The sequence below is a fragment of the Equus asinus genome, chromosome 5 (genome assembly GCF_041296235.1).
Source record: "Equus asinus isolate D_3611 breed Donkey chromosome 5, EquAss-T2T_v2, whole genome shotgun sequence".
NCBI classification, from domain to species: domain Eukaryota; kingdom Metazoa; phylum Chordata; class Mammalia; order Perissodactyla; family Equidae; genus Equus; species Equus asinus.
In genome coordinates, this window is record NC_091794.1 from 43,413,594 (window position 1) to 43,701,951 (window position 288,358).

General features: G+C 39.1%; 1 protein-coding gene across 11 annotated transcripts; it reads left to right on the forward strand.

Moving 5' to 3' along the window:
* Positions 1–8,441: 8,441 nt before the first annotated feature.
* TBL1XR1 (TBL1X/Y related 1) lies at positions 8,442–174,957 on the forward strand. Of its 11 annotated transcripts, none has more exons than XM_070509413.1 (16): positions 8,660–8,680; positions 89,267–89,335; positions 132,834–132,936; positions 143,273–143,418; positions 145,584–145,806; positions 146,524–146,656; positions 147,002–147,143; positions 149,744–149,807; positions 149,898–149,995; positions 151,230–151,290; positions 161,860–161,981; positions 162,125–162,199; positions 164,042–164,169; positions 164,746–164,911; positions 168,642–168,743; positions 170,158–174,957. In XM_070509413.1, exons 3-16 carry the CDS (start codon positions 132,879–132,881, stop codon positions 170,182–170,184), a joined length of 1,545 nt encoding a protein of 514 aa, XP_070365514.1. In that variant the 5' UTR covers positions 8,660–8,680; positions 89,267–89,335; positions 132,834–132,878; the 3' UTR covers positions 170,185–174,957. The 11 variants fall into 11 exon arrangements, with proteins under 11 accessions (XP_070365512.1, XP_070365514.1, XP_070365516.1 ...); XM_070509415.1 differs by lacking the exon at positions 8,660–8,680 and adding an exon at positions 9,910–9,989; XM_044771096.2 differs by lacking the exons at positions 8,660–8,680; positions 132,834–132,936 and adding exons at positions 11,866–12,306; positions 53,051–53,141.
* Positions 174,958–288,358: the final 113,401 nt, after the last annotated feature.

The following is a 288,358-nucleotide window of genomic DNA, read 5'->3' on the forward strand; positions in this document are numbered from 1 at the left end:
TGCTGGCAAAGTCATGCTGTGGTAGGCATCCCACATATAAAGTGGAGGAAGATGGGCACAGATTTTAGCTCAGGGCCAGTCTTCCTCAGCAAAAAGAGGAGGATTGGCAGCAGATGTTAGCTCAGGGCTAATCTTCCTCAAAAAAATAAATAAATAAATATTTTTTTAAAAAATGCACTTTCCAACGTTCCCTCTTTGCTACACTTCATGGTGGAACTTGTGGCCCTGTAAGCTGGCTAGGGTGAGGAATGAGGTGGTGGGGGCGGGGGGGGGGGGGTGCCTGAGGAGCGTGCCCTCAATGCTCTGCCAGCAGCTCAAAAGATCTTTAAAATTCCTTTTATCTTAAAACTCCATAATGTGTCTTTGTTGTGCTATAAATATACCCCCTCCCCCACACTACTCCATGAATAAATTGACCTTGACAACAATATACAATGTTTATCTAATACCTTTCTTTCTCATGTTTCTATTAAGTTATCACATTGAGTATTTTGACATCCTGCTTATGCATTCAGTTAAATTTCTTTTTGGTCAATTTTGTAAACTAGTAAACTTGTAGGTAGCATTCTAAAAGACTCCACATGAAAAGTTGATCTACTGTCCCAGAGTATATAATAATGATATCTCACCTTGAATGCTTACTCTGTGCCTTGTACATTAATAAATAAAACAAGCATAATCTTTGCCATCAAGAAACTCATGATCTAGTGGATGAGATAGATTTTAAATCAAATAATCGTACAAGCACATACAAAATGGCCACCCTGATAAGCACTGTGAAGGAGCAGCGTCCTGGTAGAAAGAGAACATATGAATCCTAAGGAGATTTGATCTTGTCCAGGGGTCAGAAAAGTCTTCCCGAGGGAGTGATGCTTGAACGGAGACCTGAAGGAAGAGTGAAAGTGTAGGATTAACTAGGGACGGGGAGGGTGTGGATGTTGGCATTGGGGGGAGGAGGGTGTCCAGAGAGCTGCTTCTCCAAAGGCTTTGTGGTGGGAGGGAGCATGGCGCATGTGATGAATTGGGAGAAGCTCAATGCGGCTGCAATGCGGAGCCCAGGGGCAGAGGGGCACACACATGTGTGGCTTCAGAGAAGTTTGGACATTAGAGGATTTTAAGCTGCTTTGTGTGAACATTTTGGAGAAAAGCCGGAGAGGAAGCAGGGAAAGCAGTTAGGAAGTTATTGCCGATGAGAGATACAGCTGCTTGGTCTAAGTTCCAAATACATACATAAACAATTTACAAGATTTAAAGAGATCTCTAAGATAAAATTTATTTCAAAGCTTCCAAGTATTAATTTACTTAGATTACTCCAAGTAGATAATTGTTCATAATTTTAAACTTCCATAGAACATGTTCCTAAAATTTATTGTGGGGCAATTCTCTTATTACTGTTTCTTGGTTAATATGTAGTCTAGCGGGTATGCCCTGGTCAACACAGGAACTCTAACCAAGGAGATCTCCACGGGCTGCCCAGACAAGGGAATGCACTGAGTTCAGCAGGTGCTTCCCAGAGTTGCCTCTAAGCAGGGCCTAAGCAGGGTTCGTGAAAGGGTGGAATTATTTCCGAGACTTTGCTGCCCCAGCCAGTGGCCCCTTTCAGCCCTCCAAGCCTTGGGGGACCACGGATTCCCAATTGGGCCTTTGTCTTGGCCCTTCTCCTGTCTTATTTTTTTCTTCCCAAACTTTCTGTTCCTATTGAAAACTCTTCTGTCCTTTGCCCCATACCAATAACCTTCCCCTGTATTCCATTATAAGTAGTCTCTCTGACACATTAATTCATGTTAAATGTATTGGAAAGTTCTAATAGTTATTTGGAAGCCATGGCTTCCTGTCAATTCTTAGGTTTAAAAATAAGTGTTTTGTAAGTCTCCCCTCTCCCCAGCTCTCTGACTTAAAATCATGCTTTTGTGTTATTTAAGAATAGCCTTAGAGATTAGCAGTACAGTTCAAGGTGGGAAGAAAAGACTGTTTTGTGTCTGGCTATGAGACAGCTTTGGGCAAATGGTAGACAATGAGCTGTCCCTCTAATAAAAAATATAAAGGTGCTTGTTTTTATGGCTAAGCTTCCTCACTGCCTAGCTGGGCTCTTTAAAGGCAATATTATAACTGAGAGTCAAGCTTACTAAAAGGTACAATTTCCTCCTGCTGTGGGCAGGCTCTTCCCAAAGACATTGAGACATTCCATTTTGGGGTACTGAGAGAGAAAGACTGCTACTCCATTTTCCCTGAAATACAGTAATACCAAGTTTCATTGCTCTGTAACACTGTCTTGGGCATCAGTTCCCAAATGGAATGTGGCAGGAAACATGAAACTCCGGTGGAGTTGCTCATGTGTGCAGCTGTGCATGGCATAAAAATCCCCAGGGTGAAACTTCGGGTTGCCAAACAGAGTTAGTCCTGAGGCACCTCAGTGGAACATACCTCAGATTTCACGAAGCATCACCAGGGTCAGAACCTTATGCCCTTTTCCTCATCATCGTGCCCTCCAACTCCTTGGGGGGCCCTGATTCAAATTAAATGGCTAAATAACTGGAGAGGAGGGCAGGGGCAGATTCAGGTAAAATAGTGAGGGTCACAGATGATTTTCTTAGAGGAGGAGTTGGAAAACCATAATCCACAGACCAAATCCAGCTGCAGCCTGGAGCTACGAATGGCTTATACATTTTTAAAGGGTTGGAGGAAAATACAAAGAATATGGCCTGCAAAGCCTAAAATAGTTACTATCAATCCCTTTACAATAAAAGTTGCCCACTCCAGCTTTGGAGCCCCACATCTCTCTTTCTCTGCCCTCACTCCTCTTTGACTCCTCTGCGGAAAGAAGTCCAGTGCAGCCCACCCCTCAGCTCCAGGTTTATTTGCTCAACAATTAGAGCTAATTCGTCTACCCAAAGGCCAGCCCATCCAACTGACCGCCTTTTCCCAGCTGAAGGGAGGGCTGCTGTTCCATTCTTTCTCTTCTTTCCTCCTACTCCCCTTCCCCTGGCTTCTGCTATGCCCTGTGGAATGGAGCTGCCCCTCCTCAGGCTGTGGGTACCTAGTTTTCAATGCCTGGGGTCCACGGTTCCCGCCAGCAAGGAAATTCTGGAGATCCAGGGTCTTGTGTCTCCTCTGTAAGAGCAGTGGGGAGGTCTGCTCCTTGGGACTTCCTTGGGTTACAACACCTGTGATCCTAAGAGAGACTTCCCAGGACCTCCAGGCTCAGCTTCTAACCCATAATGCTCTCTGGCTGCCAGGCCTTCAGCAGTTCTCAACCCCTCCCCCACCCCCTGCCAGGCTCATATCTGTTTGCTGTATGGCGTGGTGGTGAAGGGCATGAACCCCTCCACCTAGATGACAATCCAGCTCTGACATTTACTAGCTAGGAAACCTTGGCGAGTCACTTAATCAGCCTGTGATTCGGTTTCCTCGTGGACAGCGGATAATAATAGCTCCTCACTCATCTGGCTGTGGAGAGGATTAAATGAGTTAATCTGCATAAAAGTGTTTTGAACAAGGCCTAACACATGGTAAGTACTCAGGAAAGTGCTAGCTCTTACTCCTATTTGATGTTCTGAGGTTAAGTTGTGTCATGGGCTGGTCTTGGCCCTGGTCTCCACTTCCTCAGGCTATTTCTCAAAGTGACGTCTGGTTTCAAACTTAGTCAGGCCACCCCCAGAGGGAAGGCAAGACTGTGAAATGGGTGAAATGTGCTTCAGAGGCTTCCCATCTCCCTTACTCTTTATATCATTTTTTATACAGAATAATAATGACTAAAGATACCTTGCTTTTGTATGAGGGTTGTGATGTGTTTTCACAAATGTTATTTAATTACCTGCATACAACAGCCCTATGAAATAGCTGGCACATGGTAGGCCCCCGTAAGTGTTGACTGAGAGAGGCAGACGAGCTGCGAGGCTGCCAGCTAGCAGAGTGATCTGGCATGGCTGATGGGTCAGTGGCCATGCAGAACTGGTTGATAAATATTTTGGATATCCACTCTGGAGCTAAGCTGTTAATGTGGTCCCTAATTCATCGGAGAGGAAGCTGAGTTTCTGAGGCTTTGATGCCTTGTCTAAGATCACACAGCACCTAGAATCCAGTTCCTTTGGCCTCTGCACTAGCCCTGAGGCTGTTTACCTATCACTACAGATACATATATATAAAATCAAGTTTGTTTTATTTGATTCCAATAATAACCTGGGTACTGGCATGCACAGTCTTCCTGGTTTCTTGCTCAAGAAAGAGCACGACATGAGAAGGCTGTATAAGGGACTTCTTGCCCCAGGAGGAGTCCTCTACAGGGCTCTTTTTCCCCAAAGGACAAGTGACTTACAAGATTGTGGGAAGTAAGTGACTGAGCACAAGGTGCTGCGACTTTCCCTCTCTTTTTAGAGGGACTTGCCACAGGCCACACAGTTTCTCCCCTGTGGGGGAGGGGCTGCAGCTGTTCAGTTCTGTCTGTGGCTGGGCGGGATAAGTTCAAGGAAAGGGAAACATTAGAAAGCCCATTTGGTTGTATATCTAAGATTTGATCTCCAAAAAAGTAGAAAATAAAAGATCAAGAAAGAAAATTAAAACATTTTGTCACATACCAACACAATTTACCAAATGGTGTTCCAAAGAATGCTAGCTTTGCAAAACTTTGAAGGGTATGTCTTTAAAAAAGAGGTTGGTTGGGTTTATAAGATTTTCATACTGCACGGTTTCTCAGTCTTTAATATGCTAATGAACATTTCGAATCTCTAGAAGATGAATTTAACACGTGAGATTTCCCAAACTTCTTTAACCGCTGAAACCTTTTACTCCCCAAAGCACAGGCTATGTGCCCATCCATGATGAGTAGAACACAGTTTGAGAAATCTTGACATAAGGAAATGTGAGTAGTTAAAAAAAAAAAAAAAAGGCTATTCTCTACCAAAGGGCACTGGGGGCATTCTTCTCATAAAGTGAAGTGCACTCACTTTCCAGTGGCTGGCTACAATAAGGTGGTGTGAGTGTGTGTGTGCTTGTGTATGTGTGCATGGTCAGAACCACAGAGCCAGCCACAGACATGAGAGTGTACGCAATTAATTTCTGTAAGAATTTTAGCCCCATCAGAGAATAAAAACATGAAAACAATTTAGAATAAAATGAAGTAGTATGTAAACTGGTTGAGTCTAGCTCTGTGTGTCAGCCAGCTAGCAGTAAGGGTACAAACTGGAATCGTTTGGAAGAAAGTAGGTGCAGCCAGCATCTGTGAACATGAATTGTGGCAAGTCCTCCCATCTGAAGGCAAGAACTTGGGGTTCCCATTGGCTGGCACTGAGGAGGGGTCAGCAGGTATCATGAGCCGTGAGAAGTACTACTCTGCTGTCTGCCTCTCCAGCCACAGCCTCTCAGGACAATAGCCACTCAGCCCACTGGAAAGGCATTGCAATTCACCTGGGCCGCAGAATTGTTTATTTAAAGCATAAGTTTGTTTTAGCTTCAGGAAAGCATAAAGTTAAGTAAAGAGATAAAGTAAACTCATAATACTATTATTTTTATTTTATATTTAGAAATAGTTCATGCATATTTTGTATTTGGCACTTTAAATATTTGTAATGTTTAAGACAATTGACAATTTAGAACGCCAATTTAAAACATCTACGTGAGATCTGTAATTGATTTAGATTTGTGATTTCAAGTGAAAAGATATGAGAATTCTATTAAATCTGTAAATATTTTTGTAATACTCAAGAGAACTTAAGATTCATCATATTTTACAATTCGTTTATCATATTTATGAGCATTACTTTACTAACGATTCTTTTGTTTGTTGAGCAACTGAAGTATTTTAAAACGAAGATTGAATACATTAAATGTATAAATACAGTTTAATAATTCAAGGGAATTTAATTATCTAAATTGTAAACATTCCCTTAAAAGGAAGAGTTAGATATGGAACTTGAAATTCAAAGCTTAACGGAAAACTAGGTTTTCAGATTTGTAATAAACAAAATGGAATTATTGTATATTGTCTTCTTTGTCCACAGAACCTGTCTTCAAGAACACTCCATACCCAAATTGCCAGCTGGTGGCAGGGGAGGTGATGGTGCCAGGTAGGGAGTGAGTGGGACAAAGGTCTTTCTTGTGTAATCAGTAGATACACTGATAGTATCAACGAGTGCAGCAGAGGGAATCCAAGAAATTGGTTATAACCATGTCTGCATTCAAGAAACGTTTTGAGATTCTGATCTGGGAAACGTGGGTCATACAGACCTGATTAAGATGTGATTCCTTCCTTCCAGCAGCTTCTCCTTTTTTCCACTTTGCATTCTCTGCCCTCCTCATTCAGGGAAGGACTTTTCAGCAAATATTTGCTTTTTCTTGCCTTGACCTGCTTAGTTTCACCCAGTGGAAAAGCAGAAACTGCACTCAGACACTCTCACGTTCAACTCCTTGTTTTGCCATTTGCAGCTTGACCTTAGATGAGCTATGTGGACTCATTATTTTAGTTTCCTCATGTATCAAAGTGAAATAGCAAGATTATTTACCTCTTCAGGTTGTTGTGAAAATTAGAGACAAGAATAAAATACCTTGAAAAGTGCTTGGCAACATGCTTAATAAATGGTAGCAATTAATATTATGTGCGGTTTCCGTCAATGTCCTTGCTCAGTTAGAATGTCACCTTATGTTGACCTATGATGAAATACATTTAGGCTTCTGATCCTATCAAGAGCAGAGGAGCATTCGTAATAAAAGAAAACTTTTGGGGGCAGGAGACAATTGGAGGTAATAGAGAACTCTTCTTTTCTTTGCCTATACTCACTCTTCAGTCGACTGTATCTAGACCTATGATTTCAAATATCATTACTCATGAGCCCAAAAATTATATTTCCAACTCCAATACCTCCTCTGAACACCATATTTGTATATCTAGCTGCCTGTGCAACATCTTCAAAAGGATGTCTGATAGGTATATAAAACTCTAAAACAAAACTCTTGATTTTCCCCTCATAAATGTGCTCATCTTTCACTCTTTCCCATTGCAATAAATGGCAACTCCATTCTTCCACTTGTTTGGCCTAAAATCTTGGAATCATCTTGACTCTTCTATTTCTCTGACATGCCACAAAATATATTCTGACTCTGTTGTTTAAAATGTACACAGAGATTAGCTTCTTCTAGCCAGCTCCTGCCACCATCAGCCATGCCGCCATGCTCTCCTTGGGGTTTCTGCTCTAGCCCCATACCTCATCATCCCCCTTCCACTGCTGCACTATTGCAGTTGGTCTCTGCCCAGGAGAGCAGTCCTTTTAAAACAGAAGGTGGATCAAGTCACTTCTCTGCTCAAAACCTTCCACTGGCTTTCCACATCATGAGAAGAAAAAGGGCCCTTCACATCTGGCCCCTGGCTCCCTCTCCTGCCACTCTTTGGCTTATTTCATGCCAATCAACTGGCATCATTTTTATTCCTAGAATACGGCACACTAGCTTTTGCTCTGTTTCTTTGTTCTTGATATTCCGGCTGCCTGGAATGCTGCTGCTTCTGATATTTGCACACTCACCCCCTCACTTCACTTGGCTTTCTGGTCACCTTCACCCTAACTGAGAAACCTTCTATCTAAAATAACATACATTCTCAACCCCCTCCCCAACTTTGTTACTTAGGCTTGGCACCTGTCATTTACCTGACTTGCTGGCAGCCAGATATGGTCATGTACCCACATTCTGGCCAATGGAGAATGAGTGGAAGTGATAAGTTCAACTGCCAGGAGAAGTCCTGAAAGAGAAGGCACTCCATTTCTCCCTCTTTCTGGCCAATAGCTGGAATTTCTGTGTGATGGCAGGTGCTAGAAAAGCTGTCTTAGACCACCAGATGGAAGATGTATGTTGAGAACATCCTCGATAGGGTCCTTGATACCCTATCAGCTCTGGAATGCTTACATTTGAATGGCCACATAAGAGAATAAACTGTTACCTTGTTTAAGCCATTTCTATGTTGCCTTTGTAATAGAAATCAAACTACAGCCTAATACAGACATACATTTTTTGAAAGTCTGTCTGCTCTCCCAACCCCCACCTGACACAGGAGCGGAATGTAAATTCCAAGAGAGTAAGGGCTGTGTTTGGTTCATTGTAAACAGCTTTTTGAACAGTGCCTGGCATGCTAAGCATTCAATATGTTTGTTGAATGAACGAATAGCAAAACTATGACATCATGAGAGGCCTTGAGCGTGGCCCTGAGGAAGCACATGGCTGGTCAGTAAAAGTAAGTGATTGGGACAGCACTATGCTCTGTGTGTGGTTGGTTTTCTGTTCTGACTGAATCACAAAGGCAGGATCCAACCTGCTATTTCCATTATCTGAGAGGCATAAATACTTGTAAGATGGTTGTGTGTTGCTTTTGTAATTTAAATGAAGACTCCCAAGTAAAGTTCATTGTTGTAATGAAATCGGGTCACAGAGTGATGGAAAACTGTGACAAGGTTCACACTGATGGGGAAAGGTCACAGGTCGCATGCTAAGCACAGAGAGAGAAAAGGAGCTTGTGTGCTGAGATCTTGAGATGTGTGGCCGAGATGTGTATCAGTCTGGATGGCAAAAGCTGATAGCTGGAAGAACCACAGACAAAGAATTGCACAAGTGGAGTCAAAACGAAACAGAAACCTATCACATGGTATCAGCAAGACGCTTGGGGGTAATCGCTGCAGACATAAAGCCACTGAGTTCCTGGGTGAGTAAAGAATATACAAAGAGTCATAGCGCCAGGATAATATTTTTGGTATCAAATATCTTTTTCATGCTATTAAGTTTGTTTTGAACACTTTAATTACATAGATCAGCTAATGCAAACAACTTAAAACATCTCGGTGACTTTAGAGATATATATACAGTAATGAGATCCTATAACCTGGGATTAAGCCACCTTAACTTTAAAATGTTCTACTTCCTCAGTAATGAAAGTTGCAAAAGTGTAGGCTATCTTGCCATTCTACACCCCCCGGGTGTAACATTACTGAAATAAAACAAGTCAAGACTTGTGTAGTCATTTTATAATATATATACACGGATATATACCGTCTGGTAACAGTTACCGGTATGAGGTTTCTCTTTGTTGAGCAATTAGCTAGAAAGTTCAAGAGAACTTTCTTAATGTGCCTCTTTGCTTTAAAGTTTCTTAGTAACAGAGTAATTTCTCCTTTCTAGAAACATATTAACATTTATATTGAAAGCATAAAGACAGCTTTTAGATTAGGACACAGCACTGAAAACTAGTAACAATAACTTCTTTGTCCTTACATCACTCCTGTGCCTAATTATTGCATGAATTTTACTGAGGCCTCTGATCTTGTACACTAGATATGTCACACTGGCTAGAGGGTGGGGTAACAATACATGTGACCTTTGTGCAGTGGCTCATTTATCTGAGGATTTCATGTTGCAGCCATGCTGTCATTTCAGATAGTTTCCAGGGTACAGAAATCGAAGTGATCAAAATATGGCCTAATTTAACCCCCCTTGGTTGGGAGAATCAAGGCTTTTCCACATTTACTGCTTTTTTTTTAATCCAAAGTTACTTCAAGTCTGTCTTCAGTGAGTACGGCAGATGAGCTACATTTTACTGGAACTAGTTTATGGCAAAGGTCTCCATCTTTGGTGATTTTTATCATGATATGTAAATGAAGTAATTTATGCACAAGAACATCTTGTAACTACGAAGATGTAAACAAACACATGGGTTATTATTATCATTATGGTAATAACAGCTCCTGTTAGGAAAGGAGGCAGCTGGTGTAGGGTATGCGAACTTCAGCCTGGAAGCCCTGGATCCCGTGAACCTGAAGGAGGGGCGCTCTCCCTTGGAGAGGGAGGGATAGAGGCGTTTTGAGGGAGAATAAGTCAGGGGCCCTAGGTTTGGAGATGACCCTATCAAGAGTCAGTGTGGTTGGAAAAGCCTCATTCACTGGAAGAGTGGTTTGATGTTATAATTGCTGCTGAGAAGACCCATGCGTGGTGGCACAAGGTGAAACTTCAAAAACAAGGTAGGCCAATAGATGGGTCTCACCGGGTGGCTCAGATAACGAACCCTAATTTTACTGAGAGAGTTTGCTTATTGAAGAGAGGATTATGTTAGTGACATACGTATGCCATTAATCAATGCTTGAAAATATTGAAAGAAATAGGAAGATGCCAGGCCCCTCATCGCTTCTGAAAGAGAGGTTTGGCAAAGGTGCGAGTTCTGCAGTAAGTAAGCTCAGCTTTCGAACCTCACTGACGTGCAAAACTCGCTCTCTTTGTGCTGTTTCCCTGTACACTCAACACAGTGTTTTGGAAACCTGCAATGGGGTGACATTGTTTAATCTAACATTCCCTCTTTCATTTATTAAAATAGCTCTAAGGACACACTACTGAGATGCTTTGAACTCCCCTTCTGGTGGTTGGGAGGGAGTTTCCATCCCACTCCCTTTCCTCTGAGGGGCTTCCTGGCCCCCCTCCCTCTCCACCTTGGTCAGGAAAGACCTCTGGCTGCGCCCCCCCTTCCCAGGGGAAACAGCCTTTAACCTTGGCCAAAAATCACCTGTCTAATCACTGAGCTTATTAGGCCACCCGGAGTCCAGATGTGTAAAAGTTATTTCGAATGAACTTTTTTTTGGTGTGAAAATTCAGGTTTCTGATATGGAGAGGAAAAAGACTGTTGCTTTAAAATAATGGCTACACCTATTTCCAAATACTGTGATAAAAGCATGAAAACAGAACCTCTCATCTAAAAAGGCTGCAAAAAATCTTATTTTACTTTGAAGACAGCAATAAGTGAAAATAACAACACAAGGGTTGCTTTTCGGTCAAATCTTAAAACGAAAAGCGCAACTGCTTTTGACGTCCTAGGCTTATACAAAGATCTAGGAAGACCCCCGACCCCCGCTTTCTGAGGGCCTTAGAAAGATGAACGCATTTGTTTTAAGAGCTGTGAGGTGCCTTTTTAAGACAAGCGCTGCCCTCCCTTTCTCCATTATATTGACACATTATCACTCCTCTAAATACTTTATAAGCTGCCTTGATGCGCTACACACTTGCAAAAAGTACACAAAGTGGATAAACTTCTACTGTCGATGCTGCCGTAGAGGTATATATTTGGTAAACATTTAGTTACATTATTTTATTTTTGTGAAATGAGAACTGATCGACGAAACCTTTCAAACAGACCCACCAGACGAGAAATACCACCATATGCTTGATTCACAGTACATGTGGGCATAAACACTTCAATTACAGCTTTGTGTTTAGTATCCAAACCCTTTCCTCGCGCGCGTGTGTTTTCTCTCCCGATCCCGTGCTCTGGATTACATTTGGAAACTGGCTGCTTACAGAGAAAGCACCTCTCCAGGTACGCTTCCGAAAAGCAGATGGATTTATGCACACAAAGGTGTGTGCAGAGCGTGTTCCAAGCACAGGGCCATAGGATGCGGCGCCGCGCTCCCCGCACATGCTCACCGCGGGGGATGGGGGTGCCCGAGGGGACAGGCGGTCCCCGGCCCCACGGAAGCCCCCCGGCCTCCCCGGGACAGTGGAGCCGCGCGTCCGCCAGGGCTGCGGTGGGCCTCCCCGCCCCCCGCGGGCCGCGCGGCCACCACCCCAGCGCTCCGCACCCGGCGGGGGTGGGGCGGCCGGGCCCGGCGGCGCCGCGCAGCGCCTGCGGGGCTTGCTTTCTTTTTAAAGCCTGCACCGCGCCCGCCCAGCCCCCGCGCCGCCGCGCCGGGCGGAGGAGAGGAGCGGGGCCGGCGGAGCCCCCCCGCCGCGCCGCCGCCGCCGCCTCCCGCGGCCGCGCGCCCCTCCCCCGCCGGCCCCTCCCCCGCGCGCCCGCCCGCCCGCCCGGCGCAGGCCGCTCGGGTTTGTTTTGCTGCGCGGCCGTCGCAGCCGCGGGCCTCGCGAGCTCATTTGTGCCTGGCTGGTCCCCATTCCTCTCTCCCCAGTGTTGAGTGTCTGAGCCGTTGGCTGCTCCGAACCGTTTGGCTCTTTCCCTTAGTAACAGCTTTTACCTTCTGCCTCAATTCCTCTCCCCGCTCGCGCCCTTCCCCCGCGCGCGCCTCCCCCCGCCGCCGGCCGCGTGCGCCCCCGCCCCTCCCCCGCGGCGGGAGCACCTCCGCTCGCCACCTGGGGACCCGCGCCGCCCTCCCCGCCCCCGCCCGCCCGCGCCCATCCCCCGCGCCCTCCGCTCGCCGGGGTTATAATTGCCTCTCACCCCCCGGAGGGGTTATTTTGGGGGTGGTTGGAGGCGGCGGCGGCGGCGGCGAGGAGGGGAATTTCCTTGTGCCTCCATTCCCGGGAGGGGGGAGCGGCGTCGGAGGCCACCGTTTCCAGGTAAGCGCTGGGGGCCGGACCCCGGGGTGGGGGCGGCCGCGGGCCGGGCGGGGGGCGCGGGCGGCGGCAGCCGGGGGCGCCGGGCCGCGGGGGGATGGGCGCCGGTGGAACCTGCATTTTTCAACTTGGCCCTTTGGGGAGCTGGGGCTTGGGTGGGGGAGGGGAAGGCAGGGAAGGCATTCGGGGCGCCCCATCCCCCCTTTTTCCTCGCTCAGGCTTCTTTGAAATGCTCACGTGCCTGCCCACCCCCTACCCTCTCCTGGTCTCGGGGGATCCTCACCCTTAGGATGTGGTCCCCGAAAATGTGCACCTCGGCCTTCTCCCCCTCTTCCACCCTTCGTGCACTGACACCCCCTTTTGCTGTGTGTGTGGATGTGGGGGGAGGCTTTCAGGAAAGAATTTGCAGCAAATTGAATCAAGGAGCCATCATGAGGCCGACTCCTTTATAGCCTATTTTTAGCAGAACAGAGGGATCTGTTCGGTGCATGTTCTTCTGTGAAACCTCAGGCAGCGATGGACATCGGCTCCCCTCCCCGGGCGCGTCCCCGGCCCGGGCGCGGCGACCCCGGTCGGCGTGCAGGGGGCCGCGGGCGGCTGTTGGGGCCGCGCGGCCGGGCGGGGGCGCCGGCGGGGGAGGGGCGCGCGGCCGCGGGGCCGCACTCCCGGACGTGTTTATTTCCAACTTAGCGCTTTTTGCCGTCTTAAGGAGGTATCTGATAGAGCCTTTTTGAAGTTGGGTTCAGAAGTGTAGAATTGGCAAAGTTATTCCCAGCTTCCTGGTAAGTTTTGGGTGGCACAGAGTCACATTATTTTCTGACAGTGTAAAGGCCACGTTGTGAAGGGTGGCTTCTTCGTAACTTCCTCTTTGCAACCCATATCAGCTTTTGAACAGAAGCAGAGTTTTATTCCAGTGAAATTATTAATCTTAAATGGCAGCTCGAGGGAAGCCATGCGTGTGTTAACATGTTCAGTATTTTTGGAAGTTCCTAATTTGCTGAAACAGCCTTCACTTTGCAGTGGCAACCGAGATTAAATTTAGGTTGTGAAAATGGTGTGCTTCATGTAAAATTTGGGTTGTGATGGCTCTTAAAAAATGGTTCTGTTAGGTTATCTCAACATTCTCTAAAATAATTTGGTGATTATAAATGGCAAGCGTTGGAACCTAGTTATAACCCAGATTTTCTCAGTCTCTGGAGTTTACATAAAACCTTAGACTGTGCAGGCACCAAGGTGAAGAGTTTTAGTACCTATGTGATTTACAGTTGACTTGGGGGAAGTTTACTATTGGCTTTTTTGTTTTCCAAACAAGGACCTTATGCTAATATAAACAAGCTTGTTAATTAAATATGGTGGGTGAAATGATGGGTTATTTTTAGTCTAACTGGTTTATTTTCCCATCCCCCATCCCCCATATAAATAATCATCTTCCTCCCTCTTTTTTCCTAAAGACTCCTTTATCAGGTTGGGTAGTATAATGCCCTCGTGGTGTTTTCATCGACTTAACAAATTGTAATAAATATCCTGGTTACCCATTGAAGATACAGTGAGTGACTTTTTGGCTTTCCCAGTATGGCTCATTTTCATTTTTGTTAAATGAGATGTGTGCTACGTTGGTGTATTTTAGTAATTCTGGCTTCCTGGGACTGTATGTTCTCACCATTTTAATAAGTTTATAGTCTGGGGAAATAGGGCAGCTTTGTCTCCATGAAAACGGTGTGTATGTTGGGTTGTATCATGGGAGTTCATGGCAAGCAGCCTTCGGAAGTTATCATTGAGGGTTCTAGAAATAGTTAGCATTTACGTGTGGAGGAGGGGCAGCAGAAAGAAAATACGCCTCAGAGTGGTTAGGCATGTGATGCGTGGTTATACTTTTTGCCCTTAAATCGAGGTTTTCCTGCTTGTTTGGAATGTGATTTTTTTTTTTCCATTTCTGCCATCATGCTCTGTGTGATGTATGTAATCACACCCATTAAATCCATGAGTAACTACTATTTTTTTTTGTTACTTGAACTGTTAGACCTATAGGGTGGAACACTAAACTGTATGGGAGATGAAGACAGTACGTATGTGAGAAAAGTTTTTCTTACTGTTAAGGAACTTAGTTAAGGGACTCGTTAATGGCTTAAAAATTGCCAAGCTCACCATCAGTTCATAAGATGTTTTTCTTCCAAAATATACCAGTTTTGGTTATTAATAGGGGAGACACCGTGGTCAGGGAAGTGGCCTCTTGTGGAGGTTGTAATTTTTGCATTGGTTGCTTCAAGGAAGTGTTAAACATTGTGATAACTTTTTACATGTGTCCAGGAATCTTTTTGTTACTTGTGTTCTCAACATCTAATTAAGGTTTATCATGATACAAGAGAACAAAAAGTAACTGCTTCCTGTGTGCTGGGAGGCTTTGTAGCTAATACGCAGAAAGGGCAGAAGCTTAATATAAACATAGGGGTTACTGATCAAAAGAGATCTGACTAATGGACCTTTTGAATGACAACCTGTTGAATAAATGCATCTGTTCGTATGTAGCAATGAAGTATATCTACAACCTGGTCAAATGAGTAACTGACAAAGGAATCTTTCTGCAATTTACTACGGAGGTGTTACTACAAAGGATTTCTGACTTGACACATTTTAATGAAGTTAGTGGAAAGTTTTTGGGATTGTTCAATTTCTGTTTTATTTATATAAAAAGAATTGAGAGGAATGCGGATGGTAGTAAGTCAGTGGAGATGGCAGAAATATTGGCACGGTCTGGGATTTTGTATTTTTCTAGTACATGTGAATTTGACTCACTTCACTAATAACATTTACAGTATAAGTCACTGAAGTGCAAAAAAAGGAAATCAGCTAACATCAAGACATTTATACATCACCCAAGGACTAGGACTGCAGGTCTGTTTAGTAAAGAGTTGATAAGATTGTGGTCCGGTCTGGAGAGCACCATGGTGGTGTCTCCTGGTCTGTCAACAACAGAAACTTGAATTAAAAAAAAAAAGGTTGTGTGAGAGAACTGATGCTGGAGAAGTTTGCTGTCCACCGTGCCTGGGATTGGACTCTGGAAGAGTATATTTAATTGCTCTGTTACCAAGAGCCAGAGGCAAGGGGCTCTGCCTTCCCTGTGTTCTAGGAAAGGTATGAGGTGTTTCTACGTCATTTATTCTTCAGGCTGATCCTATAAGGTGTGGGTAGTGTTGAGCTCTTTTTGTGGATATGAAACAGAGAGGTGCAGAGAAGTTAATTCACTTGGCCAAAGCCACAAAATGATCAAATGATGCACTAGGATTCAAACCTAGGTGTGTCTGAGCCATAGTTCATGTTCTTTCTAGATGACTAGCCGTGCCAAATTTTTCCAGATGCTCTGTCAGTCTTGTCTGTAGATATCTTTGCAAAAACTAGTGTTTTTAATCAAGTTTGTAATTCCATCATTGGGCATCTCTACTAACTGGGTCAAGTGATTGCATGGATAAATGAAATTCATAGTACTCAAAACATCATTGTGCTGAACTCTCTAAAACTGTTTAATAAGATGCAATCTTCTTGTTAACTGCTGTTATTTCCTACCTTAAGATTGGCACTGGTGGAGCAGCGGCTCCACTGCTGCCAGCAGAAATAGAAAATGTGGTTCCATGCCTGCAATTAAGAAGGAAAAGCAAATAAGATTATGCCTACCTATCCTCAGAGTACATATTCTTGAAAACTTGTACAAGAAAAATCATCTAAGTCTTTTTGTGTAGCATAGTGATTCCATCAAGGGGTCCTTGAGATCAGCTGCCGGGGTTCACACTTGCTCCATCTCTTACTAGCTATGTAACCTTGGGGGAGTAACTCCGTGTGTGTCTCAGTTTCCTCTTCTGTGTACTGCGGATAGACAGCTTCGTAGAGTTGAGAAGACAGAGACAATTGTATGCATAAGGTGCTGAGAACTCTACTTGACATACAGCATCATGGAAATGTAAATGACGGGTTTGGATTGAAGTTTGCTTCTTTGTATTATGTTTTATTTGCTTGTTATTTATTTTAGTGGGGGCATAATGTTACAGAAAGCATTTGGCAGTTTTATTTCCTGAGTTTCTGGGCAAAATATTTGAAATAACTTAGCTGAATTTATGTACTCTTGAAGTTGTGCTTTGAGACTTATCTTGGAGAATTAGATTGGACTTTAACGCTAAGTAGGAACAATATCAAGTTACCTGGTTGGCATAGTACAGTGATGGGCCTTTTGCATGCCTTATTGCTGTTCTTCTGTCTCTTGAGTTTGGACTTTTAAAATCAACTTGCGCTATTTGGAACATTTTCCTACTCTTTTTAAATAAAAAGGAAATTTTGTTTTTTAAGGCTAGAGCTGGCACTACCTAGGTCTGCTTTTTAGATTGGAGTGATAACTTCAAGTGGGTTGTTGTTTTCTCCAGCCTTGACCTTTCATCTGTGTTCTTGTTCCATATTTTCAGCTGTCAAGACAGTTCTACTTGGAAGTTCTGTTCTTCTGAAATATCTGTGAGCCTTGTCTTATTTTCACTTCCCAGTTTTTTGCCATTCTTAATTCAGCAGTAATGTGAACTACTAATAGAATTCTGTGTGTCAGGGTGACACACAGGTGCTTTGACAGGTACTTGTGGCAGTATGAGCGGCTGATGTCCTGATTTCTACAATGAGGAAACCACCTACTTTACTCAGGTCATAAGTGGTGCACAGAAGGATTTAGGCCCAGGGTGTCTGTCTTCGAAGCCAGTGTTCTGAACTAGCAGTCTGATGTCTTCTTGGTGAATAAATGAAAGAATGAATGAATGGTTTTAGGTTTGGGGTATTGCATTAATTTTGTAGTGGGTTGCCCTGAGCAGCCTTTCTTCTCCATCCTGTCTTCTGTAACTACTGACAGTGTAATTTATTTAAAATGCTGGTTTCATCATGTCGGTTCCCCTGCTGGAGAACCCATAATGGCTTCCCTTTGCCAACTGGATCGAGTTCATGTGCTTCAGTCTGGCTTTTAAGGCCCCATTCTACCTCTTCAGCTTTATTTCCCGCTCTTCCCCAGCTGGGCTTCTTGCCTGCCTATTGCATACTGCAGTTTTGCCATACTCATTACTCCTCTGCGTTTGCGCATGCTGTTCCTTCCCTTTGTCCTTTTTATAGCCTCGTTTCAGTCCCACTTCTTCCATGAAGCATTTTCTGGCCATCCTGACTCAGGATATTGCTTCCCTGAGATTCCATTGTATTTAATGAGTACCACAAACTCCATAATTATTCATTGTTTTGTGGGTATGTGTCACATTGCCCCCAATACATGTTCCATTTCTTGCAGGAAAGGATCTTTTTCCTTAATAGTATTTAGCAGAATTCTTGATGTTTGTATCATACCATCTTCATGTTAAAATGGATTGTTTCTACAGGGGCCCACGTTAAAATAAGAGCAGTGTCAGTCCTGTTCCAGTGTTGTTGATGTAGCAGAAGCTTCTTTTGAATTAGGTCTTCAAGATTTAGGTGTACTATCGGAACAGTTAACTGTTAGTTGGAATTTTAATGCTGCCAGTGTTGACAAGGAAGAAAAAAAAAAACCTAGTCAAAACTTAGTGTGAAATGAAAATGGATGATACCTCTGTCCTCTTAATCCTGAACATAGTCCAATATTGGTGAGAAACCTAGTCGAGTTGGGAGTCATGTCACACTAAGTTGGCTTTGTTTGGTTACATTTGTGCCAGTTATAATGAAACTTAAGATTTTGGACTTTATCTTTTAAATTTCTTAGGCTTTTTTGCTCATTATTTCTCGCTGGTATGCCTAAATAAGGATTGTGTTTTGAGCGCTCAGGATGTGTGCGGGCATTCTGACCACTCTGGGGTCTCATTTGAGCCATTGCTGTGAACAGATCAGCATTCAGTGTAGGGTGTATCTGTTATCCGGGTAAGTGGGTTTAATCTGCCAGAGGAATGTCATCATAGCCATCTCCCTTCAGTACGTTTTTATGGTAAGGCTGCGATGTATTAGTTCTAAACAACCTGGTTAATTTATTCTAAAGGCAACTAATTTGGTATTATATTCTTTTGAAATTTTTAATACGTAGAATTTTAAAACATAACCTTTTCAGTATGATTTTATTCGCATCAAGCAAAATGATTTGATGTTACCCTGCTTTCTGAGAGCTTAGATTCTTAGCTCAGAATTAATACAGTCAAACTGTAGGGATCATGCTGAAAATGAACAATGAAATTTCAGTAAACATAAAAACAGCCTCCAGATTAAGGAAAAGATAGATGTGAGGTGAGTAGTTTGAGGAATGGATGAGGAAGAATAGGTATGGAGTGGTTAAACCAGGAAGTTTGCCACCTGTTTTCCTCTTTAGCTGTTCAAAGTTTCTTTCAGAAGGGGCTATGGGGAGCAAGGATCAGAGATAGTCCGGTATCTTAACAGAATAGTTCTTCTTTATATGAAGTTGTACTCTGGACTCTCAATCTTTTTTTTAAAAGAATCTTTAAATTTTTAATTACCTTAAAACAAAAACAGTGAAGAATTTTTACTTTTTAGGAACTAGATATCAGTCTCCTTCTTAATATTTTCTTCATTTTGTCCAAGATCAGAGGTGGTATCAGTGTTTTTCTTTCTTTCCTACCCTTTTCTTTTCTTTTTTTGTGCGTTGTGTCCTTTTCAGCATGCTCTGATAGGGCGGTGTAATGAGGCGGTCACTGACTCCGTTGTTAAGTGGATGTTTGTGTTTTTTTCCTCACTGCCTATCTTCTTGAATGGTGGGTGGCATTTGAACATGGATACAGTATTATGCAAATAAATTTCTATCAGTTTTTGCAAAGCCGTAGTTACGTGGGTAAATTAGTTTCTAGAAATATATATTAAGAGGATCAGATGAAATATTACCTAAAGTTTGCTCATTCATTCAACCAATACTTATAGTCAATTCCTGTGTTAAAATTCTGAGATTCTATCATTTAATTTTATGTGATTTTTTTTTTTTGAGGGAAATCTACGTGGAAAATTTGCTTAATTTAGAGTATTTAAATACTAAAAATCTACAGCCTTATAGGGAATAATAGAAAGTACTTGACATTAGCCTAAGCAAACACCTTGTCAGAGAAGTTACAGCCATAGCATATTTTTGGTGGTTGCCTTCAACTGCTAATAGAACACAGCTTATGGGTTAGGAAGAGGTGTTTTATACTTTCCCCTTAATTTGAACAAGCTAATCGGGTAGAGCGTATACTAATTTTGTTCCATTTCTCTTTTGCGGCTATCAGATGTCATTAACTCACGGTATAAGGCAATTGGGTCATCTACTTAGAGTTTCTGAAATAAGGTAATAGGAATAGATAATGAATGAATTTCCTTAATATCTTTTTTCTTTTTCTGCATAAATGTCATTTTATGGGATAGAATTTATCATACATGTGTGTGAATTTTTAGATGCTATTTATAGCTGTAACAGTGTTCTTTGTTTTTTTTTTTTAAATGTAATATGCTGTGTACTTAAAAATTTTCCCCTGCTAAAGTGATGGGTTTTCTCTAAATCACCTTTGTCTTCCTTGGTAAGTGGTGTACATTTGTGAGATCATAGACTGGGGTTAGGAATGCAGTCTCTTATAGTATCAGGAAATAGTTTCCTGTTCTTGTGCAAAAACTGACAGGTCCCCACAGGGATTACTTCTTTGACCTTGGACTTCCTTATGTCCTGCCAGTAGAGGTCACCAGTTTTAACACCTGGTGAGAGATGTTTTGTGTGAATTGTTCTTTTACAGATTTGTTTAGATTTGATGTTTATGACTTTTTTTGTTAGTATTTTTAGGATCTTCTCAAAGATGCATTTAAATGAAAAAACAAAGAATCAGAAGATCTTGTATAGTCTCCTTCTGTTTTAGCTTGAAAAGGGGGAGAGGAGTGGAAAGGAGGACACGCACACAGTGGAGTGTGTCTGAGTATGTGTGTGTATGTATGCTTGTTGTATATGCATAATGGGACTCCAGGAAGATGCGCAAGAGACTAGTAACAGTGGTGTTGGGGGTGGGGAGATCATGTGGTCAGACGTGGGAGAAACTTATTTTCATGCATAACCTTTTGAACTATTTGAATGTTAGTATACCATTTCCGAAAAAGTAATGATTGTGAAAAATCAAGGTGTCCAGTTAAGAATTCTTAATCTTCCATTTCTTTCAATTTGGACAGTGAAGAGAGAAAACTATGTTGATTTCACCCATGCTTTTCAGTCAGTTCTTAAAGAGCTGGAACTGGGTACGTTTCTGCAAACACTTTATTTCTCAGATGTTTTGGCAGAATTAGAGCCACTGAGTATGATTAGAAAGTGTTGGTTCTGTTTCACAATCGGGTCATCAAACCAGTGGAAGTGTTTAGTGAGAGTGAACTGGTGATTTTTGAGTCCTATACAATGTTGATAATTAGAAATTAATTCACTGCAACCTTTAAAAGGAGATTCTGGTTGTACAGAGAAGTATGTAGGCGTCATCTGATTTCAAAGGTGTTGTTTTGCCTAGGGTGTGGAAATCGGGTGGAAATTGGGGTTCTCATAGTTTTCTAGTTGATTTTAATAATTAGGATAGTCTTTGGTATAGTGGGATTTGTAGAACTACAGATTCTGATGTTGTACAAATCCTACTATGACTTGTGAATTTAAATGTATTGTATTATTGACTCCAAGGAGACAGATAAATTAGATTCTGATTCCGTTTTTGGTTGCAATTGGTGTCCCTTGTAATTGTGTCACTTGTAAATTGTTCATTGGCTGTTTAGTTTACCAGTAAAGGGTCTTGCCTTCTAGTTGTCCTCATTGTTTTCAACTTAAGCTGGAACAGCCTCAGAGAAAGGTATCCCCTCTTTCTGTGCATTTAATTCTGCCTCACTGTGACGTGACAGTGGTATCCCCTCTTTCTGTGCATTTAATTCTGCCTCACTGTGACGTGACAGTGGTATCCCCTCTTTCTGTGCATTTAATTCTGCTTCACTGTGACGTGACAGTGGCCTTGCCTGAGAACAGTGCCCCTCTCTGTAGCAATGAGAGGGCTGAGTGGGGTCTGTGTCTGCTCTTTGGCAGTAAACTGTTTCTGTAGGGTGTTAGTGTTGTGGAGCACTCAGCCTCTAGAGCCAGGCCTACCTGGTTTGAGTCCTGTCGCCCCTACTTATTATTTGTATGACTTTGGGAAATTATGTAGCCATTCTAGTTGGTTTCCACTCTGAAAAATGGGAATAAAGGATAATTAATACTTTCTTCCTGGAGCAGTCGTTGAAATGTGAACGCATATAAAGCATTCATTGTAGGGCCTGGCGCATAGGGAGTACTCCATAAATGCTGGCTCCTACTTGGTGTCTTTGTCAGCTACAGCAGCAGCAGCTGTAGAGAGAGGCAGAAAAGTGACACCCTCCTCTAAGCCTGTCATGGCGTCCTGTGGCAACTGCCGGGGATGGGATGGATAGAATTCCCAATTCTGTGGGCTACAGCTGCATTTGGGGACTGAGCTTTCGTTGCTCACTCTAAAATGAGAATGTGTGCTCTGGACCTTTGTTATGTCTCTGATACGTATGTTGTTTTACAGTAATATTTTTTATTGAATCTGGCCACATCTTGATGAGATGTTCCAAGGAAAAAATGTTACTATCTTTCTTAAAAATAAAGTTGTTTTGTTTTCTGGAATGGAATCTCTACTCCTTCTCTCCAGTCTCTGGGAGATCAAACACTGCTCTGGCTCTAGGTGGATACTGCTGGGATGGATCAGTCACTTCAATACACATTACATATTCTGCAGACTTTGACGTGGACTCTGAGAAATACATATGACATAACATAGGATATATATATGTGTGCAAAAATACAGAAGTAGGGGGACCGGCCCTGTGGCCGAGTGGCTAAGTCCCTGTGCTCTGCTCCAGCGGCCTGGGGTTTCGCTGGTTCGGATCCTGGGCGCGGACATAGCACCGCTTGTTGGGCCACGTTGAGGCTGCATCCCACATGCCACAACTAGAAGGGCGCACAACTAAAATGTACAACTATATACTGGGGGGATTTGGGGAGAAAAAGCGGAAAGAAAAAAAAATACAGTAGTAAGTTTTCAGGAAATGATAGTTTAATTCCTGGTATACTCTCATTTTCTATATTGTTTTCCATATAAAAACATACTTTTATAAATTTCTGAATGATCTTATTTATAAACAATGGTTTTATTATTTACTAGATTTAGAAAATACTGGTTCGGAGTAGTGTAGAATTATAATTCTCTAACCTTTATGCTTTTACAATGAGTACTCAAAATTAGAAAGAAATTGTCATTCTTAATGATCATTTATAAGTCATATTTATTGTTGCTAATGTCTTTATGTAGTATTCCGAGGCTCTATTAGGATTCTGAAGTTCCAGTGCCCCAGTTTTGTAAGGTGTGCATAAAAAGTAAGATACAAAGGATAAGGAATTTTGATTGCTAATAAATGTGAATATAAGACTTTTTTGGAGAGGTAATCTGCAAATAGCTCTGGATTAAGAACGCTGAATGCTTGTTGTAAAGAGCAGTAATTATAGTTGGTCCTCAGTACGTGTGGATGTGGAACCCAAGGATGCGGAGGGCCATCTAAGGGACTTGAGCATCTGAGGATGTGGGTGTCTGCAGGGCGTCCTGGAACCGGTCTCCTGTGGACACTGGGGTACAACTATATTAACAAAGGAATAACCATCATACTAAGTTTCTCATGTTCCATTAGAGAAGTAGTTTGTATAGATTGTTTTACACTGTTTAAAAACTAATACACTATATAACATGTTAGCTGCATGAAGTTAGGCTATCTGATTAAAGGTTAAGGTTCTTTCGATGACAGTCTTAAACTGACATCCTGGCCTATCACCACTAATCATCTGTTTCTAACACTGACCTCTCCTTGATTGAAAGTTATTTGTTGATGCCTGTCTCACTAGGCAGGGCCTTCCTTGGGGATGGCTGTATTTCACCAGGCTTTATCCCCAGCCTCTGGTACAATGTCTTGCATGCTGTAGACTTTCTACTCTTGAGATGAATCCGTGATGCTCTCTGACTGAGGTATAGGTTTCCTAGTACAATAGACCCTTGCCTCTTTGAGAGTGATTCATATAAACAAAACTAGAAAAGGGATTCATCCCTTTTCAGGAAATCATTGACCGCTGGCCTCATTGTGTTCATACTGTAAGAATTGTGAGGGTCTGCTCGATAACCTAGTGTCCTGCTCTGCAGTTTTTGTTGTCTGCAGAGATGATGAATATGCTCAAAACCTGGGTTAAGGGAAACAAAGACCTCGACCTGACATTAGCAATTTAACCTGAATTGGGCTGTGGTGTGGACTTGTCCGTGTGTTCCTGATAGTCTTGTACTCTTTCTAGTTTATTTCTCCTTGGTCTTTTCCCCCTAATTTACCTGATACTGACCTTTACCTGATACTGACATGCCATTCTTGCCTGGCTTTTACTCCCGATTCTTGATCTTAGCCTGTGTGTTAAGTCTGTTCACCTGCTGATGGCCTCCCCTTTGACCATAGTCTTCCCTCAGGGCTCCGACGATGTGCACACTCCATGCCCTTTGTCTCTTTAAACAAGCCCTTGCAGTACATGGGATTCTGTGGCCCACATTAGTTCTTAATTCTGATCTCCTCTTTTGACTGCTACTGCCCACTTTCTAGCCTGGGAACATCCTGTACTGTCTTCCTGTGTTTCTGCTGTTGCGTGTAGCCTGGCAGTGGCATGAGATTTTAGCCCTGAGCTAACGTCTGTGCCCATCTTCCTCTGCTTTATATGCGGGATGCCTGCCACAGCATGGCTTGCCAAGCGGTGCCGTATCCGCACCCAGGATCCAAACTGGCGAACCCTGGGCCACCAAAGCGGAACATGGGAACCCAACCGCTGTGCCACCAGGCCGCCCCTCAGTTTTAAAACTTTGAACTAGGGGCCGGCCCGGTGACCGAGTGGTTAAGTACGCGCACTCTGCTTCGACGGCCCAGGGTTTCACCACTTCGAATCCTGGGCGCGGACATGGCACCGCTCATTGAGCCATGCTGAGGTGGCATCCCACATGCCACAACTAGAAGGACCCACAACTAAAAATACACAACTAAGTACTGGGCAGCTTTGGGAGAAAAAGGAAAAATAAAATCTTTAAAACTTTGAACTAAAATCATTGCCACAATATTTCAGAAATATTTGTACTTGTAAGAAAAATTTTAAAATCCATCCAGCTGATTTTAAAAGTTACCAAGGAGAGTACATCTAAAAGATTAATATTTTCACTTTCCTCTGAGTGTTAAAACAGTCAAGGTACTATTAAATGGGGGAAGGAACAGAGAATTTATCTTAGAAGCTTTTGTGTTCTTTTTTTACCCTTTGTGTACTTGTCTGCATGAGAATACTTTTAAGTAGATAACTTAATCTTTTGTATCCCTGGATCTCTGCTTCTTGGATGTGGGTATTTTTCTAATTTGTTGCTTTTCTCCTTGGTTTGTTCCCTTTTTTGGGTCACATACTCTCAGGAGTAGCAGCCTGCCTTATTTCATCTAGTCTCATTTGCCTTTGTTGCATTTTCTTCCAGATGACTCATGGATGTTCTGCTAGTAGATAACACTGGTTGGTTGGTTCATTTGGTCTGACAAATCAAGCACAGGAGTGACTTCCTACAAGTGAGAACTGGTAGTAACAAGAGTGGCTTTTTTATTTTTTTGAGATTGTGGGTAAAACATACTAATGAACTTTGATAAATATTAGGATAAATGCATAGGGTATAATATACGTGAATGGATGTATTATTTTATAGAATGCACCTTAGAAACATTTATACATACTATTTTGTCTGGCACTGTAGAAGATGCTCAATAAATGTCAGTTTCCTTCGCTTTCCCCTGCCTCTGTGGGTTTTCCATTACACTCAGTATAAAATCCGAACATTCCCTCTCAGCCTGTGAGGGGTCCCCCCCCACCATGTGACCTGGCCCTTGGCCACCTCACAAAGCTTATCCTGTTTCACATCACCTTTCCCCTTGTTCACCGTGCCTAGCCATACTGGCCTCATGCCCACGGAACAAGCTTGTTCTTGCTTCAGAGTCCTAATTGCTTTGCTCTCTGCCTCAAGCTTTGCCCTGAAATTGTCATATCGCTAATTCTTTTGTGTCATTCAGATTTCAGTTCCAATACCACCACCTCAGAGAGGTCACTGCTCACACCCTAGCCATTTTCAGTTACAAGACTGTCTTATTTTCTTCATAGCACTTGCCTCTCTCTGAAATAGCCTTGATTGTTGACCTTTATTATTTATTTATTTTACTCCCCTCTAAAATTTAAACTCCATGAGGCTAGAAATGGGCTCTGTTTTGTCACTCCAGGACCTAAAACAGGACCTGGTAGGTGTTGAGTAAATATTTGGGTGAATTGTTCTCTCAGGAATGTTGTCGTGACCAGCTGAGAGCCTTAAACGGGTTCATCCTTACAGTAGACTACTGGAAGCGATTCCCTAAAGCTCAGCGTTAGGTGAGGGTCAGAAGTGGCTTTACCGCGCTGCTGTTCTCATTTGGCAGCCCAGGGACGTAGGTGAGTGCTGTGTGCTTTTCTTGGAGCAGCTACTTACAGATGGTATTTGAATCACTTTGAAAGAAACAAGTAAATGGATAGTTGATGAACCAATTTGGAAAGGTTCTTGTGCTAATCATAAATGTTAGATTTTTAAGAGGTTAATACTTCATTTTTCTTAAGTTAAAGATACATACACGTTTCATTCAAGTAATATGATGAGAGCTAGAAATCCCCATTTATGTTTTATACAGGTTCAGGAGATTTTGTAATTTGCCTTTAGTTACGTTTACTTGTGATATTCTGTCTTGATTAATCATGGTCATCTTTACAAAGTTGGTATATGAGTCAGAACTCTGTTAGTTGTGCAATAGAGACTTAATTCAAATTAACTGAAGCCGAAAAGGGAGATTCCTTGGCACATGGAATCCAAAAATAGATTGACTAACTCAACTATGGGAAGAGCATCGGGTCAGGTTTGAGTGCTACCAGAAATCTCAGTTAACAGCCCTGCTGTTTTTTTTCTTTTTGTAGGTTAGTTTTGTTCTGTCGTAGTAGATTGACTTTATTCACGTGGCGGAAAACATAGCTTGCCAGTGCCAGAGTATTTCTCTTTTGTTTTCCCCTGCTATAGAGTGGGGTCTACCTCTTGCTCTATATCCTTTGGAAAATTTGTGAAGAGCTGATCAATTTGGTTTGGGAAGGTGCCCACCGTGGCCAGAGGCCATATGAGAACTCTGGCGGCTCCCCCATGCCTGACCAGAGAGGAGGGAGAGCAGTGGGTGTGACAGTTGAGTAAACAAGGGAGCTGCTAGGCAGACAGCCTCTCTCCCATCCGTCCCCCAACCCTCAAATGTGTGTCCACTTATGGTTGGGAAGATTGTGCCCTTAATCTGTGTTCGACTGTCATTTAAAATTCTCTTTTAACCAGAAGTGGTACGTATTTTGTTCCATGGTTCCCAGCCTTTTCAAATACAGATCATTTTTAAAATGAAAAATTGAGTTCCCTCATGTGATAGTAATTGTAACTTTATGTACTCTGTTTGTAGCTATATGTGTATATGAATGAATGTGTCTTCTCAAAATGAATTACACTGTAAAAAAATGGATGCTGTTTATTTTGGTTTTGTTTTTAACATTAATTCTCATTTACAGCTAATGGAAGCTGTTATTTGAGGACAACTGTTAGAAAATTGTCAACAGGTTAATTATACATATTTAGGGGGTATTTTTATCTCTGAGGAAGATAACTACCTTCATCCTGAACAGGTATTTAAATAATTTTAGCATGTAACAATTAACAAGTTACATATTCTGAACAATTAGTGTTTTGAGTAATACTTTGTCAGTTCACTAAAATAAGAAAATAGCCATGTAGAGAAAGCCTTTTGTGACTCAAAAGATATTAATCTTTCTGGAGTTCAGTTGCTTCATCTGTAAAACATTGAACTGAACTGGTCTCTTCTGGACCTCGGTGCACTTTGACCCTATGATTGCACATAAGATTTAAAAATTAAGTCAGTGTTCAGCCAAATTAAATGGAAATTGTACAGTACCGATCTCTTCAGGTTAATCATTACCTGAACTGGTTTTTCCTAAAGAAAATATTTGCATTTCTCTGACACCTTCTCAATTTTGAACAGATTGGTAAAGAAAATATTTTTTAGATCTCTGAAGAAGAAACTTCTTTTGTTTTATCCATTAATCTCTGAGTTCAGGTGCATTTCTTACATCCCATTTCACTGTAGAGAAAATTAAATAGCACACATTTTTGAGAATGATTTTTTTCTTGAGTACTCTTGTTCTAATTGTATGATTGCTGAATGTCAAAGCCGATAATGTTTTAGCAGTTTAGATTTTGTCTTGCACCGTGTACTGCACATTTTAGAAATTGTACTAAAAGCCTATCCTAAGTACTACAAGAAAATTCTGTTACAGTCATAATTTTTTAAATACTAAAATAAATTTCAAGTGTTGCCCATATTAACTAATTGAGAATCTGTGTATATTAAAATAATTTACAATAAAAAATAGATATGTGAGTGGTATAACAGGGCAAGGAGAGGGTATATGTTAGGGCATAAAGATGCCAAATGGGTTGGTCCTTTCGCGCAGTTGGTCTCTGTAGTGTAGGGTTTGTAAGTTGGAGAGTGATGAGAGCAGACAGGAAAGGTACGCAGGGATCATATTGTGCAGTGACTTTTTTGCTGTGATGAGGAGTTTGGACGTTGTTCTGTGCTGGAGAACTAGTGAAGGACATTGAGCAGAACAGCAGGATGGTGTTTCAACCCTGGGTGTGGTACATGAAGGATGAGAGGATGGTTTGGGAGGGAAAGGGGCTTAGCTCTGGGAAGAAGGGAGAAAGTTGAGCTGGTTGTATGATAGGTGAGAAAGACGCCACATCATTCCGAGAAACTGGTCCCCATTTTTGAACTCTGAAAAAGAGCAATTGGAAATTTGGGAGAGAGTGGTGCTGAAAAGAGTTAAGCATGCAGGTTTTCTTTCTGGCTCTCTAACTACTACTCCTTTTGTGGGGAACAGCTGTATGAAGATTGGGGGTTTGGGGCATGGGGAATTAATTTGATATCCAAATAGTTAATGGACAAAAGCAGGAGGGCAACTCAAGGAGCGGGGAGTTGCTGCATGGGAGCGAGGAATCCCCTTGTCATCATGATACCTTAACCAAGGGATAGTTAAATTAGGTACTTAGTTGAGAATAGTACAAGAAAAATAGATTGGTATACTATAACTAGTATAATTTTTATGGAATTCTAATTAATCAGTTTTTCATATATTTTCAGAATTTTTCTAAAGACTCTATGTTAATATAAAAGTCAGCAGAATCTCAGTTTGATGACGTTAGAAAGTTAATCTGACTTAAGTACTGCTTAATTAATTAAAATCGCATAAATGCTACTTTTAAAAAAATTTGCTATTTTGAAATAATTTTAAACTTAAAGAAGAGTTGCAAAGATAGTACAAAATTCCTATGTACCCTCAGCCAGCTTCGCCAGTGTTAAAATCTTACATAATCATGGTGCATTTATCAAACCTAAGAAATTAACATTGATAATACTAAACTAGACACTCCGTATGGATATCACCAATTTTTCCTGTTAATGTCTTTTTTCTGTTCCAGGATCCCATGTTACATTTAGTTGCTTCCTTAGTCTCCACTGATCTGTGACAGACAGTTCCTCAGTCTTCTTGTTTTTCATGACCTTGAAGATTACTGGTTTATGTGAGATTTTTAATGATTGGACTGTGTGGATACTTTGGGGAAGAATGCCACAGAGGTGATGTGCCTGCCTGTCTCTTATCATATGAGGGGTGCATATCACTGTTTGCGTACACTTAGCACTCTCAGTTATTACTGGTGATGTTCACTTTGATCACTTGGTTGAGGTTATGTCTGGCGGGTTTCTTCACTGTGAAATTTCCTATTTTTCCACTTTCTATACTCTATTCATGAGGAGTGAGTCACTAAGTTCAGCTCTCATTCAAGGTGAGGGACATTAAGTTCCACCTCCAAGAGGGAACAATAGCAAAGAATTTGTGGACAGGACATATGTTAAAGTTACTACAGTAATCAAGAACTATTTTGGGGAGATACTCTGAGGCTGTGTAGATAGCCTTTTCTTCCTTTAAAGTGTTGCCCAGTAATTTTAGCGTTCGCCACTGGGATCTTGTCTGCAGCAGTGATTATTGTGGTGTTCCAGTGGTGGCTTGCCAAGTCCCTCATACCTTTTACATGTATTAATTGAATTTTTCCTACAGATTTGTTTCTTTTCCCTCATTTATTTTTTCAATCATTTATGCTAGTGTTGATCCATGGATTTTTATTTTGTTCTTTGGGTTATAATTTAATATTAGCACTGCGTATTTTGTTACTCACGTTGTTCCAGCTTTGACCCCTGGGAGCTCATTCAGGCTCGCTTCCATGCCCTTTCAACATGACCCATTTTTTTTTTAAATCACTTTCTTATTTTCTGACACACAAGTGCTCCAGGCTCATCTTGTATTTTCCCTTTCCTAGCCCTAGAATCATCCATGTCTCCAAGAAGCCCTGGTTTCCTTTTATTTGAATCACAACAGAATTTGATTCTAATTTGGGAAGTAATTTCTTTATATAAATTTTACAAAGTGTATGTATTGGCTTGTAAGTGATTCTACAACAGATTTTTCTTAAGGCTTCTGAACCACATTTATTCACTCAGCAAGCTTTTAAAAGGTGTTTGTCAGCATTCTTAGACACTGGGGATCCAGGGACAAATAAAATATGGCCATTGATCCCAAGGAGTCTAGATGGGAGAAAGACAGATCTTTTCTTTTCTTTCCCTCAACATATTTTATTGAGTGCCTATTAAGTGCCAGGTGCTGTGCTACAAATCAACAGGAAATAATAAGAACTTGGTAAGGATAGCACAGGTTGCTTTTAGGAGCACTTGGGAGGGGTACTTCACCCAGTGTTGGGCCAGGTGGAGTGTGGAGCAAGTCTTGAAAATGACTAGATCTGAGCTAGATGTGGGATTGAGTGGGGAGGTAGGGGAAGGGGACTGGGAGGAAAGCTACTTCAAGAAGAGGAATTTCAGTGCAAAGACTACTACGGATAATAATTTCTGAGTTAGATCTAGAGATAAGCATCCATGTGGAGGGATTGTGGGGGTGCGGTGAGAGGAGGAGGTAGCAGGATCCAGATCATGAAGGCCTTGTGGGTAAGCCAAGGCTTTGGAAAGTTGAGGGACCTTTTGAAGGAGCTTGAGTTGGAAGGTAATATAATCAGATCATCTTGACAGCACCTTAGAGGGTGCGTTGGCTTACAAGAGGCTATTGCCATGATGGAGGTGAGAAGTGAAAGTTGTAACTAAGAACTGTGACACTGGTTCTCAGACTTGAGTGTGGATCACCTGGAGAGCTGTTACAACATGCTTTAACATTGCTCAGCTCCACCCCAGAGTTTCTCATTCAGTACATCTGGCATGAGGCCTGAGAATTTGCATTTCTAGCAGGTTCTCGGGTGATGCTGATGCTGATATTGCTGGTTTGGGGACCATACTTTGATATCCACTGGGCTGTGATGAGGAGAACAAGAAGTGAGTAGGTGGAGGGATTTAAGGAGGTGGTCATTGTGGATCCCTACACGCCCTGATCTTTTTGTGCACTGCTCTTATGTGGTCTTGGTCTTGGTCTCGGTCTCTTTTATATCCTTTAGAGCTGCTGGCTTTTTTGACCAGCAAGAAAGAGTGGGCATTAGTTTTTGGAAACGTTTACATGGATATCTGTGCAATTTGTTCTGTGTATTACCAACTGAAAAATTGTACCATCTCTCATTGCTGGAGATCTGTCATTTCCCTGTTGAGCTCCGGTTCTAATGGTTGCTGGTTTTACGGTGGCACTGCCTAGCATACGTGTAGTGCGTAATTTCCAAAATGTTCTAATGTGGTAGAATTATTTTGGATGTTTTTTTATTCAGGGTACCTGCCACAACCATGCTTTTCTCAGCTTTGACTGTATAATGATGTCTCCTGGAGAAATGTGACTGATGTGAATTTAATTTTTTTGTAACTATTAATCTAAACATATCGAAATAGTATTTTTAAAAAGCATGAATAGTTGTAAAATTTGAGATTTAGCTCTGGTGTTTTTGTGGCTGCAAGATAGTTATAATTATTATTTATTTCCTTTAGGCTGATGATTGCACGAGGTATAACTCTAGATTTAAAGTCTTTAAAGAAATTAGTATCCATGAGATTCAGTCCTTACTGATACTTGAACCTATTGAAGTGATAAATCCCCACTTTTTCTTTATTGCTTAATGAACAGTATTATCCAAGAAAATAATAAAATGTAAACACCATCACTGTATCAACAACTGAAATAAAGTTTTCATTATGTTAAAAGGACATATATGTAATGTGTGTGTATGCAAACACGCCGTCAAGTTTTAGGGATTCAAGAATCCTGAAATAATAAGGGAAAGTACATTTTGTAGAATGTTAGAGGACACACTGATAAAAGCTAATTGCTGAGTTTGAGGTGGTTGCCTGGTTGTGGGGATAGTTGCTTTGGTAAGGCCGGAGGGCAGGCTAATCCTTTCCCCCCACCACCTTCATCTATAGTTTTCTACTAGAGAAAACAAAGTGGCAGAAGATCTCAATAAAGTGAACATTTTGTTTTATATTGTAAATAAAATAATGGAGTTTTTAGGTTTAATAGGTAAATATAATTGAGAAGTAATTTTTTTATTATGTATATCTAAATATTTTTATTGAATAAATTTGACATTTAACTTGTATAAGTTTAAGGTATACAGTGTGTTAGTTTGATACTATTTAAAAAATTATGTAAGTTTAAGGTATACAACATTATAATTCAACATCTGTATGCACTACAAAGTGATCACCCCAAAAGTCTAGTTACCATCCATCACCCCACAATTGATTAAATATTTTCAAAAGTATGTGTTGGTATTTTAGTATTAAATGTGCACAACTTTGTAGAAAGAGAAAACTTTGATATATCCATGCCTGTTCTTTCATGAATATTGAGTGAAGCAGTAACAATGGATTGTGAAATATGTTGTATTTGGAGCATTTAAAAACTGGTTTGTAATTATGTGGTTTCTTTCACACTGATTCTTTTTCATTTGGAGTAGTAATATATGTCTTAAAACTTTGTGCAGCCAGGTAAACACTTTTGAATACAATTAAAAGAAAAGAAATTCGTGAGTTAATTTACCTGTGACACAATTCTGGTTTCCATTATATAACATATCTAATGTCTGATGTGTTTATATATTTATGTCATCATATGTAAGAATTTAGCTTAACTGTAAAAATATTGAGAATTGTCAATTATTTCCCATTGTATGATATGAAAGTCCAAAGTAGTAATTATAAAAAGTGTAGTGGTGTTTTTGTCCCCTAACAAATTTTTAGGTACTAAGAGGAAGGAGGTGTTAAAGTAAGTAAAATTATAACAACATCATCATACATTTGTTTTACCGTTGTAAAAAAGTTAGAAAAGAAAATCTCCAACAAACTCTAAAATATATTTTAAACATATTTTTACTCTAAAAATATTTTAAATAGATTTTGGAGTAAAAATATGTTTTGTTCTGCAATGCTGTAAAGTATTTAGATTTTAGGGCCACCATAGTCTTGTAGTTCGTAATCTATGTGCAGCCCAACTCCAGAAGACGTCAACTCAGCTGAACTCAGTTGAAGGTAAAAACTAAGGTGACCTGAAAATAGGGAGTGACGTGTCAAAGGAACTATCCAGGTTTTAACAATTTGGGGGCTGTTTGGGAGTCCTTGCAAGAAGAAATGCTACAATAGGAAATGTCATAGTAGTTCTAAATGTGGACAATTTTTTTTTTCTTTTTGAGTAAGATTGGTCCTGAGCTAACATCTGTGCCAGTCTTCCTCCACCTTATGTGAGATGCTGCTGCAGCATGACTCATCAAGCAGTGCTAGGTCCCTGCCCAGGATCCGAACCCGCGAACTCCAGGCTCTTGAAGCAGAGCGCGCAACCTTAGCCACTACACCACTGGCCTGGCTCTAAATGTGGATGATTTTTATTGAGAAGTCAGAGAGCCATAATGAATGATGAATTTTACTCAGCTCTGAAACAAGGATTTTGGAAATGCTATTTTAGTTATTTTAAGATATGTTGCTGAGTGTACGCATGTCCAAGATTGGCTGGGATTGAGTATATAATTTATTTGCTTTTCTCGGTAGTCAGTTTGTTGCTAATAATTCTCTGGTTGAAGGAAAATGTTTCCTTTTCTGGAATATATTGGGAATATATTTGAGGTGAGGAAAGGTATATATCTTTTTAAGTCTTGGACGAAGTAGTGCTGAATATTTACTATTCAGTTGTAATAGCTTAAATTCAGACTATCAATACTTTTTAAGGATTAAAAATAAAACAACAAAACACCTTTAATCCAGGTTTAGGTACTTTTTGGGTGAATTTATGGTTATTATACATTATGCACATTTATACAAGTATATCTGTGTGTACAGCAAGTGATACATAGGAAGTGAAGCTGATTACCGCTTCAAAAATTGATAACAATGAGACTTTTCTTTTTTTTGAGGAAGATTAGCCCTGAGCTGACTGCTGCCAATCCTCCTCTTTTTGCTGAGGAAGGCTGGCCCTGAGTTAACATCTGTGCCCATCTTACTCTACTTTATACGTGGGATGCCTACCACAGCATGGCTTGTCAGCGATGCCATGTCCGCACCTGGGATCCGAACCGGCGAACCCTGGTCTGCCGAGAAGCGGAACGTGCGAACTTAACCGCTGCGCCACCAGGCCGGCCCCATAATAATCAGACTTTAAAGAAAAATTTTTGATCAAGATTTTCATGGTTTCCAAATTGCTTCTGAGTTTTGTGGTATACTTTGGAAAGGCCTTCATTCTGAGGTTACCATATTTTAATGAATCTAATGTGCTGTCAAATGTAAGATATCAAAATTTTGTGTAGTCCCGTAAAATAAGGAAAATGCAATTAAACTGACAGCATTTTTTTCTTTACCACTTAGAATCTTTATCTTTTTCTTCATTGTCTTCTGTGCCATGAAGAGTGTTGGTGGGGGACCATTTCTTAAAAGAATCCAGAAAAGAGCTAAAAGCCACTGGTGCTGTGTTCTTAAGCTGACTTTGCAATTAGGCAGACCTAGCCTATTCTTTTACTCCAGCTTTAGGAGTCTTAGTAAACGTGCCGATTCTCCAGCTCCTGCGCTCCTTCCCCTTAACTGTTTGATATGTAGGGTTTTAAGAGTGGCCAACTATTGCTTCGGGGTCTTTTTCCCAGGTTGCTGACTGCCATTCTGCAGAGGTTGCTGCTGGTTGCATACTGACAAGCGAGGAGAGACAGGACATGCTGCTAGCTGGCCAACACCAATTGCAAAACAAATCCTGATTTTAGACTGTGTATCTCACAGTTAATGAATACAATATGAAATCAAAGAAATGCATTTTTTTCTAGATTGATAGGTTTGAGTTATTATTTCCCTAAATTAGAGAAATCAGAATATTTGTCCTATTCAGTAACTATAGGTTTTTGTGTGTATACGTGTATATATAAAATTTAGTTCAGAGAAGGAAAAACACCCCTGCTATATATGCTGCTGAACCATTTCCTGCCTCCTGAATCTTCACAGCCTTGGCCATGCTGCTTGGGGGAATCATCTGGTGCTGATGGTCATTTTATAGTCATTATCTTTTATGTGGAGTTGTACATGCTTACTGCTGAGTTCAGAGTCTTTGACTTGCATTTTATTAATTGAAAATGGAATTAAGGTTCGTAAGGCGCATAGAAATGTGAGGTAGATGCAGGAAATAATCTGTTTGCCTATCTGCTTTCTTCAGTCAGGATTTTGGGTTAAAGAAAACATAAAGGGCACATGGACTAGCTAAAATAACCACATGAAATGTGAGAAAGGCAAGAATTGGCTCGGGTTATCTCAGATAGTAGATAGGCAAAACTGAAAAAACCAGCCAAGGGTAGCTTAGAATATAACAGAAATGGCAAATTATGGCGTTAAACATTTACCAAATTTTTAAAAAACCCAGAACCCTCTAGGTGTTTTTGTGTATATTTGTGTATATAAGATTGTTTTTAACGGGCTTGGATTGTTTAGTACTTAGTTATACATTTATAATTTGTTTTTTTCAAGCTTGTAGAATGTTGCAGATGTTAGACTTGTTTTATGATTTAGGACTCTTGAGTTTTAAATTAAACCCAATATTTGAGAGCTTGTTGAAGAAGGAGAATTTATTGGAAAGTCTCTTAGGACACTTGGTGCGGGGATATATCCTGGAACTGGGAACAGAGCGGGAACTGGGGGACTCAGTGGAGACTTTTCTGGACATTCTTTGCTTATTCTTTCTCTCTGCAAACCAGGTACTTCTGTTTATCTGATTTCCGCAAATCAGAAAGCGGCTTCCAGCAGCTGTTTAATTTATGTGTTATTTGTCTAAGCTCTTAGAAAAGAAATACTTTTACTTGTCTTCCGTTCCTCCCTCTTTGTTCCTTCTTTCTCAGATTAAGAATGTACTCAGGATTACATGCAAATCTGGCTCTCTACCCGTGCTCTTTTTCTTTTTTTTTTTTAAATATTGGCACCTGAGCTAACATCTGTTGCCAACCTTTTTGTTTTTCTTCTCCCCAAAGCCCCCCAGTACGTGGTTATATATTCTAGTTTCAGTCCTTCTGGTTGTGGTATGTGGGATGCCGCCTCAGCATGGCCTGATGAGCGGTGCCATGTCTGCGCTCAGGATGCGAACTGGCAAAACCCTGGGCCACCAAAGTGGAGGGCATGAACTTAACTACTCAACCACAGGGCCGGCCTCTCTAACCATGCTCTTAACCACCACTTAATATTATTACATTAAATTAGATCTGAACTTTGAGGTTAGATACATGAACCCATGTGGTGCTATCAATGACTTTGACCCATTGATAAAACTTTTTAAAATTTTAAACAGATAAATATGCTAATTTTTACTGAAACAAATAAAACTTTGAGTCCTTATGAAGATATGTAACTAGTGTTTTTGAAACTCAACAGCATAGCCAGCTGAGTTTGGGGCCAACATAGCTTGTCTTAAAAACATGGATGGGGGCTGGCCCGTTTGCATAGTGGTTAGATTTGTGCTGTGCTTCAGCAGCCTGGGGTTCATGGATTCACATCCTGGGCACGGACTCACACAGTGCTCATCAAGCCATGCTGTGGCAGCATCCCACAAACAAAAAGTAGAGGAAGATTGGCACAGATGTTAGCTCAGAGGCAGTCTTCCTCAAGCAAAAAGAGGAAGATTGGCAACAGACATTAGCTCAGGGCAAATCTTCCTCACCAAATAAAAGACAAAAACAAAAATGTGAATGGTCATCATCAGTCTATCCCCCAGGTGGCTGCAGTCATGGACTTTCTTGGAGTTATGGGAGCTGGTACTTTTCCTTAACATTTGTCACTGCTTATAATTGTACATTTACTTGGGTAACTTTTTTTTTTCTCCATTTCCCACTAAAATGCTAAGGACTGGTGTTCCTTTAGTGCTTGGAAGGGGTGTTCTAAATGCTTATTTTAAGAAAGAAGAGAGAATAGATATAAGAATTCATGCTGCTAAAAATGTGATGAGAATTTTATGTCTTCATGTTTTCAAGTAGTTATTTTGATCAGACTTGTCATTTATATGTGTATAAATTATATATATTGACTTTTATGTAGTTTTTCTTTTTAATAAATCATGCAGTCTTCATAACAGCATTGAATGTGTTCTATTTTAAAACAGAGGGTCCTTATTTTCATAAAGTGGTGCTCTAAATCGTGCTCTAAGTGGTAATTTACTTACCATTTCTGAGGGAATCTTTTTGGCATTAGAGAATTGATATAATTTCAAGAAGCTTGTTCATTCAGTTTTGGAAGTGAGCTATTTACTTTCCTCAGCAGCAGGAATCAGGCCCAGCATTTTAAACCCATGATGGAAACTGGTTTCCCCTATTTTCCCTTTGAGGAAATCCAACCAAGTGCCACGTAAGTAAAAAACATCCTTGTCACTAGGGGAATTAAAGAAGAATTCTTCCTGTTCTTTTGACATTTTAGAACAGGAGATCTAGAATTGTAACAGGATCTCTCTGCAGTGAGGCTTTTGGAATGCTGATCATTTTAGAGCCTGTTGTATTCTTACAGCTTTAGTTTTGGAGGTAGGGAGAGCCTCCTTTCAGTGGCCTCAGTAGTTTAAATGTGGCCGGTAGAATGGATGTTCCTCTTGTTGATGGTGGTGAGTTGTGTGTAGAAGAATGAAGTTTCCTTAGAATTACTGTAGGCAGGTTGGGCTAGTTTCCGGAGTTCCTGTGACCTTAAGCTTGTTCGTGGTTGTCCAGTGTTCTTTCAGCTGGTGGTGTGCGACCAGAGGCTTTAGAGCGCCTCAGGGGATCCTCAGGGCGGCAGTGCCCGGGGCACTCGGCCTCCTCGCCCCTCTCAGTTACTGCTTCTCGCTGTCTCCTGGAAGCAGCACCGTAGCGACAGGCAGGATTTCCAGTCTTGAGCACGTAGTATGGAATTTAGGAAGGCACCACTGCCGGAGTTGTGGCCTTCTTCTAAATTTCCGTATTTGAACTGGATTTTGCAGCAGGTTTTTCTTTAGAAATATGTAATGTTTAAAAGTGTTTAGTTCTGCAGTGGTAAATACTGTGTCCTCCCTAGTCACGTAGATTGTTTTGCTGCAAACTGCCTACGTGGGAACATAAGATATATGAGAAAGATAGGTTGCAGAATTGAGATGATGAGCCAACCTGTTAAAACCTTTGGGATGAAACTTAAATAAAATAAAGCAAAATGCCTACTAAAGATATCATTTTTAACTTTTAAAATGTTTTGAAGTTTACATGTAATGTACTCATTTGAAGTGTCTAATTCACTGAGTTTTGACAGATATATATACACTCCTGTATAACTCCCACGGTTCAAGCCAAGGCTCGTGCTCCTTACAGGAGAAGTTCCCTTTTTCCCAGCTGTAGTCAGTCCCACTTTTCACCCCGTCCTGGACCGCCACTGAGCTGCTTTCGAACACTACAGATTAGGTTTGCTGTTTTTTTTTTTTTAATAATTTAACAGATATTTTTGGTAAATTTTCAAATACGGAAAAATGTTGACAGTTGTTGGATTTAGGTGGTAGGCATATGGGTGTTCTTTTTATTTTGTTGAGGTCACAATAGTTTATAAAGTGAAATTTCAGTTGTACATTATTACTTCTCAGTCACCATACATATGTGCCCATTTTGCCCACCCCCAACCCCTTTCCCTTCTTGTAACCACTTAGATTAGTTTTGCTTTTTTAAAAATGTCATATAGGGGCTGGCCTGGTGGCACACCGGTTAAGTGCACACGTTCCACTTTGGTGGCCCAGGATTCGTCAGTTCGGATCCCGGGTGCGGACATGGCACCACTTGGCAAGCCATGCTGTGGCAGGCATCCCACATATAAAGTAGAGGAAGATGGGCATGGATGTTAGCTCAGGGTCAGGCTTCCTCAGCAACAAGAGGAGGACTGGCAGCAGATGTTAGCTCAGGGCTAATCTTCCTCAAAAAAAAAAAAAAAGTCATATAAATGGAATTCTATTCCATTTTATGGTAGGCAGAATAAAGGCCCCTCAAAGATGTCGGTACTCTAATCCTCAGAACCTGTGAATATTCTACTTTACACGGCACAGGAATTTTTCGAGTGTGGCTAAGTTAAGGGCCTTGACATGGGAGATTCTGAATTTTATGTAAGTGCATCTAATCTAATCACTTGAGTCCTTAAAAACTGTAGTCTGAGAGATGATCGCTGAAGAATGGTCCGAGAGAGACAGTTTAGCAAAGCAGGCTTTGAAGATGGGGGAAGGGGGCCATGAGCCAAGGAATGTGGCCGCCTCTCTAAGCTGGAAAGGTCGAAGAAATGGATGTCCCTTATAAGCCTCCAAGGAGGAATATGGCCCTGCTCTTACACCTTCGTTTTAGCCCAGTGAAAGCTGTGTCAGACTACTAACCTATAGAATTTGGGATAATAAATTTAGGTTATTTCAGGCTACTAAATTTGTAGAAATAGAACAATACATACACTTTTGTGTATGTGTGTCTGGCTTTTCTCTTTTTCTTTTTAAAGGTTTACCATGCTCTTGGCTGTATCAGTAATTCATTCCTTTTTATTAGGACTATCCCATTGTATAGATGTACTACAATTTTTTATCCATTCATCTATTGATGAACATTTGGATTGTTTCCAGTTTTCAGCTATTAGAAATAAAGCTACCGTGAATATGTATGTAAAGATCTTTGTATCATAATGTTTTCACTTCCTGTTTTTTTTTAAAACATTGGCATTTGAGCTAACATTTGTTGCCAATCTTTTATTTTTTATTTATTTTTCTTCTTCTTCTCCCCGAAGCCCCCCGGTACATAGTTGTATATTGTAGTTGTGGTCTTTCTGGTTGTGGCATGTGGGACGCCACCCCAGCATGACCTGATGAGCGGTGTCCAGGATCCACACCTGTGTAACCCTGGGCAGCGAAGTGGAGCGTGCGAACTTAACCAGTCGGCCACGGGGCCAGCCCCCTGTTTTTACTTCTTTTTACCTAGGAGTGGGGTTGCTAGGTCAAGTGGTAAGTGTATGTTTAATTCCGTAAGAACCTATCAAACTGTTTTCTGAAGTAGTCGTACTAGTTTGCATTCCCACCAACAGTTTCTCCACCTTGGAATTTTTAGATCCTAGCCATATAGTGGATGCGTAGTAGTATCTTCTTGTGCTTTAATTTGCTTTTCATTGATGACATTCATGTATCTTTTGTGAACTGTTTAAATATTTTGCTGATTATTTATTTGGATTGTATGTCTTCATATAATTGTTGTAGCTTTCCTTATCTATTCTGGATACAATTCTTTTGTCAGAATTATGTGAAATATTTTTTCTAGTACGTGGCTTGCTTTTTTATTCCTTTCATGCTCTTTTTTTTTTGTAGAGTACAAGTTTTAAAAATTTGATCAAGTGTGGATTATAAATTTTTTTCTTTTGTGATTTGTGCTTTTCGTGTCCTAAGAAAATTTATCCTATGACGTCTTTTAAAAGTTGTAGAGTTTTATCTTGTACATTTAGGTGTGTGATCAAATATGAAATCACTTTGATTTAATTTTTGTGTATGGTATGACTTGTTTGTTCTCTCCGTGTGAATAACCAGTTGTTTCAGTACCATTTTTTGAAAAGGGCTGTCCTTTCCTCATGAATGACCTTAGCACTTTTGTCGAAAATCAGGTTTTTTGGGGAGTAGATTTCTTATGATCATCTATGGATGTGATCTTGTCTGTGAATAAAGACGGTTTATTTTCCTTTCCAGTCTGTATATGGCTTTTGTTTCTCGCGGTGTTTCAGTTGGTTAGGGCTTCCAGTACCGTGTCGCCTAGGTGTTGGTGATACAGGACATTCTTGCTTTGTTCTCAATTTTAGTGGGCAAAGCATTCTGTGTTTCACCATCAAGTATAATATGAAAGATATGCTTTATTGGGTTGAAGATGTTTTCTTCTCTTCCTAGTTTGCTGAGAATTTTTATTGTGAATGATTGTTAAATTTTGTCAGAGGTTTTTGCTGCATCTACTGAGATGATCATATGTGTGTTTTCTACTTTATTTTGTTAATATGATGGATTATATTGACTCATTTAACATTTTCGAATGTTATGTTAAATCATGGTTACTTAGATTCCAGAGTCATGATATACTATCCTGTTTATGTATTGTTGATTTGATTTCCTTATATTTTATTCAGGATTTTTCTGTCTATGTTCATGAGGAACATTGATGTATAGTTTTTGTTTTTTTTACTTTGTCTAGTTTTGGTATAGGAGAGATGCTCATTTCAGAAAATGAGTTGGGAAATGATTTCCTTCTCTGTTTTTTCAAAGAGTTTGTATAGATTTGGTATTTTTTTGTTTAAATGTTTGATTCAGTTCACCAGAATAGTCGTCTGGGCCTGGAGTTTTCTTTGAGGGAAAGTTTTTAATAACATATCAAATTTCTTTTATAGATAGAGGTCAGTGTAGATTTTCTCTCTCTTCTTGAGTCATTTTGATAATTTATGTCCTTCAAAAAAATTTTCTTATAATTGCAGAATTTATTAGCTTAATATCCTTATTCTTTTAATGAGTGTGGAATCTGTGATTATATTACCTTTTTCATTCCTCATAAATAGCAATATGTGTCTTTTTCTTCGTCAATTTAGAGAGAAGTATATCAATTTCATTGATTTATTCAAAGCTGCAGACTTTGTTTTATTTCACTGCTTTTTCTCTGTTGTATGTCCGTGTTCCATGGCATTGACTTCCACTTTATTTTCTTCCATTTACTGAGTTTCATTTGCTCTTTTTTAACTTCTTAAGCTTAGATCTGTGGTATCAAACCTCAGCTCTTTTGTAATATAGAGTATTTAGTACTATAAGTTCCCCTTTAACTGCTCTTTTAGCTGCTTCTCACAATTTTTCATTAGCTCCTTTTATTTTCATTTAATTCAGAATGATTTGTAATTTTCCTTGTGATTTCTCTTTTGACCTGTTGGTTAAGAACTTCCTTCGTCTGATTTCCAAACTTTGTATGTGTCTTACCTTTGTGGTCAGAGAAAATACTCTGTGTGATTTAAATCTTTTAGATTTATATCTATTTTATAGCTCTGCATGTGGTCTGTTTTGGTGATGTTCTATTTGCACTTACTGTATTCTGTTTTGTTGGGTGCTGTTTCCTATAAATGTCAATTTGAGTCAAGTTGGTCAAGTGTTCAGATCTTCTGTATTCTTATGATTTTTCATCATTTACAGAGATAAGAGTGTTAGTTTCTAACTGATTTACCTGTTTCTCCTTTAAGTTGTGTCAGCTTTCACATCGTCTGTTTCCAAGTTATGTTGTTAGGTGCACACATTTAAGATTTTTGTCTTTTTGATGGGTTAATCATGTTATCATTATGAAATGTTCCTCTTAGTCTTTGTCATAAAAGTACCTTGTTTGCTATTCATGTAACTACTACAGCTTTCTTATGCCTAATTTTTGCATGGTGTATGTTTTCCATTTCTTTTACTTTTAAAGTGGGTTTCATTTAAACAGCATATGGTTGGGTCTGTGTTTTTAAATCTGGGCTGAGAGTTTCCCTTTGAATTGTATTTAGATCATTTGCGTTTATTGTAGTTTTTAATGTGGTTGAATTTAAGTACACTACCTTGCTGTTTGTTGTCTCATCTTTTTTTTTACTTGTTGATTTAGTAATTTTTAGTATTTTTTGTATACTTTTTTGTTGTTGAGTTGCAGAAGTTCTTTAGATATTATGGATATTAATCTCTTATGAGATAAATGATTTGCAGCTACTTTCTCCCTGTGTGTATATTCCCTCTGTTGCCTTTTCACTCTGTTGATTGTATAATTTGATGTACAGATTTATTTTGTTTATTTGATAGTAACCATCCTAACGAATGTGAGGTGGTACCTCACTGTGGCTTTGATTTGCAGTTCCCTAATGATGTTGTGCATCTCTTCACGTGCTTCTTGGCCATTTGTGTATCTTCTGTGGGAGAGATTTTAACAAGTGTTTCTGTGCACAAGCTTCATTCCTGCTTCCATGTACTTTTCTGTTCTTATTTGTATTATGCATTAGTTTTAAAATTTGATTTATTCAGTATTGTTCATTCTTTTATACTCCTCTAAATTATTTTTGAAACAATATTTGATATAATTCTAGGTCAGAGGAATTCTTGGTTGGTAAAGAATTGCTCCATATTGTATTAAGTCTTGACTTTGCCCTTAATCCAGAATGGGGACTGGGCAGGTCAATTTGTTTTTCTTTGGGTCCATGAAAGGTAATACTGATACGTGTCTTGGTTGCAACCCACTCTTCAAGCACTGTGATTCTGCAGGGTAGCACTAGCTGAATAGGAGCATGAGGGCAGGAACTGTGACGAGCAAGAGTTATACAGCCTTAGGAAAGCTGTGTGGAAACAGCACAAGAGCAGAGCGCGATGGAGCAATAATGGTTCAGTTAGGGCCAATCAAGACGAAGTCGGTGGGATCTCAAACTCTGAGGAGGCACTATGAATAATGGCTAGAGAAGTCTACGTAAAAAATAAAAATACTTAGAAACATGTGTAACCTGGGGCCAACATTGCCTGAGTAGGTGAGGGAAATAAACCTGGATACAGCAGGTTTCTGCAAAAGCTTAGAGTAGAGTGGGGCTCACATTAGTCAATCATTTGGCTTTGTAGAAACCAGAGATAGGAGGGATAGTGGTCTGGGAGTAAAAAGTGAGTTGCATAATCCAGAATGAACATAGCAACTTCACAGTTTTGTAGACTGAGAAAGAAGAGTGACAGCTGGGAGCGTCTTTGGAAGAAATTTTGCAACATAGCCAGGCCAGTGGAATTGAGTAATCTAAACTTTTAATTTGCTATAATTGTGTTTAACGTATTCCTGAAATTCCCTCACACTGTTATCCATTTGAATCAACTTGGAACAAATTTAGCAGTATTTAGGACGAGAGAATACTGTGTATCTAATGGGAAAACTCCTTTTACTCTTGGGTGGTGAAAAATTGTTCTGAGGTTTCACCATAGTTTAGGGAATATACTGCAGGTGTTGTGGAGTACAGCTGGTTGCACACTCACTTATTTACTACTTTAGTGTGTAAACCATCACCAACTAACAGAATATAATGCAACTGTTTGTTAATACTGCTTCTGATACACATGGATAAAGTTAAGCTATATTGGGACATACATACTTAAAAAATACTTCATAAATAGAGATGGTGTAATCTGAAAATATGTGGCTTTAAGAGTCATAGATCTGGCTTTCTTCCCAGCTTTGATTTTTAAATACCACGGTGACAGTGAGCAAGTGACCCAACTTTCCCTTCACTAGAGCTGTGTTGTCTGTAAAATAAGGGAGTTCAACACCATCTTTAATCTGCACCACATCTGAGTCTGTGATCCTATGTTTGTTTACTATTATTAGCACTTCTGAGCTACCTTCGAAACAAGTACACATGTAGACCCTTATTTTCAGGAGAGAATGAGTTTTAAGTTCTGAACAACCAACTCACCTTCCAACTCTTTCATCAGCGGTGGACTTGGATTATGTGGTGAAGTCAGAGCTCATAGAGTCTCACAAGTCGTTCTAATTTGCGTCCTAATTTTTAAATGAAGGTAAAATATAAAACTTTGTGACTTTTTCTCCTTGTTTATGAATAGCTTTCTTTACTCCATTTTTATGTCAAAGAATCCTTAGTTACTTTCTGCTAGTTGCCTTCTACATAGCACTTGAACAAAGGCTTATGTATGGCTTATATTTTTCCATCCAGGAAAGTCATTTTGGGGGTTGGAGATAGTCAGAGCTGGAAATATGACCAACAAATGGGAAAAAAATTTTCTAAAACATTAAAAGACATGACTGAGAAAAAGTGTCTGGGTCTGAGTACTTTAAAGTGACACGTGATGTTTTTGCTAGGTAACTCAGTTTGTAGTTGCTGAAAGAGGAAGAAGGAATCAGGGGCTGGTCAGTTTTCAGTTTTAGTGACCTAGTGACTTTGGGGCTCTGGATTTCCACATGCAGAGAAGGCACCCTGCTGTGAGAATTTCTTAGCAACTGCATGTTCCATTCCTTTACCTATGAGTTTACTGTTCTTTTGGCTCATTTTGCGTAGTTTTAAGGAATTGAGAACTCTTTATCCCCTGCTAAAACGTCAACCCCTTTGACATTACATTTATTTGCTTTTCTTCTGTATTCTTGAATCCTGTTCTCTAACTCCACCCTCCCCCGCTTAAAAATGCAGTGCTGGTTTGTTTTTTTAAGAAATCTCCCTTATACTGGCTTTTTTTTCAGTTCTAGAGAAGATAAATTGATGACTAGTTGGATACATTTGGCTCTTGGTTACCAGCATCCTGATTGTCCTGAAAGTAACTTTTTTGACACTTAACTTCTGGTTTTGTAAGTTTACCCTTTCAATGGAAGCAGGTAGCTGAGAGAAAGCAAAATGGGACTTTCTGGTTTAACTTTAATTATGGGGTGAGTTATCTGTGCTACGTGTCTCTTGATCTGAAAGTAGGTAATCAAAGATGATAGAAATATATATATACCTACTTAAGATTTGTTTACATTGGCGTTTCCTATTATTTTAGAGGAAGTTTAGAGCAGAGGTTGGCATACTGTTTCTGTAAAGGGTCAGATAAGTAAATATTTTAGGCAGCTACTCAAGTCTGCTTGTTGTAGTGGGAAAGCACTACATGTACTATATGTAAATGAATGGGCAATAAAATTTATTTGTGATAGATACTGAAATTTGAAGTTATGTAGATTGTACCCCCCCCACCATTTAAAAATGTATAAACTATTCTTAGCTTGTGGACTGTACAAAGCCACAATTTGAACCATGGGCTTTGGTTTGCCAACTCCTGTTTTGAAACAATGATGATAAATTTGTTTCAGTTGCTGTTTTGTACTATTTAAATGATTAATTGTAGAATTAGTATAATATAAAATTAGTGAAATAAACTTTCAACTCTATTATCAGCAGATTACCTAGCCATCTTAAACCTCAGTTTTCTTATATGTAAAATGGAATTAATACAAGTATTGCACATTACAGTTCTTTATTATAAACAACAACCCACCCTGGCTATTTATTGTAAGCAGAGTAGGGAATTACTAAAGAATATTAGATAGCTCCCTGAGTCATTGAGGAGTGCTAGAGATACAGACTTGAGTCCAAGCTTCTGGGAACATTTCCCAAAACCGTAAGTGCAGAACTAGGTTTGAGAAAACCACTGATGCTGAGCACTAAATGCTAGATACTCACCTTGATTATAGATGCTACTGCTGTTGGCTGTGGGACTTGTTCAGATAGGAACTCTATGTTGTAACCACTGGGAAATGGCTAATGTTACTGTTGCTGCCATCAAAAGCCAAATGAGAGCCAGCCTTGATGGCCTAGCGGTTAAAGTTTGGTGCACTCTGCTTCAGTGGCCCAAGCTTGATTCCCGGGTGTGGAACCACACCACTGTCTGTTAGTAGCCATGCTGTGGTGGTGGCTCACATAGAAGAACTAGAAGGACTTAGAACTAGAATATACAACTTTGTACTAGGGCGTGGGGAGGAAAAAAATAAAAAAAGAGGAAGATTGGCAACAGATGTTAGCTCAAGGTGAATCTTTCCCAGCAGAAAAAGAAAAAGAAAGTCAGATGTGTCGCTGCCTTGGGCATGAGCAAAAATGGAAGTTGTACTCATTGCTTGCTTACTTCCAAATCAAAGTCTTTTGGAGGTTTATATGTTAGAGATGGAATGATATGCGATGTCGCCAGCTATAAGGAAGCTGGGAACTTTTAAGTTCTAATTTCTACATTAGAAATGACAGTAGTAAATTAGAAATTACATTAATATATTAGGTGGTAGATTGTTAAATGTAGAAATATCCACAAATTGAAAAGTATGTTCAAACTTTTAGTAGTGGTAAATGTGTTGCATGTCCACAACAGTGGACACTTCAACTGTTCCCCATTAGCGTATAACCTCCTTCTGTACTTAAACTTCAAACAACTGTAACAAACTCTCACCTCAAAACTATAATTTATGAAAGGTTTGTGTTCTAAGTTGGTATGTGAGTTGGTTATTTAGAACCTAAAACTTATTCTCCCTTCAAAACAAGAAGGTTATAAATAATGGACTTGTTTCCGAGGTAGCCAGAATAAGGTTGCTGACAAAAACCAGTGTCTATTTCATGGAGATAAGTTCTTTCATGATGGAAAGATCCCTGAGTGTTATCAGCTTGCTACTAGGTGGCTGTTTGTTCACCATGAAATATAGTACTGTTTGGCGTGGAGCTGAGAGGGACTCAGAGTTGCTGCTTATGGTAGATTGTGTTATTCAACAGTATCTGCTTTTCCTTTCACTGGGCTCCTCTGCAGGGTCCCTACCTAGGGGAGGAGTGCTTCCTTCTTCCCACTGACATCAGGCTTGGCCATGGGACCTGCTTTGGTCAATGGGAGATGAGAAGTGATATACAGCATGTCTGTGCAGAAGCTTTAGGAGCTACTGCATGAATCGATTTTTGCTGATTTTCCTCTGCCACAAAAAAAACAGCTGCCAGATAAAGACTGTTTCTTTTGCCAGGATCCCAGAATGAAGAAGATACCTGTAGCCAAACCAAAGCCTACAACAAAAAAATGAGAAATACTTTTTGATTGTAGTAAAATAGTAATTCTCAAAGTGCTGTCTATTTGAAGCCAGACCTTTTCAGGGTGAAAACTATTTCAGTAGTACTAAGTGCCTTTTTCACTGTGCTGACGTTGTGCTATGGCTCAAAAGCGATGGTGGGGAGACTGCTGGCGCCCTAGGGAAAAACCGTGTCGCTGCTTCAGACCGTGCTCTTCATCTCCACACACTTATTGTAAACCGAAAATATTTTGCTTAAGAGTGTCCTTGATGAAGCAGTAAAAGTTTTAATTAAAAAAAATCTTAATCCCGAGTATGCCTATTTTTACAAGTCTTTCTGCTGAAGCAGGAAGTGTTGGTGAAGCACTTCTGCGTGCTGAAGTATGGTGGCTGTCACAGAGAGAAGCACTGTGTGGTTATTGGAGATACGAGCTGAACGTGCCTCCTCTTATGGAATACCGTTTTCACTGGAAGCTCTGATTCCCTAGGGTTATTCTGACGTGAGCATTTGACAAGCGTTTTCTGAAATGAGCGAAGTGAGCCTTTACTTCAAGGAAGAGAACTTGCAGTATTGTTGCCAGTGATAAAATTTGAGATTTCAGGTGAAAATTAGAATTTTGGAGAATTATCAGGCAATGTTAACTTGACAGCTTCCAGATGCTTAGGCTTTATCTGATGAACTTGGTAGGGATAGTAGTGAATGTAGTTTTTAAAAATGTTTGATGCTGTATAACGAAATGCCAACTTTTGGGAGATCTACCTAACTCGGTGGACCAGTATTTATGATTGCGCTTCTTTCTTTCTTGTAGGAGGAACAAGATGTAGGGACTTGGTTTTCATTATGGAGGGGATATCCTGACTTGCCACATTCTACTGGCTCCTAGAATTTTACAGTGGTGGCAGGACCCTGTATTTTCTTGGGACTTATTTTCAGTCTTTTGCCATATATGTCTTATTAAGGCATCTAGAGTACTGCTACTTCCTCCTCATGAGGTCCTCTTGGCTTGATTTTTATCAGTGTAGTGGACCAGTGTGATGACCAGTGGTGTGGTGAAATAATGAAGGTCATAGGAAAGCTAGAAACTGTTACCTAGCCTGAGGCAATATAGTCACTATGCCCTACTGTCCAAGCCAGATGAAAGCAAATTGCTTCTGGCCCTCTCTTTGTAGAGGTAGGGAAACCATTTGCCAGAACTATAGCTGCACACCATGTACTGCACTAAAAAGATCCAATTTGGGTTACCAGCTATGCTTATACTCATTAAGTTTAAAATTCTGTCATTCTCTAAGATCGTTTGTGTATTCTGCATTAGCCAAACAGTTCTATTAAGTGAATATCTGCTGGGGATTGCAACCCTTTCATCTTTCATTTCTTTGATAATTCCCCCAGAAATGCAATATTTTGTGTTGGGGGAGAACTCCAGGGATCTCTGTCTGACCATTCTTGATACAATACTACCCCACTACTCCACCTGTTGTGGCATCAGTGTGGGATTTGGTCAGTCGACCATCACCTGAGACTACCCTTTTCAGCTGTACATTCGACACCTGGGGAAATAACCACAAGATGAGAGGATGAGCCACTCTCTGAAAAATGGACTTGGGCCCAAACTTCATGTACTATTTGACTACTAGAATCCCTGATTCTGACACATAGATCCATACAGTAGTGCTATCTAGGTCCTCAGGGATTAGTTTGAGTTAAGATTTTATAGTCCCAAAAAGGTTGGGGTATTTCCTGTTCCCAGGTGCCTGGTTATCCTGGTAAGTGGCTGTTGATGTGTTCTGGAAAGCCAAGAGGAAAGTCACTGTATTTGTGCTGTGTCTTAGAGCCTGTTTGAAGGGTCCTTTACCCCACCTTCACTCTGGAGGCCCTGGGTCTGGGGACGTTGAGAGGCTGTGATTTTGTTTTGGTGGCTTATGTCCCCTCTGTCAGGCCTCTCTGTATGCCATACCTAGAGTTGTTTATTTGTGTAGATTAGGGATCAGCAAACTTTTTCTGTAGGAAACCACATATTAAATATTTTAGACTTTCTGTGCTATACAGTCTCTGAAAAAATTACCCAGCACAGCCTTTTTAGTGCTAAAGCAGCCATAGACAATACATCAATAAACATGCCTGTCGATGTTCCCGTGAAACTTTGTTTATGAAAACGGAGGGGATCAAATTTGGACCACAGGTTGTGTTTCTGCACCTCTGGTACAAATATATGATTGTGCTGGGATGTCCTAATATTATGATTTTAGAGTCTTTCCAAGATTCTTGCAGACAAACAGGTTTGATAACCCCCACTATATTCCTGTTTCTTTAGCCTTTCTTGGTACCACTTGATGTTAAAATTAAGCATCAACAAAATCAGACTGTGCGTTTTGGTCTTGACAGCTCTAGAGCAGGGACTGGCAGGCTGCACCCTCCAGGCTGAATGTGGCCTGCATTTGTTTTTGTATGATCTACAAACTAAAAATGTTTTTCACGTTTTTAAATAACTGAAAAAAAATCAAAAGAAGAATAATATGCCGTGATAAGTGAAAATTATATGATATTCAAATTTTCATATATAAGGATTTATTGGAGCACAGCTGCATTAATTTGTTTGCATGTAGTTAATGGCTGCTCTCACTTCACAGCAACAGTATTGGGTAGTTGTGACAGACACGTTATGGCCTTAAAAAACATTTACTGTTTGGCCCTTTATAGAAAAAAGTTTGCTGATGCCTACTGTAGGGATTGCAGAAAAATTCTTTTATGTCATACTTAGTAACTGCCTTGTTCTTTCTCAGTGCCTTGAGTCAAGAATTTAGACTATGAATATATCACTTTCTTTTTTGAACTCTCTGTCACTGTTAGAAGCACTAGTCCTACTTCACTGTCCTTTATAGCTACCTCATGCTCTTGTATTCATAGCTTTCATGCTCCCCAAAGCAGTGTTTTCAGTAGGTACTTCATTACAGATGACCACATTACAGATGAGCAATTTAATATTGTCACAGCCTGAGTGAACTATCAAAGGCCCATCTTACATAATTGTGTCTTTACTGCATTCAGACCCGACCATATTGAATAACATTCTCAGATCCCCGTTACTGGAAGGTTTACTCATCACCTCACAGATTGTAAGAATTTAATAATAGAAATAATATTACCCAGTAGTTTATTGAATTTTTGCTGTGTGCAGGCGCTAAGTGCTCTTCACATGTAAAAAGTACTTAGGATAGTGCCGGCCACATAAATATTCAAAAAAGTTTAGCTAGTGTTTATTTTTTCATTTAGAAGTAGACATCCCCCATACATTATGTACTGTGAAAAACTTCATTAGCTGTTAAAATTTTAAAAATCACATTAAGGTTAAATTGAAGTGATTGATGTAAATTAATACTTTTTGCTTATAATATTGGCCCTTTTTTTAACTTGTAAATGAATACAGTGGATTCTCATTATTTGCAGTAGTTATGTTTATAAAGTTGCTGGGAACGCTGAATTAGCAAATATTGAACCTGCTCCTAGGGGAAATACAGAGTTAGGTTCCTGTGAGCCTCTGGTCACAGCATTTTTGTCAGCTGATCAATAATAACCTTGTTTCGTGTGTTTCTGTTTTGAAGACACCTTATTTAATCTGTACTGTTGATTCATTAACATTGTGCTCGTGACCAGCAGCATTATAGCTCCTACATGAATGAAGCCCGTCTACCACACCTTTTCTCCATAAGATACACCGTGGCCTTCTTGTGCTTAGGAACACTAGACAGCCTTTCAGCACTATACATGGTGCTGTTTTCAATAGCAAAATCACCAAGAAAAAGCACAAAAATACAAAAATGTGGCACTAAGCGGACCACACAAAGGCCGTTTATTTATAGAACGGGAGCTGAAAGAAGGAGGCAGGGTGCTGCCCTATTCGCTGGGCTGTGTGCATAACAGGCAACTCACTTTTTGCTGTTGTGTATGCGTCTGAAGATCGTGAAAGTGCCACAAGTATTAATTTTGGGGTTACATAGAAATTTTAACAAGTAGGCAGATTTCACAAATATGAAATCTATGAATAATGAAGATTGACCCGTCTCTCTCCAGATGCCGCAGTTTATAATTTTTAATTTGTTTTATTTATATTTTAATTTTTATTTTTTTACTTTTTGAAATTGTTCTTAAATTGTGTTAAAATACACCTAATAGTTTGATTGTGTTAAGTACATTTGCATGGTCATGCAGCCGTCTCCGAACTCCTTCATCTTTGTAGCGTTTAAGCAAGTCCCTATTTCCTCCTCCCTCCAGTCCCCGGCAGCCACCCTTCTACGTTGTGTTTCTGTGAATTTGAGTACACTAGAATCCTCAGTTTGTAAGTGGCGCTATAGGATATTTGTCTTTTTGTGACTGACGTCTTTCACTTAGCATAGTGTCTGCAAGGTTCATCCATGTTGTAGCATGTGTCAGAATTTCCTTCTTTCTTAAGGCTGCATAATATTACATTGCACATATAGCCCACGTTTTGTTTATCCATTCATTGGTAGATACTTGGGTTGCTTCCATCTTTTGGCTATTGTGAATAATGCTGCTATGAACATGGGTGTGCAAGTATCTCTTTGAGACCCTATCTTTTTTCCCAACAACAGTTTATCTTTTACACATATTGTAAAAATGAGTGAACCGACTAAATAGGACAGATATATACTACAAAGTGACAGGTAGACGTTCTTGCTTGGCTTTATCCCATTCACCAGAGACAGCTGTTATTTAGAGTTTGTGTATCCTTTCAAGTGTGTTTTTGTGCACAATCCAGGCATATATATAAAATATGTGAAAAATATTTAATATGATTTATTTACATATAGTTTAGTAGCAATTGGGATCATATGCGTTCTGTTTATGGATATTATTTCATGTAAATACATATATATCTTATTTTTAACTGCTATTTTCTAATATACAGATATTGGAATATCTGTGATCTAATTTCTGTATGTACTATAACTTTTTAGAAATCAAAATCAGTTTTTAAATTTAAAAGTAATGCATGCATGTGGTAGAAAAAGCTCCGAACAGCACAGAATGGTGTGAAGAAAGCTGAGAGTATCTTTTCTCCCTTTATTTGCCCCACTGCCACTTCCAGAGGCAGGCCTTGTTTGCTTGCTGTAGTGGCTTTACATAATAAAGTCTACTGAAGGCTCTTACTTCTTCATATATTAACCATGAGGCACATCTCATATGAAAGTTTTAAGGAAATTAGTGCATTTACTCTTCCTTATACGTCCTCTTTCTAATTTTTGAAAATCTCTTATTTTTACAGAATAAAGTTTAGTGTTTACAACTGCTTAATTCTGTATCTTCTCTTTTTCAGTAGGATGATTTCAGAAATTAAAAAGAATTACTAATTGTTATAACTGTTGTTTACGATGTAATATTTATGAGGAAGAAATATAATACTGTGTCATTAAACTTATGCTATTAAAGGAGAATCTCCCGTCAGTGAGAAGTGTCTTCTCTTTTATTAATTATTTGTTATTCCTAGGTCATCCTCAGCGCTGCTGTTTCTGCTGTCTCGGTTGTGTTTTATTGGATTCCTTTTTTGTTTTGCTGCTGTACTTTTTCAGTTTTTTCATGTAAGTAAAATTTAAATTCTCAAACGTTTGAAAACCTGTTTATTTCGGCTCTCGATGGCGAATCTGACTTGTGAGAGTGGTGCTTTTCAGGCTTTTTCATGTTGTGATATGTATGTAGGAAACGATACTGTTTGTGTGGTGGGTGAAGCTGCTTGCAGCAGAGGCCCCTGGCTGTACACCTGGAATGCAATTATTTGTAGCACACGTGTTGGGGAAGCTTTGGGGTTTAGGAATCTAGTTTTTAAATGTTTTCCTCTTAAAACTTGGAGGACACTGCTCTGTTGTCTTCTAGCATCCAGTATTTCTGGTGAGAAGATGAATGTTGGAGTGATTCTCGTTTCTCTCTGGAAGCTTTCTTGGCATTCTGAAAATTTACTAGCATGAATCTGGTTATGGGTCTTTTTTCATTTATTTTTGTTCCATTGTGAGTCTTTTCAATTTGATGACTCAGTCTTTCTTCAGCTCTTGGAAAGTTTAGCATGTTCCTCTTTCTTTTTGTGTTATTAGTTTCCCTCCATCTCTATTCTCCACTTTTGGATGTTTTATGTAAGTGAATGTTGGACTGCTTAGATCTTTTTTTTTTTTTAAAGATTTTATTTTTTACTTTTTCTCCCCAAAGACCCCCAGTACATAGTTGTATATTCTTCGTTGTGGGTCCTTCTAGTTGTGGCATATGGGACGCTGCCTCAGTGTGGTTTGATGAGCAGTGCCACGTCTGCGCCCAGGATTCAAACCAACGAAACACTGGGCCGCTTGCAGCGGAGCGCGCGAACTTAACCACTCGGCCACAGGGCCAGCCCCATGGACCGCTTAGATCTTAGTTCACATTGTAATTTTTTCTCATAGGTTTTCATCTTTGTGTTTATGGGGGTTTTCTTTTTTTTTTTTTTGCTTTACCTTGAAGAGGAATCACTTCACCCTTATATTACAGATAAGTAATTTGGTGTTTAGTCCTGCCCATTTTCGTCCTGATCTCTGTTTTCTTTGTTGACAGTTTTGTCTGTTCATCTTACTCCTCTTCCTTGCTGTTGCTAGGTTTCCCCAGTGTTGCGTGGTTTTGGTTGGCATAGGCAGTTGAAGTCTGTCTGCTGCAGTGTGTAGTTCTTTCTCTGCTAGGGTACCACTCTGTCTTGAGTGGTAGTGTTGGTGTGAGGGGTTCTGGGAAGTGGGATTAGGGTGGACCAGCAGATCAGCCCTCCTTCTAGGGAGAGTGGAGGACGAGTGGGCCCAGTGGCGCCCTTCTCGCTTGGGTGCCTGCAGTGTCTTTAGGTTCCGGAGGGGAGCGTTGCTTTGGTAGGTTTCACGTGGGTGATACTGAGGCATTGCTCCCTTCCCACTGTTTTTTCTCCTTTTCTCCCCCCCCTTTTATTTCTCTCTCTGCATTAGAGGTCTGACTTACTGCTCTGGTTTTCTCTCCGCCCTGGCTACTCAGAGGAAGCCTAACCCGGGCAGAAAGGCCTGCTTTATAGAGATCAGCTCTCTGGCTTTATCCTAAAGGCAAAAGCTGCCACCACCGGCCACTCCGTTCACAGTCAGAGGAGAAGGGGCTCACTTGTCTAGAATCAGGTAATGGAGCCCCTTGATGAAGAAGCACCTTAGCTGTGGCCTCCTCCTTGTGCTGGTGATGGTTTGACTATAACTTGGAACTTCTTTAGCATGTCCTTGAAAAGACTTTGGTGTCTCATGTGGTTTCTTCTTTTTTCCTCTGTTAATCCAGTCTTTTCTACTTTATGTCTGCCCAGAATTCTTTAAAATTTATCGTCATCCAATGGCGTCTTTTCTTGTTTCGCAATCATTTCACCTTAATTTAAACCTTTCTCCTGCCGTTTCAGTGGGACCTTGGGAAGGAGGAGAGAGAGACGTTTGTTCAGTTTGCTGCCTTGAGCTGTAATTGACTAATTTGTGACTGATTTTAAAGGTAGATAAGTTCCCAAACACGTCTCTCTCTTAACGTGCATGACTTCTTTTGTGCCTTAGGAGAATTACTAAATCATTTTCCCCCAGTAATGAAGAACATTTTCCTTTTCAGTCTGTGCCATAATGCTCACCACTGTGCTTTGGGCAGATGGCCTTGTGTAGAAGAAAACATACGTAGCCATGGTGGTGTTGCTGGCTGTTAGCTTCTGAGTGCCTCTTTTTGTGTGTAAGGTTATACATGTGAGTGACGTCATCTTTTTTTAAGAGACAATATATATTGGAGAGTGTTTATTCACTCACTCATGAAAATGGTTAGAAAACTGATAAAATTGGGTTGTTACCTCTAGTGAAGCATAGCAAAGCAGGGAAACATTGTTGAAAACGATTTAGTGAAAGCCTGTGGGAAGAGAGTGAAAGAAGAGCTAGATCCTTTTTGTTCTTTGCCGTCTTATATGGATGTGCGGTGTAGTTTTAGCATACACTGTGCTGGAGGGGGAAATAGGGTACTTATGTCCCAAATACATTTTCACTTAGCACCTTGTATGCCTTGTTTTTTTGTGACGTCTTTAGGATATTACGTGAAGGATTTTACTGCCCAAATATTTTTAAACATCAGGCCTTTGATGAAAAATTGAGACGGTGTGTCAGTGCATACAACTGTAATAAAGACAAGGCGTACATCTGTGGGTTTCAGACTTTTTTGGTCTGTGGTCCACAGTGCAACATGCATTTACGTTGCTGCCTTGTGTGTGTGTGTGTGTATAACACTGAAATTAGAATTTCATGAAACAGTATTTGCCCTTCGTACTATTTCATTAGCAAAAGGGTATGACCCACTAACTTTGTTTCATAGTCTGCCAATTTGTTGTGACCTGCAGTTTGAAAACCCTTGCTTTAGGTCTTGATCTGTTGAACAGTGGGAAGGTAGAGGGTTTGGATTCAGGTAGACTGAGGTGGTTCTAGCTTAATAGTCTTGGGTAATTTCCCTCTTTGAGTCTGTTTTTGCAGCTGAAACTGGGAATATTATCTTGTTAGCTTGATTATGAGGATTAGAAATAAATGCAAAACGCCTAGCAGTGCTAGGAATGATGTAGATATTTAATAAATAATAATATCTTCATTATTTTTACTATATGACACCTCTCGTATTAAGTAGGCACTGAAATTCAAACATTCTTGCCTTTAGGGAAGTAGGTAACATTTCATTAATATAGAGACATATAGATATAACTACCCTGCAGAGTGAGAAGGATGTTAGTATATAAAAGCTATAGTAGCCTAAAGAAGGAAGCTAGAGTTGGGGAATTACGGGTGTGCCTTTTTTTTTTTTTTAAAGTCTCAAGGAACAGGGTCTCTCAAATTTCCTCCAGCTAAATGGGATTTTACTTTAAAGATACATAAGGGAGGTAAGAAAAACAGGAATCACTTTAGAGGTGCAGAGCCAGGCGCTTCAGAACTGCAGTGCTGTCTTGACCGTAACTGATGGTTTTCATTTTCTGACTTCATGAATACTTGGCACATCTCGTCGGGTGTAACGGTCCCTAAGGCCTGAGTTCTCATGGGTCTCCCTTCAGTAGCAGCAGTCCTAGGCCTCCAGCTCCAGTATTCTGCTGTCATAATCACTTCTGTCTTCCACTAGATTGGGTCTACTCTTCTTTGCTTTATGATTTCTTCTACAATGTGACTTCTGCTGACCTCTGTCACAATCTTGGTTTCTTGACTGCCAGTTTGGTTGTAAGGAACAGAAGAAGATTCTAGATAACTGAAGCTAAAAAGAGGAAAGGTATGTGGTAGTTCAATGGAGCAAAGAAAAAGTGAAGAACAAGAGAGCTAGGTCATAGGAATCAGTGAGCTGACTTGGGAGTGGTTAATAATCAGTCCAGTTATTTTCCTTTATAGTTTTCTCTCTGGGGATTCACATGTCTAGAAGAGAGTTTGATTTGCCTAGCTTGAGTTATGTTTCTACCCTTTGGCCAGAGGAGGAGAGGACGCTCTGAAAATCCAACCAAGACCCTGTGCAGTAGAAGTCATGTGGTTCTTCTAAACCACACTAAGGGTGCTGCTCCAGAAGGGGGACTGGATGCTGGCCACCAGACGCAGCAGATGTCAGATTCGGTGTTGCTGCACATGTGTGTTTGTGGAGGGGTGTATATATTTTATTCCAACTCCACAGAGAAGATATGTCTGGTTCTTAACCATTATCCTGTACAGAATATGTTTACTGGGCACAGATCTAGTTTAAAAAGTGAACAGAACTTTGGAGTGGTATGTGATTAGGGCTTAGGGCATGTGTCTTGAAACTATGTGATATGAGAGGAGAGAGATAATAAGCAAAGAAAATGCCATCCCAAGGATTTTGGATTCATTTATTTTAAGCTGTGAAATTATGTGGTCATATTTATCCTTTAGAAAGTTTACTCTGGAGGCATGATAAAGGTTGGAGTGAGGGCAAAGGGCTGTGTGAGCACATGGAGCAAGGCCAGTAAGAAAGCTGCTGGGTTAGTTGAAGTCCAGATTTCTAAGGCCCTTTGTGACCTGGCTCCACTCATCTCTGTGATTTAGTGTTCTACCATTTGTCCCTTGCTTACCACTCTCTGGCCGTACTTATCTTTGTTCCAGTTAAACGTTCTCGCCTCAGAGCCCCTGTACTTGGAATTCTCTTATCTCTAGTTGGCACTTCCTTGGATTCTTCTCATTTGTACCTCAGCTTGTCTGTCCCTTCCCTGGCTATATTCTCTAATGCTTTTGCCTCTCTGGCTTTTCACTATCAGATCATTCTGTCTTATTTTCTTCATAGCAGTTATTACACTCTGTTAGCTTTTTTTGTTTTTTTTTTGGAAGATTAGGCCTGAGCTAACATCTGTGACCAATCCTCCTCTTTTTGCTGAGGAAGATTGGCCCTCAGCTAACATCCGTGCCCATTTTCCTCTATTTTATATGTGGGATGCTACCACAGCATGGCTTGATAAGTGCTGTGTAGGTTTGCACCCAAGACCTGAACTGGTGAAACCTGGGTGGCTGAAGCTGAGTGCACGAACTTAACTGCTGCACCACCAGGCCAGGCCCTGTTAGTGGTTTTTGTTTTTGTTATTTTTACTTTTTCCAGTAATAGTGGCACTGAAGTAGGGTTTGATTACTAAAGAAGACTCCTAGCACCCCCACATGACAGTGCTGATCAGTCTGTGGTTTATTGCTGAAAAAGGACACAGTACAGAAGCTACATTGAAGTGGCATTAGCTGTATAACCAAAGGTTGCTTCACAGCAATGGACCTGAAGAGGATGAGTGTGAATTCCAGTATCCTCCCTCCGTAGAGTCATCCTGGGCATGCTTTCTCAGATCAGGATCACAGTGTATGCAAGAAACACCTTGAAACAAGGTAGCCCACAGGGGCGTCCCAGCTGGAACTTCTTGTATCCAGCTGGCCACATAGGTGTAGTTGTGCTCTGCAGCCAGCCCAAATGGTGGAGCCCTCTGGGATCTCATGAAAACCAAGTGCAAACCATCAATCTCACTGTTAACAATAAACAGTGCTGATCGGCTGGTACAAACAGCCCAGAGCTCATTGGATCCATGGATTCCAAGCATCATTATTAATCAAGTATGTTTTGTGCTTTCACCAGGCTTCAGTGCCATGCAGGTGCTTCTTTTATTTCAAGAGTGGACTCAGGACAGTTTGAGGCCTGCTGGAACTAACCCTCAGAGAGCTATTTGTTTACATTTTTGTTTATCTTTCTCTTCCACTAGAATGTAAACGCCAGTAGAGCAAGTATCTTGTCTATGTTTGAAGATATCAGTGATTTTGTTAATATGTTTAAGATTTAACAATGGGTATTCAGAATGTCCAAAAGTATCTTTTCCATTTAGATTTTTTTTCTTTCCAGCTTTTAGGTTGGAAGGACCAGCATTTTGTGCCTGTTGAGGCAGGAGGCAGTGAGCGATAAGAAAGAATGGGTATAAAAGTGAGCACAGTTCTGTTCTGCTTCTTGTTGTTCCTTCATCTTTCCTCGACTCTCCCTTGAGGGACTCTATGCTTAGGCAAATAAGGTAGTTTCCCTTTTTTGCATGTTTCCTTGTGTCTTTGAGAAAGAGACATACAAAAAATTCTCTCTGAACTGTTTCTTATAAAAGGAATTATAGTATTTTTACAGGCAGGTGAGTATATTTTGAAGGATAAATTCCCTACAGTGGAATTTTAGGGTCAAAAGACATATGCATTTTTAAATTTCACTACCAGATTGTCTCCATGGATGCTCCTACCGGCAGTGTTTGAGAATAATGCTACAAAGTCTTATAGCACTTTTTATCTTTACCAACCAGTAGATGAAAAATGCTATCTTATGTTTTTTAAAGATATACTTTTCGTTATAATATATAAAAATGTGGCTTGATTAATTTCACAAATTGAACACACCCGTGTAACCAATACCCCAGTCATTGCTCCATCTCTCGCCTCTGGAAAGATAACCGTTATCCTGACTTACATCGTCAGTTCATTGTTTTTTACTTCATATAAGTCATACAGTCTGTATGCTTGTTTATGGCTTCTTTTGCTCAGTATTATAGCTGAGATTCATCCAGATTGTATCAGAAGTTCTCAGTGAAATCTTAATTTGCATTTCTCTTAGGAGGAGAGAATCTTTTCATGTTTCAAGCTTTAAAATTTTTATCTTCTGTAAGCTGTTTATCTCCTGTGTCCGTGAATTGGAGGATCATTTTCTTGTTTTCTTATGGATCTCTTTATATATAAAAGAAGTTAATCTTTCATCTGGGAGACACGAGTTGTAACTATTTTCTAAATAGTCGTGCCTTTTGATTTTGCATGTGGTGGTTCCTGCATGAACATTTTTAAAAATTATATCATCTAATTAATTTTTATGGCCATTACAGTTTTTCTCCCATTATATTACTTGTTTCCCTCAATAGGCCTGCTGTCTTGTGAGCATCCCATAACTTGTTAAATCACACTTTAATGTCAGTGAACATGAAAGCACAATAAGGAAATGAAAAGTGATAATGCTGAAAGTGAAATTTGAATCAAAGGTAGATGGGGTTATAGCAGAACAGAACGTTGCCACTGTTCAAGAGACTCTAGATATGCAGTCAGAGGAACCTTGTGAGGGCACACTTCGGGACAAATGAGGAACGTGGTTGTGATGAAAAGGATGGTGCCCTGGAAGAAGTGACACTGGCAAGAAACTTCACACTAATGGAACTCTTTCAGAGATATTTCATGACGTCGAGAGTGCAAGAGATAAAATGTTAGAGGCTGGTTCCAATTTAGAAAGGAGTATGACAGTTACTCAAAATGTATAAAATATAAGAGATGCTCACTCTGTTGTAAGTTATTCCATGAAAGAAGACAAGTGCTGTTTAACCTACTTTATTTACAAAGAAAGAAAGCACTTTAGTTCATAGTGGTTCTCATTTCTTAAATTACAGTGTACTAAATGAATATTGGTTTTCCTATATTTTTATTTTCTCATCCATTTATAACTGACAGTTTTTAGTGTTTTGATAATTTTAAAGGTCACAGAACAATTCCCACTGATTAAGGTCACTTTGCTTGGTTTTATCTCATATGGTCATTTCTGTGGTCCTACACTACTGTGCAAAATGAGGACTTTCCGTATATGTTTAAACAAAAAAAACCCCTGAACTCCTTAAACTGACCTGGAATGTTTCAGAAAGTGATCTCTTTATTGTCTGTTCTGACCTTGGAGTCCATCATAGGTTAAATAGAACTGCAAATATGGTGTATTTTTCTTGTACTTAAGACTTGAGTTCCTGGAACTGCTCTGGGTCTCATTTCTTCCCTAAATTGCCAAATGAAGATACTCATAGTCTCATGAGCTATATGAAGAAGAGTATGCGAGATCATGAAAGACAACAGTGATTTTGTGTATTTCTTCATCACCTGCTGCATATTAGGCATTGTGTTAGGTATTGGGGTATAAATAACATTAGATCCTTTTTCTTCTTGAAGGAGCTTACAATCTACAAAGGGTGGTGAGACAGATGAAAGATAATATAAAGGAGTTATGTAGAAATATCATAGAATAATAGTTCATGATAATGAAAATTTCCGATAATTTAAAACATTTTACAGTGTTGCTGAATTCTTTGCTCTTCTGTGATGTTGGAGATACCACAAAAGAGTAATTCTTGTTTTCAAGGAAATTGGTGGGATTTATACAAGTTGAGCCTCTGTATAGGTCAGGTGGCAGCATGTCTAGTACATGCCATAAAACAGATATTTTTAATGTAAATACTACATCATGGAAATAATTATACTTGGGCAGCAGGTCTCATACTGATTGTAATCTGTCTCTGGAAGATTAGTCTTTAAAACAAATAGCCTAATTTTGGATTGTGAGTGCATTTTATGAGCACAGTGGGTTAATTGATCAACTTGAGGGTTATATTGTAAGTTACTGTTGAAGCTAGATTCTTTTTTTTTTTTTGGTGAGAAAGATTGGCCCTGAGCTAACATCTCTTGCCAGTCTTCCTCTATTTTGCATGTGGGACACTGCCACAGTGTGGCTTGATGCGTGGTGTGTAGGTCCGTGCTCGGGATGTGAGCCTGTGAACCCCAGGCTGTCGAAGTGGAGTGCACAAACTCAACCACTCCGCCACTGGGCTGGCCCCTGTAGAATCTAGGTTTTGAGCCTCCCAATCCAGTGTTCCTTTCCTAAACCTGAACCTGTGTTGTTAAATCTAATTTAGTGTTTCATATAGTCATTAAAAAGAATTTGATTTTGACTTCATTTCTCCGTAAGAACTTGACTGCTTGGCTTTCCTTTTTTCAGAGATGAAATCAAAGATATTGATTCTGGTTATTTACTGGACATATATTTATTCAATATTTTTGAGAGCCTGTGCTAAAAACTTTGAGGGATCTGAAAATGTTTGGCTGTTTGCTACCATAAAACTTTAATAGTTGAAATAAGTGTTGAACACAAATAGCTAAACAAGTAATAGAAGCTGGCAATCATTGTCTTACCGGTGATACAAATGAGGACTTATAGTCAAAGGAGTCACCAGTTATTTCCAGCTTGGGGAATCAGATAGGGCTTCATGGATGCGGAACTGTTGATCGAGGGCTTGAAAGATATCATGGGCGTGTTAACAGAAGCCAGTACTGATTGGAGCAAACAGCACTGGAAAGGTCCTGAAGATAAAAAGCTGCTCTGATGTGTCTTAATTTTATTACATAACCCATGTTTGGTAAGTCATGTTTGAAAAAAGGTCATCAGATCATTAATATTACCAGTTTTTGTTCTCAAAAGAATATTGTTATATGATTTGGGTTTGCACAGTGGGTCTTAAAGTGTGGTCTCTGTCGGCATCAACATCTGGTAACTTGTTAGAAATGCAAATCCTTGCTCCCACCCCAGACTGAGAAGTTGAATTAGAAAGTCTCGGGACTCCGCAGTCGGAGCTTTAGTAAGTCTTACCTTGTTTTGAGAGGATTAGGCATTTATAGTCCATTATTACCTTTTGGAACAATCTGTATCAGCTTTGTTTGATAGAGCTTACTTTTTTTGTACGTTATCTTTCTCTAGAAACTACTAATGATTAATCGCCCATTCCATAACTTTAATTAAAAGTCATTGCTCTCCAACTTACTATTTGATTATAAAATCTTTGTCAGTTTGAAGGGTAACTTTTTACTTGAAAATTTGGAAATCTAGAAATTGAAGAATTTAGTGAGCTATTATAATTGTCTGACAGTGGTAATTATAAAGAAAATTGCTGGTACATCTCTTGGCACATCAAGTATACTGGCTGTTTTATTGTCACCTGGAATTTAAAAATGGAGTATTACAGTCATTGGATATATAGAAAGGAAACGTGCTGATGTGGTTTTTCACTTTTAGGAAATCTTTTAATGACACCTGTCAGTTTTGCACTAAATTTTTTCAAAATTCTAATTCATTATTTCAAATGAAATTCTAATAATTGAAGGACTGCCAGACTTTTCCAGAGTAGCTGCATTTTACATTTCCACCAGCACTGTGGGAAGGTTCCATATCCTCAACAAGCATTATTATTGTCTTTCTGTTGTTAGCCATCCTAGTGGGTGTGAAGTGGTATCTCATTGAGATTTTGATTTGTATTTCCATGATGGCTAATGATATTAAAGGTATTTTCATGTGCTTGTAGGCCATTTGTATGTCTTCTTTGGTGGAATATCTATTCAGTTACTTTGCCCATTTTAAAATTGGGTTATTTGTCTTTTTATTATTGAGTTGCACTATTTCTTCATATATTCTAGACACAAGTCTCTTATGATATGTTTTACAAAAATTTTCTTCTGTGAGTTGCCTTTTTACTTTCTTGATGGTGTCCTTTGCAGCAAAAAAGTTTAAAATTTTGATGGAGTTTATTTTTTCTTTTGTTGCTTTTGCTTTAGGTATCATATCTAAGAAACCATTGCCTAAACTAAAGTCACTTAGGTCTTTGATCCATTTTGAGTTAATTTTTTTTTTTTTTTTGCTGGGAAAGGTTAGCCCTGAGCTAACATCTGTGCCAATCTTCCTCCACTTTATATGTGGGTTGCACCACAGCATGGCTGACAAGTGTCATAGGTCTGCACCTGGGATCCAAACCTGTGAACCTGGGCGCCACTGAAGTGGAGCACGCCTAACCCAACCACTACACACGGGGCCAGCCCCTTGAGTTAATTTTTTTATATGGTATGAAGTAGGGTTTCAACTTCATTTTTTGGATGTGGCTATTCAGTTGTCCCAGCACCCATTTGTTACAATGACAGATTTTGGTGAATTTTTATCTATACTTTCTAGATCTTAGTAGCAGTTGAAGAGATTTTGAGTTTTACTGACTAATCCCACCCCTTGTCTAAAATAAGAATAAATTTACTAAGTATTGAAGAAAAAGTTCTGTGAATAAAGAACTGTGTTCCATTTTAGGAGTCATATTTTTAGAAGGACACAAACAGGAGCAGAGTTTTGTAATTGTTATGTCACAAGTTTTTAAAATGGGGAATAAGAACACTTGAGGATGAGACTGGGAAAAAGTCCTTCGAGTAGCTAAAGATTTTTGTTTAGAGCAGTTAAGCTTGTTTTGTATAGCTTCCGAGGCCTTAAATAGAAATTATAGGTACATATATTTGAAACCTAGAGAAGAAAGAACTTTGAAACAATTAGAGCTGTCTAATAATTTAGTAAAATGGGCACCCTCACGTGGAGGCACTCCTCATTGGAGGAGCTCAAGCAGAGGCTGAATGATGGGTCATTTTGTCTTTAAAATTACACAGTGGATTTCTGCATGGAACAAAGGTTGTTGAAGGGTTTCCATTTTCCTATTCTAGTTTGCTTTCACATTTATGAAGGTTTTTTTCTTCAGTGTTCATCCTTTTCCAGACTTCTGTCAAGAAGCAGAATGTGAGTGAAAATAGGAGGTTATTGTCTTGAAGGAGTAAATGATAGAAGTACCCCAGTTTTTTTTTTTTTACTCTTTTTTTTTTATTGAGTTATTGATAGGTTACAATCTTGTGAAATTTCAGTTGTACAGTAATGTTTGTCAGTCATGTTGTAGGTGCACCACTTCACCCTTTGTGCCCACCCCCCACCCCACCTCTCCCCTGGCATCCACTAAACTGTTCTTAGTCCATAATTTTAAATTCCTCATATGAGTAGAAGTACTCCAGTTTTTGATTAGCTTACATTATTATGCGTTATCCTGAAAATTAGTCTGATTGCTTGAGCTAGTTCTTTTCTTTTTGGCTTCTCTAATCTTGTTGGAAAACACAACGAACAGTGGGGATGAGGCACTGTAGCAGGAGCGAAAGTTGAGATGAGAACTAAAGTTAAAGTGCTAGTCTAACATCAGATTTGTGCTTGGTTGTGATTTATAGATTGTGGATTGAAGAAAGCTTGCATAAAGTGCAGGGAAATGTAAATTGTGATATTGTAAATGGAATTTCATTGTTATCCTTCCAGGAAAATCTAAAACTTACCTTTTCTGATTCAGTGAATTATGCTCTTACTTTGTAAATGATCCATTACAAGAGTATATATTATTAAAAGGAGAAAATGTACTCATGAGTATTTATACATTTGTGATAGTTTATTTGAATCATATATTTTAAGGTGTTGGGGAGCAGAATTTGCTACCCCAAAATGTGTCTCTTTGGCTTACTTTTAAGAACAAAAGACTCAGGAAGAAACTTTGACGTTTCCTCTAGCTACCTAGAAGAATTTAAAATAGAAGGCCTGTTCCAGAAGGAGCTATCACCACAGATAACTATGGTATAATACAAACTAGGTGTGGTAGACAAGGAGGAACCTCGCAAGGCCCATTTGATCAAAGTTCTCTCCATGTCCCACTGTCTCTGCAAAGCATGGCAAGTGTTTGTTTCCCAAACATTTGCTTTTCCATCTCCATGTGAATTGCCTTCCTCTCCTTTGAAGTCCCAGACTACTACTCCCAATAGTCTCTTTTGTCTTTAGCTAAAGATGGTATTTAAGGTAGTGACTTCGGCCATTTTGGTGAGTTACTCTGTTTTCCTGGGTTTCTGCCATGTATACATGTTATTAAACTGGTTTGGTTTTTTCCTGTTATTCTGTCTCATGTCAATTTAATTCTTAGACCTCTCAGATGAACCTACAAGGGTAGAGGAAAATTTCTTCCTCCCCTACAAAGATTTGAAAGAAGTTTGATTGTTATATAAGCTGTTGAGGCAAATGAATTTAAATACCTGGCCTTTAGGCAGAGTAACTTAAGGACCTTTTAGTGATAAGACTCTCAAAATATTGCTCAAAATAGAATTGGGAACATGAAAAAATTAGTCTTTATTTCTTTGAAGTGAGATTTTGGAATGATCTTTAAAATAGGGAAAAACTTTTGAGCTTATCCTGTTTCATGTCTTAAACATTTATCTTGTTTGCTCAATTTTAGGGACTTTACCTTATTTTAAAGATTATTCCAGAATCTCCCTTTGAGCTCAGCCTGGATCTTGGTTGGGAACACTTGGCTTCGAACAAAAGCTTTCTTTCTGTGGTGTTGGTATAGGAATGCCTCAGTGAGCAATTGGTGCAAATCGATTAAAGTGAAGATGTCTTTATATACTTGTAACTTTTTAAGGCTTAAATTAAAATTTTTTGTTAAGGTGTATATTCTTTTATGCTTAAGTAGGTAAAAATATTGCTTTTAGTATGTTTTCCCCTGAAGTTACTATACATTTAAATAAAAAAAGTATTATACTATCAAGGTTTTCTTTTCCTTTGCTAGTTTTTGAATGGACCACCTAAAGATTGCCACTGTGCACAGCTCTCTCTCCATGACTTTCCCAGAAGTTAGACTTCACTTCCCTTCTCATTTAATAGGTATACGACATGTATCTGTGATATAGGATAGAATTTGGGGGAAATATTTCACAACATGATGTTTGCCTATGGATGACTTTTGCTTATAATCTTTAATAGCCTTATTACTTAAATTTAGAGAGAGATACATTGTATTATAGAATACCCCAAATTTAACTAGAATTGGCTATATTGTAATTTAAAAAATGTTATTGGAGTTGGAAGATGACATTGTTGCAACTTCTATGGATTTTACTTCTTTGGCTAAGAAAAATCTTGTAAAATCTAAAGGTGTGTCATATACTTTAGTCAGCTTTACCAAAAACAGGCTTGCCTTCCTAACACCTCACAACAAACAGGCTCAGTGGTGTTGTGAGAGGTTCATTTCTCATGTGCTCAAGAGAGACTTGAGTTGATGAGCACCAGTGATGAAAGGTGCTACATAATCCTGTTAGACCACCAAATGTATATTAATCACCAGATAGACCCTTTCCCTGAGGGAGTTTAGAATTTAAAGAGGAAGTTAATGCATGTAGCATGCAAGCTACATGAATTTAGTCTGCTTGAAAACATTGCACATTGTTTGCAAGGGAGGATAATCATTGAGAGAAAAAAGATGTGTCAAGTCAAATTGGGACTTTTTTCTGGAGGAGACAGGCTGTGGAAGGGAAGAAAGAGATTGACGTAGGAAGATTTCTCAGTGAAGTTTTTTTTTAAACCTTTATGAAAAATTTCAAAATACAAAGAAGTGAATAATACAGTGATTTTTTTTATATTCCCACTGCTTAGCTTTGAACAGTTATCAACACATGGCTAATCTTTTTCATCTGTATCAAGGGTTGCTAGGCTAAGGCTTACTTTTTTGTAAATAAAATTCATTGGAACATACCAACCCCATTGGTTTATGTTGTCTTACAGGCTGTCTTTGTTCTACAGTGACCACACTGAGTAATTATGACAGACTGTATGGCCCCCAAAGCCTAAAATATTTTCTGTTTGGCCCTTCACAGAAAATGTTTGCCCATCCTTGATTTACATGCCTACCCATTCCTCTCTCAACAATATATTTTTTCAACTTTTCTGTGAATTTGAACTCTTGCATACCTTTCATATAGATTTACCAGTTTTTGATGTTTTTGTACATTTGCTTTATATTATTAATCATCTCTTTTGTCATATTTATCTCATAATTATTTTAGCTGAGGCATTTGGGAAAAGTTGTACACATGATCCTTTACTTCTAAATACTTGTATGTATCTCTCAAGAACAAGGACAGTGTCTTACAGTACAGTGATAGAATTTAGGGGTCTTTAACATTGATACAATATTGATACAATACTGTTAGTTAATATATTCCATATTCAGATTTTGCCAGTTGTCCTAATGATCTTGCTGGCAGTTGGTTTGCCCTGATGAGGATCCAATTCAAAATCACACAATGAGTAATCTTTAATCTGGCATAGTTCCTCAGCCTTTCTTTGTGTTTTATTATACTGACATTGACAGTCTCAAAGAATGTTCCTTAGTTTGGGTTTGTTTCCTTAGGAATAGATTCAGGTTATGTTATTTGTGGTTTTAAAGGAATGAAAAGCATGGAATCCTATAACAAGAAAAAGCTATAGGTTCTAATTGAAAGAATTCTGGACCAAGAATCAACAGTGAGTCCTGAATTCTAGTTATAAGAAGTGCTTATCCTTTATATCTACGTAGTTTCCGCTGTGTATGAGGGGTGTGTGTATGTGTGTGTGTGTGTGTGTGTGTGTGTGTGGTGAGATGGAAAAAAATATTCAGTATGCTATATTTAAAGGGCATTGACTTTGGAGATGGTGACATGGTATTAAATCACAGCTCTTTGTGGAGTAATTATTGTAATTGTGTACATGTAAGCAAATTACTTAATATCTTCCAGGCCCATTTGTAAAATATGACTAATACATTCCTGCCTTTTCAAGTTGTTTTGGTGAGTAAATGAGATAAGACATTCAAAGTAAAAAACAAAAAACGAAAAACAACTACATTGTGTGATACTGATTAAAATATAGTGAATTTGGAAAAGAGGAAAGTCAGTATGAGTTAGAACTGTCAAAAATAAATTTGAGTGGAGAAGATTGCACTTGACCTGTGATTTGAAGGATGGATTGACGTTGGATAAAATATCTAGGTGGAGAATCCATTGGAAAGTTTTAAGTGTGAGGGGATATGGTCGGATTAATGTGGAAAATAATGTTAGAGTGAGGAAATAGGAAGAACACATAAACTTCGGAGTTTGAGTTTGAAGGTCTGGATTGTAGTCCAGCTTTACCATTGGCTAGTTGTATGATTTGGGGTAAGTTTTAGCCTTTCTGGACTGTATTTTCCAGCACTATGAAAAGACTGGTATGTTAACAGTGATCCTCAGAGAGGAGAAACATCACTGATAGGTTGGAATAGTAAGGGAAGGCTTTCAGCAGGAAGGAGTTGAGTTGGGTCTTGAAAAATGGGTAGGCTCTGGAGAGGAGGAGAAGGAAAGGGAAGGCCATTAAAACAAGCATACTAAATTAAAGAAGGCACCATTGGAAAGAAACCCATTGTATCACGGTTAAAGAAGGTTAAAGACGGATGCATGTTGGAAAGTATGAGAAATTAAGTTTATCAATTCTGAACTAAGTGGGGTCTTTATAATTAATGTATGGCATTTAGAATTGGTGGAGTAGGGGCCTTCATTTAAATAAAGGTTGATGAGACACTTACTGGAATATAACTAGATTCACTTTAGGCAACATTTTAGGGAGGTGATGGTTTGTACATAGTTTCTTTAGGGAGCCTTGGGCTTTCTGTTGGAAAGGAAGATACCTCAGCTCTTCCAGAAATTTGACGTAAGAAATACCAAGACTTAATGGAAGGAAAGGGCAGTGACACTACTACAATAGAATGACCTTAAAGAAAATGGGTGAGGTTGAAATATAGGCCAGAGATTCAGCATATAGGCCTAAGGACTCTTTGGAATGTTTGTGTATGTCCGTTGATTCTGGAGCTTCTGCACACCCAACCACCCAAATATGGCAGTTGATCTTGGAAGAACAATAAATGGTTGTGGAATATAAATAAAACAATCTGCAAAATAGGTAGCCAGTGCTGCTGCCTGGCCGGGATCTAGACCAGCAGCATATCACAGTGCTCTGAATGACCATTGTCTATTCATAACAAATTTCAACAATCCTGTCACGTGGCAGTAAAGAAAGAAAGACAGTGTACGAATAACTATTCTCAGTACAGCTCTCTGCCTCAGGATTGATAACCTTCCTTTCACCGGTCATTTACATCTACTTAGTTACCTATCTATAAATAACATCAATGGAGGTTCTGTTGTTATGAATCTCGCTATTCATTGGAGATAGACGAGAGATGGGACCATGTTTGACCATGAATTGTTGAAACAGGTTCCCGGCACTTAATTGGGTAGCGTGGGGATATTCTTGATCCCTAGAACTGCTGTGATTCTTTCATATCCAGTAGGTTTTTCTGAGCTCATGCTTTCAGTAAATTTCATTTTCTGGAGTTGTTTTCTGGTGTTTGCAGTCAGTGAAACTGAATGGTTAGAGTGCTAAAATATGTGTGTTCCTTGATTTGATAAAAGTTAGGTTGAGAAATGGAGACAAGACAGTCTCTATATATTATAATGTACTTGTTTTGTTTGTCCTCATATTAAACTTCAAGGAGCTGTCTTTACTGCTCTGTCCTTAGCATCTGAAACGATGCGTGGCATATAGTAGGTACTCAATAAATAGTAATCAAATGAGTGAAGAAATATGCTATTACACATCATAGCATGCAGTTATCCCTAATAAATAAGAATTCACAAATGGATTCTTTTGAAGTTTTCCTAAAGTCTTTCGCCTTACTCCCTGTTCTTATGGACTTTGCTTTGATCAGTGAAAGAGTGAATATGACAAGTCACATTTTAATTTTGTCTGGGAACCTTAATCATGTTTTTGGATAAAAATACCATGGCCATATTTTTAGCCTTAATTGGAAAGGAACTTAACATCCTCTAACAGATTAAAGCCAGCCATTTTAAAGTTTATTTTATGTCAGTGATTATCTAAAATTTAAATCTTATTTGTTATAATCTCATACTTAAAAATTTCTACTTAAAAGTTATATTAAATCTTGTTAAATTACCAAAGATACCCAGTGATGGGGGTATGCAAAAGTCATGTGTAGTTAATATTTGTAATCTGTGTAGAGAAAGTTTATGTCCTGGCCCTGGGGGACCTGGAAAATCAGAAATTTCAGTACTTTTTTTTTTTTAACCATGTAAGTAATGAATGCATATAATAAAATGAAAGAAGTGGGGCTTCTTTACTAGTCCTATCCTCAGGAGACAGCATTGTTAAGAACTTGTGTTTTGGTTCTTTTGGTGGTTACCATCATACATTAATGTCTTTCTTGAACTATTAGCTTTAGACACAATTAATGTCTTCCCTTTCAACTTTTGAATGAAATGTCCTTGATAATGTCTTGGTGAAATATGTGTTCTTTGAATAATGCCTGGGCAGAGAAAATGGTTGTAGATGAACATAAAGAAAACATGGGAATGCAATAAGAGGTTTGTTGGACAGAAGAAATATTGAGAACCGTCTAGGAAAAACATTCCTGTGTTTTCCCTTACTCACATGCACACAGTACTTCTGATCCCCGGATGTGTGGTAGTTTTTCCCACACCAAGTAATTCTCTGCAATACCAGTTGAGTGTCCTACAATTCAGTTCCCTTGTAACACTATCTAACTGGAGTTAGCATCAGATCCCACAAGTTAAGGGGTCAGTCCCACAAGACTGCCTCCACTTCAGATGCCAATTATAAGGCCCAGGTTGTCACTTCTGACTGACTGGCTATAAATTGGAATTCCCACAACCTCCTCCTTGAGTTCAGTAATTTGCTAGAATGGCTCACAGAACTTGGCATCCCACTTACTTAAATTTACCGGTCTATTATAAAAGGATATGACAGAGAATACAGATGAACATTCAGATAGAAGAGATGCATCTGGCAAGGTATGGGTGGGGAAGGGGTGAAGCACTTCCATGCCCTAGCCAGTACGCCACCCTCCCAGTACCTTCATGTGTTCAGCCGTCTGGAAGCTCTCTGAATCCTATAGTTTTGAGATTTTTATTGAGGCTTCATCATGTTAAGCTGATCAGTCATTAACTCAGTCACCAGCCCCTCTCCCCTTCTGGAAGGATGGAGTGGGGTGGAGTATAAAGTTTCCAGCTGCTGATCATGGCTTGGTCTTTTTAGTGACCAGTCGCCATCCTGAAGGTATCGAGGAGCGCTCACCAAGAGTCGCCTCAGAGCAAAAGACACTCCTATCACCCAGCAAATTCCAAGGAATTTAGGAACTCAGTGTCAAAAACTAGGGTCAAAGACCAAATATTAGAACAAAAGATGTCCCTAGTGCTCTTATCATTAGGAATCACAAGAGTTTTAGGAGCTCTTTGCTGGGAACTGGGGTCAGAGACAAATATGTATTTTTCCTGTTATTTCACAGCAACAAGTCATATTACCAGTAGTGTCATTCTAGTTGTACTTTGAACAAAAGTCTTCTATTTCCCTCTGTCCTCCTCGTAGACTTAACCTCAGTCTAGGAATACGTATCTGAGTAGAGTTGGACTTTAAGGAGATCCAGCCTTTGCCAAGTCATTCTCCATTTAGAGGATTCCTTGGGGACCTGGAGTTAGAAGCAATTCTAGAAGTTTATTTTTGCATGTGTATTATGGTTATAACTAGACTGTTCTTTCCCCCTTTACAATGTAAAGTCCATGGTCCTTATATAGTCTCTGAATGGATGAATGTTCAAGAACACTTGAGAGAGTTCGAAGAGGTCAAGTGATTTTGAAAGAACAGACCTTCTGTATTGGCCTGGAATGGAAGGAACCAGTTTCTTAGAATATGGTTTAATAGTAGTCATCACTTTAGCATTCTACAACTGTGCCCTGAATTTCTGGTAGAGAACAGTGAGGATAAGCAAGGAAAAGGGAAAAAAAAATGTCAAAATTTATATACCATTAAGAGCTGTATAAAAGGCCATTGGCCCCAGACTCATGGTTTTTAACCGCTTACTACCTTTCACAGTGTGAAAAATAGCAAATTGATGGGGTCAGAATGTTCAGTGGTTCTTGATTGACATTCACCTTATATTGAACTCATTCTGCTCTTCAACACTGCTTCTCTGCCCTTTGAATGAAATAGCCAATTTTACTTTATATTTCTCCCAATCAATGACATGGAAATAAAGTGGAATTTATTAAAATTCCAAGTGGGATTTGCCGACTTCTTTCAAATTAGAAAATTAGCCACTGTACTAGTGGAATTTGAAGTTAGTCTGAATCAAACTGTTAACATCTTTATTACTTCACTAGAGAGGATGCATATTACTAGAATTTATAGAGCACATTAAATTGTCCAGGGTAACAAACAGGGAGAACTGAGAGCCTACACCGCCTGTAAGGAACTTCCTGGAAGGGGAAACTGCAAGTTATTTCCTATTAACATTTTAAAATTATTTTGATGTTATATCTAGAAGGAAAATAATTTCAGACCACACAGATAGTAATCTACGTGACATTCAAAGCTAAAATTAATGTACTATTTTTAAATGCTTTATAATTATGGAGAATGCTTAATGGAAGCCTTATTAAATTTACTCATTATTTGCTATCACTGAAGTATCCTTCCCAGGAATTCAGTGTTGCTGTTTTAGGCAATAGTTTCCTTTCTTTGCTTCTTAGCTACTATTTGGAAGCCAGAGAACAGGAATAATACTAGACTGATGTTTCTTTAAAACATGGACTTCTGATTAATCCTGTACTCGTTATAGACGATTGGTTGTGATGTTAATTAAAAATAGGTATTATTTCTTAAAGGCCAAAATCATGACCCACTCCTGCTTCCTTGTCCAGTAATCCTCTTTTTTTCCTCTTATTTTATATCCAATATTTAATCCAGAAACGATACCCTACTTTTGGAATGCCAATAGCAGCAGTCTGTTTAAAACAAAGGTACATTTTTGGTTTTGTAATCTATGCCTCACATTCATGAAAACAAAAACTAAAGCATTCTAGACATTTAGACTGGGTGTACTGATTGACAGTTTCTTTCTTTAAATCTGTGGTTATATTAAAGAACAGCTCAGTGTGTTCCATCACACACAAATTCTAGTAAGACAACAATGGCTACCATGAATTAAGTGCTTTTTATGTCTCAGGTACTGCTTGGTATGCATCATCTTATTTAGTTCTCATAAGTCCCCTCTGTGGGTAGATGGTGTTAAAATCCTTATTTTACAGATGAGGAGACACAGGTTGAGAGAGGTTAAATAGCAAGCCTAAGGGCTCATGCTCAGTAAGTGGGAGAGTCACAGTATTCTTGCGGTTACTTCTGTTCTAGTTCTATGTATAGTTTCTTCTACCTTAATTCCTAGAATTCAGGAAAGAATAGATGAAGCTGTGGAATAGAAAGCATCATAAATATTTATTGTGCACCAATATAATGGAATAAGTATAAAGAACTAGACATTTGTTTTTGGCAGTTGTATTTTGTGAGGTTTACAAATGAAATGGCTTGGCATAGGATTGTTAGATGAATGTGGGAAGGAGTAGGGAATTTAGTGTGGTTAGAAGAGAACAGGACATAAAATATTCAGATTATTAGGAGAGGTGAAAGCAAGAAATAAAAGTGACAGGAGGTATGAGATAGGGATGTAATTTCACAGCAGCCCCAGTGAACGTGGGAGATTTGACAATGCATAGAGAGCTTCATTAGAGCAGATGTGCAAGGGTCGTCCATATTCTTTAGCTGTTATTTCCTCCAGTGTTAGAATGCCAACAGAGCACATTTTTCTTTCTTTTCTGTCTTTCTAGGACCTTGGGGTCAGAAACTGATGATGAAAGGAGTCCCTGCCTATTGTAAGCTAATTTCTTGCAGTAGTCTGTCCAGTTTTTGTCTGAAGAACGATTGGGAAAAATAGCAAACCTTAAACCTTTCTCAATGAACTAACTTCAGGCTCTTGGTACTTTCTCTTTATGCGGTTCTCTTTTGCCTTCCCAGTTCCTCTGCTCTGGCCTAATGTAATCAACGGGATCAAAGTCAAACAACATACCCCAAAGAGCAAAATTTAGGAAATGCTTTTTAAGAGCAACTTTTATGTTTTTAAATTTGCTTGTGCATTTTAAACAGTATCACTGCACTAAAATGCTTTTAAAATGTTTTCCCAAGATGTGATAGTGAGCTATGATAAGGTGTTTGGGTAGTGCAATATTTCAGAGCTGAATGTGATTGTTAAATGATTGTTCCTAGGTCTTATTCTGTACCTTTGGAACAAAAATTATACTTAGAGTATTCTGAATTTCAGATATGGCTTGCCTTAGATTAACACTTGTCTTCGTTCTTCCTGACATTGATTTTGTGAGGCAGTGAAAAATAACACAACAATTTTATTGTCATTGATTTTTATCCTGCCTGTGCAGATAAGGTCTTCATTTTACCAGTAGCCCTTTTGTGAGAGGGATGCATTTTTGCTGTGATTGCCTGCTTTGTTCTAGGCATCTAGAGTTATAAAGCTGAATGAGGCATACGTCAAGATACTCTAGTGAAGGGAGACAGGCATATACAATACCACAATGGCGGTAGAACATAGGTGGGATGTAGGTGATGTAAAATTTAGCCAGAGGACATAGTGTATCCAAGTCATGAAAATATGAGGGATTGGGGGAATTTAACACATACTTGTGAAGTAACACCCTAGAGATAGAGAGTAATGACGTTTGGCGATTGATTAGCTGTAGGAGATGTGGGAGGAGAAAGAGCCCTATTTCTAGCTTGGGTGACTGGGAGGATGGAGCCACACACAGAGGGAGAGAGTATAGGAGGAGGAACAAGTTTGGGATGGGAGATAAATTAAGTTTATATATAGTGAGTTTGAAATGCTTTGAGGACATCTACTGGGAGAACGATGTCCAGTTGGTTTCAAGTAACTGAAAACACTATTTGGAACAAATAAAACAAATTGAGAGGCAGAAAGTGGCTCTGTATTTTTTTTATTCTCTCGTCATTAGTGTGTGGAATTCCATCAGGCTCATTGCCTCAATTGAAAAATGGCTACTGCTGCTGGAGGCATCATGTTTAAGTAGGAGGAAGTCCTGCATCTCTTCTCTATTTTCAGGAAAGCAAAAGCTTCCCCAGTTTGCTCCCGTGCGGTGATGGCTGCCCCCTCCCCACTATTTCTGCTTATTAGCCAGATTGTTTCGCATGGCTACCTCTAGCTGCAGGACAGGCTGAGAAGGTGAGTATTAGTATTTATCTGGACCTGTTGCTGCTTTGAACAGAATTGGGATTATGTTAGTCTGGAAGCTGAAGACAACTAATAGTTGTTATGTAAATGAGCAGCTAATTAAGCAGTGACCCAACAAAGGAACCCACTATTGCGTCCCTCACTTGAAAATTAAAAGAAAAAAAAAAGCTGAATTTTTAGATAATCAAGTACCATGCAATTAGAAATTTTGGGATGCATGCCTATTAAAAATAATTTGGGCTTTAGACTCCATCAAAGTTACAAGGGGAGGAGATTGAGCAGTGTAGACATTAGGATTCAAAGCAGCCTAGAGATATTTAGGAGGAAGAGTCATCAAAACTTAGTGATTGGATAGGGCCAACAAAGGGGACGGGGAAGAGTCAGGTGACTTCAGGCTTCTGACTTGGGTAATGAATATTTAGCCATAAGCAACACAGTATTTGCTACAGAAATGGCTATAGGGCTTTTGTGCCTTCCAGGACTTTTTGGTAACTTTCAAAAGTAAAAGAATTTTAAAATTCTGTGCTCTCTTAAGAATACTTATTATGTAAATTAAATAAATTTAACCTAACTCTCCTCAAATGAAGTCCCTGATTTCTGTATGTATTGGTTTTTTAACAATTAAATCCACATAATATTTCAAGAACTAGTCAGTTGTATGAAATACCCTAGGTCAAAAGTATTTGGAAACTGGGTAGTGGTGGATGGCAGAAAAGTTGTCTTTATTGGTTGGTGGACTTACACTGTCCTCTGGTGGGTGCCCATGATCCTTATGGTACTGACTCCATCCTACTTGTGGCAATAAGAGAACGTGGATATAGATCTCTTTCTCCTAAATATGTGGTTCTTCATTAAAAATTCTTTGCCATGTTGGAATAAGAAAACTCTTTGGTTAAGTTCGGGTACACCACTTTGGCAGCCCAGGGTTTGCCCTGGATCTGGTATGTAGGTTTGGATCCTGGGCACTGACCTATGCACGGCTCATCAGCTGTGCTGTGGAGGCATCCCACATACAAATTAGAGGAAGATTGGCATGGATGTTAGCTCAGGGATAGTCTTTGTCAAGCAACAAGAGAAAGATCAGCAATGGAAGTTAGGGCCAATCTTCCTCACCAAAAAAAACAACAAAAAACAAAAACTCTTTGGAAACAAAGGCTTTGCGAAGATATTCAGTAGACCTGGAGGAGGAAAGTGGTTAAGAATTTCACCTGGCATCTGAAGAACAGTTACTCTGCCTCTTATCGTCTATAAATCTTGGTCTAGGAACTTCTTCGAGCCTCAGTTAACTTGTTTTTGAAACAGACAATAATACCTACTGTACAAGCTTGTTATGAGATTTAAATGATACTGAGTGTACAAGCAATACAGAGTTTAATGTTCGTTTGTTACTGTAGTAAGAATATTTAACCTCTGGGTCTCAATTTCTTTATGAACTACACTGCTTTTCTTTAACTATGTTTAACCTTCATATCATCAAAACAGGTTTTCTATGCTATTGGTAATATATCTTTTAGTTTGTTTGGTTTTATGTCTGTGCTGCCTTAATTCTCAGAAGTCAGGAGATATTTTCTTCTTTCCTTTGAGGGCCTGGTTTTCTGTGAGCCTAGTTCTTATTTTTTAAAAGACTTCAAAGGATTTCGGAGGTCAACCTAGTCAAACCCAGTTCTTGCTTATAGGAAGTGAATCAGTCCCACAGAGGCTTAAGTTCTAGGCCCAGGACCACTGACACCCTAGAGGCAGAGTAGAGATGAGGACGCAGGTGCCTTGTGAGGAAAGGGTTCACCAAACCTTTTCTCCTTCTACTGATAAATGACCTTGTTTAATTTGAAACGTAAAGGTGGAATGTCAGCAATATTACTGGTCAACATGGGGCATAGCAAAGTGGTCCCTGATTTGTGAACTGCGTCTGGAGTGGGAGTGAGTACCTGGTCGGAAGCTGTGGTGCATTCTTCTGACTGGGCATGTCCCTTGATGGATTGGGTCCCCTGGCAGCTATGCCTATGAGATTCTTATAAGATGGTATTGGTTCCTCTGTGGATCTTGGGGTTTCTAAGCCATCGTAGCTTCCATCCCGTCTGTGAATTCTTGCCCCCTTGTACTAGAGCAGTTACTTGGTGGTGGTAGGAGGGAGAGGTACAAAGATAGTAACTCCTGACTTGCATATTCTGCTGACATGTCTGGCTTGATAATCCCCTGATAGCCTTTCCTGTTCTAGATCCTTCTGAGTAAACAGGTTTCAGGTGTGGCCTACTTAGGTTTTGTGTCTGTCTAGTTGAGTCTGAGTCATCCGAGTTCTTTTCATCTGATTGATTAGCCCTGACTTGAGATCAAGAGGCCAGTGAACAACCACACATGACAGATTTTCATCCTCTTTGTGGGAAAGATGGTTACCTAGAAGTATTCTTTAAATAATTTCTGGCCTATTTCCCTTCTTATGAGGAAAAGGCAAGCTTTTGTTGCCGCTTCCCTATCTCCACAAATTCTTCCCCTCTTCCCTGCTCTCATTTAGTATTCACTGGAATCCAGATTCTGTTTTAGGTATGATAGTAGCCACAAGCTATAGAGACACTCTTATTTTTTTTTCCAGTTTACAGTTGAAGGTATTGAAAAAAGTTCAGCTAGTCTTTTATAGTTCTAGCTTTGTGCATTTTCACAAACTAGTCTTATTGTCTCCTCTTTATTTTTTCTCTCTTGAAGAATATTGAGCACAATGGGGGAAAATGAAGAAGTCTTCGTCTGTGTCCACATTTGTGTGTTGTTGTTGTCACCTAGTTAGGAATTTTAAGGTAGTGATGGTAGGGAAAAGTATGTAGTACTAGGTGCAATGTAAGCATTTGCTGGATATTTAAAAACTGAGTCTGCTGTCTAAACTGTAGTAGGACTTAAGTGACCAGACATTCCATTTCAGTGGCATTTTTCTATTTTCCAGTACTCAGTGTCTTGAAAAAGTTCAAAGCTCTTTGATGTTAACTTTGTAAGAATGCTTGTATGAAAATAATTTGAACAGCCTCTGGACAACAGTTATGAAAGTTTCTCTTATTTAAGATATTTTCTTTTACATTTATAACTTTTATGATGGCCTCCATAATATTATAATGCTAAGTATTTAAAGTAACCTGTCATTGATAATGCCTAGTATCTATCCTAGGAATTATGGCTTCATAATACACAGGAGATATTGGCAAGAAAAAATTAGAGTTTGTGAATATGGATGTTCTAGGTATGCTTCCAGTGCTGACAACACCAAGTTAAGGCACGTCTTCATACATGATTGCCTGCATACGGAACATAGAACATGCAATAGCTTCCTGAGTGTCTTGCCAACTCTTGTTGGAAATACAAACCAGTTCTGACCATCCTACTTACTACTGCAACCTGGGGGTACCACCTCCTCCCTTCCCCCAAAACTCCTGAGTCCCCTCACCCTAGGTGGACTTTTGTTTTCATGGCACTTATCACCTTCTACATAACACTTAATTCTAAATTCCACGGGAATTTAAACTGAGGGCAAGGATCTTTACTTACGGATGTATTTTAGTAAGTTTTGTTCCATTGTTGCTAAAGGGCTAACTTTTAGTATTAACAATGTCTGGTAGAGAGGTTAATAAATCTTTTCTTCCTCTTTTTCCCCTCTCCCTCTCTTTTTCCCTTTCCTTTCTCCCCACAGTTCTGTCGTCTATTGCAGGATAACTCTTACAGTCAGTAAGAAAAAATCCCCCAAAACAAACAACCCTACCATTTAACTTGGCTTAGAGATAAACAAAGGCTTTAAATTACATTTCTTCCTAGTCTCTTGAAGGAGAATCTGGCTTTCTTCATGGTTTGTATTTTCTTGAGTAACTGTTGCATCACTGGAGAGAGTTCAGTATGGCATCTAGGTCCTTTGTGGTTGATGGAATCTTTGGTTACTTTGATATTAGAGAACTGGGGAAAGATAAGAAAGTTGACCTTTTGTTTTAAATGTAATTCTGTGTATAGACAGTTTTATAAACTTGTTTTAGAAAATAATTACAAATACACAGTTTACTTTGTTTCTTTCCCAGATTTTTTTGTGGATTATGATTGTTAGAAAATGTGAAAACATGTTTTTCAGTAACATTTTAGTTCACATTATAGAAGTGATTTTTGGTGTCCAGTTGTCATTAACCATGTCAGAAAGCTGAAATACAAACTCATTTTCTCTCAAAGTATGCGTAATAACTCCCATTTCTTCTCACTCACTACTTGGTGAACATTAGCTAGTACTGACAAAACTTAAGGCCAACGTTTTTCTTGCTTCCATTTGCCCTGGCCAAGAGGGTTCATTTCCAGGACTGCTCTGCTATTTCTGTGCCTTCATCGTTCTCTTTCTTTGTTGTTTGTCTGTTTTGATTTTTTTAATAAGTCCCATTGCTGTTCTTATAATCTCATGGTAAGTCATAAACAGTTTTTTTGCTTAGAACCTGAATTTTTTATCTTTTACACTATACTATTCTTAACCCTTTTGTACCTTTTTAAGCTATATAAATATCAGTTATACTTAGCTGATATTTATTAGTATTAATTCTGTGCAAACCATCTTTAGAGATTTAATAGGATTGGTGCTCTCTTGTTTTTAAATCATAGTTGGTTTTTTTTCCCTTTTTTTTAGAATAAGCCAGACTGGGTTCATCCTTGTTGGCCAGCTGTCTAGCGCTGAGCCCTCTCTGCAGTGTGTAGTAGTAGCAGCTCGTAGCCTCATTTTACAGACGGGGATGTGCTCAGGGTTATGTGGGTATGATGAGACAGAGCTGAGTTTTTAAACAGAAAGAGTAGAAATCCTTTGTTGTTTGCATTCTGCCTCCACTGTCTTCTAAGTGTCTGAAGATGGCAGAGAAATACAGTTTAATACTCTCACTTTTCTGATCAAACTTCATTATTCTATATGGTGCCACATAAGATAATAGGTTTGAAGGACTTAGGAAGAAAATTTCCTTCTCATGGAGTGGTTATATTGTTTTAGTGGAGAATGCTTGAATAATGTTTTTCACTTGGTCTGTTACTTTGATTTTTTTTTTGGTATCTTTACCTTATTTAACTTAAAAGCTTTCCGTTCCATCCTGGATCAGTAGAATTTTGGGTGGTCTTGGGAATTACTTCATGGTCAACAAAGTATTGGCTGTTTCCCCCCTTTTTTGGTGTGTGTAATAAAGTTTTATTGGAAGCAGTAATACCATTCATTTATGTATTCTGTGTGGCTGCTTTGCACTGTAATAGCAGAGTTGATTAGTTGTGGCAGATCGTGTGCCCTGCAAAACCAAAAGTATTTACTTTCTGGCCATAGTTTGCCAGCTCATAGACCATTGCATAGCAGTAGCTGAAAAGTAAGATGAAGTAATTGTAGTGTTTGTATAGTCTCAGTCAGTGCTTTGTTATAATTTGGATGGTGAGCAGTGAGAGTAGTGTTTTGTACGGAAGTTAATAAATTGAATTACTTAAGAAAGGTGGTTGTCTTTCTTTTCATGACCCTGGAGAGAGTCTGTGCACACGTGTGCATGTGTCCCTATTCCTGTGTTTGTGTGTCCTGAGTGGATCAGACAGACAACATAGCTTGTATTTGGTGGTTTAAGTATTCCATTTTAAATTTGAGGGGCTGGCCTGGTGGCATAATGGTTGAGTTCACACACTCTGCTTCGGCCGCCCGGGGTTCATGGATTCAGATCTTGGGCGTGGACCTATGCACCACTCATCAAGCCATGCTGTGGCGGCATCCCACATACAAGAAATAGGGGAAGATTGGCACGAATGTTAGCTCAGGGACAATCTTCCTCGCATACGTACATACATACATACATACATACATACATACATCAAACATTAAAATAAAGTTAAATTGAAAACAGTTTGTCAAATCGGATGAGAATTTGGCCCTTTCTGGAATTATGAATATATCATTTATTTTATCATATACTTAGAATGAATTAGGTAAAAGACAGGATAGGCTTGATTTCTTAAAGGAGTGTATTTCTGACAGCCATCTTGATAGAAATATAGTAGTTAAATGAGAAATTTGTTTTAACTTACTGTGAAGGCAACGTATTTGTTATACGTTGGTTATACCAATTTTAAAAATATAGAGTCAAAGCAACCAGTTTTTAAGTTTTTTCCTGTGAATATCTGTAAGGAAATGCTATTAGTAAAGACACACACAAGTGCTTCTTTCGAAGACTTCAGTAGTAGATAGAAAGATAACATTTTAAAATTCTGAACCTAACCCACCTAATTTAATGTAAATATATTTTTTCTCTTTCTGTCTAAACTACTTCAGAATGACAATTTTCATTTTAGTAATTATCTGCTGGCATGTTCTTAATTAAAAAAAAACACATTAAGAAGCTTCTCCTTTTCCATTACAAAGTGAAAATTGAAGACAGTTTGGAAGTGTGATTGAGCCTTCCGCTTCAGTGAGTGTTGGGTGTGTCCATCGTCAGTCTTTGTCTTCACACTGGTCAGGTGTGTTCATCATCACTGTGCTCACACTGGTCAGATGTCAGATATGTTCATTATCACTCTGGTCACATTAATCAGGTGTGTTTACTGTCACTCTTTGTTGTCACACTGGTTAGGTGTGTTCATCATCACTGTGTTGTTGCACTGGTCAGGTGTGTTCATTGGCCCTCTGTCGGGTCCCACTAGTCAGGACAACTGCCATGTTCAAGCACACTCCAAATATGTTGTAATTTAAAAGTTTTATCAACGCTTAAATGTTTTTTTGAGTACTAGTGGTGTTATGTTACCTCACAAGAGACGTAGTATCACTGGGCTCCACAGCCATAGTCACAGCACAGCAGGGTGTGAGCAGGCAGTCTGTTCTGCACAGAAGTGCACAGCCATGGGGACCGGTGAGCACTGCCATCCACACTGCATTCTGTCAGCCAAGCCATTTCCCTGGTATGGGACTGTGTCTTCTCAGAGGAAAGGGCTCATTTTACTTACATCTGTTATTTAAAAATGACTGAATCCTATGCCAGGCACTGTTTAGCACTTTATCAATATTAAGTTATTCAACTCTCGTAACCATTTCTTTTACAGATGAGAAAACTAAGTCCCTGAGAAGTTAAGTAACTTGTCTTAGCTCGTCTGGCATACTCAGTTTCAGAGCCTGGGGGTCAAGTCTGAGCTGTGTGGCTCCACAGTTCAGGCTCTTAACCCTTGTGCTGTAATATGGCTTCTCTATTTTTCCAAGTTGTCCTGCTGGAGTCTAATTTGCATAAAGGTGCCACAGAGGCTGCTGGTGGCCCTGGCAGCACACTTGAATGCCGAGTTGGAAAAAATTGGACAGGGCGCACATACAACCCCATGTCATATCTCACTATAATCACTTCCTTGCTGAGTGATAGATCTAGGTTTTGTTTGAACATTTCCATTGATTTGTGTGACAATTTTCCACTATATTGAGCAGAAAAAGTACCTTTCTATAACTTCTACCTACTAATAATTTTGTCACACATAGCTGAGTCTCATTGGTCTTTATGTATCTCTTTATCTAGACGTAGGTATCAGCACTGCTCCTTTGTGCTTTTTTTTTAATGGTAACTCCTCTGTTTTGTGGTCTTCCTGCGTCTCTTTCTGTCTAAAGTGTCCTCATTATTGCTGTCCTTCTTTTCTAATTCATTTTTGGACAGAGGGGTTGAGTTGTATCTTTTGTTTCTTATTGTTAATCTTAAAATCAAATTAATAACTTGTAATTTGCTCGATATAGTACGTTTCCTGTTCTAGTTCTGAGAACCACTCACTTTTCAATGCTAATATTTCAAAGAAGTGATCCCTCTGTGCCTCCACCCACACCAACAGATTAACAATTAGAATCTGGTAAAATTCCCCATCCTGCCATTTCCTGCCACATAGTCTAGTGGGTTTCAACCCCCACTGGAATCACCTGGGGGTGCTTCTAAATGCAACTGCTGTGTACATTCTACTCTAGACCAATTAAATCTGGGTGAGGGACCCCCCTGTGTCACAGGTGAGAATCTGGAAAGGTGTTTCTGTAGGACAGAGTTAATCAATGACCCACCATCCCTGGCAGAGCTGTTGTCGTTTCTGCTGGGAATGTATTTTTCAGCAGAATGGATTTTGTGTTGCCCTAGCCTAATTAGCTATTCAAATTCTTAGTATCTTGTATTAAATATTCTACCCTTGGGAAGAGTGAGAAACCTAGTAAGATCAAAGAATTGTGTCCGTTTTTTCTTCTAATTTGTTAAGTAGCAAGATACCTGCCTGTGTGATCTTAGGCAAATTTGAAGTAGGCAAAGTTTGATTTTTTTTTTATACTGTTATTTCTTAGATCCTTACGTTATGCCTACTGCATCCTGTCACCCTTCTACTTTTTTCTTCCTCCCAAACTACTTAAAGAAAAAAAAGCTATAGCTGGTATCAGCTTTGTGTTAAGAAGAAAACAATGTCAGATCTGTCATGTTTCTTAGGCATCATAAATTGTAAGTTGCACCATTAATTTAGTAACAGTGTTTTGGAAGAGAAAAAGAAATTAGTTCTAGTTACACTTTCTTGATGGACTTTCTTTTTTTAAAAAAGTGACTGACAGTAATATATATGTATCCATATGTTTTTATATCATCTTTCTAGTATTACAACTAAAGTTTGAGTGTAAGCCTTTTCTCGTGTTCAAGTTCTGTCACTGAAAGTTAGTGAAACTTTGCATGGATAGAGATGTTTGTGCCTAAAAAATAAATTTGACTTTTAATAGCACTTGAAACTACCCAAACCTAACTTTAATTTTAAAAATTCTATGGCTTAGTATAAAAGAGTTTGTGGATTTTATTGTTTTTTATTGCATTGCTTACTCTCTGACCGGCAAATTTCGGGGTACTGGATAGCTTTTTGTCTTATTCTTGCACAATAGTTTTTTTGGTATAAATTTAATATAAAAATTCAACCGCATATGATGCTATCAATGAAACTAACTCAACTAAGGTAATAATAGGATGATTAGACACCAGGGAATATTTAAATTATTCTTTATGTGGGCTTGTGGTCTTGAGTATATCTTATTTTTATAAAATTGGGATCATAATATACAACTGTTGATTCCGTTTTCCCTAAGTCACTTAGGTAATACAGGGAAGTGAAATCATAACCAGTGATGGCAAAGCTGTGTCTCGTCTGACTGCTCTGCTTTTGAGTCTGATCTCGGGGTCAGTGTCCTTAAGATGTCCTTCTGTTACAGCTCTTTCCTCTTTTCCACGTACCTCATCTTCCAGCTGTCTAGAGTATTGTGTGTGTGTGTGATTCCCTGGGAAATGAGACTAGGGTAGGGGAGCACAGGATATAATGCTTTAGAGGCTTTGCTGAATGCAAAGTTTGTTATTAGAGATTGCCATGTGGAAGAAGGCAGCTAAGTCGTCTTTTGTGAAATGGATCATATTCAGTTGAAACTCCTTGATTTACAAATAAATTTCTTTTTAAATTGTTCCTGTTGGAGGTAATCAATGTTCATTTATTGTGGTTTCAGTCATGTGCTAAGCAATTTGCTTTGGACCTTATCTGTGACTTTTCTTTTGCCCAGAAGTTCATTTAATAAAAATCTTTCTAAGCAGATTGATTATGGTAGGATTGTTATGTTTTTTTATTAATTCTTGGGATGATTTTTCCAAATTCTCCAAATTTAAAAAATTCATTTGTAACTTCTGTTTCTTAAGGATACCAGGTATCTTGAAGTTGTTACTAGCCACTAAGTTTGAGATTAGATTATGTTGCTACTTTAAATTATAAGCAATTTTCATTTTGTTTGCACCTTTTCCTAGGGAAAGGGCCCATAATCCATTAGCTTTTCAAAGAGAGCTACAAGCCAAATAAATTTACTTCTAGAGACCGCAGGGTAGGAGTTGTGAAGATCAGTCAAAATACACTGTTGTGCTGTTTTACAGGATTTTTGCATCTTAAAAAAAATCCTCTTAATTAAGTGGAGGTGGTAGGTTTTGGGTGTCTGCTGAGTCATCAGTGTTTGTTTCTATTCTGAAAGCCTTTTCTGAGATTAATACTTCATTTATTTTAGGTAAAACGTTCTGAAATACAGATTCTAAAAAGCAAAACTTTTTGTTTGGAGACAAAACCAAAGCGAACAAACATTTATTTCATCACAAGAAGTAAAGAAAATAGGTTTAGTTTATGCAGTACACAAAGTAGTTGATAGTTTCACGCTAATTTTATAACATGCTCTTGAGTGTTTTTAGTGGTAAAAATCAACCTTTATTAATCACTTTCTGATTAATAATATTAATATATTAATATTGATGTAGTCAGGCTCTCCTAAATATTTTTGAAGTAAAAATTTGTTGAGTTCTTCCTTATCAATGTGATTTATTTGTGCTGTAATTCAGTTTCTGGTGTGTTTTATTTTCAAATATGTGTGTGCCTATCCCTCCTACACATACAGATGTTATAACATTTTATGAACATATGTATCTTAAGAACTGTATGTTCAAGGCACTGTTCTTAGTTCTGTGGTGGGACAGCAACGTGAACAAATCAGTCCCTGGTTACGAGAAGTCTGCTGGGGGAGGCATGGTAAGAGAGTATGGCGCACATAATTCTACCAGAGGCTCCTGTTTCTCTCTTCAGATAATGGGGTGAATAATTAAGGGAGGATGCGGATTTGGGCTGAACCTTTAAAGAAGAGATGGGCTAGGTTTGTGGTCAGAGAACCTTAGTAGAAGGATATTTCTGGCAGAGGAATGAGTGGTGTCATGGCAGCCAAAGAGTGCAGAGAACAGAGGCAGGGGGATGGGCTGTGGCAAGAGTAGAGGATGTTGAACAAGGGAGACTACAAAGGCAGGTGTCAAAAAACATGCTTTTGTTTTTTGGACAGCTTGAATTACTTTAGTACAAATAGTTTTAATATACATTCTGTCAGATTATCTTAAATACACCTGAGATTTTTGAAATTCTTTTGTAGAATATATAATTATATCTTTTAAAATTCAGATGTTCGCTATAAGCTGAAGAACTGTGTGGTATTCTTTACAGATGCACTGCCCAATGGCCAGGGCACAGGTAAATGAGTTGACTAGGAAAACATCTAGTACAGAAACCAAAATATGGCCCAGCTTATACGTTTTTTTAGAAATTGCCTAGTTTTTCAGATTGTATTGTGTGTGCAAATGGGCATACCTCTTGACACGTTATTTTTCACAGATTTATTCATCCTTCCAATCCTAGAGTCAAATATTTATTAAACCACTTAAATATTTATTTAATCACTATTGTGGCCTATCCCCTTAAGGAGCTGTCATCTAATAGGAAAAGCTAAATGAATGAGTGAAGAAAACAGAAGTAGAGAAAAGATAATTAGAGAAAACTGAGGTTAGAGACATCTGAGAGTGATGAGAGAAGGACTCACTGACCACAGAAGAGAGAAGAGAACCAGAGAGAAGAGGAAAAATAAAGACTAGCAACTGGAGTGGTTTAATATTTTCCAAAGTTAGACATGTGTGTGTTTGTGTTGTGTTATGTACACCCCCAGTAGTGAAAACAAGTATCCAGTGGGGTGCAGTGCCCTATTAGTCTACCTATGTTCATTTTAGATTTAAAAAATTAAGCATTATTAATACTTAATACAGGGTTCAAATTTGTACCCTCATTTGGCCCTGATGTCAGTCATGTATAAGTAACATGGCACAGAATGGTATTGGGAAGAGTGGGAGTTCACAAAGCAACAGTGGCAGTCCCATTAATTCGTCCGTTTCTGGGAATTGCCATGTATTTAAGCTTCCTGCCATAAATTTACTTGTGTTTGTGTAGATTTATGGATTATATTATCTAGTTTTAACCAAACCCCACAAAACAGACTAATAACTTAAAGATTTCTGCAAGCAAACGGGATATAAGAAACATGAATAAGAATAGGAAACAAGAAAATGGTGGAGCTGAGACTTCAGCTCCTAGAATGAACTTTGCACCTGCCATGGTCTAATAATTTTAGAAGGTGGCTGAAAAAATGCGAGATTATCAAGAAAGATATTTGACATATAGGCATACATTCATAATTGGTACTGGTGAGCCTTGCTCTAAGAGTAAGTTGTACCTTGAGATATTAGTTAATAGTGATATAAAACCATCATGATTAAAAAGACATAAAAGTTAAGAATTTAGAATGTTGCAGACAAGATTGTAGCACTGTAAATAAGTAATTTCTCTTTGTTTTTTACGTTGGTTTTATGTGTTTTAAAATGTACATAATTCAGTAGCAAATGGTAATTATTTATAAAGAAATAGAATGAAGGTGTGCCAAAACTTTTCTCTGTGAAGGGTGCTCTGCCAACTTTTGGATAACAAATAGCCCAATATAGCCTATAGCTCAAAAATTCATAAAGACTTTATAGTAAAATAATTGATGTTCATAACAAATGACCCTGAGGTAAACAGAACCTAGCCGTAATGTAGTGTTTGTTTGGACTCAGTCATGATATCTGTGGAACGTTTGCCCAATAGGTGCTAGAATGGATCTCCTAACTAGCTCACAAATGTCTTGTGCCACAAAGCTTTGGGAGTCTCTCCCCTGTCTTGAAGCACTAGAAGCTAGCGGGATATTGTATGTGGAAGTAACCCATCTATAATTTCAGTAAGTGTGTGGCATGTTTACTAAATGTTATTTTAATTCCTAAATTTCCTTATAACTTAACTACCAGAAAGTTATACAGTAGCACCGTTACTTAGTATGGCCACGGAGTTGGTCATCAGCACAAATCAGAGTTCCAGTCAATGAAAGATAAAATCAGAGGGGAGAAAACTTCAAGGGATTAAATTCTTTCTGCAGTTATTCGGTGTATTTGCTTAGTTAACTTTTTAGTGTTTACTGACCTAATTCACCTGTTTGGTATATGAGGTGAAGCTCCTCCCTTCCTTTTGTGGCAGCGGCGTGTACTGTCACGGAAGATTGTGCTCTGCTCTAGCACGTGGTGGACCCTGTGCTGGTCAGGGTTCCACCTGAGGGTCACCCCTCTGACAAAGAGTGTGAAAAACAACTTGTGTATTTACACAAAAGCTTCATGGAAATAATGTGCTGTGACTTAGCAATGGAGAAGACTGGGTAAGCTATAAAATGTAAACTCTGGAGATCAAAGTTTAAGTTTTGATTGAAATTGTTTCACAACCAATCGTGTATTTCTCTTTATTATTAAACGGAATATATAGAATGTAAGTTTATACCATTGGTTATGGCTCATGATCATAGATTATGAACATACAATAATGGGCCTTATTGCAGTAATATTTGCACTGAGTTGAATGGGGGTGAGAGCACCTATGTGCAAATTCATCTCTTTGAGTCTCATGTTGTTCTTTGCATTGACCTTTTAGGAAATCTGTAAAGATTCAGTGCCTGCCACTATTATGCACTCAAGTTGCTGCTGTTGTTTATGATAGCAATTGCTTAGGGGGAGAAAGGTATTTGCTGGTAGGGACCTTAAAGACATAAATAAAACGCATTTCATACATGTAACATTTTGTATGGGAAATCTTTTAAACTGAACTTGTTTTAGGGCACACTGAATATTTTACTTTCCTTTTTCTCAGCATCAGCAACTTGTGATTGGTGGTACCGGATACTCAGTTGCACATCCCCACATCAATGCACTGCCAATGGTAAGAATGCCTCCTGCTCCGAATGCCAGTGTTTTAATTGCTCTTTTTATTATTCTCTTATTTTTAAGAATCTATTAAGTATTTTGAAAGTTTCTTATAATTTAACAATATACATCTGTTCCCGGAGTATAAAGAAATGTTTTTTTAAAACAATGTACTTTAAGATACTTAATTTTTGATTATTAAGTAAAAAAAAAAAAAAAAAAGAAAAAAGTCTTACTTGGAAGATTTCCTTTGTACATTTTAGAACCTTTAGGTTATGGCTATCAGGATTATTATATATATTGTTATATAGTGATGATCTTGTATTTTAACAAGTTGACTGTATTTTGTGAATAGAATTTCCTTGTTAAACTTAAGTTATAGTGGCAGTAATAGCGCTTGTGTTTTTGTCTATCATCTTACTAAAATAGTCTGTTTTTGCATATTCTATTTATCCTAATATTTATAGTTAAAGGGCATTGAAAATGTCTGAAGTTCTATTTTTAGTTAGTGAATAATTTTCAGAAGAGCCATTCTTACCTGTTTATAAAGATCATTTAGAAGCCTTCCTCTGTGGAGTAAAAATCTGTCAGCTCTGTTTTGCCACAGAAAGACTGTCGAGTTGGAATTTGCTCTTTTCTGCAGATGTCTTTTGGCAAGTACTCTTGTAGAATTAGATGACAGAACTGGACTAAATTTCTAAAGTCCAGGCCAAGTGATCTCATCACTGTTAATTAGAATCAGAATGGTTCTCCCTTATAAAAAGTAATTCCTTACCTAAATGATCTTGCTGTGTATTTTGGGGATCGGTAAATAGCAGAGAATGAATTTTGACTTTCATTTTTTTAAAATTAATTACTTAACAAAAATACCTTCTACTTCTAAATATTTTCTATAGTGTATTATCAAAACTTTCATTGTTTTTACTTCATCAAATTTTTATTTTTAAACATTGAATCAGGTAGCTATAGAAACTGATTAAGGTGTATAGCATTTGGTTGGAAATGGTAGATGCATCAGTCTGAAATAAAAACTACTACAAATTAACTAGAACCAGGATGAGTGGATAAGTTACCTGTGAAAATATTCCTAGGAAATGATTCATTTTAAAGCTGGACTTGTCAGTATGTTGCTAGGAGGAAGATTTCCGTTCTCTCTCTTCTCAATTCTCATTGGGGAAGAATAGCGACCTCGCCCTCCTCCCCCTGCCCCTCCTCCTGCCTCCTTTTCCCCTCTCTCTTCTCCTCGTCTCTGTCTGTCTCAGCAGTTAATGGAGAATGTTGGGGGAAAATAAGAATTTTTTTCCTGGCTTTACCTAGCACAGAGGAGCACGTGGTTCTTTGTTAATTTATGAAACCCTGGCTGCCTTCTTTAGGGTGCTTGGGTGACTCATTAACTGTCCTGAGATCTGGTGTTTCCTCTGGAGCTTCAGCGTTTCTCATGTCAGAAGCAGCTCCATGGTAAATCAACTTTGGCCTTTGCAGTGTCCACCCTTGGCTTTTTGTTTGAAGTTTGAAGCCCGTTAGTCTTTTTGGTTGTTGGAGTCTTAACTTTGTGGCACGTTTCCCCTGAGAATCTGTTGCACAGGCCTCTTGGGTATCTGAGGTGTGGGTGTGGGTGCTGTGCTGCTGGCGCTCTCTTCTGAGTGCCTGTCCTCATGGGATATTTATGTGCCTCTCATACACACTGTGTGTTGTTTTGTTTTTGGAACAGCTCATAGACTGTAGGTTAAATCAGATTATCTCGAATGCATTTCCCAATTTTGTTGAAATCTCTGAAATCATTTTTAAGTCATGATCACAGACATTTATGTTCATTTATGGTTGTGTTAGTTCTATATATGGATTAGTGTTAGAAATTAAGAAGGCCAAGATTACAGCAAACTTGCTTATAGTCTAGCAGAGGACACTGAAGCCATTTCTGCAGGTTTTCATGATGCACTAGTAAATTTATAGGTATTGGTTCAAAATGGTGGTTTTCCCATGAACCTGAGAAATGCCATAGCATTCCGAGTTAAACCTGTGCTATGTAGTATCTCACTTTTTTGCTCTGAAAATGCCATAAAGGAATGCTTTGTGGGAATGTATGTAAGTTACCTCTACCACCCCAGCCCCATCCCCAACTTTGTTTTTGATATAATAACTTTGAGGGATTCATAGTATTCTTTTTTGCCTTACTCTTCACTTGCCTAGGTGCAAGTTATTTTAACTCTAATTGCATCTTTGTTTTTTTAAAGATTGGCATCTGAGCTAACAACTGTTAATCTTTTTTTTGCTTTTCTTTTTGAGGAAAATTAGCCCTGAGCTAACATCTACTGCCAATCCTCCTCTTTTTTGCTAAGGAAGACTGGTTCTGAGCTAGCATCCGTGCCCATCTTCCTCCACTTTATATGTGGGACGCCTACCACCGCATGGCTTGCCAAGCGGTGCCACGTCCACACCCGGGATCCGAACCTACGAACCCCGGGCGGCCAAAGCGCAACATGTGAACTTAACTGCTGCGCCACCAGGCTGGCCCCTTTTTTTCTCCCCAGATCCCCCCAGTGAATAATTGTAATATGTATATATATATATTTTTTTAGTTGTGGGTCCTTCTAGTTGTGGCATGTGGGACGCTGCCTCAACGTGGCCTGACGAGCAGTGCCGTGTCCGCGGCCCAGGATCTGAACTGGCGAAACCCTGGGCCGCTGAAGCAGACCTCGCAGACTTAACAGCTTGGTGATGGGGCCAGCCCCTCTAATTGCATCTTAAATCATCGTGATTTACAGCTACTTTCCTAAATAGATGTTTCATAGTACTTTCTGTAATTATCTCATTGCATTAATAGACCCCATTGGCCAACAGGTGTATATTATTATTTTAACTTTCTTTGAAAAATTTCAAATATACACTTAAGAGACTAGCATAATGAGCTCTCACCCAGCTACAACAGTCACCAGTTTTGTTTCATCTCTGACTTCCTTATTCCTATGTCTCCCCTACCCCCAACGCTCAATTATTTTGGAGCCAGTACATATATCCCAAGATTTCATTCACAAATATTTCAGTAGGTATCTCTAAAAGATAGGGACTGTTTAAAAATATATACCACAATTCCATTATCACACCTTAAAATCTGACTTTTTTTATTTGAAAAGGAATTGAAATATACTTTAAAAAATTGTCATAAAAATTCATAACATAAAACTTACCATCTTAACCATTTTTAAGTGTACAGTTAGTACACCTAAGGGTAACATTAACTGTAATTCACATTGTTGTACAACAGATCTCTAGAACTTTTTCATCTTGCGAAACTGAAACTCTGTACCCATTGAACAAAAACCTCCCGTTTCTCCCTCTTCCCAGCCTCTGACAACCACCACTTTACTTTATGTTTCTATGTGTTTGACTACTTTAGATACCTTATAAAAGCAGACTCATACAGTAGCTGTCTTTTGTGACTGGCTTGTTTAACTTAGCATAATGTCCACTAGGTTCATCCATATTGCAGCATGTGACAGGATTTCCATCTTTTTAGAGGCTGATTAGTATTTTCTTTATTCATCCGTCAATGGACATTTGGGTTGCTTTGACTCTTGTGAATAATGCTGTGATGAGCATGTGTTCAGATATCTCTTCGAGATCCTGCTTTCAGTTCTTCTGGATATATACCCAGAAGTGAGATTGCTGGCTCATGTGGTTCTTCTCGTTTTAATTTTTGAAGAACCTCCATACTTTTTCCCAAAGTTACTGCACCATTTTATGTTCCCAACAAAAGTGCACAAAGGTTTTGATTTCTCTACATTCTTGTCAACACTTGTTTTCTGTGTGTGTTTTTGGTTTTGCTTTTTAACATAGTGGGCATCCTAATGGAAGTGAGGTGATGATAATTTCTTAATATCATCAAATATCCATTTAGTTTGCTTTACTCATCTTGTAAATAATGTTTTTCCAGAATCACAACAGAATTCATGCATTACGTTTGGTTGCTGTGGACATCTTATGCTTCTATGTCTTTATTTATTATATTTTTCCCTTTTATTTGTCGTGTAAGGTTTCCTCATTCTGTATTTAGTTTATTGCATCCCTGTAGTAAAATGCCTCTCTCTCCATTGTACTTTTTGGTAAACTGGTAATGAGATCTAAAAGCTTAATCTAATCCACATTTTGTGGAGTTTTTTTGCTTTATTTTGAGGGGGTTAGGGTGAGAGAATATTTCCTAAGGCAGTGCTAAGAACTTCCATGAAGAGGCGCATACTATTTGGTTGTCTCTATTTGTGATATTAGGTGACCACTGATGATCATTGCCTAGATCTGTAATCTCTATGAGTGTACAAAATGTTGATATCCTAATTAGATCAAACCTTTATTATCTATCCTATTTCTATAAAGAGGAATGTCCTTCATCAGGTATTTGGCACAGTTTGCACAGGAACGGCATACTGAATACTTGATTCTTGACTTTACTTACCAATTTTCAAAGTACTGAGCTGTTTCCTAGAGTCCTGGAAAAGTAGACCAATGAGGATTTCTTTTTTAAAGTGTCATTGTGAGCTTCTAGATTTAAATGTTTGATATGTTTATTGCATTGTAGTTTTTATTCTTATTCTTACGGATGCTCAGACTGTCTTGGCCAAAAGAGCTTAAGTTGACTTCTGAGTCTTTTTGACGCGACTCTAGTAGTCTTTGATGGCTTCCTTGTTTTCTGACCTAACAAGATGTTCCAAAGCTCTTTTTGTACCTGTTCTTCCTGAGTCCTCAGATCAGCTGTGTCTCCAAGAAGGCCTGGTTCGTTTTGGTGAAAAGTGGTGTTTAGAGCCACAATCTAGGGCTAAGGGTAGTCATTGTTTCTGGTTGCGGGAAGCAGTGTGTGTCTGTGATATTTCTGATACAAATTTAGGATTTTACTTTTTAACATTTAAGTTCTTTGATTTCAGTATTTCCGTCTTATGCTGAAAAATCTCTTTTCCTAATGGTATTTACGTAAACTTTTTTCTTTTATATATTTATATTATATAATATTATATTATTTAATATGTAAATATATTATTTAAAGATATAAAATATAGAATATAGTATACAAACAAAATATGTAAGATAAATGTAAATATATAAAATAAATATAAAATTATTATACATAATATTGTTTTTATATTTATAAATTATATATTTAAACCAGTACCACCAATATGATTATTGACAACTGCTTTTTTTTGGCTCATGTCCCACTGGGTTTACAGTCAAAGTATTATGTTTTAAAGTGCTTGAATTAAATCCACTTGTCTGATTTTTCCCACCAACTTGATATATAGTCGAGTCCATTTGTTTCATTTTATTTTTAGTATTCAGGATTTAAAATTTTTGATTTAATTTTGTTTTATAGTTATATATAAAACATTTATATTACTTCAAAGTGAGGTACATTCTTACTTTCTTCCTCCACTTATAGGTAACTAGGTTTAACCTGGTTGCTATTTTTAAAGATGTAAGCAAACCTATGTATCTACTTATACTGGAGATCCCCTATAGCAGTGTATAGAGTTAGTCCTCATTCCTTTTAACAGCTGCATGGTAGTCCATTACATGACTATCCCATAGCTGTTTCAAGAATGAGAGTTTCAGGGGTGGGCATAAATGTGCATGTAGTATTGAAGCAGTTCATCAAACTCCCTTCTGTAGGCATCATGCCATCTTACATTCCTTCCAGCAGTGTATGAGGATGCCTGTTTTCCCACTTGCAAACAGTGTATAGTTAGAACTTTTTGGATATATATATATATTTTTTTAATCTGTGAGATTAAATTTAGGTGAGAAATGGGTATCTCACTATGGTTCTAATTTGCATCTTTTCATATGTTTTAGAACTATTTGTATACCTGTTTCTTTGAACTGTTCCAAAGATAGATTCTTATTTTCAGGAAAATCTCTCGCTTTTGTTGACTGATCCCCTAGTCCTGTTTTCTCCTGTTCTGATTCTAAAGGCATCCCATAACTTCTAAAAATTAATTTGGTTCAACAACAAGATTTTCTTACTAAGACAGGAACTATGCTGACCAGTTGTCTTAGGTTTGATCTTCCTGGGATCAGACCCTTGATTGTAACCATTTTATTGGAAAGGTGAGTCCAGAAAGTTCCCATGGTGGGGTCTGGGGAAGTAAGAAAAGGAAGATAAGAAGGCCAGGACAGATGCCTTAAAGAGTAGGTTACTCTTGTGGGCCATTGGGGCTCAAATCATGTGGGGACAGTATCAGACATGCCTCTGAATTATTCTGCTCAAGGGGTGAGGAAGCTGGGGTAATTTGTTTGCCCACTCCCATTCCTTATTGGTGGAGTCATGCTTTGGGGAGGACAGGGCGTTAGCTCCTCAGCACCTCCTCCCTGACCTAACCTGTGGCCAGAGATGGCACTCAGGTGTTTGTAGTAAAAAGCAGCCCAGCTCCTAAGGAAAGTTGAGTGATGAGGGCATATGGGCTGGGCACTGCCAGCCTCTGTTGCATCAATGAATGTTCCAGTCTACTGCCAATTAAATTTCTTAGTGTAAATTAGTAAATCATTCTTCTCATTTGTAAATTACTCTAGTGTATTTTATTAACATCTCTTATCCCAGAACTTGGTTATCCTAAGAGAACTGATAAAAGTAAATTATGGCTTGCTAGACTGAGGATCAGACAGGAAAGAGTTGTGACCCTACCGAGAGGTAGCTCCCAAGAGGTAGCTCCCAAGAAGCAGTGTCGTGCATATTGAGGAGCCAGTGATGTGTTCCCTTTAACTGTACACTCCTTAAGCATATCATCTATAAATTAATTCTGTTCACTGTAGAAAAATTCATTGTTATTTATTATCTATCTTTCACAATCACATGATTTTGGGGTGGTATTATTAAGTGTGAAGAATGGATAGCATTGCCATATAGACAGATGTTTTCTTTTGATTGAGAATTCATGCCTTTGGAGAACTAATTTTCAAATCAATAGTAAGAGGGTTACATTGGAAAACCCTCCTAGTCTTGAGGGTTTTTTTTTTCTTAATAGATGGACCTGAAATCAGCTACAAGCTGAATTTCTTCCAAAGGGAGCTATGTCTTTACATGTATCTGAGCAAGTGTCTCTTTGAAAATGTATGGTTTATCTTTTATTAAAAACAAAACAAATGATAGACTCAGAAAAGCAGAATACATACACATTGGAAGTGTATTATCTGATCCCCTGTATCTTTACCAATGGATGATTGTTGTGTGATATGAGGCTGATAATACTGTCTAAAATGAAATCTGAGAGATTGTGGTATCATTTGAAAGGCAAAGAAAGTTTGGATTCTTACATGGATTTAATCCTTCCGTTACGTGTAACAGTAGAGCTTGTTATGGTGAGTTGCTATTGTTATTTAAAAGTTGATCTTCATGCTTCAAATAAGTTTGGTGCCTTTTCTACGGGTTCTTAGTATAGGTGCCGTGCAACCAGAAATAAAACATAGCTCTCTTCTTATCTCAAGGAACCAAGGATAGAGTGAGAGGAAGAACTTAGAGCCACATAGAGGAATGGGTGTTTAGTGAGATAATGTTAAAACAAAAGATTTCCTATCACTGATTATTTTCTGGCTTAATTTTTAAGTTTTTCCAACTCTTCAAACTGTCCATACTAGGTTAAATTCAGTCTTATTAGGTTCTAACACATTTAGGGTTGGGCTGCATGGTCTGATATTAGTAATATAGCTGCAAAATTTGAAGCTATAGGCCATTGCATACTTTGTGGCTATATTAAAGCCATTTGGAGTCTCTTTACTTTTTTCCCATTTTTTCTTTTATCCATCCTCTATATTTCCAATGGATAATATTGCATATTTTTGTTATTTATTTTTTTAGTTTTTGCTCCAAAGAGAAATTAACATAGTAAAGTTCAGTATGTAAAAGACAGGAATTTTCCGTTTTAACAGGTACTGTTTGCTTCTTCACATTCTGTCCTTTTTAAGCCAGTTAGTTTCAGTCATATCTTTTGATTTTTTCCCCTTGTTCATTGGAACAGAGACCCTTCACAATGCCTGTTTTCTCTCTTTCCTGGCAATTTACTATCTCCTCCTGTAATGAAGGTCATAAAAAAATGCTAATGTTCTTATTTCACTATATTCTATATGTATAAAGGTCCATCTGATTTGACATTCATTTCTATTCAAATGTTTAATGGAATCATTTTAAGTTCATTATAATCTGATACTTTAAAAAAAGACTTAGGACATAAGGGTTTGTGATTTAGAACAGATTACACAGAAATATTTTAAATGTGTAGGAGACACCAAAAGACATTTTGATTAGTTTATAAGGTTTTTTGATAAATAGAAAAGTAAAAACCAGACCAGAAATGGAAGGATGAGTAAGTGTTCTGTGACAGAGAGTAGATATCTTATTTAAACATCTCTGCAACTCTGTGAGGTTAGTATCTCTGTTTTGTAGACGAGGAAAGTGTTGTTCCTGTTTATAACCACCTTGGCAGTAAGTTGTAGAGGCTTGTTTCCACAGTCTGTCTTCTCTTCTGAGAATATGTCTGTACTAGTGTTCTAATATGGAGCAGATAGGAACTGTGGGGCACAGTAGAACTGGGGTGGACCTTAGGTTCTCACAAAGGTCAGTTCTTGCCCTTTATTTTGCAGGAGGAACAATTAGGTAATAAAATTGTTGTAGAGTCCATTAAAAATAAGGAATTCTATTCATTTAAACAATAGCTAGAGGTTTTTACAAATTTACTTAAGCTTTTTGTTATTTTCATTCACAGGAGGGATTTGATATTTCGGCTAAAATTTCAGAAACTACATAAGTTACCACATGGCATCTGATTTGAATATCGTGGACTTATGAGGCACATTTTCCTTTACCAGTCTTTTAAATCATTTAATTGAGAAATGTATTTTGTTTTATAATGCCTTTTAATATGTTCCTTACATGGTACTTCCTCCCCTCAATTGTGGATAGGATAGAATAAACAGTGGCTTTCATAAAAATAAATACTTGTTAATTCATTTAGTTTGAGAGGATACATAAGCTGTTTATCTACCTCTTTTTTTCTTTTCAAAAACAGACTTTCTCTGATCTCTCCCCCTGCCCTGTAACAGGGCAGACATCATTACCACTACCAACATATAGTTTGTGTGTGTGTGTGTGTGTGTAGAGGGTAGATTAGTCAGTGAGACACCTTGGCCCGTGTTTGCCAGTGTGCTCCCCTCCTCGCCCTTCCACCCCCCCACATCTAGACCTGCACTGTGTAGTGTGTGGTAGCCACTGGTAGTGAATAGCTGTGGAGCACTTGAAATACGGCTAGTCCTAGTTGAGATGTGCTGTAAATATAAAATGCATGTTGGATTTTGAAGTCAATTTAAAAAAAAGTAAAATCTCGATTTTAAAATATTGATTGCAAGAAGTGATAATATTTGGACATATTGGGTTAAATAAAATTTATTAGAATCAGTTGTCACGTTTCTTTATAAATTTTCATGTAGCTGCTAGAAAATTTAAAATTACATATGTGGTTTGCATTGTCGCTTGCATTTATATCTGTTTACAGTGTTCTAGACTTGCTGGGCGCAGCTACCTGACCTATAGATTCTGCTTATCTCCAGAAACAAGTAATTAGAGCAATGAAGGACTTGGCTAATGCCAGGATCTGGGGGAACTGGAATGACCCTGAGAGGGTTCCTAAAATTAGATCTTGGGACTACATTACAAAGCTAAGTAAGTTGTCATTACTCACTGAGTGGATCCTCATTTTACACAGGAGGAACTAAGGCTTAGAGAAGTGGTTCCATATCACATACTTTGTCATAGTTACAGAACCAAGACTTGCACCAGGTCTCCTCATTTGCAGTCCAACATTCTTTTAAATTCAGTGTCGTACAAATTACCAAGCATCTAAATATTCTGCAAAGGTGGATCGTGAGAGCTTCACAGGACCTCAGGAGGAGATAGAATAACAAGGATTAAAATTAAAGCATCTTGGTTGGAAATCTCTAGGTTTTTTCCATTACTGTTAAGAGCTAAAGATGCAAACTGTCAGAAAATTTTTCTTTTACTAAAATTAGATTTTTTCCATCCACTTGTGTTATTCTCTTATTTGGGAAGATCAGTTATTCAGTGTTTGCTCTCCTTTGTCTATACTTGTTATTTTGTCAACATTTTTTCCCCAGATTTTTCAGTTAGTTTCTATTTGGTTCTTTTTACACTTTTTCCTCCTGAGAACTTCTGTTTTTCCTGTCATTTCAAGTACATACCTTAACCCTGTGGAGGACAGATAAAATAGCTGCCTTAACATCTTTGTTTGACAATTCTCACATTTGGATCATCTCAAGATTGGCTTCTGTTATTGTCTTTTTCTTTGAGAATTGATCAGATTTTCCTGATTCTTTGTATGTTGTGTAAATTTGGATCATATCTTCTCAGAAGAATGTTGATTTTTTTTTGGTTTGGTTTGTCTTTTTGCTGAGAAAGACCAGCCCTGAGCTAACATCTGTGCTTGTCTTCCTCTGTTTTATGTGTGGGTCGCTGCCACAGCATGGCTGATGAGTGGTATAGGTCCGTGCCTGGGGTGCTGGAGTGGAGCGTGCCGAATTTAACCACTATGCCATAGGGCTGGCCCCTATTTGTCTCTTAATTAAAGCAGCGATCAGCATGGTTAGGTTCTGACTGCAGGTTCTCACTGTCTGTGCTGTGGGCAGTGGTTCCAATGTTAGTTCGGTTTTCAAAGACTTTGCTCTGTTGCTTTGGATCTCCTCCACACATGCGCCACTCAGGGGTTAGCATGGGTCCTGAACAGGCTTATATCTGCTGTTCTCAAAACCTTTGCTTCTTTGAGTATGTTCTGCATACACACCTTGGGATGAATTTGGGACTTGTGTTGGTTCATACAGAATTACAGGATCCCATCCTCCATCTCTCATACTCTCCAGCTCCTGGAGGCCTCTTTTCCTGGTGTAATTTGGCTCTTTTTGTAAAGATTGGCACCTAAGCTAACATCTGTTGCCAATCTTTTTTTTTTCCCTCCCCCAAACCCCCTGGTACATAGCTGTATATCCTAGTTGAAGTCATTCTACTTCTTCTATGTGAGATGCTGCCGCTGCATGGCTTGATGAGTGGTGCATAGGTCCGCACCTGGGATCTGAACTGGCCAGCCCTGGGCTGCCGAAGCAGAGCGTGTGAACTTAACCACTTGGCCATGGGGCTGGACCCAATATGGGTCTTTTGATCGAAAGGGAATGGCTCAATCAAGCTCTTGAGCGGAAAAAAAGCACAAGGAAGTATGTCAGTTACAGTCTTAACAAGTGTGTTCTGAAGGGTGATAGAGTCACAATTCAGAAAATGGAGTAGTGTCTCCTGTTGGACAAATCCTCCCACAAGCTGTGTGCTACAGTCTCTGGATACCATGAGAAAAAACTTTACGAGTGCATTGTAGGGCAAACAGAAACAAGTAGAAACTGGACTGGAGAGGTTTCTTAAAAGAAGAGAATGGCCTCAAGTGAGTTTCCTATCTCGATGTTTTGCCTGAGGGTAAGGTTGTTGGCAGCCTCACTGTCTTGAGGAATCTAACTCTAGAGGTTAGAGTTCGGAACTTCCACAGCAGCTACAGAGTAATGGAGTCCAGCTGGAGGAGGAGGGAGGAAATCCCGGAAGAGAAAGAACCGCAGAGGTGGAGTACCAACTTCTCTGGATAAACTCTGCCAAATGTGGGGCAGTTCCGGTGTCTGTCAGCAAGAGAATAAACAAACTGTGCTGTATTTGTACAACAGAGCACTCCTGAGCAATAGACAGGAACAAACTGTGGTACCTGCAGCAACTGGGATCAACCGCCTAAACATTATGCTGAGTGAATGTCTCCTTACATAAAATAGGACATAATGTATGATTCCATTTATGTGATTCCCTAAAAACAGGTGAGCTTAGCTATTATGTGTTGGAGTGGGGGAGGCAGAACTAATTAATGTTGGGAGAAAAGTGGTTGGCAGGGTTTAAAAATGGAGGCATGGGTGTTGGTGACAAGGATTAAATGGGGAAGGGCATGTGGGCGTTTTCTTAGCGTGATGTTAATATCTTGTATCCTGTTAGATATTTGGGTTACTTGAATGGTACACTTAATATTTATCCATTGTATTTTCCTTCAAGTTTTTCTTTAAAAGAAAAATTGGATTAAATACTTTATTACAGTTAATGATAGGCAAGCTGAAATATGTATGGGGAAAGTATGTGAATGTCTGCAACTTCTTTTGAAATGCTTCAGAAATTAAAATCACTTGATAGATGTGGTAAAACAGATACAAGGAAATGTTAACTTTAAAGTCTTGGTGGTGGCTATGTGAATATTCTCTGTACAATTTCAATTTTTCTGTATGTTTGAAAGTGTTTATAATAAAACATTATAAAAATATTAGTAGGTAGTATTTCTCTAACCCAGTTTCCTGTTGCTATGCTGCTTTTAGTGGTTTTCATCAAAATTGATATTGTTTCTTTAAATTTGAAAATAGTTTATCAGTGACACTTTTCTACCTGTACACTGAGCTCTGAACTGTCCGGGATGCAGAAAGATATAGAAATATAGGTAGACAATAAAAGTGAGAAGACAAAACGTATCCGCACAATAATTTGATTACTTCAAAGTGATATAGCAAAGACTCGTTAAGATCATTTATAAAACACAAATTCAGAGGGAATGGATACATAATTAGAGTATGCTCAGAGTCAGGTATGATTAACGGGAGATGGAATCCCTGGGGTTGCTTATTTTGAAAAAGTTGTTGAAAATGGTATTAGAGGAGATTATTAGATTCTCTTTCCCTTCTTTTAATTGACCAATTGTCATTTATGAAGTATGATTTAGGACACATTTTTTAGTGATTAGAATGTATTTTAAAAAGTCTGTATTTTAGGAATATGGTAATGATATGTTAATGAGTTGGGTTAACAAACAAATGATCATTGTTCCAGAATTCTGTGGTTCTTTCATAAAGTTTTGAGAGAAAAGCATAGTGCTGTTAAAATATATTGGCATAATATCCAATATTAAGTATAACCTTTATAAAATACTAATTCATTTTTTATCCTCAGTTAATTTACTCTTAGAAAATCTATTCGGATAGCCTGGATTTTTAAAACGTATATCAGAATAAATTATAAATGAATGAGGATGAGGAAAAAGTAAAATATTAATACTAAAATACAAATTGTAGTTATGAGATGTGAGAGTTTTAGCCATTAATTTGATCATCTCAGTTTCTTTTTCTTGGCAGTTTTTTCTTCCTCAATCCTGAAATGAGAACTTCCAACAAAACTAAGCAAGTTATTAAATATATTTTAGAAAATAAAAAGTTATTTGAAATTATTTGATGTGTTAAAGACTTGATATTTTTCTTTTTTTTTTTTGAGGAAGATTAGCCCTGAGCTAACTGCTGCCAATCCTCCTCTTTTTGCTGAGGAAGACTGGCCCTGAGCTAACTTCCGTGCCCATCTTCCTCTACTTTATATGTGGGACACCTACCACAGCATGGCGTGCCAAGTGGTGCCATGTCTGCACCTGGGATCCAAACTGGCGAACCCTGGGCTGCCGATGCGGAACTTGCGAACTTAACCTCTGCACCACCGGGCCAGCCCCAAGCCTTGATATTTTTCTAATGACCAAAAATAGTCAAGTTTGGACTTATTTTTGATGTTTTGTCTTTTTTTTCCTCCCGCTTGTATTGCAATAATAAAAAGAATTACCATTTCTAGGTATTAGTACTTTCTCAAAGCAAATGTGCTATGTTGTGCCCGGCTCTAGCCATTTATGTTGTTCCAAGAATTCTGTATTATATGACGATATCTAAATGAGATAGTTTGGTCTTTGAGAAAATGGTACTATTATGCTGACTTTAAATAAGTGGTGGAAAGAATTACAAATGTATTTATGCTACAGAGAGAAACTTAGCGAGGAACAATCCGGTGGGTTTCACACAACATACCATCTAGTTGTTTAATAACATCAGATTCTTCTTTAACTGCTGATCTTGCTGCCAACACCTTCCTAGAGGACAATCTTTTACCCAAGACAGTAATTTAATCATTCCTGAATTTTCACATGAGCTGGTTTACAATCGTAAAATATTGGCTAAAGACAATACCGCTTATAGGAGGAGTATTTTTATTAGTGAGTAGGCTTAATGCTTAAGTCGTTCTGAAAAAGTCATGGGAGAGGTAAGGTAGATGGAGAAAATTGCTGAAAGCAGCTTATGCTTAAAATAGAGGGCCCCAAGATAGTATGTTTTGCATATCCATCCTGGTTCCTGTTGTTGCCATTAAGTGTAAGCTTATTATAGTCAGCTCATTGAGATTGTAAATCAAAATATCCCAATTAAAGTGGAAAATGTATTCAGTGTAAAGAAAAATTTTATTTTACAGATTTTCCGTCTCTGAGACACGTGGCTATCATAACCACTTTTAGACTAGCTGAGAACAAATTTCATTACCGTCAAGACTGCTTTGTTTCTGCCTTTGTTTCTACCAGCCAGAGAGACATTTTATTAGTGATTCTGAATAACATATTAGGTACTGTATCACCAAGGTTAAATGATCAAATGAATAATTAATAGAGTTGTGTGTATGCCACGTTAGTTTATAATCACTTTAGGTAATTTGCATAAAACAAGCTTTAAAAAACAAGTTATTTTCATTGACTGTTTCATTCATTGTATCTTTACATCCTTTAAAATATGTAGATTACATCCTTTAAAAAAGTAGATTTTTGGTAGATTCTTGATTGTAGAGATATATTTATTGGTTCTCATATCCCTGAAGTTTTAAGTTTGCCAGGTAAGAATCATAGCATCAACATAAGCAAAAAAATAAATATAAAGTGGTATATCAGCTGATCTATGAACTTAAAATTTATACTTCAATTTATTAGACCGTAGAGGGTTATCTAGAACCAAGCAATTAATTATATTTAGGAAATTATAGTCAGAAAACCACCAATTTTTTTAGGCACCAGAGCCTTTCTATTATTGTTACTGATATAAGCTTGATTTTTTTCAGTATAGAAAACTTAAACACAAAGAGACTTTTCTTTTTTTTATGTTTCTGTGTGTCACTGGGGGGAAAATCATTTATTTCAATTAGCTTTATTGTGAGAAGGAGAAGCTGCGTTTTACTTTGAGAGCCAACCAGAAGAAAATTATTATGCATAAGGAAAATATACTCATTAAGAAAGAAGGATATCACAGGCATAATTACTGTTTATTGCATATTGAAATTAAATAATTGTTTAATTTACAGTAATAATTTTTCTTGTCATTTTACTGTTTGTTCACTTAATCAGGGACGGTTATGAGGCACTTTGTCACTGGAAGTAATTACGAGCCCACAGGTGTTCCTGTACTATGTTCTAGATTTACTTGGGCAGTCTGGCTGGCCAAAGGTGAAGAGGTTTTTTCAGGTCATAGTTTGGTCACTTGTTAATAATCTAGCTTAGAAGATAATGCAACTAAGGCTGGTATATTGTAAAAACTTTCCAGCAGTTAAAAGTTATAAAGTAATTGCTTTTTGCAGTTCAAAGTTTTGTGAAAATTGTTTTCATCCGTTCCCACTTGCTGTTTCCATTGTTAACAGTCAAACTTCACTGTTAACAGAAATCCTACATTCTGTTGCTTCTTCCTAAATTCCTGTGTAGAATTCCTCAGTGTTAAAGCTAGAGGAGCCCTTTCAGATGATCTGATGCAGCACCCTCATGTTACAGATGAGGAAACTGAGGCCGTGGACTAGAGCAGAGGTCTCCTGGCTCAGTCCCGGACTCTCTCTTACACCGTGCTGCCTGATGTTTGCTTTTGGAACTCAGCAGCATCACAGACAGGCTGAGCTTTTTGTTAGTGAACACAAAGTGATTTGCTGCTCTCATCAACTCCAGTTCATCACTTCTGTCTAGCTTTCGTTTTCTGTTTTTACCCATACCTATATTAATCCGTGATATGGCCCAGTTACTCCTGACTTTTATTTTGCTGCTGCTTCTTGGCATTTAACCATTATGTTTAAGAGTTAAACTCTCAAGTTAGAAGTTTCTTAGCAGTAACCACTGTAGCCTTACCAGGCAGTATAGCAATAGCGGAGTAAAATTTTTAACAGGGTTGATTTGTAGAGTCTTAAAGTTAGATTTAAAAAATGAGTTACAAGTAAGTAAGTACAAGAGTGGGAGATATGAGATCTAAGAGCAGATATGATACCAGATATGAGAGCAGTTTTTTGTGAAATAATGAAATGCCAAGAAATATTAGCCAACATTGTGACATAATTGTAATAAAAATGGCTTATCCTGAGAACTCATAGATTTAAGTACATTTGTGTTTCAGATTATTAATTTCTGTGGTGATGCTCAAGTTGTCCCATTTTTGGCTAATGATAGCCTCTTCAAGTTGGTCCCTCTGTCCTTTAGACAAGACCCTGGTACTTAGAGGTATTTTTCTTGCTTTCTGGTTTGACAAGATATTACACACAGCATTATTTACAATAGACAAGATGTGGAAGCATCCCAAATGCCCACCAATGGATGAATGGATAAAGAAGATGTGGTATATATACACAATGGAATACTACTCAGTCATTTAAAAAAAGACAAAATTGTTCCATATGTGACAACATGAATGGACCTTGAGGGTATTATGCTAAGTGAAATAAGTCAGACAGAGAAAGACAAATACCGGATGAGTTCACTCATATGTGGAAGCTAAACAAACACATAGATGAGGAGAACAGATTAGTGGTTATCAGTGGAAAAGGGGGGGGGGAGGGTGAAAGGGGTAAAGGGGCCCATATGTATAGTGATAGATAAAAACTAGACTTGGTGATGTACATGATGCGATCTATACAGAAACTGAAATATAATACTGTACACCTGAAATTTACACAATTTTTTTTAATGCTTTTGCCAATATAACCTCAATAGAAACAACAGCAACAAAAAACCCAAAACAAGACATTGCAATCTTACGTGGTTTTCAAGGGTAGTTCAAGGACTTTCAAGTTCTCGTAGTAAGTTCATGATATACAGGTTTCTATAGGATCAAAGTGTCATTTCCACTCCCCCTTCCATTTCTTTTTGAAGTTTTATAAACATTTTCCATCATTAATTTTGCTTTTGTAAAAGCGTAGGAAAAAAAATTTCAGCTTAAGAAAGTGAGCATGCCGCTCTTGTATATTCCTCTTTTTTAATCTCTTGTTTTATGTCCCTGAAATAACTGTGATATCAACCTTTAGAATTTTAGGGTAAACTAAGCACTAATGTTCAACTGTGAGTACTGGATAGAGTTGTTGTATTGGACAGGATACCACCATCACAGTCTCACAGATGCTTTATATCACTTACACATATATATATTGTAAAATTTTTGGAATTTTTTGACTATTGTTATTTATCAGCGATTTTGAAGGGTTCCTACTCACCTCCCAGTTAACTAATTGTGTTTCAAGTGGTCTAAATCAGAAGTATAGAAATATTATGTGACAATGGTTTTCCTGAAAAGATAACTATGGGAAGTAGGGTTGTGGATGTCTTATTTTGATCAAGGCATATTTATATATATAAATTGTGCTTGGATTCTATTACTTTTGCTTGGAGCATGACAGCTATATTTTATGACTTAGGAAAGTTTGTAGAAAAAAATTTGAATAGCTACGATGTATTGGGTTCTAGAATATAAAGTACAGACTGCCTTTTAAATGCCTCTAATTTGGTAGTGGCTGAAAAAGTGTGCATAATAAAAGATGATATAATAACAGTGTTAACACTTAGATTATACATTGGTTTTTCATACATTCCTTCCTACCTGTGAGGTTAGATTTTGTTTCTATCTTGTAGGATAAGAAACTGGGGCCCAGGGAAGTTAAAATGACTTGATTTAATCTTAGTGCCAAAGGCAGTAGCATTTGAAAGAAAACATCAACATTCTCATTTCTAGACTAATGATCTTTTTACCACTGCCCAGTGTTGAGAAGAGTGTTAAAAAAAACCTTAAGATGTTGGTGTTTGAATAGGCTTTATAAGGAGATATTTGAAGAGGAACGGAAGAATTTCAAGACTCACTTTTGGAACAGAGAGCCTTAAAAAGCAGGAATGTGGGAATTTGTGGGATGTTAGAATGATACAAAAATATACACCTGAAGGGTAGAGTACATTCAAGGGAAATGCTGTATGGCAGCTAGATACTTTGAGACCATAGAATGAAGAACTTGTATGCCTGGCTGAATGATTTTGAGTGAATGTGGAAACTAATAGGTAGCAGTAAATATATATGACATAATCAAAGTTATGTTTGATGCCTAGGTGTCAGAGAATGATAGGAAGAGACGTAGGAGACGCGGAGGCTGTTGTGTAGGACAGGTACTGTAGAAAGGTACTGTAGGGACTGTAGAAAGGCAGGCATGACTGAAAGTAGTGTGTATAGGTAAAGGGAGAATCTAAAACATTGCAGGTAAAAGCTGAGATAGGAAGTTAAATCCATCGTGATAACTGTTGATCCTAAACGTATGGATAGCTAGTTATTTCTCCAGCAAAAATGGGTTTATCTGGGATCAGCAGAGTTGCAGTTTGGGGTCTGCAACCATGGGGAGCCATGTGCCAGTCCTGCAGCAGCAAGGGATGAGAAGCTCTTTTATAGAGGGGAAGAGGAAGTTGGGAGGGCTGTTGTAAACAAAGAGTTTGAGATGTGGTGGCATTTTATTGGCTGAGTTGTGACAATCTGTCATTGGCTGAGCTTCTTGCTGGTCAAAAAGAGGAAGTCTTTCTTCTTCCTTTTGGGCTCTGCTATCACCGTAGGGCATGAGAGCTCCCCCTTTTGGCCTCCTGACTCCAATTTAATGAATTTACTAACTACGTGATACTAAAGTTTAAAATTAGCGAATGGTAGAATCAGTGATAATTATGGGCAAGAGGAGAAACAAATTTGCGGGTAGAGGGCATAAATTGCCTGGGATAATGCTTAGTTATGAAGTTCTGAAAGGGCATACAGTGGTCCCCCCCTTATCCATGGTTTTGTTTTCTGTGGTTTCAGTTACCTGTGATCAACCATGGTCCGAAAATATTAAATGGAAAATTCCAGAAATAATCAATTCAAAAGTTTTAAATTGCACACTGTTCTGAGTAACGTGATGAAATCTCATGCCATTCTGCTCCATCCTCCCTTTGTCCGGCATGTCCATGCTGTATACGCCACTTAGTCACTTAGTAGCTGTCTGGGTTATCAGATCGACTGTCGTGGTATCACAGTGCTTGTGTTCAAGTAGCTCTTATTTTATTTAATAATGGCCCCAAAGCACTAGACTAGTGATGCTGGCATTCGGATATGCCAAAGAAAAGCTGTGAAGTGCTTCCTTTAGGTGAAAAGGTGAAAGTTCTCAATAAGGAAAGAAAAAAAATTGTATGCTGAAGTTGCTAAGATCTATGGTAACTTTTTTTACAGTATATTGTTATAATTGTTTTATTTTATTAGTTTGTTGTTGATCTCTTACTGTGCCTAATTTATATATTAAACTTTATCATAGGTATGTATGTATAGGAAAAAACATGGTATATATAGGGTTCAGTAGTATCTACTGTTTCAGGCATCCACTGGGGGTCTTGGAACGTATGCCCCTTGGAAAAGGGGAGACTGTTATATAAATAGACTGTGCATCAGTCAGCTGGCATTGGAATGCTTGGAGTGGGAAAGATCATAGGATGTGTTATAGAGTGGCACAGAATGAGAGAGATGGCAGTTTTCTAATTCTTTAGAGTTAGTTGAGATCCTTAGTTGGGAGAGTGGAGTGAACATCAGAGGGCTAAAAAGAAGTCAACTGTACACATGTTAGGGCAGGAAGAAAAGTCAGTGGAAGACATAGGAGAAGGGACAGAGTCGGGAAGCCAAATGTTGGGAGTTTAAAGACTGTTCTTATTTTCAGTCTAACCTGCTGGAAATGGCAAGGGGTGGGCGTCAAGGAGTATGAAGACCTGTTGGATTTGCAGGTGATTAGTAATGAAGTTACTTTTTATTTATTTTTGTTGAGGAAGATCTGCTTGAGTTAACCTCTGTTACCAGTGTTCCTCTCTTTTTTGTACATGAGCAGCTGCCACAGCATGGCCGCTGACACACAAGTGGTGTAGGTCTGCTGAGCCTAGGAGCCAAACCCAGGCTGCCAAAGCAGAACGCGCCAAACTTAACCACTAGGCCACTGGGGCTGGCCTGTAACGAAGTTGTTTAAAGCGAAACTTTAACGATAACAAAAATATTTGTTCTTCTTTATACACATACACATATTTTTTTACTTAAATGCATAAATGTGATTATGCACATTTTATACACCAAAGAGTGTACTCTTTTTCCTTTGCTTCCCCCACGTCAGTTTATTGTTTTTAATGGCTGTATAATCCATGAATATTATGAAAGTGCCACAATCTTATTTTGTTTTGGTACTCTCCCCCTTTAAAATTTTTTTTCTCTTTTTTTGCTTGAGGAAAATAGCCCTGAGCTAACATCTGTGCCAATCTTCCTCTATTTTGTATGTGGGTCGCCAGCACAGCATGGCTGATGAGTGGCCTAGGTCCATGCCTGGGATCTGAACTTCCGAAGGCAGGCTGCCAAAGCAGAGCACACCAAACTTATTAACCACTAGGCCATGGGGCTGGCCCCCATTTTAGTACTCCCCTTTTAATGGACACTTACTTTATTTTTTTTTCCTTTTTTACACTAAAAAACAATGTCCTAGAATAAACATCCTTAAGAACTTGTACTTTTATTTTTCTGGGTATAGGGTATAGGTATTAGTTCAACTACATGATAATTGTAACTGACTGTTTTGACAACAAAAAAAGACAAATTCTTATGGTTCAGTCTAATATTTTTACTTTTTTAAAAAAAATTATATTTTTCCTTTTTCTTGCCAAAACCCCCAGTACATAGTTGTGTATTTTTACTTGTGGGTTCTTCTAGTTGTGGCACATGGGATGCCGCCTCAGCACAGCCTGATGAGCAATGCCATGTCCGCACCCAGGATTCGAACCGGCGAAACCCTGGGCCACCAATGTGGAGCGCGCACACTTAACCACTTAGCCACGGAGCCGGCCCCTAATATTTTTACTTTTAATAGAGGTTGCCAGATTGTTTTCCATAAGGGCTTCTTCATATTTCCACTTGGAATATAGGGGAATAATCTTTCCTGACGTTGCTACCAGAAATAGGCATTCCAGATCTGTTAAATTTTTACCACTTTTAACAAGTGTAATTTTACTCTTTGTTACTTTGATATGTATTTCCTTGATAGCTAGTGAATCTTTGTGTACTCAGATACAGCTATCTTTTCTTGTATAGTTTTTGAGTTTCCAGTTTTGGTTGAAAAGATTTTTTCTGCTCTCTGCATTGAACATGTAACCTTGATGTTTTGTTAAGATGTATATGTGAAGTTTCTGTGTGTGTGTGTGCATGCATACATACACACACATACACGCATACACATTTATTTATTGAAAATATTTAAGTATTAAATCCATGTGGAATTTATTTTTGTCCATAGTAAAACGTGCTCACTTGTATTTCCTTTCCGATGGATAGTCACTTGTGGCAGCACAAGTCTGCACAACAGACAATCATCCTTTTCCTGTGTTGGATCTTTGTATCTTTCAATTGAATATTATGTTTAGTCACATAAATTCTGTGCCTTTTTGTTAATGTTTTTGTAAATATTCAATAGTTTTTTGCTTCTGTAAATAGAGTATTTACTTTCTCATCTGTATTTACGGGTGCTTATTACTGGACCAGAGAGAAGCTATTGTTTTTGTTAGCCACTGATTAAATACCCTTACAAAGGGCTAGTAATTTTGCTAATGATATGATAGTATATCTAAAAGACCCAACAGATTCTATGGTAGAGACAATTTTTTCTCTTTCATATCTTTATTTACTACTTCTTCAGAGAGTGCAAAATAATAGGATGAATAGAAATTAGGATTTTGAAGTGAACAGAAAGTCAAGGAAGTTCTAATGAGTTTTACCAAAGAAGCATGACCTGAGATTAAGGATCTTTTGGTGAAATGGGGTCCTTGAGGGAAGTTAAAATTTTTGAAAATCCATTATGGAAAATTCGATAAGGAATTTAAAAATATAATAAAATGATTGCCATGGCTCAGAGGAGCAAAACATTTTAGACACCATTATGGTTTGGAAGTTACGTATGTTACAGCACTTGACTCAGAATTGGCAAGACTGCTTGAGCTGAATGTCGGGATCATAGCATTTGTTGTTGAAATGTCTGATCAGTAGCTTCACGTGGCAGTGGAGAGAGAACAGATATAGACACAGTCCAGGAGGGTGATGTGGGATTGGAGGGTGCTAAGAAGTGTGAGTAACTTGAGGTGATTGTGAAAGCCTTTTTAGTTAGGAACTGAGTAGATCAAAGATGTACGGAGTTTACAGTAAAAGGTGTGTGTGTGTGTGTGTGTGTGTTTTGTACAAGACTTAAAGATAAGAGAGGTTTTTGAAGTATGTGGCGTGATGCAGGCCGTGGTTTGCATGACCTGAGGAACTTGTTAAAATATACATGTGTGAGCTGTACCTCTGACTTGCTGAAACTTTAATTAAGACTTTTCTGGGTTGTCACGAAGTTTATGACATTACTTTAAAAAAGCTGCCACAGGTGATTTTGATACACCACATTAAGCAAGAACCACTGGTGGGCTAGAAGCTGGAGTGTGGGTCTTTTTCTTTCTTGATATTCAATGTTTGGCCAAAAGAAATGGAGATAATGTTATTGAAATTGTGGAAGTAACTGAGATCAAATTGGGAGTGGATGAGAAGGAACATTGAATTTTAGTATCATTAAAGATTATTTTTTTGATTTTTTAAAACACTACTGTTGAGTAAAATGAAAGAGCTTTTATTCATTGTTTTCAACAAATAGTAATTGAGTGCCTTTTGCGAATTGGGCTATATTCCAGGCACAAGTGCAGTAGTGAATAATAAGGATCAAGTCTCTGCTCTCAGTTAACTTCCTTTTTTTAATGAACATGAATAAGTTGTCATTTCTAGAGTATTTGTGAATTGAGTCACCACAGTGTTTGAAAAATCTCACGTATCCCACACATTGCACTGTGCAGTATCGTAGTCCCCCCTTATCTGCAGTTTGTTAGCTGCGATCAGCCGGGGTCTGAAAATATTACATGGAAGTTCCAGAAATAAACAATTCACAAGTTTTGAGTTGCGCCCCATTCTGAGTTCTGTGATGAACTCTCGCTGTCTGGCTGTCTCCTGCCTGGGATGTGAATCCTCCCTTGGTCCAGCATATCCTCACTGTGTGTGCTTCCTGTCTCGGTGTCGCGGTGCTTGTGTTCAAGTCACCCTGATTGTACTTCTTAATGGCCCCAAAGTCCAAGAATAATGATGCTGGCAATTTGGATATATACATATTTATACATAAATTTAATGTTTATAAATTAAACTTTATCATAGTTGTTTATGTATAAGAAAAAACTGTCCATCGAATTGGGTACTATCCTCGGTTTCAGGCATCCACTGGGGGTCTTGGAACATAGCCCCCACAGATAAGAGGGACTACTGTGTTGTTTCTTTAGAGTAGTGGTGTATATAAATAAAAATTTAATTTTGAAATGAATGCTTTCATTTCTTGCCGTTTTCTCTAACCTCTTTTTTGTTGTTGTTGGAAATATTGCCCTGAAAGTTTCCTTAACCACTAATATAAGTGGGGACAGAAAAAAGAGGTGAACCCTTTCCACTGCATAATGGAAAAGGAGGAACATTCTTTAGTTCTAAGAGTCTTGAGTTTCAGCAAAATATGCTTCTTAAATACAGAACTGATGAAAGGGAAATAATTCCAGACTCCTACCTATTGGCCGTAAATAAATTGAAACCTTTCATATATTAGATAATCCAGTGACATCTGTTCAGGTAGCCAGAAACAGAGTAGAGGGGTGGAGGTCCTTCTTTGTTTTTCATCTTCTTGCTCTTCCTCTCCCAATCCAAATCTGTGTAAGTTTTGAAAATAATGGCAGGTGCTTTTTGCTCACCTCACTTTTGCACAGTCACCATTCCATGGGTTTACTTTTGCGTAGTGTTCATACCTAGTACGATAGCCATCACTTTTAGTTTTTTTAACCAGTTTTTTTAAAGAAGAAAATGACTGCATGTTTACATTGAAATGCTTTGAGGTTTCAATTAATCTGGGCAACCTAGAACAGGAGGGGAAAAAACCTCTTGTTCCCTTCAGCTCCAAAGCCTATGATTCTGAATATTTTATGTATTATTCGTTGTATCAATTAACAGTTATTTTATATCAGCAGGCCCAAAGAAAATAGAACTTTCCTCCTGATTTGTATTATACTTTTATTATAGTTTATATTTTGGGCTTTTAGGTACGTAGAGTACCTATAAAATGCTGGGACGTCTTGTAGTAGAATGAAAATAGGTGTGACTTGGGGGAACAGTTTTAGCCTTACAAATTTGTATAACTTGGTTCAAATGCTTATTGTTTCTAATTTAATATGTATTCATTTTCATTATAACATATTTTATATATAACATTTTTATTATTATAATAAATATTTATTATAACGTTAGGTGTTTTAATTGAGGTTGAATGTTCTTGAGATCAATGGCCCAAACAGAACTTATCTTTTTGAAAGAATGTTTCTTTTTCCTTTTATTTGTTCAGAGAATTGTGCAAAAAAGGTGGTGGAAGATTTTTAGTTACATAAATGAAATTAAAAAAAGATTAAAATCTGATTACCATATGGTGATCAAGGGGTTTCACTATTCTAATACAACTTTACTACTAATTCCTTAATGTTAATGTTTTTGAATAAATCCAGCTGCTGGTGAAGTTGATGTCTCTGCGTACAGACGATATCCTGTTTTCTCTAAATGCCTTTCCTTCGAGAAAGAGATGAGTTTGAGAGCGTTAGGAAAGCACTCCCCCACTTTCTCTCACTGTTCTGCCTCGGCTTGTGTCTCCTGGACTACTTACTGCACACCCAGCAGGCATTGGCATTATGTTGAAGGAAGGAAGCTATTCTAGTGCCTGTGCTTGAGAAGCAGTAAATTGATCAGCAATTTGACAGTAAATGGGATGTATGTTTCTGATGCAAACCCTGGGACTGTGTCTTAGATGAACTCATAGTGAGACATTTCTGAGATGATTTACTTTCCAGAGAAAACAGAGTCAAGCCCAGAATTTTATATTCAAATCCAGATCTTAATCTTTAAGCAAAGTAAGGATTAGAAGACAAGGATACGTGCTCAGTGTGAAATAACAGTCATTGTGTTGTCTGTATGCTCACTACCCTCATCCTTATAGCTTCCCCTACAGAGGACAGGTCAGGCTTTATGTGTTACAGAGGTCCAGAAAAGACACAGGCCTTAGCAGACACTGGAAGAGGTAGAGGGAATTAAAATTGTTCTTTTGGCTCCCAAATTACATTTTCAAAAGGTTAGTTTTAATCAGAATCCAAATAAGGTCTACCTGGTGTTCTTGGTTGCTAAATTTAAATGTCTTTCACTTATTGGTAGAAGAAATTAATTTTTCCTGTCAAATTTCCCATATTTTGGATATGGCCCATTGTATCCTTGCGGTGTTGCTAACATGGTCCGCTGCCATCCTGTAATTCCTGTGAAGTGGTGGTTAGAGGCTTGATTAGATTTACTTTGAAGTCTTCCATCATGAAGTCTTCTATCTTCTTTTGCATGATAGCGTGAGGCCTAACCTGCTTGATTGTCTTGTGTTCAGTGATACTGACATTGATTAGTGGGTTCAGTTGTTGTTAACCTAATCCGCTCATTACAAACTTCCACATCAGATTTTCCCCTCATGGGCTTAGCACCTGTTCGTGATTGTTCCTAGATCCATTATTTTCTTAGGGCTAGAAAATGGTTATTTTCTAATCATAGCATTGTTTTTGCATTGATTGACTGCATTTCTGTAGAAGGACTCTTCTTAATCAGGTATGGGGATATTCTGAAATAGAACTTGTACAGGAAAGGCAGGGTATGTGCCTGAGGGTTTTAGTTATTAGTTTTTAGAATAATGAAATTGATGCTACCCGTAACCTCTCAAGGTGACCGGTGATGTGGATTTGACTTTTTTTTTTTTTTTAAAGATTTTATTTTTTCCTTTTCCTCCCCAAAGCCCCCCAGTACATAGTTGCGTATTCTTCGTTGTGGGTTCTTCTAGTTGTGGCATGTGGGACGCTGCCTCAGCGTGGTCTGATGAGCAGTGCCATGTCCGCGCCCAGGATTCGAACCGACGAAACACTGGGCTGCCTGCAGCGGAGCGCGCGAACTTAACCACTCGGCCACGGGGCCAGCCCCTGGATTTGACTTTTAATTTCTGCGATCTCCTGGAGTAGACCTCTTTGAGGTGTTTTAATCCACTGCAGTTCCTGTCTCCTTTAGAAATGACACTAGTGGTCTTTGGTTGTTTCCTTGCTTGCGTGGCAAGATGTTCCAGGCTTCCCGCTTCAGTCCTGAAATGAGTCATTCCTCCAAGGAGTTCTGATTCCTTTTAGTGGGAAATGTTTATTTAGAGACTACAGTCAAAGCATGGAGTGCTCATTACTACTAGGTTGTCACTAATTGCTTCTAGGACTTTTTAGAACTAGGAAGTAAGTGTGTATTTTTAGAAAGAGAAAAATAAATCATGAGTTCCTACTTATATTTCAGTTCAAATTTGAGATTATAGGGTTTTAAAGCTTGATTTGTATTGTGTGAATTTTATTAAAAATCTATCAGTGTATTATAACGATTAAAATAATTTTAATTTTTTGCATTCAGTTCCATCAAATATGAGTTTTGTGATAAAAGTAAAATGATCAGGGACTGGCCCGGTGGTGCAGCGGTTAAGTGCGCACATTCCACTTTGGTGGCCCGGGGTTTGCTGGTTTGGATCCTGGATGTGGACATGATACCACTTGGCAGGCCATGCTGTGGCAGGCATCCCACGCATAAAAGTAGAGGAAGATGAGCACAGATGTTAGCTCAGGGCCAGTCTTCCTCAGCAAAAAAGAGGAGGATTGGCAGCAGTTAGCTCAGGGCTAATCTTCTTCTTCAAAAAAAAGTAAAATGATCAAACTTATTTACTATCCAGAAAAATTGTTTAGGATAATGTGACACACTCATCCTCTCACTTCTCATACCCCCTAGCATCTTGCTGCCCATCCTCCAGATGTAGCCAGTGTGAGGAGTGCAGTACTACACCAAGAAGAGAAGATGAAAAGATTTTTACTGCTTTTGTATTTCTATATATTTTTCTTTCTGAAAATTTTGGTTTGTAATGAATTTAACGTAATTTCTTAATTTGTTTTATCTATGTTTATAAAAAATTTCAAATTAGTAACTAATAGAATTATTATAATAAGACAGTTGAAAGCAGTTTAAAATTTCTGTGGGATTCTTTTTTGTCCCTAGGGGATATATGCAGTCAGACTACTGCTTTAAAATATATTAGGTTTGTTTATTATTACAGATAATTTCACTGATTTACAAAAATAAAGATTTATTTTCCATGTAGATAATGTGGGCTGGCTGTGCCTCTCTTCTGTCTTTTCTCATTTGGGGATCCAGGCTCAGGTTGTTACCTGTACATCTTATTGACCGGCTGTAAATAAGAGATTCCCAAGCCCCACTCTTCAGGTTTGATTAATTTGCTAGAGCAGCTCACAGAACTCAGGAAACATTTTACTTACTAGATGACTGATTTATTATAAAAGGATATAACTCAGGAACAGCCAGATGGAAGAGATGCCTAGGGCGATTGACGGGGAAAGGACTCAGCTTTCATGCCCTTCCCAGGTGTTCCACTCTCCGCAGTCTCCACGTGTTCACCAACCTGGACGCTCTCTGAACCCTGTCCTCTTGGGTTCTTATGGAAGCTTCATTACATAGTCATGATTGATTGAATCATTGGCTGTTGATGATTGATTCATCCTCCAAGCCCTCTCCCCTGTTCCCTCCCCAGAGGGCAGGGGTGGGATTGAAAGTTTCCACGTCTAATCACGAGGTTGGTTCTGGCACCCAGCCCCATCTTTAGGTAAGGTCCAAAAGCCACCTCATTAACATCATAAGCAACGCCTTTGTCACTCTCAACTCTTAGGAAATTCTAAGGGTTTTGGGAGCTGTGAGTCAGTAATTCTGGATGAATATCAAGTATGTGAGAAATATATTTTGGTCATCTGAATGACCACATATATTTTTTTCTTATGAATCACAATATCGCACAGCCCTAGAAAACTAAGACAGTGACACAGTTTGATGGTGCAGTCCGGGGTGGCTTGCTTCTAAGTGTGTGGGAAGGAATACAAGCTATGACTGTAGGTGACTGTACTGGAAGGGACTTCACTGCTAGGCTGAAGAATTTTAGCCTCTCCTAGAGGAGCGCCTTGAGATTGAATTAGGGAACCAAAGCAGGAAGAAACTAGCTTGAGGTTTTTCTTTCTTTAACCTCTATTGTTGAATAATGGAGTAGTCCAGCTGCTGAGGAGATGCAAGAGGATGGAGGCTCTGTTCCGAGTAGAGTACTTTCAAATCGGTTGTCCTTTCCAGCTCTGAGGAAAGGTGCAACGTACTTGAGTGAGTTCTCTCTAAGCTGAAATTCTAGATTAAACCACCTCACACTAAGTTTTATAGTTGATTAGTAGGGAGTTTTGAAAGTTAGCTGTTATGGACTGAATTATGCTCCTCCAAAGATAGGTTGAAGTTGTAACCCCTGGTACTTGTGAATGTGACCTCATTTAGAAATAAGGTCTTTGCAGAGGTAATTAAGTTTGGATGAGGTCATTAGGGTGGAGCCTATTTCAATATGACTAGTGTCCTTATAAAAAGAGGGAAATTTGGACACGGACACAATCACAAAGGAAATACCATATGAAGACACAGACACAGTAGGAAGATGGCCATGTTAAGGTGGAGGCAGATACTGGAGTTATGCTGCCTCAAGCCAAGGAATGCTTGGGGCTGCTACAAGCTGGGGAAGGCAAGGAAGGATCTCCTCCAGAAGCACTGGAGGAGAGCACAGCCCTGCCAACAGCTTGATTTCAGACTTCTAGCCTCCAGAACTGGGCAGTAAATTTCTGTTGTTTCAAGCCCCAGTCTGTAGTACTTTGTTAGGGCAGCCCTAGGAAGCTCATACAGAAGGATACGGGGATTTTGAAAGCACTTTATGATCTGAAGAACTGTTGATCACGGAGCGCACGGATTATCGGAATGCTTTCAGTTGGATAAGCAAGGGGTTCCCACACTCTGCTGTGCATTGTTTACCTGGCAATCTAAAAAGTACTATTGTCTGGCTCCCACCTCCAGAGATTCTCATTTAAGCGTGGGATGCGACATGGACATCAGGATTTTTAAAAGCTCCCCAGGTGATTTAATGTGCAGCACATTTTGAAGACCCACTGGCCTGAACCTGCTGACTTAGTCAGATATTCTCCCACCTCCCTCCCTCTACACAGAGAATTTTCTCTTCGTTTAGCTTTCCTTAGCCTCTAGGTAATACGCCACCCCTTCCCCCACACCTCTTTGGGAAATAAAGGCTGCGAGAGAGTGAGCAGCTTCATGTTTCAGTTGATGTGAAAGGACTTGCTGCCCTGCAGACCTTCCCACATAAGGCACTGATGAGGCGGGCAGACGTGCAGGGCAGTGCAGGTCCAGCGTAGGAGGAGGAAAGGGGCTGGGGTGGCAGTGCCGCTCTCCCGCAGCCTCCCTACCTCTTCTCTAGCTTTTCGGAGTGGAATTTGGTAAGAAAGGGGCTGCAATCTGGAATTTGGCTGTGAAGCCTGTTCTTCCCAATATCGTTCTTTATTAATGGATTTCTATGTTATTACAGTGTTCAGGGCCTAGAACACTGCCCGGCATGTATTAGCACTCAGTAAATATTTGTTGAATGAATGTTAGAGAAACTACATTTCAACAGAATTATTCAATCAAGTGAGTATATCTGGAAAGAAGTCCATTTACAGAGATGTACTCTCAGAAAATGTATCATTTCCATTTCACCATGTTTTAGTCGATTTCGCGTGTTTTATCAAAACTAGAACTTTTGCATGAGGATGTTTATGGCTTTTAAATACCTTTTTGTTTATTAGGTGTAAATTTACTGGATACCTAATGTGTATTCCAACGTGAACATAACAGAAATTGGACTAAAGATTTAGGTCATGTTACAATCTAAATAATATTGTTCCCTAGTTCCCCAGGGAAACTCTTGAACTTTGCCAAAAAGGTGAGCACTAATTAACTTTTGTACCAGGTCTCAAACATTTCAGTCTTCGTACCCCATTACATTCTTTTTTTTTTTTTTTTAAATTTGGTCCATTTTTTTTTTTTTTAAGATTTTTTATTTTTTCCTTTTTTTTTCCTTTTTCTCCCCAAAGCCCCCCGGTACATAGTTGTATATTCTTTGCTGTGGGTCCTTCTAGTTGTGGCATGTGGGATGCTGCCTCAGCGTGGTTTGATGAGCAGTGTCATGTCCGCGCCCAGGATTCGAACCAACGAAACACTGGGCCACCTGCAGCGGAGCGCGCGAACTTAACCGCTCGGCCACGGGGCCAGCCCCCCCCCATTACATTCTTAATTTATTAATGACTCCAAAGAACTTTTGTTTGTGGGTTACAGTTACCGATATTTGCTGCATGAGAAATTAAAACTGTGAAATTTTATGTGACTCATGCATTTTAACATAACAGTAACAAACCCATCCATAAGATGTTAACACAACATATTTTATGAAAAATAAGTGTTTTTCAATACAAAAAATTCTCCTGAGGTGAGTGGCATTGTTTTATGTTTTTGAAAATCTCTATTAATCTCTGGCTCAGTGAAATGTGGCTGGGTTCTCACATTGGGTTCTCACATCTGGTAGGTGGTTATAGTTGGAATGTATGAAAAAAAATGTGGCCTTACAAAGACAATAGTTGTAAATTTTTCAAATCAGAGTAAAAATTTATTTTTCAAATAAAGTGGATACTACATCAAATCTCAGCAAGTGGATAGTTTCTTAAGGGTTAGTTGCAGTGTGAACTCTGAAACTGTATCACTGAACTTTTTGTATTTTGTTACATTAAAACCCATTGGTCTCTCTTGAACTTTGGGTCATTTCCTCAAGCATAATTTTATACTGGTCATTGGGAAAATATTTGCTCCCTGAGTTATGCAGATCTTCCATATGTTCATTATACAGAATAAAAACTCAGAGTCATTAGCAATCACCACCAATCTCACAGAGACGTTTTGAGTATTGGGACGCTTTCAAGCTCATGGCGGCTGATAAATTTTCCAAATTCTAATTTTCTCTTAAAAGTGTAGGTTTTATCCTTGCCAACAAATATTGTTAGCTGTTTTCTTTAAAGTGACAGTTTCACTTCGTTTATTTGCAAGAAAATATTTGCCAAATTTCAGTCTGAAAAACCATACTTTGTCAGTCGTTCTTTGAAGTAAAAATGATGTTTATGAAAAAATTAACTAGTTCAGCTTGCAATTCAAACAATTGCACGGTGCTTTTCTTTGAGCCAACCATCATTTAGTATGCATCATTTTAGAAGTGCTTTATATGTTCTTAGTGTGTTACATAGAATATTAAAACGATGTAAATTTGAGAGTTAATATTTTAATAAAATTAAGCATTTTTCTGCTTCATCAAGGAAATTTTTCAGTAAAGAATTTTTGTGGGGTTTTTGTTGAGTGCTTCATAGTGAAGAATATGATGACTACTAAATACGGTAAGGTGTTACTGTCTTGATTCACACTAAGGTGCATCAGTGTGAATGTCAGTTCAGTGGAAAAGGCAGGGAATGTCTTAGTAATGCTTTAAAAGTAATTTTGACCTGAGGACCACTTATAAAGTCTTGGGAACCCCAGGGATCTACAGATCTCACTTTGAGACCTAATTTCTATACCGAATAAAAAGCTAATCAAACTTTGTCATGGGTATGACAAAGATAAATCTGGTTTTTAGTTTTGAGCACTTTGAACAGCTGCTAGCAGTGAAGCACATTTATTGTGAAATGGAGAGAAGTATCTTTTAATAAGATCCTATTAAAAGTCTGGGTTTTTTTGCAGTTAGCGAGTCCACAGCCTGGCTGGGTAGGGTACTTACAAAGGGTGGACACAACAGGCCGCAGCGAGGTTGTGGAGTGATGCAGTTGATTTGTTCCTACTGGGGCTTTTTTGTTTGTTTGTTTTCTAAAGAGAAAATCTTACAGGATAGTACTGCCCACTGCTTTCTCTCATCCATTTTCTTTTGCCCTCTAGATTTAGTACTAGCTGGATTGTGGGGGGGCTGTTTGTGTGTGTCTGTTACCTGACTATTAAACTTGTGTTAACTCGTCTTCACTTGATTTGAAGAAGCCCATATTGCCTATTGGGTTGAATGTTGATATCGTCTTTGTATTTTTTTTTTCCTGTACTTGGATACTTGATCTATATTAATCACACATTTCTGCTACCAGAACAATTGCACATTTTTCCTCCTGCCCTTCCAAAGAATGTACTGAGTATAACCAATCCATGCACGCTTGTTTTGATTCACTTAGAGCTCCCTAGTCTTAGTTTTGTCTACTTAGTTTTATTTTCCTTCGAGGACCCAAGGAATATGTACTCCTTGTCCAATAAACTGTTTCATAAACACTATTATAGGTAGTATTTATTTATAACTGAGTTCGTTATACTCAGTAACTTTTTCTCTCTATTTTGCCTGTAATAGCTCAGTTTTAAGCAGTTTCCATCTATTCAGGTGATAGTCTTTTAAAGTTTTAGCTGCATTCCGATCTTTCAGATCCTCATGATGTATCTGTTCCAAAGCTAGAATAATAAACTTGTTTTAATTGAGAAAATTTTGTTACCTTTCTTATACTAGTTCCCATTCAAACAAACTCAGAGCTTTTCTTGCTAAGGGAGGGAACCAGCTTCTTGATTTTTATTTTCATACCTGACTTTCATCTCCAGAATTTTCTTTTCCAGACTGACAGTGGTTTGCCTAAGTCCTGTGACTAATTACTACTGCTCAGTAATTGAAAAAGATGTGCCAGAAATATGATGTATCTTCTGTTCCCTTAGGGTTATAATTTCTTGTCCTGTTTCATTCCTCTGTCAGTAAACCTTGAACCCTGTTAGTTTTATACTTTTAAAGGGATCTTAGAAGACATCTGTGTAAACACCCACTCTTATATGTGTTTGGGAAGTTGAAGTCCACATCTGTGGACTTTGAGGCAGCTCATCAGAGGCATTTTGGGTATTGAAAAAAGTAGGACTGTAGCTAATGTCAGCTGAACTTAGATCGAAGTTGACTCGTTATGTATTGGATGCTAGTTTACTGTTCTCAGTCTAGAGAGCTTTGCTGAGACACTTAAAATTGCTTAATTTGGGATTCAAAGTTAGTGTTCTGTATCATCAAATCAATGGCAAATGTTCTGTAAAAACCATTCTGTGTTTTGTAAAAACCATAAGATATTGTGGGCTGTACAAAAATAGGTGATGGTTTGACTTTGACACACAGGCCAGAGTTTACAGACTCCTGGTATAGGTCACAGATGAGACAAATGGGTGACATTAGAAGTCTCAGTTACTAATGAAGAATTGGTCTGGGATATCATTTGCCTACGTCTTTATATGTCAGTATTTATAAGGGATAGTTGGTCCTGATGAGCATCATGCGTAATAAGTAGTTAAATGTTTCCTAGTGAGATAGGCTCCTTTGTTTTCCCTTTCCGTAATTCCTGGAGATGTCCACCTGAGATCTGACAGTTTTTAAAATCTTCTCATGCACTTTTGTAAGCCTTTTAAAAATGCGTAATTAAGAATCACTGCATGATCTGGTGCTCTGTTGGCCTGCAAGATGCATGTTTAATACCCTGTATAGCTGTACTGACTCAAATTATCGAATTTGGAGTGAAAGAGACCATCTCCCTCAGTTTCCTCATTTTATAGAGGAGGAAGTAGAGGCCCTGAGATTCACATCATTTGTCTAAAGTCACATAGGCTACGTGAAAACTTATTTCTCTGTCATGTTATCTTTAATTTACATCTGAAAGCTCTGGATTCCAGTGAAAAAAGAAAGGAAAAGAAAAGGAATTTAGGAGTTTATCTCTTATAATCATACTTTAATTTCTTAAGATCCACCAACTTTGGAACTTTGGTGACCACTAATCTGATAACAAAAGAGAAAAAGCACCAACGACCAAAAGAAAAAATTCTCACAGCACAAACATTGCCTATTACTATTTTTTTCGAGTAATTTTTTTGAGATCATAATGGTTTATAATGTGTAATTTCAGGTATACATTATTATTTATCAATTTCTGAATACACTTCATTGTGCTCACCCCCAGTAGTCTAATTTTTGTCCATCGCCATACATATGTACCCCTTTATCCCTTTTGCCAACCCCCCCAACTGCCTTCCCCTCTGGTAACCATTAATCTGTTTTCTTTATCCATATATTTGTTTATCTTCCACATATGAGTGAAATCATGCATTATTTGTCTTTGTCTGGCTTATTTTGCTTAACATCATACGCTCAAGGTCCATCCATGTTGTTGCAAATGGGGCAGTTTTTATGGGTCTTTTTTTAATGGCTGACTAGTATTCCATTGTATATATATACCACATCTTCTCTTTCCATTCATCTGTACAAGGACACTTGGGTTGCTTCCACATCTTGGCTATTGTGAATAATGTTGCAATGAAGATAGGGGTGCATAAATCTTTTTGGATCATTGATTTCAAGTTCTTGGGATAGATACCCCAGTAGTGAGATAGCTGAATCATATGGTATTTCTATTAAAATTGCCTATACCTATTAAAAAACAGAAGAGATTAGCCTTTATGTAAAATGTACACATTGCCATGCACACCCTTAGGAAAATTATCCTAAAGGTTCTCGTATGCCAAAATTGGAAGGTAAAAGACAGTGCCAGTGAGTGCTAATTTTCCGTCACAAACTAACTATCTTGTGGACATTTTTTTCCCTTAAAGCTACATTTGTTTCTCTTGGAGGGTGGGGAGTGGGCAGTGGTGGGTGCTCTAGACTTTTCACTGGGACATAATATTCAAGTTATTACAGGTACTTTCTAAAAAACACATAAAACATGAGATATGGAGCTAATGACTTATTTTAAAAGGATATTTTCTTTTAATAGTGTCAATACAAAATATCTCATGAGATATTAGGTCTTTTAAAAATATAGTTTAAACTTAGCATTCATCCTAATGTTGAGTGGTAGGAAATACACCACTTTGCTTCTCTTTGGACTTAATATTACAGGCAGCCATGAAAAGATACCCTTAAAATGTTTAACAAGTAAACTATAGTCGTAGTTCAGGGCTAATACATAAAAAAGTAAGTATGCTGCTGTTTGCCTTTAATACTTTAAGAAATCAGCCTAATAATTTGATTTTGTTGCACTGGGTTTTGTTTTTAGTTTGGTCAGTATTGTATTAAAGTAAGCTGAAATTCATTTTTCATTTAGAGCTTAGTGTTTCTTCTTGAGATGATTTGATTATTTCTGAATCCTAATGTTGTACTTTACAGTTTACAAAAGTAATTTGGTAAACATGATTTCATTTAGTCTAATAAAATTTTGTGAAACCTTATAAGATTTAGCATTGCAAAAGTTGAGAGTGTACTTGATACTTGATAGTTTTAGGCTATATTACCTACTACTTCAAAGCTAAGTCTTAAAATATACCTTTCTTCATTGTACCACATTTTATACACACAGGTGTTATTACCTAACATTGGCAGAATTTTAATTATTATTTTTAATGAAGCAGGAGATTAAGGGTAATGCATTTTTTGATGCTGCTCTGAGTTTTTCATGGGACGGGAGAGAGGAGAAGAGAGCGTTGGGGGCTGAAGGTTATAAAATGTTAATGTATCCTGTTTATATTGTTGTCTTTGATAATTAAGGACAGGGTGGGTTTCTAAAGATAGAGGTATGTTTTCAGAAAGGCAGATCCTAGCAATTGTGCACTTCACATCAATTTTAAAGGTCTCCAAGGAATGATGAAAGTGTTTAAGAATTTTTGATGAGGGGTATGCATCAGTTTGCTAGGGCTTCATAACAAAATGCCACAGACGGGGTGGCTTAAACAGCACAAAGTTATTTTTCTCACCGTTCCGGATGTTGGAGTCTAAGATTAAGGTACTGGCAGGCTTGGTTTCTCTGAGGCCTCTCTCCATGGCTTTCGGACAGCCACCTTCTCTCTGTGTCCTCACGTGGTCTTTCCTCTGCGCGCATGCGTCCTGGTGTCTCTTCCTCCTCTTAGAAGGATACCAGTCATACTGGGTCAGGGTCCACCTTAGTGGCCTCATTTTTACTTAATCCCCTCTTTAAAGCCCACGTCTCCAAATAAAGTCTCATTCTGAGGTCCTGGAGGTTAGATCTTCAACATATGAATTCTAGAGGGACACAGTTCAGCCAATAAGGTGATAGTAACCACCATGACTCCTTTAATGGATAAATTGATTTAATTTCTCTCCTCACCCTTATTTCATTCCCCTCCACACACACACACTTTGTTTTTTGTTAGTTACTGTAGTTTGGTATTTTTGCAGTGGGTCTTGATTTAAAGAAGACAATTTGTTGGAGTTTCCTGTGAGAAACCAGTGGGTAGCAGGCCAGTGGATGGTTTCCTTTGCTTCACGGCAGGTTGAGGACTCAGGCCCAACAAACAGCATAATTTTGACCCATGATTCTGTGTGAGTTCAGAGACTGTTACGGAGCAGGATGTTGTGGTCATGTGTTTGTGCCTGCAGAGGCCGGCTGGCCATTTGGGGCTGCCATTCACAGTCCTGTGCACATGGGGCCTCGGCAGCATCTGTCAGGGCTTGAAATTTGCAACTTCTTGGGACCCACCAGTTCTAAGAATTTTGATTTTTTTTTTTATAGTCACTACATTATTTTACATTATGCATTTCATACTATTTTTTGTGGGTTTTTTCCTGCACTGCGGAAAGTCAATTTGGTATTTGAATAACATTTCTGAATACGTAGTCTACATACAGAAATGCTTTTCTCATGTCAGTGCTTTTACATTAAAATGAGGAAATTAATACTGAAGAGGAAATTAAATGATGTGTGTAAGGCCTAGCCCCATACATAGCATGTAGCAATTACTCAGTAAATGTGACTATTCTTCCACTTCATTTTCCTTAGCATTCAAATTAATGAGAAGCAGTGTGCACACAGATAGGAGCAAAGGTAACTTGGTATACTGAAGACATTTTGAATTGAAAGGAACATTAGCTCTTCCACCCCTGTGCCTGTTACAGAGACCTGTAAATCACCTACACTCTACAGCCTTCGCCTACCTGCACCCTCAGCTGTGTGCTTTCATACTTTCCTGTATTTTTTTCTTATCCAAGTTGGAATTAGTTGTTATCTTTCTCCCCATTGACCTGTAAAGTCATAAGGTCTGGCCCTGGTCTACTTTGTTCAGCCATGTCTGCAGCACCTGTCATAGTGCCTGGCAAGCTGGAAGTACCCAACCAAAGTTTTGACTGAGTGAATAAAATTCATTGGTCAGAAAAATAATACTTTAGTACATTTTTCCCCTCCACAGGTTTTGTTTATTGCATGACCATTGTAGTGTTTACTTTTCACTTGTCACTATCCCACCCCCAAAAATGTGTCTGCTCAGCCCTGGTTTGGATTGGGTTTGTCGCCCCAAAGTGATATATAAGTAACTGGAAATTTGACCTTCCTGTGTGAGGGGAACAGAACCAGAGGTACCACTTTCCATGGGCTGTAAATTGTATCACTTTGACTACTCGGGAGAATTTCTGCTGGAGTGTTCTCTGTTTGCCTCTTGTTCCACCTATATAAAGTGTGACTTCCCGGAGTGCTGTACTCTCTCAGTACTCTATTTCTGTGTGAAGTTCTTCCCGCTTCTAGTCTGGAAATAATTGGAAAAATTTGTGACTCCCCCTCTCCCCTTTCTTATTTCTTCAAATATAGTCTATCGCTAACTTGAGTCGTTTTCTTGTTTTGAAACATGTCTGGATTATCTCCCCTGTTTGTCTTACCTGCTTTTGGTTGCAACTGACAAATCTCAAACTGGGTTAGACAATATAATTTACTTCTTTAACTGAACTACAGTGATAAATTATCTTCAGATAGTACTTGTTCCAGTTGCTCGATAGATATTTGATGTCATTAAGGACAAGTTTCTCTTGTCTCTCTGCCCCGCCCTCCCTCTCTGCTTCTCTCTTATCTGCTCTAACCTCAGTGATGCGCATTTCATCCCAGGCTTCACATAGTGTCCTTATTGCCTGCCCCCTCCTCTCTGAAGGGAGGAGGTTGTCTTTCATAGAAACCAGCAAGTGTCTCCGAGCATTTCACTTACTAGGAGTGATTGAGTTGGGGCAGAGGGTGAAGGTGTGTGTACGTGGGGGTGAGGTGTCAGCCCTAAACTGAAGATACAATATGCTGGTTGGCTTAAGCAATCAAGTACCTTTCTTTGAATAGGAGGTCCATCCTATTTAAACCACAGGGCTGAGAATGGAGTTGTAGTGGTGTCTTTTGTCAGCAGTGGCAGTGGATGCTGTGAGAGGCAAGCCACAGTTTTCTTCATCTTGGTACATACAGTTGCTCCATTTCTCAGCTGCTGACTTCCAAAGAAACCTGAGCCATCCTTTCTGCTAGATGGACTCTCAACACCATACCGTCCCCAACATGCCAATCACCTTGGGCCCCGTAGGTCATTAGTGTTTATTTGGAAAGATCACCCAAAATGTCCAAGGTTGCATTATTTGGCAATATTAAAAGAATTCTTATTTTAGCATCGAAGTCCTTTTAGCAGCTTATAATATTGTTGCTCTTTTTTCAAGTTTTAAACTAACAGCTGTGGCAGGTATTTGTAGATATATTTAAAGATACATTGTCTGTTTTGTCAACATCTTAATAATACTGAGTATTATTTTAAAATCTTTGCTAATGTTATGGCCAAAGTGTCTTTTTGTTTATTATTGGTGAAGTTAAACATTTTCTTTCCTAATGTTTCAGCTGGAGGAGTCATAAATTGCTTCAGTCTTTTGAGTGGAACCAATTTGTTGGTATTCATTAGGAGTCAAAACAGCCATTTATGTCTTCCCTTTGGTCCAGTAATTCACCTGTAGGGACTTTCCTGATCTTGAGGAATATTCATAAATGCGCATCTACTAAAAAGAAATGGAAGAAAAACAATTTTAAGCATCAGTATCCTTATAGCAGTCTAGAATAATGAAAATTTAGAATCTAGTGTGTTGTAGGCAGGAGATTTAAGAAAATGTTTCTATCCATAAGTTCCACTTTTTTTTTTTTTCAGTCTTTTGAATTTAAAATAATGTGATTTAGGATCATAGTTAGGCCCTGGCTTGCTCCAGGAATGGGATTAGGAAAGAATATGATATCTGTCCTATTCAAGGCCAAAGGCAGAAATAGTACTGGATGTATAGAGGGAGAAACTAGAAGATGGTTAAATATTTGGAGCAGTTGTTGGTCAGACTGTGTATGCTGAACTCCGTTTTGTGATGCTGAAAATGTTACGCATATTCAACGGAATGAATCATACCTGGATTGCCTCAGCAGTGTTATTTTTACAATATTTGCTAAATTATTGTCTATAAAGTCTTGAAGTAAAATATAAGGAACCTTTAAAATATTAAGTGCACTTTTAAATATAAACATTTGCCTAAATATTAGTTGACTAATTTTTGTGTTGACTTTTGGCTACTTTAATATACCTGTGGATCTAAATGAGGTAACTGATTGCCTATAAGTGATGGGAGTTTTGAATAAAAGCTTTTATGAGTCTATAAGCTGTTGCTGACAGTTAGGTTAGGAAGGCACAAAGGCATTTAATTTTTTTTTTAATTCAGTCATTTACTGTGTAAGGATGAATAGGTGTAACCAGGCTGAATATACAAGTAATTGCTTTGGGATTTTAGGAAGTGTTTGTTTGGAATGTCTTGTTTGTTTACCTCTTTGGGGGGGGGCATAGTTTACACATAGTGCCCTCCACCAGGCCTGACACCTGGATCGCAGAGCATCTCATTGCTGTCTCGTGACTTTGTTTAAAGATAGTTCTGAAAGTGCCACGTGGAGGAGATACAGTGGGGAGGCTCCCGAGTGCCCTCTGGAAGTTAGTGATGTCTAGGATTTGAGTGTCTGCATCATAGTGTGGAGGACCCACCTTGGCTGCGTAAACAGACTAACCCAATGGACCAGTTCTGTGGTGCTATAGTGAGCCTACTAACAAAGTGGTGGTATTTTCTCTAATTTTGCTCTTGGTCACATGGGCTTTTAAGGTGTTTTGAAAGTGAAAACTGAGGTTTTCAAGCAGGGAGTGTCTCAACGTTTTCTTTTTGTCCTCCAGTCTCCTGTTATTTTTAAGTGTCCTGTTGATGTTAGAATTTAAAAGGATCAATTTCATACCAAATTGTATTCTAGAATTGTGTCTTTGAAAGGGGATTAACTCAGGTCTTTCTAGAGTCTATGTGCTTTTATTGCAACTATGACTGAAACCTCTAGTTGAGGATTGTGTTAAATTTACTCTTTTTTTAAAGGACGCATTTGTTTATATGTTTCTCTTCACTGAAAAAGTGAATTCTGCAAGGCTTGGGACAACATGATTTCATCTGTCTATTCCTAGCTCTCAGCACCGTGCTTTGTCCATCTTAGGAATACAGTTGGTATAAGGGGGAAACTATAAGGTTCTTTGTCTCCAGGATGTAAGAGCTAGCCGGAGTAGGACTAGAGCTGAAATAACACTTTTAAAATTAGAACTATTTACTCTTTTCCCTTAAAAAAATTTACTTTTGATTGCAGACATTGATATAGCACTATGATCAATGGAATAAACCAATTCATAGCAACTGGAACAGATAAGAACTTTCCTGCTCTGCTTGTTTGGTATTATTTGTTAATGACCTAAAAAAAATACCAGCAATATGTATTTATTCTAAGAATTCCTATAGACGGTAATTTATATCATTTTGATTTGTAGTTTTCTTTGCCCTGGAATGTATTAGATGATGCTGAAGTGCCACTGATCACTGCTTTAAATTGAGACATTGATGGCCTTTGCTTATCAGAACCAGGCACTGTTGAGAACCTTTGCATCTTAGGTACCTCAGTGCCAGTGTTCATTATTTGAGTGTTGGACTGGGTGGTATATTGGAGGAAAAGAATACTGACTCTGTTTTCTTTGTCTGTCTGCTTCACTTGGATTCCACCTAGCCTCTCTCATTTTGGGAAATTCTATTAATGAGATCATAACTGATTGTTTCCCTGATTAACAGATATCCATGATTGGTCGAATTATGATTTGATTTCTAATAATTTTATAATAGGTGGGGTTGGTTGTTTCATTTTTTAACTCATTCATTTAAAAAGGCTTTCGTAATTGATAGTTAGTACCTATTACGTGTACTGAGCACATTACTGTGGGTCAGGATAAAATTGAGAAAGATATTCTCCAGAGCACGAATCATCTAATGTACCACAGTGACATATAGACAAGATGTCCTGAGCCAAAATCATCAAGGGAGTATTTATCTTTATCATTCTGTTAAGTATATGTTGAACACTCAAGTGATTAATTGCACTCTGTGAGTTAATTTTGGGGAGGTACCTTTTTCTTTATACGAAAATAGTTGTTACTCTTCCTCTACGGTTTCTCATCTCAGTAAGCAGAAGTACCGCCGATCCAGAAGTCCTAAAAGAAACCGTTGATTCTTCCCTTTTCCTCAGTCCTGTGTCCACGTGTGCAATCAATCACCCTTGAGTCTACTTCCTAAATATCTTTGGGATCCCAGTACTTCTCTCCAGCGTCAGCGCTGCAGTGCAGGTTTAGTCCTCTGCGTTCTTGCAGCATCCTTCTGACTTGTCTCCCTTATTGCAGTCTCGTTTCCTTCCCACCTGTTCTTCACATCAGAGCCAGGACGGTCTCTTTCAAATGTAAATCTTGTCATTCCCCTCTACTCTCCTCAAAACCTTTCAGTGCATTAATTCTCTTTAAGTGATGCTTTCAAGGTCCCTTCGAATATGGTTTTTGTCTGTATTTCAAGGCTTACTTCATGTTTTGTTTCTCTTTCCTCGCCCGTCCCTTCACTGGCTGTTAGTGCTTAGTGCGTTGCTTCTGTTCCCTACCTTGCGCCCCCAAACATTCACATTCTCGCTGTCCTCCTGTTCATCCTTCAGGTCTGAACACCAATGACACTTTCTCTGAGATGTATTTCCAGACTACTAAGTGTAATTAGGGTTTCCTCTGTGTGCATTGGAAAATTGATACTACTTCCTTGATGGTCTGTCTTCTTTTCTGATGATGAGTGCTTAGTCACCACTTTTTCCACAACTTACGGCAGTAGCAGTCCCTGTCACATAGTAGCCTCCTAAGTGCTTGTTAATTTATGATTTTTAAATATACTGTTACCTCTGCATCATAAAGAGACGCATGATGTGGCAGGACGGTCAGCATAGGCCCGTAATTTTAGATACCCCTTTACCCTGAATAGATGTTAATATATCCTTTTTAAACAAGGGACCAAGAAACCACAGGCTGTGGGACAAAGCTGGCCTGCTAACCTTTTATAACGACCACAAGCTAAGAAAGGTTTTTTTAGTTTTTAAGTTCTCAAAGAGAAATCAAAAGAAAAATATTTTATGACAGAACAATATCATGTGAAATTCAAATTTCAATGTCCATAAATTAACTTTTATTGGAAAAGGCCACACTCGTTTTCTTTACATAGTGTTTGTTGCTGCTTTTGTGCCACACGCGCAGAGTTGAGGGGTTGTGACAGAGACTCTCTGCCTTGCTGAGCCCGGTCTGTTTACTGTCTGGCTCCGTACAGAAAACATGTGCTGATTTCGTCTTTAAGTAATTTCTGTGATGTGAGAACGGGTAAATATAATTAGGACATATTTAAGTTATGTCTCAGTTTCCTTTTTTCCCTCCCTCTGAATTCAAAGTTGAGTATGTCCATTAAGAGAACATCATTTGAGTTTTGAGAACTGTATTCCAACCTCCTTGCTTTAAACATTCCTAGATCTTTTGAAACTTGAACATTTTGCAGATCAGATATTGAGAAAATAGAGACTTCAAACCTTACTAAATTATTTAGATAAAACGAGCGTAGCTGGCTTGTCCCCCACCCAGTGGTCTAAAATCAGTCTTTTCCTAAATAAATAATATTCTGATTCTTAAAATTTACTATTTTGTACAGTTAAGGAGAAAAAAACAACTTTTTATGCTATTTGATATAATCATTAAAATACGATGCTAAAGCCCTTTTATAAATTTTGAATCGTTTTTGCCGTATGTTATTTTGCAGAAAAATAGAACCAGCCATGTTTTGGTGATGTAATCTAGTACTAACTATTGGAAGTAACTTTATTTGTTAGGGTTTATTATCAGGCAATATAGAACCTTCATTTTACATCATTTAATAAAATTAAATGGTTTTTACAACATTGTTTACGTTTTGTTTAAGAATATTTTATTGAGAAAATACTTAATTAACTTTGTTTTATTTTTAGGGTTTTATCCTGTGTTGTGACCTCATGGTTTAAGTGGGAATAAAGATGAGTATAAGCAGTGATGAGGTCAACTTCTTGGTATATAGATACTTGCAAGAGTCAGGTGAGTACTTTCATAAAGTAAATAGGCCTCAAATTATTTTAATATTCTCAAAATAACCTTTTTTGCATTTGAAATTTGTATCAGTCCAAACTGTTGAACTTTGTATGTTTCCTTGATGTCTGGACTGCCATTTTAAAGCTATGTGTTACTGCATGGTTTAACTCTCTGACTCTTTCAAATATGTTGGAATAATCCTAGGCAAATATTTGTAACAAATTGTTTGGCTTTCACTGTTCAAAGACCATTTTTATTATTTGTTATGAAGTGAGATTATTGCACACAGTTAGTAGGAACATATAAACCTCTCAGATACCATCAATTCGATAATGTATATTCAGAATCCTCAGCCAAATGTTACTGCTCCTAATTGCAGTTAGTATGCAAAATCTAAATTAACCATATTTTTTCAGAATGCTTTCATAAGTATTATCCCAATTGATTAAATGTATCCTTGACCTGAATTCTTGCTAATGTACTTATTGAGGTGATTAATAAATATAAATCATTTGTAGTAAATACCAAGTAAATCAGTGATCATCCAAATTCTCTAGACAGAGTAAGAGATGCTGTTATAAAACAGAAGGAAAACTACAAGGGACAATGTGGGATAGATTAAGCAAAAAAAAAAAAACAGTAAAAGTAGAAGAGGGAAAACGTGGGTTGTGTGGGGCACAGAATGGTGGAAGAGCTTGACTGCAGTGGAAAGTGCAGGTTGTTTACATGAGATGGATCATTGCTGGTTGAAAATTTCATACTGGAGAGGTGGAAGTTTAGAAATTAAAGCTTAAAGTTATTGGAATGCTTTAGTAGTAAGGAGAGGCATAGTGTAACGAAGATCATTTTGGTAGTTGCATGTGAGGGAAGACAGAGGGAATAGAGCAGGACATTGAGCCTTCCATTTTAGTTTTGAACTACAGTTATTCTTCTCAGAGGGCTTAGGTAGTTGTCCTTTGTTATACAGGGAGTGCAGGCATGGCCTTAGATCTAGATCCTACCGCTTGTGAGATGTGCCCAGCTGTACTCCGCTTCTGAAATTTTCTCTTGCTCAAGGATTTTCTATTCCCATCACCATCACTGCTCCTCTATGGCCTGGAACAGCTGAGAAAATGAGGTCCAACAATGGCAGGGAGGGAAAAAGAGAAGAAACTAAAGTAACCAACCAGTGCAGAATAGCTTATTATGAAGCTTTGAAATTAATACATCTTGTTTTCTTTTTCAACTGGTAAACTGCTATTGAAGGCAAATCCAAAGACAACATCCATAGAACATTTCGAATAAGATAAAATGATTAATAAAGTGAAAAAGTAGTGACCTAGTGATTCTTACATATATTACTTGTATGAACATGTTTGGATATTGTTATGTAGTACTTTTGGCCAAAATGGAAAGATTTTGTTGGGTCAAAACAAACTCTGCTGTAAGAATCTGACTACCATTTAAGCCAGAGCTTTGAGGCTTTGGACGCTAAGCCAAAAAAAAAATTGTGAAGGATCAGTGGATGGGAAACATATTATAGTGGCTTAGAGGTGTATTGTAAGGGCAACTGTTTAGGTTGAAGTATGTGAAACTTGTTTCTGGAGATCAGAAACAGTTGACTAGCTCAGCAGCATCCTGCGGTTCAGCCTATGCTGAGGTGAACTAGTGCAAGGTGAAGTTAGAGATGTTAACGAATACTCATGTCTTCTTGTTCCCAAACAGAAGTCCACAAACCGGTGTTTTATGTTGCTACACAAAAATACAGCAAGTAAAAGAGACAGTAAAATGATACTCTGGATTAATTTCTGGAAGAGTATCCAGTGATTAAATATTATCAAAAGTCTTCTTAAAGTTGCTTATGTTCTCAGAGAAGACGTTTCTAAATTCCATGTTTTAAGGTGTTTTATGTTGCAAAAACAATAAAGCAACAATTATATTTTAAAAATACTTCGTATGGTGGACTATTTATCATATCAAGTTTTTTGTAATTGTTTACTGTGTTCTTGTGCTTTGTGTATGCTTTAGAAAGCTTTGTACATTATAGTGTGTGGGTGATGAAATACAGTGTTAAGCCACATCTCTAAAAAGTGAGCAGCAGTCCCTTTATAAAATCTCTAACTTCCTATTTACATTATGATTTCTAGGGGAAAATCATACTTAACTGATGACATTTTAACTTACGGCAGTTTTTCTAGGAATGCACCTTGCCATAATTTTAAGAACCGCCCATACCAGAATTCTAAACTTTGCTCCTCTGACTACCAGCCTTAGCATCACCGAGAGAACAGCAGGTGGGGCCCAGGAATCTGCATTTTACAAGTGCCCCAGGTGATTCTGAGGTATAATAAAATTTGAAAGCCACTGGTCTATGTTCGTTGTAGGACAGTTAGAACTTGACAAGAAAGTTGACAACAGGTATGTAGCATGTTCAAAATATTTTGAAAGAAAAATTGTGTTTAGTAACTATTCGAGATAAAGTCCAAAGCATGAAATGTACCCATTGAGACTGGCAGTGTGAGAATATCTCCTAAAGAGGGAGCTGCCACTAAAAGTGGTGTATTTGTATTAATTGGCAAGGTTTTGCAGGAATGGTGAGGCGTGTTTATATCATAAAGGATACCATGAGACATTCCTTTGAAATTCCTTTCAGAAACAGGTTATGGCAAAGAGTTTAAGAAGTTTATAGTTCTCTCAGCTCAGGACAGGTTTCATATAGAGCTCAGAATCCAACCCGTCTCAGCACGGGCTTCTTATTCCAAAAGCTCTTTCTTGGTTCTGATGTTTAATTATACACAAAGATGGCCATTTTTGCAGTTGATCCTCTTTTGGACTCATCTAATCTACTAATTCCTTCTCTGAGTTCTTTTGGGGTTTTAGCATATTTATCACCATAATTTGTAAGAGATGCTGATTGAGAATTAATCATTAAATATCTAAGAAATTTGATGTAAATTACTTTTAGGCCCTAAATATCCCTCTTAAAAGATTTAAAGCAATACAGAAGTTAGAATCTTAATGTTGCTGTTTTCCTTGTAAAAGAGTACTAAATTGGATTAGGAGATAGGAAGAAAGGAAATAATCACGACAAAGAAAGTATCCGTGCAAAGACGTTCAAAGGGCTACTTTGTAAAGACAACCACAAAGAAAAATAAAATTTTACTTTGCTTGTCTCATTGTCTATAAGCTCTCAGTCAGAAAGTCAAAAAACATCTCATGAACGGTTTGGTATGTTTTGATAAATGTATGATTTAGAAATAATGTTTTACAGTAAGAACATCTAATATTTGTTCTCTGCAAGGTTTGTATTTAATGTTGACTGGACTATGGTATCCATCTTCAGTGGGAATAAAATCACTTAATTTGTTTTAATCTTGAATATTATGTGTGGTCATCCTATTATGACCATTATCAGTACTAGAAGATAACGTCTGTTAAAAGAGGTACCATCTGGACCTCTCCTCCCCTCAAATTACATAACTTCTCAGAGATTGTTTGCTTATCCATAAAATTTGTTGCTTATTGTAAAAGGGTTGGATTGTGATATTCAGCCTCAAATGTTTTATCGACTTCTGTTTGAAATAAGCCATCCCCTCTACTCATTAAAGCTAATTAAGAGAAAAGTATATTTATTGTAGCAAGTCTTTATTAAGTGTTACAACTTTTTATTTTTCTCAATTTTATTTCTAGAAAGTTCACCCTAATCAAGTTACTTTGGTTATCACCATTTTTCACTTTCATGATTGAGACTTCAATGTTCAACAAATATTTCCTAGGCAATAAAATTAGTTATTTTTTTCTCTTTTGAGATGACTTGAAAATTGAGTGTATTTGACATGTAGTACTGTAAGTAATGATTGACTTGATTGAGTATGCCCCCTTTAATTAGTGATCACCCAAGGGCATTAATAATTTGATTGCCCTAATAAGTCATATCTAGCAACTATATGCACAATAAGTGCTAAGTGGTACATGCTAAATTGTATATAACAGAACCTGATGCAGTGTTAATTTTATAAGAGCCAAGCTGGTGTGGACCTTTTAAATTTCCCCCTTTTGCATCGTCACCTGTGACTTTGCTATAGTTATTCCCAGTTCTAGTTTATTTTTTTCTAGAGAAATTGTTCCTGGCAATGATTTATGAACTTTGTGGCACCTGTTTTTCTTGTTGCTTTGTGTAAGATATAATTTTATTCTGCTTAAATTGTGTATTTGGTTTGGGGAAGAATTCTTGATTCTAATTTGTTGTCTCTTACACGTTGAAGAGCTCAATAACATTTCTATTTATCATGTACTTGAATATTAGATACAATGAAACAGCTGCATTTTATGATTGAAGACTAACTGGAAAATGTAAAAGCACTATGTTCTTATTACTGAGTTATTTCCTAAATTATAATTCTGAATACTATTTTTTAAAATCCTCATGTTTTTAGTACTGAGGTTCATCTTGCCATACAGTCTCTGATTATGAGAAGTGATGATATATGTAGGTTTAAAACATTTGGTTCATGAAAAATCATCTTGTGTCTCCCGCCCCCACCTTTCTCCACTGTTTTCCAGCTTTTCAGAGAGTTATCAGGTATCCCTGGGTAGAGGCCTCTCACCATACTTTTCAGAGGTGGTGCTTACTTCAGATGTTCTACTTGTTTATAAGATCACATGTCACACACACACACACACATACTCTTTATTTAGAAATCTAAACATGATCATAGTAGGCACTAACTAAACTGAAGGTTCATATATAACATTAAGGTTCTGATCTATAACGCCAAATAAGCCATTCATTCATGTTTTTCATTGAATGATTTTGTATTAACCTCTACGATGGCTAATAAAATGTCAGCAGTCAAATGGGATTGTAGTTTCTCTTGACTCAGATAAAGGTAACTGGGCTAAATAAACATTGCTTCCTACTTGTCCCCCTGCCGGTGCCATCTATAAAGAGACTGGCAGTGGAGTGGATGGAGTCAGGTTAAACTGGCTCTGGGTCATGTGCCTCTAGCCGTGAAGAACTGGAGTGAGGAGAGCTCCGGGTCTGGTAGAGACACCATTAGTCTTTTAACTTTTAGGAGTAGGTAGCCAGAAAAGTGCAGTTAGGTATACATCGTTTTGCTTTATAATCACATAAAATATGCAGTAACATTAATTTGAGACGTATAGTTGTTGTACACATGACTAATTAACAATGAACAGCAAGCAGTTGTCAAAATGCTGGTAAATTTTGTACTTCCAAATCAGTTTTTCTCCTCTTTTTGTGAGTTAAATAACTATTTTTCGCTGATAGAGGAAATTCCTTTTACGCATTCCTACTGACATACTTGTTAAAAGACAAAGATCCTTTAATAGTTGCCAAACAGAGAACTTGTTCAATCTTAATAGTAATCTTTTTGTTTTTTTAGGAATAGCCAGCGTAGCAAGGGTGTAAGGAAACATGTAAATTGCTGATGGCATTATAAATTTGCACAGTTTTTTGCAAAAGCAATTTGGCAATCATGAGAAAACTTCCTTTAAAATGCTCATGTCCCTCTCAACTTTTGAGGGAGTCCATCCTAAGGAGAAAAAAATGTATACATGACAAAATATCTATATACATAGATGTTTGAGGTAAGATTCTTTTTAAACAGTGTACCTTGGGAAAGTCCAAATGTCCAGCTATGAAATGAATAATTTACTAGGTGAGTACATTTATTGGGTAAATATTATAATGATATTAAAATTATTTCCAAAAATATAATTTGTATAAAATGTTTGTAGTTACATATATATTTTTAAGGACAAAATTAGGGCACAGAATTGTATAGCTGGTGTATATTGTGCTGAAAAACATCAATATGTAAAGAAAAAAGGAAATAAAAAATACTAATAGTTCATTTAGGTTTTGTTATTGTAATCTTTTTCCTTCTCCACATTTTCCTTTATTATTTTTCATAAGTGCTGGATCTAACTCTTCAAATATAATTTTCTAGGCTTTTCTGACCTGAAGTTTAAATAGGACCGTGAATAAATTAGATTTTCCTTCCAGACTAGGGCACTGTGTTGTGATAAAGGTTAAGCTTTGCTCATTTTTTCTTGTTTGGATGCCCTAGACTATAACCATGATGTCCCAGGCCCATTTTCATGTTCCTGTATGCTCTGTAGAGTCGAGTCGGCAGGCTCTGGAGGACTAACACCCCTTTGAGAACACAATCCCTGTCATCTCCAGGAAAAGTACTCCCGGAAACAAGCAATACGGAGAAAATGGTTGTTTTGTGACCTTGTTTCTTACAGGGGAACAATGCTCATTTTCCTGAGTAACCATCCACCTCCCGCTGCCAGAGCTGGTCTTTATCCCTGAATTACTGTGTGCTGAACATCATGGTTTTCAGCTTTATTCCTCTCTGGAATCTCTTTTCTACCTCCCAGATCTTAATCGCCCTAATGAATGTATAGAGTACTGGATTTTGTTGTCATGTGCTGTGAAGTCTGCTCTGACTCCTGACAACCCTTTGAATGAGTGATGGCCGCAATGTCCTGTCCTCAACTACCCTGCTCAGCTTGTAATCAAGAGTACTTGATTACAGAGGTGTATTTATATCAGATTTGCTCTTACCCCTGGAAAGAAGGGATGCTATTTTAGACAATCAGGCCATACTTCAACATTTCCCAGATTTAGGTCCATCACGTTTGCCTTCTTGTATGTAAATCAGAAGCTCTCCCTGAAAAAGTATTCCCTGCCGATATACTTACAGGTAAATGGAAATATTTTATGGCATAACCTGGTTCAAGTTTTAGTTTTGTTTTTCAAGGAAGATTTAAGTCATATGCTATTTCTGGCTGCATAGGTTTTCTGATGTGCCAAGATATAGTAGAATCACATTCTGATTCAACAAACATTTATTGAGCACTAGTTAAATTAGGTAATGTTCTAGTTTTCCAGAATTAAAAGATTACTAGACATAAACCCTTTCCTCAGGCAGCCCAGTCTAGTAGTCATATGCACACACAGATGTTGACAGTTCGGTGTGGTAAGTGCCAGACATGTACAAATTATAGGATGGGCATAGAAGAGAATGATCAACCCCCAGGCAGTGAAAGGAAGGAGGACTTCATCTCCATTCTGATAGGAGAAAAGAGCTTTGGGAGCAAGTAAGGCCCAAAGGCATGAGATAGCACACCACGATTGAGGTGTTACATGTAACGGGCAATCAATCACTTGAGTTTCTCCTGCAGTAGGAAGAAGGGTGGGAGTGTGGAATTGGGGAGAGAAGCCTGGAGAGTCTGGTAGGGTCAGGTTACAAAAGTAACTGTCTGCCATACTGAGGAGTTTGGCCTTTGTTACGAAGGCCAAAGGGATCACTGAAAGTGCTCAAGTAAGTCATGATATGATCAGTTTTTATTTTACGAGTGTTATTCTAGCTGTAGTGTGGCAAATGGACTGACCTGGGAAAGAGAGGAAAGGAACCTGTGGCAGCAAGAGTCCAAGCAAAGGTGGATGGGGACTCAACTCTGGGTTCTGGCGGGAAAGGAAAGCTGATGACAGAGACCAGAGAGGTAGCATTGATAGGGTTCGTCGAATGGTGGAATGCCATGGGCCGGGGTGGAAGTTAGGATGACTTTCAGGTGTAAGGTTAGCAATTTCTAGGGAAAAAGAAATTTTAGGGAGGGAAAGAGAAGTAGTTTTGAACATAGCAGTTTTAAGCTGGCGTGTAAGGCTATGACTAGAAATAAAGAAAAAAATTAGAGTTGAATTCAACATTTATTTAAGCAGAGCATTTAAGTGTGGACCTTCTTTAAGAAGCAAACGTTACTGAGAAGTGCCAAAACAATGCTAGTGACCACTTCAGGGTTGTTTTCTGGCTGTTTGAGAAACAACTTGAGACGGACGTAAGCACCTATGATAGCTTCTCTCCTGGTCTGACAGAACAAATTCAGGATATATGCAACATTCCAGCCCCAAATTGACATCTTTCTGCCTGCAACTCTTAGGATATCCTTGGACATATCTTGAACTCTATTATCTAATTAAACAGGGTCTAAATGTAATGATTTTCGTCATTTAAATTGTACTGATGAATTAGTACAGAAATCATGGACTTTGCTACAATTTTTAAGGCTTATGAAAATTAAAACACTTTAAAAAACCTTGCTAGTAAGATGTCTTAATGTTTCCTGCAGTACCGACACTACTTTGTAATACTCTGAGTTGAAACAGAAGAACAGTAATGCAATCTTTTATTTTCTATTAGTAAACAGGAGCTCACCCTGCTTTAGCTTTATCCTTGACTGTATTCTAACTGTCCAGTAGGAGCAGCAGAGTGTAGCGGTTACCACCATGGTCTCTGAATGAATTCGAACCCTTTTTCTCTTAGTGGCTGTTCTTTTATCTGCTAAGTCACATTATAAAATAATAAAATTACACATATATGCATAGTAGGCTCTCCACAAGTGATACATCTTTCTTGAAGTCTTACTTCTTAAATCTCTAAGCCACTTGGCTGGTTAGCTTTTTATCCTATTTGTGATTTACTGCAGGATTTATTTAGGGATGGGTATGTCATTGAAAACAGGAGTCTCCAACCTCACTGCTTATGGATTTCACTGGATATCTCTTAGGCTTTCTCCCCATCCTTCCCAGTCTTTATTCTTAGCCTTCTACCCCGACGATCTGGAATCTACTCATATTCAAGTAGTTGTGGATTTCCTGATAGGGACAATGCAAAATGGTGCTTTTTTTTCTTGGTATATTTCTTAGCCACCTCTGTGAGCTCAGATTAAGCTGAAAACTGTAAATGTGTTTAATAACGATCTTGCCTGTGGGCAAAAGCCTGAGGTTAAAATCAAAGGCTTAAAGGTAATATCTTTTCGTTTCTCACTGTGGGTAGTCACAGAAATTGGAATGATTAGGTGTTTCAAAGAGGGAAGGAGGGAGCCATGAGGAAAATCATCTTAGGGGTACTTTGTCTATTAACCAGTTAAAATATTTCCTAGCCATGTGCTATTTGTGAGCCCACAGTAATTTATTACAGACTGTTCATGAGGGCCTCAAGGAGCCTAGGAGTGGAAGCACAAAAAGCAAAACAAGACATGGACTAAGCCCTAAAAACTAGGATAGACAGGCTGGACAAGAGTTGATAGATAAAATCAGTTTAACCAAGGCCCAAATAAGCCCATATTCATTTACTTTATTGAGTATGAAAGTTTAACATTATATATTTCATGTATAATTTAATTGAATTGTTTAATATAGATTAATGACAATTACTATTTAATGGTAAGCTCTGATGGATGTTTTGGTAAAAGAATAACCACCCTTGGGTCTATCAGTTTACTAGGCTTTTACTTTTGAACTTAGACTTGGCTTCCATAAAAAGCAAGGCCAACAAAAAGAGATTTTTGTTATGTGTTTTAAAGTATTTCAAATTAAAATTAAAGAATTGCTGATGGAGACATGGAAACTGGTTTTTCACTTGCTAACTCTTCATTTCCTAAAGCTTTCATTTAGATTGGTTACTAAGTGGCAAAGAATTAGTAAATATTTTTACCACTTAACTCATACATACAATGGGATTTAAGCATAGAAATTATTTTTCATCAAATTTCAATTTTCATTTCTTATATTAGTTTTAGTTTGCTTTTTATTTCCTAAGTAGTTTTCAGAAAACCATGCAAAATATTGAATTTATAAAGTGTTCGACAATTTGTATGTAGAAATTTAAATATACTACAAAAATGTTGAATATCACTTAATTTATCTTGGCCTAAATTATCTTGAGTGAAGCAGTTGAGTCACTTGATTTTCAAAGGCTTTTTTCCAGTGTTTTGTTTTGTTTGTGAGGAAGGTTGGCCCTGAGCTAACATCTGTTCCCAGTCTTCCTCTTTCTGCTTGAAGAAGATTGGCGCTGAGCTAACATCTGTGCCAATCTTCCTCTATTTTATGTGGGATGCTGCCACAGCATGGCTTGATGAGCGGTGCTAGGTCTGCACGCGGGATCTGAACCTGCCAGCCCTGGGCCACTGAAGCGGAGCATGCAAACTTAACCACTACACCATGGGGCCGGCCCCTCCAGCTTTACAGTTTGATGCTATTTGTTGAGGAAAATTATGTGCCACTGCTAAATTTTGTATGTACTAGAAATTTTAAATAGTGCCTTATGTAATTAAAGCAAAAAGGAAACTATATAAACGTTAACCTGTTTGGATTTTGATATTTCTTTTGTTTAAGAACATGTTTGACCTCAGCTAACAGTCTGAGATTTCAGAAGTTACAGACTGAGATGGGTGAATGTGGTTCTGAAAGATGATAGAGGTCTTTCATTTGTAACATATAGCATGTTGCCACTAGGAGAATAAATTCTTACACCTTTTCTTTTGCTCTTAGGATTTTCTCATTCAGCGTTTACCTTTGGTATAGAAAGCCATATCAGTCAGTCTAACATAAATGGTGCCCTCGTCCCACCTGCTGCATTGATTTCTATCATCCAGAAAGGTCTACAGTATGTAGAGGCAGAAGTTAGTATTAATGAGGTAAGAAAGACTTATTTCAAATACTAATTGTAACTTTTAAATATGTCCTTAAATCTGATATCTTGTTTGTTCATTCGTTATCTGACTTCAGCTTCACCAGGTTAACAAAATCGAAGAGTGGTATTGCTAATGTAACAGTCAGGCCACCCAGGCAAGGCATGTTGTCTCCCAAATGTGAGGACCATTATTATTAATTATTTCCCTTTAGGTGGTTTTATAAGAAACAGTAAGAAATAGTTTTTGTTAAAACAACAACATTGTGCTATAGAATGCTGAGGCCATAATTGACAGTCTGAAAAATTAGAAAATCTCAGGTTATTTGGTTATACCTGATTTTGGAAGGCAGTGTGTAGTTAAAGCCCACTCTTGATACTATTGCCTATATAAGGTCCACATATAGGTAGTTTAGCTCAGGTGTCAGCCAGCTGTGACCCATGAACCAAATCCTGCCTGCTGTCTGTTTTTGCAAACTTTGATTGGAACACAGCCATGCTCGTTCATTTACAGATCGCCTGGCAGCTTTTGTGCTACAATGGCAGAATTGAGTACTGACAGAGAGCTTATAGTCTGCAAAGCCTAAAATATTACTATCTGATCTTTTACAGAAAATGTTTGCACACCCTGGTCTAGCTGAAAATTTTCACATATGGTCAGGATTTATGATATGTGAAGCTTTTAACATTATTTTTATTCCAAAAATTAAGATGTTCCCTTTTTGCAAGTATTTCTAAAACTGAGGCATCCATGGTTTTCTAAAACTGAAGCATCCATGGTTTCTATATCAATATTTATTACTGTAATTATATAGTATACTAATATTGATTGTATTATTTTTGTTTCCTCATCTCTATAACTAAAAAATCCACTACTACTAAATTAAATGTGTCCTCATTGTCTTTAGCACTTTCCCTGCCAAAGTATATTTTATTACAGAGGGTGGTAAACAATTTCCACCAGTGGCCAGAGATGAAGTCTCATTTTATCTGAAAATTTTTTTGTAGATTTAATATAGTACTCTACAATGTATCTGTGTTGGTTTTAATATTTTAAAGTTACTTGTAAGTTAAAATACTTTCTCCTGCTCCTCAAATACTCCATTACAATTGACAATTCAGAAGGATATGCTGTGTTTGTAACTGGGAGCCCCCGTGCCCCCACTGTAGATTGAACAGCAGGAGATGTTCACCAGCTGAAGTGAGCCCTTCTTCACGTATGCACATTCCTAGCTAATTTTCACTGTTTCTATTTCTGACTTGCTTTGTGTCTCATCTTATACTTGCTGGAGAACTTTCTATTAATTGTAACTTCCCTCATCATATCAATGAGAAGAGCTTTGGAAAATTATAGCAACTCCATAAAATTAAAGAGCACTAGCCTGCGAGTTATGATGGTACTTCTCAAACATTGGTGTGCATAAGACTCTCCCAGAGAGCTTGTGAAAACACACTTCTTGAGTCCTTCAGAGATTTTTGATTCCGCAGGTTGGAATCTACATTTCTAACAAGCTACCAGGTGATGGTGGTGCTGTTGGTCTTGGATCACACTTTGAGTGGCACCAGTTAAGACATCGCAGCTGTCGTTGACTGGCTGTGTAACTTCAGCAAATCTTTAAACCTTTACTGTGCTTGCATTTCAACATTAGTAAAATGAGATGATTGTATGGCATAATTTCTGAAATCGATTTTTGTTTTAACATTTTAATCAAATCACAAGAAACTTGTGCTTCCAACACAGCTGTTTTAAAAATTTTAAGTTTTAAAGAAGTATTTACTATAATTTGGCACCAAATCGCTCATCATTGTATGAACTCTTTCATATTGGTCACTACTTTTGTCTAACAGTATTTTGGAATCTAATTAATAAAGCTTTTTTTAGTCACCTGGGCCTAGTTTTTATTATTCCTTTCAATATTTCAGCTTTATCTGTGCAATATTTAACAATATGACCAGGTGAAAAGAAAAGTTTAAATAGCTATTTGCAGTTGCTTCTTGAAGTTTCCTTCTGCCCTTCTGATTCTTTTCCTTCTTACGTGCGTTCAGAAAATTATCTAAAAGTGTTTCTTCTTGAAATAAAGATTTTCATTTCTCCTGTTGACTTGTATGAATACAAATTACCCTAAATGTGTAACCTTTGATTTTTCTTCTCTCACAATTTTCCAAATCCAGGATGGTACCTTGTTTGATGGTCGACCAATAGAGTCTCTGTCACTGATAGATGCCGTAATGCCTGATGTAGTACAGACGAGACAACAAGCTTATAGAGATAAGCTTGCACAGCAACAAGCAGCAGCTGCTGCAGCTGCCGCAGCTGCAACAAACCCACAAGGATCTGCAAAAAATGGAGAAAACACAGCAAATGGGGAGGAGAATGGAGCACATACTATAGCAAGTGAGCTGAGAATTTGTAAAAATTCCTTTTCAGAAGAGAGATTTTGCTTTATGGGGCTGTCTCATCGTCTAAGCTGAAATAACATCATCTCTTTCATTTATGCCAACTTGTTCCCCTAACTGGTATCACAGAATTCAGATTTTTATTCCGAAAGCTCCAAAAAGCTAGATTCACTTTCATGAATTTTATTTCCTTTTGCAAATATTTAGAAACTATTTTCTCCTGTTAAGTGAGTTTTCATCTGCATTTGATTTCTAAATAAAATGTGTAATACTAGTCATTAAAAAATACAATAAAGGTCTGACATGGAGCTATAAAGGCAACTCTCATGTTATGTGAATGATATCAGCAACCCCTACTGGCAGAAACTCAGAATAGTATTGGCATGGATTATATTTAATTCAATCCATCTTATCATTTCGGTCATGTTTGGGTCTCACCTTTTTCAGTCCTTCTCTCCCTCCCACATCCCCCATGTCTAAGCACTCACATACGTTTATCTTTTAAAAATAGTATGGTCATACTTGACTAATGATAGGAATTTATTTTTCATGTGATAAGTACCATATAGTCATTTTCACCGTTACCTGACATAGTAAAAACAAAAGTTACACAATATGTTATAAAGGAGGTATTTGCTGGTTAAGAATTCTTTTTGCCCCCAGGATGTTGTAATATTACCTAACTGGAATTTTCCACTTGTTTCTCATGATGCAGATAATCATACTGATATGATGGAAGTGGATGGGGATGTTGAAATCCCTCCTAATAAAGCAGTTGTATTACGGGGCCACGAATCTGAAGTTTTCATCTGTGCCTGGAACCCCGTTAGTGATCTCTTGGCATCAGGGTATGTTTCTCAAAGTGAAACTAAAATGGGTTTTTAAACATATCTTACTGAACTATTACACGTTTTATAAATGCATTATTTACGTTTTCAGGTTTTTGTTGTTGCTTGTTTGTGGTCATTTTGCCTAGGTAAATCCTTCCTAAAGTAATCTTACAAGTTTTAACTAAACCTACTAGTTCAGGAGTGCTTGGGACTCCCAAAATGGAGACTGAGAAAATTACTGGAAATGGAAATCCCTGATAGTCCATTATTTTCCTTATTAATAATAGAATGTAAATATGTTGCTTTGATTCTGGGATACTTGAGAATATCATGAGGATTTAAACCATATTGCGTACTTTATAGGTCTGGAGACTCAACAGCAAGAATATGGAATCTTAGTGAAAATAGCACTAGTGGCTCCACACAGTTAGTCCTTAGACATTGTATACGAGAAGGAGGGCAAGATGTCCCCAGCAACAAGGACGTGACGTCTCTAGATTGGAATGTGAGTATCACTATATCGTCTGTGGTGGATGTAGTCACTAATAAGGCTTAACCTCTCTGAGCCTCAGACTAATGGCAGGGTTTGTCCATTTGTTCAGATATTTTTGGATTTCACTAACTAATGAGAACAACAAACTAGGAGTCCCCCACCTGCAAATGTGGTGTTAAAATCAAAGACTGGTCCTTGAGCAGTCAGACCAAGGTTCAAATTCCAGTTTTTCGGTTTATCTAGTAGCATAACCTCTGTAAAAGTGGTGGTAGGCCACTCTGGTCTCATTTCCCTCACATGGAAAGTAGAAGTGTGATGGTAAATGAGGCAATAAATGAAAATCAGTAACAGGCACAGAAGTCCTTAAGTACTAAGTCCTCTGCTGGGGGTAGGAGAAATCCATATAATAAAAACACGTTCATGTTTTTCTCATTTTGCTGTGAACTGATGAAAACTTTATTGCCAGCTGCCTTTTAGGGACCGTTAGTCTAGATGACTTGCAAGCTTTATTGTAGCTGTAGGAATCTTATAATTCTCTGATTCTATATATGATTCAACATCTTTTGGAGATACTTAACAGAAAGTTTGATTTAGTTGTTGATAAAACTTCATCCTTTCTGTTTCAAATACATGATTAACAGTTTGTTTTCATTCTCATGATTAATTTGTGGAAAATAAACATTTTTTAAAGTTCCCCTATCTTTTCCTTTATTCCGTGTTGGCTTTTTCCTTCCTTGTAACTTTGCATCCATTTTTTACCTGCGCACCCACCCTACCCCTGACTTCTTCTGAGAAGCCTCTTAGAATATTTCAGTGTTAGCAGGAGTTTTAGGGGTCACTGTTCTTTGCTTAGCAAGTGAGCATCCTTTCCTCCTCTGGCCTCTGTTAAACAGCTTTTTGTGGGGCTTTCCACAGGATCTTCCAAATCTCATTCCAAGGAATGAGATCCATCTTTAGAAATGATTCCTCCAGCTAAAGTTCTTATTTTCTATGAAATTTTTCCAGAACTCATAGCTAGGTTTTCTAGCATTCTCTTCCAAAATGTCCAGCAATGTATTTACCCTTCTCTTATAAAACCGACAATTCTAAAAATAAAAAAAGGTTTTAGCACAATGCATTATTATTTGGTTGTAGGGTCAGGACTAAGAATTGTTTTCTTAATGTGGAACCTTATTATAACTTAGGTCAAAGCCCTGATAGCTTTCTTATGCTGTTTGCCTCAGAGACCATGTTAATTTAATGAAATTGACAGTTTACGCTGAAAGGGATGGTTAACAGACATTGGTCTGTTGATCTTGGTGATTCTGAACAGCAAGTTACAGTTTTAAAAAAGGTGGACTTTTCACAGATGTATTACTCACTATGAACTGCAATCTTCCACTAAAAGAGGAAAACATTATACTTGATTTATGGTTCTTTTCTAAGCAAGAGCCTGTGAGATATACGATCTTTAAAGTATTCTTTTCCTACTTTAGAGGTCCATGAACTAAAACACTTGGGGACTAGTAGTTAGGAAACTTCCCATTGTGTAGAGTCTGCAAACAAGCTTTTGCTGTTGGCCTCAACATGGCTTGGCCTTCCTCAGATCGAACCCTAGGAGATTGACGAATCCGGGTGGGACTGAGTCTACAACCCCCAGAACCAGCATTTGTTTGTTTGTCAATTACCTGTACAGCCAAATGGCTTGAGAGTTCTGAAACTGGCCATCTTGTTTTCAGTGCCCTTACCAAAAAGCATCAGGAAAGTACTGAGAAAGGCAAGATTTTATTCTGTCTCCAGTAATGTCTACTCATCCTGGCACTAGTCTGTTTAATGCAGTCTGTAACATGCACTTCTGTAGAATAAGTTAGAGCTCTCCTTCCATTGTACTGTTCATCACGGCAGGCCACAGTGAGGGAATATAAGATTAGAGAAACTGGTGTGGATTTCTCCTTGTGGTAAAGTAGTTCCGGGCACTTGTACTCACTTCATTAACTATAAAGTCGGCCTACACTCTTTTCTGGCTCCTTTTCTTGTGTCACTTTTTTTAATGATAAGGATTTCATATTGGGAAAGAATTAACAAAAGAAGGAAACATTGTCATATTTAAGAATCTGATCATCTGAAATGCCAGTATTGTTTGGGTCATACACACACACACACGGTTTAGGTAGTAAAAGATTGAGAGGGAGGACCATATAAAAACTTCTAATCATAATGAAATATTTTGGAAGGTTTTCCTTTTTACTTCCATTAAATCATTTTCATGATTTTGATGTCCTTCCCAGTCCACCACCGTACCCCCATCTTTAGTCTTGTGCATCCATGAGAATGCAGTAGACCCTAACATGCATACGGGTGATACTGATCCTGCTCCGGAGCAGTTCCTGCCATTCTGGAGATTTGGATATAAGGCTCGCTCACTGACTAAATGCTGCCGGCACGCTAGCCTCGCAGCAGCGAAGGGGGTTTCTGGGCCTTCGGTGGCCCTCCCAAATAGGCAATACTGGAGAGTATGGGAGTAGAGAATGCCAGGGATCTGCTGTCCATGGGATTTAAACATGAACTATTCTAATAACAATTAAATCCCCTTTCTAGATTATATAATTAAAAGAAATGTGTTTCTCTGACAGAGTGAAGGTACACTTCTAGCAACTGGTTCATACGATGGGTTTGCCAGAATATGGACTAAAGATGGTAAGTGAAGCATTTTTCTTTTCTTTTATTGTTGTTGATCTAAGTCATAAAGCTTGAAGTAATTTTAATGTTTTTCTTTTTGAATATTAGGCAACCTTGCTAGCACCTTGGGACAGCATAAAGGCCCTATATTTGCATTAAAATGGAATAAGAAAGGAAATTTCATTCTAAGTGCTGGAGTAGACAAGGTAAAAGAACATTAAACTAAGTCCTATAAAGGTTAGTGTGTTAGAGAGTATAATTGAAAGTAATATTTTCTCCACTACTCACGTAAACAATAAAACATTCATATTGGGGAAATTCAGGTACAAATTTATGTTAGTAATTAAAATGCTTTCTTAGCTTTTCTATCGGCTCATTCCTGAATCTGCTCATCAGAATGCCCTTTATTCTTTATCCGTGTGACCACTCCTCCTTTTCACTGGAATTTGAGCTGTAATGTATTCCTACCTCCTGGATTCTTTGCTTCCCTGCTGCGGTCGCTAGTTCATGTCATCAGTGAATGTGGCTCTGGAGAGATTGCCTGGGAAGTCTTAGAGCCAGTCTGCTAGCTGAGCCCTTGGTACTTCATGGAAAATGTCAGACATGCAGGATCTTTCCAGCTTTTTTAATCCAAGGCTGGTAAATATGGATAGATTGAAAGTAAGATAGATTTTCTTAGGTCGTCCCCTTTACCACACCTCCCCAAATGAATACAGATTCAAGATTATTTTAATCCAGGAAAGTGCATGCTCATAGTTAACTGAGTGTGTTGTCAAAAAAGTAAGTAGAGAGAAAAGAGGAAAGAAAAGTGATGGAGGTCAGGAATGGGAGGGAAAAGCCCTGTGAATGGTCACTGCCACTATACAATGTTACATCCCCAAAGTTAACAAAATTAGTGATGAGAGGGTATTAAAGGGAATTACGAATATATCCGTTCGGATTTGTATGTCATACTTTGATGTAATATAAAAGACATTGTTTTAAATATTGTCAAAATTCAAGCTGCCTTTGTACATAAATGTGAGCTTTAAAAATCTTAATATTAAGAATTAGCAGGTTACTTTATTAACCAAGAAATTGCCTCCTACTAGCTAAACAGCTATAAAAATCTTATGTTAAATACACTATTACAATGGAGTTTCTTAAGGAATCTAATACGATGTCTGGTACTTTGTAGACAAACAATAATTGTTATTTGAAGTTAAGTTGACTGATGAAAAATCACCAGGGAAAAATTAAACTGGTTAATAGTCACTCCCCCATCCCCACCCCAAATGGAGTATAGCCTTGTTGAACTATTTGGGGTAAACTAAATGTTAAAAATTAATCCACTCTGACATTTCATATTGCTTTAATATAGTTAGACATCTAATTTATGCATCTATGGTAAACTCCTTTTAACTTCTTAACGATGTATTTTTCTTTTCTTTTCAATCTCAGACTACAATTATTTGGGATGCACATACTGGTGAAGCCAAGCAACAGTTTCCTTTTCATTCAGGTAAATCTTCAAAATTTACATGAGAAGTAGAGCTTTCTTCTGTTTTTCTGGTTAAACTTTTAACAGCATATAGTTCAGTTGAAATCTTGAAATACCAAATATCAATCTTGTTACTAGTCTTTTGAGGAGTTGATGTTCCCTGACTTTCAGATTGTTAATTGTCAGAGAATCATCAAACGTTTTCTGTGAAATGTACCATAAAAACCACTTGCAGCCTGGTGCAATTAGAGTTGCTACTATTTAGTAGTAAGAACATCGATTTCGAATCAGCAGGTCTGAGGTCACAATGTCAGTTCCACCCTGCTTAACAAGCTTTAAGACTGTGAGCAAGTCATTTAACCTTTCTGAGCCTCATATTCTCTATCTGTAAATGAAGGACAATAGTAATACCTATTTATTATGAGGATAAGACTAAATAATGTATATGGAAGTACTGTATAAACTCCTACAAATTTAAGTATTGTTGTCATTTATCATTTTCGAGTGATGTATCGAAATCTGTCATCCTGTGTACATGAAATAGAAGTTAGGCTTTCCCAGTAGTGCTAAAACTTTGGTGCTTTAGATGAATTCCTCTTTTAAGAAATAATTTGGTACTTAAATACAATAAATCTGATCCCTGACATAGTGTGCTCTTTCCTCCTGGATACACAGTGATGCACCAGGGCATGCAACCCAATGGAGTTTAGTACCTGCACTCCCTTGCAGCCTAAAGCCGTGGTGCCTACTTTCAGGGAGTTTCCTGATGACAGTAATTAATGTTAAACTGGAACAAGATGCCTAATAATGATTAGAACAGTAGTTTTAGTACTACCTTATTTAAGTGCTTCTTTCAAGATTTTGTTGTGGTTGGGAAGAGTTTTGATTTGGAGGCTGACTAACGGTCACTCTGCTTATTTTCAAATCTTTGGTGACATCTTTTTCACAAACAGCCAATGGCACAGTGTCACCTTTAAAATTGAAACTTTTATAGCTTCTGGCATTTTGCTTTTTTTGTCTTTCTCTATTTAGTGTGACTAAACAAGCTACATAAGGTACAAAATGGTTTTTCTGTAGTATCTGGGTAACATAACTTTGTAGGCACTATGTTAAACAATTCAGCTTACTTAAAGCTTTCCACATTAGTAGGCATTTACACATCAGTTTTTGTTTACCTGTTTTATTTCATCTTCATCTTTGCTTCTAATCCTCACGCACATAGAATTCTCTTGGGGCTCTGGCCAGTCCACCCAAAAGTTTCTCCTACCTCATAGGAATGATGGGAAATTGAAATAAGTCTGTGCATGGCACTGTTACTAGCTAGTGTATAATGTGTGCTACCTTAGTGCTAGAGATGCTGCTCTGTGTATACATTATCCTATTTAGTCCTAGCTACAACCTGATGAGGTCGGTGGTATTGAAGGCATTTTACAAAGAAACAAGCTTTTTACCCACTGTATGCTTTCTCACCATGCTTTTTTTTTTCCTTTTTTCTTTTAACAGCTTTTTTGAGGTATAATTGACATAAAATAAACTATACATATTTAAATTGTACAATTTGACATATTTTGACATATGTTTATACCATTGAAACCATCACCACACTCAAGACAATGAATACATCTATACGTCTGTTAGCTTCATTGTGATCTCCCACATCCCCCCCCCCCACCCCCCGTCCCCGGCAACCACTTTCTTTCTGTCACCAGAAATTAGTTTACATTATGTAAATGCAATCACACAGTATGTTTTCTTTTTTTTGTCTGGCTTCTTTCATGCCGCATAATTATTTTGCATTCTTTTCAGTTGTGTGTAGTATTCCATTGTGTGGATATACCAGTTTATTTATCCATTCACCTATTGAAGCAAATTTGGGTGGTTTCCAGTTTTCGGCTATTACAGATAAAACTTATCAACCTTCATGTGCAGGTCTTTACATGGACTTGTGTTTTCGTTTCTCCTGTGTAAATAACTAGGAATGGAATGGCTAGATCGTATGGTAGATATATGTTTAACTTGTTAATAAACTGCCAAACTGTATTCTAAAGTTTGCATTTTCCAAACTGGTTTACATTCTCACCAGCAGTGGCTATTCCAGTCCTGCCATATCCTTGCCAGCACTTGGTATGTGGTTAGTCTTTTTCAATCATAGCCACTCTAATAAGTGTGTAGTGGTATCTCACTGTGGTTTTATTTGCATTTCCTAGTAGCTAATGATGTTGAGCATCTTGTTATGTGCTAATTTACCATCTTTATGTCTTTAGTGAAGTGTCTGTTCAAATCTTGGACCTTGTATTTCATTTATTTTCTTGTTATTGACTTTTGTGAGTTATTTATATATTCTGGATGCAAGTCTTTTATCAGGTATTTACAAATATTATCTTGCAGTCTGTGGCTTGTCTTTGCATTATCTGAAGTGTCCCTCAAAAGTCAGAAGTTATTAATGTTGATGAATTCCATAATTTATTAATTTGTTATTTATGTATCATGCTTTCATTGTCAGTCTAATTAGCTCTTTTTCGCTTTACTTGATGTGGACATTGAGGTCACTGATTTGAGACCTTTCTGCTTTTCTAATATGGATATTTAGTGCTATAAGTTTACTTCTAATAGCTATTACTAAGTGACATCCCACAGTTTTATATATGTTCTGTTTTCGTTCAGTTCAAAATACTTTCTAATTTAATTTTGATTTCTTCTTTCACCCATGGGTTATTTAGAAGTGTTTTGATTTCTGAGTAGTTGGGAATTTTCCAGAGATCTTTGTAATATTGATTTCTAATTTAATTTCGTTGTTCCTATAAATGTTGTTTAGGTCAAGTTTGATAATATTCTTCAAATCCTTTATAGCCTTACTGATTTTTCTCTCTACTCATGCCATCTGTTATTCAGAGAGGGATATTGAAGTCATCAGCAATAATTGGAAACGCATTAATTTCTATTTCCTTCGAAACTCTGTCAGTTTTTGCTTCAAGTATTTTGAAACAATATTATTAGGGGCATGAACATTTAGGAATGTTGTAGCCTCATGTTGAATTGACCCCTTTATCATTTTGTTAATGACCCTTCACCCCCCCCCCATTTACTTCTCCGTGCTCTGATATCTACTTTGTGTGATATTAATATAAGTCTTGCAGTTTTCTTTTGATTAGTGTTGGCATGGTATATATTTTTCCATCCTTTTACTTTCACTCTATTGATGTCTTTATTTCGAAGTATATTTTATGTTGGCAGCATATATTGCTTGTTCATTCAATATCAATCTCTGCCTTTTCTTTCTTTCTTTTTCTTTTTCTAGTGAGGAAGATTGGCCCTGAGGTAACACTTGTTGCCAATCTTCTGCTTTTTGCTTGTGGAAGAATGGACCTGAGCTAATATCTGTGCCAGTCTTCTTCTATTTTATATGTGGGTTGCCACCACAGCATGTCTTGATGAGTAATGTAGGTCTGCATCTGGGATCTGAACCCACGAACCCAGGCCATTGAAGTGGAGCACACCAAACTTAACCACTCTGCCACTGGGCTGCCCCTCAACCTCTGCCTTTTAATGCCAATATTTAGACCATTTATATTTAATGTGAGTGTTGATATGATTACATTTAGATTAAGCATATTTCTGGTTATCTTTTTTTCCTCCTTTTCTGCCTCCATTTAGAGTAATTGAATATTTTTTATTACATTTTTTGCTTCTTTGGTGGGTTATTAACTATAAATCTTTTCTTTTAATGGTTGCATTAGGATTTGTAGTACACATCTTTAACTTATCACCATCTACCCTCAAGTGATATTTTAAAGATATTAGATGATAATTTTTAGTTATATAGCAACCAACACTCTTCAATGCTTTGCAAAGATACATATTTCCATCTGGTATCATTTCTTTTCTGCCTGAACTACTTTAATATTTCTTATAGTGCAAATCTGATGTTGATGAATTCTTTTAACTTTTGTATATCTGAGCAACTCTTTACTTCACCTTTATTTTTGAAAGGTATTTTTGTTGAATATAGAATTCTAAGGTTGACAGATTTTTTCTTTTAGTACTTTAAAGAACATGTTACTCTATTCTCTTCTCATTTATATTATTTTCTATTTGAAATTGCTACTATATTCATTCTTATTATTCTGCACATAATTTGTTTTCCCTGGCTGCTTTTAAGATTTTCTCCTTATCACTGATTTTGAACCATTTGAATATGTTGTGCCTTGGTATAATTTTATTCACGTTTTTTGTCCTTGGAGCTTCTTGGATCTATTGGTTCATAATTTTCCTGAAATTTGAAAAAATTTTGACCTTTATTTTTTCAAATATTCTCCCCCTCCTTTTTTTTAACTTGGGATTCTGATTACATGTTTATTAGTCTTCTTTATATCCCACGATTCACTGATGCTCGGTTCCCTTTTTTAAATTTTGGTTGGTTTCTATGCTGTTTTCAGTTCGAAAACCTTCTGCAGTGTCTAATCTGCAGTTTATTCCATCCAGCACATTTTTCATCTCCCATGTTTCAGTTTTCATCTCTGGAAGTCTGATTTAGAGCTTTTTTTTATATCTTCCATGTCTCTTCTTAACTACTTGAACATATGGTATATAGCTGCAAGTGCTATAATGTCTTTGTCTGCTAATTCTAACATCCATGTCTATTCTAGGTCAGTTTTGATGATATGATTTTTCTCTTCATTTTGGTTGTATTTTCTTACATCTCTGCATGCCTCATTACTTTTGATTGGAAGAGAGACATTGTGAATTTTACCTTGTTGGTTGCTGGATATTTTTTATTCTTATAAATATTCATGAACTTTGTTCTGGGACACAGTTGTTACTTGGAGGTGGTTTGATCCTTTTGACTCTTATAAGATTTGTGAAATGGCAGTGAAACAGTGCTCAGTATAGGTCTAGTGATTTCTCAGTACTGACACAAGAACCTGAAGTAGACTCTAACCAGTGTTCCACGAATCATGAGGTTTTCTAGTCTGACTGGTGATATAGGCATCATTCCCAGCCTTGAGTATCAGGCATTGTTTCTTCTCATCCTTTTGAGTGTTTCTTTCCCAGGTCTCAGCTAGTATCTTCACACACTTGTGCTCATTAGTACTCAGCTGAATATGTGAGTAGGACCCACTGCGGGTCTTCGGAATTCTCTGTCTGTGTAGCTCTCTCCTTTCCAGTACTTTGTCCTGTGAATTCTAGCTGCCTTGGTCTCCCAGATTCTTTCATCCCTATTATTCCATCTTCACCTGAAATGGAAGTCTGCCATACTTTTTAAATTACTGTATTTTAATTCCTATGCTCTGCTTTCTCCCACATACTCTTGGATAAAGCATGATTGTGATTTTAGTTGAGTTACAGTGAGTTGCCATTTTATAACCATTAGGATGGCTATAACAAATAACAGTGTTCATGAGGATGTGGAGAAGTTAGGATCCTTATACTTTGCTAGTAGGCATGTAAAATGATACAGTCACTGTAGAAAACAGTATGATAGTTCCTCAAAAAGCTAAACCTAGAATTACCATGTGACCCAGCAGTTCTACTCCTAGGTATAGATCCAGAAGAATTGAAAGCAGAGACTTGAACAGATTCTTATACGTTAGTGTTCATTTCAGCATTTTTCACAATAGCCAAAAGGTGGAAACAACCCAGTGTCTATCAACAGAGCAATGGATAAACAAAACTGTGGTCTGTATATACAGTGGGTTATTATTCAGCCATAAAAAGAAATGAAGTTCCGATACATGCTACAACATCAATGAACCTTGTAGACATTATGCTCAGTAAAATAAACCAGACTCAGAAGAACAAATAGTGTGATTCTACTTATATGCGATGTCTAAGATAGGTGATTTCATAGAGACCAAAAGTAAAGATTAGAGGTTATCAGGGGCTGGGGGGCAGGGGAATTGCAGAGTTGTTGCTTACTAGTTATAGAGTTTTCTGTTTGGGGTGATGAAAGGTTTGGAAATAGTGGTGATGGTTGCACAGCATTGTGAATAGTTAATAATGTGACACCAAAACTATTTAATTGTACACTTTAAATAGCTGAGTTTGCTGAGGAAGACTGGCCTTGAGCTAACATCCATGTCCATCTTCCTCTGCTTTATATGTGGCATGCCTACCATAGTATGGCTTTTGCCAAGTGGTGCCATGTCCACACCCGGGATCCGAACTGACGAACCCCAGGCTGCCGAGAAGCGGAACATGTGAACTTAACCACTGCACCACCGGGCCGGCCCCTAAAATTATTTTTTTAAAAAAGCAAATGAGACGTAAATGCCTTTCTCCTCTTCTCCCATAGGTTTTATTACCTTTTTTTTTTTTTTTTTTTTTTTAAAGATTTTATTTTTTCCTTTTTCTCCCCAAAGCCCCCCAGTACATAGTTGTGTATTCTTCGTTGTGGGTTCCTCTAGTTGTGGCATGTGGGACGCTGCCTCAGCGTGGTCTGACGAGCAGTGCCATGTCCGCGCCCAGGATTCGAACCGACGAAACACTGGGCCGCCTGCAGCGGAGCGCGCGAACTTAACCACTCGGCCACGGGGCCAGCCCCAGGTTTTATTACCTTTTTAAGTTACAAAGGATGCACAGGTTAACAAAAATAAATCAGAATTGGAGGAGACAGAAATTGAATCTTAGCTCCAAGATTTTAGAAGATTGTGCAACCCTGGACAAATAGCTTTTCTTAGGCTCTTTCGTTGTGTATAAAATGAGACTACTGATAGTAAACACACCTCTCACATATCATCTACATAAAAATATATTTTATGTTAGAGATATATTTCTATATTAAAGAACTTATATTACCTAGACTCATTTTAATTTAGGAAGAAAGTTAAAGAGGTATGTGTGCCTAGATTACACCAATCTATAAGCATGTATCTTATGAGCAGGCATATCAAAGAAGCGTTAACATACAACTCATGTGGCAACATTCCCCACCTTTCCCAGTTATCTTTACCTGGTTACATAGTTTGTTTCTGTTTTGTTCTGAACCTAACAGTGTATCTGTTTGAATGCTGCTGCTTATTTTCTCAGCCTCCTATCTAATATTTTGCAGACAGCTCTGTACCAAATTAACACCCTGGTGCATCATAACAGATACTTGGCTTTCTTCACAGTATTTTACTATACCGTTAGTTGTCTTCTAAAGTAATTAGATTTTTAGGCCTTTATTTTCCACTTTTCTTTTCTTTTCTTTTCTTTTTTTTTTTTTTTGGTGAGGAAGATTGGCCCTGAGCTAACATCTGCTGCCAGTCTTCCTCTTTTTGCTTGAGGAAGATTGTCGCTGAGCTAACATCTGTGGGACACTGGCACAGCATGGTTTGACAAGGGGTGTGTAGGTCTGCGCCTAGGATCTGAACCTGTGAAACCCAGGCCGCTGAAGCGGAGCATGCCAACTTAGCCGCTATACCACCAGGCAGGCCCCTGTTTTCCACTTCTTAACACTAGAACAGATTATGTACCAAAGAAACATTTTGTTGAAATTGATATTGATTAGGATATCATGATTTTGTTATGATACCTTAAGTAATAATATTCAAGGGCAAAATGAAAGTGTAGTAGTTATGAATCAGATTCCAGGCACAAAAACAGAATCTAAAACAGGTAATCCAAGAAAGAGAATGTAATACAAGGAAATAGTCACACAGGTGTTGGAGAAGTGAAAAACAGGAATATGAGATAACCCAGAGTATAGGTATAGCAGCTGTGGAAAACCTGACTACAGAGAAGGCAGTATCCAAGAGCCCGGTGGGAAGTGGAACCTTAGAGGAGTTGCTGCCTGGCAAGAACAGGCGCCATGGAGTAATCATAGCTTCCGCCAGAGACCCAGCCTGAAGGAGAAGAGGAGAGCAAAATCGCCTGTCCTCTCTGTTTCTCCTGACCGTGGTTTCTTGACAGTGTCTTCCACCGCATGAACCCATCTGGAAACCAGTAGGCAGGGAGCCTGGGATCTGGAATTTATAGGCGTTGGCCCCCTGGGGCCAGAGCAGAGTGTGGTAAGGAGTGGACCTGAGAGCAGCTGACAAATGGGACAGTTATCTCCATTGCTCTGAGAAGTCGTGGTGTACACAAACAGCAACAGAGTTCATACCCAGGGCTGGTCAAAGTGGGCTTGTGTTTTTGTTTACTGGCTGATTTTAGCTGGATTCTCCCAGAAGTAGACTGAGCCAAGCATTTGAGTGAAGCGATTTACTAAGGAAACCCTCCCAGGAAAAGCAAGTGAGGAATTGTGGGAAACAGGATGGGAAAGAAGGAAGGAGCCAAGAAAGGGAGCAATTTCTCTGAAGAAGGCTCAGCCTCAGCCTGATCTCGACAGGACTCTGTTGATGACACCCCAGAGTTTTTCTCATCTTGAGCCAAGGATGCTAGGTTTTTGAATCTCCCCCTTTTACTCCTCCCCGCCAACTGTATACCACCAGCCGTTATTGGGTACTCGTCACTAATAGGGGGACATAGACAGCAGCAGAGCAGGCCGGTTCTCTGAAGAAGTTTGCCACTGGGAGCATTTAGCGGCAGAGCACCCAGAGGCTGCGAACTGGACACGCGGCACAGGTGGAGCGGGTCTTCGAGGGCGGGGGGAGAGCAGAAGCCGCCTAAAGCAGTGCTGGCGTGTGACAGTCATAGAAACAGCCTGCTGGTTACTCCATTTGCCAGCTCTAAAATTATGAGTCTTGGTTATGTTTTTAATCTGGTGGGAATTCTCATAATTGGAAATTTTTATAGGAAAGATGAACTTATGTTAATTTTTTATATACCACTGTACTTTTCATAAAGTTACTCAGGGAGAGGATTAAATATTATATATAATATCAAATTCCATACCCCTTCCATAGTTAGTTTCTATTAAACATTTCCTTTTCCCTCTTGTACGTATTACTTTCCTTTACTGACTCCATCCAGGTGGGGTCCTGATTCCCAGTTTTCGTTGCAGAAATGTACCCAAAGCTAATCCTTCCATAAGGTCTGGTCGTATTACTACCATTAGCTTCCTTGAACTATACTCTACATTTTAGTTTTTTATCTGATTTGTCCTTAGAAAGTTAATGAAACCAGTTTCACTGTTGTCTTTTGTCTTTTTTAAAAATCTTTTGTTATAGTTTTAAAAATCCTGATTAAATTTTCTTTTTTGAGTCATAAGTGCTTTAATTCTTCCTTTTTCTTTCTTTTTGCTGTTCCTGTCCATAATTGCAAGCTCTTACACATGACATATTCCTTGGCTCATCAGTCTAACGGTGCTCAAAATACCTATTTATAATATATTTAATCTCAACTTGGATATACCCAATAAGGGAGTGGTTTTGTTTTTTCCTTCCTGTAGACACCAGTTCTGATCCCCTTCATGGCATGTTTTATGTCTCTAATAATGAGGATATACAGCTTAACTTTAACCTTCCTGTTTTTCTCCTCATCTCTTAAGTTTTTGCTCTAAATGGTTTACTTGTTCAGTAAAGTGCCAGAAAGTACCTTTTTTAGCAGCCATAGAATCTCTCTTGCAACTAGTCAGGTCTGCCCTTGTAGTGCAAAAGCAGCCACAGATAACCTGAGGAGCTTGGCTGGGTTTTAATAAAACTTCATATATGAACATGAAAAATTGAATTTCATATGATTTTCACATTCACAGATCTTCTTTTGATCACATGTCACCTTTTGAATTTTCCCATCCCCAGCCTGTTGAAATGTAAAACCTATTCTTGGCTAATGGGCCATAATGTGTCCACTCCTGCTCTAAATCCAGTGTTTTGGTACGCTCCTGCTGCCTAACCCACTTGCTATCATTACCTTAATCTGCATGGCTAATTATAGAGAGCCTTTGTATCTTGCAGCAGGGGAAAATGAAAGGATAGAATCTTTAATCATATCATAGCTAAAATAAGTATTAAATGTCAACCAGCTTTTGTGCCTCCGAGATTTTCAATTCACTGATGCGGATGTTAAGAGAGATTTGACAAGAATCACTTAAAAGAAAATGTATTTGTGAATCCTATGCAGTATTCTATTTATCAGTTGAGTAGATAAAGGGAATGATACTTATTCAGTGTAACATTTGTCCAACTTATAATTACAGTACTTTCCATATACATCATCTCACTGGATTTTCACAATATCCTTGTGTACTAAGCTTAAAGATTTTATCCTCATTTTTTAGATGAAGAAAATAGCCTGAGAGGTTAAAGTGACTTGCATAAGGTCCACTCGTTAGGGAGCGGCAGAGCTAAGGTTTCTTGTCCGTTGAACACTCACAGAGTTTTAGAAATAAAGGGAAGTACAGCATCACGTTTAACTTTATCCTTTTACAAATGAGAAAGCGAGAATCTAGTGCTAGTAATTTATGGAGCCAGCTCAGGAACCCCAGCTGATTACCAGGCCAGTGTACTTTCTAAGAGGCTGTTCTTAAAGCAGGCTAAACTGAAATTTACTAATATTTGTGATATTTAGATACCGTAATTTTAAAAAATTCTGTTAGTGTCTTAAAAAGTATAAAGTGAAATGTTTAAGTTCCTACTGGCATACATAGTGTGCAACCATGGTTTAAAACTAAAGCTCGCAGATTTCGGTAGGTGTGCAGTGAATGCGAACCCAGCCTCTTTTCCTCTTCAGCACCAGCGTTGGACGTTGATTGGCAGAGCAACAACACCTTTGCTTCCTGTAGTACAGACATGTGCATTCATGTCTGTAAATTAGGACAAGACAGACCGATTAAAACATTCCAGGGACACACGGTGAGAAACCTTTTTTTTCCGCCTTTAAAGTGATTATGATGAATAAGTAATGTTTCAGAGTGGTTTTGAAGTATGTATGTTTAATATCCAAAGAGCAACCCAGTCTATAAAATGAAAATGTGAATATTTACTGTTATTTTTAGAATGAAGTAAATGCTATCAAATGGGACCCAACTGGCAATCTTCTGGCCTCCTGTTCTGACGACATGACTTTGAAGGTAATCTGGATAGTGGGGAGAAGTGGGGTGAGGCATCACACAGTGCAGCGGCATTGGCCATTTTCAGATTGTTGAGAATGTTTCTCTTACAGATCATGGGCTACTTAAACCTGGACGAGGACTTGGTCTATTTGTTAATAGTTAATCATTGTATTGTATATTTTCTTGTGTGAAGTATTTCAAATGTTTGAATATAGCAAATGAATCCTATTAAAAGGGATGAGTGTATGATGGGAATTACGATCCTAAGAAATGTGCTGTTATAAATTGTGTTTACTGTTAGAAAGTCGTATTGGTGTACTTAAAGTTTATTTGTCCATGTAAAGATTTGACTAATAAGTAACGAAGGTCTTTGTAGCATTCGTGGATTTGACTGAAATTCTGTGAATTGTATTAATGTGATTTTGCTGTGGTGTGAATGTATATCACTCTTGCTGGGAAGCTGATGGATAGCAGAGAGCTGCTTGGTTGGTGGGTGAGCCTAGCTGATGTGCCAACATCCACAGTTTAACATGAATTTGTGGGTTTTTTTATTGTCTGACAGCCCCTAGCAACCACCATTCTTGTCATTGCTTCTGTGAGTTTGACTCTTGTAAATAGCTCATATAAATGGAATCATGCAGTATTTTTAAGATTAATCTATGTTGTCACATACTGCAGGATTTCCTTCCTTTTTAAGGTCGAATAATATTCCATTGTTTGTGCATACCACATTTTCTTTATTCATCCATTGATGGACACTTAGGTTGTTTCCATATCTTGGCTTTTGTGACTAAAGCTGCAGTAAGCAAAGGAGTACAGGTATCTTCTCAAGATCCTGATTTTAATTCTTTTGGATAAATACTCAGAAGTGGGGTTACTAGACCATATGGTAGTTCTATTTTTAATTTTTGAGGAACTTTCATACTGTTTTTCATAGTGGCTGCACCATTTTGTATTCCTACTGACAGCGTACAAGGGTTCCAGTTTCTCTACATCCTTGACAGCATTTATTGTCTTTTTTTGTAATAGCCATCCTGACAGGGGTGAAGTGACATCTCATTGTAGTTTTGATTTCCATTTCCACGATGGTTAGTGACATTAGGCATCTTTTCATATACCCGTTGACCATTTGTATATCTTCTTTGGAGAAGTGTCTACTCAAGTCCTTTGCACATTTTTTAATTGGGTTATTAGTTTTTTTGCTGTTGGGTTGTAGGGGTTCCTTATATAATTTGGAAATTAACCCCTTTTGTATATGGTTTGCAAATATATTCTCCTGTTCCGTAAGTGGCCTTTTTACTTGTTATTTCCTTGCTATGCAGAAGTTTTTTAATTTTAAGTAGGCCCACTTGGCTTTTTTTTTTTTCACTTTGGTTGCCTGTGCTTTGGTGTCATACATGGCTCATATTATTTGTAAGTTGTTTGTCTATTTTCCCTTCTCCATTTTAAAGTATTTCCTGATTCTAAATTCTAAGAGGAATTTATAATGTAGATCCTTTATTTAAGTAACAGCTTAAAAACGAATGCCTTAAACATTTTGCAGTCATTATTCAAAGAACTTATTGAGTGTTGAAGTTTGTACCATCTGAAGCCATCAAAAGTAATCATAGAACTAAAATTAATTCAATCCTGAAGACTCACAATAGTGAATATTTGGCAAAGATTTAAAGCTAATTTTCCTTTTTAAAAGAGATAAATATTACATATATTCGACTACATTTTAATTTCTTTGCAAATATTCCTTTGATCTCTATAATCATTTTCTGTTTACACCACTTATGTTTTGGACTGGCAAGATAGTATTTTAAATGTACCCTTTGTCTGGAAAAATAAATATATACATTTTTCTTTTTTCTTTAGATATGGAGTATGAAACAAGACAATTGTGTCCATGATTTGCAAGCACATAATAAAGAAATTTATACTATCAAATGGAGTCCAACAGGGCCAGGGACAAATAATCCAAATGCCAACCTTATGTTAGCAAGGTAATATTTCTGTTTTACTTTTCCTTTTTATGAGTCTTCTAAAAAAAAAATTCTAATATGACAGAAATTAGGAGAGTCCATCAAATGGGAATGTGTCCTGCAAGGAATATTTTTTTAATGCGTACTTTTAAATTAAGAATTTTATTATTATTTCAGGTCATAGTGGATTTTTATCTCTAGAGATATGAAATATTTACTGATCATATCAAATATTGATTAAAACCCAACTAATTGAAGCATAGTGCAATAAAGTTTCTTCAGCATTTAAAAAAAGCTTAAAAATATAGTCAATACAATGTTCAAAAACCATGGATCAATATAAAGAAATGATTTAAAAAGCAAAGGAATATAGTGAATTAGCTCCTTTATGTCTTCTGGTTCAGGAACTTGGAGATGCCCTTAAGATGCCTTTTCTCCTCTATAGCTTTGTGTCCAGAACACTTCCTTCTTAACAGCCCACCTGCTTCTCATAAGGAATTTGTAACTAGCTATTAGGAATGGCTGAATATTATAGATTGGAGGTGGGGCCAAGAGTACTTCATTACTTATAAAATAATTTTTTTCCTCCCTTGTCAGTGCATCCTTTGATTCTACTGTTAGATTATGGGATGTAGACCGAGGAATTTGCATCCATACTTTGACAAAACACCAAGAGCCTGTGTACAGTGTAGCTTTCAGTCCTGATGGCAGGTACCTGGCAAGCGGTTCTTTTGACAAATGTGTGCACATCTGGAACACACAGGTATGTCTGCGTTATTTAATAGTCAAGTATTGTTATGTTTAGTAAGAAGCATCTGCCTATACAAATATTCTTTTCCTATTTGGTTGTCATTCCTTTTGTGGCATTAATTCAATTAGTTAATTCATTTAGTTTTTAAATGAGTGCTTTTTTGGTATTTACAGCTAAATAAAGATTGAACCAAAGTTATATTTTCATAATGTAGGGAATTTAGAAATAAATTTGGGTTCTTTATTTTATTTATTTATTTAATTTTTTTGAGAAAGATTAGCCCTGAGCTAACATCTGCCGCCAATCCTCCTCTTTTTGCTGAGGAAGATTGGCCCTGAGCTAACATCCATGCCCATCTTCCTCTACTTTATATGTGGGATGCCTGCCACAGCATGGCTTGACAAGCGGTCTATAGGTCTGTGCCCAGGATCCAAACAGGTGAACCCTGGGCCACTGAAGCGGAATGTGTGAACTTAACTGCTGCACCACCGGGCTGGCCCCTCTTTGTTTTATTTTTTATAATAGTTTTGCAGACATAAAATTTGAGAGTTTAAGATGTATTTATTTGGATAAGCTATATGATTTCTTTATTTTCTTAAAGAATTGTCTTTGAAGGAGCTAAATATGAGAAGTAAAAAACAATATACTAATGGACAAGATTTTATGGCTGAACACAATAATTTATCAGAAACAAACTTAACACTATGCCACATTTTTAGGGATGGTGCTATAGAGATCTTTTCCTAAAAGTGGGGAAAACAACCTGATGCTTTAATTTTTTTGTCTTGTTAGTGTTTTAGTTTTTATGCTCCATGTACTGTTACTTTGATAACAATCGCTCAACTCAGCCCACCCAATGATCAGATCTCTCCTGGGCGTAGTACACACATAGTAAGTTATTGTGGGCTATTTCTCCTAGTGTAGCTGACCATTGTAGTTGGTCAGACTATTTTGCATAAGTCATTATTTTCAGTTATTACGTTTGATTAAATTATACTTTCAAATGGTCCTTCAAAACACTATAAAAAGGTATATGCTGAGAAATCTGGCTCCCATTTTCTTCTTCATCCCCTACAGGTAACTATTTTTATTAGTTTCTCTTTCATTCTTCCTTAACTTTTTGTGTGTGAATAAAAGCATTATGAATCTTTCATTTTATACTCCCACTGTTTTATTTTTTTGTTTGTATTTTCAACTCCTTTGGAATAGATTTTTATGTATGGTGTGAGGTAGGGATCTAACTTTATCTTTCCATGTGGATAACCAGTCATCTGGGCACCATTTGTTGTCCCTTCACTGTTTCTCAATGCCCCTTCTTTCGTAAGTTCTTGTGTGGTTTGTTCCTAGATTCTCTAACATTCCATCGATACATTGGTATGTGCCTTCACCATTAGCATAGTTTTCATAACTTTAAGTTTGTAAGTCACCCTCATTAAATCTTGTTTTCCTTTAGTCAAGTTTTATAATTTCTTTATGAAGATCTTCTTTTATTCCAAGGTGCCTTATGGATTTTATTGTTACCATGAATGGCATCTTTTTAAAAATATGTTCCTTTTACTTGTTGTTGCTCGTGTTTGGAACACGATGAGCTTTGGCATAATGCTGTTGAATCCATTAACCTTGCTGAGCTCTTCTTAGTTCTAATAGTTTATTTCTCTTGGCTTTCCTTTCAAGTTAATCTTTGTGTTGTGATTGAGTAGCAGAGGGCTTTTAGATATTAATCTGTAGATAATCTGCCTGGTGTATACATTTTCAGTCACTCATTTACTCCATTGTGAGAAAATCAATTTAGATGAAATTTGGGTATAGAACTATCAAGTGCTAATGGAAGATAAATGCTAGGGTAAAGGCCTAGGCTAGGCTAAAGGCATTTGAGCAAGTATCTGTAGTATTCTGTTGTATCACTGTTGTGTATCAAAAATATCATTTTACAGGGCCGGCCTGGTGGCACAGCAGTTAAGTTCACACGTTCCACTTCTCGGTGGCCCGGGGTTCGCCGGTTTGGATCCCGGGTGTGGACATGGCACTGCTTGGCAAAAACCATGCTGTGGTAGGCATCCCATGTATAAAGTAGAGGAAGATGGGCATGGATGTTAGCTCAGGGCCAGTCTTCCTCAGCAAAAAGAGGAGGATTGGCAGCAGTTAGCTCAGGGCTAATCTTCCTCAAAAGAAAAAAAAATAATTTTACTTTTTTTAAGTTTGAAAGTAGTAAAGTGCACCTAGTGAATTTGTAGTGTAGGAGAAAGTCATTACCTTTTGTCATATATACATCTAGTTTTTTCTTTCATTACTTGGGTGATATGTTACCTAAGCATTTGATAGGTAAAATGTTGAAATCTGGTCCAAACATACATACAGATTTGGATAGATGTTGATGTTGGTGATCCGTTGGCCTTTGGTAATATCATAGCTCTGACTTGGTAACCATGCTCCTTTGGTTCAATTATAGCCTAATTCAAGCTTAGAAGTTGGTAAGTGCTTTTGAAAGAAACTTTTGGTTTTTTTAAAACCCTGTAATTGACTGTCCTATAGCTATAGATTTTACTTTCTATACATCAGCAGATTTTAGATTTTGTTGGTGCCACTCCTTTCTCTCCTAATTAACAGTAGATACTCAAGACCTACTCTAGTCATACTTTTTCATTAGTTTCTTAAATGGTGAGAACTTTTAGGTAGGGAGGAACAGTTGAGCCTTCCCAACATGATCAGCTGGAGCAGCGCGTCTCTGCTTTCTGCAGTATTGCCACACTGACTTTGAAGAGGAACGCAAGGGGACAGTCTTCCAGCTAGGTGATTCACTTAGGCTTGGCTGTCTGGGGGTGTTCACAAGGTACATGTCTTGCTACCGTGTTGCTTTTAGGTAGATCTGTTGCCTCCAGTTTGACCTTTCAGGTCACCATGAAGCTAAGAGAGACTTTTCCAGTTTGTCACAGCAGAACACCAGAAGCATATTTTTCATTGTTTTCCAATTTCTCACAGCAGAACCTTTGACCTTTGCCCTGTTTAATGGCTGGCTTCCTAGTAGGATACTTTTTTGTACTGAGCTTTAATTGTTCGGTGGTAGCTGAATGATTTTGGTTTCTATTGCTGAAGGAGTGAAATAATTTTGTTATACTTAGGGTTCAGCTAAATTGATGATGAAGTTGTTAGTGTTGCTGGTTGTACTTTTTTTTTTTTTTTAACATGGAACATCTTTCAAGGATAATGTACATATATTCTTTTAGCTTCTTTTATAACTTCTCCAGCTTAGGGACTACTCAATAAATATAGAGTAGCTGACAGCCTTAGACTGGAATTGGGATTGTCTTTACTAGTTTATCATACTTCCTCTTTAGGATGTTTTGCCAAAGAAATACAGCTTTATTTTTTTCCTCTACATGTTGGCCAAACTCATGCATCCTTCAATAACAATAATTTATTTCAAGTCATACATTGAATGTTTACCTCTAGCCATTGATAACTGTGTCATAGAGGCCAAAGGTACCTTAGCTAAGAATGGTTATCAATCCTGGAGAAGCTGAATGTGTTTGTGAATCTGTTGAGAAGAAGCTAGTGTTATGTTTTTATAAAAGGATCATCATATCACACTTCTGGTATTTCAGAACTTGTATTTATTTTGGAGTTGAAGCTAAATCCTACCTCCGATTGCTAGAAATAAAGCCATGTAATGTTTTTCCCTCAATATTTGGACTTATAATAATATATGTTATCATTCTTAAGATTCTGTTTTTCATATTTTTAGACAGGTGCTCTAGTTCACAGCTATAGGGGAACAGGTGGAATTTTTGAAGTTTGCTGGAATGCAGCAGGAGACAAAGTTGGAGCCAGTGCATCAGATGGTTCAGTAAGTATAATGGAGTGTTTCCAAAGGCATGGGTGTGTGTCTGTGTGTGTCATAGCATAGGCAATAAATGTGGCTTATCATGGTAGTGACTACAAAAGTGTTCTTTTCAAAATTTTATGTTATGGTATGGCTCTTTTTACTAAGTGTTATATAGTTTTCCTGTTCATTTCATTCAAATAATGTAAACAAAATTTAGTCTCTTTTTACCAAAAGAGTGTCTTCATAATCAAGAAATGGACAGTTATTTTTAATATAAATCTTCATTAGTGAAATTAAGTATGGCAGAATGGCAGCAGTCTGAGAGGGATTTGAATTTTTTTTTTTTTTTGAGAAAGATTAACCCTGAGCTAACATCCGCTGCGAATCCTCCTCTTTTTGCTGAGGAAGACTGACCCTGAGCTCACATCCGTGCCCATCTTCCCCTACTTTATATGTGGGACACCTGCCACAGCATGGCTTGATAAGCGATGCCATGTCTGCGCCCGGGATCCGAGTCAACGAACCCTAGGCTGCTGACACAGAGCACGTGAACTTAACCACTATGCCACCGGGCCGGCCCCTGAGATTTGAATTTGTAATGCCTATTTCTACCTTCTCTTCCCTGCAGAAGAGTGTTTGTGGCCCAGGGAAGGGGGAGTAGAGGCAATAGAGTCCTGCACTGAGGAATGTGTGACACTGGGAGACTTTCAGGATGAGGTTGTCCAGCTCTTTACAGAAATACTAGTTATGGATCCCAAAGCTTGAAAGCAAAGGGAAGATGGAAAGGGTATAGTCATTGGCTGTTTACTGAAGCTATAGCTTAATATAGTCTGTAGTATCTTTCATTAAGGTCCAAGAGATAGGAAATGGTCTATTTTGAACAGATTTTTTTCTACTTTTTAATTGACAAAGAGTGAATCTTCAAAATTTTAGCCGTGGTTCTTTCCCTGTAGTATTAGCCCATGGTTGTTTCCTCCATTTACTAAGACGAGTTATCTGATTTCCGTTCACCAGGTGCCCACTACAATGATTACTATTGCTTTACCAGTTTCGTGAACTTGGGTATAAGAAATAGATTCCAGGGGGCCGGCCCCGTGGCCGAGTGGTTAAGTTCGAGTGCTCCGCTTCGGCGGCCCAGGGTTTCACTAGGTTCGGATCCTGGGCGCAGACATGGCACTGCTCATCAGGGCTCGGTGAGGCGGCGTCCCACATGCCACAACTAGTAGGACCCGCAACTGAAATCTACAACTATATACTGGGGGGATTTGGGGAGAAAAAAGCAGGAAAAAAAAAAAAGATTGGCAACAGTTGTTAGCTCAGGTGCCAATCTTTAAAAAAAAGAAAAAAGAAATAGATTCCAACCTCTACTATAGAAAAGTTAAACTACAATGAAATTCTTAACACTTAACTGGTTGATTATTTTAATTTCTTGCAGGTTTGTGTATTAGACCTTCGGAAATAGCGCTACTAGTTGGAAGCCATGGACCGACTATGAATGTGTACATAGCCAAAATGACTGTCCTGACCCATGTACTGCTATAGTCCCACCTGAACCATGGCCAGTCCACTACAGCCAAATCGAAAAGAAACATATACATACAGTGTATATAAACAAAATTGCACCCTGAAGATGACAGAATTTTGTCACAGCTTGTGAATTCTGTTCACCAAGTGCTGGAATCTAATCTGCTGTGCCCCTAAAATAGCATTTAGAAGTTTTGGATATGAAAAACGGAAGAGAGAAAGAAATATGCGTTATAAAGCAGCCCATACATGTACCAGTTTTGGGATACTAATGACAGCCTTGTTTCTCCCCTTTGAATCAGCAGACACCATGGATTATATTCTTTTTTCCCTTCGGTAGTTGAGCAGTTTGTATGTACAGAGAAAATGGACTTACAAAAACTCGCAGCAGTAGTTTGTTCTTGCTTTTAAACTTTGTTTTTGGTTTAGTTTATGGATGCATGAAGTAAGGGAGTGAATCAGTTTCTTGTTTATATTTTTTTCACCTTTTAAACAAAAAAATTCTTAAAAATATTTTAATGCATTCTTTTGAAGAGATAGATGTTTGGTACATTTTATGGCTCCCAGAGCATATATTCAATTGGTGCATGTTGTGGAAGGGGGAATTGGAAATTAAATGAAAGCATATGACTTTGGTCATGTCAATCTGTAAGACACATCAGTAAAAGGGTATTATGCTCTGTTTTTGTTGGTTGGTTGGTTGTTTTTGTTTTGTTTTGTTTTTTTGGTGATGTGGCTTAAATGCAGTAGTTTCTTTTTGGGGACATATTTCTGCCAATTAAAGACTAGAAGGGCACAATTTTTTTTAATACCATAGAGAAGATGCATAAAAATCTTCTGATGTTTTGTAGCCATAACTAAATTATGGTTCAAATGTGCACTATTGTGAAAAGGAGCAAAGTAAGTTTGGGGTTTCTTTGTTGTTTGTTTATTTGTTTGTTTTGCTTTGTTTTTTAAAGAGATTAAAATGTTTCTGGATAAGGATTAGCTTCTCAAAGTGTCCATCATTCTGTGTAGAAGCTTAAATATGTAATGTAACCAAACTCCAGTATTAAAAATCTCTCATGTTATTTTTCTTTATACAAAGCAAGATAACGGCATATAACACTGCCATTACATGGCAAAATGTTTGCTACCTTAGTTTAAAAACGATCTTTAAAACGAAAGACTTGCTTCAAGGTGTTTTTAAATAGCAGTGATTCCGAATTTTTTTTAAAAAGTATGATTGCACTAACCTCCCTGCTGCTCTGATTCTGGTTTGTGGTACTTGCGACTACATTTTTTCGAATATAGAGAGATGAAGCTGCTATGTTTTTTCGTTAATCACTACTATATCATGTCTTTTACTCTGTTCATAATATCAAGTATTTTCTTAAAGGTATAGGTATCAGATCAAACCTCTGATTGTGCTCATGTGACTAAAAGCTAAAATACACAAACTTTGCAAATGATAGCATGGGGCTGAGTTTATCTGTGTGATTAACAGGGTTTGTCATGATTAATGTAAGAATCCAGAAGTATCAATTTTGAAGACAATAGTCTCAAATTTATATCTCGAAGATTTTAATTAAGGAATCGCTTATTATCAAACTTAGCAAATTTATAACACTATTTCCGTCGCTAATTATTTTGAGGCCTTTACTGCTAAAATTTAACCTATGTTTTAAGTTTAAGTGGAAACTGATTTAACCCAAGTAATGCAGCTTTGATTTTCAGCATCTGTTGTTTTGCTATTTTTAGAAAACAGTGTCGATTGAAGCAAGTCTTGGTTTTACTAAGGTAGGATAGCATTTGCTATTGATAAAGAGAATAAATACACTTAATTTCATAATACATTGTTATATGTACCCCAGTTGTTGTTAGTGGGGACTATGATACTGTAATAATATTTTTTAAAATTTACATCCAGAGAGGCAGTCATTCACGATGGTTCTGTGCCAGCTGTTTTTAGGGTTTTGGATCACATTATTGACATTTAGGACTATTACCCTGTGACTTCTGTAGGAAACCTAATATGCTGAGTATCTGGCACTTGAAATCCTGCTTTTATTGCTGGAGGTCCACATCTGTGGTTGACCTCTGTCGTTGTTTTAAAAAAATAAATAAAAATAAAAAAATCTGTGCAATAATTTTTAAATGTGCTCCCAGGAATAGACACAAATGTTTTGAGTATGTTTAAGCTGCATTTTCCTTTCGCGATGCATTTGTCAATTGCACTGAATTTAAATCTGAAAGTCAGAGGTGATTATTGATAGTACTTTTGTATTTTGATATGGACAATTTATTCATTTGCATACAGTTATTGACCTTTTTTCCCAGCTGATTAAAAGATAGTCAAGAACTTCTGCAATAGAGCTGCCAAAACAGCTACATTTTTATGGTATTGTCATCTTCTCTTTTTGTTTTTTTTTTTTTTAATCTTTAGCTATTTTACTTAGGCATAATAGCCACAATAGGACATATAAAAGATTATAAATACAGAGCTTTATTATCCTGAAGTTTTGGGTCTTTTAAGTATAAACTTTATCTGAAAGGTATCCATTTTGTAGGCTTGGGTTCTTTGTGAGCATACAGTTGTTTATTTTTGCTGCTGTTCTCAACATCATTGCCTGCTGATGTGCCACGATGCTGCTCCAACAGACAAAAATAAGATTGCCTCTAATTTGAGCAGTAACACAATTGTAAGAGACCAAGTTTCACAGTCTGGAGAGTTCTATATTTGAGGTTCTTGCTCATTTTTCCTTCTACTTTTTTCTGAGAACTTATTCCTGAAGATCAACTGATTCCAGTAGATTTTCTATAGTATTCCTTATATATCGTTGTATAAGCTACTGTAAGAAACTTATCATAAGGAAAAATAGAAAGGAAAACTTGAATGAATAGAATACTCACTGATTAAAATAGACTACAAGAAGAGCAGCTGTCACTCTTAAACATCCTACAGGAGTATCTTCTTTCTCCTCTGTGTAGGAAGTCCCATAAGTTCTTCTATTTGTTCCAATCCTCATTTCCTGTCATTGATTAGGTACCATTGCTGACTTTCAAATGACTTTTAGAAGCGGTAACTTTTAATTTCCTAATAGGTCTTAGAGTGTATTGAATTGTTTTAATTATTCTCTAGGTAAGTATGTTTTAGGATTAAACACCTTTTACAGATACTGAAAGTGCCTCCTTTTGTGGTGTAAAAACAAATTATGGTGCAAAAAGTAATCATTAGATTGAATTACATGAAGGTTTTTTGCTTTTTGACATATAAAAATGTCAAGAGAAAGGCCAAAGATTTGTACTTTTTCACTTAACTTAAAAAGCACTCCTTTTTTCCTTAAACTTCTTTCTGTCAAATTAGATTTACTGAGAGAGTACTATTTTTAAGGAGCTATCTGTTTATGTAGAATGATTTTGTTAAGAGTAATGTAAACTATTATTGAGTAGAGGCCTGAAGAGGAGTATGCATTTTTGCTATTCAAAGGAATCACAAATGACCGTCCTTATGTGAGCAAAAATGTTAGGTTTTACTAGGTAAGCGGAAAAATAAATCTCAAACGCAGTGCTGTTTACTCTTTTCAAAGCAGTTTTCATTTTCTTAAGCACATTGTACATTTCCATAGAACCTGCTTTCAGTCTTGCATGCTAAGGATGGTACTTGGATTTGGTGAATTACTGTTGACAGTTTCTACAGGAATCCTTTTTCAGTGGACCAACATTGTGGCATGGCAGCAAATGCCAACATTTTGGGGAATAGCAGCAAATCTACAAGAGACCCTGGTTGTTTTTTTTTTTTTTGCTTTGTTTTCTTTTTCCTTCTGAATCAGCAGGGATGGAAGGAGGGTTGGAAAGTTAGGAATTACTCCTTCTGGTAGTAGCTCTGAAGTGTCACATTCAATATCAATTTTTTTTTAAAACATGATTCTAGTTAAATGTAGAAAAGAGAAAAAAGAGGAAGTGTTCACTTTTTTAATACACTGATTTAGAAATTTGATGTCTTATATCAGTAGTTCTGAAGTATTAATAGCTTTCTTTCTTTCTGCCTTTACGTTGACAGTGTTGAAGCAGGGTGAATAACTAGGGCATATATATATTTTTTTTTTGTAGGAAGCTGTTTCATGATGTTTTCTTTGGAGTTTCTGGATAAGTTCAAGAAAACATTCTGCATGTTGTATCTAGTCTGATGTACTTATCCATCTCATTAAAAACACAAACACGCAGACTGCATTTTGTAGCTCTGTAATCCCTAAATACAGAAGTAATTTTCTTCTTTCCTGACTTTGACATTGTAGCTATAATGTTCTAATTTTGATTTTTACAAATCCTTTGGGTCTAATTCTGTGAGCCTACCTATAGCACTGGATTAAAATGTCTGCATCATTTCTTTAGTTATCCAGTTAACTTTAAAACTGTTGTAAAAGTGTAAACCAGCCCATGACAGTTTTTTGTACATGTTAAAGAACTTTATTGTTCAGTTTTCATGATTATTGTGTAAGGAAGACTGATATAGATGTTCTATGCTGTCCTGGACCATGTTAATTACACTTACAATGTATTTTGGTTCCACATCACAATGATTTGTCCCCAGCGACCCTTTTATCCTTTCTAGGCACATTTTTTGTTGTTGTTGTTGTTGTTGCAGTTTCCCTTTGCATTGTATTGCTTTGACAACTGTAATTTGAATCAGATCTGAAAGAGGTCCAGAATAAAATATATTTTGATATTATGTTGGCTGTGTACATATATAAAACCTTTAATATCTATATAGTTTGTATAGACTATTTACTAGTCAAGTAAAGAGAGAGGGATGCTATTTCTTGTTTACAGTTTCTTGTTTACATTTTAATTGCATTTACTCCTCCAATATTCTATTGTAGAATAAACTTTTTTGCTCTGAGTTAGCCTTCATAACATATATAACGTCTGTTGTCTCCCATACTGGTGTTACCAATTATAACAACTGCCATCAGAACCCAAACCACTGTTTTTCGTAAATATATTGTTTTCCGAGATATATAGTTTAAAGTAAGCCCATAGATAAAATTACAAATTTTACTATTTTATTACTTCTTGCAGGAGATAAGATTTTTTAAATGAAGGGATTATTTACTATTTTTATTAAAGAATAATAGAGCATTTAATCAGCTAAGGAATAACAATTACTTTTGAATTATTTTGAAAAATCAATATTGTATTTTAAGGACATTGTTTCACGTAATCAAACTAAAAGAGACCTCGGATTTAGCATGCATTTGAGCACAAAACTGTGTGTGTGTGTTCTTGAAGATTTCTAGGGCAGGACTCTCAACTTCCTGAATGATGTTTTTTTCTTCATATAAACCTATTATCATTTAATATCTTCTCCCTTAGCTAGATGCTTATGTTGTTAACAAACCTTATAATCTATGAAAAAAAGATACTAGGCACCTTCCAGTTTTAATTAATCCCAACTTCTTTAGAGTTAGAGAATTTTTAAAGAATCAATGGGCATATTTTTTGTTTTCTTTTGTTCTTTGAAAACTTGTGTTCTCCAGGTCTTCTCCCTTTTCCTTCTGTTCCCCTAAGCAGAAACTAACACAGGCATAGCCTTGTCATGTTCGATGAAATGATAAGCTACTGCAGTTGCTAGAACTTTGCTGACCGCCTTTCATTTTCAAAGGGTTAACTTTTATTGCATGGCATCGATTAATATCCTTTTTCAAAAAGTGCTGGACTGCTAAGGATTAGAATCCATATAAGCTTGACATAAAACTGAAATCAGTTTGGGTAGTCATAGGAGGGGTTGTTTTTAATTTCGTGGTTCTTATACTTTACAGTAGATCAGATTTCTTACCTATTATAACACATAGCAGATCAGATTCAAGTTTACTGTTTCCCCAGTAGATTCATTTGCAAAATGCAGTGGAGGAAAAGACACTATGGACAGTGGTTTTATGGTGCTTTTCTCTGCTGTACCAAAGCTCTGTCAACAATGAAATGTTAACCCTGTGCTACTTTTTCTGCATGTTTCTTCTCAAATGTCATATCTCAATGCTTATTTGTCCTAACTTGTAATATTTTTGTATTAAATTTTTTAGGAGTTCCTTGTACTTTCTTTATAATTTAAAATATATTAAACACAAAGTGTTTAGTAAAGTACAGAAGACAATTATTAATGTTTCTTGGTTGTTGGGTTTGTATGATCAATTGTGCAAACAATTCACATTTTAAGAACTAGGACCAGTGGGGTGGAATCTACACAGAAAAAGATACCACAATTCTGTTTAAATCAAGCAACAAAACATAGTATGTTAGACTAATCCAATGCCTCTGCTTTGAAGAGATACTGCGCTCCAGAAGTAGCCAAAGCCTCGGTTGGAGGGCTCCTGGGCAGGACGACTGGAGGGATCACGCCCTGAGAGCACACCTCAAGTAGTCAGACACTTGCATTAAAAACCAGTCACACTGAACTCAGTCTGAGATCAGACATTTGAAAACATCACCTTCCAGAATCTCACACATTCAAATTAGCAGATTTTGAAAGATCTACATATTGTAAGACCCTTGTCCACATAAGCTTTTCTTGACTTCATTTACACACACTACTTGACCAGGTTAATTGTCTGCTTTTCCAGCTTGGGTGCTTGGGTACGCTGTACCTCTATGGAGGACGGCATGGCTAAAGCTCCTAGCAGCAATGGAGAGCTGCATATTTGGCGTGGATGTCATAATTAAGGCCGAGAGTCATCAAATAATTCAAACCATTTAACATGACATAAAAAGGTAGCTAGGTAGTATGTTTTTAAATATTTCCAGTGAAGTGGTTGAAATAGTTTAGTGTACGGAAATAAGTTTGAAGTTGGACAAATGTGTTGAAGGAAATGATGTCTCATGATAAATCAAGACTAAATTAGAGGTAAGTAAATTTTACTTTTTAAATGTTGGCTAACCTGGCATCCGTTAAAGCCCTTTTTAAAGTAAAATGCCTGGCCCTACCCTTAACCTACTGGCTGATATGATATAGCACAAGTTGTGTGTGCTTTCTGTATGCTTGTTTGTTTGTGTGCCATAGGTGACCAATGCGTGGGGGAGGGACAAGGACTGGTTGCCATTGGCATACTGTATGTTTATGACAAAGCACATGCCCATAAAGAAATTGAAAATAATAAATGCCCATTTCCAAACTCCCAACCAATTCCTCAGTGGTCACCACTGTTAACACTTTGGTGTGTATTCTTCCAAATGTTTTTAATACATACTTTAAAAAGAAAAACACAAATGGGGTTGTAATATTCAGTGATTTCAGAAACTCACTTTTTCACTGAAATTGTCAGGGACTTTTGTCCCATCAGTATAGGTACCTCCTCATACCATAGGTGTAGCGTATTCCGTAGAGGTTAAGAGGGTGAATTCTGCCTGACTGCCTGGGTTGAATCCCAACTCCGCCAGTTACTAGCTGTTTGACCTAAGGAGTTACTGTCCTGGTTTTCCTCTCTGTAAAATGGGGCTAGCGCTAGTACCTACCTCACAGAGTGGTCATGAGGATGAAAATTGTTAACGTATCTAAAGCCCTTGGAGAACAGTGGTTGTAGAAAGCACACGGTATGCTACCATTATTTTGATTTTTAATAGTCGCATTGCGTTATACACTGTAATTCAACTAGCCCCTATAGCGTCTACCTACTTTCAGTGTTTCGTATTATAAACAGTGGTGCAGTCAGCAGATATTTGGGTGTCTGTAGGACAGTTTCAAGAGTTGATTCTGATGCACACTCTTGGTTAATAGGGACTTTCCAAGAATCTGTAAAACTTGCCAGCCACCCGTTTTATGGCACTAACTGAATCTGTTATTTCAAAAGGAGTCATTTAGGAGTTTCTAGAAGAGAGATTTCTTGGGAAGAGTGCTTTGTATATTTATTCAGTGTGCATACGGGAACAAAAGAGAAAACAGTTTAGACCAATAAATGATGATCATGTGGCAGTACTTAAAACAACTAATTTTTTGACCGTATGTCATTAGTCATTAAATGTTAAAAGTATGACCAAGATTTTGTTAAACATGGGAGAAAATAGTTGTCACGGAGTACAATATATAGGATAAATCCAATTATAAACTTTGTGGAACTACCAGAATATTTAATGGCGTACACTAATATTGCTGGGAGCTAAATTCCTAGTCATATGTGCTAGAATAGCAGACGTTCATTTTTTTCTAGGACTTTTTTTTAAGACCATTTTTATACATTTTACCTTCTTGAGTCCTGGGTCCTCTTTTGTTACTTTCTTCAGCAGATATTTATTTGTTAAATACCTAGTATGTCCCAGGAAGTGTGTTTACCACTGGATATACAATAGTGAGCAAGAAAAAATAGAGTCTGCTCTTGTGAAGTATTATAGGGGAGATCGTTCATTAAATGCTATAGCAGGCAGTTAGCATCTGAAATTGCTGTTTTTCTGAGTCAAAAACTACAAAATACAATTTCAAAAGGTCCAGCTTAATTTGAGGTACTGTGCGTGTAATTGGCAAAGAGTAGCTAACAGTTTGGGATGTCAGCCTGTTAGGCTGGGAGAGCTCGCCCAGCTGTGTGTGTCCCAGGACGCCCGGTACAGCCCTCTCTGTGCTCCACATTGCACCTGTCATTACTTGTGTCGGTCTTCTAGTGGTTGCTATTTTAAGTTTAGATAGTATGTATCGACACCCCCATTTATTACTTCAAACAGTGTCCCTTGATTCCTTACCACAAAAGACAGAGAAGTTAAGCGCTTTATCCCTCTTTGCCTCAAGAGTTTTGTTACGATTTTCACTCATTGAAGACGGTAAGGCATGTTTTCGCTTTTACTGCTACTACAACCAGGAACTCATGAATGTCAGAAACGTGTGCCAGTCACTGCGTGTCTCCTCAAACCTCACCCCTACCGGGTTACCAAAAGCAGTTACACACACACACAACAGCACATGAATCAAAGTAGCTCCTCGTTAACAGCTACACGAGCTACTCTGTCACCCCTTAAGCAATCTAGAGAGAGCCTGGTTTGGAGTTTTAGTTTAGAGCTTTGCTATTCAAAGTGTAGCCCATCAACCTCAACCTGGAAACTTGTTAGAAATTATCTTGAGTCCCACCCCAGGACGTAATGAATCAAGCTGCAATTTAACAAGATCGCCCAGGTAAGTTGCATGCACAGGAAAGTTTGAGAAGAACTAATTTAGGGTCCAAGTCAAATCTAGGATCTTGTACCATTTCTCCCCTCCCACCCCAATCCTGAATTCCTTGAGTCAAGCAGCCTATCTTAAGACACCATAACACAGTCACTGTTTGTGATAGGGGTAAAGGAAAGGAGGAAGAGGTCCCCAAAAGAGACTCTGACACAGCTCACTGGTTAATGCACGGGGCAGTAAAATACTTGGGTATTACAGGGTCCTCATAAAAAACAGTGATCCTGCTGCTTTAATACTGTAACAATCAAGATCTCGCGTTCTGACCAGTCAAATTAACTGGGTAACTGTGGGCAAGTTACGCTCTCTCTACCTGTGTCGTTGTCTGTAACCTGGGGAATAACTATGACCTGTGTCAAGTTGTAAGGATTAAATGAGATGGTGCACATAGTTTTTAGCACCGTGCCCAGCACATAGTAAGGCATGAGAAACAGTCTAACCATTAGTGTTCCCTGGGGGTGATGCTGCTGGAAGATGCTAGCATGGTGTGAGGAGCAGAAGTCCCCGTCCCCTTATGCTGAGATTTACACAATTTACATTGTCTTCTGAAACCCCAGTTTTGTATAGCAATAAGTTCACTACTCACTTTGAGACCATGGCTTCTTCATTCCTGAGTTTATTTGGATCCATCCTTTAATTGGATGGATTTCATCTTCAAATAGTGCTAGTGAGTTCCATTTTCCTTGAATCCTTGCATGTTTGAGACTCTCGTGCTCTTACATAAAAATGAGTATTTGATAGATTATATTCTTGCATCATATTCTTGTATCTCAGGTGATCAACATTAAAGTGTAAGTGACGAACTCCCCACCTGAAAATAAGTAGTGTTCCACTCAAGACCTACTGAGTCAGAATGTATGCAGAGTGAGGATCCACAGTCTGCATTTTATGCCAGCTCTCCAGAAGTTTCTAATGCATACTAAAATGAGAACTGCTGCTGTGGTGCCCCACTGTCTGCTGGCAGTCACTGCTGCCATGCTAAAGGACAAGCCAACATGGCTTTTGCCTCCTTACAGATTATTTTTTTTGTACCTGGATTCCAAGGATTCTTTGTCCTTGAAATTCAGTAACTTCTCAGGGTATGTGTAGGTATTGATCATGTCTGAATCTGTCCCAGAACACAGCAAACACAGTAGCCACACGTTCATGTTTTCCTTCACTTCAGAAAAACCGTGTTGAAATTTTGAGTGTCTTTCCTTGTCCTGATATTTTGTTGAGCCTTGCTACAGGCCCAACTGAAGTGGGTAACCATGACTCCAATGGCACCAGTCCACACCACTGTGTGATTTTTCTTATCTTTAGTGCTCAACAGGCCTGGGGACGGTGGGTGCCTTAAGTGGTGCTCAGGACTAGCAGGGTCAAGGAGGATTTGACAGTCCACATTTTGCTACAGGATTAGCACTCAGGGTACTTCCAGGACATGGGGCCCTCTGGTCAGGATGTACTTGGGACAGATGTCACACTTGGGAGGAAGTTCAGATTTCTGGTGTCTGGGAAGGTTTCCATGTGTCTGGAAGGAATCAGCATGACCTAGTTAAAGGCGAGGGTAGCTGGTTTAAGTGTGCCTGGCGTATAGTCTTCCTGGGAGAAATTAGAGACACTGCTGCAATGACAGGACCGGTGAAATGGGTTATAAAGTTATGGTTGCTCTGAGTTGTCAAAGAGATTTTGTGGTGATGCCTAGGGGGAGAGGGGTGCTGAAGAAAGAGACTAAGTGGCAGGGGACGGGGGTGTTCTAATTAACAATTGTGAATTTAAGTGGCCGAGGAAGTTTTGTCTCCTGTGTTCAACCTCATTCTTATCTAGCCATACTGAAATAGGTGTACCGCCTATAAGGTTTATTCTCCCCTTCATTCGGGTCGTTGCCTCTTCCTGAAGTGCCTTCTTCCCTCCCTCGTTTGTCTAATTCTTAATTGTTAGATTCAGTCAAGCCAAATGCTTCTAGGAAGACAGGTCACCCACCTACTCATTGCTCCCTTCCTTCCGCCTCTGCCTCCACTCTTAATGAGGTGCCGCTTCTACTCTCTCAGGGCCCGGATGTAGCTCTGGGTATAGAATTACTTCCTACACTGCTGTTATTCAACTGAGTTCCTGAAGGGCATCGTACTTCTCTCTGGATCCCCAGAGCACAGAACAGTGCCTGGAAAATAGCAGCTGTTTGATTAATTTGAGGTCTTGACAGTGGGAAGGCACTCCTGGAGAGTAAATTGTGGAAATGAGAAAGTGACATATAGTGGAAAAACACCACCTTTTTCCTATGGATGTGAGCTTGGACAAGTTACTTTACAACCGAACATCAATTTCTTGTCTGTGAGAAGTATCTATGTAAGATATTTTGCTTTCGAGGTTGTTTTAAGGACTAACAGTTGTATAAATCATTTAGCACAGTGACTGGCATAAGTTAGGCTTTCATACATGGCATGATTATTATTGTTACTATTTTTACTGTTATAAACCTGCCAGAGAAACATTTGTTTGACAAGATAATTTGTTGAAAATAATTGGTTGTAATTAGATTTACAAAGCACTACTGTTATGATCATGAATGTGGAAGTAGTTTATTGAACAAAACTGTTATTTACAATTGTGTTTTGTTACGATGGGACATCTTTAAATATGTAATTGTTTTCTGCATGCAACCTGCTTGGATGATAATGGTGGCGCGTGTGTGTCTGTGTAATCAGTTCCCTTGCATTACTTTGTCTGTATTCTTTTATGTCTTGCCCTGAGTCTCTACTACATTTTTTTTTGCATTGTCAAGAATTGGAAAATGCACTTTAAAAGCAACTCTGTGCCAGACATCCATTTTATAATCTATTATTTATACAAAAACATCAGAAACTGCATCAATATTAAGATCCAAGGTTCTAAAGGCATAGCATTTCCCTTTCTTTGGCTTCTGTTTCAATGATGTCACTTGGTCTTCAGTTTTGCAACATTAATCAAGGTCAAAATAGCGCTCTACTCTGTGTGCGTTTGGACACCTTTGTCTTTCAGGCGTAGACCTTTTGTCCTATGTCATTTTTTTTTCCTTATGGTAGTAATACATGTTCATTTTAGAAAATTTTAATGTTAAAAAAACCATGTCGGAGTGCCTATATAAATAAAGAGAAAATCACAGGTGTAAATTCTATCTAGCTTTAAGGATTCCTAGGTAAAGCTGGATGCAGGCCGTTAAGCCACTGCAGTGAGGCATAGGGCATCCTGCTGACCTCCGTGGGACATGGGGCACCAGGAAGAAAGAGACTTCAGGACGAGGTCACTGAGATTTTGGACTTCTTGTTGTAGCGTATTCACTCTACACCCCTACCTCTGACCCACCTGGGCACCGTCTCTCATGGTAGCCTCTTTTAACTACAGGATATTCTAGACACTTTCTTATGCATTTATAAGCATAAACCAGTAAGTTTTGTTTTAACATAAAGGGGATTATGCTGTACTTGTTTTAGTGTGACTTGATTTTATTTCAGTTAATATGTTAAAACATCTTCCCATTTCATTTTTCTTTTTTAAAGATTGGCACCTGCGCTAAGATCTGTTGCCAAGCTTTTTTTTCATTTAATTCTCCCCAATGCCCCCCAGTACATAGTTGTGTATTTAGTTGTGGGTCCTTCTAGTTGTGGTATGTGGGATGCCGCCTCAGTGTGGCCTGATGAGCGGTGCCATGTCTGTGCCCAGGATCCGGAGCTGGCGAAACCCTGGGCCCCCGAAGCAGAGCGCGTGAACTTAACCACTCGGCCACAGGGCTGGGCCCCCCATTTCATTTTTTTTAAAACAACTTTATTGAGCTCCCATTGACGTAAAGTACATATTTAAATTGTACAGGTTTATGTGTTTTGATCTGCATATGCACCTGTGAAACCATTACACTTACAAACTGAACCTATCACCTTCCAAGTTTGCTCTTGCCCCTTGGGAATCCCTCTCTCTTGCTCTCCCTGTCCTGCCCCCACCATTCTTAGGTGACCACTGATTTGCCTTCTGTCACTATAAATTAGTTTACATTTTCTAGAATTTTATAAAAGTGGAATCATTATGTATTCTTTTTGGTGGGGGGGCAGTCTAGCTTCTTTCACAGCGTAATTTGGAGATTCATGTGTGTTTCATAACTCAATAGTTCTTTTTTATTGCTAAGTAGTGTTCTGTTGTGTGGATAGACGACAAATTATTTAATCAATAGTCTCTTAATGAACATTTGGGTTGTTTCCACTTTTTGACTATTACCAGTAATGGTGCTATGAAGATTCTTGTACAAGACTTATTTATGTATAAGATACATCCTTTCATTTCTCTTGGGTAAATACCTAGAAATGGAATGGCTGGGAAATATCATGTGGATGTTTATTTTCCTAAGAAACTGTCAAACTGTTTTCTAAAGTGGTTGTATTATTTACTGTTTTACATTTCAACCAGCAGTGTATGAGAGTTCTCATTGCTCTATATCCTCACCAACTTGGTATGGTTAGTCTTAAAAAAAAAAAAAAGTCTTTTGTATAATTTTAGATTTACAGAGAGTTGCAAAGATAGTATGATAAGCTCCATATATCCTTTACCCAGCTTCCCCTGGGAGTAGTACATTTGGTATACTTATCAAAACTAAGAAATTAACCCTGGCACAATACTTTGAAAAAAACTAGAATTTATTCAGATTTTGCCAGGTTTTCCACCAATGTCCTTCTCCTGTTCCAGGATCCAGTCCAGGGTACCACATTGCACTGAGTCATCGTGTCTCTTTGGTCTCCTCCATATCTGTAACACTTTTTCAGTCTCCCTATTTTTCATGTCCTTGCCATTTTTGAGGAAGTCTGGTTCAGTGTTTTATAGAATGCCTCAAGCTGGTTTGGTCTGATGCTTTCTCACGATCAGACTAGCAGCATAGATTTGGGGGAAGAATATAACAAAGTTTAAATCTCCTTCTAATCATATCATCACAAGGCGGCTCCAGATTGACATGATTTATTATTGGCGATGTTAAATTTGATCGTTTGGCAAAGATAGTGTCTACAAGGTTTCTCCCCTTTAAAGTTAACCAGGTTTCTTGTTATACACTCTATTCATTAGAAGCGAGTCACTAATTCCAGCCCACACTCTAGGGGAGAGAAATTTAGCTCCACCTTCTCGAGGGAAGAGTGTCAAATAATCTATGGACATATATTGAAACTACTACAGTAATTAATACGTATTCGGAGGGATACCTTGTGGCTACGCAAATATTCTGTTTCTCCTTCAAATTCTACCTTCTAATTTTCACTTTCATTGGTGGATCTTTCCTGCATCAGTTATCACTGTAGTGTTTTAATGGTGATTTTCTATTTCTCTCATCCCTTCTACATTTATTATTTGGAATTCTGTAAGGAAAATTTGTCCCTTCTCTTTGTTTATTTATTTAATCATTTATTTATATCAGTGCAAAATTTGGTAATCCTTGAAACCACCCTCACTTCTAACATCAACTGCAAACTTAGGGTCCCCAAGACTATCTTCAGGTTCAATAATTCACTAGAAGGACTTAACTTAGGAAAGCCATTATGCTCATAGTTTTGGTTTATTACAGCAAATTAAAAGCAGCCAAGAGAAGTGGTACATAGGACAGGGTCCAGGAGACACCAAGTGCAGAATTTCCAGTTATACTTTCCGAGTGGAGTCCTGCTGACAGCACGCACTTCTCCCAGCAATATTGTATGGCAACAGACATGAAGTATTGCCAATGGGGAAAGCTCGCCCAAACCTTGGTGTCCAGATTTTATTGGGGCTGAGTCAAATGTACGTAGTTGACCACCCATGTGATTGACCTTAGTGTCTAGCCCTCCTGCAGGCTGAGCTGTTACTGTCTGGCCCAAGGTGCCCCCACCATAAATCACACTATTAGCATAGATTATCTGGCATGGCCCAGGGCCTCCAGGTAGACAAAGACACTCTTAACAGGCAGAATACCCAAGAGTTAGAGGTTACCTCCCAGGAGCTGGAAGCAAAGGGCAAATCTCTCTTTAGGCAAGGTTAGTCCTTCACTGCACAATCAGTACTGACTTGTAGATATTTATTTTATTCTTTTTGTTTTTTTTTAAAGATTGGCACCTGGGCTCACAACTGCTGCCAATCTTTTTGTTTTCTGCTTTATTTCCCCAAACCCCCCCTGAACACAGTTGTATATCTTAGTTGCAGGTCCTTCTAGTTGTGGGATTTTATTCTTTAGGTTAGAATCCAATGCTATCATTATCTGTTTTGTTGCTCACATTATTCCTTATTTGGCCATTGAGAGGTCTTTCAGGTTGGCTTCTGTGCCCTTTCAACATACCCCATCCTTCTTTTAAAAAAGCACTTTGCTATTTTTTGACACTTAAGGATATTCCAGACTCGTCTAGCATTTTCTCTGCCCTGACTATAGGCAAAACCATTTCTTCAAAGAGTTCTGTTTCCTTTTATTGGAGAATGGTGTTTAGAAACCAAGATCTGGGCCTTAGGTGTATTCATTGCTGTTGAGGTGTCACTGCTTCTAGGCCCCTTTGGTGGGTAGAGCTTATATACAAATATATGCATGTAGATGAAACCATGTATACTTAACATATCTCTATTTCTCCATCTGCCTTTATATATATTAAAATAAATGTGAGTTTATGTTGATCTCTCTAACTCTAATCCAGCACCAGTTGAGTTCATTCTAGCCTCTCCCCCTTGCTTATGTGTCATTTCTCTCTTATAACCCAGCTCTCGGTGTCTATAACTTATTTATTCAACCCCAGTGTACATATAAAATAGTTTTAGAATTACTAACTTGTGCCCCTGTGTAAAACAAAATTTATCAACTATGATACAGTGTTGGAGGGTTTTAAAAATTTTTTCAATTATTTTATTGAGGTCATATTGGTTTATAACATTGTGTAATTTCAGGTGTACTTTATTATTTATCAATTTCTGTATAGACTGCATTGTGCTCACGACCAATAATCTAGTTTTTATCTGTCACCATAGGTATGTGCCCGTTTACACCTTTCACCTGCCCCCCACCGCCTTTCCCACTGGTAACCACTAATCTGTTCTTTTTATTCGTGTGTTGATAGAAGGATTTTTGTATAGATCCTTACCTTACACTATCTAGTCAACGTAGTGTCTTACAGTTACTCAGGTAAGTTCCTTATTTTCCCACCCCTTCAGAAGTGGCATTATGTCTTGCATTTTTAATATAATTGGATTTATTTGTCAGCCTGGATCTCATCCTAATGTCCTAGGTGAATTACTTCTTAATTTGCATGCGTTAAAATTCACTCTTTGTGGTGTAAAATATATGGATTTGCACAAATACATAGTCATTTATATACCAACTCCCAAAACACTGTAGAGAAAGAGTTCCATTGCCCTAAAAATTGCCATGTACAGCCACTTTGTAGTCAACCCCTCTCCTCTCCTTCAACCCTCACACAATCACTGGTCTGTTTACCATTGCTATAGTTTTGCCTTTTCCAGGATGTCATATGAATGAAATAATAAATAGACGAGTCTGGAATATCCTTAAGTGTCAAAAAATAACAAAGTGCTTTTTTAAAAGAAGGATGGGGTATGTTGAAAGGGCACAGAAGCCAACCTGAAAGACCTCTCAATGGCCAAATAAGGAATAATGTGAGCAACAAATCATAAATGTAGTCTTTTAAGTCTGCCTTCTTTCAATTTTTTGAATGCATTTATGATTCATCCATTTTGTCAGGTGAATCACTAGTTTATTTCTTTTTATTGATGATTACTATTCCATTGTATGGATATACTAGAGATTTTTATCCATTCACCTGTTGAAGGACATTTTGATTGTTCTCAATTTTTGGCAATTTTGAATAAACCTGCTATAAAAACTTATGTACAGGTTTTTATGTTGAACAGAGTTTTTAATTCACTTGGGTAAATGCATAGGAGTGGGGAAAAACAGTGAAGTGTTCTGCAAAGTGACTGCAATTTTTTTATTCCCACTACAATTGAATGAGTGTTCTTGTTGCTCCACATACATACATGCATGTCAGCATTTGTAATTGTCAGGCTTTTTTTAAAAGTCAATCTAATAATTGTGCAGTGATGTCTCAATGTGGTTTTAATTTGCATTTCCCTAATGACTGATGATGTTGAGTATCTTTTCATGTATTTATTTGCCAGCCATAAATCTTCTATAGCAGTATCTGTTCAATACTTTTGCCAATTTTTTAATTGAAATGTTTGTTTCCTTTTTATTGAGTTTGATAGTTTTTTATATTCTGGAGTTGTCTTTTATCAGATACTTTTTCTTCCTTTTAACAGTGTCCTCCTAAAAACAGAAGTTCTTAATTGTTTTTTTTACTTTTTTTTTTTTGGCTGAGCTAACATCCATGCCAATCTTCCTCTATTTTGGGGGGCCACCAGCACAGTGTGACTGCTAACAAAGCAGTGTAGGTCTGAACCCAGGAAGCAAACCCAGGTTGCCAAAGCAGAGCACACTTAACCTTAACCATTAGGCAACCAGGGTTGGCCCCAGAAGTTCTTAATTTTGATGAAGTCCAATGTATCATTTTTTTTCTTTTTTTTTTTTTTGCTGAGGAATATTTGCCCTGAGCTAACATCTGTGCCAATCTTTGTCTATTTTGTGTGTGGGTCACCACCACAGCATGGGTACCAATGAGTGGTGTAGGTCCTCACCCAGGAACTGAACCACGGCTGTCAGAGCAGAGTGTGCCAAACTTAACCACTAGGCCACAGGGGCAGCCCCCAATGTATCATTTTTTAAGTAATCATCATTTGATGTCATATCTAAGAAGGTATTACAGTTGGGATCACACAGGCTGTAGTCTTTTCAGATTGCCTTCTTTCACTAGTAATGTATTTAAGGTTCCTCCCTATCTTCTCATGGCTTGATAGCTCATTTCTTTTTAGTGCTGAATAATATTCCCTTGTCTGGATGTACCACAGTTTATTTATCTGTTTATCTACTAAAAGCCACCTTGGTTGCTTCCAAATTTTGGCAATTATTAATAAGGCTGCTACAAACATTGGTGTGCAGGTTTTTGTATGGATGTATATTTTCAGGTCCTTTAGGTAAATACCAAGGAGTGCAATTACTGGATTGTATGGTAAGAGTATGGTAAGAGTTTAGTTTTATAAGAAACCACCAAACCATCTTCCTAAGTGGCTGTACCAAGTGAACTTGAGAAGAATGTGCATTTTGCTGTTGGATGAAGTTGCCGAAAGATGTCAATTACATCCAGTTGGTTGATAGTGCTGTTGAGTTCAACTATGTCCTCACTGATTTTCTGCCTGCTGGATCTGTTCATTTCTGATAAAGGGGTGTTGAAGTCTCCAACTATGATAGTGAGTTCATCTATTTCTTCTTGTAGTTCTATCAGTTTTTGCCTCAGGTAGTTTGATGCTGTGTTGTTAGGCACATACACGTTAAGGATTGTTATGTCTTCTTGGAGAATTGACTGCTTCATTATTATGTAATGCCCTTCTTTATCACTGATAACTTTCCTTGCTTGGAAGTCTGTTTTATCTGAAACTAATATAGATACTCCTGCTTTCTTTTGATTAGCATTAGCATGGTATATTTTTTTTCCATCCGTTTACTTTTAATCTATATTTATTTTTATATTTAAAGTGGGTTTGTTGTAGGCAACATATAGTTGGGTCTTGCTTTTTCATGCACTCTGACAATCTTTTTTTTCCTCCAGCTTTATTTGGGTATAATTGATATAAAAATTGTATATATTTAAAGTGTATATGATGTTTGGATATATATGTACATTGTGAAATGATTACCACAATCAAGCTTATTACCTCACATAGTTACCTTTTTCTGAGTGTGTGATGAGAACACTTGAGATCTACTCTCTTAGCAAATTTCAAATATATAATACATTATTATAAACTATAGTCTCCATACTGTACATTAGGTCTCTAGAACTTATTCATCTTATAACTGAAAGTTTGTACCCTTTGACCAACATTTCCCCTTTTCCTCCACCCCTCAGACCCTGGTAAATGCCATTCTACTCTCTGTTACTATGAATTTGACTTTTTTTTTAAACATTCCACAAATAAGTGAGATCACACAGTATTTGTCTTTGTGTCTAGCTTATTTCATTTAGCATATTGTCCTTCAGTTTCATCCAAATTTCCTGTCACAAGTAGCAAGATTTCTTTGTTTGTTAAGGCTGAATAATATTCCATTGTGTGTGTATGATGTGTGTGTATATATGTGTGTTTATACCATATACATACATATACATCTCTACATACATACATATATACATGCCATATTTTCTTTATACCTTCATCTGTCAACATCTAAATTGTTACCATATCTTGGCTACTGTGAATAATGAGTCAATGAGCATGGGAGTGCAAATATTTCTTTGAGATAGTGATTTTATTTCCCTTGGATACATACCCAGAAGTTGAATTGCTGGGTCATATGGTAGTCCTATTTTTAATTTTTTGAGGTACCCTCCTAGTGTTTTCCATAGTGGCTGTGCCAATTTACATTCTCACCAACAGTGTACCCTGGTTCTCTTTTTTCCACATCCTTGCCAACACTTATGTTTTGATTTTTTGATAATAGCCATCCTAATAGGTATGAAGTGATATCTCAGTGTGGTTTGATTTGCATTTCCCTGATGATTAGAGATGTTGAGCATCTTTTCATGTACCTGTTGGCCATTTGTATGTCTTCTTTGGAGAAACATCTATTCAAGTTCTTTGCCCATTTTTTAATTGGTTTATTTGTTTTTTTCCTGTCGAGTTGTATGAATTCCTTATATATTCTGGATATTGATCCCTTATGGGATATACAGTTTGCAAATATTTTCACCCATTCCATAGGTTGCCTTTTCGTTTTGTTGATTGTTTCATTTGCTGTCCAGAAACTTAATTTGATGTAGTCCCACTTGTTTATTTTTGCTTTTGTTGCTCGTGTAAAATCTATCTTTTAACTGATGCCTTTAGACCGTTAATGTTCAAAGTGATTATTGATATAGTTGGATTATTAGCTACCATATTCATGGCTGTTTTCTATTTGTTGCCCTTGTTCTTTGTTCCTATTTTTGTCTTCCACTCCTTTTCTGTCTTTTGTGGTTTTCAGCATTTTACATGATTCAATTTCTCTCCTTTCTTAGCATATCAGTATACTTGTTTTTTTTTTCACTTTTTCCAATGGTTGCCCTAGAGTTTCCAATATACATTTACAGTGAATTCAGCGAATTCAAATCCCCCCTCAAGTAGCACTGTGCCACTTCACAGGTAGTGTGAATATCTTATAATAACAAAATAATCCTAAGTCCTCCCTCCCATCTCTTATATCATTACTGTTATTCATTTCACTTATATATAAGCATACATACGCACACGGGATATATATAAGAGTACATAATTGAATATGTTGTTGCTGTTATTTTGATAAACTGTTATCTGTTAGATCAATTACAAATAAGAAAAATAAAAGTTTTTTATTCTACTTTCACTTATTCCTTCTCTGATGCTCTTCCCTTTTTCATGTAGATCTGAGTTTCTGCCCTAATCATTTTCCTGCTCTCTAAATAAATCCTTTTAATAATTCTTGCAAGGCAGGTCTACTAGCAACAAAATCCTTCAATTTTTGTTTGCCTGACAAAGTCTTTATTCTTCGCTTTTGAAGGATTATTTCTCAGGGTACAGAATTCTAGGTTGTTGGATTTTTTTTCTCTCAACACTTTAAATGTTTCACTCTACTCTCTTGCTTGCTTGGTTTCTGAGAAGTTGGGTGTAATTTTTGTCTTTGTTCCTCTATAGGTAAGGTGGTTTTTTTCCTCTGGCTTCTTCCAGGATTTTTTCTTTATCTTTGATTTTCTGTTGTTTGAAAATGATATACCTAGGTGTAATTTTTTTTTGGCATTTATTCTGCTTCATGACCATTGAGCTTCCTGGGTCTGTGGTTTGGTGTCTGACATTAATTGTCATTATTGTTTGAAATATTTCTTCTTCTGTTGCATTGTCTCTTTCTTCTTCTTCTGATATTCCCATTGCACATATGTTACACTTTTTGTAGTTGTCCCCAGTCCTTTTATGTTCTGTTCTGTTTTTTCTTATCTTTGTTCTCTTTGCTTTTCAGTTTCGAAGGTTTCTACTGAGATATCCTCAAGCTCAGAGAGTCTTTCCTCAACTTTGTCCCGTCTACTAGCCCATCAAAGGCAGTCTTCATTTCTGTTAGTGTTTTTTTTTTCTTTTTTGCTTTTTCTCCCTAAATCCCCCCAGTACATAGTTGTATATTTTTAGTTGTGGGTCCTTCTAGTTGTGGCGTGTGAGATGCCCCCTCAACACGGCCTGATGAGTGGTGCCATGTCCGCGCCCAGGATCCAAAACAGTGAAACCCTTGGCCGCCGAAGCGGAGTGCGTGAACTTAACCACTCAGCCACAGGGCTGGCCCCTCTGTTAGTGTTTTTCATCTCTGGCATTTCTTTTTAGTTCTTTAGAATTTTCATCTCTCTGCTTACATTGCCCATCTGTTATTGCATGCTGTCCACTTTATGTATTAGAGCCCTTAGCATATTAATTATAGCTGTTTTAAATTCTCAGTCAGATAGTTCCAGCATCCTGGCCACGTCTGATTGTGATGCTTGCTCTCTCTTTTCAAGTTATGCCTTTTGCCTTTTAGCGTGTCTTGTAATTTTTTCCTGATGGCCAGACGTGCTGTACTGGGTGAAATGAACTGCTGTAAACAGGCCTTTAGTAACATCGTGGTGGTGGGGGAGAATTGGGGGGTGCCAACATTCCATAGTCCTAGGATTGGGTGTCAGGATTTAGTGAGGCTATGCCTCTTGGACTATGAAACTCACAAGTGCTTCTCAGGTTTTTCCTCCCCCTTTAGGCAGGACAGGATGGTTAGAGCTGACTGGTGTTGGGTACTTCCCTTCCCCCTGGTCAGTTAGGCTCTGATAATACCCCAGCAGGTTAGGCTCCTGTTAACTAGTTTCTCCTGAGGGCAGGCCTTGTTAAGCAGAACAGAGTGCTGTGGAATATTTCAAAATGCTTCCTTTTCCCTCCTCCTGCCAGAAGCATGAGAGAATTTGTCTCTGATTTTTACTGTGTGAACCTAGCTGAGCCCCTGTAGATAAAACTCGCAGAAGTGTGAGGGCCCATGACTGGGTCTCCCTGGAGTCTTTAACTCTCAGACGCGTCCTCCCTGAGCCTCCAGCAATTCCTCAGCTACAGTTCAGGTTTTCCTGCCCCCACTCTGGATCCCATGGCTGTTTCTGCTCTTGAGTGTCTGCTTCTATAAACCGTGACTCCCTGGATTCACCCTCTCTGTCTCAATCCTGGAGGCAGAGGTTTGCCCTGTGTCCTCATCTCTCTTATGGATCCAAGAAAAGTTGCTGATTTTTTCAGTCTGTTCAATATTTTGCTTGTCAGAACAGAGCAGTAACTTCCAAGCCCCTTACAGGTGGGACTGGAAACCAAAGTTTTATCTTCCACTTTTAGAGGACCCTTTGTTTACATTGGACTGACTTGAATAATCCCGAGTAATCTGCCTGTGGTAAGGTCAGCTGATGAGCCACTTCAATTCTGTCTGCAACCATAATTCCTCTTTGCCACGGAGCTTACTGTATTCACAGGTTCTGGGATATGGATTTGGACATCTTTTGGGGTGTTGTTCTGCCTACCCTACCCCACCAAATCTCTTTTTTAAAAATCTATTTTAAAGAAGATGAAATGTTGGTGAATACAGGGTTAGAAGTCACCCCTACAGCTACTGCTAAGCAGCTGTTGTTATTGCTGGGAAATATTTAGAGAGACTAAGCTATGCCCATCCCTTCCTTTCATTCAGCGGGTAGCTAGCTCTGTGTTCATTGCCTCAGGGAAGGCGTATGGCAGAGCAGAGAACAGAAATATTCTCCAAGTCTGTCTGAACTTTGTTATTCAAAACCTCAAGTTCTTAGGAGAACTTAGTGGATTTTTGGTCATAATAAGAGCATTACAAAGAAACATGAAGGGAGAGAGGATTTTCTCCAGACTTCTCAGTTGGTGACAGGGACTGGGCAATGCTTGGAGAGAGAGAGAAAGAGAGAGAGGGGGAGAGACTAAAAGAATGAAAGGTCTGAGGGTTCTAAGAGCAGAGGAGACCATTTTCTACTTCCAGACAACACTATTATGTATAGTCCACAAAATTCTGAGAGGAACAGCACTAAGATACGTCTAGGCAGATGGGACCTGTGCAGCCAAGTAAAAGATTTCCATGTCCCAGAAGAACCTAGAAGCAGCAGAGTATCTCTAGTTCTAAAGGGGCTGTAAACTTGGGGAAAATGTGCCAATCTCTTACAGCAATAAAGGATCATCTGAAATACACATCTGTCGCTGTGCTTTGGCATATCTGAGGGCCCCGGAGCTGTAGTACCATCCAAGGCAGGAGGGTAGAGGGGAATTCATAAAGTACTTGGGTATTTTTCCTCCAATCTTGTGGAATGAGGTAGACTGGAGGGTGGTTCAGAGCCAGAAATTGTTTTGTTGAAAAACAGAACCAAAGAAAATTCTATTTCTTTAACACTTGGTTGAATGGCATTAACGCCTGGTGCTCTGTGGTGGACTTACCCGAAAGTCCTTTACTCCACCTGAGTTCACAAAGCACACTCCTTCCATGTTCAACTGTGCAGGAGAAAAGTAAGACTACGAGTTCTTTTTATGTATCTCTCTCTTAGCAATCCTATGACAAGGGAAACTTACTTAAAAACCTTCAAGTGCAGCACGTAATAAAAGTCCAAGTGTAAATTATACTTGGACCATCAGTTGGTTTTGATGCATTTTAAGTAAACAGTTATAGTCAAACCCAGGGAAGATTTACTCTCAACCTGCTGACAAATTTTCCCTCGAAAGTGTAATATTGTAACTTGATAACATTTTACAAATTCCTTACTTTCCCTTAAAAGACACTCTCAAAAATTGCTTCTTGACAGGTAATGACAGCATTTTAGACAAATAGCCTGAAATGGTGTTGCTTCATTTTCAATACTGTGTTCGAAAATGAAATTAGGGTTCTTTCGAGTGAAGATTATTTCTTGAATACTCACATTTAACTGAGGGAAAATAGAAAACATCTCAGTGAGTCTGAATGGAATGATTTGAGGATCTTTGCCTCATCATCACTCTGTACCCAGGAAGTAAGCTGGTGAAGAAGGCTCTCTCTGGAGGCAAGTACTTCTAAATGAAGCATTTGGAGGCCATGTTCATTTCAGATATTACAGTGACTACTGTAAAAGCAGCCATTATAAAACCATAAGCTCCTCTCTAGCAGGGACCATTCTGTTTCAGTTTATGTTTCTAGAATCTACCATGTATGTATTTTGAATGAATGACTGCCTGAATGACTGACTGACTGAATTGGATGAATATATTTTCTATCACTTATATATTGGAGAGTACCTGGCACATGGTTGGTACTCAAAGGTCTTTTTAGGTCAAACGAAGGTGTAGGGGAGCAGAATTTGTCACCCTGAAATGTGTGTCTTTGGCTTAATTATTTTTAAGAACGAAAGACTCAGGAAGAAAATTTGACCTCCCCCCTAACTGCCTAAAAGAATTTAAGATAGAAGGCCTGTTCCAGGAAGCAGCTGTCACCACAGATAACTATGGTATAATATGAAGTAGGTGTGGTAGACAGGAAGGAACCTAGCAAGGCCCATTTGATCAAAGTCCTCTCCCTGTCCCATTGTCTTTGCAAGGCATGACAAATGTTTGTTTCCCAAATATTTGCTTTTCCATCTCCACGTGAACTGCCTTCCTCCCCTTTGAAGTCCCAAACTACTACTCCCAACATCTTTTGTCTTTAGCTTAAGATAATATTTAAGGTGGGGGCTTCTGTCATTTTGGCAAGTTACTCAGTTTTCCTGTGTTTCTCTCATGTATACATGTTATTAAACTGGTTTGGTTTTTTGCTATTATTCTGTCTCATGTCAATTTAATTCTTAGACCAGCTGGCAGGACCTAGAAGGGTAGAGGAATAGTTCTTCCTCCCCTGCAAAGGAAAGAACAAATAAGTGAACTAAACATGGTAACTCAGGATTGGTCAGTAAGGTCTGGTGTTTGCTGTCTTCACAAGGGTAAAGATTGCTGTATGATCAATACAGCTGTTCACACTCGCACCAACTGGGGGCCTAGGCTGGGCCACCTCTTGGCCAGTTTACTGTGCTGTGGTCTTTGAAGGGAATAGGGAGGAAGGAGGGTCTGGGTTTGAGTCAGCGGAGCTACATGCATTTCCCCAAACTCTCAGAAACTGCTCCCTCATTTGTGACATGAGAACCACAGTGCAGATTTAACAGGGTTGCTCTGGGGGTTAATCAAACCCATATAAGGTTGTGACACACTCTGCAGATGTGAAATGTTGTTGTTTGTCAAGAAAAGACAGAGGTTCTCAGATTATGGCAGTGCTTACCTTTTTAGGAAAAAAATGTATGAAGGTGCCTAATGGTTTTGTTCTTGAAACTGATGTTTAATTAATTTGGATAAGTTGATTTATTTACTGAGTTATACTTCCTAGGGGTTACTCTTATGCAAATTCTGTGTTCCTATAATTCCAAAATATGTTATTGTCTGTCTCCCTTCATCACCCTTAGCTATCTCTTATTCAAAGTCATTTAGTCAACTTCTTAAAAACTTTGATAATGGGAAAAAAATGAATCATGGTTATCATCAAGATAGGTTAACCTAATTGCTTCTGGGATTTCAAACCAGTCTCCATTAGTGGCTTCTCTCTGCAGTTACTAAGACAATGAGGACAGTAAATTACAAAATAATGACAATACATTAGGAATGAAATTAAAAATACATTTTGCACAAATATTTGAGATTATGAACCTAAATGAAACATCAAGATTGTGAATTTAAAGACTTAAGAAGAGTTAATGTTCAAATTTTTGAAGTATTTTTATGAGAAGGTTAAGATGATAGATTGTATTCTAATAATCTTGACATAAGAATTTTAGGGGGCCGGCTCCGTGGCCGAGTGGTTAAGTTTGCACGCTCTGCTGCGGCGGCCCAGGGTTCGGATCCTGGGCACGGACACGGCACTGCTCGTCAGGCCACGTTGAGGTGGCGTCCCACATCCCACAACTAGAAGGACATGCAACTAAGATATACAACTGTGTATGGGGTGGGGTTGGGGAGATAAAGCAGAAAAAAAAGATTGCAATAGTTGTTAGCCCAGGTGCCAATCTTTGGGGAAAAAAAAAAAAAAAAGGAAGACTGGCAACGGTTGTTAGCCCAGGTGCCAATCTTTAAAAAAAAAAAAAAAGAATTTTAGAATTTGAAGGGAATATCAAGATAACCTTTAAACCTAACTGCTGTATGTGTGGTTTCTTTTAATAGATGGAAAGACTGAGGCCAAGAGAAGTTAAGTGCAAGTTATCCAAAGTCTAATAGGTGAAAGGAAATAAATATTTAACGGCAGTTAATAAATATCAAGGCAATGGTACAGGACAAAATATGAATTCTAGACCTATGGTTTACATACTAACGTTTTGTTAAGTTGAATCAGTAAAAAAAGATACACATACTAATATTTGGTCCTGGTTAATATTTTCTCCAGTTAATTATTCACTGAGAGCCTGGCAGTGTAGTGGAAGTCTGGCTCTGAAAGTAACAACTTGAGTAAGCTCGGGCAAATCTTGTAGTATTTAAAATTCTGTTTTTTTTTAAAATCTGTATAGTGGAAATAAATAATGGGCATCACCTGTCTGGTGATCACAAAGCATACACAGAATCACTTAGAAAAGCATAAGTATCTTACGTCCAAAATGTACTTTTTCCATCGACAACACCCTACATAGACGGGTGCTCCAGTGTTGGGCCACGTGACCGTGACTTTCAGTGAACTGACATACGTGTGAGGCATCTTAATGTCTGGCCTTGTGCTGAGTTAATGTGGGTGTGGTAGTGGTGGTGACAGCCATCTGAGGTCCTTCTCTCCACACCCTACAACTCCCCATTGTTGGCACACTGCTCACGTTTCCTCTTCCTGGGCTCACCTCAGAAAACCTGTACAATGATGCTTAATTTATAGGGAGAGTTCAGTCCCCACAAAGATGGGGAAGGTCAGTCTCAGTGGAATGATTATAAGGCAGATCTACTTGAAAAATACTGATTTTAAGACTTTAGCAGCAATAAACTCGGCATCTTTCTCTCTCTCCTTTTCATTTTCACTAGAGTGGTTCTCAGGAGGAAGAGCTCTTGGGCTGCTCCCCTGGAGGCACTGGGGAAAAAGAAGGGTGTTGTCATAATGCCTGGGTGATACTGTGCGCATTTAGTTAGTACTAACGGCTTCTAGCCTGCAGGAGAGGCCCACACCGGGAGGCACTGCCCTTTCTGCGTTGTGGAGTAGCTGCGCTCTCTGCGCGTCTTTCTCTGAAGGAGAGGGTGGCAGTGAGTCTACATCAAAAGCCTAGGACTTTTCAGGGTTCTGCTCTGTGGAGATGGTGTATTTCAGGGCACAGAGCATGTCTGCATTTTGGTTCTACATTATATCTGGTTTTGAAATGTAGATCAACCTCTTCCTAGCTGGGCAAACTTCAGCAAGTTACTTGATTTCTTTAAGGCTCCCTTTTCTCCCATTTACAAAGTTTGGATAATGCTACTGACCTTTCAGGGCTGTTGTAAGGATTACATGGCATGGTGTATATGTGAAGCGTTCAGTGCACACAGGAGCAGCGTGATAAATGTTAGTTTCTTTCTTTCCATGCAGAGATGTGCCATTGTTCCACATGGGCACCTGCTCTAGGAAAAGATGGAGAAGGGAATCGACTGTTCCTACAAAACTGCAGGGACATGATTTCCTTTCCTACTGGCCTCCTTGGTCTTTCCGCGACAAACAGGCCGAGATCCCATGGGCTGTTTTCGAAAAGTAAGACAGGATGAAGCTTTCACAACCGGAGGCTGTTCCCCTGGGTGTGTATGACGGCAGTATGAAAGGGCCCCTCTCCTCAGTTTGTGGGTGGTGCTGCAACACATGTGGAGTGCCTGGGCTTCCCTTTTTTTGGATGCCAGTGTCTACTCAAGAGTAGTGAGCTTAGAGACCAGAGCAAGTAAAGGAATGTGCCCTCAGCTAAGGCTGGGCCAGGGGTCGGCTGGGGATGAGAATGGGGGGATGGTGAAGGAAGCGGCGAGCACAGACCAAGCTGGGGGCTGACAAGGTCAGGAGCCAGGTCATCATTTACCCACCAGCCAAGGTGAGGATGAGGTCTCTATTCTGAAAGACCCCTGAAATCTGGACTAGCAGAGGTTTAACTCAGAAGCAGAGTTCTTCACTGGCCTAGAATGATATCCAGATTCCTTCAAATGGCTTTTGATTGCCTTGTGGGGATCTGACCAGTGTCCATATCTCCAGTGTCACCCCCTCCCCATATAAATTATGCCTCAGGCACAGTGAAAGAATTTATGTCCTTTTCTCTCAAGACTTGTTCTTTGGTCCTTTGGCCTGTTTCTTCTTCCTAGGATGCCATCTCCAGCCCCCCTTCTGCCTTCAACTGTTTTTCAGGCCACATCTTGACATCATCTTCTCAGGAAGTCCACACTCCTCTCTGGGTGTCCTTCCCATGTGCTTTCATTATATTAATTAATTAGGTAATTAATAATTGTTTAGCTTTCATTACATAGTGACTATGAATATTAGTCCCTCAACTAAGATACAAATAAGATTTTATTTTCCAATACTCAACTTCAAGCTCCGATTCCACCAAACTAGGGAAAAAAATTTAACCTCAGAAGTTCCTAGATCTTTCTTCCACAACCCATCCCCGCCCCAAAGTTAAGCTATTTTTCTAGGATCCAAAGCATCAGGCGGGGCAGGTGGGGTGGGTGGCCATGGAGTCCTTGTTACTTGGTGCTCACATGCTGTTCTTGAGAAGTTTATTGTCCCTGCCCATGTAGTCCCTTCAGGTCCAGCTTCTCCCTGCCTCTCTCATGCTCTCCAGGAACACAGAATTCGTGCAAGGCTGACTTAGTCTTCCTGGCCTTGATGTGCCACTGATGCCCCGCCGGCATCATCAGGAACAGGGCAAAGGTCTTTGCTCCCATAACCAGAGAACTTCCACCCTACTCTTTGCCCCTCAGGCCCAGGAGAGTCTCCTGTAAATCTGGAGCGGGGACTCCTCATCCTCCTCCTATGCTATTTCTCCAACACAAACTATTCAAGGATGGATATTCTTTTCTTCCTCAGCACACTCTCTAAATTCTTTAAGGGGCTAAAACATTTGGAAAACAAAGACTCCTCCCCTGGGACGGAGTACACAGCTGACTCCCTATTTGAAGGTTGAATGCAGAGAAAAAAATAGATGAGGGGCAAAAGCCCCTTAATACCCCCAAAACATTACCCAGCCACAGCTGTACTCCACTCACTGCCGAGCATAGGGACGTGGGCCTGAGTAAACATGCAGTTAAGCACACCCAGTGCTTACCCAGATCCTAGACCTTATCACACAATGTGATGATTATTCCATTACTTTTACTCCAGCGTTTATTTTTGGACTTCTCATGACCCTGTTACCTTCTCCGACATTCCTTAAATGTCCCCACACCAGACTCATTTGGACAAAGCGTATGCCAAATTGGAGTTAAAAATAATGGAGCAGAGGGAAGCCAACCAAAACTCTCTTCCTTCTTGCTGTCATCTAAAGAATATGCAGACATTGATTAACCTCTTCTGTGAGAGAATGCCCCATTACAAATCAAGAAATGGAATTATTTCATCTTGTCTTAGGGAAAACGGTATTTTTTTTTCACACATTCTGTTTTTGGTATTATTATTTTACTGTTTTCCAGAAAGGAGAAAATAAACAGCAATAAATACTCACATGCATTTAAAAGTAGATTTCATTTCTTCTTAAATTATGCATTTTGTTTTTAATTAGCAAGTTCAATGTTGCAGCATATAAAGATCTTTGGGTTTTTTTTAGAAAATACGAGAAGCAGTTTACTGTGCTTCGTCTGTCTGTTCATACGTGCAGTCTTGCTCTGGCAGCTGTTGGAGGCAGAGCACCTCCCTGGGAGGCCCTCGTATCGTGTTTATGTGCATATTAATGAAACTCTATAACTTTCCTATTCTAGCTTCAACACTTTGCTGCCACTTCAGCTGATTATGGCCTTGGATAATTGCCACAGTGAATCCCGTATTTAGTGGAAACAAAATATATTGATGACAAACATGTTTCCTATCAAAAGCTAGAAAGATGGATCTGAATTCAGATTGTGCAGTAAAAACAAGTACGTAAACTCATTAGATCAACAAGATGCAAATTTAACAGAGCCGAGGAAAAATGATGAGGACAGCTTCAACTATGAGGGAAGAGGCAGCATCAGGCCTCATTATTGTAAAAGTGTGGCTGGAAAATAGATGTTTCAGGGGCTGCTTGTGTGGAGGGGAATATTAAACCATCTGGTACCCGAGAGGTGCAGAGCGAGTGCCCTGTAACTGTGGTGGAGCAGCGAATGGGCTAGAATCCCTATAATCATGATCGTCATTCCTTGTGTTGAGTTCCAGTCCTGCCAATCGAATGATTTCAGGCCATGGGTTTTCTCTTTATATGGGCTAGTGGCTGTTTTGGTCCGTTCGGGCTGCTATAACAAAAATATCATAGACTGCATGACTTAATAAACATTTATTTCTTGCAGATTTGGAGGCTGGGAAATCCAAGATCAAGATGGCAGCAGATCCAGGTCTGGTGAGGGCCTGCTTCCTGGTTCATAGGCAGCTGTCTTCTTGCTGTGTCCTCTTGTAGTGAAAGCCACAAGGGAGCTCTCTGAGGTCTCTTTTATAAGGGCACTAGTCTCATTCATGAGGACTCTACCCTCATGACCTAATCACCTCCCAAAGGCCCTACCTCCAAATACCATCACAGTGGGGTTAGGGTTCAGCATATGAAATTTGGGGGGCCACAAACATTCAGTGTATAGCAGTGCACTTACAGTTTAAAAAAGCGATTCAGTTTTCACCTACCATGTACCTAAACTCAGATAAATGTTCTACACATAAAAGTGTAGCTCAAACCAAGCTTTCAAGACTACACTGAGAGAGAAAGAGAGAGAAAGAGAAAACACATAGGTTAACTCCTAATTATCTTTAAAGTCCTACCTGAAAAGTGACTTATGTGTAGGCTGAATAACGACTCCCCAAAAGATATCCATGTTCTAACCCTTGGAACCTGTGGATGTTAGCTTATATGACAAAAACAACTTTGCAGATGTGATTAAGGATACTGAGATGGAAAGATGAACTTGGATTAATCAGGTGGGTGCAAAATGCCATCACACGTATCCTTATAATAAGGAGGCAGGGGCCGGCCCCATGGCATAGTGATTAAGTTTGGTGTGCTCTGCTTTGGTGGCCCTGGTTTGAGGGTTCGAATCCTGGGCACAGACCTATACCACTTGTCAGCCATGCTGTGGTGACAACCCACATACAACATAGAGGAAGATTGGCAACAGATGTTATCTCAGGGCAAATCTTCCTCAGGAAAAAAAAAAAAGGAGGCAGGAGATTTGACACCGACAAGAGAGGAGAGCAATGTGACTGTGGATGGAGAGAATGGAGTGATGGGGCCACAAGCCGAGGATTGCTGGCAGCCACCAGAAGCTGGAAGAGACAAGGACAGAGTTCTCCCCTGGAGCTTGTAGAGGGAGGATAGGGCCGAGGACCCTTTGATTTCAGCCAATGAGACTGATTTTGGACTTCTGGCCTTGGGAACTGTGAGAGAATAAATTTCAGTTCTCTTAAGCCACCAGGTTGTAGTAATTTGTTACAGCACCAGTAGCAGACTAATCCGACTTTCTTCAGGCGGCCTCTCTGACCTCTCCGTTGGGACTGGGACCCTTCTGTGTGTTTGGCAGCACCCAGTACTTGGTACATCACGGCACTTGGGGTGTCAATGGCCTGCTTAGTCACTTCTTCTTTAGGGGTCTTTTGCCTGCTGGATGGAAGCTCTGTCAATGTGGGGACCCTACTAGTTGTATTCATTTTTGTACCCCAGCACCATGCTTGGCATCTGGTAGGTTCTTATTACATAAGTGATAAATTTAAATTTGTTGCATCATATTAATTACACTTCCAATATTAAGAAATTGACATCTTGGCTTTCCAGAAGGTATATATGTGTCTCCTATTAACTGTAAAGAGCCAAACTCCGGAGTCCCCAAAACAAGATGCAGCTTAAAAACAAAAAAGACAAAAAGCCAACTCCTTCTGTTGGAAATTAGCCTATGTTTACAGAAGAACTGACATTTGGGAAATAATCTTATATTATAAAATTCTGAAGGTATTGATGAGGTTCAGGACATGTATCCCCAAAATATGGCACCTTGGCATTTGAATATTTTAAGCTGAAGGAATTTGAGAAACAGCAGGTGTGGCAGGACTTTCTGACCTCCGGTGTCTCCTCTGAAGCAGGTCGGAAGACCCCCACGGGAGAGGTGCCCTCCCCATGCATGCGGGAACAGAGCATCCTTATCTCCAAGACGAAGGACGCCCTGAGGAATCCAAACCAGCAAGCCTGCTGCTTCCCTCAGTTTATCACCCTCAGCTCATTCCCTTCCGTCCTATCCCGTTTTCCCACGACGTTCCACTCTTCGTCAGACCTGGCGTAAAAACACTCAGGTTTAACTGCTTCCTCAGGTCTTCATTTCCTTTAGAAGGCTCCCTTGTTGCGTAAAACTTACAGTATATAAATTTATATACTTTTCTCTTGTTAACCTGTCTTTGCTTAGAGAGCCCAGTGAGAACCTAGACGGGTAGATGGAAAAACATGTTTCCTCCCGTACAGTGTGAGGAGCTAAAGCTGTAAGTTTGAGTAGTAACTGCACATATGTTAGTATTATTTAAAGTCGCTACGTTTGGTTTTCTAACTTCTACCTTCCACGTCCCATGGCCAAAGGGGTGAAGTTCGAACTCCACAGAGGTGGAATCACTCCGCAGTCTCGTCCCGTCTGCTTTCCTGGCCTCACATGCCGCCTCACCCCTACATAAACGTCTCCCCTGCGAACCTGAAGTCGTGTCCATCTCAAGGGCACAGCGTAGTGTCCTCTTTTGTTTTTGTGTGTGTGTGTGTGGCTCCTGATCTTTTTCACATGCTACTTTCTCTTTCTTGAAGACTTTCCTCTCGTCTCTGCTTCCCTATGCTTCTCCTTCAAGGACCCAGTCAATGCCTCTTCTTTGAAGCTCCCCCGCTCCAGTGGTGAACGGTTCATCTGAAATCTGATAGCGCTTAGCTTTCTCACATAGTTTTACTTCACTAAGTGGTAGGAATCTTTTCCTGTGTGGGTTCCGTGTCTTCTCATCTAGTATAGACACCGAGGTAGAAAGTTTATGATGTTGCTTAAGATAGATGTTCAACAAATGTTGTATGATAAATTAGTAACACCCAGCAACTACTGGAAGAATCTAAGATTATTCACTGAGAGCTCAATAGCTCAGTAAAGCATATACTGCAGGAGCATTGCTTGACTAAAATGTTGAGTAGTTCATCTCATAGGATGCAGCATCCACATTCTGATTCAATGAAATTTCCTTTACTTAAAGGTTTTTTTTTCCCTTGAGCCTGACACTTAGCTTACTTAAAATGCTTTTGTAACAAAATGATCATATACACAATAAAATAGCTCAGACTTTGGGAAATGTGCCAATGTCAGCTTATGTTTTTATCTTTGTCTTGTTGGGGCTGTAGTATCCAAACTGCACCCTGAGGTGACAGCTAAAGGGAACAGATGTTGTCAGCATCAGTCATCATGGGAAGAGGTAAGTCCTGAGACAGTAAGAGGTGGGCACTGATGAGGGAAGAATTTCCTTACTCCCTGGAATGGGGAGTGAGTTGGACCCAAATTGCCAGGCCTGAAGAAGCCTCAAATGGCCTTAGGAGTGGGGCTGAGCTGCTCCTGGCCATCTGGGGTCATGCTGAGGGCAATAGCTAGAGCAAGTCTCTGCTTTTTAGCAGCAATAACACTGTCGACAGGGTAGATGGTGATCAGATTGCAACATAGCCAGTAGCTGGGGAAATGGTGGTGAAGTCTTCTGATCACAGGAAGGTGCCTTTGATTTTTGGCTCTATTAGTGATGGTAAGAGCTACTTGGGATGAGAATAAACAGTTATGGGGATTTGGGGACATAGGGGAAGGGGCCTTGGGAATGACCAAACTTTTAGCTAATCTGGGTGTGTAAGGTCTTAAAATTGGCACACTTGAGAACTAATTTGTTTACCCTAAGCTAGTAAAGGTGGATATGTTGACCCAATACAATTGGCAGGGTTATACACCTTCCTACAGAGTTTAGTCAGCTTTCCTAACTCCTTCCCATGGTACCAGTAGCCAGATGGTACCCCTGGCCTTTCGTCTTCCTTTCGCAATACTCATACAGCACTCATTTAGTGGCCACATGACAAAATTTGAGCCAGTGGGACATAAGTAGAATTGATATGTGTAACTTCTCAGTACCGTCTTGCTGAAAAAGAAGCTGCCATCTTGGACTTTGTTTTTCCCCTCTCCATAGGTTGGTAGATTGCTGTAGTGTTGACCCAGCTTCAGCCACGAAGGGGAATGCCGAAGGGTAATGCAAGCAACAAGATGGAAAGAACTTGAGCCCCTGAGTGAACTCCTGGAGAAGAGCTACCCAACTAGCATAGACCTATCAGACTGTTTTGTGAAAGAGAAATGGAAGTCAGTCTTTTTGAAGTCACTTATTTTTGGCGCCTTTGTTTTTGCAATGTCATTCTTATTCTAACTAATACAGATATTGGTACTTATCATTACAAAAACCCTACATATGTGGCGTTGCCCTAGATGGTAGGCAGTAGGCGATGAGAAAATACATATTGCAGATTTTGGAAAGCTGATGAACTTTGTAATATCAAGGCAACGTTTGGTAAAATTTTCTTCTGCAATTAGTTGGAAGGCAGACCACAGCTCTATAATCATTAGCCTTAGAGAAAGCAGTTGGAAACAGCCAGAATATTTGTATGTTGGCTGCTCTTTGCTGCTTTTCACAGTTAATTATAAGAAAGAAATGAGCCCAAGCAAGAATTGGCCAATTTGCAAGAGGAATTGGAAGAGAATAGCACCCCAAGTGCTCTGAATCCCACAAAGGCAAAAGATGAGGTGTTACTAAGAGTGTTTTTCAAATCCCTCCATTAAAAGATTCTCAACCAACCAGAGGGAGTTAGACCTAGTAACTAAGACCACATTAAATCTACTGTATTACACAGCCTCAAGGGAACTGCCATTTAAGAGCAGAGAGAGTGATGACTAAGCTCTGAAGCAGGGATAAACGGCAAGTTTAAAAAAAAGGTGTCCAGAAAAGAATTCTGGGGGGTTATTGACACATTACATCAGACCAGAATCAAATAGACAGAAACCTACAATGTATTTGAGCAAATTTTATTGTTAAATAGACCACAGCCCTGTGAGTGTTTAATTCTAATGCAATCCTTAGGCTCCTAAAACTGCACTAGTGGGAAGCTGTCAAAAAAAGAACTGGGAGTCCTTGAAGGGAAGATTCAAGAAAGAAATGTCCTCAAACTCACATGTGGCCATGGGGGACAATGGACAAGGAAGAACCACCCAGAGGCAAAGCCATGGGCTCAGGGGGCAATAGACAAGGGAATTCCTCCAAGAAACCAAAACTAAGGTCTAATCCCAGAAACTGCTCCACTGCCAAGGTAAAGCCCTTTATAATTACTGCCCAGCAAGACTCCACCATCGCTAAGGACTAGTGGCTGCTGTGTATTTTGATTCTTCTCTTTTCTGAGAAGAAATTTCTATGGTGCATATCTTGCCTTATCCACCATTGTTTATTGAGGATGTTCTGGGTGCAGGGATGGGTGAGGTGGGGGATGGGGGTGGGAAGGGAATGAGCTGGTAGCTTGTCCACTAGGAGGCACATCCAGATCTGGTGGAGAAGACTGCATATTTCCCAGATATCATAGAGTTTAAGTTGGGTGCATAGCTGGAAGGGATCTTGGCCTGCCCCTTTTAGTGGGGGGTGAGTGTGTTCTCTGTGAGGGAAGAACAGCGTATATACAGATATTTGAGTAATCAGAGGGGTGGGCTTGGGGAAACTGCTACTTATCCCTCAGCTCTCTTTCCAACTAGGTGTGGTGGACATGTGACTAATTTCTGGCAAATAGAAAGTCAGCTGAGTGGTATGTATAACTTTGAGATATTTTGCAACTTGAAGACAAGAGTGTTTCCATGGATTTTGGCTTTCCCCCCTTCCCATTGGCTGTAGTATGGATGTTGGGGCAAACTAGCTGTAACCGTGCTGGTGAGGACAATACCCTTAGGGATACAGGAACAATTAGAAAGAGCCATATCCCTGACCTGTATAAGCCTCTCTACCTCATATTGGACATATTATTCTTGAGAGAGAACCTTCCATCTTATTTAATTCGATGTATTTTGAGGACACTTTGTTATAGCAACTTAATCTTTATCCTAGCTAATATATACTTCATGTTGGCTTCGTGTGTAAATGTTTATTGAGTGAACACATGAAAAATATTCTAGATTACATGTGGTGATTTTTTTCTGTTCTTAAGAGTTGGATGTCTAGATCGCTTAAGATATGGGTACTTTTCTCACAGTGTTACCTGAATGGTCATTGACACAGATTTGAGAAAATAGGTGTCAGTCCATGTGAGCTGCTATAACAAGATACCATAGATTGGGTAGCTTATAAACAACAGAAATTTATTTCTCACAGTTCAGGAGGGTGGAAGTTTGAGATCAAGGTACCATCCAGCATGGTTGGGTGAGGGCCCTCTTCTGGGTTGCAGACTTCTTGTTATGTCCTCACATGGTAGAAGGGGCTAGGGAGCTCTGTGGGGCCTCTTTTTTAAGGGCATTTGTCCCATTCATGAGGGCAGAGGCCTCACCTCCCAGTACCATCACCTTGGGAGTTATGTTTCCAATATGTGAATTTTGGGGGACCACAAACGTTCAGACCATAGCGGTAGTTTCTTGGAGATGACTCTGAAAGCCCATTTTTGAGAGTGTTAGGACAAAACAGAATCTTTGGAGCTTTCACAATCTTGACTTTTTCCTTTCAGAGAGCTTAATTTAGTTCCTAGTGATTCCTTCTACACATCTAGGTAATTTGCAAGCATAGTGGAAAAGAACAATGTGAGATCCCCTTTAATCCCCCAAACTGTATTGAAGATCAGTGAGAAGACATCACTTAAAACCCTGCATATGCTGGCTCTCTCTCTGATTAAAATTCTCTCACAAATGCCCCCTCATGGGAGCTGCATGCTTACGCTATAGCAATATCTGTAAACCTGATCACTAGTAGGGGAATCAGTAGGTTACAGTCAAAAACATTTCCCCGTTTATAATTCTGTGCACACTATACTACTTTTATTTGCAATAAGTAGGAAGTAGGTGGGCTTCCTGTTTTGGATCTACCAAAACACTGCAGTCTCATTTCTTTTCTTCAGAGTGCCTCTAGCAGTGTATTCTGACCTTTGCTCTGAAGTATGAGGATATGACGTTAATTAGTCTGTGTTGGATGGGACTCTTCCTTGAGTGTGTGATAAAAGCGACCTGGAATGAGTACTAGACCCACCTCAAATCACCATTTTGTAGGTGATAATCACCTAATAATCTTTGCCCTGAGTCTGAAAGAAAATCATTAGGATCTAAGAGTTTTTCATTGTGTTTCTAGTTATTCTAATTTTTTAACAATCCTGGATGATGTTAAGGCCTTGGAGAGGAGTTTCCAAGGATCAGATGCCAAGAGAATGACTTGGAATTTAGGGGATTCCTGTCATCTTGGATTTTGCCCTGAGTGGATTTTTAGGATGGGGCTGTCTATTTTAGACCAGACTCCCCTTCTTTCTCGTGCACTGGTTTTAGTTTAGTATTTTCCTCACGTTCTCCTGACATTTGACTCTTTACCCATCCCTGCTATTGTTTTCATCACTCCTATTTTGATGACATCTGTGTGGATGTGCCCACTCCTCATGTGTTCAAGTGAAAATCTCCCTCTGACTTTTCTTTTTTCCTTTTCAAATAAATATATAACCTATACAATCAGTTGATATTATGCTTCACAGCTTCGGATGGCATAATTTAATTTTTTATGCTCACATGCAAATAAGCGTTATCCAATAATAAAAAGTGGTAGATGTACTTGAATCAAATGCTTTGATAATTACACAATCTTTAAATTAATTAATGAGCCAAAGGCAGCTAAACATTAGCATTTAGAAGGATCTCTACAGCATTAGCTACTAATGAGTTCATTTGGATCCATCATGCAACCCGTTTTGGAAATCACAGACCATATTTAATCATATTCAATCAGATCTAATATTGAAATTAGGAACACAAGGCATTGTTGAGTGTGAAATTACTGTAGAATTTTAATTGTTAAACACATTTCTTGTTGGTACTCCTAGATGAATGATAATTTGATGAGGAAGTAGATAAGCTATATACAGCGAGCCATTTACAGAAAAATTGGGAATTCTCAGGTGTCCAGATTCAAGTCGACCATTCAGATACAAATTCTAAATTCATTTGCCTCAACTGCTTTATCGATTTTACTACACTTGGGCAAGAAGGGTGCACCTTCGATTTGTTTTCCCCTCATCTGTAATTTTTCTTTTGAGTTGAAAATTTTAGAAATGTGTTATTTCAGTAGTCGGTTTATATAATAAAAAATTTTAAATTGAAATATAATAATAATACGGAAATACCTGTGCCTCCACCTAGCTTCCTTTCAGTTACTACCCACACTCATCCTGACTTCTAACAATATTAAAGAGTTTTGCCTATTTTTGTCCTTTCTATGAATGGAATCAAACAGTATGTATTTTTTTTGTCTGACTTCAGCTTAACCTTACACTTGTAAGATCTCTTGATATTGTTTTATGTCACAGGTCATGCATTTCTTATTGCTGTGTAATATTCCCTTGCGTGAACTGCTCACAATTTATTTATCTGTTTTACTGTTGGAGGACATTTGGTTAGCGTCCAGTTTCTGGTTATTATGAATTATGCTATTCTGAACATTCTAGTACATGTTTTGTCTTTTTGTGTTTATATTTAATAGTGGTAAAATACACATAACAAAAAAATTAACATCTTAACCATTTTTAAGTGTACAACTCAGTAGTGTTAAGTACATTCCTGCTGCTGTGCAACCAATCTCCAGAACTCTTTTCATCTTGCAAAGCTGAAACTCTATACCCATTAAACAACTCCCCAATTTGCCTCACCGCCTTGTCACTGGCACCCGCCATGCTACTTTCTCTTTTTAGGAGTTAGACTACTCTAGACACTTCATATGAGTGGAATCGCACAGAATTTGCCTGTTTATGACTGTCTTATTTCATTTAGCATAACGTCGTCAAAGTTCATCTATGTTGTAGCATGTGTCAGAATTTCTTTTCTTTTTAAAGCTGAATAATATTTCATTGTGTATACACACCACATTCTAGTACATGTTTCTGATGAATATATCTAGACATTTCCTATGGGATTATACGCAGTTGGGTCATAGAATATACAAAGGGTAGGCGTCAGATTTTGCCAAACAATTTTCCACAGTGGTTGTATCAGTTTTCACTCTCACCAGACAGGTGGGAACTAGCTACGTTTTAATGCAGTAAAATTATTGTTTCCTCTAGCTATGTGCACTACAATGGCTAGATTATAGGATTGTATTGAGTATACTTTCATTTTTAATACTCATGCTATTAGTTAAGGCAACATCAGCTTCTGCTGTAGACACCATTCATTTCTTACTAACCAAACAGCTCAGTGTGCGTGTTCCCAGTAAGGCAGTCCCCTCTCCTTTGAGAAGTGATTCAGGGATTCGGAATTCTTCCGTTCTGTGCCTCCACCATATTCAACATGTGGCTTCCAATGTCACCCTGAGCCTTGACATCCAGAGGAGACAGTATGGAGAATGCACACTGTTTTTCTAACCGTCTTAGCCAGGAAGTGACATATGGCCTTTCTGTTCACATCCTCTTAGTAGGCACAAGTCACATGGCCACATCTAGATGCAAAGGGATCCAGGGTGGGGCAGGAGGGCAGACGTTCCTTAGCTGGGCAGAGTGACCACTCCACACTCTGGAAAAGGAGCACCAGTACTTGGGCAGCTAATTGTATTTGCCACACATACCTTTGCATTTTTGTGAGTCACCCCTCAGAAACTATATTCTCCTTAGGATCCCTAGCTTAACGCAGTGATGATAGAGATCAATTGAAGAATCTTAGAAAACTTGCTGGAACCAGTCTGTCATGGACAAACAAAATATGTTGTTGAGACACAGCTCATAGGAGAGACATTTTAGAAGATGCTTATATCCTGTGAGTCTCTGTCTGCATGGTAACATTTTATATAATCCTCTCACTGTCTGAGATCTTTTCTTGCAGTATCTTGGTGGATGCTTGACAAGCACAAGGCATTCAAAATTTCCAAGTCCCGATCTAAATCAAGGCCTTGGATTTGGACCACCTGGAAAAAGCTTCAGGTCGTTCAGGTCTCAGTCATGTCCAACCTCTACGTGTTAAGCATAAGACAAAGAGGCACATTGCATAAATCCAAGGTAATAAAAAGGAGAAAGGTGGAGGGCCACGCATTAGTTATCCATTCTGTGGTCATGATAATTTTGTTTCACAAGATAAAAGGGAATGCAGTTTATTACTAAAAGCATTAGCATAAGTAAGGAAGTAGCAAAACCTCTGTTCAAGGTAACAGAGAGAGAGGCAGAGCCCTGCCTAAGACCTGTGTGGAGTCCGTACTAACTCCCGTCTCTGATCCATAACTGGACTGACCTGTGTACATTGCCTGTTGTAGCAGCTTCCTTTTCATCTGCTTCCTAAAATGTGTCTATGGTTCTCAGTTATGTAATGAGGCTGTTTTCAGTTGAATGAGTTTTGAGGTTTTAAAAATGAGTAAGTTGCCAAGTGGCACTTAAAGCTGTACATATAAGGGGTGGTGTTGGGTAGGGGGAGGATGGAGAAGTTTCCAAAAGTAGATAACGACTACATGTGTTGAATCCTAACAATGTGCAATTACTATGTGCTACACACTTTATCTTCACTAGTCCCTTTAATCCTCACATGGAAAAGGAAACTGAGGTTCAAAGAGGTGACCTGCTCACATCACTCGGCTAGTAAGAGGAGGAGCCACAGTGCGAACTGGCCGTTTGACTCCTAATGGTGGGCTCCACAGCCCAGAGCAAAGAGGCCCTGCTCAAGGGAGATGCTAGAGGAACCTGAGAGTGGATGATCAGCGTGGACCATCCTCTGAGTCAGGGACTCGTCTTTAAGACAACAAGCATCCCCTCTCCCCGCCACCCCCCAAAATTGGCACCCCCTTCAATAGTGAGGACTCACCACCATTTACATTATGAACCTTCTCGGTCATAGTTAGAGCTATTTGTAAAATAAACAGAAGTTAAAAAGCAATCATAGTTTTCTAGTGTTTCTAAATATTCTTTTCATTTTTTTTTCCTGCTTTTTCTCTCCAAATCCCCCCAGTATGTAGTTGTATATTTTAGTTGTGGGTCCCTTTAGTTGTAGCATGTGGGACGCCGCCTCAGCGTGGCCTGAGATCTGAACAGATGAAACCCTAGGCTGCTGAAGCCGGGCGCATGAACTTAACCACTTGGCCATGGGGCTGGCCCCTATTTTTTAATTTTTAACTGATTTCTACATGTGATAGTCCAACCAGAGAGCAGTGAGCCAAGATCTTCCCCAGCCTTCACAATGAAAATGTTCACAGCCAGTTAAGAATATACTCTCCAGGTTTTCTTTCACTAGTCCAGCGGAAGAATAAAAGCTGGTTTTCTAGAACTTAATCATAGCCCCATCCATAAAGCAGTGCACTGGGTGGGGTGACTGTCTTGCAAATGATGGGTGGCAATGGTGTTTGGGAACTATTACTCCAGTGTTGTCATTTGTTTTGGAATTATGCCAACCAGCAGAGTTTCACAAACCCTTAGAAGTGTAGATTGTTACAATAAATACCAATAAAAGATACAACTGCTCTAGGGAACCAGTGGATTTTTAAAACAGGCGGCTTTATGCTTGTGTACTGTATGTCAGGTTGCCTCAAAATGATAATTTGTTTACCAGTGAGAGGCAAATTAATTCTGTAGTAAAAGGGAATTTAGTTTGTTACCAGTCAAAATGAAACTGTGGAAATATCAAACTGTAACTATATCAAGAGTTTCTGTTTCTTATTTTGCTTTGGCCACTATTTGACCTCTGCCAAACAGTTCTATATGTCCATATATACATATATTTTAAATTGCCTAGTACTTTTTACATAGTGACTTGAAAACAGGCCTTAAAAGATATGGTAAACAGCAATAAAAATTAGATGAAACAAAACAGTGAAAGAAATAATGTCATTAATGCTTTTAGGTAAAGGGTCAGATAGTAAATATTTCTGACTTTGCAACTTCTCAGCTCTACCTTTGTGGTGTGAAAGCAGTCATAGACAATATGTAAACAAATGAGTGTAACTCTGTTTCAATAAAACATTATTTACAAAAACAGGCAGCAGTCCAGAGTTGGCCCACAAGCCATTGTTTGTGGACTCCTGCTCTTAGGCATACACATTATTGGTATGGAGATAAAGAAACTTAGACCCATACCTCATTCCATATAGTGTAAACAAAAAAGCGTGAAATTACAAAAAAAATACAAAGTTATAAGACATGAAAAAGTATTAGTATCCCAGAGTAGTGGCAACAATGTTAGAGCTATTTTTGGGTTGAATGAGATGGTCTAATTTAAGTCTTTTGCCTAATGCTCAGCACAGAGGGCATGCTCTAGAGGTGGGAATTATTATTAATGTGAGTGAGAGCAATATAAAAATATTATAAACAAGGCTGATGGGTTTAATTATATAAATATAAAAAAGTCCTCAAATTTCTGCTCAATAAAAATCAATTAAACCAAAATAAAATGAAAAATCATATAAAAGAGTACTTATGCTCCATAAATATATCTTACTACTTCTGCTTCACTAGCCTGGGTACCAATAAGGCCATATCTTACCATCAAGAAATTCTTTTTTTCACCCTTCGGGGTCCCTTTATCTGTGGGTTTATTCAGTCCAAGATATCAGTCTTCAATACATTGGCTCTTAGAAAGAAAACTGAAAACCTAACCAGTCTCCAATAAACATTGATGTTGCTACTACAGGGAGTCATGTGAGGCATGGGGGAATTCTGCTATTGCTTCTTAACATATGGTGTCTGATGTGCCAAGCTGCTCCAATGTTGATGGCGCCAGAGCTTGGACAAGCTCTGATTGTACTGGCTACCGCCCACACTGCCACAGAGCTGCTGCCAACACTGTGGTGGGGAGGGGAAACATGGGGGGGGGGTCATCTGGGAGTACTGCCCTCCCCCAGTCTTCCTCCTGAGGCTGTATTCTTTCCATTATCTTCTTATCATTCCTAAAGTCTTTTTGAAGTATACTCCACCCCCACTCCTACTGTCGCCATCTTTCTGGTCCTGTAGTTTGCTACTCAAGGCTCCTGACAGACATTTTTGAATAGTCTGATATATGTGGTTTTCCCAAAGTCTGGGCTGTTCAGCGTTATGCATGGTCATTGTGATAGTTAATTTCATACGTCAACTTGACTGAGCTAAATGATGCCCAGAGAGCTGGTAAGAGATTAACATTTGATTCAGTAGATTGAGTCAAGAAGAGGGCCCTCACCAATGTTGGCGGGCATCATCCAATCTGTTGAGGGCTGGAATGGAACAAAAAGGTGGAGGAAGGTTGAATTCTCTCTCATCTTGAGCTGGGATATCCATCTTCTCCTGCCCTTGGACATTGGAGCTGCTGGTTCTCAGACTCTGGGACTTATTCTACCTCTCTCCTGGACTGGGAGTTACCCCACTGGCTCTCCTAGCGTCTCAGGCCAACTGACTTGGACTGAATTATACCATCCTGGTTCTCTAGCTTGCAGACCGCAAACTGTGCAGATTGTGGGATTCTTGGCCTCCATAATTGCATGAGCCAATTCCTATAATAAATCTCCTCTTATATCTCTCTCTCTCTATCCATTTGGTTCTGTTTCTCTGGGGAACTCTAATACAGTCCCATTGCTACATAAATACTATGAATAAAGTATTAATATTAATCACATGTAAAATGAATGGAAGTCCATACAGATAATATTTAAAATCCAGTGAACAAATGATTAAATAAATACAAATTCTGAATCTCTCCTCTCCCCTGCTGGATGGAATGCAGTTTCTGGACCTTCCTCTTTGGTTCAGTCCTTTTTTGTGGCCCCTCAGTGGCCCCCTTGAGTAGCTTAGGAGAAAGAAGGGAGGGAGCTGGTATTCTTGCCAAAAGAGGAACTCTGAAAATAACAAATGCCACAGGCTTCCAGCCAGCGATTGGCTAGTGGTTAAAAATCTTTGACTAAAATGTTCATTTTTTAAAAGGAATTTAAGAAATTTAAGTGCCAGTTCTAATAAAACCCCAGAGAAATAAGCTTTGATAGGTGAAAGTTATCAAATGGACCATAAACAGATTGGGGAACGTGACTTTGGAAAGCCGTACGAGGTGGTGATTGTACTCAGTGATTTTAAAAAATAACCTTTTTTCCCCTTTACGTCACTAGTAATAAACTTCCTTTGTATGGAAGAAGAAAATACAAATAAGTGGAAGGTTAAGAGCCAGGACTCTGAAGTCAGACAAGCCGCGTTCAGTCCCAGCCCTGCCACGTACCACTGTGACCTTGGGTAAGTGTTCTAACCTCTCGAAACCTCAGGTTCCTCGTTTGAGAAGAGAGAAAGTAATGGTAGCTCTCTCAGGGGGTTCTGTAAATATTCAATGAGGTCATGCTTGTGAAGTGCTTAGCACGCATAGTGAACACCCTATTAATGTCAGTTATCATCTTTATCGCCCATAATCCCACCACTTAGACATCGCTGTTGTTAACATTTTGATGTATGGGGGGTCTAATTATCTAAATATTGATTATCTGTGGCACAGCAGCTACAAAGTTGTTAGAATACAGCAGGATAAAAATATTCGCTAATTAAGTGACCAATTTTAAAATGTCTGCTCTTAGGCATCCCTCCCTCTTGCATCCTCAGGTCCAGGTATCCAGTTATCAACACCCAATGCTCCAATGCAAAACCAAGGCAAACTGAAACGGGAAACTGCGAATCTTACAAAAGATGTGGGGTTTCATGTAAGCGACGGACTTACACTGAGAAATGAGGATCTGGCAGAGTTAGACAAGTTAACAACTGAAGAATGGAAAATCAGCTGTGATGGTGCCATGAGAGGCCCTTTAAAAGAGAATGATTTGAATATCAAAAGACTCAGAGAGGCTCTTAGGAGAATTGATGACGCTCTCAAATATTTCTGCAAAAGAAACCCTTTACCCTTGCTTTTTAGACAGGAGCTAATTTTGCTGGTGTTTTTTCTAGACAGACTCTTTCTTCTCTCTAGTTGCATCTTTCTCTGCCCCTGACTGCCGAAGTGTGACTCTTAGAGTGGGTTCCCCGACACAGAGAAGTCCTGTAAATATTGGTTGAGAAGAAACTGAGGTCTGCAATGACACCCTTGTCCTCCCCTTATCCCAGACACAGGCCTTAGATAACACAAAGGATTGTTGACTCTGCAGAAACATAACCTGCTTTTAAAAAAGATCAGATCTCTTTGCTCTTTTTTGCAGTCTTGAGAGAGTTTCTGGTAGCAGAGTTCTCCATTTTTGGTAGTAGATCCCATTGAGAAGCTAATGACGGCTGACTATGTTCCTCCCAGAAAAATGAGCATTTGTATCTACCATGAAAATTTTCATACAATTTGAAGGGAGGCCCAGTGAAATCCATTCATAGATCACAGGTTAAAAGACCACGTTTTAATCGTTATATTTCAATATTTGGAAGTATTTATGCATTCCCAAGCTTAGACCTGAGTGAGCTGTAATTCAATAAGTACACAGCTAATTTTGCCCTTTGCTTGCTCTCATAGGGGATAAAGGAGAAACACTGGACCTGGCTCCTGAGTTTCAGCTAGACCAAGGGAACCCAAGAGGGTGCAGACAGGATATGGTGAAGTAGAAAGACACCGTCTGACCGTGTAGGCAAAGAATTACCCCAAAGTGTCCTCTGCAGAAGGTGTTAGGAAGCAGCCTACAATGTGGGGAGGTGAGAGCTGGGGCCCAGCAAAAGTCTCTATGCACCTGGAGATCAGGATGGGGACAAGTGTGCAGATAAGAAACACAGATTAGAGAAGGAAGGCGCTTGAGTCAAGGACATCTTACCTGTTCTCACTTGGGGCCAGATTGATCTCAGGTTTATAAAGAACTGGCCTTGTCGGACAGCTACACATCTGTCAGCTCAGTCTAGGCACTCGAAGGGTGCAACTCTCATGGCCTTCTGGCTTGTTAAGTGTACCTGAGAAAGTTTTTACCTTTCTAATGAAAATAAAAACTGAGAGTGAGTGAAAGACATCATGAAAAAAACAGTTGTTTACTTAAACAGCACACCCACACCCATAAATATATATTCGGGATTTAAAAATAATATACAGGTGTAGCTCCCGGCTGGTGCTGGTGTATCTCATGAATTCCTCCTCACTAGGATGTTGTGCGAGCCAGCAGCCAGGTGGCTTGACTTATTTCTGCACAAGTTCTGGAAGGTGCAGCTCTCCTCACTATAAATTCACTGTACCAAACGCTCGCTATAAAATGAATTCTCCTCCGTCCTTCTGCGGCTTGTGGGGTCTCAAATGCCACTGTAGCCTTTAGCAGGAAAAGGATTGGGTGTTACGTAGAAGAACCCTTCCCTGTGTCTTTTGTCTCCTTCCTCTCTTTCACTGTCCACCATCCACTTTTTCCTCCTCCCTTCCACTGTAGCAGCAAGTTAAAAGGATTCTGCTTGCTGCCTTGCCAAAATTGTGTTGTTTAGCTATTTAATCTTCAGAGCAAATGGATCCCACCTGCAGGCGAACACAGCCACATGGCTTTGCCAAAATAAAGAAGACTGAGAGGAACTGGAAGACAAGACCAATATGCCACTAGAAGCTGATATAAGGCAGTGCGTGACCAAATGCTCAATTCTGTGATAATTTAATATAAGCAGAATCACATGGGAAGGTTTTATGACAGAGGGAGAGCTGAGTGTTGTTTTGAAGCCTGGGTGAAAATCACCTAAATTTGAGAGACAGGCTGGATGTGGGGAGGAGAATGGAGTGTGGAGGCATCGGAGGTTTCCTAGGAAGGCAGTGTGATGCAGAGCAAAGAGTGTGGACTGCCACTCCATTCTCTGCACACATATTTATGGAGAACCTACTCTGCAGGCACTGTTCTGGGTCTGGGCACGGAGTAAGGGACCAAAGTCCCTGCGGCCGCAAAATGCCAACATGCCAGGACGAGAAGACTGGGATCTGAGCCTGGCTCTACAAACTGTTATCTTGTTCACATGGAGAAAACTACTCAACCTCTTTGCGTCTCAGATTCCTTGTCTATACAACTGAATTATACTAATTCCTTCGCAGTTCAGTTAGGAGTAGAATAAGCAGATACTGTAACTGAGTCATTTAATAAGCTATAAAATTTGTTGCCAATTTTAGTTACTATTCCAATTAGTGAGTGACAGGAGGTATGATTTTTGTCTTTTTTTTGGGGAAGGGGGCAGCGTCCTGGCTTTTAAAATATGAATTCTTGGAAGAAAAGAAAGTTGTTACCTGGCTGGTGAAGGATCCAGTAAGATGCCAGCACTGGGCTCACCTGCCTCTCCTCTACCTGAAAGCTGTGTCCAGCACTACAGCTTTGGCTCTGGGGAGAATTAGAGAGTGAGCAAAATGAAAGGAGACAAGTGGTTCACCACAGAGTGAGTGAAGATGATGAACGAAACACTACAGAGGGGATAGCTGTTTGCCCCAGGGTGGGTGGGAGATATACCGATCCGGGGAAAGGTGTCACTCAACCGTGAACTCAAGGATCTGGCGTGCTGTGAGTTCATGGATGAAGTTGAAAGCAATGTATTTTTAGAAAGCTCATCACTAATAGAGCTACATTTTCTGAAGCTTATGGTATTGAGGCTCAACCGCAAATACTATATTTCTTCCTAAGAGCTTAAGCTCGAAAGCTATGGATTTCTTTCCTTTATATGTTTAAAAATTTCTGTACGGTTTATTGGTTGTAGTGACCTAAATATCTTCATCAAGCCGCAATTAAGTCCTTGGGACTGAGCCCTGTGCCTCTATGGGAGGTAATTATAAAAGCTGGATTAATTTGCCATTGAATTATTTATGTAAGCAGAAATATTGCAGAGGCAATTAAACCTCAGGTATTTCTTAAGGTGTGGATGAATCAATTTACATTGTGCTCCTCCAGCTCATTTCAGAGGAAATGTTTGACAGGAAATAGAAATCTTCGTCAAAAGGCAAAAACACCCTAAGAATCCATCCCTCCATTGATTTTCTTCGCTCTCTAAACATACCCTGTAAGGTAATTTTGTGTGTTATTGTAATTCTTTCCAACTGCCAGAGATAATAAGTCAAAAGACATTGAGAGTTCTCTCTTGTCAATACCAGGAAGTCAATCTTCTGTCTATTCCGGGATAATTTAGTGCAGTGAGAATCAACTGATTTCACAGATATTAACTTTATCGAATATACAAACGGAAGTGTTACAGGGAAAATAATTTCTCAGTGAACAGCAGAGATAACTTAGCAATCAGGAAATGCAATCTTCTTTTGGTCTCAAAACTTACTCAAAGGCTGGAGCGCGCCTGGCTTCCACCCCCCTTCTCCCCCACAAAGCAGTGATTTACAGAAATGAAACCTGCGGGGTACGTATTATGCAAACGCTCTGGGGAAGTGAATCATAGCACATCCAGACTAAAATTGATGGAGCTGCAGTGAAAATAAAGTTATTAAATTTGTGGTGAAGGGGAAAATGCAGAAGGTAAGACTTTAACGGCATCTCATATAGAAAACCAATCAGCTATTTCTGAAGTGGGTACTCCAGCCATCTCATCCTCTGCCCTTCTTAGCCCATCATGTACTTCCAGCCTCTATGTCAATTTTTAGCTTTCTCTCATGACGCTAGTCAAGGTTTCAGATCCGTTATTTTTACCCTAGCTCCAGATTCAGGGTATTCTCGTAGTTTTTTTCTTATATACAAGTCCACAAAAGCCAGCTCTCAGGTCTCATTCAAAGCTACCCTGATTTAACCTAATTTAGGAGCTATTTTCCAGAGCAACTGAAAGTTTGATAAATCTCAATCATCTTTATCTAGATCTTTCCTATGGTGGACACACGGTTGTATTCTAAATAGAGAAGTTGAGGGGTTAAAAGATCTTAACTGAAATTAATAAACTCATGTATTATAACACATTAAAATAGAAGCTACAAGAAGCTAAGGACTTAGCACTGATTCAACAACAAAAGTCATTTTTGATTCAAATTGTGCTTTGCACATTGTAGATGAGCAATAAATAATGCATGACGAATTCCAAGGTACTGGGCTGCATTGTGTAGTGGATACAAGAGGAGGAGTAGGATGAGAAGAGAAGACAAGCTCAAAGAATTTATCATAATCGAAGGCTCTATGGGAAGCCAGAACACAAGGTCTTACCCCACTCTAGCCCATCCTCTACAAGGTAGAGAGTGGCTTTGTTGGAATGTAAATCTTATCATAGCATTTCTTGGCTTATGCCACATCTTTGGCTTCCCACTGCTGTTGGTATAAGGGACCAAATCCTTAATATGGACTGATAAGGTCCTGTGTGATCTGGTCTCTGTCTACCTCTTCAGATTCATCTACAGTTATGCACTGCATAACGATGTTTTGGTCCATGACAGACTGCATGTATGATGGTGGTCCCATAAGATTTGTACTATATAGCCTAGGTGAGTAGTAGCCTGTACCATCTAGGTTTGTGTAAGTACACTCCATGATGTTCACACACTACAAAATCATCTAACGATGCATTTCTCAGGACGTATCCCCATTGTTAAGCAACGCATGACTACGGTTCTGTGTGCTACAGCCATGCCGCCACTTCCTTGAAAACACCATGCTTTTTCCTGCACTGGACATTGCAAATGCAGTTTCCTCTGCCTGGATTCCTAGCCCTCACCCCGTACCCCCGCCCCCAGTGCCAATCCAATGACTCCTACCCATTCTTGAGATCTCAGCACAAAGTTCATTTCTTCAGGGAAAACTTCTCAGGTCTTCATGATGATCCACACAGTTCTTTGTGGATTTCTTTCATTCTCCATTGGTCCAAGCCTTCTGAGCAATGGATGTGTTTGAATAACAAACATTCTTGGGAGCTAGAGGTAGGGTTTCCCCAGAGAGGTTTGGAGACATACTTCCCTGGAGACATCCTGGGTAGTAAAGCTCTCTCCTTTCCCTCCCTGGAGACTTTGGCTTACATTCCAGAGTAGTAACGATGTCTCCCCCTCTTCTCTGGAGGCTATGAATTTATATGAGTCTCTTACATTAATCCCTCTTTGTCTCCAGAGGGGTGGGTGGGCAGATGGTCAGCCTTACAAAAGTCAGCCTCTGAAAACTCGAGCTTCCTCTCCTGTGGTCCACATTTATTGCAGGAGCAAGTAACATCTGTCCCTAATCCTATTGCCATGTGGACACTGGGGTGAGGGGAGGCGATACAAGGTACTGCCCGGCTGCTGTTCGTGGTTCAAGTAACAAACTCTCCCCGTCTCTGGCCCAGGAGTCTTGTCTTATGTCTTCTGTCGTTATATGTATGTGAAACTGGCAGGCTGTCTTGTTAGCTTGCAAGTTGCATACAAAATCAGACCTTTCACAGTTTCTAACTTACACACGACTGGTCAATTCCTCTCTATCATAGCGCCAGGTACCCCTCATTTATGGCATAGACCACAGTCAATTTTACATTTACTCATAGATTATTTGGTTAATGTTTCTCTCTCCCAGGAGAAGGGCAGCATGTTATATGTTTTGGCTCCTGTTGTATATCTTGCCCCTACAACCGTGCCCAGCATTCACTAAGCATTCAAATATTTATTTATTGAATGTGGAGAGAGAGGTTAACTCCAATTTAGAGGATGAGGAAAGACTTCCTAGAGAAGGAGACATTTGAAGCGGGCAGAAAACAGACAGTTGGAAACAGAGGCCATGCACGCCTGGCTGTGGGAATAGAGCTGTCAATGTGGGGGATGGCGCCGTGTGGGTCTGTGTCACCAATTCCTCGTGGCTTGGGTGTGGAGCAGTGTGTGGGAGGTAATAATGAAAAGGGTGTCATTTTCTTGGTAAATGTTGCTCTACTGCTAAATGTAATAAAGTGTAGAAAATTCTGAAGGCTAGTGGAAATGAGACTGATGTGTTTGTAGAGATAATTTCAGCAAGACCCAATGGAATCAAAAAAGGGAAGTTCTTAAATGTGCCTAGGGATCAGATTCTTATTTTCTTTTTAACATTTCTAGTGAGGAAGTAGATTTATATCTTAAAAATTTTTTTTTTCTTTTCCTTTGGTGTTGATGGAAGGAGGAGGAAGATGTTTGCTGAAACGCACTGTGTTCTTCTGAGATTCTAAGCTGAATTTAGTATTAGTTAATCCCAAGGCATTTCAGGATCAGGAGAAGCAAGAAAAATATGGGAACCCCAAACAAAACAAAATAACTAACTCTGGAGGACAACATGAAGTCTAGTTTGTGAATGAGAGGATGGAGACGGGGGGTGATGCTGTGGACTGTGGGCTTTCCTGTTGACAGTCACGTTACACCATTTCACAGAGAAATGATGCTGGTGTGCAGCCTGCCCATGATAGGCTGGGACAGCCATGGAGTAACTCCTCCAGGGACAAAATTAATGCATGGACTAAGCTGAATTTGAACATTTCGGATTAAATTAAGGATGCTTTTGTGTTTTCTTTATTTGCTCCTTTATTTAATTAAGAAATGGAATTGGGAATTAATAAATTACCCCTCACAAATTCTCTTAAGGAAAGAGTATAAGAACATGAAATCATGTCTCAAAAACCTGCAAGAAAATCTTCTCGCTGAGATTGTCTTCAGCAATAATACGTACAAAAATTATCTTTAATGGGATTGTCATGAAAAACCTCTATCCTTTTTAATATTTTAGAGCCCTCCTTAACTCTTGAGTTCTTCGGAATTTGGTTATAATCTCTAGGGTTTTATGATTCATATAATGCTGCTTGTCTTTGTACCAAATGACCCCAGATAGCTGGGCATCTTGAGAGTAATAGGGTTGATTTTTCGTGACTTTTCAGTTTCTTTCCTCAGTTTCTGTTGCTATGGGTGTGCCTGGTTTGAACTTTCTTTATTCTGTTGTCATGAATCTTTTTTTGGAAAGAAAGTCCGGATGAAACAAGCTGACTAGTATTGTGTGTAAAGTAAATGTAGCTCAACTGTGAGCGGCCGAGTGACGGCCTAGGGAGTGATATCAGTTAGGAACAGGTTGGGATGCACATCATAGGAAAATCTGTGGCAACACTGGCTTAAACAAGAGAGATGTTTGTTTCTCACATGACATAAATCTGCCAGTAGATAACTCAGGGCTAGTATGGGGCTACGCCAGATTTTATCTTCAAAGATGGCTGTAGCAATATCTTCTGCTCTTCCTAAAAGATGATCTTGCCATTTCCTGTCCTCTTCCCCTAGAGGTGAAAATGAGACCCCTCTCCTTGAACCTGGGCAGAACTCATGATTGCCTCGTCCAATAGAGAGCAGCAGAAGTGATATGTCTTTTGAGGATAGGTCACACAGGACCGTACAGCCTCTGCCTGTTTGTGCTGCCATGCTGTGAGGAAGTCCAGGCCACAATGGGAAACCACGTGTAGGTGTTTTGACTTATAGCTATAGTTGAGATCCCAGCTAGGAGTGAGCATGAACCTTCACGTATGTGAGTGAGGAAGGATGCAAGATGACTCCCCAGCTGAGAAACTGAGCAAGAACTGCCTAGCTGAGCCCAGTCAACCCTCAGACCACGAGAGAAAATGATGATCAACAATTGCTGTTGTTTTATGCCACTGAATTTTTGGAGGTTTGTTACTCAGAAATATAAGATTGGAATAGGGACTCAAGAAAGTTATTAGTGACCCAGGCCCCTTCTATCTCTCTGCTCTGTTATCTCCAGCGCATAACTATCATCTTCATGTTTTAAGAGGCTGCTAGAGCTCCAGTCACCACATCTGCATTCCAGGCAGTAGGATGGAGGTATGGAAGAAGAAGAGCGTACTTCCTCCCTACAATATTTCTAGGTTTAGTGGCCAGAATTTAGTCACTCTTAGCAGCAGGGAAGGCTGGATGATGAATATTTTATTTTGAGTTGTAATGTACCCAACTGAAAACAGGGTAGTTTGAGACAGAAGAGCGGAATGGCTGTTGGGTTAGACAACTGGTAGTTTTGAGGGCTTTCTCATGAGCCAAGTGCACCAGCTTTTTTTTAGGAAGATTAGCCCTGAGCTAACTGCTGCCAATCCTCCTCTTTTTGCTGAGGAAGCCTGGCCCTGAGCTAACATCCATGCCCATCTTCCTCTAGTGTATATGTGGGACGCCTAATACAGCATGGCATGCCAAGCGGTGCCATGTCTGCACCTGGGATCCGAACCGGCGAACCCCAGGCCCCCAAAGCGGAACGTGCACACTCAACCACTGTGCCACTGGGCCGGCCCCAGTGCATGAGCTTTAATGCACAGAATTGGCACTACTTTACTCTGTTCTTGATATCTCTGGTTGATGGTTGGATGACTTCTATGTATAATTTGCACTGTAATTGGAATTTCACTATACTTATTCTGGTATTTCTGTGTTGCTATGATAGCTCATAAGCAGTGCTTGAGAATATTTCTTCAAACTTCCTATTAAAATACTCACAAATACCCACAAAGAAATTGGCACCAAAGCTATAAACTGAGGAGAAAACAAAAATAGTTGAGTCCAGATAGACTGTACTTTTATTGCAACATTGTTGCGATGAGCCTTTGGAAAGCTTTCTGTGGCCTCTCATGCTCCATCCACTGAAGCAGAATATTATGGAGAGAGGAGAAGACTTTGATGAAGGCTAATGGTCTCCCTTAACCCTGGGACTCTGAGTCCTCCTCAGTCAATGAATCAGGTAACTGCCTTTCATTTGCACAGGAATCAGATTCTGAACCAGCAGTATCTGTTCTACGTCCCCAAAATCACCGCCCCTCCCCTGCATGGCTCCTCTCCTTTAACATCCTTTATGAAGTCCATGCGCAGACTACAATTTCCAGGATTCAGCATAGCTGGTAGGAGATCTTAGAGGATGGGTCATGAGGAACTATGTTGTGGGATATCTTGCGCCTTTAGAAAGGCTGTTACATAAAGGCAGAGCTGAGAAAAGGAAAAGAGACCAGAAAAGAGCTGGGGTGGAGTGGGCTGGCTTGTTATGAACAACTCTTTGCTGAAGGACTCAGAACACATGTAGGAGAAGATTCCTGAGGTGAAGACTTGTAGGCTCCATCGCTGGGCATGGGCCTGGGCCCGCTAAACTTCTCCCTAGGTCTAGATCAGATAGAGGAATATCTAGTCTCAAGATGCTCAGGGTGCGAATGAGGGAGCCTCTCATCCTCCCCCACGCTGTGTGGAAAGAGGGAGAGAGAGCACGAGCAAGCTCTTATCTCCTTCAGAGAGCAGTGAACACAGTTCCCCTAAACTCAATCTGATAGGGAAAATTCACAAACAAAAACCTTACCAAACTGATATCAAATATTTATTATTTTTTTAAAGGAGAAGACTTGGGAGTGCCTCAAGACCATTAAAGATCCTGTCTAGTCTGTTGCTGCCCCACAAGTACACCTACAGGCCTGGGTGATGAGAACTGAGGTTCAGCCTGAGAACCCACAGACGCTGCAAGATTCTCAGTCATCAAACATTCAATTATGTTCTCTATGTTCTATTTACTAAAGCGGAGAGGCGGACATTAAAAAAAAAGCTTTTCATGACAGGAATTGGTTTTAGTTTCACAGACACTTATTGCATTTGTTTGCCAGTGTCATTTAGAGTCCCACCAGCCGACAACACCATGGACAAGTAGAAAATGTTGAACAAATGCTTTTGGGTCACCTGGAAACAGGACAACATAAAATAAAAAAATTTTTCTAACTGCTTCACAATCTGCACCTGTAGCCTTACAATCCTTAGTCTGTTTGTCTGTCTGTCCCTCTATCTATTTATCTATGTATCCATTTACAGTTATTATGTGCACTATCTTTTAACATGGGTCAATGGAGATGAATTCTTATAGAATTTACTGCATTACTGTTCACTTTACGTATTCATTCAAACATTTTGTTATTGACTGAATGGGTTCCCCCCAAATTCCTATGTTGAATCCCACCCCACAATGTGATGGTGTTTGGAGGTGGGGCTTTGGGAGGTAGTTAGGGTAGAATAGGTCATGATGGTGGGGCCTCACGATGGGATTAGTGGCCTTATAAGGGGATGAAGCTCTCTTCATGTGAAGACACAGCAAGAAGGTTGCCAACTGCAAGCCAGGAAGAGAGCTCTCCTCAGAAACTGAATTGGCTGACTCCTTGATCTTGGATTTTCCAGCCTCCAGAACTGTGAGAAAATAAATTTCGGTTGTTAAGTCACCCAGTTTATGATAGTTTGTTATGGCAGCCCAAGCTAATACGGATTTCTATTTAATAATGGTGACAAGAAAGATGATGATGATGGTAGCTAACATTTGGATTCTTGCCATTTGCTAGACATTGTCTTGGATAGTTACATGCATAAGTGCTTTTAATCTCCACAACAACACTACAGGTTAGGTACTATTCATTGGTCCCATTTGATAGATAAGGAGAGGTTAAGTTACTGAACCAAGGTCCTACAGTCAGTAAGTGACAGAGCTGGGACTTAAACCCAAGACTGTGACTCCGAAGACTGAGTCCTTTTCCAATACTAGGTACAGTATTTCAGTTCTGAAAATTGTCAATGAATAATTATAGTTGGTATGTATATTATGCCATATGTTTTGTAAAGTGTGTATCTATGGGCATCTGCTTGACACATCCCCAGAAACAGTATTATTGATCTTATCCTCAAACATAGGCATCTTTGGGTCACATCTGGTGTTCTTTCCACTGTGCCTCATTTGCCACATACCTATTGTAGCAGATGCTGTTAGTGCTCACCCCGTCCTTTCAAGTCTTACCATGTCACTGTCGGTTAACTGCTTTCAATGGCCAGAACTCATCTCATTCACTGACAACCTTTATTGGCTGCTGAAGCCAATCTGCTCACGTGCCTAGGAGACCTGAATTGCCAGGTATTAATGCCCTCTTGCTTTCCTCATGGTAACCCTCAACCAATGACGGATGGGAGTTGGTGTATAAATATTCTCACTCCCTCACCCTGGGTGGCATAATTCTGAGGTGTGTGTTTTTCACAAGCTTCCAGATTTTCTTCCCTTGCAGGGTTGAGTGCCAATGGCTCATAGGAGTAACTTGCTTGGGGACACATCCTGTAGTGTCTACCTTCTCTTCCCTGTCTCATGTCCCCGTTCCCCTACTGCTGTTTTCCTTCACCCATCAAATAAAGTACTTGCCCTTGAATTCTTTGTCTCAAGTTCTGCTTACGGAGGAACACAAACTAAGACAACTCTGTGTTGTTGTGGGACAGTCAGTATGTACTTTACCTGGCACTTTAGGTCTCCATGATTTTATCTCCTCTCCCCAGCAAAATTGTTAATGGTGTGAATATATAGTTTTTCTTTTATGACACCTAGATTCTCATGTGTTCTGGATTCAAGAGGGATGTCAGGGAGATCGACTGGCCCTTCCATGGGCTACTGTGTGGAACCTCCAGGGGCAGAGCTGGGCTCATGATGCAAACTCACTATGGGTTGTTATAGTGACTTGTGTAGCCCTTACCGATGTATCACTCATTCTGACTCTTAATCACATGCTCTCTTGAGATGCTGGACCATCTCTTTGAGTGTAGGTTTGGTCACCCTTTCAAAGTGGTGGCATCACTTACATAAACAGTAATCTTTGCTATATATATTCTTATTATCTTTAAACCAAATCAGGGTATAGGGCCTTGATCCAGTCTCTGATGCAAATCCAGTCTCTCAGAAACAGGAACATTGGTCACAAGGGAGGAAAACCAAAAGATTATCAGGAACTAAGACCAGATATGTCTGCCCCACCCAGAGACCAGATGTCTGCCCCACCCAGAGACCAGCCCCTGTATAACTGGCCTGTAGTCTTCGTTCTGTAAGATGGGCTTTAAGGACACTAGTCCACCATCTTCCATCTTTGCTGGCAAAAATGAATAAACCCTTTCTATTCCACTGACTTGCCTCCTGACTTTTTGGCTAGTCTTGAGGCAAGCAGAACAAGCCTGTTGCGCAGTAACAAAAGCAGTGGCTATCTTGAAAGCAGCAGCTGTCCCACCCTGATTTTGAATTTCCCCTCATGCTGAGTACTTTGTAGGTGCTTCCCAAATGCTGTGTTTGGGAGTGTATATACTGTTTTTGATTTGTAAGTTATTCCACACGTGCTGTGTGATTTCCCTTTAATATTTGCGTCAGAGCTGGCATAGTTGTTTATTATGTTAAAAAAAGTTCTTTTTAGATTTCTTTAATTCCAAGTTTATGTTAGGACAAAATTCAGACTGGAGTTCATCTTTGCACTACTTATTAGGGAAAGAGAGGGCCTAATAAGTTTGGCATAAACAAGCTTAAATGGGAAATACTTATCTACTTAAAAGAAGCTTTACTTTTATCGCTTAAACTACTATTTCACATATGTTTATTAGGTAAGCAGAAGCAAACTGAGACTTGTCTTTGTTACAGTTATTTCAAACAGTTCTTATCTATTCATTCTTCTCTACTCTTATCTATTCATTCTTGTCTGTTCTTATCTTATCTCTCTAACACAGAACTTTTACCAGATGACATAGGTGTTTGAATGAATAAATACAGGAGAGTTTATTCACTGGCTAGGGTGCTTGAAACATTTCTGCACTCATTTGGGTGTCATCTTGGGCTGCCTTACTGGAATCTGGACCCTGTGGTACCATTTTATCCGTGTGTGTTCTCAGAGAAGAAGGAACTAGTGGTTAAGCACGAAGCCTCCCGTCATACTCTGGGTGGTGTAATGGGCACATTTTGGGTGGCTGCCCAACTAACAGTAATTCATGCCTGATACAAAAGTGTGGACTCCCAGCTTCCATCTGCCATGTCTGGTCCAATATGACCTTCTTTTCTTGGCAATGGCTAATTGTTTTTTAGTGGTGTCTTCTGAATGTAAACTGGGCCACTTGTATTCTCTTTCCTGGGAATTTTTAGAATTTTGAGCTAAAAACAATGGACCTGGGAGTCATTAAGATTGACTGACGTTAATGCCAACATTCCAGAGGAGTAGTTCTCAACCTGGCTATACATTAAGATCACTGGGGAGCTTTTAATATACACTTGTTCATGGGCCTCACCCCTAGAGATTCTGATGTAATCTGTCTGAGTGGAGCCAGTGCCTTGCTTGTTTTTCACATTTACTCATGTGATTTTATTATGTAGGCAAGGTTAAAAATCAATGTTCTATAGGAAATTGCCAGTGAAGCCCCTGGAGCATCGCAGAATCCTTCCAGTGCCCTTCTAATAGATTCTTTTTCTCTCCCTCCCTCAATGTCTTTCTGAGTCTAGCTAGAGTGAGTATTTGTTCTTTACTACTAGAAGAACCTTAATTAATATAGATGATATCAGTGTGAGGATTACCATCTTTAAATTTTTTTTTGTTCATGGAAATATATCACTTAGCTACACGACTCCCTATTTTGCATCTGGTCTTTTAAAAATTGCTGTTTTAGGTTTTCCAATATTTTCTTAAAGGGTCTTGCATATTTCCCTTAAGATATGAATATTTTGTTTCTTTAAAGGTTTCAGGCACTAATTCTATTCCATTACTTTAGCTTCCTATTTATATGTCTGCATAATTTTTTCCTACTGGACAGATTGTAACCTTGAGAGTGAACAGTAAGGTTAGAATGAATTGAAGTTGCATTGGGTGAACTGGAGTGTAAATCTTGTCTCTTCGTTCCCAACAGCTCCGGTGTGTATGTGTGTGAATATGTGTTTTAGTAAGAGTGCAATGCCAGTCCTCACACCTTAATGTACTGTAAAATATCTCATTTATGTTTCTTCTTTTTCTGGCTCTCCTTCCTTTTCCTTATTTTCTCCACATGATTTCAAAGGGATGAGAAAATTTATTTGAGCATTTGTGTTGCTTACTGTCAATCTGAAAAACAATTGTCAATAGACTGTATTAGTTCGTATTATCAAACATACATAGATTCACACACACACACAATCAAATTTTAGTGTAAGCAAATTGCCAAGTATGTCTTCGGCATGACTGCCTTGCCAGTGACCAGCTGAGGCTTCAGCTACAGGACTCAGTATGTGTATGGTCCCCAGCTGTACTGACTAGCTGGCATATGGCATCATGCTGGCACAGAGGTACCGCCAGTCAGTCCCACAAGCATGCCACTCCACCCAGAAACAGAACCAGAGGGCTGATTTCTCCCTTACCGTTCTCAGCAGAAATACACTTTCAAAATGGCTTAGGATAATCTTGTAAGTGTGAAGGAGATCCATTTATTAGCATAACTTATTTAATAGCCTTATTTAAAGTTGGGAGAACCCAATGATTTTTAATTGAAAATATTGGCTACAAACTGCTATGGGATTTAATAATGTAATTTCCTGTCTTGAAATTCCATTACCCAGGATTGGGCTAAAGAACTTTTGTGAGTCACTTGAATTCTTCTGGCCAGCTGCACATTTGATTCTAAAATACTGTGCTGCCTTGGATCCAAGGAGATGCCCACTGTTCTCACCTCTAGCACATGACATCCTTTCTACTTACTGTTGTAAGGTGAGGAATGGTAAACTGGGCTGGGAATCAAGAGAGTAATATTTGGATTATATTTCTACCACAAGGGGTCGCGTGACATCTCGTTTAAGTAGGCTGGGATTTGAGGGTAATTCACAGAAAAATTGCTATACTATTTATCACCATGTGACTCAAGGATATCCAACTATCAGGAGTTATCCTGCCTTTAATACTCACAAGCAAACAAAACAAAATACACTCAAGGCCCATCCCACATACAGCTGGGAATTTTAGCATCTTCATGAGGTGGGACAGGCAGACTAAACTGTTCCCAGTATGTTTTCTTTTGGTTTCTTGCTTCCTGCTTTTGCTAAACTCTTATTTGCTGCCCTGGATCTGACCTCCTGGCCTGTTTTTCCCTTCTATTTTTTTTTCATCAATTCCATATAAGGAAGACAATTTTGCCTTTAATTTTCTACCAATTTTCTCTTACCCAAGACAGTGTGTTTAACGGACTTTCACTGAAAGTCTGAAGGTAAAGTGTGTGTGTGTGGAGGGGTGGGAGGGAGGGTGTTATGGGCTGCATTGTGCCCACCCCCTCAAATCCGTATGTTGAAGTCCTAACCTTTATTACCTCAGAAGGTGACTATATTTGGAGATGGGGTTTTTTAAAGAGGTAATTAAGTTAATTGTATTAAGAGATCAGTGGAGTGGGCCCTAATCCAATATGACTGATGTCTTTATCAAAAAGAGACACTAGGATACAGGCAAATACAGAAAAAAAGATCATGTGAAGATGCAGGAAGGAGAAGATGACCATCCACCAGCTGGTTTCTTCCAATGTCTCTCTCCTTGGAAGAAACCAACCCTGCTGACACTTTGATCTTAGACTTCCAGCCTCCAGAAACTGTAAGAAAATAAATTTCTGTTGTTAAAGCCACCCTGTCTGTGGTAATTTGTTATGACCGCCCTAGAACATGCGTATAGGGGACTCTATCAGAACTGAGCACTGCACAGGAAATAATTTAAAAGTGGTTGCCATCTTTACTTTAAACAGCTCTTGGCTCTCTTACCACTGGAAATTCCTCATCAGCATCTTTTCTTCTTACAATCTCACTTTTTCTTCATGTTGTCAGTGCCTTTCTTTCTCCTTAGGTCTTCTTATCTCTCCTTCATTCTACCTCGAAGGAAGGGGAACTCTGAACTTTGTCAAGGAGAAATGGAATTCTTAGGGATGCGCTCGGCCAGGTGGGTGCTTGGAGGCAGAGAGGCCTGATCCTTCTTCTCTGGGCTCCACGACTTCCCTGCTGTGGGGTTGGGGTAGAGTCCTGAACGTCTCCATTCATCAGTGTCCTTGTCTGTAAACTGGGGATAGTGCTGCCACTTACCTTACTAGAGTTGTTTTGATGATTAAACAAAACAGTGCATGTAAAGCACTTAGAAGAGTGCTGAGCTCAATAAACACAAGCTATTATTATGTCACAGTCCCACCAAGTGGTGCATTAGTGGATGGAGAAAAAGGATGATAAATGGATGCAGGTGCCAAACCAGCCTGTTTGATATACTAAACAAGGTTGCATTTCCTTTGATATACCCATGGGCAAGGTAGACCCTTCTCTTTGAATTAGTGCATCTCTTCTTTTATGAGCTCTGCTGTCTTCACTCCTTCCAGGTCCTGTTCAGGCACCATTAGGTTCTCTGAATGCCCATCAGCACCAAAGTGGGCCACAACAAAAAGAGCTACTGAATAACTATCTTGTTTGCATGAGTACAGAACTCAAGATGTCCTTTTGGCTCACTCACAGGGCAGGAGAACAGAAAGGAGTTTGGGTTTGGGGCAGAAGTCTTGTTGTTGTTATTTTTAGGTCTATTGAGTCAATTCTGACTCCTAGTGACCCCGTGTACAGCAGAGTGGAACCCTGCCCTGTCTTTTGTGCCTTCCTCTCACCTTCCGGTGCTATATCAGCCAATGCTCCACCTGCCATTGCTAATCATAGAGTTGTCATGGCCAATTTTTTCAGAGGTGGGTGGCCAGATCATTCTTCCTAGTCTGTCTTAGTCTGGAAGCTACACTGAAACCTGCCCACCATGGGTGACCCTGCTAGTATTTGAAATACGGGTGGAATCACTTTCAGCATCACAGCAACATGCAACCGTCATAAGATGACAACTGACAGACAGGTGGTGTGGTACCCTGACTGAGAAATGAACCCGGGTTCCTGTGGTGAGAGCACCAAATCTTAACCACTAGACCACCAGGGCTGGCTGCAGAAATTTTAACTAATAATAAATAATGTCTGTGTGCCTATTTCCTTGGGACCTGGTATGGCTGTAAATAGCAGGATAAGATTCAAGAATGCAGAGCTCTGGTCGTTGTCGCCTTTACCACAACCAATACAATTTTTTTTTTTTTTTGGTTATTGAGGCATAAAAACAAACAGCCTATGACAATTAAATTGCCATCATCAGCTCCTTGCAAGATGGACCAGCCTGTACCATTGCCATGCCCATGGCTGGAGAAGAGCCCTATTTGTAACTCACAAATGGTGAGTGAAACTATCTGTAAGAAGGCAGCAGCCAGAGTATCCCCAAAGATGTACAGTCTCAGAAAGATGACACTGCAGGCACCCAGTGCAAGAAGATTCTCCATTGACACTAGTCTGTGGCCATTAGGGATGTAAGTTGTGCAACAGTGCCAGATTCTGGCATCGGATCTTGATTTCATCTCCTTTGAAAGCTTTCCCTTTTATGTGTAGTTAATAAAAGGCATTGAGGAGAAAGTACCATTCAGGCCTTCCCCTTTTGTCTAATGTGAATCTTTACAATTTCTCAGACAGAGCTTTTAGGAGGTAGTTATTAATTACACACATTATGGATTATACAATCAATATGCCTGAATTCCTCTAAATTATCCCATAATTTGATCACAGAGTAACTCAGTTAACAAGGCAGAAATAACTTTTAAATGATGTCTAATTACCACTCTAACCACCAGATGTCAGTTTTTAAATGCAGGTCACAGATCAAAAGGCATTTTTCACAATTGTAGGGGAAGAAAGTTCAGCGGTTGTGGTACGTGACTTCCTGGGGAGTGTGTTTGCGAATTAGAGCAGAGTGGCAGGGACTTTATTTCCATTTGAACAATGCTGACTGCATGATGGAGTTCATGTCTGTGTGCTCCATACTATAGTCAGACTGTAGGGTGACACTAACCACTGCGTGCCTGGGCCCCAGAAACCATCAGAAGCGCTCCAAATACAAGCCGAGATGAATTGAATATCCTGTGGCAGCGCTGTTTTGTAGGTGACAGAGGTGGACGGATGGTGTCTATGTGGGGTGGCAGGTCAGGGAGGCATCGCTCTTTTCCTCTCTCTCTCTCCCTCTCAGTGCCATCACACACAGAGGAGCAAGCGACCCCGGGACTGTGTAACTTTTCAATAGCGCCCCTCAATCCAATTTCCAGATGCAAATCTCAAAGCTGCCCTATGTCAGCATTTCTCAAGTGTGTCCAGATGTTAACATTTCAGTGGCTAACAAGCATTGCCATCTTTTTCATTGTCATAATTCTCTTTAATAGGTAGATAATCTAGATTTTGAAATTCTGCGTCATTCTCCAGTGAAAGATGCCCCACTCTATGGGATCAATGAAGCCATTTTCATTTGTATGAAAGAAGATGTAGCCTTGCCACAAATGTTTTTGTTTTGCTAAACTGGTCCTCATGTGTAAACTGATGTACAGCCTGACTCCCAGGCTTCGGGGGTGTGGTAGAAAGGCACTGCTTTTCCAAGAGGCGGCGAGCTGTGGTAAAGGCACTGTGGTCTTTGAAGTTGTAGGGACTTGGATTCTAATTACAGCTTTACTCTTTTTCTCTTGGCAAAATAAGCTGAAGATTAAGAGAAATAGTGCAACTAAAGTGCTGGCATGTGGTAGGTCACGGTAACCTCCAGCTATCACACCATCAAGCATCATTGTCAGTGTCGTCCATTGCCGTAATCATCTTTTCTACTCATAGTTTTATAAACATATGAAACCAATTCCTGACCTGCAGGGTTTGCTTATCCTCCCTTCCTCGTTTTGTTCCAGCTTTTAAATCACAGCTGTTCCTCTAGGTACGGCTTGACTCTACCCTTCCCCCTCACCTCACCTCACCTCACTCTTCCTGCCCACGACACTTCTCTCTCACCTAGGCTATATGGTACTAGTCTTGTGGGAACATCATCATATACACAGTCCATAGTTGACTGAAATGTCGTTATGTGGAGCATGACTGTAACAAGAAGTCAGTGCTTACTTGAATGATGAATAAAACCATGTGCTAGTTGTTAAGTATATTCACTTGGTGATGTTGGTGGATATGGATTCAAACACACAGAATGTAGAAGTTGGGAAAGACCTTTGAGCTCATCTCTTCCTTCTTTCATTTAACAGATGGGGAAACTAGGATCCCAGGAAGCAATAGACACTTGTACTCACAGAGAGTTCTAACTTAAGTGTTTTCCTGTTGCCAGAACTGTATCATATTCGGTGAGAGCAGTCAGAACTTTTGTTATTATTGATCTAAGCATGTAACATTTCTGTGGAAGCATGTTTGATTCTTTGTATGTGGGCTGCTAGAAAGTATCTCCTTAAAAAATTATTTCAAGGATTTTTTTGATCAGGAACAATTCAGCACACTGATGTTTTCACAGGCCAGACCACCATACTCTGTGTGCTTGTTTAGCTGTCTATTTAGGCAGCTATTTATTTAGGGACTTTTAGCTGCCTGCACTAGCTCAATTCTTTCCGTTTCCCTTTCTGGCGAACCTGGATTTTGTGCAAATCTATTCCCCTCCTTCTTGCAGCCCATGGGACTCAGAGGAAGCTGACCCCATTTGGCTCCAAGGATGGATCCTGATTGATCTAAGACTATAAGCAAATCAGATTAATCCTAAGATCAGTCCGTTTGAGGATGGTTATGTTTTAGTATTTTGACCTATGAGCCAGAAGAAATGATTTGTCAAGGCTGTATGGGAAAATCTTTCTGCCTCTCCTAGGATCCTTCTGGGAATTATTCTCTCTCCCTGACTGAATGTAAATAGCATGCCCTGTGGCCCAGATTTCTACTGGAAACATCTTAAAGCCACAGGAGGAGCACGCCTCAGGATAAAACGACACTGTGGCCAGTAGAACATGACATGAAAAGAACACAGGCTCTTCATGATGTTGTCCCATTGCAAATTAGCATGACCTCTAGACTTCACGTTACTTGAGATGATAGAGTTCCTTAATGTTTAAGTCCATTTAAGTGGGTGTTCTGTTGCTTGCCTCACATTCTAACAGAAGCACTCATGGGTAGCTATTTCCCCCCAAGTACGAAATAGTTCCCTAACAAAATGTACTATCCGTTTTAATATAAATTAAAACCTTGCAAAACTCTCCAGAGAGATGCGAACTATTCAATTGCTTCAGAGTATGGTTGGATATTTCCAGAATAGTGACTTAAATATCACACCACAACTGCTAACAGCCCTAAGGGTCTATAAACGCCTGAATGCTAAAGCTTAATGGACACCAACTTGAGGCAGCACGTGGTGGAAGTGGAGAATTTAATAGGTCTGATGTCGGCTTGGAGTTGAAGACAAGGATGATGAAGAAGGAAGAGCTCTTAGCATGCATAGTGAAAATAAAACTCTGTAACGCCGTTATTAAATTTCTGACGGACCTCTCATCTGAATTATAGAACAGAGTAATAATGGTCATAATATTAATTATTATGCACTTACTCTGTGCTGAGCACTTTATAAACATTTGCTCATTTAATTGTTCCAACTGCATTGGTGTTATTCTCCCTGCTTTAATAGATGAGCAAACTGAGGCTCAAAAAAAATTAAAAAATATGACAAAAGTCCAACAGATAGAGGATAAAAAAGGGAGCCACAGCGTCAACTTATAGAGCCAATACACTCTGTTGCCTTAAAACAACATTATCATTTTGCCCATTTACTCATAGTGAACAATGAACATTCACTAAGTGCCAGGCCTGTTCTGGGCCAGTAGAATACATTAGTGAATAAAATCATGCTGCTATTGTTGAGATTACATCCCAGTCGGGGAGGATAGACTAAAAAAACAATTGCACAAACACATGTATCTAATGTATTTCTAATGCTTACACAACGTAAAACGTAACGACAAAAGGCAAAACGCTTTTTGCATGATGCCCTTACAAAAATATTGACATCTAATGAGGCAAGCTGTACACCGAACAGAACGGGTGCATTTCGGCTCTCAGAGAAAGCCCTGTCCTGGTTAGTGTGAGGGTGAAGTCCGTCGCTCTTGGTCGGACATTGCAATCTTTAATGCTTGCCAGTAGGTGGCATTCATGCCCTATAAACATTATAGACAAGAACCTGATTGGCACAGCTTACAGCGAGACTGAAGTTTGATTTTGTAATGCTAGAGCTTCCTATGCTCTCTAATTATCTCTGTTGAATGGGTTGGGCATATGAGAGACTTAATCAGTACAATTTGAAATACAAGTAATGTGGCTGTGTAATTTTCAGTGATAATTTATACAACTTTTATTTTAAGGTAGTCCTAAAAGTGTACCACGTTTTCTTGAGGCCTATGGATTATATTTATATTCGTGATGAACAATCGACTGCGTGGTGAAAACAGGCTTCTGGAAGTGCAGCATTCTGCTAAATTATACGGTCAGAACACACTTGGAGTTAAGAATCTAATAAAGGTTTTCACAGAGGAAAATGCGATTGAAAAATAAAACCCATTCCTAGAAACTGATATGCCTTTTAATCAAGCTTGGAAAATCGTTCTGATAATCTGCATGGGATCTTTGCTATTTTAGAGGAAGAGAATGTTGCAGGATGCTGGATTTAAAAAGGAAAACATGCACATTTCAGGCTCTGATTAAAGACCTTTTGGTAGTATCCCTACCATCATCCTTGTCCTTTTTCTTTCCAAATTAGATGGAGGGGCGAAAATATGAAAATTTGCAGCACAGGAGCATCATTCTGTCCTTTCATCACACTGCTCTTTGCAGTAAATGATTGAGACCCTGTGATGGATGAAACCCGAGACTGGGAGGTGAACAAAATGTTAAAGTGTATTTCTATGTCCTGCTGCCTTTACTAATGTTGTTTAAAGGCGCAGCCACCGGGCCCTCAAACTCTTCCTTCTCATTCATTAATACACTTGCTAGTCTACCTACTGCATTTGCTGAGAATCTTATTTGCTTCTTTTAGATTTACCCTCTGAATCGCAAGGCATCATCTTATTTGAAAACCCTCAAATCCCTTTTAGTTGCGTTATTAAGACGCTATCAATTAGTATTCACAAAAGACACCCTGCTGACGTCTGCAGCAGCCAATGAATGTGTGACTCAGTTGCTTTTATGCTGAAGACCTGAGAATTCTAGTGTTTTCTCTTCTACACCTAATTTGGGAAAAGTTGTATTTCAAGAAGTTGCTAGACTTTTGTAAAGGAAACGCCAACTTCACGTGAGTTTCAACTACTATTCTAGCATTTTGCTATTAAAGTACCCTGAAGTTAATGTGGATACATTTATTATTCTTTACTGTCTTTCCCTCTGGGTGTGTGCCTATCAAGCTCAGTAATACTAAGATGGAATCTTCTTGAACTGAATTTCATTTATGAAGCTAAAATCTATGCTTTACCTTTTTTCTTGCAGGACGGCAAGACAGTATCAGGAAATTTTCAGTCCCCAAAGGGACTCTGAGTCTCTCTTCTCAGATCTTTCCTGTGAAGTTTAGCAACTCATCTTTCCACAGCTCCTGATTCTTTCTTAAATTGGACGTAAGCCAACTGCTTACTATGCTGAATTCTTCTAAGCAAAATCACGTCCAATGCCTTCCACTTCTATCTTAACTAAACCTTAGAGTTAAAAAAAGAGTCCAGAATTTGCACCTGATATACTTTTTATTGCACCACGTTTGTGTTTCTTTTCTGAGAAACCAAAGGAAAAAAATGAAAAAACAATGAGCTCGTAATGACAACCTGTCTCTTGCTGGGAGAGCTGTCTAAGATGGGAGAGGAACTAAAATTGGTAAAGCTGTCTATAGAAAAACTGAAAATCTTTCTTTGATTTTGGTTTAGTAGTAGTACTGAAGATTTTAACCTAACAGTACTTGGGTAAGAAATCTCTTTGGGAGCATATGAGGACTGAGTTTAGAATTCTTTGTGTAGACCAATCCACTGTGGATCTCAGGACTCTGCAAGTGCTGGGGACAGATTTCCTCCGAAATGTCTAGATAAAACGTAGGCCGTGGTGGGAGAGTGTTTGATAGAGCAGAATCTGAGAGATTAAAGGTAAGTCACTTGTGCAATATGGCATTTCAACAGAGTGACAGCTAAAAAGCATAGTTTCTACTCCCTGCCTTTACTAAGTGAATTTTTCTTGGAATGGTAAGGTGGAGAGAAAAAAATCAACATTGTTTATAGCTTGAAAGAAAACCTTTGAAAAAACCATAGAAAAGTGGGGACCCGGTACAGCTTTCTGAAGCATCTGAGAAAAGACAGCATGGCTCACTGCTTCTAAATTAGATCACAAATTTTCTGGCTGATGGCAGCATCTTAGTGCTCACCCTAAAGGCAAAGATCTGAACAAATTACATTTTAATATCTTAGGTTCATTTATCCCTGCTGAGATCACACAGAAGCAAAGAAGTACACATACATGGAAATCCAATAGGCCCAAGGGACTTGGCAGCAGTGCTGTACATGGAAAGAGGGTAACAGTTAAAGTGAAATTAAACCTCTCTGCTTCTGCAGCAGCTGATACACCTGCTTAACACATGTCGTCATTCTGATGGAGTATACCCCTCGTGCATAAAAAGGGGCATGATGGATTTACGAACTAAACTTTGCTTAATGAAATGTTCACGTAGTTAAGTGCTTAAACTCTCACTTTGTTTTTTTCCTATGCATAAGAAAAACGCTAATGTTGACATAGAGCTCAAATGAAGTGATTTTGTGAGAGTATAAGAATTTCGGAGGATAAAAGCAGAAAAAGGTAAGATAAGATGTGACCAGACTGGGGACGACTTTGTGTGGTGGTCTAAGGAATCCCATCTTTATTCAATAGATGTTGGGAATCATAGGAAGTTTTTGAGGGTGGAAGTGATGAATATGGAACAGGCAGGTATTATACATGTGGATGGCAAAGAGGAGGGAGATCATTTAGGATAGTGTTGTGATGCTTAAGGCAAAGAGAAGTAGAAGCTAGAAGAAGAGGAATAAAGGTAGGGATGAAGATAAGGCAATTGAAGGAGGAGTGATCATGAATTTGCAGGTTTGGTAACTGCTGGGGCACAGCAACCAAAGAGAGAGAAATTCCTGTCCTATAAGGTTTGAGACTGGGTCACTGTCAGATGAGATAGAAACAGGATCCCTAGGAATGGAAACATTTGGGAAGAGATGAGAATTCAGTTTTCAATATGGCAAGTGAGCGTCGTGTGGGAGAGCCAAATGGAATTGCCCATGAAGATAACGAAAATGTGAAACAGGAGGGGCCTGACCTGGAGTTGTTTGGGGAGGGGAGAGTTAGGACATAAAAAGCAAATTTTCTTGGAAAGTTTGTGTTTCATCTAAAAGTTCGTTTCAATTTTTCATTTTATTCTTCAATATATATGTGTTTATTTCTTTTTCTTTTTTTTTGAGGAAGATTAGTCCTGAGCTAACATCTGCTGCCAATCCTCCTCTTTTTGCTTAGGAAGACCGGCCCTGAGCTAACATCCATGCCCATCTTCCTCTACTTTGTATGTGGGACACCTGCCACAGCATGGCTTGACAAGCAGTGTGTAGGTCCACACTGGGACCTGAACTGGCGAACTCCAGGCCGCCAAAGAGGAACATGCGAACTTAACTGCTCCGCCACAGGGCCGGCCCCTCTTTTTTTTCTCATGTATGCTTTTTGGAGGAAGTATGCTTTGGTGGAAGCTTTTTCAAGTATGCTTTTGGAGGAAGATTGGCCCTGAGCTAATATCTGTTGCAAATCTCCCTCTTTTTTTTTTTTTTCAACCCAAAGCCCTGTTACATAGTTGTATATCCTAGCTGTAGGTCATTCTAGTTCTTCCATATGGAGTGCTACCTCAGCATGACTTGATGAGTGGTGTGTAGGTCCGTGCCCAGGATCCAAACCAGCAAACTCTGGGCCGCCCAAGCAGAGCACACGAACTTAACCACTCAGCCATGAGGCTGGCCCCTGTTTATTTTTTGCTTTGCTTTATAACTGCTTGACAAGTATTCAAGTAAACCAAAAAACATCTTAAGTGTACAACTTGGCATTTACATTTGTTTTAATATGAGAATATGTTTTAATATTAGTTACAGTCAAGAAACACCCATATTCCTGGATATTACTTCTTGTACTCTATCATGGGCCCCAGGGAGCATGCAAATAAGCATTTGATTCCAATGGTCACTTTCAGTAATAGAGAGATTGTCAAAAGAGAGGGCTGAGAAAGGAGGATAAAGGGCTATAGCAACACATTAATTATAGATTGTCCATATTTAAGAAGAAGAGCAAGGTAAGTCCAAGAGATTGATCAGAAAGTTCAGAGAATTATTGTTGCTGGAACTGCCCGGAGGAGGAAGTCAAAACCTGGATGGTCAGCTCAGTCAACTGTTGCAGAGAAGCCTCCAAGAAGGAAGAAAGAGTCCTTAGACCAGGAGGGGAGATTGAGGGAAGAGAAAGTTCAGCAGAGCAAAGAGGGTAGAAATCAGATGCCAAGGGTTAAGGAGCAAATGGATAGGGAGGAAGTAGAGGAAGGTGAGTTTAGAATGAAAAGACTGACACATTTGCAGGCTGATGAGAACGAACTGGTTTCAAAGGAAAGAGGAAAATCCAAGTGAGAGAGAGGAGAACTCCATTCTGGGGAAGACAGGAAAGGGTGGAATGAAAGATTTAAGCCCTTATGAACCCGCAGATGCTCATTAGGGTACTAGATCCCGTTCTTCTTTGTATCTAGCAGAACTACAAGGAATTCAGTTGTAAAAAATTCTGTTTGTTAAAATCATGATGAATCTGAGTTAAACAGGAGGCAGAATTTATTCTTGGTGGGAAACGAGTTGTGGGGAACCCTGCTCAGATGCATTTGTTGCCTGCTGATGAGGAACAAAGCATTCTGAAGCTCCATGCTTGCCAATCTGGGGCATTGGGATGTGTCTGGTGTAATCCAGTGACCAGCTTTGCCTCATTTCTATCACCCAGTGGGTTATTCTAGGCAATACAAGCATGCTAATTTAATTATTGCTGCCCTTGCTGGGAGATGTTCTCCAGCATTCTTGGCCTGAAGAACTGTAGTGGAAAGCATGGGTTAGGTTGGCATTTGACTTTGCTAAATTGCCAGGATTCCAGGATTCATATCCTGTTTCTGGAGAAAACTAAAACCCGCTTGCCAAATTTTCTAAATGTGCACAGAACATTCTTATATCCACTAGAGGTTGGGCATGCATTTCTTTGTCAATTTGGCCGAAGTAAGCAAACACATTTCTTTTCCAAGTCGAAGATAATGAACAGACTTTACCCAGTTCCCGAGAGGCGCAGCTCAGCACGTCAACCTTCTACTCTTACTGGTACTTCTCATCAAACATCAGTGTTAATTATGACTGATTAGGATGAGCTGGATTTGTTGACAGAATAGCTAATGTAACTAATCAACTCCAAGTTTTTTCTAAGTTAATTTTGTAAATGTATTCCAACCAAAGCATGTGGATAAGAACTTTTCTTGTTACAGCTCTTGATCTATCAAAAATAGAAATAGGAGATAAAGTATTGTATTGTAGCTCCCTGAAATTGCGTAGGCTTGTGCCTGAGGAAAGCAAAGACAGGAATTCCTGGAGGCACAGACCAGTCTTCAGAAGATGTAAATGAGGTCATTTGTGTGTGTGTATCAATGAACACAACTGTTCTCAGATGCTATCTATCACGGGATTGATTACTCAAGCATCCTCATTCAGAGCAATGGACTTCATGCAAGGTCACTTTCCCAAAAGCGTCACGTCTGAAAAAGTAAACTCAAAGTCCATTTTGCTTGGGTGAGTTAGCAATATCTCCTGGTGTTGAACGGAGGTACATCAAGATGTTGCAATATTGATGTGGAGACATTTGAACTAACAGGGACATTTCTGTATCCATGAAACCAGAACTGTAAACTTCAGCAATAAACAGCTTCCCTTAGAAAATGTCAATATTCTGGAAATACTCTGATATGACAAAGTATTAGAACATTAGCTTAAATCTTTTTAATTCTCCCCACAGACACCTTGGTCCTTTTCATAATTCTGTGCTCCACCCCAAGGTGCCATTTGAGTATGCTCCCTCCTCCCTCTGTTTTTTTTGTCAATTGAAATGCCATACCTCAGTTTTCAATGGCAAGAGATTTAATTTATATTAAATAAATATAATAATTTATATTAAAGAACATTTAAGGCACAATTTGCATGATAGTTCATTTTTCCAAATTTTTCCACCTCAAATGATTTCTACTGCTTATATACATTTTTGGGGAAGTGGTCTCATATACAGAAACCCAACTTCATGACCTCAAAAGCTACCACTAAAATGCTTATTTCATATATATTCACAGGGGATGTGGAAAGATCAAAGATTTCCATAGTTAAACTTCAGAGCTTTGACTGAAGTTGGTAAGAAGACTATGAAATATGTGCATTTAACCTTTGCCTATTACCATGTAAATCATTTAGTTTCAGAGTGTTTGCCCTAGAATGAGTGAAGGTTTGTATTTTCTTCTTGTCAAAATGCCGGTGAACCGAGAGCGAAACAATGATGTCTGCAAATGTCAACTTTAATGCCTGTCTGCTGGATCCCAAGCAGCTGCTTTTATATGTTTAAAAATTTTGAAACCTCTGGATGTAATGTAAGTGCGAGAAGTACATAAAAGTGGCTTTTAAAAAATATTTGATGTGAGAGTATAGTGATCAGAGAAAGAAAAATGTGAAAATCAATGCCATTCCTGCTTGACTTACCACCAGAAAGCAGGTAAAATGAATGAATTATGCCCTTTATTTTGCTATAAAGCCATTTCAAAATAAGCATTGGTGTTGAAGTATTTGTCTTATGTCTTTTTTCCCCATTCATTTGTTTACAGCACGACTGACTGAGATTTTAGATGCAATTTCTTCCAGAAAACTTAGAAGCTTTGGGTTATGATGGCGAGCCCAGGAGGAACACCTTCTGTCCGATAATTACTATTGGTTTCACACGGTAAAAAGAAGTTATTGATAAAATTCTTATCATAATGCTACCTACTCCTCTAGGAAAGAATTCTAATATGCTTTGCATACATTTGACTTCAGTAAAACTCTTATTCCAGGGATACATTTTATAAATGTGGGAGAAATGAAATGACTAGATTCAATTATAATATAGCAAAAATAAGTTTTGCAGTGTTTATTCTTGGCTGGAAACTGTTCAAGGTACCTTCCACGTGTTATCTCAATTGATCCTCGTGAAATTTCAACCCAGTAGCCATCTTCGTTTTTGCCCTTCTACAGATGACTCACCTGAGATGCTCTCTCTGAAAGTTTGAACCTACACAGAGTGAATACAAATGAATTCAAAGATACTCTGAAAGTTTTGTGATTTAAAGATAATGCTTATGCTTAATTTTCCCTTAGCTACAGTTGGGATTCCTTCAATCTGAGCTCCAGATTCACTGAAGACAAATAGCCTCTCCCATCACTAGGAGTGGGAGGATAAGAAAGAAATGACTGATGCTTTCAGCTTTCCGAGAGGCAGGTGCTGGTGCACATTCTGTTGGTGGATTAGACTCATTGGAGATTTTAGCAGGGAGTTTGTGGGGCTGTAGCGTAACCCCCGTAAATATCCATCAGCTCCCAGCCTTTGATAGCTGACATCTGCTGCAATTGCAGCTTCAAGTTCAAAGCAGACAACCACATTTAAGCCCCTCTTATATCAAATTCTGGAGCCCCCAACTGCCTGGGCGTCTTGAGAAAAGTGGGGTTCAGCCTTTGGTTGGATGTAGACAGCATGGGGAAAGTCAACAGAGAGAGCAAAAAGAAAGTAGGTGTGACCTGAGGGGAACCAGCAGAGCAGAACGGTGGCAGCAGTCTTCATCTGCATGAAGGCTACAACTGTAACAAACAATGAATGCAGGATGGAGAGGAGGAAGGCTAAGGGCTGGTAGGGATTTGCAACCAGGGCAACAAAGCCCAAATTCAGAAGGAAGCCCTCAACTTTTCAGTGATGCACAAAAAGCAACTAAAAGCAAAATAGAGACACTGGCCTAGCTATCCCCACTTAGGAGGGGTTTATCTTTCTGTCTGAGGAGAGATTCGTGGTCAAAGTTAAAATCACACTTGTTTGTTTTATTTAACTGAAGGATTCTATTTCTTAGAATCATCAGTTCAGTTACTCATTTAGCAATCACAATAAATTTTCTTAAAGAATCTTCTTGAGTTCTAAGCCGTGATTAAAAACCATAGTTAGGCTATTTTTAGTCATGTCAGATTTACCTGAATCTGACCAATGACTGGTTGTTGGCCCAGCGTCTAGCATGGAGAGGACATTCCCCGATCGTGTGTCCTTGATCTCCTACCTTCCTGGAAGAGAGGAATGAAGGTCCCGAGAAGGTAGCAAAACAAAGCCAGAAACCTGGGTTGTTTTCTGTTATTGAATGTAGAGAGCTGCAAGTTACTGTCTGGACAAGGTGGTATTCCATTTGCATGAGTAGGGGCAGAGAAATTTGCTGGAGGTGTGTTTGTTTAATGTAGCTGTTGGAATCTTAGGCTCACACTACTTAATTTCAGAGCTGTCACTTTGTCTCATAGGAATGTGGTGTTTCCAGTAATTTGCAAGAATATGTGAGTTAAGCATTGCCAGATCTCATGGCAGGGAGGAAATTAAGGCATATGATCAGAGTAGGCCACTTGAGGCCCTTAACCCGTTAGGACCAGAATACTAAATAACCTGTTTAAGTATGCTCTGTTGCTATCAGTTTATTTTACAAACTGCTTTGAAACTTCAGGTGGATATAAATATATATTTCTATAAAATATTTTTTTAAAGATGCAACATGCTAAAGAATTAAAAAGCAGAAAAACTCAAATGCAACTCTGTCTGCTGTTTACAGATAAGCTTTAGCAAAAGTATCTATTTTCCCCCCTCTTCTATTTACGTTGTGTTCTACTTAATTATCCAAAATATTCATGAATTTAGAACACTAGGTGCCTGTTATACAATTTCTTGTGAAGTGCGTTTGTTATGCAAAATGCAACAGGAAACCATCATTTAGAAGCTATTTATATTCATTTTAATAGGGGAAGAAGTACCCTGTCTCATTCCATATAAATTCCTCTTTATGATCTATCAAATTCAGAAAGATGCTTGAGATTAAATAAATGTGCTACTAATATTAGTGGATGTCTGATGATTGAAATATTTCAGAGATTTTTGGACATTTACAATTATATTACCCTAATTGCTCTGGGAATTGGTGACAAGGATGAGTGATAGGTAGCGCTTTAGACAGTTGTCTCCATGGTCCTGTGCCCACTCATAAAGATGACTTACTTTACAAGGAGACAGAGGTCAATAAGCAGAAGAGACAAGCATTAAAAAGGAGGTGAATATCCAGGAGAGAATAAAGCAAGCATTCATTTAATGTTTGCTAATGATCACTTACTCTGCTGGGGACATGAAGGAGAAGACATGGTTCCTACCTTCAAGGTACTGAGTCTAGTTGGGGAGTCAGAGGCATGATAAAATGAGTGCTGCTTGCTGTATTCCCTTAACCTTACCTCTTGCTTCAGAGCATATGTTCTGTGCTCTCTTAATTTCCCTTCTGTAAGGAGGCATCTTGGCCTAGTTCCCTTGGTTCTAGCATATACAGCCTTCCTGCACCTCTTCTTAGGACTTGCTTTCCTCCAGACATGAAGAAGGACCATCTGGCCCAGTGCTTGGCATCTACAGATGGTGCTTATTACACTCTCTCTGTTTGTCCACTTTGGGTCACTGGAAGAGCGGCAGTGCCCCTTCCTATGAGAGGGAAAGACGCCTTTTCTGAATGCTGAAAACCCTCCTAAATCTGGTCCCATCAGTTGATGGTGGTAGTAATAACCTAAATGTGACAAATCTCCTAGGGCTACTTATGGCACCTCTCACTGGCCTTACAAATGGATTTTTCCATCCTCTTGCACTTAGCTTGCAAACAGGGAGCAATTTTTTTTTACTTTAATAAATCAGGCTGATGGTTGGTTGCTGTGGAGCCTAAGGGCATAGTTTACACAAAACCAGAGACAAGTTTGAGCTGGACACCCCTTAGGCACGGGCATCATTGTCCCAGCCAAGGAGCTGGATCTATCTTATTTTTTCCATTTTCCATTTAAAAATGCATGTTTTTTCACTGTGAGAGAATTTTTCTAGGGGTCGATTTAAGTAGTGGAGGTTCAGTTTGACAAGCTTGTAACTAGTAACATGTCCTTAAATCAGAGATTCTCACTTTTTGGGAGCTTGTCAGGGTTGTAAGGCAGATTATGACACAACATAGTAGAGTTTGTCAAGTTGCTTGTAGATAGCGTCATTCTGTTTCATATGTGAATAAATATATGGCAACACGTACTATATTTCTGATAAAATAAGTTAAAGCAATATGAACACTAAAAGGTTGGTGGGATACTTAATATTTTTAGTTTAAGTGGGGATGTTGAGTTTGTTTTCAAGACAATTGTCTTCCAAACATCCGAAGATGTTAATTATGCAAGGGAGAGAGAGAGAGAGGGAAAGACAGAATGATGGTGGCAGGAAGACCATGTTCATAGATGTGTTTTTAAGTTTGTTTCCCCTAATGATAACACACATAGAAATCTTCTTTGAGTAGCAATGAGATAAAAAGGAAAAATAGGTTTTCAAGTCAAACATGCCTGGGATTAAATCCAAACTCTGTCACTTATTGGCTATGTTACGTTGGTTGGGTAAACTTATCTTGAGCGTCAGTTCACTTACCTGTAAAATGTGAGTAAACATATACTTCTTGAAGGATGGCGTGAGCTTTACATTAAATCAAGTATGTTCTGTATTTAGCCCAGTCTTGTCACAGGCCGGTGATCAGTAAATATTTGGTGGATGAATGGGTAGAACCTTAACTGAGCTAAGATGCTGCATAAGGGATAGACTACATCTGTGAACAATGCATCACTGTTTACTGAGCACCTTTTGGGTGTGCGAGAGTCGGGGCTAAGCAGTGGGGCTACAGAAATGTTGTGACCCAGGCACTGATCTCAAAGAGGTCATAGTCTACTAGGGAAGTCAAGCCCCACACCCGTGTCATAGTATCGTGCAAAAGGAATGATGCAGTGGGGCACACCATGGGGATGTGAGGAGGGTCATCTAATTTGGCATAGGGAGGCCCATCTGGGAGAGCTTCCTGGAGGGAGTGATCCTTGAGCTGAGTATGGAAGGACAAGTATGAATCACTTCATTTTATCCAATGAGAGAGTGAGAGAGGAAGAGAAGCTGGGTAAAGGCCACTAGGGGTTGAACTCATATCCAATTTCTTAGTTTAGGGTAGAAGTTTGGGTATATGAATTAAAATATCTTCTTTTTTCGTGGAGTTCCTGCATTCTCCTTACTCTTCCTCTATCAATACAGGAAGATCTAAGGAGGTGGGGGAGGATTGTAGGGCACATCATTATACGACTATGACTCCCAAACCCTCCATTCCAAATGGCCTCATCGGGGAGGCCATGGTGATGCGGTGGTTCCCTTGCCTAGGGAAGCCTTGCTGCCTATTTCACAGGGGGTGGTAAGGAGGAGGGCAGGGCAGCTTGGTGACTGTGACACCCACTGCTTTATATGTGTGTGTTATGTGTGCATCAACATGGAGCCACATATTGTTGACAGTCAACAAGCACCATACTCCTGCAGGTCAGTGGGAGAACCTTTGAGATAGCAAGATGGCTGTCTTGCTGGATTTCGAAGGCTCCTCCAGACCTTGCCTGTTATTCCAGTGATTCCCACTGCTTTCCAACCCACCCTCTCCCAACACCTCTTGGCAATTATATTTTTTCTGGGAAACGCACTTGCACCAAAAATACTGTTATTTCCATCACCAGGATGCAAATCACTCCTTTGCATTCTTGGGTAAGTGGACTCTCTGAGGCTTGCAATTACTAAAGTTATGCAAACAGCCTCTTTTTAAGATTTCCTTAGAGTATGTGCTGCAGAGGGAGAAGAAGATGCTTTGTGGAAATTGGGCATTAAAATTGCCTTGAAAATACGTTTATAATTGCATATAAAACAAAATGTGCGTGTGAGCTCTGTGGTTTTATTTTTAATTATCTGTTTTTTAGTAAACATTCCACTAAGATTTCAAGAAATAAAATCCCAAGGCCTCATAAATGAATAAATAAAATATGAGGCATAATAAAGTCAGATGATATAATGCACATGAAAAATGGGACAAGAGGAATATAAATAGAAAATATATATAGACATGTAAGACTACCATTGTGCTCCTTTATGAAATAAATATGTCTGGAACAGTCTAAGCAAACAAGTTTTAAAATTTAGAAATGCCCTCCATTATTTTATCTTAGGTTTATGTCTAAACATTAATGTATTTATATTTCTTTTTATTTGTGTTAATCCACTGATGCAGCCTTCAGCCCATTCCCACAACCTAAATGTAGTTCACAGATGCTATCTTTTCATAAAGAAAAAAATAAATTTGTATTTTGTGATGTGGCTGTATTATTTTCCATGAGAGGAGTTTTATTGTGTTAGATTTTTCCATTCCTATGTAACAAAACAGCCTCAAAGTCGTTAAAAGAGCAGTACAAATAATAAACAATACGTAGAAAAGTAGGTGACTCCGCATTAATTTACCGAGAAAACAGGTCCGTTCAAACACAAGTCTGAGAGACTTAGTGTTAGTAACTGCCTTAATGCTGGAAGAAGTTGCGACCGATTCCTGTCCTCCTTTATTTTCCTCCCCCTCTTCCCAGACTCTTGTGTCAGCAAACACTGAAAAAGCAAATAAAAGAGTCGTTTCAGCAGTTCAGAGAGACAGGGCCAAGTTAAGGTCTGGGGTTAATGTGACTGCCTTTCCGCGTTGCATCAGACAGTGATGGGCACGGCCAGAGAGAGTGGGGTGGGAGCCAGGTCTCACCTGGAACAGCAGAGTTGCTGCTTCCTTTTCTTCGCTTGAGGAAACTTACCTCAAAATATAAAAATAGGCGGATCGTCTGACCATAGAGACTCCCTTGTTTGTTGCTGACATCTGGTATCTTGGACCAGTGTAACTGCCACTTTTAGGTTTCATTAGCATGTTTCTCCGCTAAGCTTGCCTTTGGCCCTGAGAGAATCATCCTGGCTGTTTATGTTGTTGGTGGTGAAGTATTTTTATTGATGGAAAATTCTGACATGTAGGTCAGCATATCTAGGGCAGAGGTTACAAACTCGTAGTTCCAAGATAGATTTTGTTTAGGTTGCATAGTATTCTTTTTTTAAATTATTTTTCAACATTTAAAATGAGGGGATTTCATGTTAAAAATATCCAGATTTCTGGATATTCTTAACAAATCAGAAAATCTGACAACAGTGGGCCTCTATTGATGGCAACAAATAGCTGGAGCTAAGCAATGACATACTCATTAAATACCTACCCACGTGTGTGGTTTCTGGCTTGCCAGAATGCCCAAGACTCCTTGATTTAGAACACTCGTCTGTTTCGTTCATTTCTGCTGCCTACCTTTTTTGTTTTTGGACTAGTGAATCTCAAAACTGGCTGCATATTAGAATTGCCTGGAGAAGTTTTAAGCCTCGGCTACACCCGTAGAAACTTGATTGTGTCGGTCTGGAGTGTGTTGGTAGTTTTAACAGCACCTCAGGTAATTCTAATGTGTGGCCGAAATTGAGCAACTGTGGTCCAGGGATGCTAGAAAGTGGGCGCTGCTCACTTTCTTAGAAGTTTCCCAATTTAACCATTGCTTGACCTTGTGATCTCCATTAAGGAAACTGCAAGTTTTTTGGTTCTCACAAGGAGAATTGATCTAATTTTCTGTTCCTTAAAATTTTGTGGTGTTGTGCGGACTCACTGGGGCTCATGAAATTCACAGACTTGGTGTTGCTGGCAGGGGATGGATCAATGATTGTGGCCTTTAAGCATTTCCAAATGCTGAGGATCACACTCTAACTGTTTGGATTTTCCACCCTTACAATGCATCATGTGAAGAGCCGTAGTTTGCTATCCCATTATCTCTTCTTCCCTCCCTGCCTTGCTATCCCTCCAGTGCTGTACAAGGTGGGGACATTTTGGCTGAGCGAATGGGATGCATCTGTGGAGTATGTCACGAGGTCAACCATTTTAATGCCCATAAAAAGACAGGATGTCAATTTAAAGCCTCATCTGTCACAAGCATTTTCAATCTTCCCATGATCTGTGAAATACTGTAAATTGCAATCAGGCTGGCCCATAACATCTTGGCAGCTACTTCAATAGCAAAACTTTAATCCAAAAATATGATCCATAGGTGGAATAAAAGTTTCAGAAAGGGAGTGTCATTTAATAGGCAGGTGTGGTTATCATGTGCTTACTGACAAGGGAAAGTTTTTGCAGTAAGAAGTGTTCTGTCCCACTCACATGGCTCCCTGCACAAAGCACGGCAAAGGAGAATTCTGCCGTGCCCTTTTAGGTGCATCTTATGAGCAAGGAAAAATTCAAGGAGGTCATGTCAGAAAGAAAAGGCAAGAGGAGAACTGAAGTTTTCATTTGAAATGAACTATCCAAGGTTCTCTTTGCTGTTCTGCATCTTCTTGCCTGCAGACAGACATTCTCTGCATTCCTGTGGGAGAAAACAGAAAGCTGTGCAGAGCAGTCTGGATGGGTCAGTTTGACATGTAGTGGATTGGCAGATTTAGGATGACAAAAAAATGCATCTGTGTGTATGTGTGTGTGTGTGTGTGAGAGAGAGAGAGAGGGAGGGAGGGAGGGAGGTATGGAGGAGCAGAATTTGCTACCCCAAATTGTGTATCTTTGCCTTGATTATTTTTTTTTCCTTTTTCTTCCCAAAGCCCCCCAGTACCTAGCTGTATATTCTTCATTATGTGTTCTTCTAGTTGTGGCATGTGGGACGCTGCCTCAGCGTGGTTTGATGAGCAGTGCCATGTCTGCGCCCAGGATTCAAACCAACAAAACACTGGGCCGCCTGCAGTGGAGCGCGAGAACTTAACCACTCGGCCATGGGGCCAGCCCCTGGCTTGATTATTTTTAAGAATAAAAGATGCAGAATGAAACTTTGACCTCAGCCTAACTGCCTAAAAGAATTTAAGATAGAAGGCCTATTTCAGGAAGGAGATAATACCTTAGATTACTATAGTATAATATGAACTAGGTGTGGTAGACAGGGAGGAACGGAGCAAGGCCCATTTGATCACAGTCCTCTCTGTGTCTCATTGTCTCTGCAAGGCATGGCAAACATTTGTTTATCAAACATTTACTTTTCCATCTCCATGTGAATTGCCTTCCTCCCCTTTGAATTTCCAAACCACTGCCCCCATCATCTTCCTTTGTCTTTAGCTGAAGATGATATTAAGGCTTCCATATTTTAGCAAGTTACTCAGTTTTCCTGGGTATCTCCCGTGTGTACACGTTATTAAATTTGTTTGACTTTCTCTTGTTTTTCTGTCTCCTGTCAATTTAATTCTTAGACCAGCTAGAAGGACCTAGAATGGTAGAGGAATATTTGCTCCTTTGCTACAGAGGGGAGAGGGAGCGAGAGGAGGAGGGAGAGAGAGATCAGTGGGGTCTGTGTTCCAATTGGGTCTTGTACAAAAGCTTTCATATTAAAACACAGTGACTTTAAACCCTGCTGACAGAGAAACATACTCTTGGATTCTCAGAAGAAACTTAACATTTAGAATTCCTAAACTGTTTTTTTGGACATGAGTTTGCTATCACCTTAGACTTTGGTGTCACCAGATTCTAGAAAACTTCACCTCAGCAGGGATTGGCTGGTGATGGACAGAGACCACAGACTCAGAATTTTAAAACAAGGTGTTGCTGTTTGTAAGAATGGTATTCTAGAAAGGAATGAGGGGGCTCATCAGTCAGGGGCTGGGAACTGCCTCATCCCAGTTTTTTAACGCATCAAAGTAACAGGCTTTCTTTTGTACTCAATTTACCCTTCAAGCTTTGCCTTGTGGTCAGCTGTGGATAAGGGGCTTCATAACACTCAGCGAGGAAAAAGGAGACAAAGGGACATTTAACAGGAAAGGGAAGATGAACTTATAAGTTTCCAGACTTCCAAAAATCTGTTTGAAAGGGGTATATTTAAAAAGGCTTCTGATGATATACATTTGAAAGGATGTGAAATATACATTTGAAAAGAGGTCAAATACATATTTGAAAACAAAGGGAGGCATAGCATTTGTTCTGGAGAACAAAGAAGATTATAACATTGAAATTCTATAAAGGGGTCATGATTATACAAGGGAGTAAAATCTTAAGGATATTTTCAGTTAGTTGACTTTTTAACAAGACAAGAAATTCTCTAGTTTGGGAAAGGAACTGATTTCCTCTCTTGATCATCCTGATATTCCCTTTCAGCTAGTCTGACCCAGAGAAGGTGCTCAAAGAATACATTTTGATAAATGATGTTTCCTTCATGGGCAGAAAGAAGTTAGATTTAATCAGAATTTTGAAAGCACTTAATTGTTCGATGCAAACCACTGTAGGAGGTCAATTTTGTTATATCCTCTGACAATGTTGAACTGTATTGGTTCCCTGTGCTCCCAGAAAGCAATGACAGTTAAGAAATCCCACCACACATTTGTGCTTTGGAAATGGCTAACTGTTGTCAAAGAAAAATTGCACTAGATGGAGTTAAACAGGCAAGGAAGACGTTATTCAAGACAATTGCAATAGAGGTCAAGACTACTGCAATCGGGGAGAAAGCCTGAGCTCCTCTCCAAACACAACAGAGGCAGCTGGGGATTTATGGCCAACAGGCAGCGTGAGAAAGTCAGTGGATGGAAAACCACCAAGAGGAACTTGGTTAGCTGTCAAGGTGGGGAGATTCTTGCTAAACTGGCTTGGCAGGGTTCTTGCTAAACAGGGTCAGCAGGCCAAGGATGAGGCCTAGTTAAGAAGAAGGCTCCAAGAAGCCTGACTAAAGTTTGATCAAGGAAGGAGTTCCCGTCACTACAAAGGACCATCTTGCCCTTGTCTGTTCTGAGGTAAAACCGATCCCATCCTTCCTCATGACTCCCCTAAGACTGGCAGATGACTCTCTTGTTTATCTGTCTCTGTGAAACCTCAGACTCCTTTCCTTTTCTTTGAGACGTTCCTCCTTAATGAATCTTCTCCTCTGGCAATAGCTGGAATAAAATCATCTCCTTAGCTGGCCTTTCACAGTTTGCTGGGCCTTGGATCTTCCACCAGGTAATGAGGCCTCTTGAAGCCCTTTGTGCACAGTTCCTGCCTGGTGATCAGGAGACTCAGTGGTGAGTCAGACTTTTGTCTTCCCTGAATTGAATCCTAAATGACATCTTTTGCATGTAAAATTCTCTTTGAGATTTCCAAAGGGCCCCTGGAAAATTCCAAAGAATTTGTTCTTTCACCTTGTAAAAAAAGAGGTGGTAGAAATAATTAGGTTGATTCAGTACGTTAATATTGATGAACTGAGTGGAAAGAGAGGTCAAAGCAGAAGAGATTCTTAGCCTTTTCTAGGTTAAATTTGTCTAGGTGAAATCTATTAACAAATATTTCAGAAATTGTATGCTGTTGGAAGACTTCCCAAGAATTGTCAATGTCCTTGCAGTCCATGATGCTTCTATTTATGAGTCCCCATTGCTTTGCTTGATAATAGACAACAACAGTATAATGTTTCAGCCATAATTTCAGTGATGTTTTAGGGGTTGGCTTGGTTGCAACTTTACTTCTTTAATTTGAATCTAGCATCTTCTAGGCCAGGGGGGTTCAATTGGGAATTCACATCACTTCCCCATGGAATTTTCTTAAAATAAAAATGTTCAGGAACTTGAGACTTTCTGAATCTCTTTGCTTGATGTCATGATACATCCTGTGTATAGTCTATCTATGTGCTTGTTATGTTCATGGTATAATATGTCTCAGAATTATTATATATCTGAAATTTTTTTCTCTGTAATGATTATGTTCATCTGCTTTTATAAATTAGATGTAATATCCACTCTTCTTTGAAAATTGGGTTAGTCATTATGTTTATAGATATTTGCCTAAAACTTTCGTTGGATTGACTTTATCATCTATTTCGCATACCACAGAAACAACCAAATTTCCTTGTCATGTGCATTATTCTTGTAACAATCTCTCATGAGATCTTGCGCTTTTGAAAATTGTAAGTAATAAGTTAGCCGTGGCCATTTTAAGTCTTTTGTCACCTACGGATATTTTTGTTTTACTATAATGCTTCCATGAAAGCATTTGAAATCAGCTACTGGCCAGAGTCCTTCATCTTCAATAAAGAAGCCTCCATGGAAAAAGATAACAGCAAGGACTTTGGGCACAGGCTTCTGATGGCATCGTTTAAATAACTTTGAGAACATACCGGTGTACTGAGGACTCTAGTCGAGAAGCATGTGGGTTGATGAGGCTGCTAACCCAAGACTGAGTGGAACAAGAGTTAACTACGTAGGACTAAATGAACTGAGGGGGGATGATGGTAAGTTTTGTTTGGAATATTGCTAATGTTTTAGTGTTTTATTTTCTGGATGTATAAAGAACATCTTTTTCTTTCCTCCCAATCTATCTATAACTTACAACAACTTAGTAGAATATGCTTTTGTAAATAGAAATGAAACATCAAAAAGGATAGCTTCTTCTCTCTGCTTGAGCCCTCTAGAATTTAGAAACTTTTATTGTTTATTATTTTCATGGCAATACAGTCAAGAATTTTTCCTCCTTGTTTACAAGATATAACTGGAAACATTGGTAATGCAATGGTGTCCTTGTCTAGAATATCATAATTGAGAATGATGCTCATTTAATTACATATGACCAGACATTTTTAAGAACTAAGGTTGACTTTATGGAGCCAATGTTTACAAAGCCTTCTTGGGAAAACTGGCCTGGTACCTGGGCTCTAGGGTTCCAAGCCTCCCCAGTGAGTAAGGAAGATTACTTTCTGGCAGGCCCAGGGAACAACATATTTTATAAACATACATTTTGTTATAAAATATATATTTATTATATGTTTAAATATAAAAGAAAGGAATGCACTCATATTTATAAATATTATTGGTGAAGTTTGATGATGAATTCTTGGCTTGCCTTCTTAGCCTCAAGAGGCTTTTAAAAGTCCAGGAGATTCCTTATGAAAACCTTCAGCAAGCTCCAAAAGGCCTGTGTAGTAAATTACCATTCTTGCTGCACCTCTGTAAATAATCAGACCCAATCTAATGAGACCAATCTTATTTTGTGATCAAGAACAATCTTCCTCTGAGATTAGTTTTTATCAAAAGGGAATGACTCTAGGGAGAAATATTGTGTTTCACTGGAAAACTACATTGTCTATAGCATATCCTTCAAGTTATCAGAACCTAGATCTTTTCATTGTCTTTGAGCGATTTTGTACCTCTTTGTAAACGTGGGTAACGATGGATGTGCAAATTCTGTCTTGTCTGGTAGAGATTTAATTGACTCTCTTCACCCTCATCCCCTTGAAAATGCATTTGGACTTGATTCTATTGCCTTCCCAAATTGTCAATCTTTACCGCATTTTTAATTTTTTCATTTTCCTTCAATATCTGGCTACAATTCTCCAAACTGACATTTCCAATTTTCCTATCTCCCATCTGTCTAACTCAGCATCAGTGAGAACTAAAACCTGACCGCCCAGGTCCCTGTTGGGACACTATGTTGCCTTGTAGCTGGAACTTTTCCCCATGATCTGAAGAAATCCTGTCATTGAAATCTGACTACTTGATGTAAACTCTGAAGAACTCACCACCCCAGCAGACAGTGTGAGGGCTGGATTTCTCCCTGGACAGCCACTGTCTGAGCCAACAAGAAAGCCTGGGAAAGGGTTGGGTCATGTCTGCCCTTACGTGAGAGGTAACCACAACTGTGGACAGTATCACCACGGGCATTATCAAGAGCTTTAAAAAACTCAACTAGCGCTGCTGCTTGACTGAAAGATTTTCCTCGACTGATCTCTTGGACTCTACCAGACTGGTTGCCCTGTGGGATCAACTCCTGGCTCTTTACTTTAATATAACTTTTTATGTGAATATTTCTGTTTTTCATTTTAGGCATCTCTCTTTTAAGCTGCATGGTTTCTAGGACCCTAAAACAACAGACCTTTGTCATCAGCAGATGGTTCAATTGGTATTAGAGGGACAACATCCATCACAGTCTTCAAGAGACTATTTCTTAGGCCTTACTTCACCTCACTCAGGACCTCTGAGTTGTTCAGCAACAAATGATATGCATTTTGATATTTGTTTACAATGAGGATGGACATTAATACATAGGTGAATACAAAAATTTTGACTTGGGGAAAGGAACAGATTAAGACTGCATCCTAAACGTAGATGTATAGTGTCATCCGGATATCAGCGTACGGTTATATTGTGGGTGATAGGGGTAAAAGTTTCTCTGATGATCATGATATTTTTTCCCCTGAAACAACTAGATCACTTAAACTACAAGCATTCATACATATATACAAACAATAAGTGTCAAATGACAATTATGAGTCAAGCACTGTGCTGGGCACTAGTGGAAATCAGATGGACAAGTTGAAATTCTATTGGTGAAGCCAGAAAATAGGTGAGTGAATAAAAAATAAGTAAAAGAGCTACAGATGGTGATGATTTTTGTGAAGAAAAAACCAAGATGATGTGATGAAGAATGAAAGGAATAGTTAAGATGGTCATGTAAGGCTTCTTGGGGGTTGACACAGGCTGAGACTAGAAGGCTGCTGCTGAGCCAGCCATGCAGACAACTGGGGGAAGAGCATTTCCACTTTCTCTGGTCTCTGCTTGGCAGACACACTGGAGGAAACAATGTTTTCCATATCCTCAGTAAAAACTTTTTGTCTGATGTGGCTAGTAAGCTACTTTCAAGAATGCATTTGCATTCCCACCAGTTTTGTCTCTGATCAAAAGTCAGTTGTATTTTTCCCCCAAAATTGTCTATACCAGTTACGTTATTTCATTTATGCAAACTGATGAAATATGAGTTTGAAAAGAGTCATTTCTATGAAAATTAACTTCAGTAGTATGGAAAAAATTTTCAAAATGCAACTTGCTATATTTTTGCTGTCAAATTAGATTTGGGCAAGAGATCTGTCAGAGTTGGAGAAAAATAAAAATATGGAAGGATTTGGGACTTAGATTGCTTCACAGGAGTCTGTATGTTTTCTCACCAATTAAAGAAATTGAAACTGGAAATATTTGACAGTATAGTACATAAAGACAGATGATGCAGACCTACAAAAAGTGGACCCGCAATCAAAAAAAATTAATCATGGCTCTTTTTCAAATGACTGATAAACAAGTGCATATTTATTAAACAAAATGTTTCAGCTCTATATATTTCTTTTTTTAATCTTTTGTCACTTTAACTTATTTTTTCTTTTAAATGACCAACCCACTAACTGATTAGGTAAAATAAAAACCTGCAGTATTATTTTTCTCACAAAAGTGAGATCACGCTATTTGTATTGTTTGGTAAACTTTTTTTTCCTGTTTACTATACTATAAACACCTCTCTGTGTCAATAAATATATTTCTATAATACAATTTTAGATGCTATAGTATTTCATTAGGTGAATGGACCATAATTCTCTTTTTTAGCTATTTATAATGGTCAGATATTTAAAGAGTTCTAACTTGTCACTGCAATGATCTTTCTTAAATACACATATTTAATAACTTTCCTAGGGTAAATTCCCAGGATGTGAATTTCTGACTCAAAGGCAGTTACATTTTAAGGACCTTTAATTTGTGCGACCAAATTATCCTAGAGAGAGGTGGACGGTCACATGTTTCTGAAATTCTCTGAGTATTTCTGAGCCAGTTTGATAATCAGACAATAGGATCTGCTGTTAAAGATTCTGTGCACATATAGGGATACTGAATTCAGGCCACTCAAAGGACAGAATGAATAAAACATAGCAAGGAAACATAAAAGAGTAAAACATAGCATAGGAACCAATATAAATCCAGCCAAGTCACCATCATCTGGTGAAAAACTTGCTGTTGCTGGTTAAAACCTTTATTTTGAGTGACAAGTAAAATAGAATAGAATCTGAACCACTTATGTCATAGTGGTCCTCCCACTCTCTTCTCTGAAAGTACTTACTGGCTACCTGCACCTTTCAATTTAAAGGCTGCCGGTAGGAGAATAAGCACAACCTTTCTTGAAGGAGCAGCGTCCTTTGTCAGCACACCTGGTTTTCTTTTTGTTGATGTCTGTATAAAGTTTGTTACTTCCTTTCCTTTAATCTACCATGTGGTCACTTTAAATGGCATTCTTTGAAGTGTTTCTTAGAGATAGCCCTAGAGGAAAATAATTGCATTAGTTGCAAACACCTACATGCAGCACAACCCCAGAATAATGCACCAGTCAGATTTCACACCTTTTCCTCACATAGCAGTCCCTGGATGTCTTTTGAGCTGATAATTAGGTTTCCAGGGTTTTCTTTCTCATTAATGGCCCTGGTACTGTCAAAACTCCCGTTGAGAGTGAGATTTATTTAAGGTAGAAATTAAATTCCAATACAGAGAGAAGAGCCAGGAATTCCCACCACATCATCCAAGGATAACGGTATCTCTTGCCGCTCTGTGCCCTGAAACAATTTAATAAGGACCTTTTTCTTGTTCCAACTCAAATAATGACTTCCAGATTTAAAATTCCTTATGCCAGTTGTAATTAATTTCTTCTCTACTTACTCTGTAGTCTTGGGTGTAAGTCCTGGGTCATCTTCTGGAGCAGAATCTCGTAAGTATCATGGAGAAGGGAGACACTGAGACTTTGGAGACAATTCTCTTCTGGGGAAGCCGACTCAGAACTGGAGCCTTGAGCATAACATGATCTAGGCCTTGAGGAGGTGGGCATACAGTTCTGTGGAAACGTAGAGAAAGAAGTGGCCTCATTCTTTCTCGGGGTATCGGACCAGGCTCTACAGAGGAGATGACCCTTGACTGGAGCACTGAAGGATGGGTAAGATTTAACTAGGCAGAGAAGATGGGCAGAAAGAGCATTACAGGTGGAGGAGGACAGTGAGCACTTGAGGAGAGCAATAGGAAGGACTAGAGGCTAGGGCTGTTTCAGCAGACAAAACAGGTGGTTGTTTGTGACATGACCTGAGGAAACCAGGCAGGATTCTCTCTTCAGATCTTTTGTCCTTATTGCCTCTACTGTGTCTCCTGTTACCTTCATTAATAATCATTTTAAAAGTGACTAAGTCTTTCTTGTTTAAGAACCTATTAAAAGGAGAAGAATACTAGGAGAAATGAACAGTGAATTTCCTGCAGGGACCCAAATTCTGTTCTGGTTGCTTTACACGTGCCATCCCATTTAGTCCTCCCAACAACTCCTCAGGGCTGATCTTGCTTACCGCCATTGGCTTTTGGATAAGGAAACAGAAGATTATTTGGTGAGTAGGTGTTGAAGGCAGGTTGTCTAAGGGTGGAACCTTCAAATGATTGGGGGAAGGTGTTCGTGGGGCACCATTAGGCTCAGGAGCCTTGGGGATGCATCTGACGGCAGTGCTGGTGTGGCGCTCAGCAGAGTGGATGCCTGGAAGTCAGATATGGGGGTAAAGAGAGGAGAGGTGGAAGGACACTAAAAGAACTTGTCACAAATTTCCCACGTGCATTTACTTGTCTACCTCATTCACTTAATAAAAATTTATCAAACGTCTACTATGACATTCACTGGCAGGTGGTGGGCCAGGCATTGGGGTGACAAAGACATGCTGAGGCAGGATTATTTCTCTCCTGGAGCTCACAGTTCTGTGAAAAATGGGAACATAGATGCATTACAAGTCACTGTAGAAATGCAAAAATGGAGGTTCACCCAGTGTATTGAGGTGATAACTCTGCTTGAAAGAGTCAGGGGAATAACTTTGAGGTGCATCTTCAAGGATTATCAGGAGATTTTCTGGGGAAGGCAAGTGGGGAAAGGTATTTGAGGCAGAAGGAGGGTGAGGGGAGAGACATCAATTTGCTAAGGGGATCAATGTGTCTGTGCATTCAGTATGATCGGAAGAGGGTGGGGAAAGTACAGCAGGAAATAAAGCTGGAGATAAAGGCTGGGGCCAGCTTGTGCAGGGCCTTAGGAGTTATTCTGAGGAGTGAATTTACTCCTGTACGGTTTTTAAGGGGAGCAATATGATAATAACTCTAGTGGCAATTCGGAGGGTAGAGTTGAGGAATGGAGAGGTTGGAGGCAAGGAAATAAATTAGGAGGATGTTACAATGGCCATGGGAGAAATGATGAAGATCAGTAGCAGTTAGAAAAGAGAGAAGAGTGTGGAATTCCTTTATATTTTAACAAATTATAAAAGCAATTCATACTGTAGAAAATTCAAACAAATGCATGCATATAAAATAAAAAGTGGAAATCCACCCATCCCATAAAAATAACCCCAGCTAACTGGCATGAATCCTTTCCAGACAGTGATGTGCTCTTCCTACACATAGACACACACGCAGACACACAAACATACACACATACACTCATCCATACTCACCACCGGCTTTTTGTGTGAGTCAAGCATTGATCCTGTCTTCTTTGAGCTCACAGGTGTCCATATGAATTTGAGGATTGGATCAGGAATTTGAGTGTCATGAGTATTTAGATTAAGCGTAGAGAGTAAATGCAATAAATAGGGGGAGTTCATATTGCCAGAAGGGAAGATGGCCAAAGACAGAACACTGAGAAATATTAAATTTAAGGGCTGGGCAGGAAGGGACAAGACCACAGGGAGTGACAAGGACTAGAGAGTTGGAAGAAGATCAGGAAACTGTGATCTTATCGAAGTCTAAAGAAAAAGAGTTTTAAAAGGGAGGAGAGTGTGCATACTGGTGTTAAATATTGCTGAGGGGTCGAGTTGGTTAAGGACTAGAGAGCACCCACTGGATTTAACAGTTTCTCAAATCTGCCCTCTCCTGTTGCAAGTGCCTTAGTTCCAGTCTTCGTCATTCATGGCCCCAGTGACTGCTGGAGCCTCTTAGCTGAGCTGCCAGCCTCTAATTGATTCTCCACATTGCTGCCAGAATCACCTTTTCTAGAATGGGCCTGTGTCAGTCCTCTTCTAAAAGCTCTGCAATAATCCCCAGGTGCCACAAGATGAGGTCCAACTTCTTCGAATGGCGTGGCCGTCCTTAGCCCTCATCCTCCACACGACTTGAAAGCTTCCACAGTGTTGAATGGTTTACACTTCTCTGAAAACATCATGAGCTTTCAGCTCTCTTCCTTTGTAATATTATATCTTCCAGGAATGCCATTCCTCCTCTGTCTGCCTAGCAAACTACTATTCCCTCTTTAAAACCCAACTCAGACATCACTTACTTGGGGAAGCCATCTTCCAGACTGTTCTTCCCCTCCAGTTTATTTACTTCCTTCTTTTTGCATATTTCACAAGCATTATGATTTTTGTTATATTTCTGTCTCCCTTGCTAAACTGTAAATTCTTTGAAGGCAAGAAGTGTGTCATACTCATGTCTGTGTCTTGAGCTTTTTGCCTAATACTTGCCACATAGCAAGATGCTCAAGAATTGTACTGAGATTGATTAATTGTTCTCAAACTGTTACTAAAACTATTAAGTGGTTTCTTTAAAACAATCTTCTCAGAGGAATACCTTTTATTTTTATGATTTTTTGATTTTTCAGATGAGAAAATTGAGTCAGAAAGGGATTTATAACTTGTACAAAATAGAAACTGGGGGTAAAGTTAAAGATAATCTAGTTGTGAGGCCAGCCCCGTGGTGGAGTGGGTAAGTTTGCGTGCTTTGCTTCGGCAGCCCAGGGTTTCGCCGGTTTGAATCCTGGGTGCAGACATGGCACGGCTCATCAAGCCATGCTGAGGCAGTATCCCACATGCCATAACTAGAAGGACCCACAACTAAAAATGCACAACTATGTACTTGGGGGCTTGGGGAGAAAAAGGAAAAAAAAGATAATCTAGTTGAGTAAATTAAAGTTCAGAGAGGCTGGGGGACTTTTCCCCAGTGAGCTGTGGAGCCAGAGATCCAGTTACAGTCAAAATCCTGTTCCTCTGATTGTCACTTGTGTGCTTTCCAGGCAGCCACTTGCCCACACTTTTGTGTTAGAGCTGGTCTGGTGACCCAGCTACCAGGTATAGTCCTTTTCTTCTGGAAAGCCAGGCTGACAAGATTGATAAATTATTAGTTGACTCTGATACTGATGAAAAACAGGTCCTTTAAGCTCATTTTTCTAGATGTGGAGGAACCACAGCTTGTTGGGAAATGAAACCTCTTTAGCTGTCAAGGTCCAGTCAGAAAAAGAAAGCCATTTCAGGTATTTTAAACAGAGGGGATTAAATACAGGGGAGAGGTTATATGGATATTGGAAATTTCAACGAGAAAAAGGGGATGATGGAGTAAGAGCAAGATTAGAGACTTTAGGAGGAGGCTACAATCCCTGAGAGCAAGGGAGCAAAAGAGAACTAGTGCTGCTACCAGAGCCTGGAGCTTAGAGGAGGGGCCCACGGACTGGTCTCTGAACTCTCAGGGGATTGGTGATTGGGTCTCCAATGAGAGACTGCCGTGTAGCTGGCACTCAGATCTCTGAGGTGCCTCCAGCTGGTATTTGGGTTTCGGAAAAGGGACATGGCACAGAAGGTGTCTGGACTGCTGAGGAGGAGTGTGGCCAGTGGGCAAGGGTTGCTAACATGGCTGATCCTGAGGGTGCTGAAAGATGCTGGAGGCTGTACCTGCTCACCATTGTTGAAGGGACTCGGGCCACACTGGAAGCAGGAAGAGTGTACCTTCTGCTCCCCTTGTCCCACTTTCTAATGTTCTGTCGGTGCAAGGTCCAGCTGGAACCTGGGCTCCGCGGTTTGCAGAGTCCCAGCCTCATCATCACAGAGCAGAGTAGAGAAGGGTGGCACAGGGGCTGAGATGACGGGTGAATAACTGGCATATCCATCCATTCCCCTCCATCAGAGATTCAAGTTCCTTTGAAATCTTGTCTCTTCACTGCTACTCACTCTGCGAGAGAAAGAATTGCTCCTACCTAGGCCTCCTCGGCTATCAAAAAAGAGGATCAAAGGTAACAAACTTAATGAGTTTCTATTCCAAGTGAAGAGTTTGGCTTTTTTATAATTGGTGAATGAAAGACAGCTTCAGTTGCCCTTGGCTGTCTTTACCTAATGAGTCAGCGCAGTAGCTTATCAAATGCCATCACCATCATCTCGCTGTTCCTGGGTTTTACAAGAAGAACCTCTTAGTGTCTCTCTCTCAGGAAGGGTATTTTAAAAAGCAACTTTACAATGAAAAGGAACTAACTATTCTCTTAATTAGCACTAGGACATGAGTTCCTGAAAAGTATGTGTGTATTCTCATTTGTTATTTTCCCTTTTTTTTAAGTTTTTCATTTTACCTTTTTAACAGCTTTAATGAGGTCTAATTAACAGACAGTGTGTCTTAGTGTGTTGGGGCTGCTATAACAAAATACCATAGACGAGGTGGCTTATAAACAGCAAAGATTTCACTTCTCACAGTTTTGGAGACTGGAAGTCTAAGATCCAGGCTCCAGCAGATTCTGTATCTGGTGAATGGCCATCTTCTTGCTGTGTCCTCACATGGCAGAAGGGGGCCAGGGAGCTCTCTGGGGTCTCTTTTACGAAGGCACTAATCCCATTCACAAGAGCACCATCCTCATGAGCCAATCACCTCGCATAGGTCCCGCCTCCAAATAACATCACAGTGGGGATTAGGTTTCAACATATGGATTTTTAGGAGGACACAAACGTTCAGCGTGTAGCACAGGACATTGCACATGGTTATGCACACAACTTGACATATGTGTAGAAATGTGAAAGCATCACCACAATCAGGAGAGTGAACATATCCATCACTCCCGCAAGACGCCTCGTGTCCTTTTGTAGTCCTCTCTCCTGCACCTATTCCCTGTCTCCAGGCAACCCCTTGTCTGCTTTCTGTCACAACATAGTCACATGTTAAGTTATATAAACAAAGAAAAGGAAAATCTGATGAGTCATGGAAAGCTAGTTGCTTACCTGAACGTCTATTCCCACCCTTCTCCTTTTAAGTGAATCTTGATTTATATTATGGAGGGCAATGAAATCTCCAGAAGATTTTTTCCTACGCTTCCTTGCGTTTAGGTATTGCCATGTAACTAAGATCTTGCCAATGAGATGTAAGCAGAAGTGTTATAAGAGACTTCTGGGAAGACTGCTTAAAGGGGGCTATCTTGGCTGGGCAAAAAGCCTTTTTGCCTCTTCTCCCATTTCTCTTCCTGCTGTGTGGAATGCATTTGTAATGGCTGGAGCTCCATCAGCCATCTTGGACTATGAAGTAACCTTAAAAATGGAAGTTATTTACTGAGTTAGTGGAGCAGAGGGAGAAACCCGCATTTCTGATGTCACTATGATGTTTTCATACCAAACCTGCACTGTGTACATCTGGCCTTCTTTTATGTGAAGGTGTCATAAACTAATTTTCTTAAGCATCTTATCTTGCTTTTGTGTTTATATGCAGTTGATCCTATCTTAACAGAAACATTCATACTCCTATTTTTGCTTTCTCAGAACAGTCACAACAATGCTTCCTGCTTCTATCTCCATTTGAATTACATACCTGAGGTAGATCCTCTTTTAAACATTCATATTTCACTTAAAAGCTTTGACAGGGAGTGAGTCACTAGGCTGGGGTCAAGACAATCTCCCCAAAAACATTAGCAAGCAACTTGTTACAGCAACTTGATTCCCTAGGCTCTGACACATCAACTCCTCTGACAGAATAAACTGTTATACATGTAAGCACCTTTTAACCTCAAGGGAATTTCATGATACATCCTACCTTCAACACTTTCAAGAGGGCCTGGGGAGAATCCTTCCGACACCATTTCTTGTTGTAGGAAAAGAAAGAATATAGAAACTACAAACCTAGGTGGTGCTACCTAGAGACACTATTCCTTTCTTGACATGGATGTAAGGTATTTCCATCACTGTCGTGGCTTAGTGTACAATGTCCCTTATCTTAACATGTGTGAAAAATAGAGTGTGCATTTTTGTGCTAGGATCCATGGACTACTGTGGTGGTCACGGCATGTTTTTTTACGGATTGGGTTCTAGACACATCTTCCTCACTGGCTTCTAACAAGCTTTCTCTTGTCAGGCAATGTGGCTTGTGCTGTAAAATATAAACTTAATTAAGCTCTGTTGGGTGCTGCGTTCTTTGTGAAAAGGGAAAAATGGATGAACTATAATAAAGAAGAATTGGCCTAGGCAAACATTTGTGCTATTTTTCACTGGCATTTCTGGAAATTAAGCTATTAAATCACGAGAACAGGTCAGGCTGGTTTGATATTTATTTTTCATTCCTTGATGGCAAAATAAAAGTTTTAACTTATAATGACATAAAATCAACACCCACTGGGTTCCATTCGTTAATTCCGGCATTCCATCAAAAACATCTCTCAGGTTTGTCTAATACGATATTTTTTTCCTTCATAAAAGCCTGGAGCATATTAGTCATGATGCCATTATATTCTAGATGCTTTAAAAAGACTTCTATAATTCCTCTCATTCCCTGTCTAGTACTTTTTAGTGAGAAAACAAAGCTGGGTACATTAGAAAGTTCTGTGGCTTGTAAAAATGTCTTGGCATGTTTTCACAGACTTTGGTGGTCTCTTTCCAGTTCTCAGTATTTTAAGAATCTTGTAAACAGTTTGTCAAGGGCATGAACAATTTGGATACTCTGGGACATATTTAACTCAGAGTTTCTTTTTTATTTTAGCTTAAACTTTACAGGGGCTTCTTTCAAAATAATGTTTCCCAAAGTCTTTAACATTTTCCAATGGGGCACATTTTTTTTTTTTTTTTGCCACTTAAGAAATTTTTACATATTGGATTTATCTTGTTCTTGTACCATTTCTACTCTAGAAGATAAAGATATTTCAACTTACTTTTCTTTCTTTAATTTTTTTTTTAAAGATTTTATTTTTTTCCTTTTTCTCCCCAAAGCTCCCCGGGACATAGTTGTATATTCCTTGTTGTGGGTCCTTCTAGTTGTGGCATGTGGGATGCCGCCTCAGCGTGGTTTGATGAGCAGTGCCATGTCTGCGCCCAGGATTCGAACCAACGAAACACTGGGTTGCCTGCAGCGGAGCGCGCGAACTTAACCACTCGGCCACGGGGCCAGCCACTCTTTCTTTAATTTTATGGAAAAATTCCTTTTATTTCCTTTGCTCAGATCGTATAACCTTATTAAGAAGAGTATAGACTATAGGTTCATTGATCTGGATGCTGTAGTGAATATTGGGCACAGCTGTATAGCGATCTGTCTTCTGCTAGATTGCATGCTTTCAGATGGGAGATGGGTTTAGCTCCCTTAGTCCATTTCCTCCATCCAGCAAATGCTCCATGTACACTTGCTGAATTGATTTGAAAATAATGGAACCGGAAAACAGCACTTCTTGACTTGTGCTCACTAAGGCTGTGTTTCCACAAGTCTAGTTTGACCTAATGATATAAAAAATTGACTAAATATTTATTTCCCTTTTAAGCCAGGCATATTATGGATGCATAGACATGATCTTATGAGTTAATTTCACTCTCTATTCTTGAGCTTTTCATGTGAAGAGGTTAAAACCCAGTGAAAGAAGCCCCTTTTCAATTATTTATTTACCCACTCAACACACTACAGATGCCTCCACCTCTTGATTGTGAGGTCCCTGAGATCAGAGGTCATATTTTCCCTGTAGGCCCAGTGGCCTCAAACAGGGTAAAACTGAGGAATAAACATTTATTGAATAAAAAGTGATTGACATACATAAATTAAACTAACAAGTGGATAATATAATCTTGAACAAGTATGAAACTGACTACCAAATTTATTTTTGACTTTTAAAGTAAAGCATTCTTTTTACTTATTACCTCTCAACATCATACCCTACCTTTCCTCAGATGTTTGTGTGCTTTTTCAGTGTAAGGAAGAGTTGAATTCCACAGAGCGAATGCTGAGGAGAAGGGAGCCAATGGAAAAAGAAGCAAACTTCTAATAACAGGTGATGAGCAAATATAGGATCTACTCTATGTTTTTCCTGTGATGAGTAACAGTTGATATCCCAGAAAAGACTTACTCCAGAAGCCTTGGAAATAGGGGATGCTGAATGGCCAGAGGCTGTGTGGAGCTTGACCCCTACCTGAGGTAGAGGGTCCGGAGGGTAGCTGTTTCCAGCTCTTAAATACGCTCAGAGTGAGGCGCCGAACAGTTAAGGAAACGTGACCCTCTTTCTCTATTCCTGTCACAATGACTGGTGTAATTATATATGTGGGTTAGAAGGTGCCTATCATACGCTTGACAGGTGGAATTTTTGAGGTAGAGGTATTAAATAGATGAGTGAGTTGAAGCTAATTTGAAATAAATATTCAGTTATGAAATATATGAAAACAGAAATTCACTGACTATAATTTCACACCCCCTTCCATTTTATTTACAATTAAAATTCCTGTAAAAAGCACCTGGGGATGAAATTATTTTCCAAATAACTGATGACACTCAATACAACATGACATTTATGGATTCTGACGACTTTAACTCCTTTTGGAAAGCAAAGGTGTCCTGTTGCTGTTCAGTTTATTGAGAAATGAGCAGGTGCAGTAATTTGCCATTTTCACCTCCATGGGCTCCCAGAAGCCTCTGGACTGACCTGGCCACCCACAGGCACCTGGGATACACTGTTGCAAAGCTGACGCCAACAACTTCTCTCCCTGTGAGCATGCCCCTTTCCAATGTGATTTGGATGCTCCTCTGACTAAGAGATGAAGTCTCTTCCCACCTCTTGAGTCTGGACTGAACTTGGGACTTGTTCTGACCAGCAGAATGGGGTGAAAATAATGTTGTGGGAATTCCAAACATAGACCTGAAGCTTCAGTTCTCACTCTCTTGGAATGCTGCCCTGCAATTGCCATATGGTAAAACGTGGTCTAATCAACGAGAAGATGAGAGGCCATGTGAAGCAGAGATAGACCAACCCAGCTAAGTCCTCCTAGACCAGCTCATCAGTGGCCAGCAACAGGCACCTGGCTCATGAGTGAGGCCATCTTAGACCACCTAGCCCGACTCAGCTGCTGGATGGCTGCAGCTGCAGGAGTGGCCTCAGGCTAAGTTACTATTCCACAGAATTGTGAGCAAATGAAATCATTGTTATTTAAGCCCTTAACTTTTGGGGTGATTTGAGACATGAAAATAGACAACTCTTATAGCACCCTAGAAGAAGGACCTTTCCCTGCATTTCAGTGATTCATGGTATCTCTTCAGATGGCTTCCTACCAACCCCACTGACCGTGCTTGTCTCACCTATGTTTACCCCCAGCTCTGACTCACACTTGGTCTATTTCTCTCTTTCTCTGGCCTCTTTAGACTCCTGGCTCAATTTGGAGTGTCTGTTTTGACTCAGGACTCCAGCCTCACCCTGGGATCCTGGGCCTTTGGATGTCCTCTGGCTCCATGCTTTCTAGCCTAAATACCAGACCAGCTGTGCTCGTTGTTATCAGAAGCCTGGCTAGGCATGGTGTGCAGGGGGCCTGCTTGGTCAGGACAGGAGTTTAGAGGCAACAGTTCATTGCATAAAGGCTGGCTTCCAAGGTCATGGGGCCTAAGGAGACCTGACTTTGGGTTTACCGTAGCCTATTTTTACCCAGATACACTCTCATGCTCACAGTTCTAGTGATTGTTTAGAGGCAAATCTGATCACATTTCCAACACCCCCTAAGCTTCTCACATTGCTTTTAAGATAAGGTCAAACTCTTTTTTTGTGGATCACAAAGCTCTGCTTGTTTTGTTTTTTGCCGAACTCCATCATCATCTCGCACCATTAATAGTTGCAGCACTGTGCTCCCCGCTTCTGTCAGATTGAACTCATCTCATACTCTTGAATGTGCCTTGTTAACTAGCCCTGATGTTTAAGCCACCTAATTTGTGGGACTTTGTTATGGCAGCCCTAGGTTATTAATACATCCTACTATCTGCCACACAATATTCAGATGCTTGGAATACATCATTCAGCAAGATAAAGTTCTTCCAAAAATACCCTGGAAGAAGTTACATTCTAGTGGAAAGTGATGGACCATGAACCATAAATATATGTTAGAATGTAGTATATGTTATGGATAAAAGAAAGTATAGAGGAGTGAGGGGGATTAGAAGTGTGGAGGAGTGAGGCAGTGCAAGACTCATGGAGAAAGGGACATTTGAGCAAAAACTTGATGATGGAGGGGTTAAGGTAGAGTCATAGGGTTTACTGACAGACTGGATACAGGAGTGTGTGAGAAGGAGAGCAGTCACGGATGACTCCAAAGTTTGTGGCTTGAGCAAATGAAAGGATGGTGTACTCCATTATTTCTTATCTTCTTTTATTTTGCTGAGGATATCAAGAAATTTTTGGTGTACTTGATTCCTTCTCTGTTTGCAGCCTTTCTTTCTTCCAGTTTGCTTTAGAATAGATATCTGCTTTCCATTTGAGATGATTTCCTACAATGTCCAGTAACCCTTGACTACTCACATCTAAGGGTAGGGCGCAAAAAACCTTTTTGGAAGCTCTGTGTGTGGGGGCGGGGGAGAGTAGGGAATGCTTGTTGACTGTGGTCTTCACTGTAGGGTGACCTTGTCACGTCATTTCATTAGGGAACCCCCAATGATAGACTACTTTTATTTTTTCAGTTGTTGAAATTCCTTAGAAAAGAATCTTTCAGTCGTAGAGTGTAAGTTTGTGTTTAGGATGCTAAATGGTTGTGAGCTGGGGCTCTCAACATTCCGTGTGAGATCTGTTTCCAGTAAGGTGTCTTTGCCTTAGGTTGTGACATGTGTCTATAGTCCAGAGACTTGTTTTACTCTCCCCAAAGGAAAAACCTTTAGTGTCTTGCCAGGGTAGGCGATGGGCAGGTGCCAGGCTGAGCAGAGTGGAGGTGGGGATCGAATCCCCTCTCAGCAGCATTTCAAACAAAGCACTTGTTTTAGCTCCATCTTCACTCCTGCTTCCTGAGGTCCAGGGACCAGGGATTCAAGAGCCTTTGAGAGATTCAGCAGCATAAATGGTGGTACTTTTTGGTTTTTCCCTCTGCTAGTTGACAGTCAGTTTTCTCCATTCAGCTAAGTTGTTTTCTATTTGTTAACTAGCTTTCCAAATTCCAAAATTTCTTGTTGGTGTCTTCTTTCCCTTGTAAGCTATGTGTTTATGTCTTTTATTTAGAACATTCTTTCCCTTTTGTTTTAAAATTTTGCCATCTTTAACCATGCGTCCTTTTCTTCTCTTGATTAACTACTTCCCATCCTTCAGGCCTCAGCTTAGCTGTTTCCCTCTCAGGAAGTCTTCGAGTTTGAGTTAGGTCCTCTGTTACTGTTTCCATAGTTTTCTGTATTTCCTATCACAGTTCTTTCCACATAGCATTGGATTTGCCTGATTACCATTTGTCTTCCTCAATAGACTAGAATCTCTGTAAGGGCGGGGATGACGTTTGTCTTCTTCGACATTATATCCCTGGAACCTGACACAGTGTCTAGTACATAACACGGATTCAAAAATATCTGTTGACTCATTGGTTAAATAATCTTTAACAATGTTCACAGCACTCTGAACTCTGACCACGCTTCTTGTGGAGGGAGCCTGCTGCTATTTGCTATTTTCCTTGACAGCATACACCACACCCCCAGGAGCGTCTACCTCACAGACCTATCATGGGACACTTTGAACTTAACACAAGAAGTACATTTCCAACAAACCTGCTGGGAAGAGAATAACACTTTGGTGGAGAGCCTGCTCGCAGCTGTATGACAAATCTCCGACGTGCTCTTCTGTGCCATCTCTTCTCCCACAGGATTCTTCATCTCAGACACTCTTTGAACACCCATCAAAAACCCTAAATCTTCTTCTCAGTGTGCCATATATAGATTAATAAGTCACCTATCTCCAGCACACCAGGTTTTCAAACTCTGGCGTCTCAGCTTATCGATTTGGATCTTCTGACAAAATACACCACAACTGTGGTTTCATCTTGTGCCATGGAAAATGCCTTTGCTAGCAAAACACTTTAGTTAAAACCGCTTCAGGCATCTGGGAACTCACAGCCTAGAGGCCCGTAGATCAAAGGGAGAATTATGCACTTGAAAAACTCGGCTTTCTTAATTAATCATAAATTCCTCAAATTAAGAGGAGATTGTGACATGATAAAAAAGTATTACTGTTTCACAAAACTTATTTCTCTTTTTTTCCAGAACTGTTCTAGACTTTTTTTCAAAGGAATATTTCCCAAATTTTCTCCTATTTTTCCCTATTTTACTCTGTAACCACAGGATTATCTGGCCAGGGAGAAATAAATACATGTGCAGCACAGACATGGTAAAATGAGGCATTAGGAGCCATGTGGAGACAGGAAGTAGAAAGCTCTATAGTTACGCACAGGAAATAACAGCCTTTCCCCACTCCCCTTCTCCAACCCCAGCTCCATCCCACTGCCTGCCCCTCAGGGGTTAGTTAGCCCACACTGTTCTTCCCTCCAACCGGGTAATTCTTTGTAGCACTTGCAGCACGTGTCATCACTGTCCAGTGCCTGTCTTCTCTGCTAGCTGTGACCTTGACGAGGGTAAGGATTATGTCAATCTTGTCTACTGCTATGTTCCAGTGGCTAGAAGACTTTTTCACACTTAGGAGGCATTCAAAAACTCTTTTTTTAAATGTAAGGATGAATGAATTATGACAGAGGAGGGAGATGTGATAAGTTGTTTACAAAAATGGCTGCAGCAATTCCTTGCACCCCTTTGCAATGTGACTTTGCCATTCTTTGAATCAATAGGTGGCGTCTGTCTCTTCCACACCTTGAATCTGGGCTGGCCTTATGACTTACTTTGACCAACAGAGTGTGGCAGAAGTAACATTGTGCGACTTTTGAGACTAGGCTTCAAGAGGCCCTGCAGCTTCTGTTGTCACCATCTTGGAACCAATCCACCGTTGAGGAAGCCCAGTTAGCCTGCTGGCTCAGTGGAGAACTGAAGTGCCAAGTCCAAAGCCCCACCAACTGCCACACCCAGGAATGAGGCCTTCCAGAAACAGCCAGGCCTAGTCAACCAGCCACCTAATTACAAACACATGAGTGAGCCCTGACAACACCAGGTGGAGCAGCGTTGGGCCATCACAACTGGGACTCGCCCAAATCGTTGACCCAAAGAATGTGAGCTAATAAATGGTCATTGTTTTAAGCCATTAAATGTTGGAGGTGGTTCGTTGGGCAGCAATGATTGATACAGGAGGATTTTTTTCAGGTTTTCCTCAACAGGGGAGTTCTCTTTATTCAAACTAGAGAATCTATAAAATCTGCCCCTCCCTGAACCTCCATGGCTTCATTGCAGACTCATAGGTTAAAGCCATTCCTGGGGAAGTGAAAGCAGCTATAGGTAATTTACAAAGAGCAAATCAAATTAAATTCCAGAATACAGATCTGTTACAGAGTGTGATAAAATGTAGTTGGTGAAGGATCTGCTTTTAAAGAAAATCATTACTTCTATGAATTCACCCTGATTATAGAAATGATTTATGCTAATTATGGAAAATTTCAAAAAAATCAGATAATTATAAGGAAATGATAGAATTACTTAAAAATTCCAAAATACGAATACTATTATGACTCATAATGTATTACTGCTACTACTATTATGTATTAGTGGCGAATGTGTTCCAGATCTTCCAAACTGCCATAGTAACCTTTCATTCAGGAACATGGGCCTGTCTTTTGTTTATTCCAACCTTCTTGTGCATGTCTCAATAAGGTTTTACATGTTAGGTCGGCATATGTTGTCTCGGGCTTGTACTTCGAAGCTTTTGTATAGTAGCTTCGAAGCTACTATAAATGGACTTTTTAAAAAGTTAAACATTGGGGCCAGCTCCGTGGCCGAGTGGTTAAGTTCGCGCGCTCCACTGCGGCGGCTCAGGGTTGGGATCCTGGGCGAGGACATGGCACCACTCGTCAGGCTACGTTGAGGTGGCGTCCCGCATCCCACAACTAGAAGGACCTGCAACTGAGATATACAGCTGTGTACGGGGGTGGGGAGGGGGGGCGTTTGGGAAGATAAAGCAGGAAAAAAGAAAAAGAAGATTGGCAACAGTTGTTAGCTCAGGTGCCAATCTTTAAAAGAAAAAAGCTAAACATTATATAGTTGGTGTATCAGTTACCTGTTGCAATAATAATGCTGGTTAGCAGACAACCGCAAAATCTAGTGGCTTAAAATAATAATATTTTGTTTGAGAGTTTGTGGGCCAGCTGCGACTTATCTCGGCTGAATTTTCTCACGCATCTGTGGTCAGTTGTGGGTTGATTAGGTGGCTCTCATATGTGCAGGGGTCAGCTGGTGACTGCTGCTCTGGAAGGTCTCTGTTGGTATGACTAGGCTGACTGGACTTGGCTCCGTGAATTGCATCTTTCACCAGAGTAGCCTGGGCATGACTTCATGGTAAAGGCAGAGATGTGCCAACTCATCACAAAAAAGAGGAGGCATGAGAAGAAATAGGAATGTGCAGGAACTTTTTCAAGATTCCAACTGTGTGAAGTTTGCTACTGACATGTTGGCCAAAGCAACTTACACAGCCAAAACCAGAGTCGATGCTGGCAGGCACTACCAAATAGCACGGAGACAAGGAGTTTCGCTGGTATAATGAAAAGCAATTGATTTTGTACATTTGTCTGTTGAATAACTCTTCTAAAGTTATTTCCAAAAGACATTTTAGTCAATTATCATGTCATCCTTTTTTTGACACTTATCAGTTTAATTTCTGTTTCATGTGTGAATGCATTGACCAGAACGTCCAGATTAGAAAGTTAGGTGCTTTGTGTTGTTCTGATTTTAATGAGAAAGCTTCTAGTGTTTAGATGTTAAGGATGTAGATGGCTGTTGGTTTGAAATAAATGTTCTTTATCAAGTTAAAAAAGCATCTTTCTGTAACGGTTTATGAGGAATTTATGTCAGCATTGTATTTGGAAATTATTGAATGTCTCTCAAACGTGTTTAATTGGATCATGTTGGTGGAGGTCATCGAGAGGCTGTGACTGCTGGTTGACCTGAGAGCTGGATCTAGGCAATTGGAGGCTCCTCACCCCTCCCATGTTCTTGGAATGTGCATTCCACTTGCCTTCCCTATACTAGAATCTTCCTGAAGGACACAGCCTTGAGAGAGCAGTGTGTTGTTGGTACATCTGGGCGGTATACATGACTGAACCCCATTAGGCCTCTCTACAGACTTTAAGATTCTGGTGGGCAGGTGTGGAGATCTACTCATCTTGTGGCTGCAGAGACAAGCCTCAGAGCTAAATTCCCTTCATTATTAAACCTGTCACCTACTAATCTGGAGAAGTTTGCCTCTTTCTTCAGTCAGTCCTTGCCCTCCATGTACAGGGCCAGTTTGCAAACCAACAATTGGCAAGCCCATCGGGAGAGTGAAGAAATGGGCCTTGGGAAAGTGGCAACCGAAGGAGAAATCCTGAATTGGCCATTGAGTTCTGTGTGGGATGGGGTGGCCCATATGATAGAAGCTTGTGGACCGCCATGTGAGAATTGGAACACCCAGAAAACGCCAGCTGTTCTAATGTGTTTGTTTGAGGAACTTCATAGCACACTGTGGCAAAGAAGAGAAGTGAATGCCTGCCACAGTGGGCTGGCCTCTACTGTGAACAGTTCAGCTGGCCACCGACGCCCAACCAGAGGCTGAAGCTCTAGTTAGAAAGCTGGAAGAAGAGCTGAGGTTGGAGAAGGAAGTGCTGTGTCCACTAATCTGCTAGCTTTGGGCTTGCAGACAAGGTGGGAGAGCAGGATCAGTTGGAGACCTTAATGTGCCGTTGTGCAAAGCTGGGAGGGAGCAAGCTGTCATGGATTAAGGGCTCGGCGCTTGTGACGAAGGCTGATTGGGAGACTAAGAGGTGGAATCCTTGGGAAAGTGAAGAGAGTGAAGAGGAGGATGTTGCAGTTATTGACAGTGAAACAGATGAAACGCCCTGTGCCGTCTTGACTACTAATACAAAGGAAAGCAACAACAACCCCAGGCAGCAGGGCAGCCGCCGATTCAGGAAATGATCATGATGAGAGCATATATGCCCACTGAGCTTGTTGACACAGCTGACAAGTTCCAGCAAAAGGCCAGAGAAAGTATCCAGGCATGGTTAGTGTGGCTTTGGGTTATGGGGGGGCAATGGCATTTCTCTGACCCGGCAGGGAGCAGAGAAAACAAGCAACATCCCCACACAGCCTGCCCTCCAGCAGCACCTGCATGGCGCTCGGGGGGTTCAGGATACTCACTCCCTTATAGACTGGGTTATTCTAGCCTGTAGGGAGGCTTGGCCCAATGAGAGGGATCTTCTGGGGCACATGGGAACTTGGAAATCTATAGAGGAGGTATGATCAATACTTAGGCAGTTGGGAATGAGACAGGCCATCTACATCCCCTCTTTGAAGGCCTTAATCAGGCCACATTCACTGCAGGAATGAAAGTCAAGATATTCCAGTCTGTCCTAGTAGCTGGTATGGGACACTGACACCCATGCTGAGCCTAGTTGTGGGACAAGACATTTACGATGTTGGCCAATCCATTGCTGATCTGAGGGAGACTGTCAAATCCTGAGAATGGGAACAGCCTGTGGGAAAGACCTGAGACAGAAAGAGAGCTGGAAAAGCCAGAAAGCTATGCCAACTGGCTGAAGGTAACCTGGAAGCAAATGTGATTTGACCTCATTGCTGCAGGAACCCCTCTGAACAGACAGACCAGCAACCTAACACTGTATTGGTCTGCCTGTGGAAAGCCTGAGCAACAGTTCAGACCTGCCCCACCTGCCCCCTACCATCCCTGATGCCCCGCCTGCACCAACTGAGACCCCAGGGATACAGTCCTACTGGTGGTGGGAGCCTCCCACACCCCAGGTATAGGATACAGGTCAAGATTACCTCCAGGTGAGGGTCGTTGGAGGTGATCAGAGGCCTCATGCTGAGCTCACTATTCATTGGTCCCCCAGAAATAAACAAAAGGTGACGGCTCTGGTTGACACTGGAGCCAAAAGTAATCTAATACATAGTAACCCTCACAAGTTTTCTGGTCCCCTCAGCATCAGCAACGGTTATGGAGGGTAAATGATTATGGTCAGGAAGGTCCCTCTGACACTACAAATTGGGTGTTCTCCCTCCAATCTGCCAAGAATATGAGGTTTTTATCTCTCTAATACCAGAGAACACATTAGACATTGATGTCTTACAAGGTCAAATTCTGCAAACCTCTATTAGTGAATGTTGTCTTAATTTGCTTTATATTTTTTTCGGTGTGTGAGGAAGATTGGCCCTGAGCTAACATCTGCTGCTAATCTTCCTCCATTTTATGTGGGATGCTGCCACAGAGTGGTTTGATGAGTGGTGCTAGGTCCACACCCGGGATCCGAACCTGTGAACCCCAGGCCACCAAAGCAGAGTACACAAACTTAACCACTATGCCACTGGGCCGCCCCGTTTTATCCTTTCTTTTTCTGTCCTTAAGTTTATTTTGTTTGCTTCCTTAATTCTTCAATTTGCTTGATAATTAAATTTAAATACTTTAATATAATTGCAAATCAAATACGTGTTATTGTAAAAAAATTTGAACACAAATGTAAGTTTTTAAATTTACCTTAGAATATAACTTTGGCAAGAGACCATTAGTTATCATGTATTGAGTTCTCATTTTCATTATTTTTTACTCAGTTTTAAAATGCAGTTTTGATATATATCCTGACCAAATAGTTTAGAAAGATGTTTTAAAATTTCTAAATTTGTGGACTATTTTATTATCAACTATTGTTACTATATGATTATTATTAGTTGATTATAGTTAGAGAAAGTGAGTTACGACTTTCATTTGTTTTACTTTTTCTGTTTGTTTTCTTTGTAAATTGGTTCAAGATTAACTTTGTGTACGTTACACTGATTTCTTGAAAAGATAAATTCTGTGTAAGATAGACAATTTGATATCTAGGTATGAATTTGTTTACATCTTTTAATTGAAACTCATATTCTTTAAGTTGTCTTTGTATTTTTTTCTACTTCATTAATCAAAATCCCACAGGGAAATGTTAGTCTCCTACTACAACTCGAGGAGGCTGAAGGCCATAATTTCCATAAGCATAGGTTGGGCCCAAGTCCCAGCTCTGCGAATTCCTGCCTCTGTGGCTGTCTGGGCCTCGGTGTCCTCATCTGAAAAACAATTGGCAGTAGTACATGACTTTATTCCATTGCTATGAGTATTAAATGAGATAATCTATGTGACACGGCACAATTTGATGCATAGTGAGAACCTAATTAATAAAAGCTAGCTATTAGATCTTCATTCCGTTCCGCTTGTATTTCTTACAGAGCAACTTTGGAAGTTATGTTTTTCGGGATATCTTAATTGTGCAGCTTGTATTAGTATAAAACCACCCTCTTCCTATCTAATCTTTTTTTCCTTTGAATTCTACTTTGTCTGAAATGCATCAGGCTGCATTTGCCTGATGAATTTGTTTGACTTTAAACTGGTGGTGCCACTTTACTTTTTAGATCTATTGACAGCATAAAGTTAAATGTTGTTTTAGCCGTACCTGTTCCCTATTTAAAGTTTTCTAAACTATAAAATATTTAAAATATACAGAAAATTATGGAGATAATCTAGGGAACATGCATTTAGCCTCCATTACAGTTTAACAAAATTTAACCTTTTTTCCTGTTTGCTCCAGACACACACACACACACACACACACACACACACACACTTCCAGTCGCAGCTGAAGCCCTCTTTGCTCACTCCTGACGTGTTCTTCTGTCCTCCTTCCCCTGAGACCATCACTGTCCTGAAGTTGGACATACAAGTTTTAATACTTTTAATAGATATATGTAAGCATTTATAACAATATATAATATCATATCATGTGTTTAAACCTTAAATGAAGATTTTTATACTCTAGTATTTTCCTACAACTTGCTCTTTTCATCTAATTTTATTTTTTGTTCTATCTTTATTTAATTCATTTTCTGGTTTATTTTCAATTTATGTCTCAGGTGAATTAACTTTAATGTCTTTCCATCACTGTTCATACTGGGCATCTATTTTGATACCCTAACGAGAAGGCCAACAGTCTGCTCAGTTTTACTTTTCGTTAGCTCTAGTGTCATTTTCAGAGGTATGCATTTTTTCTGAGTGTTAAGGATGGTGTTCCATTATTTTTTTTCTATAGTTCTACGGATTTTTGTTTTCTTACATGTGAATCAAAAGAAACCATCCCAGGCCCAGTGTTTGCCAATAGAAAAGGTGTATCAGCCTTGGCCCCATTGTTGGTCCAACTGAGTCTTGTTAAAGACTATTCTGAAATCGATGGCTGGAAAGTAGATTACTGTGCTCATTCTCAGTCCTGTGTACATTGTTGAGCAGAAATTTAACTTGTGCAGTTATTCTGGTTGAGGGTCTCCTACCCTCAGTACCGACTTCTAACAATCAGAAGCTCGGGAGGACGTGAAAAGCTGCAAAGCCCTGCCAGCCACTGCTAGTGTTTCCTAGCTGTTTCTGCACTGGGGCTTCTCTTTCCAGGGCACAATGTGGCATCATCCATCTACGTGATACTACATGTTGATTTCTGAATTATGCTCTCTGTGTGGATGTAGGAAGGGAGATATTAACTAAGATATTAACTAAGGGAGAAGCTAGTATGGTGGCCACTTCAGAAGCAGTACTCATGGGATTACCCCTGACTGATTTGGACCCTAGGACCTTGAGCCTTGGGGCAGGTAGAGAAGGTAGCAGGGAAAGAATGTCTCCCTGTCTTTGTCAAGCATCACGTGCTCTGGCTCAGTATCAAATCTTGCATTTTCCCATTAGTTTTGACTCTGAATTTTGTTCTATAAGTCTTATAGTTTATGCAAGTTCTTTTCAGATTAGCAATAAATTGACTGACATTCTTAGATTTTCTGTGTTAAGCATTTTTATTTTTTCTTTAATTTCACATGTATTTTGCGTGGGATAGTAGAAGTTGCACTGAGCGCTACAATTCAGATGCCATACAAAAATTAAGTCCAGAAACTTTGTAAGCTTTAATAATTGTACCAAACTGACTTAGGACAGACTAGTTTGGGGTTTATAACAGCCTTGGGCAAAGGAGGGGTTTAGTGAAGGACACAGCCATGTAACAAAGAAAGCTGCAAAGAATATGGAAAGAACCAAGGCAGAGACATTTTCCTTAGTCATTCCTGGCCAAGAGTTCCATCAATTTCTTAGTTAGTAGAAATTGGAAGTTAATATCAGACCTACCCTGTAAATATACCAACTCAGGTCAATTGACTGTTAATGTGTATCCTAAAGAGAAGTGTGAGATCATGTCTGGACTTAGCTGGAGATTGAGAGCCAAGAAGAGTTAGGAATGGCTGCTATGGTGTAGGATGTCTGTATATTTACAACAGTAGTACTTTATCAGCAGATTAAGAACTGTGGTATATTCACACTGTGTCAGTTCAGGTCCTTTGAGAAGCAGATGTCAACATGGGATTATATATGATAGAGATATTTTTGGTGGCAGTGTCAGTGAAGAATGAAGGGGAAGGGAACAAGAGTAAATAGGTAGAGCCTTTAGGCAATGATGAAGCCTTGGGACTTGTGAAAGGAGAGATGAAAGAAAGGGTTTGGTAGGAAGAGTCTCAGGCTGCGGTGAATTTCTGAGAGTTTTGACCAGGCTGATGGGAAGTCCTTGAGCAAAGCCTGCCCGTTGGAAGAGTCCTGTTTTAGATAGTAACAGGCCAGACCCAGTAGCCCCAACAAGCTCAGTCATCGGCTGGGAGCATCGGGGGAAAGTGTGGTCTCAGCACGAACACCATGGTGGATCCAAAGTGTGGCAGCTGGAATCATCAGTCTCCATTAACACCTGCCATTTACAGAGTGCATACTGTGGTCCACAAAATTTTAATATTTAATATACAAAACAAACTTGCAAACTGAATGATATTGTCCCTATTTTATGGATAAAGAAGCTTCAACTTGGAGAGGATAAATAGTTTAAAATCACATAATCAGTAAGTGGCAATGCCAGAATTCAGACACAGATCTATAGAGACATGTTAGGATTCTTTTGGTTGAAAGCAATAGAAAATGTTTGTTTTTAGGATACAGGCACAGTTGTTACACAGAACCCAAGGGCGGACACACACCCAGATTGGCCTAGAAGCAGGGATTGGCATGCCTTCAGGCTCTCTCTCCATTTCTCACCTCTGCTCCTCCCAGTGCATCTGATTATTTCTTTTCTCTTGCTACGGAATTGGTTTTCTTGTATATAGCAGGAAAGAGGCTGCCATCAACTGCTGAGTTCAAGGGAGCATCAAAGAGTCAAGTGGAATTACTTTCTCTGGGAAAGGGATGCTGCATCAGCTAGGGTCAGGTGCGCACGTTTAGACTGATTAGTCATTTGGCTGGAGGCTGGGATCTAGTGAAGAGATTCCACTGGGATGGGGTGAGGGTGGGGATGTGCTGCTGAGGTTATGTAAACAGTTGGAAAAGGGGAAAGAAGTTACGAGAAAGGGAGGTGTGGGACATAAAACTCAATAGGTGTCCACGGCAAGATAGCTTCTCCAATGGAGTGAACCCTAAATATAATTGGGATGAAATTTCTGTGCAGATATATATTGGAAGACCAGTAAACACACTCTTTATATACCAACATTTAGCAAGGTATATTCCTTACTGGATATGCACTTATTTCACATAAAGTTAACTAAACTGATTTTCCCCAATAAACTATTCCATAAAATTTCTTATTTTTGACATGAGTAAGCAGTGTATAACATACTGAAGATTGTGCAGGGAAGTAGAGGAGTGAGTGCACATTACACTGGATCCCTGGGGAAGAAGTTAAAGCAGCTGGCCCAGGTCTAGTTCTTTCCTGATCACTGGGAGAATGCTCCTGGGGGAAGGAACAAGGCAAGTGACCTGGTCTCATCTTCCTGTAAACATCCTGATAGCTGAACCTACTGGTAAATAAGTTAACGATGTCTGCTAGGAAGACAATCCTTGTCTATGTTCCCGGTTTAAGATTGCTTATGGTGAGCGAATTTAGGATGCATGGATTTATGGGGCATGGCTCCTTGGAAAATGTCCTGTAAGCTAGGTATCAGATAGAGGTTTTTCATTTTGTAAATGTTTCCTGCTCTGGGGACCCATGTAACTCATTAGAGGCCTCACTATCACTCCGGGCTGGACAGCACATGTCCAATATTAGACAGAAGGACCTCACACGTGGAATGTTCCAGATCTTTCCTACTTCACCCATGCCTTTTAATTGCTTGTATCTTTGAAATTATTAGTAAACCTTGACGCTGGGAAGATCTCTGATTTAGATGAGCCTGACTAGACTATCTGATCCTTTGTATGAGCTGAATCCTACAGCAAACAACTGAAATCCTTATAAGGCATTTCTTTTCTCCAGAATTATCTTCCCTCCTTCACTGCTGGAAGGTGGTGTTATGGGCTGAGTTGTGTTCTCCCAAGATCCATATTTTTCAGTCCTAACCCCCAATACCTCAGAATGTGACTGTATTTGGAGATAGGGTCTTTGAAAATGTAATTAAGTTAATATGAGGTCATTAGGGTGGGCCCTAATCCAATATGGCTCGTATTCTTAGAAGAAGAGGAATTTTGGACACAGACAAGTACAGAAGGAAGACCACGTGAGGACATAGTGAGAACACACCCATCTACTAGCTTTAAGAGAGAGACCTCAGAAGAAACCAGCCCTGCTGATACCTTAGTCTTGGACTTCTAGCCTCTACATAGTGAGAGAATAAATTTCTGTTGTTTAAACCACCCGGTGCATGGTATTTATTATGGCAGCCCTAGGGAGCTAATAGAGGTGGGAAGGTGATTGAGTACCCCACTCTTTCTGGTTCTCTCATGGAATCCATGCAGGATCCAGTTTCATGGATTTGTATGTCTTCTCTTTGTCCTTACCCCTTTATTATGTAGAATGTTTTTGTAACTCAAACATTACCTTGCATATTAATAATAATGAATTATTCATTATTATAATCAATAATTATAAGTGGAGGAATTCTTGTGAATAACTTTTCTCTCTATTATAGCATTTGTTTATGCTGCTGGAAACTACAGGTCAAACTTTGTACCAATGATGAATGGAGTCAATTATCTCGATGATGTTTTGGGAATATGGTAAAATATTAAAAAAAGATATATAATATGTTACCTGGAAATTTAAGAGTATTTATTTGCTATGTGACTATTACTGGAAATTCTGAACAGTTTTACTTGATTTAATTAACTTGCCTTTTTTTTTTTCTGGAAGGTTTGCAAATTGCAAACTTTCTAGTATTCTCAGTAGACTCTACCCTGATTATTATACAGGCAAATGAAGATTCTGCTATCATTTGAAACCGAAGAGTTCTCCAGGGTGAATACTAGGATTTTCAACTATCTCACTTAATGCTTTAGTTTGGAAAATGTCTATGACTTCTTCCCCAAATAGAGCAGAGGGGGGTCACTCTGCGGTTATGTTTAAAGGACACGGAGGACTCCACAGATTGAATTTTTACCACACTCTTAATCCTGCTTGCTAATTTGCACTGTGTTTGAGCTATTTGAAAGCATTCTTAGGAAATGAATATTTGGCCCAGAATTCTAATTTTTCAAGCAGCTTTGCAATGGAAGGGTACCAGCCAGCATCTTTCCTTTATCTAAAGTTCCCACCTCCATTATCTGGGCTCAGGTGAGTGCACAATCAAGTTAAAGAGCTTCAGTGCTCATTCCAACTCTATTCATAAATAAAATATCTACTCACTCCCTACCTGTGCTTATATTTTTTAAGGAATAATATGCGCTAGATTATGTTTAAAAATTTTTAAAGCTGTGGGAAGACACTTACGGACTCACTCTGAGAAGCCCCAAGCAAACAGAAAAGAGAAAGGAAGAGTGATTGAGAAGTGTTTTGTAGATTTACCTTTTTTCATGATTAGTGTTGCTGAAGGAGATAAAGTTACCTTTCAGCTGATGAGAATTAGTTTACCTACCAAGCTCTGAACAGAAGAGGGCAGAGGGCAAGAGGAAAGGGGCCATGTTATTAGCTTCCTTGAAGGCAGTATTCCTAGGATCCTCCGGGCAATGCATTACAGAGTTTAAGATAATTCCTAAGGGAAGCTATAGAGGTCTTTATTTCCTGTAACAACCTACAGGGTGTGCATTAGGGCAGAAGTGTGTGTTTAAGCCTGCAAGATGTTTGTCTTCCTGCCTGAGGCTCTGAGCAATTACGCCAGCTATCCATTCTCTCTGTTCTTCTCACCTCCAGTCACCTCAGGAGGTGTCTCCTTGTTGCCCTGAGCTTCCAGGCCCCTTGCCAGTGTTAAAAGAGTCTGGATAGGGGACTGCATCAAGATGGATAAGGATTTTCCCTTCCCTTAAAAAGTTTACACTCTTTTAAAAGAGAAAGCATGGAGGTACAAGGCTCTGTAAACTCTAACTGAGTAGAGATAATGAGTGATTGCTGGTCAGAATGGAAGAAATAATCAAAGAATAAAGGGAGAAGGAAAGAGAGTTTTAATGAAGGAAAGAGAGATAAATACTATGGCAAGTGGGAGATTCCGACACAGGGGAGAGCAAGGAACATATGCTTTAGCTTGAGTCAGACTATGTGTATGGAAACTTTCCAGAAGAGGGGAATTCAGATCTTACGAAGAAATGGTAGCATTGCATGCTCCCCAGAACGACCCTCAAAATGCTTAGATCCTAGTCTCTGCAGGTAAGCCTGGTAGAGATCGAGGAGGGAGACGCCTAATTGTGGTTGACGTCTTCTCATTTAGGCCATAGCATCGGCTATATGGAGGTAGTTGTATGCAAACCTGATGTGGGAAATCAGTCAGTGCTCTGTTTTCCTGGAGCAGGAAGATGAAATGTGACACAGAGTTCTCACTAATACATCAAATCTCACCAACCATTATCTCATTCTGTTGACTCACGTGAGGTTGACTGTGTGGATCAGAGAAGACTTGTGGTAAATAGCAATGATGTAGAAGTCCCACAAGAAATGGAAGAACTTGTGTACACAGAGGGTGTTATTCTTTCTTGTCTGGGGATGGAACCATAGACAATTATTAAAATTACCTGTTTATCTATTTGAACACACTCAGAGGGTGAAGACATTGTCTATTTTTCCACTATTAGAACTGCAGTTGTTATTATAACACATTGTACAAAGTGTTTTCTCAATACATGTCTGCTAAATAAACACATGAAAGAGGAAGGCATTGATGTTGATTGGATGGCAATGTACAAGGTGTTACTGAAATATAATTTAGATTTTTGAGCCATAACTTAAGACCCCAGAATGGTGGGTTTTTGGCTAGGGTGAGGATACAGCTCAAAATTGTATGGTTGAGATTTAAACTAAATATGAAGGAGAAGAAGATAAGTAATCAGATACATTGATATAGGCTATGATTTTGGAAAATGAAGGTAATAACAAGGAATGTAGGAGATGTTTAGTGATTTGCATGGAAAATCAGCAATGATATTGAAAGCCAAAGTTATGGCTTCCAACCCTTATATACCTCTGCAGAACATGAGAAATGAAGAAGACATAGTGAGATTTGAATACATGGCAAGAAGTTTATATACTTTCATAATTATCATTGAGATTCATTGAGATGTGATTCAAAATTGAAAGATGGTGATAGTAACCCCTTTTAAAAGGAATGGACAGTTTGTGATAAGAAGTTAAAGAAGAATTTATGTATCAAGGAGATAAAGTGCAGTGTAGAAACTCGTGATGGTGTAGACTGTCGCTGAGGAAAATTGAAAAGGGAATGAGAAATTATATTGTTGGAGGAGTGTTCTTCAAGCTTCCTGGCCAGATGGAAGAAAGAGACTATATGCTTTTGATAGACATCCAAAAGATGACCTACGTCAAGACACAGTCATGATTGAGGGATTTTAATTATTAAGAAAACTACTAGAATTCTCAACCTGCTAAGAAGCTGAGTCCTTGCAAGCTCATGAGGTCCCTTGAGAAGTTGACAACAAACTCCTGAAAGATCAGCCATTGGGAGACCAGTTCCCTGGGTCTTCCTCTGACATCTAGAAGAAGTTTATTGACAAAGCAAAAGAAGCAAAAGCTTTGGGGGAGGTCCTGTGACAGCATAGAGTTCATGATAACCATTGAGGGGAAACCTGGCTTGGTTGGCCATGTGCTGCAGACTTCGAAAGGGTAGATTTCAAAAAAGATCAAGGAAAACATAGGCATGATTCCATGTCATGCTGTAGCAAAGGGAGGAGGAAAATAGGTTTGGGAACTTAGAAATTAATTCTGATTCTGCATAGTCCATCTGATAACAGTGAGGGGGAATTTCAAAAAGAAATGAAGATCTCTAGTGAACTCAGAATTTTGAAAGGTACGTATAGGTGATAGAAAAAGGGGTACAAATCAATGAAAAAATTTGTAAAGATGGTCCACATGTCCATAATGCTCAAGTATACTCAGGTTTGCAGAAAGTGCCACCGACAATAAGAATAAAATGGAATTTCTAATTTCTTCAAGATATTCAGAGCAAGAAAAAGATCAAGAAAGAGGCAGTGTAACAACACTTGGGAAGAAGATGCAGCATTATACATTACCCAGTAGATTTCCTTGTATCAGCTTAATCTTCATACTAAAAAGAGTGGTGCAAGCATTGGAATGGGAAATGCAAACTCAATACAAATAAAGAGATGAGAGAGCATTAGCAGTTCAAATGAGTCCAAATCTTATGAAGCAAATGAATGACACCTTAGGGCATTCAAAAAATTCAAACAAATTAACTGAATTGCTGTTTGTTATTGCAGAGAAATTATGGGAACTGGGCAAGATGTGGGAGACAGCAGTCAGGCAATTATCCTAAAATTTTTTAAATAAAAGGTGATCACAGCATTCATTTCTGTCAATATTTAGCCATATATACTGTTAATCTATTACAACAATTCCACCCCCCCCCCTTTTCTTTTGCTGGTAATTTTAAGATAATCTCAGATATAATGTAATTTTATCTCTAAATATATCAATATTCATTTAGAAAATAAAAAAGGGTTCTTTTTATACATAATCACAATACCAGCAGAGGTGGCTTATTTAACAAAGATTCGTGATCTATCAGAAGTGGAAAATGATCATTGGGAAACACAATTGGTTGACATGTCTTATTAGACTGGCTTCATTTCTTTCTTTGATGGGATTTCCTAACTTGTCAAGAAAATGCAGTCCAGATGATACTGTATATCTAAATTTAATCAAGGAATTTGACAAGGTCTCCCTAATTTGTGGACAAGATGGAGACCCACAGATTGGATTCCAATATTCGATTGAAATAGTTGATTTCTGTTCAATTGGAGGGATATTTCTGTTCTTAACCTTGTCATTTTTGTTATTTTTGCCAATAATTTTAAGAAGATGTAGAAGGTCTATTCATCCAAGTTGTGGATAACAGAATCATTAACCAAAAAATCTTTACTATCTGCAGGATAGACTGAATCCAATATGCTGAAATTTAATAAGTCTGAATATAAAGTCCTTTATTTGTTTACAAAAATTTAGCTCTAGGAGACAGGAGGTTTCTGTTGGCAGTAAGTACACAATTGACTGAGGGTATGATGAGACTTTCAAAGAAAAGGGAATGTGATCCAAGATTATAGGAATAAACAGAGACGTCCGAAAAAAGAGTAGTTATAGGCTTGTTCTTTCTCTGCTCCAGTGGGTCACTTTAAGAAGATTTAGACAGATTGAGCAGCTAAGAGACAGTAAAGAGAGTAACCAACGTTGTTAAGCCTTGTCATGTAAACAATCTGTGAAAGAAAGGAGAATAAACATTCCAGAAAAGAGAAAACTTGGGTGATGTGATAACCATCTTCTGATATTTGAAGGGTTGTCACATGAACATATAATTAAACTTTCAGTGAAGACTTGAGTGTTAGCACTTTAACTAGTAATAGAACTTCCAGGGAGTCAGATTTCCACTCAAGATATGGAAGAATTTTCTAACAGTCAGAGCCACCTAAAGTATTGTGTGTGTGATTTATTTTTAAGTCTTTGGAAATGTTCCAGAATAGAGGAATCATTTCTTGGGATGTTATAGCAGGCATCCAAGCTTTGGATGATTAGCTAACACTTAAAGTCTTTTTTCATGCTTGAATTTTTAGCATTCTATGAAGCTGTTTTCAGCTTGCTTGACTTCAAAGAGGCCAATTTTCTAGTAATCCAATCCAAGATAATTATGTTTTAACCCCAAAGGGTTAGTACAACTTAATAGGGAACTTCCCAAGCTTCCTTTCTCTCTAACTTTCTGCTTGATTCACATTGAAGTAGCTTCTGACTGCCATCCTGTCTTCCTGGAAAATTCCTTCCTTCCTTGGACTCAGGCCCCTTTCATGGCGTAGGTATCCAGATCACCTATAGCTTTCCAATATCTAGTTCTAATCTGATGAAAAGACTCTTTGACATTTGATTGGCAGGAGTTTGGTGACAGACTCTCAATAAGATCCAATGACTATCCAGTTCTTCCTCTCCTGGGTTAATATGTTTGACCAGCTATAGAACTTTCTATGAAAACTCGTAGTCTTCACTCATTTATAATTTTACAGAATAGCCATAATTTAACTCTAGACATCATAACCTTCACAATTACATTACAGTTCATTTCTCACAAATGAATTTATTTTGAAACCCATGTGGCTTGTGGGAGGGTCTGAGGTAATGGTGGCAAAAACAAGTGGAGATAAACAGGGATATGAGATAAAGACATGGGAGAATTTGTGTAATGGGTATGTTGCTTAGAGAATGTATAGAGAGAGAATAATGGAAATTTCAG

What these genes read in the sequence shown, in the direction of transcription:
- TBL1XR1 (XM_070509411.1), top strand. Translation starts at nt 8,542, where the DNA reads ATGGCAAAAGCTGATAGCTGGAAGAACCACAGACAAAGAATTGCACAA. An exon ending in CAGAAGTTAGTATTAATGAG is followed by an intron (nt 143,419 to 145,583) that starts GTAAGAAAGACT and finishes TTCCAAATCCAG; the next exon opens with GATGGTACCTTGTTTGATGG. An exon ending in AGTGATCTCTTGGCATCAGG is followed by an intron (nt 146,657 to 147,001) that starts GTATGTTTCTCA and finishes CGTACTTTATAG; the next exon opens with GTCTGGAGACTCAACAGCAA.